General features: G+C 38.2%; 4 protein-coding genes and 1 pseudogene across 5 annotated transcripts; 1 reads left to right on the forward strand and 4 right to left on the reverse strand.

Annotated features, from left to right (window-relative positions):
• Window positions 1–12,248: 12,248 nt before the first annotated feature.
• Window positions 12,249–135,530, reverse strand: LOC109560042 (transmembrane serine protease 11F). The gene is made up of 10 exons (XM_070790739.1): window positions 135,369–135,530; window positions 51,223–51,457; window positions 47,875–47,993; window positions 34,919–34,983; window positions 32,546–32,709; window positions 30,153–30,191; window positions 24,823–25,024; window positions 20,001–20,260; window positions 18,760–18,902; window positions 12,249–12,407 (listed from the first exon to the last, which is right to left on the reverse strand). The coding sequence occupies exons 1-10, from the start codon at window positions 135,528–135,530 to the stop codon at window positions 12,249–12,251; spliced, it is 1,548 nt and encodes a 515-aa protein (XP_070646840.1).
• Window positions 135,531–151,635: 16,105 nt separating this feature from the next.
• LOC109560164 (transmembrane protease serine 11B-like protein) lies at window positions 151,636–173,492 on the reverse strand. Of its 2 annotated transcripts, XM_019962150.2 has the most exons (10): window positions 173,304–173,492; window positions 170,543–170,658; window positions 160,509–160,627; window positions 160,343–160,410; window positions 157,114–157,274; window positions 156,395–156,433; window positions 155,417–155,591; window positions 154,192–154,451; window positions 153,305–153,447; window positions 151,636–152,512 (listed from the first exon to the last, which is right to left on the reverse strand). In XM_019962150.2, the coding sequence occupies exons 1-10, from the start codon at window positions 173,309–173,311 to the stop codon at window positions 152,351–152,353; spliced, it is 1,251 nt and encodes a 416-aa protein (XP_019817709.2). In that variant the 5' UTR covers window positions 173,312–173,492; the 3' UTR covers window positions 151,636–152,350. The 2 variants fall into 2 exon arrangements, with proteins under 2 accessions (XP_019817709.2, XP_070647643.1); XM_070791542.1 differs by lacking the exon at window positions 170,543–170,658 and having other exon boundaries at window positions 173,304–173,489.
• Window positions 173,493–182,362: 8,870 nt separating this feature from the next.
• On the reverse strand, window positions 182,363–197,371 carry LOC109560046 (transmembrane protease serine 11B-like). The gene is given in 13 exon segments (XM_070790740.1): window positions 182,363–182,524; window positions 183,125–183,264; window positions 183,629–183,742; window positions 183,745–183,905; window positions 186,880–186,939; window positions 186,941–187,004; window positions 187,802–187,840; window positions 189,394–189,554; window positions 192,040–192,107; window positions 192,187–192,302; window positions 194,726–194,847; window positions 196,233–196,278; window positions 197,308–197,371. Coding segments are annotated over 13 exon segments (1,317 nt in total).
• Window positions 197,372–214,547: 17,176 nt separating this feature from the next.
• On the reverse strand, window positions 214,548–271,574 carry LOC109560047 (transmembrane protease serine 11E-like). Its single transcript, XM_070790974.1, has 10 exons — window positions 271,495–271,574; window positions 251,522–251,646; window positions 247,519–247,640; window positions 244,669–244,736; window positions 230,935–231,098; window positions 226,823–226,861; window positions 223,935–224,112; window positions 222,182–222,441; window positions 220,819–220,961; window positions 214,548–215,040 (listed from the first exon to the last, which is right to left on the reverse strand). Exons 1-10 carry the CDS (start codon window positions 271,500–271,502, stop codon window positions 214,879–214,881), a joined length of 1,269 nt encoding a protein of 422 aa, XP_070647075.1. The 5' UTR covers window positions 271,503–271,574; the 3' UTR covers window positions 214,548–214,878.
• Window positions 233,959–238,648, forward strand: LOC109559952 (acidic fibroblast growth factor intracellular-binding protein-like; annotated as a pseudogene).
• Window positions 271,575–288,358: the final 16,784 nt, after the last annotated feature.

Genomic DNA, 288,358 nt, shown 5'->3' on the forward strand with positions numbered 1-288,358 from the left:
ATAAAAAGTAAACAACTGGGAGCTGATTAAACTTAAAAGCTTCTGCACAGCAAAGGAAACTATAAGCAAGGTGAAAAGACAGCCCTCACAATGGGAGAAACTAACAAATGAAACAACTGACAAAGAATTAATTTCCAAAATATACAAGCATCTCATACAACTCAATACTAAAAAAACAAACAACCCAATCAAAAAGTGGCAAAAAGACCTAAACAGACATTTCTCTAAAGAAGACATACAGATGGCTAACAAACACATGAAAAGATGCTCAACATCTCTCATTGTTCAGTTCAGTCAGTTCAGTTCACTCACTCAGTCGTGTCCGACTCTTTGCGACCCCATGAATCACAGCACGCAGGCCTCCCCGTCCATCACCAACTCCCGGAGTTCACTCAGACTCACGTCCATCGAGTCAGTGATGCCATCCAGCCATCTCATCCTTTGTCGTCCCCTTCTCCTCCTGCCCCCAATCCCTCCCAGCATCAGAGTCTTTTCCAATGAGCCAACTCTTTGCATGAGGTGGCCAAAGTACTGGAGTTTCAGCTTTAGCATCATTCCTTCCAAAGAAATCCCAGGGCTGATCTTCAGAATGGACTGGTTGGATCTCCTTGCAGTCCAAGGGACTTTCAAGAGTATTCTTCAACACCACAGTACAAAGCATCAATTCTTTGGTGCTCAGCCTTTTTCACAGTCCAACTCTCACATCCATCCATGAAGACTGGAAAAACCATAGCCTTGACTAGATGAACCTTTGTTGTAATGTCTCTGCTTTTCAATATGCTATCTAGGTTGGTCATAACCTTCCTTCCAAGGAGTAAGCGTCTTTTAATTTCACGGCTGCAGTCACCATCTGCAGTGATTTTGGAGCCCCCAAAAATAAAGTCTGATACTGTTTCCACTGTTTCCCCATCGACTTCCCATGAAGTGATGGGACCAGATGCCATGATCTTCGTTTTCTGAAGGTTGAGCTTTAAGCCAACTTTTTCACTCTCCACTTTCACTTTCATCAAGAGGCTTTTGAGTTCCTCATCACTTTCTGCCATAAGGGTGGTGTCATCTGCATATTTGAGGTTATTGATATTTCTCCCAGCAATCTTGATTCCACCTTGTGCTTCTTCCAGTCCAGCGTTTCTCATGACGTACTCTGTATATAAGTTAAATAAGCAGAGTGACAATATACAGCCTTGACGAACTCCTTTTCCTATTTGGAACCAGTCTGTTGTTCCATGTCCAGTTCTAACTGTTGCTTCCTGACCTGCATACAGGTTTCTCAAGAGGCAGGTCAGGTGCTCTGGCATTCCCATCTCTTTCAGAGTTTTCCACAGTTTATTGTGATCCACACAGTCAAAGGCTTTGGCATAGTCATAAAGCAGAAATAGATGTTTTTCTGGAACTCTCTTGCTTTTTCCATGATCCAGCGGATGTTGGCAATTTGATCTCTGGTTCCTCTGCCTTTTCTAAAACGAGCTTGAACATCAGGAAGTTCACAGTTCACATATTGCTGAAGCCTGGCTTGGAGAATTTTGAGCATTACTTTACTAGCATGTGAGATGAATGCAATTGTGCGGTAGTTTGAGTATTCTTTGGCATTGCCTTTCTTTGAGATTGGAATGAAAACTGACCTTTTCCAGTCCTGTGGCCACTGCTGAGTTTTCCAGATTTGCTGGCATATTGAGTGCAGCACTTTCACAGCATCATCTTTCAGGATTTGAAATAGCTCAACTGCAATTCCATCACCTCCACTAGCTTTGTTCATAGTGATGCTTTCTAAGGCCCACTTGACTTCACATTCCAGGATGTCTGGCTCTAGGTCAGTGATCACACCATCGTGATTATCTGGGTCGTGAAGCTCTTTTTTGTATAGTTCTTCTGTGTATTCTTGCCACCTCTTCTTAATATCTTCTGCTTCTGTTAGGTCCATACCATTTCTATCCTTTATTGTGCCCATCGTTGCATGAAATGTTCCCTTGGTATCTCTAATTTTCTTGAAGAGATCTCTAGTTTTTCCTATTCTGTTGTTTCCATCTATCTTTGCATTGATTGCTGAAGAAGGCTTTCTTATCTCTTCTTGCTATTCTTTGGAACTCTGCATTCAGATGCTTATATCTTTCCTTTTCTCCTTTGCTTTTCGCTTCTCTTCTTTTCACAGCTATTTGTAAGGCCTCCCCAGACAGCCATTTTGCTTTTTTGCATTTCTTTTCCACGGGGATGGTCTTGATCCCTGTCTCCTATACAATGTCACGAACCTCAGTCCATAGTTCATCAGGCACTCTATCTACCAGATCTAGGCCCTTAAATCCATTTCTCACTTCCACTGTATAATCATAAGGGATTTGATTTAGGTCATACCTGAATGGTCTAGTGGTTTTTCCTACTTTCTTCAATTTCAGTCTGAATTTGGCAATAAGGAGTTCATGATCTGAGCCACAGTCAGCTCCTGGTCTTGTTTTTGCTGACTGTATAGAGCTTCTCCATCTTTGGCTGCAAAGAATATAATCAATCTGATTTCAGTGTTGACCATCTGGTGGTGTCCATGTATAGAGTCTTCTCTTGTGTTGTTTGAAGAGGGTGTTTATTATGACCAGTGTATTTTCTTGGCAAAACTCTATTAGTCTTTGCCCTGTTTCATTCCATATTCCAAGGCCAAATTTGCCTGTTATTCCAGGTGTTTCTTGACTTCCTACTTTTGCATCCCAGTCCCCTATAATGAAAAGGACATCTTTTTTGGGTGTTAGTTCTAAAAGGTCTTGAGGTCTTCATAGAACCGTTAAACTTCAGCTTCTTCAGCATTGCTGCTGCTACTGCTGCTAAGTCACTTCAGTCGTGTCTGACTCTGTGCGACTCCATAGATGGCAGCCCACCAGGCTCTGCCATCCCTGTGATTCTCCAGGCAAGAACACTGGAATGGGTTGCCATTTCCTTCTCCAATGTATGAAAGTGAAAAGGGAAAGTGAATTCGCTCAGTCGTGTCCAACTCTAACGACCCCGTCTACTGCAGCCTACCAGGATCCTCCATCCATGGGATTTTCTAGGCAAGAGTACTGGAGTGGGGTGCCATTGCCTTCTCCTCTTCAGCGTTAGAGAAATGCAAATCAAAACTCCAATGATATATCACCATACACTGGTCAGAATGGCCATCAGCAAAAAGTCTACAAGAAAAAAAAAAATGCTGGAGAGGGTGTGAAGAAAAGGGAACACTTTTGCACTATTGGTGGGAATGTAAATTAATACAGCCACTATGGAAGACGGTATGGCGATTCCTTAAAAAATTAGGAATAAAACCACCGTATGACTCAGCAATCCCACTCCTATGCATATACCCTGAGGAAACCAAAATTGAAAAAGACACATGTATCCAATTGTTCATTGCAGCACTATTTACAATGGCTAGAATATGGAAGCAACCTAGATGTCCATCGACAGATGAATGGATACAAAAGTTGTGTTACATATACACGAAGGTATATTACTCAGCCATAAAAAGGAATGCATTTGAGTCAGTTCTGATGAGGTGGATGAACCTACACACTATATTATACAGAGTGAAGTAAGTCAGAAAGAGAAAGATATATATTGTTTGCTAAGTCACTTCAGTCATGTCCGACTCTGTGTGACCCCATGGACAGCAGCCCACCAGGCTCCTCCATCCACAGGATTCTCCAGGCAAGAATACTGGAGTGGGGTGCCATACTAACGCATATATACAAAATCTAGAAAATTGGTAATAAAGAATCTTTACAGTGCAACAATGGAGAAACAGGTATAGAGAATAGACTTATGGACACAGGAAGAGGGGAGGAGAGGGTGAGATGTATGGAAACAGTAACATGGAAACTTACATTACCATATGTAAAATAGATAGCCAACAGAAATTTGCTGTATGGCTTAGGAAACTCAAACAGGGGCTCTATATGAACCTAGAAGAGTGGGATGGGGAGGGAGATGGGAGAGAATATATGTATACCTATGGCTGATTCATGTTGAGGTTTGACAGAAAACAACAAAATTCTGTAAGTCAATTACCCTTCAATGAAAAATAAATTCAAAAAATAAAAAAAGACGATTTTATTTTTCCTATCTAAGTTGTTGTGCTCTAGATTCAGTACTTCTTATAGGAGTTGGAGAAACTATAGGTGTTTGAAATTAGAGGTGCAGGAGCATGAAATAGAGGACTGCAAGTTTGGGAAAAGATCATTTTGAAGTTCTTCCAATAATTCAGAAGTGACAGAAGTGGAGAAGAAATTAAGGTCATTTGGATTTATGAGTTCAAAGAATTGAGGCTAGGTGTGGATTATCTATTTGGATGTTGAAATTGACCAGAGTGAAATTAAGAGTCAGACAGAGAGGTCTATTTTGAGCAGATGCCTAGTACCTCAGCTAATGTGGGGGGGGTGTCCAGAGCCTAGAATATTAAGAGGGACAATATGTGGTATAGCTAGAGGTATGAGCCTAAGTACTAAAAATACTAGTTTATATGTTTATGCTATTGTGCAACAGTAATTGTTGGATGAACACAAATATTTGGAAGCTTTTAATGGGGAGTTGGAAGAATCTTGACTTAGTATGAGAACCAGAGAGAAAGAGCAATCACTTGAGAGGGTTACAGTGAAGGCATGTGTTAGAGACATCCAGACTCAAGTAAGAGGATGAGGAAACATTCTGTGAAACATTGAAGGTATAGGAATATTTTTGGTTTTAAAAAAAACAAGAAAGATTAAGCAGAATCAGCTGAGAAAAGGGGTAGTAGTGAGGTGTTAAGCCCATGGGTAAGGCAAAGAACTGTATGAGGAGAAGAAACCACAGGTCTTAATGAAAGAGAAGCAATGTAGAGGGAAAGATAGGTGAGTATTAGGGGTCTTCCTTCATGCAGTATAAGAGAGTTCATGGAGTGAGGAAGGAGAGGATGCCATGCTTTATGACTCATGACCCTGGTATAAAATTTAGCTGATAGCAGGCTAGCCTGATGTTCTGGGCAAGATCTATGTGGTGTAAGGATCTATGTATCAACTCAAAGGTAGCCATTAAAAATGACAAGTATCCTAACATGTGGTCATTGAAAAATATATAGTCTTAGATGGAGAAATAAATAATTTTAAAAATGCTACTTTTTCAATTTCATTAAATACATGTATGCATATATACAAAAATAGGAAGATAAAAATAGTTATAAGTCGATGCAATTGTGTGCCCTCATCCTCTCAAAAAGTATTAATTATAATATTCCTGTAGGTTTTTCTAAAGGAATAAATAAATCATTCATTTCCTGTAATGAAAAAAAGAAAAGCTTTTATTCTGTAGCCTACTTTTTTTTTCTATGACAATTCTATAAAGTGGCTTTCGTTTAATGTATTTGTCTTTCCAATGGTTTCCTTTTCCCTTTGAGGTTCTATTTATTTCTCCTCTCCACTTTTAAATTCTTCTTTTCTTCATTGTGGATTTCAACCAAGCATTAATTTCCTAATCCTCTTTCCCTAAGGATTACTACTTATAGGACAAACACTAGAGGATTGTTAAAAATTTCCCAAGCATTCACTAATCTCCACCTAGATCTAAGCAGGAAGGTATGAGTTTGATGTTCATAAGAAGGCACTTGTTTGAATACAGATGAAGGGTAGCTGAAACCATTAGGAAGGTAATCCTATGTATTTCTGAAATTTGTCCTCCTGAAAATACTTAATAGGGGTATATCTGAACAACTTTTATGGAGAGTACTGATGTTTGGGAGTAGAAAGGGAAGAAAGATCTAACAATGCCCTCCTCATCTCCAAAACTAAATTTTAATAAAAGTTGGGACATAGATTCTGACAATGGAACAAAATGTATACAAATAGAACTTCGCAGGAAAACTTTAACATCTGGATAGCATATTCACAATTACATAGCTCTGTGACTTAAGTTCGGAGAAGGCAATGGCACCCCACTCCAGTACTTTTGCCTGGAAAATCCCATGGATGGAGGGGCCTGGTAGGCTGCAGTCCATGGGGTCGCCAAGAGTCGAACATGACTGAGAGACCTCACTTTCACTTTTCACTTTCATGCTTTGGAGAAGGAAATGGCAACCCACTCCAGTGTTCTTGCCTGGAGAATCCCAGGGATGGGGGAGCCTGGTGGGCTGCCGTCTATGGGGTCACACAGTTGGACACGACTGAAGTGACTTAGCAGCAGCAGCAGTGACTTAAGTTAAAGAATCTTAAATGGTTCAGAATGCAGTACTAAGCAGAGTACTTGAAATATACTTTGTTAAATTATGACTTTGGAGTGATTTTGATATTTTCCACTGTCAGTTATAAGGTAGCTTTAACAATATTCCCAGTTGATTGATTATAAAGTTCTCCAACATGTTATGGTAAAATATGTTGTTTAGTTGCTAAGTCATGTCCAACTCTTTTGTGACCCTGTGGACTATAGTTCACCAGGCTTCTCTGTCCATGGGATTTCCCAGGCAAGAATACTGGAGTGGGTTGTCATTTCCTTCTCCAAGGGTTGTTCCCAACCCAGGCATTAAATCTGTGTCTCCTGCATTAGCAGGCAGATTCTTTACTATTGAACCACCAGGGAAGCCCAAAATATGCTGTAAATAAAATGAATTGGGACTGTATTCATTCTTAAAGCTATCAAGTGAACAACAATTTGATTTGCCTGGTACTTTTCAAGATAAATTAATATTACTCATATGAGCTGTGGAGTTAAAGAGCCTCTTAATAAAAGTGAAAGAGAAGAGTGAAAAAGCTGGCTTAAAACTCAACATTCAAAATATAAAGATCATGGCATCTGGTCCCACCACTTCATGGCAAATAATTGGGGAAACAATGGAAACAGTGACAGTCTTGATTTTCTTGGGCTCCAAAATCACTGTGGACGGTAACTCTAGCCATGAAGTTAAAAGATGCTTACTCCTTGGAAGAAAAGCTATGACAAACCTAGACAGTGTATTAAAAAGCAGAGACATTACTTTGCTGACAAAGGACCATATAGTCAAAGCTATGATTTTTCCAGTAGTCATGCACAGATGTGAGAGCTGGACAATAAAAAAGAGCGAGCCCCAGAGAACTGATGCCTTTGAATTAGTGGTGCTAGAGAAGACTCTTGAGAGTCCCTTGGATAGTAAGAAGATCAAACCAGTCAATCCTAAAGTAAATCAATCTGAATATTCATAAGAAGTACTGATGCTGAAGCTGAAGTTCCAATCCTTTGGCCATCTGATGAGAAGGGTCCACTCATTGGAAAAGACCCTGATGCTGGAAAAGACTGAAGGCAGGAGGAGAAGGGGATGACAGAGGATGAGATGGTTGGATGGCATCACTGACTCTATGGACATGAATTTGAGCAAACTCCAGGAGATGGTGAAGGACAGGGAAGCTTGGCATGCTGCAGTCCATGGGGTCACAAAGAGTTGGACACAACTAAGTGACTGAACAACCAGTATGAGCTATATTATATATTGTTTCTCTTCAAGAAAATGATAACTATAATTTCAACAAAACAGTGGTATTTGAAAAATACATAAAGCAATACTAATGATAAACACAAATGCTAAGACTGTAAAAAAACTTAATGAAATCTTAGTGCATGTGCAGCATCAGCTGTGCTGTTATGTTTATAATAATATACTTGGCACTTTTCAAGCAGTTTGAAACGTTCTCTGAATTTGGACTCTCTCATTCAAGAAGAAAATCTCACAACATTGTGAGGTAGGTAGGTTAACGTTCCATTTAAAAAGTTAAGGGCAATTGGGAGCAAAGATATATTTCTCTTAATTGCCTGACATGATTACATTTCTCTCATTTCTTATTAGCCATAGTTAAAATTTTCAAGCAAGAAAAATACTGAAACATGTAAAAGAATGTTCATTTTAAGCATTCACAAAATCATCTTAATCAAAACTTCTAGTTTGCTGCATTTTAGTGCACTTCCTGTAGTTTAGTTTATAAAACAGATCTTCTAATGAGGCATTAAAAAGAGCAAAATGAAATCGCTCAGTCATGTCCGACTCTTTGCGACCCCATGGACTATAGCCTACCAGGCTCCTCCGTCCATGGGATTTTCCGGGCAAAGGTACTGGAGTGGGTTGCCATTTCCTCCTCCAGAGGGTCTTCTGGACCCAGGGATCGAACCCAGGTCTACCTGCACTCCAGGCAGACGCTTTACCCTCTGAGCCACTAGAGAAGTTCAGAGTTTAAAAAGAGCAAAGTGAAAGTGAAAGTGAAGTCGCTCAGTCGTGTCCGACTCTTTGCGACCCCTTGGACTTGTAGCCCATCAGGCTCCTCCGTCCATGGGATTTTCCAGGCAAGAATACGGGAGTGGGTTGCCATTTCCCTGTTCAAAGCAAACACTTTGTTTTAGCAAGATCTGAAATCTTTTGCTGCTCCTCATTTTAAAATATGGTATAGATTCTTAATTTACACCACATAAAGGCTTTAATTAGAAAGTTTAGTGTAGAGGGATGAGAAAGAGAAGGGATATTGTGTATATTTGTAGGGGAAACTTTCCATGGATTATTCTGACCTGCCAATTTAAGTAGCTCTACAACTTCACCTACATTAAAATCATCCTTCATTTCCATAGGTATAGTTGGATATAGTTTTAAGTGGTATTATTTATCTTAACCATAAAGCTGGTTAGATTAAATGACATACTTTGCCAAACACGATGTGAGTTGAACTTTTTTCCTAGGAGAAACACTGGTCTAGCAATAATCATTTCATTCCAGTGACTTCTAGAACCACAATATCCCTGTCTAGTGAACATGCATAACTCATGACTGAACTGGATGAATGAGTTCCTGCATTCTTTTCCTCTACTGATTATCATCTACTGTGTTTCCTGGGGAAATTCCCTTGGCTTTGAATTCTTGAAAAAGAAGTTTCATATAGATAATCTCTTTGGTCCTGTCTAGCTCTAACAGCTATAACTCCAGCATTAATTTCAATAATTTGTAACAGGTTCATTTTTCACTTCCATGATGACATGAATGAATGCCTTGCACACATCCCATCTCTGTCAAATAAATGTATGAGCAAAGCATCAAGTTCACTGGATGATTGCTATTAATGTATTTTTGCTCGTAGTGTTATTGAATCATGAAGATTTTCCTGAGAGGTGGTTAGACATTGCAAAATTTTTGTTTCAATCTTGTTCTAGCGTTAAAAATTAACCCTTTCATCCACATGGCACCCCAAATTCTACCAAGATTCTACAGGAATTATGTGCTGTCATAATTTACTGTCAACTAAAATGGCTTTGACCTGTCTTTTTAAAAACAACGAGTCAGACAAATTGTAGAGTTGTTATTTTTTTTTCTATGAAAAGATGTGTGTGTTATTATAGTATTCACAGCATACAAGACACAGCCCAGGCTTTTTTTTTTTTAACCACAAAACATCTGCAAAATTCACAAAGCAATACTATTGATAAATAAAATTAACACTGTAAAAAAACCCACTTCTGTGTAATTTTAATGCATTTACAGCATCATCTGTACTAATATCAGTTTGCAGTAATATACTTTGCATTTTTTGAGCAGGCTTTAAACATTCTTTGATTTTTTCAACTCTATTATTTTACAAGAAAGCTTTACAACAATGCCATGTGCTAGATCACTCAATGTCCCAAATAGTAGATGGAAAACATGAGGAAGCTATTGCATGATCCTCATATCACCACACAACAGATCAGAATCAAACTAGAATAGTATATATAAATCTATTTTTTAAATCTGATTTTCCATTTCTTAGATTTTTATAGTCTATTGCATTTATTCCTCTCATATGTGTCAAAATGTCATTGGGCTGAATTAAATTAACTGTATTATAATTTAAATAAGTATATGTAGTTTCACAGATATTTATATGCAAAGAGTAGCCACAGTCTTCTGAAATAAAAATATAGGTACACAAAAGCACATATCCATCCAATCTAGACAGATTTGTTTTCTTGTGTCTACCAAAGGCTGTGTTAGGGTTTAATATAAAGAACTTACATCATCAATCAAACACATTTTGAATATGTTAAATATTTTCCAAAAAGCTTTGGCTGTATCTCTACATATAAAAGGAAGCATAAGGATTTAAATTTCTATTCTGCTTTTTCTATTGATATTTAGTTGCTAGGAGTCATCAGATCAGAAATTTGGTGATCTTTTGTTTTCAAAAAGGAAGTATATATGAATAACCATTTTGTGACTATTATATCTTAACATTTACATTAAATGACTAGGAGTTGTTTAGTTACATTTATATTGTTTACATATATATTACACATAACAAACATACATGCAAATTTAAAGTTTTGGTCATTAAAGAAACTAAGAGGTTAGATTTTTCTTAGATAAATCAGAGCAACAAGTCTAGAATTTGAGAGCTCATGTTTGGGACCTGAGTGTGAATCCAGCTGCATCTCTGTGGCCACAGCCTTGATGACAGATGACCAAGCATCTTACGACTACTTGTGTATAAGCAAACTTGGTTAGACATACATTACTGAGGCATACAAAACTGATTTTGAAAACCTAGTGATTCACCTAATTTTTTACAATGTAATTTAAACTATTCTGAAATCAATTACATGATTTTAAAGAAGCAAAGTACAATTTTTAAAAAGTATATTGTTTTATTGAGTCCAAAGCACATTAATAATAATTCATAGCAGCTAATCCATATATGTGCTTCCCAGGTGGCTCAGTGGTAAAGAACCAACCTGTCAGTGCAGGAGACATGGGTTCGATCCCTGGGTCAGGAAGATCCCCCTGGAATAAGAAACAACAACCCATTCCAGTATTCTTGCCTGGAAAATTCCATGGACAGAGGAGCCTGGTGGGCTTCAGTCCATGGGGTCACAGAGATAGATACAACTGAGCATGCACGCATGGCATGACACATAGTCCATACTGAGAGCCTGTTGTATAAAGACCCTGTTCCAAGTAATTTACCTGTATGAATGCATTTAATCCTCATAATGATATGAGGTAGGTATCATTTTTATTCTCACTGTAGAGATGAAAGTGCTAATGCAGAGATGTTAAGGACCCATAGTTTACCCATGTCAGAGTCAACATTCAAGCTCAAGCGGTCTGGTTCTAAGCCTGTGCTCTCTCCTACTAGACCTGGGGCTGTTTTAAGCCCCAGGTCATTCACTCATTAAACAAGTTCATTAACTTTAAAATTCATAAAGGCATTCCTTCCCATTATAACAAACTTTTATATAGTGTATAATATATGCCAGACACTGTGCCAAGTACTTTTCACAAATCAGATTTCCTAACCTGACATTCTAGTACACATCTGACTTGTCAGAGAACTGAAGACTTATAAAAGCACTGTATATGACATAGGTATATCTAAATGATAATTGGATGTTTCATTCCACCAAAAATCTAAAGAGTGCTTGTTTTGTTAGTAATCATTTGAAACATCTCTGATGGCCTAGGTTCCATTAGTTCTTTTTATCCTCCTTATATCCATGAAAAATTGCTCCCAGGAGTTGTCTCCTTTTCAGTCTAGCTTCAAATGATGTGTGAATGGAAAGATGCTGTTAAAGAATAAAGCAGAAATGCTTATTAACAATACAACATGCATCCTGAAGTTAGTACTGATGTGTATAACCCAATGTTAATAGCAAGTTCAGATATATTTAAACACCTTTTACATGGCAATTCTCATGGTTTATTATTTATTTATTCTGTATTATTTTGTATTTATTCTGTATTTATTATTTATTCTGTATTATTATTTGTAAACCCAGGTTAGAATTCAAGTTATATTGCAAATCTCACACACTCCATTCAAGCCATTGAAGGTCCAGTAATCAGTCCTAGAATACTGGAGCCCTGAATCCTCAAGGATGGTTGCTGTTTCATATTTTGTTAGATGAATCCCAAGTGCTCCAGGTACTATATGAGGTAAGATTTTTGAGAGCCCTGGCAGCACTTCATATCCTGTGGAAAACGATGTTCCCATCTTCAATGAACGAAAGTATATATAAATATTCATCTGATTAATAGGATCACAATTTCCCATGTGAGTGAGGAGTTGGTGCTGCCTGTCATTTGCTGTATCTTTTTCCTTAGGGTAGAGAAAGATTTCTGTCCCATGTACACGAAGTCCACCTCATGATATTAGATTGCTCTGTCTCTGAAGGACTTCTTGACATTCAGCAAAGGAATTGATTCAAATCACAAGAATATAAATAATACATAATATGCAGGAGTTCTAGCTCTATGTGCAATGGATAAAATTCAGGGTCAGTTCACACTAGATACCAGTCTTGGAGGCAATCCAGTTTCGATACTGAGACACTCTTGTGTAGACGCCAGGTTTTTTGGGAAGAGCACATGATTGTCCCCAACTTACTATACCAACTAGGTACCAGATTTCATGATTATCATAAACCAGAGGTCCACCAGAATCTCCCTAGAGAAAAAAAATTTTTGAGATTGTTAACTCTAATTTAATTCAGTAGGACAATCACTGCAATCATCTCTTCCAGAGGAAAAATGGAAAAAGTTACATAGAACATACAACCAGATTAGAGACAGATTATATGATGGTTCTCTTGACTGAGTTAAAATTTTGTGCTAAATTATTAAGTAAATTATTTTCTAGAAAGACCAATACTAATTTATATGGAATGGCTACATTATTTATGCTTCAGCATACATATATTTTTTGCTAGTTTTATTAGACACTTTAAGCATGATTTAGTAAGAATTTATCTAAAATATTTAATATGAGGTTGGTATTTGTACATTGAAGGAAATGGCAACCCACTCCAGTATTACTGCCTAGAGAATCCTGTGGACAGTGGAGTCTGGTGGACTGCTGTCCATAGCGTCGCACAGAGTCGGACACGACTGAAGCGGCTTAGCATGCATGCATGCACTGGAGAAGGAAATGGCAACCCACTCCAGTATTCTTGCCTGGAGAATCCCAGGGACAGAGGAGCCTGGTGGGCTGCCATCTATGGGGTCGCACAGAGTCAGACACAACTGAAGCAACTTAGCAGCAGCAGCAGCAGAAATTTTCTGTGATCTCTTCTGAGTATGTTAGCTCTTGACTGTATTTTATGAACCTACTCTGGCTTTCTTTTCTTTCATTTACCTATTTCTATCTATGTTTGCTTTCTGAATTTTATATAAGCCTTCTTAAATCTCTTTTGGATCAAAGAAGATTATGCAAATAAATAGATGCAAGTATCGAGGTTAAGATTGTGGTCTCGGTAGTTGAACTGCCCAAGTTTCAGGTCCAGCTCTATTAATTACTTGTGTGATCTCAGGTAAGATACACAGGATAAATTCTCTATGCCTCTCCCACTTGTTTCATTTGTTTTTTCTTTTATCAACTATTTATTGAGTTCCTACTAGGTGTCACAGGGCTGCCCTGGTGGCTCAGATGGTAAAGAATCTGCCTGCAATGCAGGAGACCCCTGGGTATTGAGGACGCCTGGGTCGGGAGTATCCCCTGGAGAAGGAAGTGGCTATCCACTCCAGTATTCTTGCCTGGAGAACTCCATGGACAGAGGAGCCTGGGGGGCTGCTGTCCATGGGGTTGCAAAGAGTTGGACACAATTGAGTGACCTAACACTTTGCTATGCTTCTCAGGCATTTTGATGGGCATTGAGGATAAACAATGACCAAAAATGAACTGCCCCTATGCTCATAGAGCTTGACATTTAGGATAAGAAAAAAATAATATGAAATAAGCCTACAAATATGCAAATGACAACTGTTATGAGTGCTATAGAGACATACAATAGGGGGATTTGACTAGTCAGGGAGGTTAGGGATATTTCCCTTGGTCAAATGTAATCAATCAAATAGCTGAAGGAAGAGAGTAAATCATGAAAAGCAAGACATGAATGAAATGCGTTTTAGACAGAGGGAAGCATGACAAATGCTCTGTGGCATGAAGCAACATGGCATATGCAAAGGCTTGTAGAAATAGGAGACTGGAGAGAGGACAGCAAGTGGGCAAGTGGTACCTAATGAGGCCATAGCAGTAAGGAGAGACTATTCTATATAAAGTCCTATGGGTCTTTTTAAGAAGATTTTACCATAAGATAAAAATAAAGGTAAAGCACTGAAGATTTAAGTGTTTTTTTTTTTTTTAGATCTATATTTTTTAATTTTATTTTTTAATTTAAATTTATTTATTTTAATTGGAGGTTAATTACTTTACAATATTGTATTGGTTTTGCCATAGTGTTTTAAGGAGGGTGTTAACATGATCAGATTGCATCCTGTTAGAAACCATCCTGAAATTTATTTGACTAATGCACTACAGGATCATAAGAATGAATACAAAGAGATAAACTAGATAGTTAATGTGTATGGGAGGTGGTCAAGGGACAGGAAGGGGAGGAGAGGTTGAGAGAGGATAGAAAGACAAAAGATGGTGGAGAGAGATTTAAGGAAGTAAAATCCGTGGGATTAGGTGGTTATTTGAATACGGGATAAAGAGAAATTACAATGGTTTCTAGCCTTTGGCATACCTAACAGAATGAAAGGGAATGCCATTTACAGAAATACAAAACACAGAAAGAAGATTAGTTGGGGAGAAGAATCAGAGCAGAATCGGGTACAACATTTGAATTTGAAGTGCCTTTGAAATGTCCAACTGGAGCTGCCAAGTAGGAATAGAATAGATAAATCTGGAGATCAAAAGAGAGGATGGGGCTAAAAGTAAAATTTTATGTAGTATCTGCAAAAAAAAAAAAAAAAAAAAAGATAATTGAAGCTATGAAAGAGAATTAGATTCTCTGGGGAGAAAGTATCAAGTGAAAAGATAAACAGGCATAAATTAACATGTAATGGGTTGGATTAAGAGAAGGACACTGAAAAGGAGATAGAGAATGAGCAGACAGAGATGCAAAGTGAAAATTATTACAAGCCAAGAGAAGACAATATTTCAATAAAGAGGGAGTGGTAAGCACTATTAAATACTGGTAAGAGGAAAAAAAGACCCCCTCAAATTGTTGATGGTCGTTATTGATTCATTGAAAACATTAGGAAGAGAGATTTTGATGAAGCAATAGGGCAGGAACCATATTGAAACAGTTTGAGGAGTTAGTGAGAGATGAGAAAATTGTGACAATAAACATTTTCTCAAATATTTGATGGTAAAGAGGTAAAATGAGAGGCTAGCTGAAGGCTTTTTTTTTTTTTTTTCCATGACTTGAGAGATCTGAATAGAGAATTTAGTCACAAGAGAAATGTTGACTCTGGAAGGAGAGAGACTGTAATTGCTAATATATGCATGCTAAGTCACTTCAATTGTGTCCAACTGTTTGTGACCCTACGGACTGTAGCCTGCTAGGCTCCTCTGTCCACGGAATTCTCCAGGTAAGAATACTGGACTGGGTTGTCATTTCCTTCTCCGGGGAGTCTTCCTGAGGATCAAACCCTCATCTCTTATGTCTCCTGCATTGGCAGGTGGGTTCTTTACCACTAGTGCCACCTGGGAAGCCCAACTGCTAGTGTAAACTTCCCCAAAAGGTCAACAAGAAGAGGAATCTGAACAGTGGGGAAAGGGCTATCCTTAGTGAAGGGGCAACTTCTCTGTAGTGACCTAAGCTGAAGGTGGATGAAAAGGGTCCAGATAAAGACAGATCTGCAATGTTTGATGCTAGGAAGATGGGGAAATTCCTTACCATGACTTTATTTTTTTTTGAAAATTCAGAACAGAATCATCAGTTGAGAATAAATGGGCAGGAAAAACTGGAAGTTAAGGAAAGTGTAGAATGGTGGGAGAATTCAGAGAAAGGTAGATTTAGGAAAAAGCAACAAAAATAGTAAGGTTGTCAGCTTTGTTATGTGGAACACATACTGGAGCCATGTGTTCTGTTGTATTTTTTTCAGGAGCATATGACTTCCCAGATGCAGGCAGAGAGTCTGAATAACTGAGTTCTTCCAGGTTTGGAACTTGTCAGACATAAACACTAGGAAGAGAGAACATCAAGTGGGTTTGGGGTATAAGCAAAAATGTTTAAAAAATGATCACAGTGAAATCTAAATTGGACAAGTGAACAGTGGAAGAAAGGAAAGAATTAATGGACTGTGAAACAGCAGAGAAGCTGTGCTCTACAAGACTCTGTGAAATTGAAGAAGGGTGGTATTCAGCCAACAAATATTTGTGCCAAGACTGGTTGAGGTATTCATAAAACAGAGGTAAATAAAATAGATGCTCTAAAATGAGTGCCTTCACAGAGTTCACTTTTTAGGCTAGTGAGACAGTTAAATAAAATATATTGTGCTTTGAATGGTGTAAGAGCTAGAAATGAAAATAAAACAGAGAAGGGACACAAAGAATATGTGTGTAAGTTGTGTATGTTGGGCAGTGAGGATTGGTAGGTTGGATTATAACAGTGTGACCAAAGAAACAGAAGTAGTTGAAAATCAGGCAGAAAGGACTGAGGATAGTTGTTAAATAGGAAGATTTGGGAATTTAGTGTCATTGGAGATGAAACAGTTTTTGATGACAAGGTTCAAGGTGTGGCCCTAGGAATAGGTGACTGAGGAGGAGTGAAGGTCCCTGGAGGTTGAGATCTATGAACTAAGGATCCAGCATTTAAATGAGTTGATGACAATATTGCAGAAGTTAGGACAAAGGTGGAATCTATTCTAGGCGTCAATGGCATGAAAGAATGAGTGGAACAAAGTAGAGATATTAGGAGGTAAGGGGATAAAAACAAGATAGATGAGAGACGATGATACAGCTGAATAAAGTGCTTTTCAGAGGAGAGGTTTCTCTGCCTTTTGATTACAAATTTGCTTAAGAAAATAACAATAGAGCATAAGAGGTGGTCTGAACCAGAAACGGGAGCAATAGACTAATTTTCTATTTTGTAAATAGTACTATGTCATGGTACTACGTCAATAGTGCCATGCAAAGATGGACACAATAAAGGACAGAAATGGTATGGACCTAACAGAAGCAGAAGATATTAAGAAGAGGTGGCAAGAATACACAAAACAACTGCACAAAAATGATCTTCAGGACCCAGATAACCACGATGGTGTGATCACTCACCTAGAGTCAGACATCTTGGAATACAGAGTCAAGTGGGGTTTGGGAAACATCACTATGAACAGAGCTAGTGGAGGTGATGGGAATGCCAGTTGAGATATTTCAAATCCTAAAAGATGATACTGTGAAAGTGCTGCCCTTGATACACCAGCAAATTTGGAAAACTCAGCAGTGGCCACAATACTGGAAAAGGTCAGTGTGCATTCCAATCCCAAAGAAAAGCAATGCCAAAGAACATTCAAACTACCACACAATTGCACTCATGTCACATGCTAGTAACATAATGCTCAAAATTTTCCAAGCCAGGCTTCAACAATATGTGAACTGTGAACTTCCAGATGTTCAAGCTGGTTTTAGAAAAGGCAGAGGAACCAGAGATCAAATTGTCAACATCCACTGGATCATAGAAAAAGCGAGAGTTCCAGAAAAACATCTACTTCTGCTTTATTGACTATGCCAAAACCTTTGACTGTGGGGATGACAAGAAACTGTGGAAAATTCTTGAAGAGATGGGAATACCAGACCACTTGATCTGCCTCTTGAGAAATCTGTATGCAGGTCAGGAAGTAACAGTTAGAACTGGACATGGAACAACAGACTGGTTCCAAATAGGAAAAGGAGTACGTCAAGGCTGTATATTGTCACCCTGCTTATTTAACTTATATGCAGAGTACATCATGAGAAACGCTGGGCTGAATGAAGCACAAGCTGGAATCAAGATTGTCAAGGTATGTATCAATAATCTCAGATATGCAGATGACACCACCCTTATGGCAGAAATTGAAGAACTAAAGAGCCTCTTGATGAAAGTGAAAGAGGAGAGTGAAAAAGTTGGCTTAAAACTCAACATTCAGAAAACTAAGATCATGGCATCTGGTCCCATCACTTCATGGCAAATAGATGGGGAAACAGTGGAAACATTGACAGACTTTATTTTGGAGGGCTCCAAAATCACTGCAGATGGTGACTGCAGCCATGAAATTAAAAGACTTGCTCCTTGGAAGAAAAGTTATGACTAACCTAGACTGCATATTAAAAAGCAGAGACATTGCTTTGCCAGCAAATATCAGTCTAGTCAAGGCTATGGTTTTTCCAGTAGTCATGTATGGTTATGAGAGTTGGACTATAAAGAAAGCTGAGCACTGAAGAATTGATTCTTTTGAACTGTGGTGTTGGAGAAGACTCTTGAGAGTCCCTTGGACTGCAAGGAAGTCCAACCCATCCATCCTAAAGGAAATCAGTCCTGAATATTCATTAGAAGGACTGATTGAAGCTGAAGCTCCAATACTTTGGCCACCTGATGCGAAGAACTGACTCATTGGAAAAGAGATACTGGGAAAGATTGAAGGCAGGAGGAGAAGGGGACGAGAGAAGATGAGATGGTTGGATGGCATCACCGACTCAATGGACATGAGTTTGAGCAAGCTCTGGGAGTTGGTGATGGACAGGGAGGCCTGGCTTGCTGCAGTCCATGAGGTTGTAAAGAGTTGGACATGACTAAGTGACTGAACTGAACTGAACTATGTCCATCTCATTATATTAAACGAAATAATGTATAGAAAGTGTTTAGCATTGTTTTTGCATAATAAACACTCAATATAATAATTTTGATTATCATTTGTTATTTAGGTAAACTGATTCTTTGATAAAATTCATGTCATTTTTTTCTTTCAGGTAAACATGTAGGCTCAAATTAGAAATCATTAATGGAAACTTTCCTTTTGAAGTGTTTTGGACTTACCTTACATGCATCTACTTTTCCTTCCATGAATCCGGCACACAACATTCCTGAAGTTATCATGCCATCATATACATCCTTTCTGTTACACACCTCAGTGCTTATGGTTTCTACCCTGGCTTGCCGTAGTTTATTTTGTGTTGGTCCTATTACCCAAACAAAAGAAAAAACAAAACACATGTTCTTTGAACACAGCTATATCTAAGACTCAGAAGACACATGAGTTGTATATTCTTAGGAGTAAAAGCATTAGATTTTTCATTATTAATGATTGCCTAATTTTATTTTCTGTGGCATAAATGTCTACATGCAAGGAAACAGTACACATATATGTGGTGGTGGTGGTTTAGTTGCTGTTGTGTCTGACTCTTGCGTATTTGTGGACCTTCAAAAGTTCTTTGAACCCTCAAAACTACACACAATATTGTGTGTATATGACTTTTTTTCATGATTTTCCACATAAGGAAGTTGAGGCTCAGAGAAGTTCATTGATTTTCCAAAATCTACTCAAGTACAAACCAGGATACAAACTGCACAGGTCTGTTTGCCCAGCTCTATGCTACACAGTGTTATCTCAGAATGTCTCAAAGCATGAGAAACAAAGCAAATGCTGAAGATATACCAACAATATGACACCAGCAGAGAAGAAGGCCAGTGGTTAGGAGGAAAAAATACTGCGTACGTTAGTCTCAAAACATTCACAAACCACGTCCATGTTTATGACCATGGTATATCCTCATTAAAATTAGGAAGAATTTAAACCAGAAAAAAAAAAGCATATGAAGTATACGCAAGCCAGGAGTGTTTATATCTGGCGACTATACAATTTGTAGTAATTTACTTCCCTGTACTCCCATAGCATTTTGTTCCTTCTTAGAGTACCCAGAACCATCTGTTCATCTTATCCATGTTATTGAACTCTCCTCTGCCCCACGACTGCTCCAAATAATTGTGAACTCCTCAAGGATGGATATATGATTCCTTTTACTTTTTTTTACTTTAACACACAGCACCTTGTTCTTCTCAGAGTCATACTTTCCTTCTCCAGGGGATTTTTCTGACCAAGGGATCGAATCTGGGTCTACTGCACTGCAGGCAGATTCTTTACCATCGGAGCCACCAGGGAAGCCCATATACATTAGAAGCATGAACATTTTAATGAAAAGTCTAAAGAGGTATCTCCTAGATGGCACATTAGATGCCAAGATAAATTTGCACTAAGTAAATTACATTGAACAACTCACCATCATCTACAATGGATCCAAATCCTGTGACAAATACACCTGTTTTAGGTGGCAACTTTATGGATGAATCTGGGAGGCAAACTCTCTGAACTACATTTGAAAACTCAACTCGGGTATCAAGCTGAGCCAAAGCAATGTCATTTTCATTTGTCTCTTTACGGTAATTTTCATGAATGATAATTTTCCTCAAACTTCGTTTCACTGCAGGTGGTGTTATAGTTATACCAAAAGTAACGATCCATCTATTTGGGTCTTTATTTCTGCAAAAAAATAAAGAATACGATTAGTTATACTTAACTGTATCCTCTAAAAACAGTTGAGACAGTATTCTCTGCAACTATTGGAATTATGTCCCTGAAAAATTCCTATAGCGAGAGAATTTGCAATTGATGGCCTCATGTAAAAAAAGAGGTTAAAATACTGATGATACAAGTGAGAGTAGGAAAGCTCTTAAAATATTTCACAAGCTCTAAAATTTAAAAGAATACAATAGCTAAGTGGAATTTCATGCTGCAGCTGGAATAATAATAATGGGTACTATACAATTAGTTTCTCACATTTTAATTCTAACATTTTAATTTAACATTTTAATGTTAAATTAACATTTAATTTTGTTCATTAGAAACTCTTCAAATTTGATTTTTTTCTCTAATTTCAGTGAAGTGTATAGAAATTAATTTTTATCTGTTTTGGACATTATCACCCTAAGGGGCATTTCCTTCTGTATGAGACATTCTCTCCATTCTTATTTTATGATTTAACCTGTTGACTCTTGTTTACTGGGTCTTATCTTGATCTTTGAGACAAAGTGTAATTTGTCTTCTTCACAAACCCTCATGTGTATACAGGATTATTTCTCCACCCAGTGCCCGTACCCTGCCCCAATACTCAAGGGCTAAAAGCAGCCTTAACTCATTGCTGTGCTGTTAGAGCCCCCACTACCCTTTCATCTGCCCTGGTCAGTCCCTCTTACTATTTTTGAGGCTTTCCCTTAACACAGATGCTTTTCTCTACCATGAGATTACACTACAAGCAAATTCTGCATCCTTCTATCATCTCTTTACTCCCTGTTCTACCCTAAACCTCAGTTCCCTGTTTGTCTAATCAGCCCTTTCAAGAATGACAAAAATATGTAGAAACTTGAATTCTCTCTGTAAAGGAAAATTATGTAAAAGGAAATTACACATAAGAGAATTTAAAAAGGGAATTTCCCTGTTCATGCAGGATTACTGTGCTGGTGAATCATCAAGCTTTAAGTGTAATGAAAAACCTGAAAGATCAGTGGCTTTCAAAGTACTCTGTACTGCCCCAGGGATAAGCAGGCAGAGCCTAGGGGCCAAGGAATTGGGGTATGCGGGGGAGGGGGGGGGGTCCTCTCTCAGCTGCTCTACTTATTTACACTTTAAAGGAAGGTTTAATTGCTGATAGTAGTCTCTTATGATCCTTTGTATTTCTGTGTTGTCTGTTGTGATCTCTCCATTTTCATTTCTAATTTTATTGATTTGATTTTTCTCCCTTTGTTTCTTGATGAGTCTGGCTAATGGTTTGTCAATTTTATTTATCCTTTCAAAGAACCAGCTTGTAGCTTTGTTGATTTTTGCTATGGTCTCTTTTGTTTCTTTTGCATTTATTTCTGCCCTAATTTTTAAGATTTCTTTCCTTCTACTAACCCTGGGGTTCTTCATTTCTTCCTTTTCTAGTTGCTTTAGGTGTAGAGTTAGATTATTTATTTGACTTTTTTCTTGTTTCTTGAGGTACGCCTGTATTGCTATGAACTTTCCCCTTAGCACTGCTTTTACAGTGTCCCACAGGTTTTGGGTTGTTGTGTTTTCATTTTCATTTGTTTCTATGCATATTTTGATTTCTTTTAATGCATATATATGGAATTTAGAAAGATGGTAACAATAACTTTGTATGCGATACAGCAAAAGAGACACAGATGTATAGAACAGTCTTTTGGACTCTGTGGGAGAGGGAGAGGGTGGGATGATTTGGGAGAATGGCATTGAAACATATATAATATCATATATGAAACGAATCACCAGTCCAGGTTCGATGCATGATATTGGTTGCCTGGGGCTGGTGCACTGGTATGACCCAGAGGGATGGTACAGGGAGGGAGGAGGGAGGGGGGTTCAGGATGGGGAACACGTGTATACCTGTGGCAGATTCATGTTGATGTATGGCAAAACCAATACAATATTGTAAAGTAATTAACCTCCAATTAAAATAAATAAATTTATATTTAAAAATAATAAAGGAAGATTTAATTCAAAGCAGAAATCTTAAGGATGAACCATTCATTTGAAAACTAGAATTCTGTAATCTACAAAGACATATTACTTCAGTCCTTAAGGATCTTGTAAACCAACTGAGTAGACAAAACAGAAATACCTATCTCTTCATGCATGAAAAACCAGAAAGGGAGACTCAAGTAATAGGCACAGTTCAGCATGCTGTGCAGATAAGAACACTGAAATTCAGAAATTAAATGACTTGGCCAGGTACATGATGTATTCAGCTGGTTAGTGTCAGAGACAGATGGCCGAGGTCTCATGATATCCTGTCAAGAACTTTTCCCTATATACAGTTGTTTCACAAAGACAGGGATCATTTTTTCATGGGCATAAAGGTACTAACATTTGTCTTAAATATGATTTTTAAAATATAGTATTTCTGTAGGAAAAAACATAAAATTTTAAAAAGTATTTGGATAATTGTGATACTGTCTTCAAAGTACCCTTCTTTTTCCTTCACAATAGTGCACTTCATCATGCAATTATATGAAATTATATCACATGCAAAATTGATCCCTTCCTCTCCAGAATCATTATAATTTTAAACTCTTTATTATTATTGGCATAAAATATGCTATTACAGTTCTCACATTAAAAAAATAAATTCCTCCTTAGAATCCACAGCCACCCTGGACTATCAAATTTCTCTGCTCCCATTCATTTAAAAACTCCTTGAAAGTGGGGTCTAAACTCACTACATCCAATCCTTCTCTTTCTTTTCTCTCTTGAATTCATTCTCACCCCTATCACATCATCACAATTTCTTTGATCAAGATCACCAGTTATCTCTGCTTTATCAAACTCAATGGCCAGTCCCTCTATATGTCTGCCCACACAGAAATGGCACTGGACCTGCTAGAACATGGATCTCAGTCTATATAGATTGTATTCTTCACTCAATAGTTAAAGACTTTACATTCTGAGCTTATTTCTTTTTAATTTATGTAAGCAAGCATCAGTTATAAATTTTAAAAATGTATGAAAAATGGAGGACTATATGAGCATGAAAAAATCATAAAGCCTTGAAAAGTTAGTGAGACTCAAGTTTACCTGAGCACGATGATATTACTGAGGTTGTAAATACGTACATGCGAATCCCTTTTCTCTTTTTTCATGAGACAGTGACAATCACCTTAAATCCATTAGGTCATTCTCATTACACATCTGCTCCATAAATAAAGGTGTAGGCATCTTAGAACAATTTGGGTGTTACCCTTAGAAGGATGATCAAGCACCACTTAGACTCACCAAGGATCGTTTCTTCTGAAAGGGTGTGTGAACAGTGTCATTGGCCAGGACCTTTTTCAGAACTTTTGTCTTTTGAGGGTTTAAAAGGAAAAACTCTCTGTACCCTGATGTTGAAACCTCAGGGAAAAAATATAGTGTGTCCCTGATCTTGGGCAATAGCGTGCCTGTGCATGTCTGTGTATGTGAAGTGATATAGCTGAGTGTTAAGAGTTACAACTGTGAAAGCCCAACAGAGAGCTCTTTTCAGGTTTTGTATGACCCATCTTCCACACTGTGAGGGCAGTGATATAGGCTGGTAGATTTCTCCCACCATCCACACACCTCTCTAGTCCAGAAAAGCCCACATGAAATGAAGTGAAAGTTGCTAAGTCATGTCTGACTCTTTGTGACCCCATAGAATTTTCCAGGCCAGAATACAGGAGTGGGTAGCCTTTCCATTCTCCAGGGGATCTTCCCAACTCAGGAATTGAACGCAGGTCTCCTGCATTGCAGGTGGATTCTTTACCAGCCCACATGGTTCTTGGATAATTGGAAGCTGTTGCTGCTGAGTCGCTTCAGTTGTGTCTGACTCTGTGCGACCCCATAGATAGCCCACCAGGCTCCTCCATCCCTGGGATTCTGCAGGCAAGAATACTGGAGTGGGTTGCCATTTCCTTCTCCAATGCATACATATGTGCTAAGTTGCCTCAGTCGTGTCCTACTCTGTGCGACCCTATGGACAGCAGCCCATCAGGCTCCTCCATCCACAGGATTCTCCAGGCAAGAATACTGGAGTGGGCTGCCATTTCCTTCTCTCCCTTATTAAGGGAGAGCTTCAAAAATGATACCTTTGCTTTTTTTTTTTTCCTATAAGTGGTGGTGGATGTTGATAGTTGGAGGATAGATGAAATAATTTTTTAAAAGTGAAAGTGGCAGAATTTTCCTTAAATATACATAAGTTTAAATTTGTACATGTATAATAGTCTTTAAAATAATTTATGATGTAGTAGAAAAAGATCGCATAGTTTCATGATGCTACATACAAGGAACAGATGGTATGAGTCACAAGAATGGCTCTTTGGTTTGGTTTTCACCAAACCAAACATGATATATATTGAGAGAAGGGTGAGGGGATGAGTTCGATTGGGGCATGGAGCAGCCATAATGCATTTAGGGGATAGCGTCCATCTAGAGTGGAGTAGAGGATAATTTGGTGAGATTGGACTTTTCCCAGGCACTAAATTGATGGTAATTAATAACTGAGTAAGCAAGACTCATAAGAGCTCTAATAAACTTACCGGCGGAAGCAGTGAGCTGCCGTGAGCAGCCACGTGTTACTGATGAGGCTGGCTCCACACTGATGGCCAGCCCCTATGAGCTGGAGGCTAGCCTGCCACGGCCACTCCCCTTCCAGAGCTGCTTCACTTCCTTGGACAATTCTTTCAGTAGACGCAAATGCTGGTAATGGCATGTATGAAGGTGTCATCCTTATTCCACAGCCTGTCACAGAAACAAGTGTTACCTTGATTTCATGAAAACGAGGGGAAAAAAGCACACCCTGATTTGCATTGGGCACAGATGCTTAGAGGGTCCATTGAACCTGTTGCTGTTTAACCCATTTCTAGCACTCAGTCTCTGGGGTTATTTTCTAGGGGTGCTACTATTCCCAGAGAGGTACAAAAGAAATATTTACCAACATTTCAAGGTATCCAAACCAGAATGAACTTCTGCCTCTATATGGAGCATATACAGATGAATAGATAAATAGATAATTTAAGAGCATAAAAATGTGTAGATCCTCTGCTGAGAGTTTTCGATACATGTGTAGCAAAACACTTTTTAAATGAGAAAACTCAGCCTGGGAAAAAGAACATAAATTACTGAAGGTAACACAGCTGGGAAGAGACAGAGTTGTACATTGGAAGGATTAGAAGGATCTAAGTCGAAATTTATATTCTTACTACTGAGAGAGTGCAACACTGAATGTCAGCCATGATTCTGCCTTGACACAAATCTGTACATTGTCTTTGAAAAGCCCTGAATTTTAACCATCTTAAATATTAATGAGTATCTTGCTTTTCTAAAATTTAAAAAGACTAGTTTTTTTTTTTTAACATATTCTGATTCCCTGATAACAAATTCTCAGTTGATTAGACTTCAACCCTAAATAATACCTGGAAGTGTATTAGTATACTTTATTAATGTGTCTTCTAATTATTGATGTTTATATTTTTATTAACAATACACTTTTTTTTTAGTTTTATTTTATTTTTAAACTTTACAATATTGTATTAGTTTGCCAAATATCGAAATGAATCCGCCACAGGTATACCCACGTTCCCCATCCTGAACCCTCCTCCCTCCTCCCTCCCCATACCCTCCCTCTGGGTCGTCCCAGTGCACCAGCCCCAAGCATCCAGTACCGTGCATCGAACCTGGATTGGCGACTCGTTTCATACATGATATTATACATGTTTCAATGCTATTCTCCCAAATCTCCCCACCCTCTCCCTCTCCCACAGAGTCCATAAGACTGATCTATACATCGGTGTCTCTTTTGCTGTCTCGTACACAGGGTTATTGTTACCATCTTTCTAAATTCCATATATATGTGTTAGTATACTGTATTGGTGTTTTTCTTTCTGGCTTACTTCACTCTGTATAATAGGTTCCAGTTTTATCCATCTCATTAGAACTGATTCAAATGTATTCTTTTTAATGGCTGAGTAATACTCCATTGTGTATATGTACCATAGCTTTCTTATCCATTCATCTGCTGATGGGCATCTAGGTTGCTTCCATGTCCTGGCTATTATAAACAGTGCTGCCATGAACATTGGGGTACACGTGTCTCTTTCCCTTCTGGTTTCCTCAGTGTGTATGCCCAGCAATGGGATTGCTGGATCATAAGGCAGTTCTATTTCCAGTTTTTTAAGGAATCTCCACACTGTTCTCCATAGTGGCTGTACTAGTTTGCATTCCCACCAACAGTGTAAGAGAGTTCCCTTTTCTCCACACCCTCTCCAGCATTTATTGCTTGTAGACTTTTGGATCGCAGCCATTCTGACTGGCATGAAATGGTACCTCATAGTGGTTTTGATTTGCATTTCTCTGATAATGAGTGATGTTGAGCATCTTTTCATGTGTTTGTTAGCCATCTGTATGTCTTCTTTGGAGAAATGTCTATTTAGTTCTTTGGCCCATTTTTTGATTGGGTCATTTATTTTTCTGGAGTTGAGCTGTAGGAGTTGCTTGTATATTTTTGAGATTAGTTAACAATACACTTTTTAAAAAAGAGGTTTTATTCAGGAACAGATTAAAAATAGTTGCTTGAAATCATATTTATAAATTTATCATAATTCCATCATGTAGAGTTTCTCCATTAATATGGTGCCACATCAGTAGAGTCTAATGCTTCCTCTCCCAATTTCCCCTAAAAATAAATGTGAAGGTAATAATAATAAAAATAATATCTACTAGTTATTATCCAGACCCTGTACATAGTGTTACATACACTTGCCCTAATTTTAATAACTCTGTTATTATCTCTCTATGTTATTAGATGTTATTATCCTCAGACTGAAAATGAAAAATTTGAGTCTATGGTATTACTCAAAGGCAAAAGGAACAAAATCACCAAAAATTAAGGAAAGATAAGAAAAAAGTATATACATTTTGGAGGTAATTTTCAGTAACTGCAGTATTCAGTGGGTTGGTTTAAAAAACAACTTCTTGGACTGCCCAACCTATTTCTTTGAACCAGAACTCTGTGGAGAGCCCTAACAATTCTGACAAAGCCACTGATATTGTGATTTTCCACACCAGAAGTAAAGCTGTAATTCACCAGTCCCTCGCCAAACAGAAGCTCTAGTTTGAACCTTCCAGTTGTGACCCATTAACTCTTTTCTCTATGTATGCATTCAGAAGCCACAATGCCTGCACACCGTCTTATCCAGAAACACAGGAAAGATGAAACGTTCTATGAAAATGTGGTTATTTCGTGCAATGGTCTGAATGTGTACTCCCCATAGTTGAAATCTCTAACCCTTAAAGGTGGTGGTATTAGTAGGTACAGCCTTCCAGAGGTGCTTAAGTCATGAGAGTGGAGCTCTCATGAATGGGTCAGTACCTTATAAAATAGTCTGCAGAGGAATCTCTAGCCCCTTCCACCACTTGACTGAACAGCAAGAATCTATGAGTAGGAAGTGGGCCCTCACCTCACAACAATCTCGGACTTCTAGCCTCCGGAACTATTAGCAATATATTTCTGCTGTTTATATACTACCCAGTCTGTGGTAGGTGTTTTTTTATAGTGCTGTGATTGGACTTATGAAAAGGAATTTAAACAGAGAATGACAGAGAACTGGCACCAGTGAATGCTGGAGCTGATGGTGCCCTAAAGTGGGTGGTTGATGTAGTTTTCATATACTCTGTTTTTAAAATCCAAATTTAATCCTGCATCTAACTGTATGGCATGGCTAAGATCCTCTAAATCAGATGATATATAAACTTAGAAGACAGACATATCACTGAAAATTTTCCTCAGAAATTTTCAGAACTTGTGCTTGGTATCAGCAAAGATAGTCAAGAAAACATGACCTTAATAAAACAAAGGTAGCCAAACATAAGGGGAAAATATACTCTGATAAGAGTACACACAACAAAAGATCTGTATGTCAGTCAAGAAAATTAAAGAAATCACAGAAATGTCATAACAGATAATAAATCCACATAGAAGAAGAGAAAATGTGACACCAGACAATTGAGGTAAGTGGTTGTCAGGAGTATAGATCAGATGAGATCTTTCATAATGCACTGAAACTGAACTGGAACTAGAAATAATGATTGTCATAGAGTTCAGTAAATGGACATTCAGATAATAAATCATTTGTGTTCCTGAGGAAGAAAAAAAAAAACCAAACCAATTAAAACAGAGTCAATCATCAAATTTATAAAGGAAGAATATTTTTCCAGGATGAGAAAAAACAGTGTACAAGTTGAAAATCTCATAGTGTCCCAGACAAGGTTCAGTGTCAAATACACATCTAGATCTCTTGACAAAAAAAAAAAAAATGTTATAGGATAAAGATTTCCTACCTTCTTCCAGGAACCAAAAAGATAACCTAAAAGAATAAAAATCACACCAGCCTTAGACTTCTGCTCTATAACAAAACACTAGAAGAAGGTGGAATGATATGTATATAGTTATTTGAGAAAATTTATGACCCAAGAATCCTATAATACATAAAGATAAAGGCAATGGAAAGAGATTCTGATATATGCAATTTCTCAAAAATACACCACCTATGTAGTTGTCTTATTGAAAAATAACTTAAAGATACAGTTTAGCAAGCAAAAGGGTGAATTTAAATCAAGACTCAAGAAAGGGAAATAGTAAAAGTATAACAAAAGACTTTGATCCTGAAGCTGAAGTTCCGACACTTTGGCCACCTAACATGAAGAGCTGACACTGGAAAAGACCCTGATGCTGGGAAAGATTGAAGGCAAAAGGAGAAGAGAGCGTCAGAGGATGAGATGGTTAGATAGCATCACTGACCCAATAGACACGAATCTGAGCAAAGTCTGGGAGATAGTGAAGGACAAAGAAGCCTAGCATATTTCTGTCCTTTGGGTCACAAAGAATCAGACATGGTTTAGTGACTGAACAACAATCAAGCAAGAGACTTTAGTGATGGATAAATGACTGTGACTGTTGGGATAAAATGGAACATATTGTTTTGAAAAAGATTAGTAATAGAGTATGTAAAGTTTGTGCTGGTGCTCAGTCATGTCTGACTCTCTGCAACCTCATGGACTGTAGCCCTCCAGCTCCTCTGTCCATTGGATTGTCCAGGCAAGAATACTGGAATGGTTTGCCATTTCCTCCTCAAGGGGATCTTCCTGACCCAGGGATCGAGCCTGTATCTCCTGTGTTTTCTGCATTGGCACATGGATTCTTTACCTCCGAGTCACCTAGAAAGTCCATGTAAAGATTAGTGATAAGTAAAATGTGAAATTGGTCTTCCCAGGTGGCTCTAGTGGTAAAGAATCCACCTGCCAATGCAACAGACATAGAGATGCAGGTTTCATCCCTGGGTAGGGAAGATTTCCTGGGGAAGGGCATGTTAACCCATGCCAGTATTCTTGTCTGGAGAATCCCATGGACAGAGGAACCTGGAGGGCTATGGGCCATGGGGTCACAAAGAGTTGAACACGACTAATGGAACTTAGCACATATGCATGCAAGATGTTAGAAATATAGCTACAAATGTTATGTATGTAATATCAAGAATGCTATATAATTTTTTACCACATTCTGTAAGTCAAAACACTAAAAATTGTATTTGGTGTAAATGTATAAATTTCAATGTCTTAAAATGTCAACAGTAATAAAACATAATAAAAAGATTAAGTGGTTTACAACAGAAAAAACAACTCGGTATTACTGTTATGATCATTTTGAAATACAGATATCAAATAATTATACATTGTATGTTCAAAACTAATACAATGTTATATCAATTATACCTCATAAAAGAATGTGGTAAATTCTACTTGCAACTTTCTGGGCTTTTATTATTTATCTTTGCTATGAAATAGACAGTTAATCATGGGCTTTGGAACTTACGACTGTTGAGAAAATTCCTCATCTTTTTGTTGTCGATAGCTGAAATAAACAAAACATGAATTAGTTGGTGGAAGTGTATGTTCCTATTTTCCTGTGATTTTGTTCAAATGGTTACTATAAAATGCTTATTGCCCAAAGAATCCATATATGATATTTTTTGTAACCAAGAAATATATAAATAACCCTCTACTCTGATTTGGTTCAAAATGTATAATTTTACTCTAAAAAGGTAGCATTTTGTCTTCTGATTTTCACTAAGAAACCAAAAAACAGAAGTTAGGAAATGAGGAGAGAATGATTAGGATAAATGTCCATGGCTGATTTCTGTGGGACCTCCAGTAAAACTAAGGGAAACAACCTCTATTCCCATCACAACTGGTGTTCGCTGTAGCAGTTGGACTAGCCTATGTGTGTTAGGCATATGCCTGGAAGCCAGGTTGATAGGCATCCCAGGTCCCTCACAGACCAATTCCCAGGCCTTTGACTACAAAGAGTGGGAACTTGATCATTGCAGGTTGATGGCTTCTCTCACTGAGGATGACTCTCACAGCGAACACGGTGGAAGTCAGCAGGTACTGGAGGCATGAAGGTCTCTTGTATACAGCCAGCCCCCTATCTCTCCCTCCACTTTACGTCTCCCTTCTGTGACACCTTTTCCCCTTCAAACTTATCTTAGTGTTCCTTTATAGTCAGTTTCGTTTGATTGGGGTGGTTTGGTATTTGTTTTATTTGTTAGAAAGTAGGAAAGTATATCATATTTTCCACAATAATACTGACATTTCCATAAGGGGAATGTGAGCCCCAAATCCTATTAGAAGTCTCCTGGACATTTTACTTCTCTTTATTTAGTGTGAGCTTTGTATTGCAGAAGAAAATGTATGTGGTAGAATTTTGGTTATCAAGGATGGTCATAGAATATCATTTAATATTAAAAGTCAGTATACATGTATATATATATATATAATATACATGTAATAAATGTATATTTATTTATAAATATAATAATAAAAAGTCAGTATACATGACCAGGAAGGCTGAAAAATGATTTTTAAAATTGTAAAATAAGAAACTCTACAATTTTAATTTATGGTGGATATTTTACTTTAGCTTACATAATCATGTGTTAGGCACAATTATAATACCAGGAATTGAGATTTAGTTTGACATTGCCATTTACAGAGTGCTGGAAAATGCCATGTTTTTCTGAGGAATATAATTGATTTAAAAATAAAGGTGGATACCATATTCTTAATCATTTCTTATTACTCTATGAAGAAGTTATCACTGTTGTGTATGGGGATTCTATCAAAATGTATTTAAAGGATTTTCCTGGTTTTCTAACAACAGAGAAATTAGACAATCTGTTTTTTAAATTCATAGTTGTTGGGAGGGGAAAAGATTCAAGATTTAAAGGACAAGTCTTATTTTTTGGTATTAAATCAGAAGCAACCACATTTGGAAATACTTAATTAGAAACAATGAACAGAGTTGGAATGCCTAATGCCTGTGAGACATATGCTAGAGTTCAGGGGGAGGAATAAGAAAATAAAAAGACACAGTCCCTGATCTTGGCACTTATAGTCTTATTTGAAATACATTATTTTACTTTCTCTAATTTTGTGTTGGTACAGAAAAACAGAAATGTCTCTCAGTTTGGATTCCCACTGGCTGTGAGGCAGTTTTAGTTTTACTTTCATAACCTTTTGAGCTCCATTTTTTTTCTGCTTTTGGGGGAAAATGAAATGACAGCTTTTCTGAGTTTGTATTGTGAAGAATCTGTGAGGAGATGACTAAAATTGTTTTAAATTGGAAATAAGCTAGAGAGAATCTCTTTATGGTTCATGTTAATGCTTCTTCCAACAGGCTTCAACCTTCATAAAGATTCTGTTTCTTTGATACTATGGAAGCTAACCCCCAGAACTGGCCTCTGGGAGTCAGGATACCTGTGCTTTAATACCGCCCCTGCCCCGCCTCCCCGCCGCCAACGCTTGCAGGTCCCATGTTTGACACCTTCCCTGAGTCTGTGAAGTGAAGTGAAGTCACTCAGTCGTGTCCGACTCTTTGCGACCCCATAGACGGTAGCCTACCAGGCTCCTCCATCTGGTGCAATTAATGCCTACCCTTTCATGCTTTTGAAAAGATCCAACATGAAAATTCACATACGGGGTGAATTAAAAACCCATAGTGATGCCCAAGTTAAATATGAAAAAAAAAAAAATCATAAAACTAGACTTTACCTCATAGCGAATTTTTATTTTAGTTTTAATCCACACTGACATACATTCACCAAGGGTGAATTCTTGAAATGAGAGAATACATTGACCTGAATTCTTATGAAAAATACAAAGAGGATTGTGAAGGGAGGGAACCACAAAGATGGTAAAAGGACTTACGTGTGAGTGTAAATGATGGTTTGTATATAGTCAAAGGCATCGGTTCTCTCTTCAGACTTTGATATAGAATCCTTTCAATTTTTTTCCTGACTTGCTCAGCACTATCAGTAGATGGGAATCGAAACACAAGCACCATATGAATGTTCATACCATTTTGATCTGGACTAAAGAGGAAAAAGCAGATAGAGGTAATCATAATAAAGTCAGTTCTCTAACCAGGAACTATTTTTACACGTTATGATTCACACTAGATTTAATAGTGAGTGGCATGTGTGCGTATCAGATTTTTAAATGATCTCTAGGAATACCGGCTAAGATAAATAGCTGGAAAAAACATTATTCTTGCCTCTAACTTAGCTCACCATCTAGCTGTGAGATAATTTTAGTTTCATAACCTTTTTGAACTTCAAAAAGAGGAGGTTGTGGGAGGAGGAGAGGTTCGCGAAATCATGCTTTACACGTGCACTTAGGTGATTTGCTTTTTAAGGGATTCTGAACCAAGTTGTAACCAAGGTCATTATTCCTCAGTTGTGGTGTGGCAAAGACAATGCTTTGTATTCACCAAACCCTTCTTCTAAGCTTTGCCTTCTAAGCAAGAGCTAAATTTCATTTCCTCGCCTTCCTTGCAGTTTATTGAAACTCTCTAGTGAATCCTGGACAGTGAAATGTGGGAAGAAATGATGTACCTGCTCCCAGACCTGGCCCTGGAAGACTTCCTGTACCATCCTCCATGCTTTCACTCTTCCCTTATTTGCCACCCAGAGATTCAGTGGGCAAGTCCATTCTACAATCCCAATCATTCCTACATCCACTTATGCCACGTCTGTTTGGACTGTACCATGGAAATTAAATAGATCTTTATTGTGTTGAGCCATTGGTATTTTGGGGCTTGGTAGTCAGTTAATATGAGTTTGAAACATGGATGATTAAAGAAAGCAATTATAAAAGGAGATCATTTGATAAGTTCAAATATAAAAATTTACAATAATGTGTAGAGGTCTAGAAACCCTCTAGTTATATTTTGAGAACAAATTTAGTTGGACATATACAAAAAATGAAGGAAGAAAGGAGAGTAGAAAGGGGAAAAGGGATAGAAAAGACATGGGCTCTTGACCATATGTATATTTGCCATCAAGAAATGAAGTAAATAAGTACTACAAATATATATGTGTATTTACATATATATGTATATGCATGTTATCACGTGTATATATATCTATATATATAGATACATATGTTGTTTAGCTACTAAGTTGTGTCTGACCCTTTGCAATCCCATGGTCTGTAGCCTGCCAGGTCCCTTTGTTCATGGGATTTTCCAGGCAAGAATACTGGAGTAGTTTGCCATTTCCTTCTTCAAGGGATCTTCTGACTCAGGGATCAAATCTGAGTGTCCTGCCTTGCAGGTGGATTCTTTATCACTGCATCACCTCTGAAGCTCATGTGTATAAATATGTATGTGTGTAAACTGATTGATATCCACAATAAAAATTTTAAAATTTCATCAATTTTTATCAAAATTGATAAAAAACAAGATATATTATTCCAGTAAATGCCAAGCCTTTTGGACTTTCTATTAAAATATATTCAGGATAAATTCCAGTAACTTATTTTAGTCTCTGATAATGCATATCTTAATTTATATATGTTGCCTTTTATCAGAACAGAGTGAAAAGGCATCCGAAATAAAATAATGCAGGAGCATTCGAGGAAAAACCTTATTGAAGAGAAAATCATAGTCTGATTTTTGGGTAGGCGGAACTGTGGTGTTGGAGAAGACTCTTGAGAGTCCCTTGGACTGCAAGGATATCCAACCAGTCCATTCTGAAGGAGATCAGCCCTGGGATTTCTTTGGAGGGAATGATGCTGAAGCTGAAACTCCAGTACTTTGGCCATCTCATGCGAAGAGTTGACTCATTGGAAAAGACTCTGATGCTGGGAGGGATTGGGGGTAGGAGGAGAAGGGGACGATAGAGGATGAGATGGCTGGATGGCATCACTGACTCGATGGATGTGAGTCTGAGTGAACTCTGGGAGTTGGTGATGGACAGGGAGGCCTGGCATGCTGTGATTCATGGGGTCGCGAAGAGTCGGACACGACTGAGCGACTGAACTGAACTGAAAGTGAAGATAATCAAAAGGGGCTGGCCTTTATGGGCTAAGTCACTTCAGTGGTGTCCAACTCTTTGAGACTCTAGGACTACAGCCCACCAGGCTTCTCTGTCCATGGGATTCTCCAGGCAAGAATACCAGAGTGAGTTGCCATGCCCTCCAACCCAGGAATCAAAACCATGTCTCCTGCATCTCTTTCATTGGCAGGCAGATTTTTTACCACTGCCGCCACCTGGGACGCCCCAAGCCAAGTTTACATACCTTAATTTGATAACATGAGATTTGATAAACCGACCCTCTCCAGAATGTTGAAATATCCTAGACATCTGAATAGAAAAAAATTTAAAGTGTTAATCCTAAGAAAGTGTTACTCCTCATCTTATCTAGAGACTTATGGAAAAGGTAAGGATGCCAGTTTATTCCCAGACTTGTGAACTGACTATCTGCAGTGGTAAGACTTCAACCAAGTTCTAATCCTTGTAAAACTGAACAATCTTATCATAATAGTTTGATTCTGCTCTAAAATGATGTAACAGAGTTGTGTACATTGTAGAGTTGTGTTGAGGATTAAAAGAAACAATGTATACCACATGTCACACATTGCCTGATATACTAAACACTATTCATAATGTTCATTTTGATTGTCAAATAAACTATTGGTGCTATTTTTCAAGGCAGCAATCCTCACTTTTAAGAAAACCTACCATATATTTGTCTCATTCTCCAATATGGCATTCTAGTCTACTATTGATATCAATTTGCTCATTTCTCACATGAATATCCCTTATGAGAGCATTTGACATAATATGTATCAACACCTGTCTTGTGACTCTGATACCCTCACACACAATCATCTCTTTGGCAGGTCTATATTTCATCACATTTCATACTGTCAGCATTTTATTACTTGGCTTTTCTAGTCTGAACCACTGAAGGATTTTGGATATTCCATGAAATTATCTCCTAAAGGTACCTGATTCCCAAGGTACCCTGCCTTCCAGTATTGAGGCACTGCCTGAAAAGATTAAAAAAAAAAAACACCAGAGTGAAAGTCAAAATTCAGAAATTGCAGGTCCATGGAAGTTTACGTAGGGCCCAGTTCCATGGTAAATCATGCCCCCCTTGGGAAGAGGGAATATTGGTTCCCTTGCCCAATAGATTCTTCCTTTTCCTTGATTCCTCTAAATTAATAACAGTGCTCAGTAGATTTTACCTTGTTAAATATTCAGTCTCCCTCTCTTCCTTCCATCCCACTGCTGTGGTCTAAAATCAGCTCATTCGAAACTTGTGTTCAGGTTTTTGCAGTGGTCCTCTCACTGGCACATTTATGTGGTTCAACTCTGTCTTTCCTCCCCTACTTGTTACCCAGCATGCCAGCAGCCAGGATGATATCCCTAAAGCACAAGTCTGAGTATATTACACTCCTGCTTGAAACCCAGTGTCTCTTAGTATGAGCTCCACAATCTTAACCCTTCATGGGTCTTGTTGTTATTGCTGTTTAGTCACTCAATTGTATCTGACTCTTTGAGAACCCATGGACTGCAGCATGCCAGGCTTCTCTGTTCTTCATTATCTCCCAGAGTTTACTCAGACTCATGTCCATTGAGTCGGTGATACCACCCAACCATCTCATCCTCCGTCGTCCCCTTCACCTTCTGCCTTCAATCTTTCCTAGTATCAGGGTCTTCTCTAATGAGTCAGTTCTTCACATCAGGTGGCCAAAGTATTGGAGCTTCAGCTTCAGCATCAGTCCTTCCAATTAATATTCAAGGTTAATTTTCTTTAGGATGGACTGGTTTGATCTCCTTGCAGTCCAAGGGACTCTCAAGAGTCTTCTCCAGCACTACAGTTCAAAAGTATCAATTCTTTGGCCCTCAGCCATCTTTATGGTCCAACTCTCACATCTGTATATAACTACTGGAAAAACCATAGTTTTGATTATATGGACTTTTGTGAGCAAAGTGATGTCTCTGCTTTTCAATACAGTGTCTAGGTTTGTTATAGCTTTTCTTCCAAGGAGCAAGCAAATTCTAGTTTTACGGATGCAGTCACCATCCACAGTGCTTTTGGGGGCCCAAGAAAATAAAGACTGTCACTGTTTCCATTTTTTTCTCCATCTGATTGCCAGAAAGTTATGGGACTGCATGCCATGATCTTACTTTTTTGAATGTTGAATTTTAAACCAGCTTTCTAATTACCCTCTTTTATCCTCATCAAGAAATTCTTTAGTTCTTCTTTGCATGCTGCCGTTAGAGTGGTATTATCTGCATATCACAGGCCTTTTTTAATCCTACCCCTATTATCTTCTCTATTACCTGTTCTTTCCTAATCTCAATGGCCTGGTTCACACCTTTACACTTTTGCACATTCATTTCCCTCTTCCTTCAGTATACTTTTTTTTTTTCAGGTAAGTTTCTTCAATGACAATTATGGTGTTCTCCAGTGACAACTAACTTGTCTTTGACTTGCCTTCCTCAAACAAAATTAAATTCTCCTTTTCATGGCAAATAGATGGAGAAACAGTGGAAACAGTGGCAGACTTTATTTATTTATTTTTTTGGCTCCCAAATCACTGCAGATGGTGACTGCAGCCATGAAATTAAAAGACACTTACTCCTTGGAAGGAAAGTTATGAGCAATCTCGACTGCATATTAAAAAGCAGAGATATTACTTTGCCAACAAAGGTCCATCTAGTCAAGGCTACAGTTTTTCCAGTAGTCATGTATGGATGTGAAAGTTGGACTATAAGGAAAGCTGAGTGCTGAAGAATTGATGCTTTTGAACTGTGGTGTTGGAGAAGGCTCTTGAGAGTCCCTTGGACTGCAAGGAGATCCAATCAGTCCATCCTAAAAGAGATCAGTCCTGAATGTTCATTGGAAAGACTGATGTTGAAGCTGAAACTCCAATACTTTGGCCACCTCTTGCAAAGAGTTGACTCATTGGAAAAGACCCTGATGCTGGGAAAGATTGAGGGCAGGAGGAGAAGGGGATGACAGAGGATGAGATGGTTGGATGGCATCATCGACTCAATGGGCATGAGTTTGGGTAAACTCTGGGAGTTGGTGATGGACAGGGAGGCCTGGCATTGCTGCAGTCCATGGGGTTGCAAAGAGTTGGACATGACTGAGTGACTGAACTGAACTGAACTGAAGCCACCCCAGCATCTTGCACATGATTCTATTGTAGCAATTATCACACTGGTTTACAATTGTCTTTCCCACTCTGGACTGTATGTTTAGTGTTTGACACAATGCCTGGTCCACAGTAAATGCTCAATGTATGTTTGATGGATTCAATAAATGAATGAATAAATGAGAAAATGAATGAAAGATCCAGAATACCATAAAGGAGATAAGATAATAACATGGTTGTTTTTGCTTTTTCTGAAAATCATGTTGCCAAGGGTAAGTAGAACTCTATGGGAATCTAAAAGCAAGGCAGAAGCCAGGAGACCCCAGTAGTGACTCCCACCCCCTTCATAAGTGGTCATTCCAGGGGTTTGGGACAGTTCTGATTTATGTCACTTATGATTCACTAATCTTTTCAGAACACATTTCATTTTCAGTTCTCAAGAAACAAGGAGAAAATGTGATGTTAAGATCTCCGCATGTGTGTAGGCATGCTCACATGTTTGACTCTTTTGTGATCTTATGGATCATAGCCTTTGCTCGTCTGTCCATGGACTTCCCCAGGCAAGAATACTGGAGTAAGTAGCCATTCCCTTCTTCAGAGGATCTTCTCAACCCAGGGATCAAACCCACATCTCCTGTATCCTGCTTTGGCAGGCAGATTCTTTACCACTGAGTCATCTGGGAAACCCTTAAGATCTTTAGCACTTTAATATAAATGGCTTCTGAAATTCTGAACTGTGTACATAATGGCACTGTAGGAAAGGATGAGGATTCTGTCATATCAGAGTGTAAGAAATTACTAAGAATCTATTTGAACTAAATTGTTATATTAATAAGACCATGGTCCCTTGAGGAGTCGACCTCTATTTAAAAAATGAGTAGCTTCTGGTATAGTACACTATTGGTGTAACCACTAATAATAGCTTACATGTATTAAGTCCATACTACGTGGTAGGCATTGGACCAACTCCTTAGTCAACTTCATACAGCCTTGAGGGGAGTATTTTCTTTATTCTCATCAGTCCCATTTTATAGGTGAAAAAACTGAAGCTCAAGACACTTAATTGTCTAACTTGGCATTAGAAGTGGTTGTTCTGCCATGTGAACCCAGGATATCTGGCTCAAGATCTTGTATTCTTAAGCTTTAAGTAACATTGACAACCCTGAGTTACTTATATGCGTGATGACAGATTTTCAGGTTGGTGGGGGTAGAGGTTTGGGGGCAGGAAGCCCTTAAATAAGTCCTCAAAGCAACTTTTATTTCCTGAATCTAAACCTAGTAAAAGATAATCTCCTAGAAATTTGCTTTTTTTCTGCTTCTAGTTTAACAGGGCTACGGGAACCACTTTTTTCTGAACACCTAATCATTGTTGTAACCAATTTCTGGAGAAGTTAAATCTATGTTTATATTTATCTACTGGAAGCTCAGTATATATAAGTAAATGTTATATTTAGTCCAAATTACAAAAAATTAATTGTATCCTTTTTTTAAATGGTCTAAACTTAAGAATGGTTTGGCTTGGAAACTAACAGAGATCATTCTGTCATCTTTGAGATTGCATCCAAGTGCTGCACTTCAGACTCTTTTGTTGACTATGATGGCTACTCCATTTCTTCTAAGGGATTCTTGCCCACAGTAGTATATATGATGGTCATCTGAGTTAAATTCACCCATTCTAGTCCATTTTAGTTCCCTGATTCCTAAAATGTCGACGTTCACTCTGGCCATCTCCTGTTTGACCACTTCCAATGTGCTTTGATTCATGGACCCAACATTTCAGGTTCCTATGCAAGATAGCTCTTTATAACATCGCACCTCACATGCATCACAAGTCACATCCACAACTGAATGATTTCTGTTCATTTCCAAGGCAAACCATACAATATCAGGGTAATCTAAGTCTATGCCCAGACCAATAATGCTGCAGAAGCTGAAGTTGAACAGTTCTATGAAGACCTACAAGACCTTTTAGAACTAACACCCAAAAAAGATATCATTTTCATTATAGGGGACTGGAATGCAAAAGTGGGAAGTCAAGAAACACCTGGAGTAACAGACAAATTTGGCCTTGGAGTACAAAATGAAGCAGATCAAAGACTAACAGAGTTTTGCCAAGAGAACACACTGGTCATAGCAAACACCCTCTTCCAATAACACAAGAGAAGACCCTACACATGGACATCACCAGATGGTCAATACTGAAATCAAACTGATTATGTTCTTTGCAGTCAAAGATGTAAAAGCTCTATACAGTCAGCAAAAACAAGACCAGGAGATGACTTTGGCTCAGATCATGAACTCCTTATTTCCAAATTTAGACTTTAATTGAAGAAAGTAGGGAAAACCACTAGACCATTCATGTATGACCTAAATCAAATCCTTTACAGTTATACAATGGAAATGGGAAATAGATTTAAGGGACTAGATCTGATTGACAGAGTACCTAGTGAACTATGGACAGAGGTTCGTGACATTGTACAGGAGACAGGGATCAAGACCATCCCCAAGAAAAAGAAATGGAAAAAGCAAAATGGCTCTCTGAAGAGGCCTTACAAAAAGCTGTGAAAAGAAGAGAAGCAAAAAACAAAGGAGAAAAGGAAAGATATACCCATTTGAATTCAGAGTTCCAAAGAATAGCAAGGAGAGATAAGAAAGCCTTCCTCAGTGATCAGTGCAAAGAAATAGAGGAAAGCAATAGAATGGGAAAGACTAGAGATCTCTTCAAGAAAATTAGAGATACCAAGGGAACATTTCATGCAAAGATGGCCTCAATAAAGGACAGAAATGGTATGGACCTAACAGAAGCAGAAGATATTAAGAAGAGGTGGCAAGAATACACAGAAGAACTGTGCAAAAAAGACATTAATGACCCAGATAATCACAATGGTCTGATCACTCACCTAGAGCCAGACATCCTGGGATGTGAAATTAAATGGGCCTTAGGAGACATCACTATGAAAAAAGCTAGTGGAGGCAATGGAATTCTTGTTGAGCTAGTTCAAATCCTAAAAGATGATGCACTGAAAGTGCTGTACTCAATATGCCAGCAAATTTGGAAAACTCAGCAGTGGTCACAAGACTGGAAAGGTCAGTGTGCATTCCAATCCCAAAGAAAGGCAATGCCAAAGAACGTTCAAACTACTACACAATTGCACTCATCTCACACACTAATTAAGTAATGCTCAAAATTCTCCAAGCCAAGCTTCAACAATATGTAAACCGTGAACTTCCAGATGTTCAGGCTAGTTTCAGAAAAGGCAAAGGAACCAGAGATCAAATTGCCAACATCCGCTGGATCATCAAAAAAGCAAAGGAGTTCCAGAAAAACATCTATTTCTGCTTTATTGACTATACCAAAGCCTTTGACTGTGTGGATCACAATAAACTGTGGAAAGTTCTGAAAGAGATGGGCATACCCTACCACATGGCCTGCCTCTTGAGAAATCTGTATGCAGGTCAGGAAGCAACAGTTAGAACTGGACATGGAACAACAGACTGGTTCCAAATAGGAAAAGGAGTACATCAAGGCTGTATATTGTCACCCTGCTTATTTAACTTATATGCAGAATACATCATGAGAAACGCTGAGCTGGAGGAAGCACAAGCTGGAAGCAAGATTGCTGGGAAAAATATCAATAATCTCAGATATGCAGAAGACACCACCCTTATGGCAGAAAGTGAAGAACTAAAGAGCCTCTTGATGAAAGTGAAAGAGGAGAGTGCAAAAGTTGGCTTAAAGCTCAACATTTAGAAAACTAAGATCATGGCATCCGGTCCCATCACTTCATGGGAAATAGATGGGGAAACAGTGGAAACAGTGTCTGACTTTGTTTTGGGGGGGCTCCAAAATCACTGCAGATAATGATTGAAACCATGGAATTAAAAGATGCTTATTCCTTGGAGGTTAAAGCATCTGCCTGCAATGCAGGAGACCTGGGTTTGATCCCTGGGTTGGGAAGATCCCCTGGAGAAGGAAATGGCAACCCACTCCAGTATTTTTGCCTGGAGAATCCCATGGACAGAGGAGCCTGATGGGCTACAGTCCACGGGGTCGCAGAGTCGGACATCACTTAGTGACTTCACTTTACTTTACTTTACTCCTTGGAAGTAAAGTTATGACCAACCTAGACTGCATATTAAAAAGCAGAGACATTACTTTGCCAACAAAGGTCCATCTAATCAAGGCTACAGTTTTTCCTGTAGTCATGTATGGATGTGAGAGTTGGACTATAAAGAAAGCTGAGCACCAAAGAATTGATGCTTTTGAAATGTGGTGTTGGAGAAGACTCTTGAGAGTCCCTTGGACTGCAAGGAGATCCAACCAGTCCATCCTAAAAGAGGTCAGTTCTGAGTGTTCATTGGAAGGACTGATGTTGAAACTGAAACTCAAATACTTTGGCCACCTGATACGAAGAGCTGACTCATTGGAAAAGACCCTGATCCTTGAAAAGATTGAAGGCAGGACGGAGAAGGGTGTGACAGAGGATGAGATGGTTGGATGGCATCACTGACTCAATGGGCATGAGTTTGGGTAAACTCTGGGCGTTGGCGATGGACAGGGAGGCTTGTTGAGCTGCAGTCCATTTGGTCGCAGAGTGGACACTACTGAGGGACTGAACTGGACTGAACTGAAACCTAGGAACAGATTACTAGAGGGTACTTCATTTTAAACAAGATAATGACTAAGCCCATTTGTTGTGGTTCAGTCACTAAGTCATATCCAACTCTTTGCTACCCCATGGAGTACAGTAGCCCAGGCTTCCCTCTCCTTTACTGTCTTCAGCAGATTGCTCAAATTCATGTCCATTGAGTTGATGATGTTATCTCACAATCTCATCCTCTGTTGCGCCCTTCTCCTCCTGCCCTTAATCTGGTAAAATGAAAATAAAACATTTTCCTTAAAATCAGACACAAACTGTTGTCCTTGATGTGACTCCAGGATCAAAATTAAAATAGCATAATTGAAAAAATATGTGTGGCTCTGACTAAAAGTACACCCAGAGCTTGTGTCTTCCCTCTGGCTGGGAACTACATGCAGATTAGGTCTTTATGGAAGATTAGTAGTTACTGGTGAGAACTAGGAAATCCCTTTCTGGGTCCACCCATGAAAGTAATCAGACAAGTTCTGCAGATACCCTGCTTCTTTCAGGGGAAAAGCTACCAGCAGAGGACAAACACACACACACACACACACACACACACACACCCCAACCAAACAAAAAAACACTCCCCTCCCAAACCACACTAGACTGCTTTCCTCTCCAAGGAAGCTTTCTGCTAGCTCAAAGAGATGTTTACTTCCTCTGAACCCCTAAAATACTGATTGTTTGAGTCACATATTTGACTATTATATTTTGCAATGTGGCAGCTCTAGTATTATCATTTCAATCTTGTAAACTCTTATATGTCATATCATTTGCTACATAAATTTTCTTTTTCTATTATTATCCATGTCTAAACTTCCACATACAAACAATATTATACACTCCAAATAAGGAAGTAACTGTACTATGTAGACCTTGGCATTTTTCATTAGCTCACACAAAGGAGGTACACAATAACATTTTCATAAATTCATTGATTCTCCAGCTATGGTTAATCTTAATCAGTGTCACGAAGAAAAAAAAATGCTGACTTTTGCAGTGCTTCAAGACTCTTTCCTTATATCCCATTGTTCCCCCCCCCTTTTTTTTTCTCATTAATTTGTTCATTCAGAACAATTGGCTAGAGTATCCTATATTTCAGGTACTGTGACAATACTGGATAAAGAGTAGAAATAAAAAGCTGTGGTCCCTGGGCTCATAGAATAGAGAGATAGCCAGTAATAAATAAATAGTTAAATACAAAGGCAGGAATTTGCTGGTGGTCCAGAGGTTAGAACTCCATACTCTCACTGCTAAGGGCTTATGTTCAATCTTCATCAGAGAATTAAAATGCCACAAGCTGTGGAGTGGCCCCCACCAAAAGGTAACTAAAACAGTAAGGTAATACAGGATAATGGCTGAGGGTCTATAATTACTTCCAGAAAGGTAACATGATACATGAAGGATACATGAAGGATCAGAAGGATCAGAAGAAGTAAGCAACAGAAAAAGTAGAATCGGGGGCAGTTCCAGATAGAAGGAAAAAAATGTGTGGGTAATCTCAAAGAATTGATGCTTTTGAACTGTGGTGTTGGAGAAGACTTTTGAGAATCCAACAAGGAGATCCAACTAGTCTATCCTAGAGGAAATCAGTCCTGAATATTCATTGGAAGGACTGATGTTGAAGCTGAAACTCCAATACTCTGATATGAAGAACTGACTCATTCGAAAAGACCTTGATGCTGGGAATGACTGAAGGCAGGAGGAAGGGCATGACAGAGGATGAGATAGTTGGATGACATCACTGACTCAATGGACATGAGTTTGAGTAAGCTCTGGGAGTTGGTGATAAACAGGGAATCCTGGCATACTGCAGTCCATGGGGTCACAAAGAGTCGGACATGACTGAGTGATTGAACTGAACTGAATCTCAAAGAAGACCATTATGGTCAGAGAATAGTGAGCAAGGAGGAGAATGTAAGAGTTGGAGAAATAGTCAGAACCTCTGGGTACTAGATGCCAGCAGCTTTCCTCCTCCCAGTGTGACAACAAAAAAATGTCTCCAAGATTGCAAAATATCTTTAGGGAAACATAAGTGCCCATAATTGGAAATCACTGGACCAGACTGTGGATCAAGGCAACTCAACCACAAAGGGAGTCTCTCTGCTCTAAAAGCCCCAGGAGAGACTCAGCACTTGGAAATAATACATGCGAAAAAGAAGACAGAGTTAAAAGAGGTTATAAAAGCTTGTCACATTTGTATACACTGGTAAAAACCAGTTTTAAAGAATGCACTTTGAAAAGATATCCATTAACAGTGACCAAAAACAAATAAACCCCATATACACATAAAACCAAACAACAACAAAACAGTCATTTAGGATTAAATTTAACTGAGATATACCAGACACTTAAGAAAATTATTTTAAAGCTCTATTGAAATACAGCAAATAAGTATAAATAAATGGTGTCAATTATTTCTCTAGATTTCTAGATTTGGAGCACACTAATCAAAACCCCAATATGAGGGGATGTGAGTGTGTGTGTGTGTGTGTGTGTGTGTGTTTACAGGTATATGAAATAAAAAGGACAAGAAAAACTACAGTATACCTGAAGGAGATGATGATAAATCCAGGTATATGGGTTGAATGTTGGCCCCCTAAAGATATATTTGACTCTGGGAACACGTAAATGTGCCCTGACTTGGCAAAGAGTCTTTGCAGATGTAATTAAGGATATCAAGATGAGACCATTGTGTAGACATCATCCAGGAACACTTTGAATCCAATGATAAGTATTCTTTTCAGAGTAGAGAAACAAAGAAACCCAGAGAAGCCCAGGTGAAAATGGAGACAGAGATCAAGTTCATGTAGTCACATGACAAGGAATGCCTGAGGCTACCAGAAGTTGGAAGAGGCAAAGAGGAACTCTTCTCTAGAGACTTCCAAGGCTGCTGACATCTGGATTTTAAGATTTCTGGTCTCCATAACTGTGAGGGAATAAATTTCTGTTGTTTCAAGTCATTCGTTTTTTGTAATTTGCTACAGTAGTCCTAGGAAATTAATACAACATGCATCAACACATTGTCAAACTGTAGAGGTTAAAGTATCATGGTACTGACCCAGTGAAAAACAAGCTGATGGATGGAACAGATTAGAGATCCCAGCAACATTCCGTATCATATATGGAAACTTGAATTGTGGTGGAAATGACATGGCAGATCAACCAGGAAAGGACAGACTATTCAATTAGTGGTGCTAAAACAATTGTTTGTTCACACAGGGGGAAAGAACAAAATTAAATCCCTAAATCAACCATACTACCACTGCTATTAGTCATGCAATAGCTGAGACAGGGAAGCAAACTAGGTGTTCATTGATGAATAAATGAATAAAGAAGAAGTGGCATATATGCAATGGTATATTATTCAGACATAAACAAGAATGAAATCTTGCCATTTTTGACAATTTACTGACGGACCTTGAAGGCTTTATGCTAAATGAAGTAGGTCAGACAGAGGAAGATAAATACCATATGATCTCACTGATATAGAATCTAAACAAACAAGCAAAAAACACAAATTCATATCTAGAGAACAGATTGGTGGTTGCCAGGAGTGAGAGATGAGAGTTAGGTAAAATGGGCTGAGGTGGTCAAAAGGTTCAAACTTCCAGTTATAAAATAAATAAGTTATTTGGGATATAATGTATAACATGGTGACTATATCTACTAAGACTTCATTGTATATTTGAAAGTTGCTAAGAGAGTAAATCTTAAAAGTTCTCATCATAAGAAGAAAAATTACTACTACCTGTAGTGTTGCAAGTTAACTATACTTATGGTGGCGGTCCTTCTCAATTTATACAAATATCAACAATGATGTTGTACAGCTGAAACTAACATAATGTTATATATCAATTATATTTCAATTAAAAATAAAAATCTAAATAAAGCCACCTACCAATAAAATTAAAAAAGAACTGTGGCAACAAAACTGTAAAAACACTGTCCTATTTAAATGCAAAACTCTATTTAAATAGGTACGAAAAATAAACCAGTGTTTGTTTTCAACATTTAGAATGGAACTACATATAATTGAGCTATATAAGAATAAATAGCCAAATAAAATGCAAATACTTTCCTATGTTGTTAACAATTAAGAGAAAGGAGAGTACAATTAAGAGTGGGAGTGCTAAAGTCCTCTTCCTTTAATTAAGAGAGAGTCTGTTTGACATATGGTAATGTATATGTTTCAATGCTATTCTCTCAAATCATCCCACCCTGTCCTTCTCCCAGTGTGTCCAAAAGTCTGTTCTTTATGTCTGTGTCTCCTTTGCTGCCCTGAACATAGGATCACTGGTACTATCTTTCTAGATTCTTCCATACATATGAGTTAATATATGATATTTATCTTTCTATTTCTGACTTACTTCACTAAGTATAATAGGCTTTAGGTTCATCCACTACATTAGAACTGACTCAAATGTGCTCCTTTTTATAGCTGGGTAATATTCCATGGTGTATATGTACTACAAGTTCCTTATCCATTCATCTGCCAGAAGGATTGGGTAGATGGGGAGTTTTGAGGGGGATTCAGGATGGAGGGTCACATGTATGCCAATGGCAGATTCATGTTGATGTATGGCAGAAGCCATCACAATATTGTAATGTAATTATCTTCTAATTTAAATAAATAAGGAAATAAAAAAGAAAGGTAGTGTCTATAGCTAATCATAAAAACCATACTAATTAAGTCCCCTTTCTATAGACCCCTTACTTCCTTAGAATAACTCTCATGACTTTAAATTATACTCTAGTCTAACGCTGTGGGTTTTGCTAAAGAAATCTATAGTCTCCAAAGACATGTTTTTTATTAAACAAAAATAGACTCTTTTATTTGACTTTCTGCTATAACAGGCAAGGATTTTGCTTGCCTGATATACTTTAAAAAATTAGAAATGCCTTGATAATTGCCTAGGTTTTCAAGGAAAGCCAAAATAATTGAGGGACACAACTAAATTTGAGGTTCATAAGAATCATAGGCACACAGTCTTGTATGTGACCCTTTATGTGTTTCAAAAGCAAAATCACAAAATGATGAGGCAAAGCATCACAATCCTATATTCTTATGTTGAAGGAAAAGTTTAAGGAAAATGAACCAAGAAAGAAAATTAACAGTTTAAAAACTGATCTTTTTTTTAAACATAGAAATTTAAATTCAAACATAACTTAAACTGAGAATACCTGTTTCAACCAACAATTTCCTCAGATGTTAATTAGTTGCCTACTCTAATCTACATACGTTTAATGGCATATGACATTACTCTAAATATTTTACATACATTAAGTTATTTAATCTTCACAACCATATGACCTAGTATATTATCCTCATTTTATAGAAGAAGAAACTGAGCCATGGAGCAATTATGTTCCTATAACAATCACATTCAATGTCAGGCAGAGAAACATTCATAAACTTTCAAAATTTCTATTGGGCTTACCATTCTCTCAATCTGATGACTCCTTTCTATAAATTGTTTTGAGGTTCTTATTCCATAACATTCTCTATATTTTATATTTGTAGCTTTAAAAGAGGCAAGATAGTAGAATGACTTATCATCTGAAAGGTAAAAATAAACAAAAGATCCATGCTTAGACGTGATCAATTGCTTGTCCCCTTCCCCTATGAAATAGATTTACAATAACACAGCTTATTTCTTCTTAGCATTATACAGTTAGTCATAGTCATTTTTAAAAATATTGTGTAATTTTTATCATCGCATCCAACTAAAATAGAGTGTACTTTCGGAACACCCATTTATAGTGTCTATGCATATAAAATTTTTCACACAATTAGATACACAACGTACACACAACATCCACAACAATGAAAATTCAAACACTGAAAACAATTGCTGACATTCATATAATAAAAATTACCGTTTTCCTTAAAGAATTGTAATATAGGTATATTATAACTAACTGCATTATGAAGCTATATCGAATGGGGCGATCACTTTTTTCTATGCTACTGACAAGCTTACTTAAATACAAACCAGTATTTTAAATTTGCATTTTCTTTTTGCTCATGCAGGCATCAATTCTCTGTAATGGACTCCTAACAAACCACTGTAGCTTCTGTTGTCAAGGGCAAAACAGTTGTTATATCTAACATCATGTTTCTTTTGGTCTTTTTCAAAAATCATCTTGATTTCTTAGCAGACTTAATCATATTCCTTGAAAGTTTGTCTTTGGCTTTATGAAGCCATCTTCTGGTTTTCCCCCTTGCTCTTACTTTGGAGAACTCTCTAGTTCTGTCCTTTGTTGTTGCTGTGTAGTTGCCAAGTCGTGTCCGACTCTTTTGCAGCTCAGCAGACTGCAGCCCTCCAGTCTCCTCTGTCCATGGGGTTATCCAGGCAAGAATACTGGAATGGGTTACCATTTCCTTCTTCAAGGGATCTTCCTGACCCAGGGATTGAACCCATGTCTCCTGCATTGGCAGGCAGATTTTTTACCACTGAGCCACCAGGGAAGCCCACTTCTATCCTTAACCAGGGTCATTTACCTCTTTTTAGATTCAAACCTTGCTTCATATCCTCTGTTTTCTATCTTCTTAACAACTTACTCGTCTATACATTCACCCAAAATATGGCTTAATTCTCATTTGTAATATCCCATTTTTCAGCCTTAAGATCTATGAATGCAACTTATTAATATCTTCTGAATCCCTTATCCTATCCAGAAGAGTTATATCTTTAATTCAGATCCTCATCAACCACCCAGCTAATGTCTATCCAAAACAAAATGACCTTTCTATTAAAAAAGTACTCTGTCTAGATTCTCTATCTTAAATTCTGTCATTACAATCTACTTCATGACCCAGACTGGAATTTTTAAAGTAAACTTTGATTTCTTCCTATTAATCAACAGATTCTGAAAATTTTATCTCCTAAGTTTTAAAACTTCATCATCTTTTCACAAACTCTATTGTCATTAGTGCTGTAGTTCATTTCCTCATCATTTATTGTCTGGAAAATGTAACAACTTTCTAACTAGTACCCTGCCTCATGTTCTGTTTTCCTCAGTTCTATTCCCCACATAGCAGCAGAAAAATCTTTTTAAATTGCAAATTTGACAATATCACTTCTCCAATTAAAACACCTTCATTTTTCTCCATTGCCAATGGGGAAGGAGTCACAGCACTTTACTATGATCTACAAAGGTTTTCCTTGACCTAGGTCCTGCTTACCTCTTGAGCATATTTTTTGCCACATTCCCTTAATAATTTCTGTTGAAACTATAGCAGACTGCTTATATTTGTCTGCATTCACCACACAGTCTTCTTAAAATTTTTCTTACATTATCCCTTTCACCTTTTTATAGACCACTCCACTGAAGTGTAGGAGCTTCAGCTTCAGCATCAGTTCTTCCAGTGAATAGTCAGGGTTGATTTCCTTTAGGATTGACTGGTTGGATGTCCTTGCAGTCCAAGAACTTACCACTGTATTAATTTCCTATTGCTGTTGTGACCAGTGACCACCAATTTAGGTCAAAAGTCTGAAATGAGTTTTACAGGGCTCAAATTAAGACCTGTTTGTGTGTCTGTTTGTTTTTCTGGAGGATCTAAGGGGTGAATCTTTTTCCTTGCCTTTTTTGGCTCCTAGAGGGATCCTCGTTCCTTAGCCTGTGGTTATACATCACATTGTTTTCCTCTTCCCTGCTTCTATTGTCATATAGCCTTCTTCCTTCTTTGGGCTTTTTGCCTGTCCTTTATAAGGATACTGGGATTACATTTAGGGCCCATCCAGAAAATCCAGAATAACGGCTCTTCAAAATCCTTGAAGCAATCACATCTGGAAAGTCCCTTTTGCCATATGAGGTAACACTCATTAGTTACAAAGGTTAAGACACAGATGTATTGGGGTGTGGGGACATTATTCAGCCTAACACAACTTCTATGATATTTTTAAAATACCTTTTTCCCATTATTTATATTATTCCTTTACTTTTTTATTTCTTGAACACATGAAATATTGAAGATGAACTGCATTCTAAACACAAAAGATATTAACAAGAAAGACATAGAGGTTAATGTAGGTTATTTTTTATTATATGAGTTTAAGAAATGAATATGATCAATCTCCCAATAAAGTAGGTAAGCTAGTAAACTGAGCACATTGGACAATAATTCATCCCCACTTGGGAATTCTTTCAAATGTGGTTTTATTGTTATGGGTCATACAATTCTGTAAAATTTTTGACAAAGTCTCAGTCATATGTGATTATAAATACACATACCAAAGACAAAGGTAAATGACTTTGGTTGATTTTCATTTGGTTTAAATGTGGTACTGACTCTCTATTTTTTCACCTAAGGTAGAATAATTCTGAGTTTTTTCTTCTTCCTTTAGTCATAAAACAATGTCTTTTTTCTTTCAAAAATAATGTTTAATCTTTAGCCCTTTAAAGATATTTTTCATGTAATTTTCTCATATTATTAGTTTTTCTTAGAGCACCTCATTGACATATTGATTTTGAAAAATATATATATTACACTCAACACATGATATGATTTGTTTTTATTCTAAAGATAATGTTTTCATTCTTTTTTAAAAAAATATGTATTTGTTTTCAATTGTCTTTGTAATAATGTAAATATATTGCAAGCATCACTGGATGGAAATATGAAACATAGGACTCAATATTGGGGCAAACTGTAATTTAACATCAGTAAAAGATTAATAATTAAAATGCTAATAGCATGCAAATGGAATTTTTATATGACTGAGAATTTCAAGATATTAAGTCATGGAGCACTGAGGCAATAGAAATGTGACCTGTATACTTACCCTCAACAACAAAATGAGTAACAATACCAATGGCAATTCCTATGATCGCTATGATTGCCAATGTGAAAAGAGATAGACTTATAGGGCCCCAGCATTGCTGTCTTCTTTGATATTCAACTTGTGGGTAATTAGCTTGTGAACATTCAAGTGGTCTGTGATAATGGAAAGAAAAACAGTAAGGTAAAAAAAAAAAATTGTAGTACAGTTCTATTCCAAGTCCACGTGTGATATAATTCTGTGAAAAGAGTTTCTACTGCTAATTCACAATAAGATACTTAGATTTTGATAGGAACACCAGGTTTTGTTTACCCTCCCCCAGCACCTCAATCCCTGTATGTTTTAATTAAAGCTCTACTGATGTTGTGGTGAAGGGAGGGCATCTCCCCTCTATATTTTGTCAAACATATTGGCAATAATGTTTGGGTGGTGAAGTACAAAGGCTCATGTAATAAGAAGGTAATTTATCGATAACATTTTAATATTTTAAAAAGAAACTTTTAGCAACAAAGTTGTATAATAATCTCACTGGTATCTCTTGATTAAAAATAAAAGGTTTTAATATGTATACTTTTCAAAGACCTTAAACTCTTTATTAATTGCTTATTTTAAAAATAACAACACAATGGAGAAAAGATAGTTTTTTCAATAAGTGGTGCTGGGAAAACTGGACAACCATGTATAAAAGAATGAAATTAGAACACTTCCTAACACCATACACAAAGATAAACTTGAAATGGATTAAATACCTAAATAGAAGACCAGAAACTATAAAACTCTTAGAGGAAAATATAGGCAGAACACCCTTTGACATAAATCAGGGCAAGATCTTCTATGACCCACCTCCTAGAGTAATGGAAATAAAAACAAAAATAAACAAACAGGACAAATTAAACTTAAAACCTTTTGCACAGTAAAGAAAATCATAAATAAGATGAAAATACAGCCCTTAGAATGGGAGAAAATAATTGCAAATGAAGCAATTGACAAAACATACAAGCAGTAGATACAACTCAATATCAGAAAAAAAAAAAAAAGGCAGCCCAATCAAAAAATGAGAAGAAGACCTAAACAGACATTTCTCCAAAGAACTCATCCAGATAGCTAATAAACAGATGAAAAGATGTATAACATCAGTAATTATAAGAGAAATGCAAATCAAAACTACAATGAGGTACCACCTCACACTGGTAGGAATGGCCATCATCAAGTATCTACAAACAAAAAATGCTGGAGAGAGTATGGATAAAAGGAAACTCTCTTGCACTGTTGGTGGGAATATAAATTTATATAGCCACTATTGAGAATAGTATGGAGATCCCTTAAAAGAAAACCAGGAATAAAACTGCCATATGATCCAGGAATCCCACTACTAGGCATACACCCTGAGGAAACCAAAATTTAAAAAGGTACATGTACCCCAATGTTCATTGCAGCACTATTTACAATAGTCAGGACATGGAAGAAGCCCCAGATGTTCATCAACAGATGAATGGATGAGAAAATGTGATACATATATACAATGGAATATTAAAAGGAAAGAAATTGAGTCAGTTTTAGTAAAGTGGATGAATCTAGAGCCTGTTATACAGAGTGAAGCAAGTCAGAAAGAGAAAAACAAATATCATATATTAATGCACATATGTGGAATCTAGAAAAATGATACTGATGAACTTATTTGTAGAGCAGCAACAGAGACACTGACATAAACAGACTTGTGGACACAGTGGGGGAAGGAATGGCTGGGATGAATTGAGACAGTAGCATTGAAACATATATATTACCATATGTAAAATAGCCAGTGGGAATTTGCTCTTTGGTTCAGAGAGTTCAATCCCATGCTCTGTGACAACTTAGAGGGATGTGATGGGGTGGGAGGTGGGAGGGAGGTTGAAGCGGGGTAGACAGATGTATCCCTATGGTTGATTCATGTTGATATATGCCAGAAACCAACAAAACCTTGCAAAGCAATTATCCTCCAATTAAAATAAAGTTTTTTTAAAGAGTAACAACATTGCTCTTGAAGTCCTGACTACAGTTCTTCCCATTTTTATTAGTGAAACCACAAATTGCAAGTTATACTTGATAAGAGTTCAGTCCCTACAAAAACTCTTCATTTCCATTTTACACTTGTTGTTGTTGCTCAGTCGCTAAGTTGTGTCTGACTCTTTGTAACCCCATGGACCACAGCATGCCAGCCTTGCTTTCCTTCAGTATCTCCCAGAATTTGCTCAAACTCATGAACCTTGAGATGGTGATGCCATCCACCAATCTCATCCTCTGTTGCTCCCTTCTTCTGCCCTCAATCTTTCCCAGCATCTGGGTCTTTTCCAGTGAGTCAGCTCTTTACATCAGGTGGCCAAAGTATTGGAGTTTCAGCTTCAATATCAGTCCTCCAATGAAAATTCAGGGTTGATTTTCTTTAGAATTGACAGGTTTGATCTCCTTACTGTCCAAGGAACACTTATGAGTCTTCAGCACCAGAATTCAAAAGCATCAATTCTTTGGCCCTCAGCCTTCTTTATGGTCCAACTCTCACATCTGCACATCACTATTGGAAAAACCATAGCTTTGACTATATGGACTTTTGTCAGAAAAGTGACGTCTCTGCTTTTTAATACGGTGTCTAAGTTCGTCATAGATTTCCTTCCAAGGAGCAAGCTTCTTTTAATTTTGTGGCTGCTGTCAACCTCTGCAGTTTTTTTGGAGCCCAAGAAAATAAAATCTGTCACTGCTTCCACATTTTCCCCTTCTATTTGCTATGATAGGACCAGATGCCATGAGCTTAGTATTTTGAATGTGGAGTTTTAAGCCAGATTTCACTCTACTCTTTCACCCTCATCGAGTCTCTTTATTTCCTCTTCACTTTCTGCCATTGAAAGTGAAAGTTAGTCACACAGTTGTGTCCAAATCTTTGAAAACCCATGGACTGTAGCCTACCTGGTTCTTTGTCCATGGAATTTTCCAGGCAAAACTACTGGAGTGGGTTGTCATTTCCTTCTCTGATTTCTGCCCTTAGAGTGGTATCATCTGCAAATGTGAGGTTGTTGATATTTCTCTCAGCATTTTTGATTCTGGGTTTCCCTAATGATACAGTTGGTAAAGAATCTGCCTGCAGTGCAGGAGACCCAGGTTTGATCCCTGGGTTGGGAAGATCCCCTTAAGAAGGAAATGGTAACCTAAACTAATACTCTTGCCTGGAGAATTCCACGGACAGAGGAGACAGACAGGCTACAGTCCATGGGATCGTAAAGAGTCAGACACGACTGTGTGACTAACTTTGATTTTTTCACTTTCAACCTTGATGGCAACTTGTGATTCATCCAGCCCAAAATTTCATATGATGTTCTCTGCATAGATGTTAAATACTCAGGGTGAAAATATACAATCTTGATGTACTCCATTCTCAATTTTGAACTAGTCAGTTCCATGTCCGGTTTTAATTATTGCTACTTGACCTGCATACAGGTTTCTCAGGAGACAGACAAGGGGGTCTGGTATTCCCATCTCTTTAAGAATTTTCCACAGTTTGTTGTGATCCACACAGTCAAGAGCTTTCCCATAGTCAATGAAACAGAAGTAGATGTTTTTCTGGAATTCTCTTGCTTTCTCTATGATCCAATGAATGTTGACAATTTGATCTCTGGTTCTTTTGCCTTTTCTAAATCCAGCTTGCACATTTGGAAGTTTTCCGTTGATTAGATTGAAGGATTTTGAACATCATCTTTTTGACATCTGCTGCTACTGCTAAGTCACTTCAGTCGTGTCCGACTCTGTGCGACCCCATAGATGGCAGCCCACTAGGCTCCCCCGTCCCTGGGATTCTCCAGGCAAGAACACTGGAGTGGGTTGCCATTTCCTTCTCCAATGCATGAAAGTGAAAAGTGAAAATGAAGTCGCTCAGTCGTCCCTGACTCTTAGCGCCACCAAGGACTGCAGCCTACCAGGCTCCTCTGTCCATGGGATTTTCCAGGCAAGAGTACTGGAGTGGGGTGCCATTGCCTTCTCCGTTTGACATCTGAAGGGAGCACAACTGTGTGGTAGCTTGAATACTCTTTGGCATTTCCCTTCTTTGGGATTGGAATGAACACTGACATTTTCCAGTCCTATGGCCACTGCTGTTTTTCAAATTTGCTGACACATTGAGTGCAGCAGTTTAACTGCATCCTCTTTTAGGATTTGAAATACCTCAGCTAGAATTCCATCACCTCCACTAGCTTTGTTCATAGTAATGTTTTTTAAGACCCACTTGGCTTCACACTCCAGGATGTCTGACTCTAGGTGAGTGACCACACCATCATGGCTATATGAGACATTAAGATCTTTTTTGTATAGTTCTTCTGTGTATTCTTGCCACATCTTCTTAATATCTCCTGCTTCTCTTAGGTCCTTACCGTTTCTATCCTTCTTCATGCCCATCCTTGCATGAAATGTTCTCTTTTTTATCTCAAATTTTCTTGAATATATCTCTAGTCTTTCCCATTCTGTTTTTTTCCATCTAATTCTTTGCATTGTTCACTTAAGAAGGCTTTCTGATCTCTCTTTGCTATTCTCTGGTACTCTACATTCAGTTGGGTATATCTTTTCCTTTCTCCCTTGCCTTTCATGTTTCCTCTTTTCTGGGTATTTGTAAAGCCTTCTCAGAAAATCTCTTTGCCTTTTTACATTTCTTTTCTTTTGAGATGTTTTTGGACACCACTTCCTGTACAGTGGTACAAACCTCCATCTATAGTTCTTCAGGCACTCTGTCTCCAGACCTAATCCCTTGAATCTATTCCTCACCTCCAGTGTATAATCATAAGGGATTTGATTTAGGTCATACCTGAAGGGCCTAGTGATTTCCCCTACTTTCTTCAATTTAAGTCTGAATTTTGCAATAAGTTCATGATCTGAGCCACAGTTAGCCAAGTCTTGTTTTTTTGCTGAGTGTATAGAGCTTCTATCTCTTTGGTTGCAAAGAACATAATCAGTCTGATTTCAGTATTGACCATCTGGAGATGTCCATGTGTAGAGTCGTTTCTTGGGTTGTTGGAAAAGGCTGTTTGCTATGCCCAATGTATTCTTTTGACAAAACTCTGTTAGCTTTTGCCCTGTCTCATTTTGTCTCTTACCTATCCCAACTCATGTATTACCTGTCCACCCAAAATACCTTAAGTAATTTAAATTATCTTTCTCCAACTTGAGAGCTGGTATTTATTTGCTTTATATTCTGAATCCCCAAATAGGATTCAATATTTAATATTTTACAAGTGAGATATTTTGGAGCAGTTTTTATGTTTTTAATTTTATCTTAAAAATTTAATCTTAATGTATTTGAACTTAAATCCTTTAAATGAGATGATCTTGAGAACATTCTTGAAATTATTCTAGAGCCCAAGAGGTATAAAAATTTTAAAATATGTATGGATGAATGGATAAGAAAGCTATGGTACATATACACAATGGAGTATTACTCAGCCATTAAAAAGAAAACATTTGAATCAGTTCTAATGAGGTGGATGAAACTGGAGCCTATTATACAGAGTGAAGTAAGCCAGAAAGAAAAACACCAATACAGTATACTAACGCATATATATGGAATTTAGAAAGATGGTAACAATAACCCGGTGTACGAGACAGCAAAAGAGACACTGATGTATAGAACAGTCTTACGGACTCTGTGGGAGAGGGAGAGGGTGGGAAGATTTGGGAGAATGGCATTGAAACATGTAAAATATCATGTATGAAACGAGATGCCAGTCCAGGTTTGGTGCACGATACTGGATGCTTGGGGCTAGTGCACTGGGACGACCCAGAGGGATGGTATGGGGAGGGAGGAGGGAGGAGGGTTCAGGATGGGGAACACATGTATACCTGTGGCGGATTCATTTTGATGTTTGGCAAAACTAATACAATTATGTAAAGTTTAAAAATAAAATAAAATAAAAAAAATGTATTTAGGATGCTCATATTATAAATGAGGACACAGACATGGAAACAAGTAATCAATAGACAGTATGAACTATGCCAAAATAAAATTTAGTACAAGAAGAGAAAGCAACCTCTTAGAGTGCTGTGTCAGGGAGTTTTATCAAGAAAGAAACATGTTTAAAACTTTGATAAAAGTTGTCCAGGAATAAAAGAGAAGAAGGGAACAGAGGAAAAAAATATTATGTGTAAAAAATAAAAACAAAAAACACTAGGGAGGTGAAACAGCATTTTGCAATAATAATTATACTGGGAAAATACATACATAAAATATGAATTTTGCCCTTAAACAATTATGTCTTCCAAAGTATATCCATTATGGCAAGTCTTTCACAGCATTATTGTACTCAAAAGAGGACATGGTAAGGCTGGAGGGTTGGACCAGCTCATGAGGAGTCTTATAACCCAAAGTAAAGAGCTTGAAATTGATTCTGTCGAAGGTGAGGTGAGGAAACAATAAAAGTTTTAGTTAGGCTGAGAATTGAGAATAATCACAGAGGTATGAATGAAATTTACAGCAAGAGTGCAGATGGAAAGACCAGTGTAGATGTCATTTTGAAGGTCCAGGAGAAAGGGTGATGGCTTGTACTAAGGCCGAAGCAGTAAGTAGGGTGGAGAGGAGAAAATGGATTTTGCTCTAGTCCTTGAGCTTTGTTGATTTCTTAGCTGTGAGCCAAAGAGAAGATTAATGGCTCCCTTGTTTCTATGATTGTGCCTCCGGCAAGATGAGGAAAATTAAATGAAGAGAAAATGTTTCCAATGTAGACACGCTGCTGCTGCTGCTGCTAAGTCACGTTAGTCGTGTCCTACTCTGTGCGACCCCCATAGAGGGCAGCCCACCAGGCTTCCCCATCCCTGGGATTTTTCAGGCAAGAACACCGGAGTGGGTTGCCATTTCCTTCTCCAATGCATGAAAGTGAAAAGTGAAAGGGAAGTTGCTCAGTCGTGTCCGACTCCTAGCGACCCCATGGACATAAATGTTGTTAATAATGAGCAGTGTATGTTCCTCATATTTGGTCTCAAATGGGAAGTATCCAGTTTGCATCTTCTCTTTGACTCATTTTATTTTAATTTTGTCACTAACACCTGTTTGTATGACTCTAATAAAAGTATTAAAGTTGATATCACACAGCCCAGAAACAATTTAAAAAAAAGTTACTTCTGTCTCCACCTAAGTAATATATTCCTTCTCATTCATAACTGAAATCTCCAGCTCCAAAATCTATGACATTAAGTATTCTCAATTGTTTAGTTATAGATATTTTGTTTGCTGCAGTTTAAAAAAATTCTCACTTCCTTTTCCTGTAAGTTTTGTCAGTTTGGTTTTAGTACTCTGAGCCCTTCAGAAAGCAAGAAATGACAAAAATCAAATTTATGGGGATGATGTTATTAATCATGATATTACATCATGATAACTCTATCTTATAAAGGAGATTTTTTTTTTATCATGGCAATATTTAATTTTAAAATGAGTTTTGTTTGGTAATCAGCTATTCTCAGTCTGTTACAGCTGGAATATAGACTTTTTGTCTCACGTGGAAGCCTAAATTTTTACCAAATGCTCATTTCCATGTTTTGAAGTAGAGCTGGAAGGGAGCATTATGCAGACACCAGATAATTATAAAGGAAGTGGTTTACCCTAATAGAGAAAAATAAGGTGGTAAAAACCAAACAAAGCATTCAGGAAATTTAAAGTTTATCAGCTAGACTGCTGTGAAATGTTTGTATGAGCATAATATACAAAATGCATTCAAGGCAATTTTAAGTGTTCAATGAACTTTGAGAACTTGGCTATGATAAAGTGGATTTTTTCAAAATGTATAACTGGTTCAAACTTTGAAAAAATATTGCTTTATTTTAGTTACATTTAAATTCCATTTACATTATTCCCATATGTTTATTCTGATTTGTAGATTACAGTGATTTATTCATCGAATGTGATTCAGACAATAAAGGGAGCTTTTTACTTCTTTAATAGTGCCTAGTATTTGATCTGTTTAAAAGAGAATTAAGCCTAAGTTTGTCCTTTAAAAAGAATAAATTAAAATGAACAAAATACAGGAACTAAAGCCTTTTGGTAACTTAAACAGAAATAAAACTTGAGTGGTTACACAAATGAAGTATGTATGGAAACAGCACTAGAAAAAGTATGACATTCAGCATAAGAAATCTAAGGTTCAAGTCTTTGGTCATATATTGATCCTTTTATCTTGATGCTCTGATTCTAAGAATCCCTTGTCTATCAAATTAAAGTGATGATATCCACCCCCCCCCCATTTTAATGTGGTTGTATTTTAAGAAAGTATATATGAGACATTTCCTAATTCTGAAGAACTATATGAATAGAAATTGTCAGAAACCAGAAGCTTTTTTGAGAAAAGTGAAAGTGAAATCACTCAGTTGTGTCCGACTCTTTGAGATCCCCTGGACTGGAGCCTACCACGCTCCTCCGTTCATGGGCTTCTCCAGGCAAGAATACTGTAGTGTGTTTCCATTTCCATCTTCAGGGGAGCTTACCAACCCTGGGATTGAACCCAGGTCTCCCACATTGCAGGCAGATGCTTTACCCTCTGAGCCACAATAATAGACTACTCTAATACTCTGCAACTAATGCTAATAATACCTAGCATAATTCCTGACATAAATGTCGCTGCTCTTGGATGAATGAATGAATGATGAATGAAAGAATTTCAGTCTAGGTCCTACATCCAGAAAAATCACTTGCGTATAAAAGCTAAACAATTCTAAAATATGTTATTATCAATACTTACCAAACAATCGTATTACAAACACTATGTTTTAGGCACTAATCATTATTGAATACACAGTAAATAAAATGAAAACACATTATCCTTGCTGTCATAGTGTTTGTAGTCTACAAGAGAGGAAAGATAAAATTAGTAAGCATAGAGATCCTTAAAAGTAGGGACAAGAGCTTAGAAGAAGTTGAATAAGATATCTGTGGTAGAAAATAAGATTTTATAGATTAAGTTGGGAGAGAGGGAGTACTTGAAAAAAGTAATGGAGTCTTTTGTGTGAAAGTTATATTAATGCTGCGATGAAGTGTGAGGAGAACATGTAGAATTGTTGCAAGTCCTTCAGGCAGATAAAACGTGTGTGAAGAGCTTGCATTAGAAAATAATTTGGGTGTTTGGAATTGGTAATTAAAAAATATTATGAATAAGAAGTTATAAACCAATGAACATTGCTTGGCTTAAAATGTTGTTAATATTAATAGAAACATTTTGGTTTCTTTAGCATAAGAAATTTCTTCTATATTACTACAGAGATAGCTCCTATTTGTATTTCTCCTTTGTCTAAGCATATGCTGCTATTTCATTCCTATGACTTATTCATAGACCAAGAGAGGTGTATTAAAAAAAGTCAGTCTTACACCTTTCTCTCTAAACAGTCTCACAAATGTTTTGATCAAGAGAGCAAATATAAAATCTATGACTGCCCCCTCCAAAATGCAGCTGTGTAGATTAGAAATTAAGCCTGAGAGTTATATCCTTTTTTAGAGACAGGTTCTTTAATGATAAGTGCTATAATCATACTTAAACAGGTGAGAGAATTTGCCCCTTCCCAATCACTATCTGCAATGAGCTCTGTAATTAGTATATCAAAAATAGCTGATAATTGGACATATGACAAATAATTATTGAGAAGCCTACAGCTAGTTCAGTCTTGAAATTTTCAGTTTATTTAAGCAATTGAAACAGATGCTTTTCCACAGTTTCCTTTACAGAACTTTTCTTAAAATGGAGACTCTTAAGAAAAATTTGATTGGGGTTCTAACTAGTTTAAATAGCACTGTGCAGAAGTAGGCCACTTTCATTATATATTACATTAAATAACATGGATCTCATGCCTCCCAGTTGATCCTCATTGCTTATCTATTTTACGTATAGTAGTTTATATCTTTTAATAATAATATACTCCTAACCTCTCACTCCTTTCTTCTCCCCTTTGGTAATATAAGTTTTTTTCTTGTATGTCAAAACAACTAAGCAGATAGGGTTTTTTATGTTAGGCAGACAGGAGCAATTGTTGTATGAGTAAGATGTATCCCCAGTTTCTCAAGCCTCAATGTGCTATGCTGTGCTCAGTCACTAAGTTGTGTCTGACTCTTTGTGATCCCATTGACTATAGCCTGCCAGGCTCCTCTGTCCACGGGATTTTCCAGGCAAGAATATTGGAGTGAGTTGTCATCTCCTTCTCCAGGGGTTCTTCTGGACCCAGGGATCCAACCAACCCATGTCTTCTAAATTGGCAGGCGGATTCTTTACCACTGAGCTACCATAGAATAAGTTATTCAAAAGTCAGTGAAATATGGAACTACATTTATGAGTCATAGTATTTTGACCAGACTAAAGAGCAATGAGTTACAAATAAGTCATGACAAAAAAGATTTGTAAAATAACCAATTAATGGATTGTACAAGTCACAAGAGAACACTCCTGATAAGAGATGAACCAGCTTGTTACTGAAATATCATTATTGGCACTACTTTTCCCATTTCTAGACTTCACAATATAGTTGGTATGTGTGTGCTCATGTGCACACGTATGTGCTTGATTTTCTAAGATTATTTCACCAGCTGCTGCTGCTGCTAAGTCGCTTTAGTTGTGTCTGACTCTGTGCGACCCCATAGACAGCAGCCCACCAGGCTCCGCCGTCCCTGGGATTTCACCAGAGGCATTAATATATTGTTGAATAATTGTGTGTTGCTTTCGCGTTGATTGACTACTTCTCAGCTTCTCTGAACTCATTGTATATATTGCTTTCCAGGGCAATATATATGTGAGATATATATACACTTATATTAAAAATGATATATATATGAGACATATTATACATACATAATATAAATATATCTCACACATAAATATGTTTAACTTTTTTATAACAGACATACTTCAGATCTATGTACTACAGTACTTTATGGATTCAGATGCAAAGGTTCTCGAAAGCTTTGTAAACTTGGGTATTATCAATATCTACTGTCTCTAATGGAGAAGGCAATGGCACCCCACTCCAGTACTCTTGCCTGGAAAATCCCATGGACGGAGGAGCCTGGTAGGCTGCAGACCATGGGGTCGCGAAGAGTCGGACACGACTGAGTGACTTCACTTTCACTTTTCACTTTCATGCATTGGAGAAGGAAATGGCAACCCACTCCAGTGTTCTTGCCTGGAGAATCCCAGGGACGGGGGGCCTGGTGGGCCGCCGTCTATGGGGTCGCACAGAGTCGGACACGAATGAAGCGACTTAGCAGCAGCAGCAGCAGCACTGTCTCTAAACTCCAAATAGATTAGAAGGTTTCCCAGTACTTTTCTCTCCCACAGTCTTGCTATGAGTATTAAGTTCATGGTAAAGGTCCTAAAACTATTTAATAAGATAATCACTTATCATGTTAAATATGTCAGGTGTTGCCAGGCAAAACTCTGGTAGTACTGAACTTGGAACATACCCAGAGCCACATGACACATGATCAGGTCAGTAGGGTTGTCACATGCCCTTTCATTATACTTGTTTCAATTATATTTAAGAACCTTTTATTACGTGCCTAATATATTCCAGCCACTGGGTGGGGATACAAAAATTTAAAAACAAAACAAGGACCCAGACTTGGTATTCAAGGGGCTTATGGTAGAGTAGAAAGACATAATAAAATCAACAGAGTGTCATAGGAAAACAATAGATTTTACCAAGTATTGTAATTAGGAAACAGAGAATTGACTAATAAAAGTTGTTTGGGAAAAGAATAGAAATAGATATAGGTAAGACTTCTCAGATAATATGACAGTTGGGTCAACCCTTGAGGGATACAGGAAGTTCCTCAGCATGTGATACAGGTTAAACATATCCTTCCCTTTTTACTCCTTGCTTACAAGCAGAACAAATTCTCATGATCATATTCTCATTATTCTTTTAAAACAGAAATATGACCATAGAATTTATTTGGAAGTCAAAGAAAACTACGTGATTAATAGCATTTTCCACTACTACTGAAAAGAAAAGTTGTTGAAATTGACAAAAGAGAACAATTCACAGAAGATGAGAAGTGGAAAGAGTTTAAGAAAATCTGGGGAACCATTTTGATAGTTTAAACAGTCTAATTTACTTCAGCTATGGCAGTGCAGTTCTCTTCGAGAGATTTCTTTCTATGGGAGGACTGTTAATAACACTGGAAAACATGTCAGAAACATTGGCAAAATGATGTGTAGTTAAAAACAGGAGCTGATTGGATTGCTGCATCACTTAAATGATCCGGCTATCTAGGTAGTGATGACACTGGCATTTTCATGACAGGGCAAAATCTGTCTCAAACTTGATAAAAATTCCAAAGACAAAAGTCACAAATCAAAGGGTGATGGAAAGAAATGTGCTTGGTTTTGTCCGAAAGACACATGCCATATTCTGTAAATGCCACGGTAATAAGTGACTGCAGAAGCACAAGGAGCTGGCAAAGTGGGGAGAAACTGGGGGAATTTCAAGTATGAGTTAGTCATCAAGATTAACTTCCCCACCAGCCAGATACGACTGGCTTGGCAGGCAATGGAGGAGGGCAAAGTTGCAGAGTGTGGGCAGAAATTGCATAGCATCGTAACCCTTTGCTGCAATGTGTGCTCTGTATATGGGGGGAAGGGAGGAAGAGGCAGGATGCTAGTCTTATTAAATCCTATTTATATAGTATAATACAATATAAAAGCATGTGAGATATGTCAGGATATCACAAAAATGTCATATGTTTTACAAAGATTCCTTAAAATAAATGTTTAAGACCTATAAGTTCTAGAGCCAGCCTAAGATCTATTCCCCTTTATACCTGACCTTCAAAATCATGATTGCCATCTTATAAGCACCCAGAAGCAACCTCCTCCCATGCTAAAATATCAGCAAGTTCAGACATACCTCTGAAAGCAGCTATATAAACAACAATATTTACTAATTTAATTTAATTGCTTATGCTACAAATATGAGCAACATTTCTATGGTTTCCCTGTGTCCTTCAAAGATATGCCAGAGAATACACAGACTGAGGTGGGAATTCAGTCCTGCTCCTGCCAGGGATGAAGGTGGGAGCCCAGAGTGCCTTTTTCCTGCCTGAAAATGGGCAGCAATGGGAGGCCAGGCGCTGAGCAGTCTGAAGGGGCAGAGATAACTCAGAGATGGTTGTTAGAAGTCTGAGAATGTAACTGCAGGAGCGCATCTGTGCTCTCAAGCCCTGTGTCAGGAGTCGGAAATGGTTACTACAAAAATTGCCTTAGAATGATCACATTTTTCCCCTCAGGAAGACTTATGGCTACTATGACTATCAAGCACACTGCTAATAAGACACCTTTGATTTTATTCATTAACTCACCACATTTTCATTGAGTATTGACTTATTTCAGACACTATTTTAGATAGTAGGAATATAGTAGGACTGAGTATATCTTCTCTGCCTTCATGTCCCCAGGTGGGAAGGCGAGACAGTGAGCAATAAATAAATCTACTCATAAATGGAAAGTGCCAGGTAAGAGGAGAGTGAATGAACAGGGATGCAGCGGGATTAAACAGGTTAGCGGAGACGTCTCAGCAGAAGTGACATCTAAGTGGAGATATGAATAAAGTGCAGGATGGAATCATTCAGATATCAGGGGAGAAAGTATGGCAAGCAAAGGAAATGGTAAGTACAAGTGTCATGAAGTGAGGAAGACTTGGGGTATTTGCAGAAGAGCCACAGTGTCATTAAGGCCACAGGGCAGTGAACAAGGAGAAGCAGGGGGAACGATGAGGTTGAAGAGGGTCTTAGTGCCAGTTTATAATCTCTCAGGCCATAAGGAACTCTTTATGTTATTCTGAATAAGAAAGAAAGACATTATAGAATATTGATGTGTGGAATGCCATGATTGTTTCAAAGAATCACTGTGTGAAGAATACTCTGATGGGGGATGGGGGTAACATGAAGGGTAGAAGCAGGGAAACTGGTTAGGGGACTACCACAGTGGTTCACGTGAGAGATGATAGTGGCTTGGACTGACACATTAGCAGTGAGGAGATCAGAATTTATAATTAGATTCAGAATGTATTTTGAAAGAAGAGCTGACAGAATGCTGATGAACTGGTCATAGAATGTGAAAGAAAGAGGTTAGGAAGATTGCAACACATTTTTGCCTGGGGAACAAAACATTTTGCAGGCCATGAGACCTCTTTCTTAAAGTAATGCTTATTTGAACTCTGATGTGTAGCACTGATTTAAAACAGAGCTGTTTCTAGGATGCAGAGGGCATACAGAACTCTCATTCAGTTCAGTCCTTCAGTTGTGTCCGACTCTTTGTGACCCCATGAATTGCAGAACGCCAGGCCTCCCTGTCCATCACCACCTCCTGGAGTTCACTCAGATTCATGTCCATCAAGTCGGTGATGCCATCCAGTCATCTTGTCCTCTATCGTCCCTTCTCCCACCCTCAGTCTTTCCCAGAATCAAGGTCTTTTCCAATAAGTCAACTCTTCGAATGAGGTGGCCAAAGTATTGGAATTTCAGCTTCAGCATCATTCCTTCCAATGAACACCCAGGACTGATCTCCTTAAGGATGGACGGGTTGGATCTCCTTGAAGTCCAGGGGGCTCTCAAGAGTCTTCTATAACACCACAGTTCAAAGCCATCAATTTTATGGGGCTCAGCTTTCTTCACAGTCCAACTCTCACATCCATACATGACTACTGAAAAAACCATAGGCTTGACTAGACGGACCTTTGATGGCAAAGTAATGTCTCTGCTTTTGAATATGCTATCTAAATTTATCATAACTTTTCTTCCAAGGAGTAAGCATCTTTTAATTTCATGATTTCAATCACCATCTGCAGTGATTTTGGAGCCCCCCAAAATAAAGTCTGACACTGTTTCCCCATCTATTTGCCATGAAGTGATGGGACCAGATGCCATGAACTTCATTTTCTGAATGTTGAGCTTTAAGCCAACTTTTTCACTCTCCTCTTTCACTCTCATCAAGAGGCTTTTTAGTTCCTCTTCACTTTCTGACGTAAGGATGGTGTCATCTGCATATCTGAGGTTATTGATATTTCTCCCGGCAATCTTGATTCCAGCTTGTGCTTCTTCCAGTCCAGCATTTGTCATGATGTACTCTGCATATAAGTTAAATAAGCAGGGTGACAATATACAGCCTTGACGTACTCCTTTTCCTATTTGGAACCAGTCTGTTGTTCCATGTCCAGTTCTAACTGTTGCTTCCTGACCTGAATATAGGTTTCTCAAGAAGCAGGTCAGGTGGTCTGGTATTCCCATCTCTTTCACAATTTTAAACAGTTTATTGTGATCCAAACAGTCAAAATCTTTGGCATAGTCAGTAAAGCAGAAATAGAACTCTCTTGCTTTTTGATGATCCAGCGGATGTTGGCAATTTGTTCTCTGGTTCCTTTGCCTTTTCTAAAACCAGCTTGAACATCTGGAAGTCCACAGTTCATGTATTGCTGAAGCCTGGCTTGGAGAATTTTGAGCATTACTTTACTAGCATGTGAGATGAGTGCAATTGTGCAGTAGTTTGAGCATTCTTTGGCATTGCCTTTCTTTGGGATTGGAATGAAAACTGACCTTTTCCAGTCCTGTGCCCACTGCTGAGTTTTCCAAAATTGCTGGCGTATTGAGTACAGCACTTTCACAGCGTCACCTTTTAGGATTTGAAATAGCTCAACTGGAATTCTATCACCTCCACTAGCTTTGTTCGTAGTGATGCTTTCTAAGGCCCACTTGACTTCACATTCCAGGATGTCTGGCTCTAGGTCAGTGATCACACCATCGTGATTATCTTGGTCATGAAGATCTTTTTTGTACAGTTCTTCTGTGTATTCTTGCCACCTCTTCTTAATATCTTCTGCTTCTGTTAGGTCCATACCATTTCTCTCCTTTATTGAGCCCATCTTTTCATAAAATGTTCCCTTGGTATCTCTAATTTTCTTGCAGAGATCTCTATTCTTTCCCATTCTGTTGTTTTCCTCTATTTCTTTGCTTTGATCGCTGAGGAAGGCTTTCTTATCTCTCCTTGCTATTCCTTGGAACTCTGCATTCAGATGCTTGTATCTTTCCTTTTCTCCTTTGCTTTTCGCTTCTCTTCTTTTCACAGCTATTTGTAAGGCCTCCCCAGACAGCCATTTTGATTTTTTGCATTTCTTTTCCGTGGAGATGGTCTTGATCCCTGTCTCCTGTACAATGTCACGAACCTCTGTCCATAGTTCATCAGGCACTCTGTCTATCAGATATAGTCCCTTAAATCTATTTCTCACTTCCACTGTATAATCATAAGGGATTTGATTTAGGTCATACCTGAGTGGTCTAGTGGTTTTCCCTACTTTCTTCAATTTAAGTCTGAATTTGGCAATAAGGAGTTCATGATCTGAGCCACAGTCAGCTCCCGGTCTTGTTTTTGCTGACTGTATAGAGCTTCTCCATCTTTGGCTGCAAAGGTCTTCATAGAACCATTCAACTTCAGCTTCTTCAGTGTTACTGGTTGGGGCATAGGCTTGGATTACTGCGATACTGAATGGTTTGCCTTGAAAACAAACAGAGATCATTCTGTCGTTTTTGAGATTGCATCCAAGTACTGCATTTCAGACTCTTTTTTGACCATGATGGCTACTCCACTTCTTCTAAGGGATTCCTGCCCACAGTAGTAGATATAATGGTATAGAACTCTACCAGTACATAATTTCCCCACTAGGCACAGGCGTAGGAATTAACTTCTGACTTTCATGATGACACACAAATTTTTTTAATATAACCCTAAACGTCTCACGTGATGGAGTCCTTGGCATCTTGATCTGTCACACAGCCCCTTCTCATCTCTAACATCTAAGTCTCCAGCCTTTACCTGCCATAAATCTAGAGGACACCTTATCACTTTTAAAGTGTCCCTCTCTACCATCTTTCCAATGTATGAAAATCCTGGGCAGGCTTTGATCTGTAAGAAAGGAACCAGCAAGGTAAGCAGTAGATATAAACATGAGCTGTGTATTCCCTCCATGTCCCAGGGCCTCAGAAGAGGAAGGAAAGGCTGCGATCTAGAGAAGTCATCTTTAATAGAGGGACCTGCTTCCTGAGACTGGTTGCAGATACAAATGTATTTTTAAGTCTGGGAGTAGGGATATGAATATGCGTTTCTTGATTTTCCCCAGGAATCCATATGAAAGCTTGGAATTCATAGTTAAGCATAACTTATAATGAATCAGCTCAGTCAACAATGCTACAATGTCCTGTATTATGTCACTACTATACTGTAAAGTCGATCAGCATATTCTTGAAACACTTCCTCCCTAATTTTCTGAGGAAATTTCTTTCACCTTTGAATAAACTGATGGTGATTTTTAGAAACGCATCCCTAAACTTTATATCCATTATGCTGGTTATATTTCCTCAGGATTAGACAAAATGGATCTAATCCTTCTGCCACATGCAATTCATTCAACAAGTTCTTATTGAGCACCTACTGTGCCCAGCGCAGTTACAGACACTGGGGTATTTGCTGATGAATACATCTAGGTCCTTGTTGTGACATAAAATCACGTGAACCTTTCCAGTGCTTTCTACCAGTGGGCCAAATCTTTTTACTGCTTTGGGAAAACAATGAAACATGTTAAGAAAGTATTTCTCATCATCTCTCAGTACCTGAGAAATGTTAATAGGAATTATATAGCAGGTGAATAGAAATGGTGAAAGCAGAGCTCCCTGAGAATTTTGTAAGCACGCTTTTTTCATTCAGTATCTGTTTGTCTTTGTTTTAAAAATCAAACAAGTGATGCTTCTCAAAATTAGAAACAGAGAACCAAGAATTTCCGTTTGAATAAAGTAATATATTAATTTGACTCAGTAACACAACAGAAAGGAGGATGAGTTGGCTAAGGGTCTTTTGAAATACAAAAGACAAGTAACTTTGTGAAGACTCTATGACCAACTTTATTTATATAAAGTGTGACTAATATTTTTCAAACCTTGAAGATCACTCTTAGATGACTTTCTCTTTGGGCAATATTATTAAATATTTGGGCAATATTATTAAAATATTACCAGGAAACCCTGTTTAATTACTTTGAAATAGGTGAAGTGAATCCATCAGATAACTATTGATATTCACATGAGAATTTAAATATCTGATTATTCTTGGTACTAAAGACATGTAAATATCCAAGCTTAAGGTAAATAAGATACACTCCTCTATGGGCAGCATAAATATCTATGTGTTAATAAGGTGTTCTCCTGACAGCAGCCTGAAGGGGAATTCTTATTATATCTTACACATGTCTTAACATATTTGTATTCAACCTGAAGCATAGATACGTATTAGATATTCTGTTAGGGCACAGTCCTCTCCGCTTCTTGCCAAACAGCATATATTACTGGGAATTCCCGTAGTTAGTAATACCTCTATAATGACATGGGTTAACTGAGGTTAACAACCTTCCTTAAAACACACACACACACATAGAGTGACACACACATAGTGATACACACCCATAGTGACACACACACAGAGAAGCAGAAAACTAACACAATATGAAATAGCCGGCTGCAGACCTTCCCCCTCCGGTGACAGGCAGCCAGAGCCAGAAGGGGGCAATCGCAGCCCCAGAGAGACATTATCTATAAAACTGTAAGCAGGCTTCTTTGCTAACTAAAACTTCTTGGGGGTCTGGACGGTCAACATTTGCCTGAGAAGGTGCGCCAGTTTTACACCCAGATAACCGAGTGACGGGGAGGCGATAAGTCGCAGCATTGGCGCTCGCCAAACACCTCATCACCTGAGCTGCTCAGACCTGGGAAGAGCACAAAACGCAGGCCCAACTGAGTCTGCGCCTCTGAGGACTACCCGAGTGCCTGAACCGCAATATGCATTTTAAATGCAATTTTGAATGCACAAAGGAAGCTTCACACCTCAGCAATATCTGCAGACTCAGAGTCTTTTCCCCCCAGTGTTTAGCCCTGGATATGACACAGTAGAAGTAAATCACTAACAGTGGACTTTTATTATGATCTACTGTATGGTCAGTTAAAAGGCATAAAGTTTGTTTTGAGTTGAGATACAGTATATTATAGTAACTAAAAGCACCATCAGGAGTCCAGTTGTTTCCTTTAAATCCCCATTTTAATTTGCCTGCAATGTGGGAGATCTGGGTTTCATCCCTGGGTTGGGAAGATCCACTGGAGAAGGGAAAGGCTAATCACTCCAGTATTCTGGCCTGGAGAATTCCATGGACTGTATAGTCCATGGAGTTACAAAGAGTTGGACACGACTGAGCAGCTTTCACTTAATGCCTAACTATATGACTTCAGATAAGATGTTTAATCCCTCTGTTCTTCAGTATGTTTGTTTGTTTATTTTTTATCAGAAAATGTGTATAATACTTTGTTTTTTTCTTGTCTAGTCACTACTCTTTGTGACCCCATAGACAGCAGTCTTCCAGGCTCCTCTGTCCATGGGATTTTCCAAGCAAGAATACTGGAGTGGGTTTCCATTTCTTTCTCCAGGGGATCTGCCTGACCCAGGGATTGAACTCAGGTCTCCTACTTTGCAGGCAGATTCTTTACCACTGAGTCACTAAGGAAGTCCATAATACTATCTACTTCACAAATTTCTTATGAAAATAAAATGAAACTTTGTATGTAAAGTGCCATAAGTGCATGAATAGTTTTGCTGTTATTAAAATGCCACTAACTTGCTGAGCTTTATGAAAAAAAAAAAATCCATTATTTTCCCTGGCAAAACAATGGTAACTGAATCCAAATAACTTTCTTCTTTTTCAATATGCCATTTTATTTTGATTCTCACTCAAATGGAATATATTTCTACATTCTTATCTGACTTTCTTGTCTTGAAAAATGGCTCTAGTAGGAGTCCAAGTGTGGAAATGGAGAGTAACACCTCTTCAATCATTTGTCAGACATGGTACTAAGTAACCTCAAAATAATCAAGGCCATCATGCATTTTAATCCCATTTGTATTGCCTTTTTTAGGTGAAGCTCACCTATAATGGGTAGTTTATAAATTCTGCATTGCGTTAAGTACGATGCTGTAACATATTGACCTCAGCACTAAAACCCCAAAATGAGGTTGTTTTCCCTGCCTTTACCTTGTTGGCTTAGTCTATATTTGAAGCTTATATGTCTACTAATACAATTTTCACTCATATCAGTTTAGTATTTCTGAAATATTCCTTCTCTTACACTGAATCTCTTAATAAACACAATCTCTTTACAAAAATTGTATGACTATTGTTGTGACAACTCATTCTTACCTGTTGTATTAAAATACCATGAAATAGATTGTCCAATACTTGCAGATGACAGTAGATTCTACTACTTATTAATAACTTTATAACTTCTTGATAGATTTCAGTTCTCTATTTTAAAAAATGGGACGATGGCTCACATTTTCTGTACTATTAAGAAATAATGGAAATGGAATTCTGAGCACAGTGCCTGACAAATAATAGGCAGCCAATGAAATGAAAATGTTATAATTATAGTTCATCAGCTTGAAACTATAATTCTTATGCTGGTATTCCTCAAATGTTGGCAGAAATATCAACAACCTCACATATGCAGATGATACCACTCTAATAGCAGAAAGTGAAGAGGAACTAAAGAGCCTCTTGATGAGGGTGAAAGAGGAGAGCTAAAAAGCTGGCTTAAAATTCAACATTCAAGAAACTAAGATCATGGCATCTGGTCCCATCATTTCATGACAAATAGAAGAGGAAAAGTGGAAGCAGTGACAGATTTTATTTTTTGGGGCTCCAAAATCACTGTGGATGGTGACTGCAGTCCTGAAATTAAAAGTCACTCCTTGGAAGAAAAGCTATGACAAACCTAGAAAGCATATTAAGAAGCAGAGACATCATTTGCTGACAAAGGTCTGTATAGTAAAAGCTGTGGTTTTTCCAGTAATCATGTATAGATGTGAAACTTGGACTATAAATAAGGCTGAGTGCTGAAGAATTGATGCCTTTGAATTGTGGTGCTGGAGAAGACTCTTGAGAGTCTTTTGGACAGCAAAGTGATCAAACCAGTCAGTCCTAAAGGAAATCAACCCTGAGTATTCATTGGAATGACTGACGCTGAAGCTCCAGTATTTTGGCCACCTGATGCGAAGAGCCAACTCATTGGAAAAGACCCTGATCCGGGAAATATTGAGGGAAGGAGAAGAAGGGGTCAATAGAGGATGAGATGGTTAGATAGAATAACTGACTCAATGGACATGAATTTGAGCAAATTTTGGGAGATAGTGAAGGACAAGGAAGCCTGATGGGCTGTAGTCCATGGAGTTACAAGGAATTGGACATGTCTTAGTGATTGAACAACAACAAATCCAAATGCCACCTTGGGGAAAGCTGATTTGTGTGACTTCCCCTTTGGAACATATCCCCTGTTTTGGTGCTGAGCACTGATACATTTTATCTCAAATTCATCCAAAAATTCTGGTATGCAATCATTAGTAGCCTCAGTTAATGATAAATTAACTAAGATTTAGATTAATTTGGGCAAGGTGAGATTGGCAAGAATTGGGACAAGAATTTAAAATCAAGACTATGACTCTAAATCTCAAGGCACTTCTATGTTCTACATATTTTCCTTTGATAAGTAAACCCAAAGATCTGGGCAATTCCTGCCTCATTACGTTCTTACTGAACTATAATAGTGGAATTTTAGCCACTCTGCTTTCACTTTTCCTCCCCATCAGACTATTCAGCACCTTGTAAACAGAGATATTTTGGACATCTCATTTTCTGTGGTGTTTCTTCTGCTTAAATGTCTCTTTAGCTACTTTCTGTTTCCCGAATCAAGCCTAGACATTCACTCATAGCTCTAAATCCATCTTTCCAGCCAGTTGGTTGCTATTTTCAGTAAAGCTCCCAGTAGCTTGCCTACTGCATGATCTTTGATCCTCTAGACCTGCTCACACTTGAATGATTCTGTCCAAGCTGTTGCCTCCATCTGCATTGCTCTTTCCCACCTCTACCCCAGGCCAAATCCCACCCATCCTTTGAGATCCAACTCAATTACTATGTTTCTGTGAAGGCTTTCTGAATCCCTGGCTAAAAATGATCTTTTTCTTCATAATTACAAATGTATTTGGGGTTAATATTCTTATATGTTGTGTTCTCATACTACTGTATGTATGCTCCCATAGTGCCCTCTACCTTTCCAAATTTAAATTTATAATAAATAATCAAATATTATTTTTATTTATGTCTCCCCCCCACCTCCCCACTTCTAGGTGGCCAACAGCGTAGACAGTACCAGTCTTGCTCATTGTTGTATCTTCTGTGTCTAGCACAGTGCCTGTAGTAGCACAGTAGTTGCTCAATAAACACTTTTGAGTGAGTACATAGATACTACCTTCTACTTCATTTAATAATCTGTTATACTAATAATCTCCTATATCTTCTCCTGGGTTATAATTTACTAAAGGATGGAATCTGTGACTGTCTTCTTTATATTACTCACGGAGTTCACAAATGTGGCTTAAATATATTAATAAATATTTCCTATACAAAACTGTTCTATAAGAAATAAGATTTAAGAATATTTACATTTCTAATTTTGTGCACTATATTAAATATTATACAGCTATATTCTTATACTTCAAATAAAAATATCCTAAATGGTTGCTTCTAGATAATTAACTGGGGTTTCACTAATCAATATTTTATCAAATACTATTTGGAACTAACTCACCAGTGCCAGTAGGAATAATATATAATCCCAAGAATTTGACCATAGTGGAATAAAGGTTTGAAGTTGACTGAAGAAGCATGTTGATTTATATAAAAACCAAATCAATAGAAAGCCTCACTCAGAGTCTTCTAATCTTGCCAAAGTTTTGCTTTGAATAAACGAATGGTGTGTTGTTTTTTAATTTAAGAAGTTTGTTTTCATAAACAGTTAAGAAATAACATTTAGTCCCATATTACCATTAAATTAAATTATAAATGTGCTATTTTGGTGGCCCAGTTCTACATATAACATATGTGTATCATTATATTTTCAAATATTTCATAATTCAAGATGTCTTATCTCCCAGTTATTCTGGTAATATTTTACTCTGAATCATTAAAAAATGTTGCCTGCATCTTTGCATTAGGGTTCTCCTTTTGCTTGAAGTACTCCTTCCCCAGATATCTACATGTCTTACTTTATAAAGACACTCTGGTTACCCTAATAACCTGTCTTATGCTGATAGCCCAACTCACTTCCTATCTCTTTATTCTTTTTCATTTTTCTTTGTTGTACTTATCATTACCCAAATTATGATATATGTATTTACTTATTTTAGGCCTCAATTAAAATACATTACCTTAATTACACACACATGATAGATATCAAGTAGCTACTTGATGAGTAAATGAACTTAACGTTTAACTCAGTCACCTTCAGAGCTTGTCAGAAGTATTCATTGCTTTTAGTACTTTATAGCATAAACCTCTTTGGAGAAGGCAATGGCACCCCACTCCAGTACTCTTGCCTGGAAAAACCCATGGACAGAGGAGCCTGACCCCAGACCATGGGGTCGCGAAGAGTCGGACACGACTGAGTGACTTCACTTTCACTTTTTACTTTCATGCAGTGGAGAAGGAAATGGCAACCCACTCCAGTGTTCTTGCTTGGGAAATTCCATGGTCAGAGGACCTTGGCAGGTTATAGTCTATGGGATTGCAAAGAATCACCCACTCCAGTGTTCTTGCCTGGAGAATCCCAGGGATGGGGGAGCCTGGTGGGCTGCCCCGTGGGTCACACACCGTCGGACACGACTGAAGTGATTTAGCAGCAGCAGCAGCAGCAGCATAAACCTCTTAATCAGGCTGAACTCCAAATTTGTGTCAAAAATATACTCAGTTTTTTGTAATCGTTTTTCAAATGTTTATACAGCTAAACAAGAGACACATAGCTGCATAATATAAGCTTCTCAAGGGAAGAAGTTTTTTCTCATGTTGATTTTCCACTTTTTTTTTCCTATTCAACACAGTAAGTCAGCATTAAAGGGAAATAACTATCCTTCTAAGTTACCCACATATTTTTAACTCTAAAAATTTACTGGAAGTAGTTTGTGAAGTACCCACGTTGCAACCTTTAGTTGGTCCTAGAACAATCTCAAGAGTAATGGTCATGTCACATGAAAAGCTCCTCTTCACAGGGAGACCTTTCCATTCTAGCTTTTGTCATCATTAATTTGCATTTAAATTTTAAAAATCTAGTGTAAAGGGCTTTCCAGGTGGCACAGTGATAAAGAATCCATCTGCCAGTACAGGACATGAATGAGACACAGGTTCAACCCCTGGGTGGGGAAGATCTCCTGGAGAAGGAAATGGCAATCCACTTCAGTATTCTTGCCTGGGAAATTTCATGGTCAGAGGACCTTGGCGGGTTATAGTCTATGGGATTGCAAAGAATCAGACACGACTGAGCAAGTAAATGATGTCATTTTAGTCTTTTTAAGGAACACTTCCACTTCATTATTAAAAACAGAGTCATAGTAATGTGATAGTGATGTTTGACATTTAAAAGAAGTTGGTGTACTTAAAATATTAAACAAAATGCACATGCACTTGAATATTGGCCTGAATGCTTTCCCCTAAGACTGGGATCACAGCAGGGATCACTCCTATTCATAGTGGAGGTCCTAATCAGTTCAGGGAAGCAAGAAAAAGAAATTTAGAACCTACAGAATGAAAAGAATAAACTGCCTTTATTAGTATATTATATAGAAAATATCTAAGTATTGATCAGAAAGGGACTAGTATGTAAGCTTACAAAGGCTACAGGATAGCAAATTACATATAAACATTGAACAATATGTTCATATATTATCACTGGATGAAAGAATACTGAAATTATAAAAGCAGTACAGTTATACCTCAGAGATACAGGTTCAGTTCCAGATAACTGCAATAAAATCAGATATCACAATAAAGCAAGTCACACAAGTTCTTTGTTTCTCAGTGTGTATAAAAGTTATGTTGATACTATACTGTAACCCATTAAGTATGCTATGACATTATGTCTAAAAAAGCAATGTCCATAGCTTAATTTAAAAATACTTTATTGCTAAAAAATGCTAATCATTATATTAGTCTTCAGTGAGTTGTAATCTTTTATCTGATGGAGGCTCTTGCCTTGATGTTGAGGCCTTGCTGACAGTAGTGGTTGCTGATGGTTGGGATGGATGTGAACATTTCTTAAAATGACAATGTAATTTGCCACATTAATTGACTCTTACTAAGACAAATGATTTCTCTGTGGCATGCAATGTGATTTGATAGCATATATCCATAGTAGAACTTGTTTCAAAATTGGAGTCAGTTCTCTAGAACCTTCAGTTCAGCTCAGTTCAGTCTCTCAGTCATGTCCGACTCTTTGTGACCACATGAATCGCAGCATGCCAGGCCTCCCTGTCCATCACCAACTCCCGGAGTTCACTCAGACTCACGTCCATCGAGTCAGTGATGCCATCCAGCCATCTCATCCTCTGTCGTCCCCTTCTCCTCCTGCCCCCAATCCCTCCCACCATCAGAGTCTTTTCCAATGAGTCATCTCTTCACGTGAGGTGGCCAAAGTACTGGAGTTTCAGCTTCAGCATCATTCCCTCCGAAGAAATCCTAAGGCTGATCTCCTTCAGCCTTGGACTGGTTGGATCTCCTTGCAGTCCAAGGGACTCTCAAGAGTCTTCTCCAACACCACAGTTCAAAAGCATCAATTCTTCGGCACTCAGCTTTCTTCACAGTCCAACTCTCACATCCATACATGACCACTGGAAAAACAATAGCCTTAACCAGACAAACCTTTGTTGGCAAAGTAATGTCTCTGCTTTCAATATGCTATCTAAGTTGGTCATAACTTTTCTTCCAAGGAGTAAGCATTTTTAATTTCATGGCTGCAGTCACCATCTGCAGTGATTTTGGAGCCCCAAAAAATAAAGTCTGACACTGTTTCCACTGTTTCCACTGTTTCCCCATCTATTTGCCATGAAGTGATGGGACCAGATGCCATGATCTTCGTTTTCTGAATGTTGAGCTTTAAGCTAGAACCTTACCACTACTTTATCAACTAAATTTATGTAATATTCTAAATCCTTGTTATTTCAACAATCTTCATAGCATCTTTACGAGGAGTATATTCCATCTCCAGAAACCAATTTCTTTGCTCATCCATAAGGAGCAACTCATCATCTGTTTTATCATGAGATTGTAGCAAATTAGTCACATTTCCAGGTTCCACTTCAAATTCTAGTTCTCTTGCTATTTCTGTCATATCTGCAGTTCCTTCCTCCACTGATGTCTTGAATCCCTCAAAGTTATCCAAGTGGGTTGAAATCTACTTCTTCAGAGCTCCTGTTAATGTTGACAACTTGACATCTTCTTATGAATCACAAATATTCTTAATGATATCTAGACTGGTGAATCCTTTCCAGAAGGTTTTTAATTTAGTTTGCCTAGATCCATTAGAGGAATCATTATCTGTGGCAACTATGTATGTATGTGTGCTCAGTCATGTCTGACTCTTTGCAGCTTTATGGACTTTAGCCCACTGGGATCCTCTGTCCATGGGATTTCCCAGGCAAGAATACTGGAGTGGGCTACCATTTAATCCTCCAGGGGATCTTTCTGACCCAGGAATCCAATCCACCTCTCCTGTACTTCAGGTTGATTCTTTACCACTGAGCCACTGCGGAAGCCCATGACAACTATAGTTTTTTTTTTTTTAATCCAATTTTTTTTTTTCTAATTTTATTTTATTTTTAAACTTTACATAATTGTATTAGTTTTGCCAAATATCAAAATGAATCCACCACAGGTATACATGTGTTCCCCATCCTGAACCCTCCTCCCTCCTCCCTCCCCATACCATCCCTCTGGGTCGTCCCAGTGCACTAGCCCCAAGCATCCAGTATCGTGCATCAAACCTGGACTGGCAACTCGTTTCTTACATGATATTTTACATGTTTCAATGCCATTCTCCCAAATCTTCCCACCCTCTCCCTCTCCCACAGAGTCCATAAGACTGTACATCAGTGTCTCTTTTGCTGTCTCGTACACAGGGTTATTGTTACCATCTTTCTAAATTCCATATATATGCGTTAGTATACTGTATTTATGTTTTTCCTTCTGGCTTACTTCACTCTGTATAATAGGCTCCAGTTTCATCCACCTCATTAGAACTGATTCAAATGTATTCTTTTTAATGGCTGAGTAATACTCCATTGTGTATATGTACCACAGCTTTCTTATCCATTCATCTGCTGATGGACATCTAGGTTGCTTCCATGTCCTGGCTATTATAAACAGTGCTGCGATGAACATTGGGGTACACGTGTCTGTTTCCCTTCTGGTTTCCTCAGTGTGTATGCCCAGCAGTGGGATTGCTGGATCATAAGGCAGTTCTATTTCCAGTTTTTTAAGGAATCTCCACACTGTTCTCCATAGTGGCTGTACTAGTTTGCATTCCCACCAACAGTGTAAGAGAGTTCCCTTTTCTCCACACCCTCTCCAGCATTTATTATTTGTAGACTTTTAGATCACAGCCATTCTGACTGGTGTGAAATGGTACCTCATAGTGGTTTTGATTTGCAATTCTCTGATAATGAGTGATGACTATAGTTTTATAAATGCATTTCTTAAATAATAAGATTGAAATTTAAAATTACTCCTTGATTCATGGGTTGAAGAATGGCTATGTTAATAAATAATAATAATAATGATAGTAAAATAAAATCTGATAATAATAAAAAATTTTATTTATCAGTGCTCTTTAGTGACCAGGTTCCTTGTCCATTAGCAGTAATATATTGAAAGGAATTTTTTGTTCTGAACAGTAGATCTCAACAGTGGGCTTAAAATATTCAGTAAACAATATTATAAACAGATGTGCTATCATCCAGGCTTTGTTGTTCCATTTATAAATTACAGGCAGAGATATATAGCATAATCTTAAGGACGCTAGGGTTTTTTGGAATGATAAGTTAGCATTGGCCTTAATTTAGAGTTACCAGCTGCATTAGCCCCTAACAAGAGAATCCACCTGTCTTTTGAAACTTTGAAGCCAGGCATTGACTTATCTCTAGCTCTGAAAGCCCTAGATGCCATCTTCTTCCAATATAGCACTGTTTCATTTACATTGAAAATCTGTTGTTCAGTGTTGCCACCTTCATAAATTATCTTAGCTAGATCTTCAAGATAATTTACTGAAGCTTGTATAATGCATCAGCACTTGTTGCTCAACTTCGCACCTTCATGTTCTGAAGATGGCTTCTTTCCTTAAACCTCGTGAACCCACCTCTGCTGGCTTCAAACTTTTCTTCTATAGTTTCTTTACTTCTCTTAGACGTCATAGAATTAAAAAGAATTAGGACCTTGGCTTTGGCCTAAAGGAATGTTGCAACTGGTTTGATCTTCTATTCAGACACTAAAACTTTCTCCATATGAGCAATAAAGCTGTTTCTTTTCATCCGTATATTCACAGGAGTAGCAATTTAAAGTTCCTTCAAGATCTTTTCCTTTGCATTCACAGCTTGGCTAACTGATGCAAGAGACCTAGCTTCTGGCCTGTATACAGGCTTTCAACATGCCTTCCTCACTAAGCTTAATCATTTCTAGATTTGACTTAAAGCAAGAGATATATGACTGGTCCTTTCATTTGAACACTTTGAGACTATTGTAGGGTTAGAAAGTGGCCTAATTTCAATATTGTTTTGTTTTAGGGAATAGGGAGGCCTGAGGAGAGAAAGAGAAAAGGGGAAACAGCTAGTGGATGGAACAATCAGAACACACACATTTATCAATTAAGTTCACTATCTTACATAGGCACAATTTGTGGTGTCCAAAATATTTACAATAGTAACATCAGAGATACTGACCACAGACCACCATAGCAAATATAATAATAAAAAAGTTTGAAATATTGTGAAAATTAACATAATGTGACACAGAGACACAAAGTGAGCAAATGCTATTGAAGAATGGTATCAGTATACTTGCTAGATATTAGGTTGCCACTAACCTTTAATTTGTTAAAAAATACAGTATCTGTGAAGTGCAATAAAATTAAGTAAAATGAGATGAGGTATGCCTGTATTGCCTCCAATAGCATTAAAAGCCAAGGGAGTTATAGATATTATCTTAAAATAACTTTTAATGGAATATCATTTGTAAAAATACTGAAGCACAAGCTGGAATCAAGATTGCCGGGGGAAATATCAATAACCTCAGATATGCAGATGACACCACCCTTATGGCAGAAAGTGAAGAGGAACTAAAAAGCCTCTTGATGAAAGTGAAAGTGGAGAGTGAAAAAGTTGGCTTAAAGCTCAACATTCAGAAAACGAAGATCATGGCATCTGGTCCCATCACTTCATGGGAAATAGATGGGGAAACAGTGGAAACAGTGTCAGACTTTATCTTTTGGGGCTCCAAAATCACTGCAGATGGTGACTGCAGCCATGAAATTAAAAGACGCTTACTCCTTGGAAGAAAAGTTATGACCAACCTAGATAGCATATTGAAAAGCAGAGACATTACTTTGCCAACAAAGGTTTGTCTGGTCAAGGCTATGGTTTTTCCTGTGGTCATGTATGGATGTGAGAGTTGGACTGTGAAGAAAGCTGAGCACTGAAGAATTAATGCTTTTGAACTGTGGTGTTGGAGAAGACTCTTGAGAGTCGCTTGGACTGCAAAGAGATCCAACCCGTCCATTCTAAAGGAGATCAGCCCTGGGTGTTCTTTGGAAGGAATGATGCTAAAGCTGAAACTCCAGTACTTTGGCCACCTCACGTGAAGAGATGACTCATTGGAAAAGACTCAGATGCTGGGAGGGATTGGGGGCAGGAGGAGAAGGGGACGCCAGAGGATGAGATGGCTGGATGGCATCACTGACTCGATGGACGTGAGTCTGAATGAACTCTGGGAGTTGGTGATAGACAGGGAGGCCTGGCATGCTGCAATTGATGGGGTCACAAAGAGTTGGACACGACTGAGTGACTGAACTGAACTGATGCTGTACTCCAGAAACTAATACAATATTGTTAATCAACTTTACTTCAATGAAAAAAAAATTAATTTAAAAAAATAGAGCAAGGGATCAGGGAAGATTTCCCCTGAGGCCATTCGAACCAAAACCTAAAGGATTCTCTGATTAGGTGAAGCTTACAAGGAAGAGAAAGCAGTGTGTGTTAGATGAGTAGGAGCTTGGTTAGTTCATGTTACTGATATGACAAGTGTGTATGAAACATAGTGAGCATGAAAGAAAACAGCCTATAGTTATTGCAAAAAGAAATGCAAAATCATTCCACAAAAATTTTAGTATATGAGTGTTCAAAATTAGCTTCTTAAATCTGGCCAATTTTATAGTATTTTGAGTTAATGCATGCATGTGTGTGTACAAAGTTACGTGTTCAACTCCTTGTGACTCTATGGACTATAGCCCACCATGCTCCTCTGTCTATGGGATTCTCCAGGCAAGAATACTAAAGTGGATTGTCATTTCCTACTCCACTGAAGTTCATTATGGTGTAATAATGTATATGTAGATTTATATCACATTATGCTGAATATTTTCTCAATGTAGTAATTGTGACAATGTTGAAAAAACAGCAACAATAGGAATACTATATAGATAAAAGGTATACAAATTCTAGAAATGCTTCCAGCAATGATTATATATAAGCATCCTAGCATATTATTAATATTCTTCTGTCTTTTCCACCAGTATTTAATAGACTATTACAGTGTTCACTGCTTAATTGAATGCTAATTTAATATTCCTTGTGTGATTAAAATTTACTTCCCAAGATTGTAAAATCCTAAAAGGTAGAGGTTTTCTGCTTCTTTTGTATTTCCAAAAGGCCCTTGCTTAGCATTAATCAGAAACTTATTCACTTGGAAATTTCAACTATGAATACGAATCACAATAAACCTCAGATTCACAACTTGCCAGCATTTCAGGAAGACAAGGAGGGTATAAATCAACATCTGACACATAATTAAGATCAATTAATAGTAACCATAGTGTAACTTCCCAGAGTCAAATTAAGAATTCCTTGTCTGAGGGCAGCAAAGGAGACGCAGACATAAAAAACAGACTGGTGGACACAGTGGAGGAATGAGTGGGTAGAACAATTTGAGAAAGTAGCATTAAAACATATACATTACTGTATGTAAAATAGAGAGCCAGTGAGAATTTGCTGTATGAAGCAAGGAGCTCAAATTCAGGGCTCTGTGACACTGGTGGGGTGGGGTGGGAGGTGGAAGGGAGGGAGGTTCAAGAGGGAGGGGACATATGTGTACCTATGGCTGATCCATGCTGATATACAGCAGAAACCAACGCAATGTTGTAAAGCAATTATCCTCCAGTTAAAACAAAAGAATCCCTGCTCTGAGGTTCTACTTTCAGTCCCCTGAAACTGTGGACAAATACGTCACCTAACAAGGGAGAGACAAGATTTTTTCCACTAGGTTTTTGAACTTCAGATTAGGTGACAGGCAAGGTATGTTTGTCCTCAAAAATGGCCCAGGAGTTCTCTTTTCAAATATTGGCAAAAGAGAAATTGAAAAGAAAAATGCTAAATTTCAAGAAATTACATACAAATTTTACCTTCCTTTATATGTAACACTCTCAGCTGACTGGATCCATACCTCCCATGTTAGCTTTTTTAAAAAAATTATAAGATAGCTCAATAGACTCTCAATAAATTCTTAAAAACAAACAAACAAACTCTAGTCCCATTTCTTTGAACTAAAGTAATTTTAACCATTCTTACCCAACACAGCATAAAATGCTTCTTGAGAAATCAAATTCTGTTACTTGAAACTGAGTTTATTAGAGCATCTTAGGGGACAAAAGCAGAGTTAAAACAGTTTTAATCACTAAAAAAGAATTTGTAACCTGTTAAGCACGCACTCCTCTGACAAATATTTAGAATGTTTATTGATGCTCAATGTTTTCAGCATCCATCCTTAAAAAAATCTTCAGAATTTTGTCTCCTAATCAGAAACCAAATAGTTTATATAAAGTGCAATCTTACAATAAATTGAACTTGCAATAAATACGTACTTTATATACACACTTGTATACACACATATTGTCGGCTTCCCCGATAGCTCAGTTGATAAATAATCTGCCTGCAATGCAGGAGACCCCGGTTTGATTCCTGGGTCAGGAAGATCCCCTGCAGAAGGGATAGACTACCCACTTCAGTATTCTTAGGCTTCCCTCGTGGCACAGCGGGTAAAGAATCTGCTTGCAATGTGGGAGACCTGGGTTCTATCCCTGGGTCTGGAACATCTCCTGTAGGAGGGAAAGGTTACCCACTCCAGTGTTCTGGCCTGGAGAATTCCATGGACTGTAGAATCCATGGGGTTGCAAAGAGTTAGACATGACTGAGTGACTTTTGCTTTCCCATACACACATATTGCCAAAAAGAATGTGGCATTGCTATTTTGTCTCTGGTAAAATAAATAATTAAATGCATAAATATGTATTTTAAAAACATAGTTGCTTTCAATAAGCAACCAGTTTTCTTTCCTTAGTTTCCTGTTAGGTTGACAGGCATAAAGGTTTGCATTTCAGTGGTATTTTGCAATCCAGTTCAGAAGAGGAGCTATGATTAAGATGTAAATGTCCTAGATAAGAGAGAGCAACAATTATTATAATCTGCATATTAAATAAACAAAATTAACATGCTCCAGAATTTGTCACATTTCTAAAGGGCCAGATGTGAAAGAGGTAATGAGTAGGTTAGAGTGCTTGCATATGAAGAAGAAATGTAAGAGTTTCTCATTCTTGGAATTTTCCCCTCAAAAGTTGAGCTGCCATATCATTGACCAGTGAACTAAACTATATGATGGCCAAAAGGTTCATTTGAGTTTTTCCATAAGCTCTTATGGAAAAACTTGAACAAGCTTTTTGGCTAACCCAATATCATACAGCCCAAATGCTATTTCATTAGATTTGTAGTTTTTCTAAAAAGTCATTTTTTATTTTTTGAAGGTCTAAGTATACATTAAGTGGTTACTTGATAGCTCTTTGCTATAGTAAAATCATCTAATTCCTAGAAATTTAAAAAGACACTTAGCAGCAGCAGCAGCAATAGCTATAAAATTACATTGAATAATTAAGTTGTATATCCTGAGCTTTTAAAGAAAACTGACAAACTGTGTATATAGCTTAAAAAATGTAACTACTAAATTTTGTCTTTGTAAGAATGAAAGTGTGAAAGTGTGAAAGTGTTATTTGCTCAGTTGTGTCCTACTCTTTGAGATCCCATGGACTGTAGCCCTCCAGGCTTCTCTGTTCATGGAATTCCCCTGGCAAAAATACTGGAGTGGGTAGTCATTCCCTTCTCCAGGAGATCTTCCTGACCCTGGGATCCTGCAGTGCAGGCAGATTCTTTACCATCTGAGCCACTATCCATTCTCCCTTTATAATAATGACTAGGGTTCTATTATTGAATTTCATTTTCTGAGAGATCCTACTTTTATTTCTATAAATAGGTCAACAGAAATTTCCTTCTATATTTCCATGAAAATCTATTAATCAATTTATTACAATATTACATTTCCCTATAGATAAAATTTTGAAAAGGAATTACATCCAGAAAAAAGCTTATTTCATGGCTGTATGTATAATAAATCATATTTCATTAAATATACTGCAGCATTTGGAATCTGGTTTTTATATAGTTTTCCTGATGAAATTAGGCATTATAAATGTAACATTAGCATTAGCAAATGCAACACAAATCATAAAAAATGTAATTCTAATCAATTTGATTCTAAATAATGTTTATTTCATTTATTTTAATGAATGGACAACACATAATTAAAGTAGATAATCCAGTTCCAGGCATTTAGAACAAATCTTACCACACAGCCTGCTGAATGAATGGCACCTTATTTAAAATTTATAAAACTACTTTCAGAAAGGCAATTATTAATAGTATCTCTTATCCTTGTTAGTTTAAAGATATGCACATTAGGGTCCTTGAATTCCTGATCCACTTAAAAAAATTGGGAGGAATTAGAAAGATTTTTTTAGTTTGAAGAAATGTAGATTGATGCTTAAATATGAACTCTGGCTTTCAAATATCAGCAATAGTATCTAGTTCAGCTTATTTGAGTTGGTTAGTAAGGCAAATATATAGCAATAATTGGCTTTACTATATTCTTTGTTAATAAACTGCAACTTTGCTTCAGCCATGTACATGTCCAACCAGTGGAGGTTTCTGAGATAATCAACACAAATAGATCCCCATAATATAAATAAGGTATATATAACACTATCAAAAAATCTATTCAAAAACTATAAATTTGTAAATGAATAAATTCTTGGCTAATTAGCCATATCTTCCACATTGTTACAGATCATTTATAAGTAATATTTAAGCAACCAACAAGGTGTTAATTTCCAAAATTTACAAACATTTCATGAGGCTTAATATTATCAAAACAATAAAAAAATTGGGCAGAAGACAAAAGAGAAATTTCTCCAAAGAAGATATACAGATGGCCAAGGTACACATAAAAAGAGGCTCAACACCACTAATTATTAGAGAAATGCAAATCAAAGCTACAATGAGATATCACCTCACATTGGTCAGAATGACTATCATCAAAAAATCTACAAGCAATGGGTGCTGGAGAGAGTGTGGAGTAAAGGGAACCTTCCTACACTGTTGGGGGGAATATAAATTGGTACAGCCACTATGGAGAATAGTATGGAGATTCCTTTAAAAACAAAAAATAGAGCTACTGTATGATTCAGCAATCTCACTTCTGGGCATATATCCAGAGAAAACCTTGATTCAAAAGGATACAGGGACCCCAGTGTTCATTACACGCTGTTTACGATAGGCAAGACATAGAAACAACCTAAGTATCCATCAACAGATGAATGGATAAAAAAAGATGTGATACAGGTTTACAATGTAATACTTAGCCATTAAAAAGAATGAAATAATGCCATATGCAGCGACAAAGATGGATGGAGATTATCATACTTAGAGAAGTAAGTCAGACAAAGAAAGACAAATATCATATGTTATCACTTATATGTGGAATCTAAGGGAAAAAAAGGATACAAATGAACTAATTTACAAAATAGAAACTGACTCACAGACTTATGATTGCTGAACCATACAGTAGCTCTATTTTTTGTTTTTAAAGGAATCTCCAAACTATTCTCCATAGTGGCTGTACCAATTTATATTCCCACCAACAGTGTAGGAAGGTTCCCTTTATTCCACAGTCTCTCTAGCACTTATTTGTAGGTTTTTTTGACTCACTGACTCACATACTCACAGACTTAAATAAATTTATGGCTACCAAGGGGAAGTGTGGAGGGCAGGGATAGATTGGGAGTTTGAGATTGACATGTACACACTGCTATATTTAAAATAGATCCAGTGAGAACCTACTGTAAAAACTAAAAATCAAATAAAGGAAAAAATATAGTCAGAAAGAGGTAGATGGCAGTTGGCTAGCTAAATAAATTAAAACAAGTAGAAATGAGTAGTTTTACCAACTTTAAAGAAATTTTAGATACTACTTAATTCTTGCTGTTCTTATTAGACCAAGGGGTAAAGAACACAGGAACAATCCTAAACAAGGAATGGTGGTGGTAGTTTAGTTGCTAAGTCATGTCTGACTCTTGCGACTCTACAGACTGTAGCCTGCCAGGCTCCTCTGTTCATGGGATTCTCCAGGTGAGAATACTGGAGTGGGTTGCCATTTCCTTCTCCAGGGGATCTTCCTGACCCAGGAATCAAACACGGGTCTCCTGCATTGCAGGCTGATTCTTTACCAACTGAGCTACAAAGAAAAAAAGCAAGGAGTATTTGCCCCCCGAAAGATGAATCAGGAAAGAAAAAGGACCTAAGTTTTTGTTTTCCTCAGAAGAGGACATCTTTCTTGAGTTCATTTTGGTGGAAAGGAGAAAAGATTAAGGTACTTGTTTCAAGCATTTTATCTGATAATAGCTCACGTATTGATTTACAATACCCCATGAGTTAATATGTTCTTAAAAGTGATATGATATATAAGTAATGAAAACAATGGATTGATCTTTCCTCTACCTTAACTGTAACAGAAATGATGGCCTGTAGTCCATAGGCTTGCAAAGGGTAGAACACAACTGAAACATAAAGCACGCGCGCACACACCACCTAAAGCAAAGCAGCTGAGGTTTGAGATCGGAATTAGAGATATAATCAGAGAGCAGTAAACACCAAGAAGAAAAATGATTGTGCAAGGATGGATGGTAAGAAGAGGAAGGTAGGTAGTAGGGTCATAATGGGGCAGGAAATGCCTCATTGACTTAATAGAGAGGGGAGCTAAAATAATACCATTGACATAGTTTTGAGGTGATGTCTATGCTACTTACTATGCCAAACTCAGTTCTAGCCAGGTCTCTACAAGTTATCCAGGTCTATGCATATAACTAAAATCATGACTGAAATCATGATTTCAGCACATATGTAGCTGAGATGGCCAAAAAGTTCATTCTGGTTTTTCTGGACAATGATATAAAACCCTGAATGAACTTTTTGGCCAACCCAATATGTATGAAAATATCAGTGATTTCAGTATGGAAATGACATAAGTGACCTGATTTTTAGTCTATTTTTTAAAACTTTTATAAAGATGAAACTATAAATTCTTCCTGTGTATAGCTTCACTAATGATTTGACACCGAAATATTGTCCACAGGCTTTATTCATATTAGGTCTTTCTACCTATTCAAGTTTATTTGGCTGATTATGAAAAAGAAGCAGTGCAGAGCGTATACAAGAATCTGTCACTAGGTGAGAGGGGGAAATACAAAACTTGAAGCAGCTGTCTGGCACTTGTAAATCAAATGATTATCTAGACTATTTTCCTTTTGACTTGCAATGGACACATTTTACACTTTGTTTTGCACTGGATTTTATTTTTTCTGTTTTTAGGACTTAATTCTTGCCAATTTGCTCTATTTTATCTCACTAGATTGAGATGTGTGTTCAAGATTTTTTGACATTCTAGTATCTAAGCCTGTATTTTTTAGGTAGTATAAAGGGTTTTTCAAAGGATGCTTTGATAGGTTTTAAAATCATGTAAGTTTTAAGTTGTATTGCTCATCCCATATATAATATTCCAAAATAAATAAAACAAGATGTGGAAGAAACTTGATAAGTTTGAACCATGTGAAATTTCTGGTATTCATACTTTTTTACCCTACACAAAGGTCAGTTTCATATGGTTCCCACTTGTAGATTATACTACTGTATATTTTCTATAGTTATATTTTAGAGTAATTCATTTTTATTTTATATAAAAGACTTAAAATAGGGTCTGCTCTCTTCACCCAATGATAATGTTATATAAATTGTTGATGCCTCAAAGTAGCCTGATTTCAAATTCTGAGCCATAATAAGCAATTAATTATAAAATCTTAAGAACTGTGCAAAATAATTTAAAAGCAAGTCTATACATTTTAAATACTGGCAACTATAGGAAATCAGTTAAAATTCACGGTTTAGTCATATACACTATTGAAAGAAAATATATTGTACAGAATTGAAAACAACAAATGCAAACATCTCTGAGTGTCTTTCAATGGGCTTTTGAACCTGGATTTTGAGTATTAGGCTTCCTGAAATGCTAAGGTTTCAAGTGCTTCATAATCATTATATGAAACTATATAATGGTTGTATGATTCAAGAGTATGAAAACTTTCTTGTCTCTACATATTCATTATCCTAACACATCCAGCCCCACAGTATTCCAAAAACACAATATCTTTTTCAAAGACTACTGCAAATAACTGCTCGAACCAACATAGACTTATCTTCTTGGTCAAAATACTGGTTTCTATGCTGTCTTCCTACACACATATATGCACAACTTATATGATGTGTATATATATATAATGCACAAAGATATGCACATACAGTATGTGTGTAGTGTGCTACTACACTACAAGCAAAAATAATAAACACTTGTTGAATTAACAAATAAAGAAAACTATAAAATCTAGTGTATAAGCATCTGATATTTTCACATCATCCACAATAAATCCTTATCAGTACAAGTTTCAGTTCAGTTCGGTCGCTTAGTCATGTCCGACTCTGTAACCCCATGAATTGCACCATGCCAGGCCTCCCTGTCATCACCAACTCCAACAAGAGAAGACCACAAGTTTACTTGGAATGAATTATTTCCACTGTTCAGTTCTTCACCTTCTGAATCACTATATCTCAAACATTCCATAGCTCTTCTTAAACAATTATGTAATGAAAAACAAACTTGAAATTTACATTTATTCCTGATTTGTTGTCTTTTCTTTTTATCTGTTCTTTGGCTTTTGGCATATGTTACCCTAAGTCAGCATACAAATCTTGAATACTTACAATGGGCCAAGCAATGTGTTTATCGCTGGAAATACAGACAGCTCTCTGTTTAACTAAAGAGACACAATTGTAAGCAAATAATTAATCATACAGAGAAGTGCCAACAGAAGCATATACCATCTGTTATGCAAGTTTGATCAGGATGACTAAGCCTCAGGAATAATTAGATTAAAGATATGAGGGTAGGAAGACAATACTGCTACTGCTAAGTCACTTCAGTCATGTCTGACTCTGTGCGACCTCATAGACGGCAGCCCACCAGGCTCCCCTGTCCCTGGGATTCTCCAGGCAAGAACACTGGAGTGTGTTGCCATTTCCTTCTCCAATGCATGAACGTGAAAGGTGAAAGTGAAGTCGCTCAGTCATGTCTGACTCTTAGTGACCCCATGGACTGCAGCCTACCAGGCTCCTCCATTCTCACGTAATGTGAGAAGGAAATTCATTATAGGCAGAAGAAACAACATGTTTAAGGATGGTCTCCTTGCTACTCCCTTCATTTAGTTCTGCAACTGTACACAAAAAAGTAGAACCATGATACTGCTCTGGTAGTCTACCATAGCATTTCTAAAATTGCAAATTTCATCACTTCTTCCTCTTGTTTAATTTTTCACTCAACTCTCAAAGATTTAAACTGGGTACAAAAGGTCCTTTTTAGTCTTACTGATCATTTCAGTTTCATTTGATAATTTCCAACATCTATTGGTGAGTGTATCTCAAATCTTGACTTTTGCAAGGGCTATGTTCTTTCAGCTCAAGAACACCATCTTTCTCTTCCAGCTAATCTCTACCTGCCTTTTAAAACTAAATTCAATCATTACACTTTCAGAGAAGTTTTTATGAGATTGAGTAGGCACCTCTAGAGCACTTTGTTTACACTTTCTATAAACATTGATCAGTTCATACAATCAGCATGTGGATTTTTGACTTGCCTCTTGCTTCTAAGATCACTATTTGCTGATAACTATATCTGTTATATATGTCTCACTGGTAGAGAGCATCAGATATAGGGACTAAGAAAAATCAATCTATAATATAGAGTAATTTAAGAGGTTCTCTAAGGCCTTAAACAAGATAATGTTCTCCATATTAACTACCTATTAGCACTTTAGAAATCATATAATTTAAGTATTTAAAAGGACTTTAAGGCTATCTAATGGAAAGATTTTAAAAATATTTTTGACCATGACCCACCATAAGAGATGTTCTATATCAGAGTGTGGTGTACACACACAATCATATATTTAAAACAACAGTTCCACAACATAATACACTTACTACTTACAATACAGTAAAACTACAACAATATTAATATCAGATATTATTAATACAGCAAAGAAAAAACAAAATGAATAATGTAAAATATGCAAATTATAATCCAATAAACTAAAATAGCTTATCCACAAAAAATATTTCAATTCCCCTTAATGCTTACAACACCCCCAACCCCCCATTTATTTTACTGCAAACTCTCCCTATATTACCAATAAAAGTGAAGTCTTGAGAGGTAAGTGTCTTGTTGAAGACTGGATCTAGAACACATCTAAAGCTCAGGCTAGTATTCTTTCCACTACATCAGTGAGAACTTCTGCTAAGAAGCCATCACATATCTAACTCATTCACTTTGAGGGACTGGATCCTTTGCCCCAGGTATCTTCACAAATGAATTAAGTGAACCACTGTCTAATCGTCTTATTTCTATGGCATAATCTGTATTTTTAGACAAAATATCTGTATTAAAAATAGTACTGATCTGGAATCCAATGAGAAAGATACTTTAAAATCCTCAGAACTATAAGCTGTGAGTCAATGCTGATGAAGCTTATATTCAGAAATTTTATATATCTCTAACAATTCCTTCAAAGTGGAAAAGTGAATGAATAGATAATGCCATAAACTGGGTAGAGGAGAACCAGGCTGATAGAGAAGTCATACCACAAAATTCTGGAGAAAAAAAAAAAAAAAAAGGAGAATGAGAGTACTTCAAATCCTTTGCTATGCTATGCTATGCTATGCTAAGCCGCTTCAGTCATGTCCGACTCTGTGCGACCCCATAGACAGCAGCCCACCAGGCTCCACTGTCCCTGGGATTCTCCAGGCAAGAATACTGGAGTGGGTTGCCATTTCTTTCTCCAATGAATGAAAGAGAAAAGTGAAAGTGAAGTCGCTCAGTCCTGTCCGACTCTTAGCGACCCCATGGACTGCAGCCTACCAGGCTCCTCTGTCCATGGGATTTTCCAGGCAAGAGTACTGGAGTACGGTGCCATTGCCTTCTCCAATAAATCCTTTGCTACTTTTTAAAAATTGAGATTGTTGACATATGTTTATCTGAAGTTTGTTAAATATAAGAGTAAGTTTTTTTCTAGTGCACATTTTGTCTTCCTCTAACCTTATCTTGGTAAACAAAAAATACATTTTCTTAAAATACATTTTAATAAAAAGTACAGATAATACTGCTATACAATGCTATCATGAAAAGGTCTATGGGGGAAGCTTCATTCATGAAATGGACATTCTTCCTCAGTATGAGCTGTTGTTTGAGAGTAAATTAGAGCGGGCAGGAACACTCATTATTTAAGAGTCTTAGCCTAATGGCTTAAAGCATTATATTTAGAAGACAAAATCAAATGATTGTACAATTACAATGATCACAAAATCATGATTGCAAGTTTGAAAGAGTCAGTGCTGAACATGTGGGAAATTGGTGTCTCTACAGAGATTAAGAATCTTTGAGAAGCAAGGTTAAACTAAGAAGGTGTTTGAACAAAATTACTCATCGAATATCAGTTATTCATTTCTGAGTCTGTAAAACAATAGCCTGAAATTACCTAAATGTAAATATAAATTTATTTACCTTAAATTCATCAACTAATCAATCACTTTGGAGTTCAATTACAATAAATGTCACGTAGAGTCTAGACTTTGTTAATGCAATAAGTCTTTAGATAAGAATATTTTAATTCATTTCATTCATATGGTAGAAACAATCTTATTGCTACATACTTTCTATTATTTAGAGAGACTATGCTCTTACTTTTATATTTCAAATTTTCCCAGTATATACTTCAATTAGCAACATAGACAAAAATTTATACCAAGCTATTAATCATACTGAAGAAATTAAATGAACTATATTAAATACTTTATTCTTTAAAGCATAGATTTTTCTAAATGTTTACTGCTGCTATTGCTAAGTTGCTTCAGTCGTGTCCAACTCTGTGCGACCCCATAGACAGCAGCCCACCAGGCTCCCCCGTCACTGGGATTCTCCAGGCAAGAACACTGGAGTGGGTTGCCATTTCCTTCTCCAATGCATGAAAGTGAAAAGTTAAAGTGAAATCACTCAGTCGTGTCTGACTCTTAGTGACCCCATGGACTGCAGCCTACCAGGGTCCTCCATCAATGGGATTTTCCAGGCAAGAGTACTGGAGTGGGGTGCCATTGCCTTCTCCTCTAAATGTTTAGGTATAATATAATTTACCACTGTGGATCATTTCTACTTCTACCATTTAGAAAGGACCACATTGTCTCATTTTGAGCACAGGGAACTCTCTCTACTCAATGCTTGTAGTGACCTAAATGGGAAGGAAAGATAGATAAGGAGGGGATAAATGTATACACACAGCTGATTTGTATACAGCAGAAACTAACACGACATTGTAAAGTAGCTATACTCCAATAAAAATTAAAAAAAAGAAAAGAAAACTTTAACACAAAATACAATAACACACATGAAAAACTCTTATTTTTAAAGCACTCTCCACCAGTCAACATCTGTCCTGACCATCTCAGGAGTAAGTCATACCCATTGATAACCCAAACTGAGAAAAGCTGAGTACTTACTGGTACATCATGGAATCGGGGCTGCAACAGCTTCTATTCAGTCACTATCTGATCTTTATCAGCCAGGTCAGGGTTGGGAAGCTGGAAAATAATGAGAGTAATTGACAACAAGAAAGGAAACAAGTCTGACTAGTTTAGTGACCGAGTTCTGCAGCCTGAAAACAGTCTGATAAGAACATGATCAATTTGTACCAGCTGGTTCCACATATGAGAAGCACCATGCAGTAGAGGAAGCACAACATCAGCTGCTGATGATTCAGAGAGCCACACTTTTCTGGTTGGAGAAATATGATCAGCATGAAGTGTGGCCTTAATTTGTTTTCAAAAAAATTAACACAAAAAACATTGATGGTGCTTCATACTTTTTCATTAGAATCATTATTTCTTCTCCATTTTCAGGGAACCATGAAGTGTTGTGACGTGGAGAAGACCTGGGTTATGGACCAGGATGCTTGTCTTTGCTATCTATCTTGCTGGTATGATAGTATCTATCTTGTTGGGATTTATTTTTTTCATAAATAAATATTAGGAGTATAATAGCTTTTGATAATACTGTCCATTGTAACTCTAAAGATAACAAATTTATTTAAATAATTTATTAATCCCCAAAAGTCAAAGAAAGAAAAGAAAATTTCAAAAACTGAACTATTTTTCTCCTTTCTTATTAAGAATACTTTAGTCCATTTTAGTGTGTGTGAATTTCTCAGTATTTACAGTCACTTTAGATGATTGCATTCATCCACAGAAATTTTAGTCTGACTACATGAACTTCTTAAGATCAGTGAAGTTGCAGGATGAATATTATAATTTTAAGTCCTGCTTTTAAAGGCTCAGAAGTAGGAGATATTAAAGGAAAAAAAGCTTTAAACATGCATCTTCATTGCTCATACAGAATACGTTATATAGGGAATTCCCTGGTAGTCCTGTGATTAAAACTCAGCGCTTTCTCTGCTGTATGCCCTGGTTCTTTGCTTTAATTGTAGTAAATAAAGGCATTGACGTATTAGGATCTAATTAATGTATCATATGAAGGTTTTTAAATGAATGTTCCTTAGAACTGACAATTCAATCAGTTAATTCTAAAAGTTAGCAGGTAATAGTAACTATAGTAGTGAATTTTTGAATTTGACTTCATTGATATCATCACATGCAACCACATATGGGCAGGCACCATACTGGTTCTATTGCTGTGCTGCTGATTGATTTATTATCAAAGACAATGAGTGTATGATGCAAAGCCTCAATGGGAAACAGTTTACAATAAGATGACGTCACATCTTACATTCTGATGACAGGACATCAAGGCAAAGTTGAGATACTCCCGAATTGATCATGTTTCATCAGTGTCCAAAATTAAAGAAAGGAACAGAAAAATACACCTTTTAGAGTAGATTCTAAAGGTACATTTCTCTGTAATTTCAGATTTTTATGGTAAATTAATTAAATTTACGAACATAGTAAGTACTGTCATCACAAAGAAATAATTTAACCTCATACTTTCTAGTAGCCTAAGGTTTGAGTGCTGACCTTAAGTCATCTTGCACTTATTAAGGCAATCAGTGTACTACTTTGCCGTTGAAAGAATGTAAAGGAGGTTTAGTGGAGGATCACACCTTGCCTAAAAACCATTTGGTGGTTGTAGTGATGGTTTAGTCGCTAAGTCATGTATGACTCTTTTGCGACCCCATGGACTGTAGCCCATCAGGTTCCTCTGTCCATGGGATTTCCCAGTCAAGAATACTGAAGTGAGTTGCCATTTCCTTTTCCAGGGGATCTTCCCAACCCAGGGATTGAACATTCATCTCCTGACTGCAGGCAGATTCTTTACTGCTGAGCCACAAGGGAAGCCATAGCTCTCTATCTTTCACCTCATCAAGAATTTGTTCATTAAGTTCAAAATCCTCTAAGAATCAAATTTATCCAACATTTTCCCCCATAATACATCACATCATGACTTTGTGATTTCTCTTCTATTTTCACAACCTCCTTCCCATTGGGGTGTTCTCCTTATTCTTTCACTCACTTAAGATAACATTTAGTAAAAGCCCAACGCAATTACTACCTCAATCAAATCTCTAACTGTTTGAGACAGTTTAACATGCAGCTTCTGGGCATCCATACTTTGATTCAAACTCTTGTTTTGTGACCCTGGTTATCTCTCTGTGCCTCAATTTCTTTGTCATATAAAATGAAAATAACATATAACTTTTATATTATTTTATTTTTATTCTAGTATAGTTGTTACAAAATTTATATTAGTTTCAGGTATACAACAGAGTGATTCAATATTTTTATAGGTTATATTCTTTCTAAAGTTATAAAATAGTGACTATTTTCCTTGTACTATATAGTATCTTTTTGTAGCTTATTTATTTTATACAAAGTAGCTTGTACCTCTCAATCCCCTACCTCTATTTTGTCCCTCCCTCTTTCCCTCACCAACATTTGTTATTTGTGTTCTTTTTGATGATAGCCATTGTGACAGGTATGAGATGATAGCTCATTGTGCTTTTGATTTACATTTCTCTGATGACAGTGATGTTGAACGTTTTTTCATGCACCTTTTGGCCATCCATATGTCTTCTTTGAGAGAGATCTGCCCATTTTTGAATTGGGTTGTTTGTTTTTTGTATGGAGTTTTATGAGCTGTTCATATGTTTTGGATATTAACCTCTAAAGACCAGCAACTGGATCATTTGCTTCTGTGACGTCTTCTAGTGTCTTAGGTAGACCAATAGTAGGTGACCAATTAACATTTATTGGGGAATTTGTCACATTACTTTCCAAATCACAATTCATTTTTACCTTCTACATTGTTTCTGGGCTTCTCTGGTGGGTCAGTGGTAAACAATCTGCCTGCCAAGCAGGAGAATCAGTACATGTGGGTTGCAACCCTGGACCAGGAAGATTCCCTGGGAGAGGAAATGGCAACCCACTGCAGTATTCTTGCCTGAGAAATCTCATGGACAAAGGAGCCTGGTTGGCTATTGTCCATGGGGTCACAGAAGAGCCAGACATGGCAAGTTGACTAAACAACAATGTTGCTTCTGGAAAGTTGGAATTTAGGTTTTGCAGTGGCTAATATTTCATTCATAAGTAGCTTATAATCTTTACTGATAACTTGATAAAAATATGACTCTGGTATGGAATAACTTGGAAAAATTCTTTGCTGCTCTAAAACAGTGGTACACCAAGGTTGGAGTCAGGGCTTGTGGAAGCTGTCTATTCTGCATATAGAAAATAAAGGGGATGTGTTTTCTGTAAATAATTCTATTAATAAAATAAAAGAAAACTGATTAAAGTCAGTGTTGTTACTATTGTCACCATGCACCAGAATTTCTAAACATAATTAATAAAATGTTCCTACCTGATGAAGGGTTGAAAACTCCAACTAATGCCCCTAGTCTAACTTATCTTTTGCATCATGTTCCAAGGTTATCCTGTGGACATTAAATTTCTCCTGGTCAGTAATGAGGATCCTCATATGTCTTAGTGCAGCCTTCTCCCCCATATTTTTACTATGTGTCACAGTAACAATGCATTTCATATCACAGTAAAGTTCCCACACAGATACACATATATGTTTCATTAATGGACATCTTTACTAGTAACAGAGAATGGCACTGATTTTGAAAACTATCTCTTTAATTTAATCCATAGCCATCCAAATTAGAACTTCCAAGAAACTGTTCTAGAATGAATTAAGTAGTCTCCAGAGATTCTGTGAACTAGATATAGCACAAAATTGGAAATAAACTTGACTGCTGATATTTAGGGGTAAAAATATAATTTAAGAAACTGATTTACTTTCTTTAGTGTCTACACTAGTAGGGTTACACTACAGAAAAAATAGTATATCAAAACAAGTATCAAAGAAATAAAGAGGCAAAATGGTTGTCTGAGGAAGTCTTACAAATAGCTGAGAAAAGAAAAGAAGCTAAAGGCAAAAGAGAAAAGCAGAGATATACCTATCTGAATGCAGAGTTCCAAAGAAGAGCAAGGAGAGATAAGAAAGCCTTCCTCAGTGGTCAATGCAAAGAAGTAGAGGAAAAGAATAGAATGGGAAAGACTAGAGATCTCTTCAAGAAAATTAGAGATATCAAGGGAACATTTCATGAAAAGATGGGCACAATAAAGGACAGAAATGGTGTGGACCTAACAGAAGCAGAAGGTATTAAGAAGAGGTGGCAAGAATACACAGAAGAATTATACAAAAAAGATCTTAATGACCCAGATAACTATCATGGTGTGATCACTCACCTAGAGCCAGACATCCTGGAATGCAAAGTCAAGTGTACCTTAGGAAACATCACTAAGAACAAAGCTAGTGGAGGTGATGGAATTCCAATTGACCTATTTCAAATCCTGAAATATGAGGCTGTTAAAGTGCTGCCCTTGATACGTCAGCAAATTTGGAAAACTCAGCAGTGACCACAGGACTGAAAAAGGTCAGTTTTCATTCCAATCCCAAAGAAAGGCAATGCTAAAGAATGTTCAAACTACTGCACAGTTGCACTCATCTCACACTAGCAAACTAATGCTCAAAATGCTCCAAGTGAGCCTTCAACAGTACATGAACCAAGAACTTCCAGATGTTCAAGCTGGATTTGGAGAAGGAAGAGGAACCAGAGATCAAATTGCCAACATCCTTTGGATCATAGAAAAAACAAGAGAACTCCAGAAAAAGATCTACTTCTGCTTTATTGACTATGCCAAAGCCTTTGACTGTGGGAATCACAATAAACCGTGGAGAATTCTTAAAGAGATGAAAATACCAGACCACCTTACCTGCCTGCTGTGAAATCTGCATGCAAGTCAAGAAGCAACAGTTAGAACTGGACACAGAATAACAAATTGTTCTCAATTGGGAAGAGAGTATGTCAAGGCTGTATATTGTCACCTTGCCTATTTAACTTATATGCAGAGTACATCATGTAAAATGCCAGGTTTGATGAAGCACCAGCTGGAATCAAAGTTGTCAGGAGAAATAAGAATAACCTCAGATATGCAGATGACACCACCCTTATGGCAGAAAGCAAAGAGAAACTAAAGAGTTTCCTGATGAAAGTGAAAGAGGAGAGTGAAAAAGCTGGCTTAAAACTCAACTTTCAAAGACTAAGATCATGACATCTGGTCCCATCACTTCATGGCAAATAGATGGGTAAACAATGGAAACAGTGTCAGACTTTATTTTGGGGGGCTCTAAAATCACTGCAGATGGTGACTGCAGCCATGAAATTAAAAGACACTTGCTCCTTGGAAGGAAAGCTATGACCAACATGGACAGCATATTTAAAAGCAGGGACATTACTTTGCTAAAAAAGGTCCATCTAGTCAAAGATATGGTTTTTCCAGTAATTATGTATGGATGTGAGAGTTGGACTATAAAGGAAGCTGAGCGCCAAAGAACTGATGCTTTTGAACTATGGTGTTGCAGAAGACTCTTGAGAGTCCCTTGGACTGCAAGGAGATCCAATCAATCCATCCTTAAGGAAATCAGTCCTGAATATTTATTGGAAGGACTGATGCTAAAGCTGAAACTCCAATACTTTGGTCACCTGATGCAAAGAACTGACTCATTGGAAAAGACCCTGGTGCTGGGAAAGATTGAAGGCAAGAGAAGGGGACGAGAGAGGATGAGATGGTTGGATGGCATCACTGACTCAATGGACATGAATTTGAGTAAGCTCTGGGAGCTGGTGATGGACAAAGAGGCTTGGCATGCTGCAGTCCATGGGGTTGCAAAGAATCAGACACGACTGAGTGACTGAACTGAACTCAACAGAAATAATAGTATGTCAAAGCTAGTATCCAGGCTGAGGGATGGTTATCACCCAAAGGCTCCTTGCCCTTCCTCTTTGAAGTCTCAAATCCTGCCCTGATCTGAGTACCATCTCTCGATTTCTCCCCCAACTTTGAAAAAAAAAAAATGTGTGAGCTAGTCACTTATTCATGTCAGGCTCTTTGTGACCCCATGGACTATAGCCTACCAGGCTCCTCTGTACATGAAATTCTCCTGGCAAGAATATTGGAGTGAACAGCCATTCCCTTCTGCAGAGGATCTTTCTTACCCAGGGATCAAACCCTGGTCTCCTGTATTACAGAAGAATTCTTTACCATTTGTGCCACCACTTACTCCTCATCTAATAATGTGTTAATTATTCTCATTCAACTCTGGCCAGTTTCTTATTCCATTCCAAATTCACATAATACTGAAGTTCATTAACATCCATCTCTTTCTAAAGCATTTGTTCATTCCTCTCTAATGAGTGTACCAATCTCTTAGTCATCTTAGTCATCTCTCTATCTATGCATAATTCAAGTACTTCTTACTGGAATACATGCCTGCAATACATGAATGCATCATTATGTAATGTTGACTGGTCAGGATGTCCTCATGAAACCTATAGTTAGATGGCCCATTAACTGCAAGATTAGAAATTTATGCTTAATGACACATCTTAAATATTACAAATTATTCTCTCTTGTCCATTCTTTTTAAGATAGAGACTGGTTGTAATTATTATTCTACAATTTTCAGAAGTTCATTAAAAATAACTAAAATTTTGTCAAATATATTGATAAAAGTTTAAAAAAGGATGATTTATTCTTAGTTCTACATGAGTAAATCTTCAGCTGTTTTATTTCAAGTGAGAAGATGACAATAAGTCTATTTCAATAGAGACTGTAGGGATTGATTACAGATTAACATGCATACATTTTTTTTTTTACAAAGTAGTATTCACATAGGTTATTATTTCCTCTGAGTTGTGATTTTTCTCACTGTTAAAATGAAGGCTATAAATATTAACAGTTTTCTGTATGTTCATGATATGATATGGCATGAAACTGTAAAAGGACATGTAACTATTGAAAATTTGTTAGGTAAAAATAATATTTCTATATAAAAAATGCAAGTTAAGTAAAAGAAAAACTACTAAACTAATAAAAGATTTCAAAGTTGTCTGATTCAAGACATAAATATACCAAACTTAGTAACTTACAATATTAGCCAATTATAAATTATAATAGTCATTTCTTTCATAAAACAAAAAAATTATACAATATAACTAGTAATATCCTTAAGAAATTACAAGACTCATGTAGAGAAAGCTATATACACATTTTAAAAAGAATAAAAAATACTGCAAAGATATTTGCAAAAATGTTACAAAAGATAGAGATTTATATAACGATAAGATGATTTTTATATGTGAAAACTGGAAACATACAATTATTGAATAAATGTAACATTTAAAAATGTTAATTCATTTTAGGTTTGACGATGGGAAAGGGAAGCTGTAGAGAAGAGAAAAAATGGGCAGAAAACAATTAAAAGATGAAAGAAAATGAGAGAAAGAACATAGAAAATTGATAGAACCACTATGGAAGACAATATGGAAATTCCTTTAAAAACTAGAAATAAAACCACCATATGACTCAGCAAGCCCACTCCTAGGTGTATACCCTGAGGAAACCAAAATTGAAAAAGACACATGTATCCCATTGTTTATTGCAGCATTATTTGCAATAGCTAGAACATGAGAGCAACCTAGAGGTCTATCCATAGATGAATGGATAAAGAAGTTGTGCTCATATACACAATAGAGCATTATTTAACCATAAAAAGGAATGCATTTGAGTCAGTTCTAATGAGGTGAATGAACCTAGAACCTATTATACAGAGAGAAGTAAGAAAGAGAAAGATGAATATTATATTCCAATGCATATACACAGAATCTAGAAAAATGTTACTGCAGAATTTATTTGCAGGGCAGCAACATTAGGCAAGGCTATGGTTTTTCCTGTGGTCATGTATGGATGTGAGAATTGGACTGTGAAGAAAGCTGAGTGCTGAAGAATTGATGATTTTGAACTGTGGTGTTGGAGAAGACTCTTGAGAGTCCTTTGGACTGCAAGGAGATCCAGCCAGTCCATTCTGAAGGAGATCAGCCCCAGGATTTCTTTGGAAGGAATGATGCTAAAGCTGAAACTCCAGTACTTTGGCCACCTCATGCAAAGTGTTGACTCATTGGCAAAGACTCTGATGCTGGGAGGGATTGAGGGCAGGAGGACAAGGGGATGACAGAGGATGAGATGGCTGGATGGCATCACTGACTCGATGGACGTGAGTCTGAGTGAACTCCAGGAGTTGGTGAAGGACAGGGAGGCCTGGCGTGCTGCGATTCTTGGGGTCACAAAGAGTCGGACACAACTGAGGGACTGAACTGAACTGAATGGAGAAACAGACATAGAGAACAGACTTATAGACATGGGGAGAGGAGAGGAGAGGGTGAGATGCATGGAAAGAGTAACATGGAAATTTACATTACCATATGTAAAATAGATAGCCAAAGGATATTTACTGTATGGCTCAGTAAACTCAAACAGGGGTTCTGTAAAAACCTAGAGGGGTGAATGGAGATGGAGGGAGGATCAAAAGGGAGGGGATATATGTATATCTAAGTAAGAAACCTATATGCAGGTCAGGAAGCAACAGTTAGAACTGGACATGGAACAACAGTCTGGGTCCAAATAGGAAAAGGAGTACGTCAAGGCTGTATATTGTCACCCTGCTTATTTAACTTGTATGCAGAGTACATCATGGGAAACGCTGGGCTGGAAGAAGCACAAGCTGGAATCAAGTTTGCCGGGACAAATATCAGTAACCTCAGATATGCAGATGACACCACCCTTATGGCAGAAAGTAAAGAGGAACTAAAAAGCCTCTTGATGAAAGTGAAAGAGGAGAGTGAAAAAGTTGACTTAAAGCTCAACATTCAGAAAACTAAGATCATGGCATCTGATCCCATCACTTCATGGGAAATAGATGGGGAAACAGTGGAAATAGTGTCAGACTATTTTTGGGGGCTCCAAAATCACTGCAGATGGTGACTGCAGCCATGAAATTAAAAGATGCTTACTCCTTGAAAGGAAAGTTATGACCAACGTAGACAGCATATTAAAAAATAGAGACATTACTTTGCCAACAAAGGTCTTTCTAGTCAAGCCTATGGTTTTCCCAGTAATCATGTATGGATGTGAGAGTTGGACTGTGAAGAAAGCTGAGCACCGAAGAATTGATGCTTTTGAACTGTGGTGTTGGAGAAGACTCTTGAGAGTCCCTTGGACTGCAAGGAGATCCAACCAGTCCATCCTAAAGGGAACCAGTCCTGGGTGTTCATCGGAAGGACTGATGTTAAAGCTGAAACTCCAATACTTTGGCCACCTCATGTGAAGATTTGACTCATTGGAAAAGACTCTGATGCTGGAAGGGATTGGGGGCAGGAGGAGAGGCATCACCAACTCGATGCACATGAGTTTGGGTGAACTCTGGGAGTTGGTGGTGGACAGGGAGGCCTGGCATCCTGCGATTCATGGGGTTGCAAAGTGTCGGACATGACTGAGCGACTGAACTGAACTGAAGGCTGATTCATGTTGAGGTTTGACAGAAAACAATAAAATTCTATAAAGCAATTATCCTTCAATTAAAAAATAAATAAATAACTATAGGCCCTCCTAGTGGACTGAAGTAGTGCGTGAAAGCTTCAAAGAGCACCAATTTAGGTCTGTGGAACTGCTGTATCATTGTAATTGAATATTTTTCACTCAAGATCAAAGATCTCACACATCAGAAGGTGGAGAACTGGAGAAAATAATTAGCAATACAGTTAAAAGAATATTTGACTAGGAAGCCAGATTCCGGTTTTAGAATTAGTCACTTAATAACTTGTGCTTCCCTGGTGGCTCAGATGGTAAAAATCCACTTGCAATGAGGGATACCTAGGTTTGATCCCTGGTTTGGGAAGTTCCCCTGGAGGAGGGCATGGAAACCCACTCCAGTATTCTTGCCTGAAGAATCCCATGGACAGAGGAGCCTGGTGGGCTACAGTATATGGGGTCTCAAAGAGTTGGACAGGACTGAGCGACTGAGCACACATACCACCTTGTTTGTTATCTATCCCTCTCGATGCCTCTACTTCCATCTCTGCCAAAGGAAAGCTTGTACTACATAATCTCTGATGTCTTTTTCTATTCCAGAATAATTATACTTCCATGATTTTAATCATGTAATCTATGACAAACCGAATTGACTTGTAGTAGGGTCTCACAAAGTTCGGATCATCAAAATATATGTATATTTAGAGATCCTCAGTGTGGTTATGGCAACCCACTCCAGTACTCTTGCCTGGAAAATCCCATGGACAGAGGAGCCTGGTAGGCTGCAGTCCATGGAGTTGTGAAGAGTCAGATATGACTGAGTGACTTCACTTTCACTTTTCGCTTTCATGCATTGGAGAAGGAAATGGCAACCTATTCCAGTGTTCTTGCCTGGAGAATCCCAGGGACAGTGCAGCCTGGTGGGCTGCCATCTATGGGGTCGCACAGAGTCGGACACAACTGAAGCAGCTTAGCAGCAGCAGCAGTGTGGTTATGGATGTGACTCTGTTAAATTGCTGGGACCAGGAGATAAACATTAAAATTAACAAAAATACCACAGTAGTGCTAAACATTTTAAAGCTTCTGATATGCAATCATTAAATGTATAATCACTGTGTTAAATATGTGATGGACTAAGTCACTAAATAAGAAAATAACAGATGACATTTTATGAGATTATATATTTTTAAAATCTAGCTTCAAGGCTATTAAATTAACACCCTATCATAACAAAGTTATATTCTGATTGACTTCTCCCTTGCAAAGAATTAAAAGAAAGGTACTTAGATATTTTATTCTCATGAAACCAACATATCCTTAAAAATTATTGAGAACACTAAAAACTATGGTTTATATAGGCTATCAATATTTACTGTATTAGAATTAACACAAATAAATTCCAAACATTTATTAATTTAAAATTGAAGATAATCAGCCATTTAAAAATAACATCATTATTTTAAAAACTATTTAATATCATTTATATCTGTATATTTATAGATATATTTAATATCTATATATCTATTTATATATTTAATATTTTTATATATTTAATATCATTTTATATCTATCTGTTTTTGAACTCATTTCATTGCAATGGGTTGTTTTGATTGAAGCATTTTAGGCAAATTCTGTCTCCACAGAGATGTAGTTGAAAAGAAAGAATATCTTGATAGCCTTTTCAAATTATTATGGATATTCTTTGATTCTACACAAAATCTTGAAAAGCAGTAGTTTCTTAGAGGCTAGTTGTTGCAATAGGAAACCATATGAATGAAACTGTTGTATTAAATTATGCTAAAATCCCTCAATCCACGTCACTTTGTGAGGGAATCTTTTGATGTGCCTGATTTTGTAAAATATTATGCATTGGCTGTTTGTGAAGTATAGGTTTACTTAGTTCACACAGTCATACAGATCTCCCCAATGCTGACATATTTCATCATGCAATATCACCACCAACTTCATTATAAAACTCTCCATTTATAAGGATTAGTTACATTTTATAAAATTCTCATTTTCACTTCAGAGTTTAAATTTTATCACAAGCAACACATTACTATTTATTTTTCCTGAAGTGATTGACTCACTTTATTAGTTTTCAGTAAACTGTCTGTAAAAGAACTAAGTCTAAATTACCATGGTAGTGTCTGTTAGTTGCTCTTTCAAGTAAAAGTGGCGCTATGTGATAAACAGCAGCTACTTCAGCTTTTGACTCAAACGTCCAAGAACTTTCCTCAAGACAACCACCATCCTTCAGTATGCAACAGAGGTGTTTATGCATGTTTTCATTTGTAACCTAGCATATTAAAGAAAATCTGTACTCAGTGGGCAAGATTTAATAAAATTAATATTTATTGCTTCATCAAGAACATTCTTAAATGAAACAAGAACTTTTTTTTTAGAGCCCTTAAAAGGAAAAAGATGAGCACTAAGGTGCTAACAATTTTAAACATCACTGCTTTGATTTTATCAGTACCAGTGTCAGCACAGAGCAACCACAAATGATACTTTAGTTTTGATGTCGCCAGACCATGAGAGACTCAGGGATATCTGAGGGTAGATGGTACCCACTTTAAGAAACACTGAATTAGACTTTTCAAACCAAACAAATACCATTTTAAACCTCCCAAAATATCTTATAATTGACTAAAAATCTACTTCTAAGCAACACGTTGAAATTGCCTTATCATTCATAGAGAAAATAAAATAAAATTTGAACAAGGCAGATAGAAAATGTAAACATGGAAGTACATTTAGGAAAGATCATGCCATAGAAAAGTATAACATGGTATAAGGAGAAAAACAGATTTTAAAATACACATTAATCTCATAAATACTGTTTTCCATACCTTGTAATTTATGATCTTGAAATGGTTCTGACATTAGATTGCATCTTCTCCTTTGCCTGGCAGCTGTTGTAAATGGCCCTAGAATGAAACTCTTGAAACCTTCCTCTGAAATCCAAAGTATATGAAAGACAATACCATCTCCTTCTTGACCAGGACTTGGGTCTTTAAACCTGAGTCAGGCATGCACCATGATTTCAAAATGATTCTTGACAATCTGAAGTCAGTCACATGCCATCTTTCTCTAGCCAATCATAGGGTGATGCTAAAAACAACAACAGGTCAACTGAGGCATTTTCTAACACACCTATAATCACCACTATCATTATTCCTGGCTCTCTTCCAGAGATCTCTGACGATAGCACAGATCCTATTTGGTCCTACAGCTCCCAACATGTAGCAAGAAAACATCATGCTTAATTTCTTCTCTACAAGGATGATGCAGCTTGCCCAAAGTCTCATAGTAAATTTAGGAGTGAAAATGTTGATGAAAGAACTTGGGTATAGAATCCTTATTTCAAGAAATACCTTTTTTACTCATATTACTTTATGCTTTTGAAGAAAATGAATGGAAAATATAACCTACAGTAATAACTTTAGAGTATCATTTGCTAGTACATTAAATTTCTGATGATGAAACATTGCAGCATGAAACTAATATTTATTCAGTCCATACTTGCAAGACACACTTTTAATCACTAAACAATTGAAGGATTCAGCAGATATTATCGTGACATAAATTATTCACAGTGCTTTTAGTGTCTGATAAAAACATCTAATTCAAAAGGTTATTGAGTAAATATCCCGAGAAAATAGTTTTGCAGCTACATTTTGGCTTTAAATTATTGCTAATTAACAAAGGAGATATGTTCAAACTACTCCATACTATGTTATTGGTGCACCCTTGGCAGTAGATTGTATCTAATACTTGAAACACGAGTCAACAAAGAGTTATATGAGGGTGGTGATGGAGTCCAACTTTTGCAACCCCATGGACACTAGCCCTCCAAGCTCCTCTGTCCATGGGATTTCCCAGGCAAGAATACTGGGGTGGGTTGCCGCTTCCTTTTCCAGGGGATCCTCCCAACCCAGGGATTGAACCTGCGTCTCCTACATTGCAGGCAGGCTCCTACACTGCAAGTGGATTCTTCATCACTGAGCCACCAGGGAAGCCTAAAACGACTCCTTAACAAATGCTCATTCTTCAAAATTTTTGCTGAATCCTCTACCTCTTCTCAGCTACTAAATTTTGCAAATTCTCTGGGCTCAGCCTTCACATGTTTTCTATTCAGATAATTTCTTCAGATAATTCCTATTTTTTCTCTGTCACAGTTGCCTGGCTCATCTAATTCCTTTGTTTCAAATGCACTCTCTATGTCCAAGAGTCCTAAACTTACATTTCCAGTCATTATCTCCTCTCTGAACTCCATACTTGCATATCAAAATCTCCACTCAGCATACTCACTTGTATTTTACATAAGCATCTTATGCTTAATATGTACCAAATTTAACAATTAATTCTCCCTAGCCCTATAACTGCTTCTTTCAGCACTTTCAAATAGCAACAAACTGCATTCTTAACCCATTTGGTTATGACAAAAACCTTAAAGTCATGCTAGACTCTTCTCCACATCCAATTCATTAGAAATTCCATTCACCATTGCAACGGAAAGAATAAAATACTTAGGAATATATCTACTTAAAGAAACTAAAGACCTATATATAGAAAACTATAAAACACTGGTGAAAGAAATCAAAGAGGACACTAATAGATGGAGAAATATACCATGTTCATGGATTGAAAGAATCAATATAGTGAAAATGAGTATACTACCCAAAGCAATTTATAGATTCAATGCAATCCCTATCAAGCTACCAACAGTATTCTTCACAGAGCTAGAACAAATAATTTCACAATTTGTATGGAAATACAAAAAACCTCGAATAGCCAAAGCGATCTTGAGAAAGAAGAATGGAACTGGAGGAATCAACCTACCTGACTTCAGGCTCTACTACAAAGCCACAGTTATCAAGACAGTATGGTACTGGCACAAAGACAGAAATATTGATCAATGGAATAAAATAGAAAACCCAGAGACAAATCCACGCACATATGGACACCTTATCTTTGACAAAGGAGGCAAGAATATACAATGGATTAAAGACAATCTCTTTAACAAGTGGTGCTGGGAAATCTGGTCAACCACTTGTAAAAGAATGAAACTGGACCACTTTCTAACACCATACACAAAAATAAACTCAAAATGGATTAAAGATCTAAACGTAAGACCAGAAACTATAAAACTCCTAGAGGAGAACATAGGCAAAACACTCTCCGACATACATCACAGCAGGATCCTCTATGACCCACCTCCCAGAATATTGGAAATAAAAGAAAAAATAAACAAATGGGACCTAATTAACCTTAAAAGCTTCTGCACATCAAAGGAAACTATTAGAAAGGTGAAAAGACAGCCTTCAGAATGGGAGAAAATAATAGCAAATGAAGCAACTGACAAACAACTAATCTCAAAAATATACAAGCAACTCCTACAGCTCACCTCCAGAAAAATAAACGACCCAATCAAAAAATGGGCCAAAGAACTAAATAGACATTTCTCCAAAGAAGACATACAGATGGCTAACAAACACATGAAAAGATGCTCAACATCACTCATTATCAGAGAAATGCAAATCAAAACCACTATGAGGTACCATTTCACACCAGTCAGAATGGCTGTGATCCAAAAGTCTACAAATAATAAATGCTGGAGAGGGTGTGGAGAAAAGGGAACCCTCTTACACTGCTGGTGGGAATGCAAACTAGTACAGCCACTATGGAGAACAGTGTGGAGATTCCTTAAAAAACTGGAAATACAACTGCCTTATGATCCAGCAACCCCACTGCTGGGCATACACACTGAGGAAACCAGAAGGGAAAGAGACACGTGTACCCCAATGTTCATCGCAGCACTGTTTATAATAGCCAGGACATGGAAGCAACCTAGATGTCCATCAGCAGATGAATGGATAAGAAAGCAGTGGTACATATACACAATGGAGTATTACTCAGCCATTAAAAAGAAAACATTTGAATCAGTTCTAATGAGGTGGATGAAACTGGAGCCTATTATACAGAGTGAAGTAAGCCAGAAGGAAAAACATAAATACAGTATACTAACGCATATATATGGAATTTAGAAAGATGGTAACAATAACCCGGTGTACGAGACAGCAAAAGAGACACTGATGTATAGAACAGTCTTATGGACTCTGTGGGAGAGGGAGAGGGTGGGAAGATTTGGGAGAATGGCATTGAAACATGTAAAATATCATGTAAGAAACGAGTTGCCAGTCCAGGTTCGATGCACGATACTGGATGCTTGGGGCTAGTGCACTGGGACGACCCAGAGGGATGGTATGGGGAGGGAGGAGGGAGGAGGGTTCAGGATGGGGAACACATGTATACCTGTGGTGGATTCATTTTGATATTTGGCAAAACTAATACAATTATGTAAAGTTTAAAAATAAAGTAAAATTAGAAAAAAAATTAAAAAAAATTATGCAGATAAAAAAAAAAAAAAGAAAATCCTAGCATCTCTACCTTCAAAATGTATATTCGAATCTGACCACTAGTCATCATCTTCACTAATACCACCATAATCCATGATCTAATGACTAGTCATCTGAATTACTGCATTGTCTTCTAACTGGCATCACTGCTTCCATAATTAGCCCTACTCAGTCTATTCTGTATACAATGATCAGAGTAACATTATTGAAATGTCAGTAAAGTTATGTTGCTGTCTTGAATAAAACCCTCAAATGCCTTTTTGGCACAGTCAGAACAAAATTAAGTCTTATCTTAGCAGGCAAGATCATGTATAGTCTTGTTCTTCTTGTTCTCCGGCATTTCCAACATCATCTTCACTCAGTTCCAGACATGTTGCATTTAGTCTTTGTAATTTCTATTCTCTCTCTTTGAAGCTCTTGCTGCAAATACTTCCAAGTCTTGCTCTTTCACTTCTTTTACATCTCCGCTCTGATGTTACCTTATCAAAGGAACTTCTCTGACCATGTTGTCTAAAATAGTTACCTCATCGCTTTCTATTCACAGCCTCTGCTTACTTCTTTTTCTTAGCATTTATAGCTTGTTATCTCTACTCTCTTTTTGTGTACACTATACATATGTATATTATATTCATGTATATATATTAATTTATCAATTTATTAATAGAATGAAAATATGGGTTATCTCTTGAGTAATAAATAGATTAATCAATTATTCATTCATATGGACTTGTACATAAACACTATTTATAATAAATAATTTTTGAGTCATTTGCTCAGCTTTATCTAGTAGCCAATGCTTAAACAATTCTTTGATAATAAAGCACTGGAACTTACTGCTGGAACTATATGTACTATATAATATTTTGTAAGTTGAAAAAACTACACATACATATATCAGATCAGATCAGATCGGTCGCTCAGTCGTGTCTGACTCTTTGCGACCCCATGAATCGCAGCACGCCAGGCCTCCCTGTCCGTCACCAACTCCCGGAGTTCACTCAGACTCACGTCCATCGAGTCAGTGATGCCATCCAGCCATCTCATCCTCTGTCGTCCCCTTCTCCTCCTGCCCCCAATCCCTCCCAGCATCAGAGTCTTTTCCAATGAATCAACTCTTTGCATGAGGTGGCCAAAGTACTGGAGTTTCAGCTTTAGCATCATTCCTTCCAAAGAAATCCCAGGGCTGATCTCCTTCAGAATGGACTGGTTGGATCTCCTTGCAGTCCAAGAGACTCTCAAGAGTCTTCTCCAACACCACAGTTCAAAAGCATCAATTCTTAGGCGCTCAGTTTTCTTCACAGTCCAACTCTCACATCCATACATGACCATAGCTCTAGTATAAAAATAAAAACCAACTAAGTGAAAACAAGTAATGACTATTTATTCAGAGCATGCTATATACAGCCAGGGAGTCAGCCACCATCATTTGTGTTTGGCAGAGACTCAAAGGTAGGCACAGTGGGGGAAGCTTTATAGTATTAAAAAAGAAGATTTCAAATATGCCCTGATTGGGGGCCACTAGCATAGGAAAACTCTAAGAAGGTTAGTTAGACATGAAGCATTGTATTCGATTGGATAAAGCATGCCTATTTCGCTTTCTCTGGTTGGCCCTAAGTTGGAAGTGGGGGAAAATATTAGGAAAGTTATCAGTTATTAACTAAGACCAAATCATTTGCGGCTGATTGCATGTTGTTTGGCCTTCTGGACTGGTTGTTGCAGATAGTGGTTTGGCTTTGTGGGCTGGTTGCCAAAGCAAATGATAAGGGTGCATCTTTTTATATGATCTGGACATTGCCTGTTTGTATTTTGAACCTCTAACTAGGTGACTTTTAGTAAGCTAAATATAATTTATTATACACTCTAAAATATTTTATAATAATAATATTTTAACATTATCTCATTTAGTATTTTTTTTGTACTCAAAAAGGGAATACCTGGAGGTACCTCCAGGTATTGCTGTTGATAAACATCTACAAGTAACAGACTCTCCATCTGAATCCACCCAATCTGCCCTCTTCTCCTTTCTGTTGATCTTGCATCAATTGTTCCTATCTGAGGCTCTTGTTCTTGGGTCCTAACACTGATCTCCACTAATATATCAAAAGATGTCACTATAGAAATTAATGGTCTTGCTCTCCTGCAAGCAATTTTTCTACTTTGTACTGAATTGTTGTTTTTAGCATACAACCATGTTGGATAAACCTACTTTTAAGAAAGAAAGAAAATCCTTGAAAGCCCCCCTAGCCCAATTAAGACACTGCCTCATTTTTTTTACTTTGCTTTTGAGCAAAATTTCTATAAAGAATTGTTACTTTCTAGTAAATTAAAAATACCCCCCAAAAAGGAACAAAAGTGACTGATAAACATGGGAAAATTTGTAATCTCAGTAGAAATCAGGGAACTCTAGATTTAGAGACATATCATGGGCATCCATTAAATGAGCATTTAAAAATCTCTTTAATATCAGATCTCAACACAGATATGGAGAAAAGGTCCTCTCATACGCTGCTGGGGGAAGTACAAATTCTTTCCTCAAGTCTTTCTAAATGTTAACATTATGTTTATTTAAAAATCTATCAAGCAAGTGCTTCTCCCTTCCTTCCTTACTTCTTTGTTTTCCTTTTTCTTTCCTTGGGTGTTTTCTCCATTCTTCTTTTAATAATTCACTCCCAAATCAATTAAATGGGTCTGGGGGACGTAGGTGTCTGTGGTGGTGGTGGTTTAGTTGCTAAGTGGTATCGGACTCTCGAGACCCCTTGGACAGTAGCCCACCAGGCTCCTCTATCCATAGGCTTTCCCAGGCAAGAATAATGAAGTGGGTAGTCATTCCCTTCTCCAGGGGATCTTTCCAACCCAGGGATGAAATCTGCCTCTCCCGCATTGCAGGCAGTCTCCCATATTGCAGGTGGATTCTTTACTGCTGAGTCACCAGGGAAGCCTGTAGGTGTCTACATGTGGAGGTTAAAAAAGCTCAACTGGGATGAGGGCATCCATGCAGGGAAATGCCAGTGGCAGCAGGCTGGCTTAAGTCTGGAGTCGTGAGAGTATGTTCACACAGGAGCTCAGGAGTGGGAAGTAGTAGATAGAAGTAGTAGAATGAGCAGGAGTCAGGTAATTGATTACTCAGTAATAGCTTGACTGACTTTATTTATCTGGGGTCCAAAATCACTGCAGATGGTGATTGCAGCCATGAAATTAAAAGACACTTACTCCTTGGAAGGAAAGTTATGACCAACCTAAACAGTATATTGAAAAGAAGAGACATTACTTTGTCAACAAAGGTCCATCTAGTCAAGGCTATGGTTTTTCCTGTGGTCATGTATGGATGTGAGAGTTGGACTATAAAGAAAGCTGAGCACAAAAATAGTTTCAAAATTGATGCTTTTGAACTGTGGTGTTGGAGAAGACTCTTGAGAGTCCCTTGGACTGCAAGGAGATCCAACCAGTCTATCCTAAAGGAAATCAGTCCTGAATATTCATTGGAAGGAATGATGCTGAAGTTGAAACTCCAATACTTTGGCCACCTCATGTGAAGAGCTGAATCATTTGAAAAGACCCTGATTGAAAGGAAAGATTGAAGACAGAAGGAGAAGGGGGCAAGAGAGGATGAGATGGTTGGATGGCATCACCGACTCAATGGACATAGGTTTGGGTGAACTCCAGGAGTTGGTGATAGACAGGGAGGCCTGGCGTTGTGCGGTTCATGGGGTCTCAAAGAGTCGGACACGACTGAGTGACTGACCTGAACTGAAACAAGTAAATATACCAAGAAGAAAAGGGGGAGCTAGGTTTCTCATAGTATGAGAAAGAAGTTACAATATTAAAAGAAAGAAAGCTTGAGTGAATCTTGTAACTTTGCATTGAAATTGGAGATATTGTGATGAATTTAGTTTTCACTACAATGATAAAGATATATAGATGTAAATATGTATATACATATACATAGGTAGTTACTGATACACATATCTTCATTAGCTCTGTCCACTAAGAGAGCTTGGTAGAAAGAATAACCCAATAACAATGGTCACATCTAGCATTCAGATCTTAGTTTCTAAATACCATTCTCCACTATGGTAACCAAAGATTTTAGAGAAACAACTGGATCACAAAAAGCACAGGATGAGCTTGGAACATTTTGTCCTGACAGAAATTATGGAAGTACTCAACTGTGGGAACTTGTCAAAAAAACACTAAAGCCATAGTAAAGGGGACATCACTGTTCAAATCTATGATAATTGTTGAATCCAGATAAATGATATAGTAACAGATTATAATTCATTAAGTAAAATAGGAAGCTACAAAGCAACACTTACAAATAACTAAATGTTACATTCATGTTTCTTTATTAGAAATAGTTTTGACTTACAGTGGGATATCCACAATGAATGTGAAATGAATGATGGAATTATATAAAAATCATCTTTTGGCAATCAAGTTAATAATGACTGATTCAGGCAGAAAAAATTGGATGAGAAATCCATTAAGTGAAAGTTGATGAAGAATAGAATATTTGCATAGACTTGGCATATTTCCCACAAATTACATATGATTTAAAAAAACTATCACCATGAAAAGGCCTTAAAGACACCTTCTTAGTTAAATGATGAAAATTAATGGGACCAGCAATGGGGGAAATCAAAATTGTGGTCCATTTGACAGGATATAACAAATACAGTCTGAATTTGGCTATAAGGAGTTCATGATCTGAGCCACAATCAGATCCCGGTCTTGCTTTTGCTGACTGTATAGAGCTTCTCCATCTTTGGCTGCAAAGAATATAATCAATCTGATTTCAGTGTCAACCATCTGGTGATGTCCATGTGTTTAGTCTCCTCTTGTGTTGTTGGAAGAGGGTGTTTGCTATGACCAGTGCGTTTTCTTGGCAAAACTCTACTAGCCTTTGCCCTGCTTCATTCTGTACTCCAAGGCCAAATTTGCCTGTTACTCCAGGTGTTTCTTGACTTCCCACTTTTGCATTCCAGTCCCCTATAATGAAAAGGACACCTTTTTAAGGTGTTAGTTCTAAAAGGTATTGTAGGTCTTGATAGAACCGTTCAACTTCAGCTTCTTTGGCGCTAGTTGTCAGGCATAGACTTGAATTACTGTGATATTAAATGGTTTGCCTTGGAAATGAACTGAGATCATTCTGTCGTTTTTGAGATTGCATCCAAGTACTGCATTTCAGACTCTTTTTGTTGACTATATTGGCTACTCCATTTCTTCTAGGGGATAAAAGTAGATAGAAGCACACAGTAGTAGATATAATGGTCATCTGAGTTAAATTCACCCATTCCAGTCCACATTAGTTCACTGATTCCTAGAATGTTGAAGTTCACTCTTGTCATCTCCTGTTTGACCACTTTCAATTTGCCTTGATTCATGGACCTACTTTCCAGTTTCCTAGGCAAAGACTATTAGAGTTTTGCCAAGAAAATGCACTGGTCATAACAAACACCCTCTTCAAACAACACAAGAGAAGACTCTATACATGGACATCACCAGATGGTCAACACCGAAATCAGATTGATTATATTCTTTGCAGCCAAAGTAGAGAAGCTCTATACAGTCAACAAAAACAAGACCAGGAGCTGACTGTGGCTCAGATCATGAACTCCTTATTGCCAAATTCAGACTGAAATTGAAGAAAGTAGGGAAAACCTACTTAGGTATGACCTAAATCAAATCCCTTATGGTTATACAGAGCAAGAGAGAAATAGATTTAAGGGCCTAGATCTGATAGATAGAGTGCCTGATGAACTATGGAATGAGGTTCGTGACATTGTAGAGGAGACAGGGATCAAGACCATCCCTATGGAAAAGAAATGCACAAAAGCAAAATGGCTGTCTTGGGAGGCCTTACAAATAGCTGTGAAAGAAGAGAAGCAAAAAGCAAAGGAGAAAAGGAAAGATACAAGCATCTGAATGCAGAGTTCCAAAGAATAGCAAGAAGAGATAAGAAAGCCTTCCTCAGTGATCAATGCAAACAAATAGAGGAAAACAACAGAATGGGAAAGACTAGAGATCTCTTCAAGAAAATTAGAGATACCAAGGGAATATTTCATCCAAAGATGGGCTTGATAAAGGACAGAAATGGTATGGACCTAACAGAAGCAGAAGACATTAAGAAGAGGTGGCAAGAATACACAGAAGAACTGTACAAAAAAGAGCTTCACGACCCAGATAATCACGATGGTGTGATCACTGACCTAGAGCCAGACATCCTGGAATATGAAGTCAAGTGGGCCTTAGAAAGCATCACTACAAACAAAGCTAGTGGAGGTGATGGAATTGCAGTTGAGCTATTTCAAATCCTGAAAGATGATGCTGTGAAAGTGCTGCACTCAATATGCCAGCAAATTTGGAAAACTCAGCAGTGGGCACAGGACTGGAAAGGGTCAGTTTTCATTCCAATCCCAAAGAAAGGCAATGCCAAAGAATGCTCAAACTACCGCACAATTGCACTCATCTCACACGCTAGTAAAGTAATGCTCAAAATTCTCCAAGCCAGGCTTCAGCAATATGTGAACCGTGAACTTCCTGATGTTCAAGCTGGTTTTAGAAAAGGCAGAAGAACCCGAGATCAAATTGCCAACATCTGCTGGATCATGGAAAAAGCAAGAGAGTTCCAGAAAAACATCTATTTCTGCTTTATTGACTATGCCAAAGCCTTTGACTGTGTGGATCACAATAAACTGTGGAAAATTCTGAAAGATATGGGAATACCAGACCACCTAACCTGCCTCTCAAGAAATCTGTATGCAGGTCAGGAAGCAACAGTTAGAACTGGACATGGAACAACAGACTGGTTCCAAATAGGAAAAGGAGTACATCAAGGCTGTGTATTGTCACCCTGCTTATTTAACTTATATGCAGAGTACATCATGAGAAACGTTGGACTGGAAGAAGCACAAGCTGGAATCAAGATTGCCGGGAGAAATATCAATAACCTCAGATATGCAGATGACACCACCCTTATGGCAGAAAGTAAAGAGGAACTAAAAAGCCTCTTGATGAAAGTGAAAGAGGAGAGTGAAAAAATTGGCTTAAAGCTCAACATTCAGAAAACCAAGATCTTGGCATCCGGTCTCATCACTTCATGGGAAATAGATGGGGAAACAGTAGAAACAGTGTCAGACTTTATTTTTCTGGGCTCCAAAATCACTGCAGATGGTGACTGCAGCCATGAAATTAAAAGACACTTACTCCTTGGAAGGAAAGTTATGATCAACCTAGACAGCATATTCAAAAGCACAGACATTACTTTGCCAACAAAGGTTTGTCTAGTCAAGGCTATGGTTTTTCTTGTGGTCATGTATGGATGTGAGAGTTGGACTGTGAAGAAGGCCGAGCGCTGAAGAATTGATGTTTTTGAATTGTGGTGTTGGAGAAGACTCTTGAGAGTCCCTTGGACTGCAAGGAGATCCAACCAGTCCATTCTGAAGGAGATGAGCCCTGGGATTTCTTTGGAAGGAATGATGCTAAAGCTGAAACTCCAGTACTTTGGCCACCTCATGCAAAGAGTTGACTCATTGGAAAAGACTCTGATGCTGGTAGGGATTGAGGGCAGGAGGAGAAGGGGATGAGAGAGGATGAGATGGCTGGATGGCATCACTGACTCGATGGACATGAGTCTGAGTGAACTCCGGGAGTTGGTGATGGACAGGGAGGCCTGGCATGCTGTGATTCATGGGGTTACAAAGAGTCAGACATGTCTGAGAGACTGAACTGAACTGAACTGATGCAATATTGCTCTTTACAGCATTGAATCTTGCTTCTGTCACCAGTCCCATTCACAACTGGGTGTTGTTTTTGCTTTGGCTCCATCCCTTCATTCTTTCTGGAGTTATTTCTCCACTGATCTCCAGTAGCATATTGGGCACCTACCGACCTGGGGAGTTCATCTTTCAGTGTCCTATCTTTTTCCCTTTTCATACTGTTCATGGGGTTCTCAAGGAAAGAATACTGAAGTGGTTTGCCATTCCCTTCTCCAGTGGACCACATTCTGTCAGATCTCTCCACCATGACCAATCCGTCTTGGGTGGCCCCATACGTCATGGCTTAGTTTCATTGAGTTAGACAAGGCTGTGGTCCATGTGATCAGATTGGCTAGTTGTCCGTGACTGTAGTTTTGGTCTGTCTGCCCCCTGATCCCCTCCCTCAGTGCCTACTGTCTTACCTGGGTTTCTCTTACCTTGGACTCAGGGTCTCTCTTCATGGCTGCTCTTCAAATCCCTTATGACTATGTAGTGGAAGTGAGAAACAGATTTAAGGGACTAGATCTGATAGACAGAGTGCCTGATGAACTATGGATCGAGGTTCCTGACACTGTACAGGAGACAGGAATCAAGACCCCAAGAAAAAGAAAAGCAAAAAAGCAAAATGGCTGTCTGAGGAGGCCTTAAAAATAGCTGTGAAAAGACAGGAAGTGAAAAGTAAAGGAGAAAAGGAAAGATATTCCCATTTAAGTGCAGAGTTCCAAAAAATAGCAAGGAGAGATAAGAAAGCCTTCCTTAGCAATCAATGCAAAGAAATAAAGGAAAACAATAGAATGGGAAAGCCTAGAGATCTCTTCAAGAAAATTAGAGATACCAAGGGAACATTTCATGTAAAGATGGGCTCAATAAAGGACAGAAAAGGTAGGGACCTAACAGAAGCAGAAGATATTAAGAAGAGATAACAAGAATACACAGAAGAACTGTACAAAAAAGATCTTCACCACCAAGTTAATCACAAAGGTGTGATCAGTCACTTAGAGCCGGACATCCTGGAATGTGAAGTCAAGTGGGCCTTAGGAAGCATCACTATGAACACAGCTAGTGGAAGTGATGGAATTCCAGTTGAGCTATTTCAAATCCTGAAAGATGACACCGTGAAAGTGCTGCACTCAATATGTCAGCAAATATGGAAAAACTCAGCAGTGGCCACAGGACTGGAAAAGGTCAGTTTTCATTCCAATCCCAAAGAAACACAATGCCATAGAATGCTCAAACTATTGCACAACTGCACTCATCTCAACGCTAACAAAGTAATGCTCAAAATGCTCCAAGTGAGGCTTCCAACAGTACACGAACCAAGAACTTCCAGATGTTCAAGGTGGATTTGGAAAAGAAAGAGGAACCAGAAATCAAATTGCCAACATCCTTTGGATCATAAAAAAAGCAAGAGAGTTCCAGAAAAAAACATCTGCTTCACTGACTATGCTAAAGCCTTTGACTAAGTGGATCACAGCAAACTGTGGAAAATTCTTCAAGAGATGGGAATACCAGACCACCTGTCCTGCCTGCTGAGAAATCTGGTAGGTCAAGAAGCAATAGTTAGAACAGGACATAGAACAACGAATTGGTTCCAAATTGGGAAAGGAGTGCAGCAAGTCTGTAGATTGTCACCCTGCTTATTTAACTTGTATGCAGAGTACATCATGCAAAATTCTGGGCTGGATGAAGCACAAGCTGGAATTAAGATTGCTGGGAGAAATATGAATAACCTCAGATATGCTGATGACACAACCCTTTTGGCAGAAAGCAAAGAGGAACTAAAGAGCATCCTGATGATGGTGAAAGAGGAGAGTGAAAAAGCTGGCTTAAAACTCAACTTTCAAAAAACTAAGATCATGGCATCTGGTCCCATCACTTCATGGCAGATAGACAGGGAAACAATGGAAACAGTGACAGATTTTATTTTCTTGGGCTCCAAAATCACTGCAGATGGTGATTGCAGCCATGAAATTAAGAGACACTTGTTTCTTGAAAGAAAGCTATGACCAACATAGACAGAAAATTGAAAAGCAGAGACATTACTTTGCCAACAAAGGTCCATATAGTCAAAGATATGGTTTTTCCAGTAGTCATGTAGGGATGTGAGAGTTGGACTATAAAGAAAACTGAGCACTGAAGAATTGATGCTTTTGAACTGTGGTGTTATAGAAGACTCTTGAGAGTCCCTTGGACTATAAGGAGATCCAACCAGTCCACCCTAAAGGAGATCAGTCCTGAATATTCATTGGAAGGACTGATACTGAAGCTAAAAATTCAATACTTTGGTCACCTGATGCAAAGAACTGACTCACTGGAAAAGACTTTGATGCTGGGAATGATTGAAGATGGGAAGAGAAGCGGACGACAGAGAATGAGATGGTTGAATGGCTCACTGACTCAATGGACATGAGTTTGAGTAAATTCCAGGAGTTGGTGATAGACAGGGAGGCCTGGCATGCTGCAGTCCATGGGGTTGCAAAGAGTTGGACACGACTGAGCAACTGAACTGAACTGATGTGTGGATGTGAGAGTTTGAAAGCTGAGTGCCGAAGAATTGATGCTTTTGAACTGTGGTGTTGGAAAATACTCTTGAGGGTCCCTTGAACTGCAAGGAGATCAAACCAGTTAATCCTAAAGAAATCATTCCTGAATATTCACTGGAAGGACTGATGCTGAAGCTTCAAAACTTTGGCCACCTGATGCAAAGAACTGACTCATTGGAAAAGACCCTGATGCTGGGAAAGATTGAAGGCAGGAGGAGAAGGTGATGACAGAGGATGAAATGATTGGATGGCATCACTGACTCGATGGGCATGAGTTTGGGTAAGCTCTGGGAGTTGGTGATGGACACGGAGGCCTGGAGTGCTGCAGTTCATGGGGTCACAAAGAGGCAGACACAACTCAGCAACTGAACTGAGCTGATAGTCTTCAAAAATATCAGAATAATGAAAATCAAAGAAAGACTGAAGAACTCTTCTAGATTGAATAGATCTAAACAACAAAATGTAGTGTGTGATTCTGGGTCCCTTGGCTATAATGAATATGGTTGGGATAATTAATGACACTTGAATAGAGTATTTGGATTGGGATGTAGTAATGTATTTATGTTAGCTTCCTGATTTTTATGATTTTGCTAAGTCACTTTGGGTCATGTCCAACTCTTTGAGACAGTATGATCCATAGCCTGCCTGGCTCTGTCCATGAGCTTCTCCAGGCATGAGTACTAGAGTGGGTTACTCCAGTTGATTACTCCTTTGGGTTACTCCAAATGATCTTCCTCACCCAGGAATTGAACCCATGTCTCCTACGTCTCTTGCCTTGGTAGGTGAGTTCTTTACCAGTAACGCCACCTGGGAATATTTTACTGTACTAGAACAATGCCCTTGTTTATAGGAAATACACACTGTAGCATCTATGTTGGAGTGATTAGACATGATGATTGCATGTTACAAATGGCACAGAGAAAATTTCTTGTAATATTTTTGGCACTTTCTCTAATTTTGAAATTATTTTTTAAAAATAGAAAAGAAAAAGAAAATCCTCATGAAGATTACATCTGAAATAAAACTACAGCCTTCACATTATTTTTTGTAACAGAAAAGAAGGAAAGATAATCATTTAAAGTTCAGGGAAAGAAATCCACCTGGCTGAGTTTGTTAAAATTGTATCTTTTTAAGTTAACTTTAAACAGCCGTTGGTACAATTTTGTGTCTATTAAATGCAATAAATATTCTTGGGTAATTCTGGTTATTCCCATACCAATAGATAAATATCTACTCCATATTTGAGTTATATAACTATATTAAATTCCTAGAACGTGTACCTGAAAGTTTGAAAATCTGGTTTCATTTTTGCTTACATTCTTAAATCTTGAATTTTCCATATTTTAGTAATTTAGATTCTATAGCCTATATAATAGATTCTAAATGTTTGATAATTTGTCTAAATCAGATTAATTTTGGCTTTTCTAAATATATAAATATCCTGTTTAAGAAATAGCTTTTTTGTAAAAATGGCTGTCTCAAGACTTTTGAGTTTATGAGGAAAACAATTGAAAATCAAGTGATATCATTATTATCATTATTTTATATTCATGTAAAATCAAAATAAATTAGAAGTCAGGAATTGGTTAAATGTTTACTGTTTCCTCTTTATTAATCCATATTTTCAGTGCTTGCTTTGTTAGATCTGATCTTTTCTGCTGTTTGTTTTTTCTGCATTCATGATTAAATGATTTGGATGAATTTCTCATTGAGAAAAAGTGAAAGTCTCTCAGTCTTGTCTGACTCTTTGCAACCCCATGGACTATAAAGTCCATGGAATTCTCCAGGCCAGAATACTGGAGTGGGTAGCTTTTCCCTTCTCCAGGGTATATTCCCAGTCAAGGGGTCAAACTCAGGTCTCCTGCATTGCAGGCAGATTTTTCACCAGCTAAGCCTCCAGGGAAACCCAAGAATACTGAAGTGGGTAGCCTATCCCTTCTCTAGCAGATCTTCCTGACCCAGGAATCGGACCGGGATCTCCTGAATTGCAGATGGATTCTTTACTAGCTGAGATACCAAGGAAGTCCTCTCTTTGAGAGATGATGCTTGTGAAATGTTAAGTTTATGTGGATCTGTTCATCATTGCCCTTGATTTCTTTTAATATGGTGCGTGGTCTCCATAGCTGGGAGATATGTTTTAAATATGATTGAACAGAGATGGCAGGTATGAGGAGAGAATCAGCTCTAGGTAATTTCTCCATTCTTCATTTATCTATTTTAGGAGATGTATTGAGATCAACATTTACTCACTACAGTCAGATATGCAAAGAAATATGGTTAATTTTCTTTTTCTGTCACAGATGCCATCTTCTCCTCTGGCACTTCTTTACCCTGGGCAGTGTGCAACAGGACTGAGATACCTATGTTTTGCATTTAAATTCTTTCAACTTTTTACTCCCTAACTGGAATAGATTAGTTTCTTGAATTCAAAATTACACTTTCTATTAGGTTGGTTTAAAGATTGTTCTTCAGGTAAATGTCCATTTTTACCGTATTTTTCTCTTGGTTTCTTACTCCTCCCTTGGTCCTCTCCAAGTATATTGATGTATGAATAAATAGTGCTTGTGACTAAGGCAGCTGTGCAGTGGAGACCTCGGATTCATGGGGTATTCTCTTGATCCTTGCTCTTTTCTGATCCGGTCCATAGTTAACACTGAGGTTTTCTTGCCCAGCTCATCTTCGGGATAGCATGATGGCACCGAGCAATGTAGTCTGATCCTGGTCGTTTGCTCCTAGTCTCCAACTCCCTTCTTTCTGTGACCAGTTTGGGTCCAGGTCTCAGCACCTCCACACTTCATCACTGAAGTACATGGAAACAGCCTTTTTCCTTGTATGCAGAGTAGGCCTTGAAGAATAAGCCTCAGGTTTATCTATATACTTACATTTCTTTCTCAAATGTGCAACATCTCTCCTTTATCAAGCTCAATAAGACAACATACAGGGCTTCTCCTAGAACTTCATAGCTTTCTCTAGCTGTAACAATTCCAGTATTTCTGAACTTACCCATTTCTATTTGTATTTGCTACTCCACTCATCTTAGAGTTCTACCTCAAGAGGAAACAGGAGAACATGTGTATCTAACCAGTCTTCCCAGCTCTGTTTCTCCACACATTCTCCCCCACCCGCCACCCCCACACACAGTTTACCCAGGTAGAAAGAATGGAGTGTCACTTCCTCCTTTCCACCAATGTAGACTCACCTTGTTTCATAACTTCCTTTCCTGAGGAAGTAATCCTCAAAATTTGGTTTAAAGAAGAAAAAAATATTTTGCATATGCTATGAAAGGAATTTAATGATTTTATCCAGGACTGGATCTAAAAATAATTGGAGCTAAAAAATTTGAAAAATATTTTTATTCCTTGATAAGGCTTGGCTTTCAAAATTATTGTTTTCTCTCAACTAAAAGCAAATCCCTACTTTGGATTTTAAAAAGTGCATCTTTCTCTTACAAAATTTTCATTGTAAAAATTCCAACTCCAAAGATAGCTGGTCATGCACAAAAATGTGACAAAGAAAAAAGTACTGTAATATAATTTATTAAATATTGACTTATTATATGTGTTTTATTATCCTTCACATCCCACAATACTGTGTTTCTTATAGTAGCTGAATTGAATCTTCTGGAGAATAATACTATCTTTTACTCTTCATAAAGTATGGAAACCACTAGATTTTCTAGCTACTTGTTTTGTTTTCATTGTTTTTGCTGCCCACACCCCATCTAGACCCTCAACTGGACATTTTTTTTTACCTCCTTGAGTCTAGGCTTCCATGTTTAAGTATAATTATTTACCCTTTGACACATCATTGTAGTCATAGGGAATTACAATCAAGAAATTTACTGGAAATAGAGTGTTCTTGTGTAAAGAGCTTGCTTCTGAAACACTCAGGATTTTTTCTTGAATCATAAATTTTCATTTGCTTTTATGTCTTAAAGGCACTAATGTACATTATTAGATTCATAAAATTATAAGTCTGCACTCAAAAATTATACACATAGAATGTCATTAAACAATTATGGTATGAGACAGCTGTCACAATATGTATCTATTTAATTTATACCTTAGGCTACAACAAATACCTGATGAGAAAACAAGACTGACACTTATAATACCCTTGGGTTTTTTTTTTTTTTTTCCTAATTATATTGTACATAACACTGGAATATTCTTCTTTTGCAATGAAACTATATATGGCCTATAGCCCTTTGGAATAGTTAAAGGATACATCATTATTTCTCTCATTTTCTCATAGACCAATTATACTGAACAAATTCAAATCACGAGAACAGTTAAAATTCATAGATGCAATGGTAGCTCCACTTACATAAAAAGATATTATCTTAATAGCATTTAACCTTAAATTTCTGATTAGGAAACTATAACAATAAAGAGAAAATCTATTTATTAAATTTCTATCATGTGTCATGGGCTTTGTTATATCATTTTTAATCTATACAAGAGCACTTTGAGTTGTACTACTATCTTATTAGTAAAAGGTGAAGAAATCAATGCTCAGAGAAGCTAATAAACTCAAAGTCACACAGTAAGTGGCAGAATCAAGATTTTAACATATACATGTTTGCTTTTTCCATTGTGCTATGTCAGCTATTAATTTGAAGAGACATCTTGATAGATGTTGGTCTCATCTGTACTCAAGTTTTCTAAGGGCTCCCTTTCCAAAATTTAAGCAAGGGCTGCAAAGAGGTGGTTTTCAAAAACAAGAACTGTCAAATCCCAGGTAGTAATTAGGGTGAGTTACAAGTTCTATCTGGTGACTTCCTAATGGCAACGGTTGACTCATGCCAGATATTTTCTGAAGGACAATTCTTGAAAATCCAAATGACTCTTTTGTCTAAGAAGAGGGAATACCACAGAAAGATGGGATTGAGAAGAAGAAAGTGTAGAAATCCAAATGGCAAAGATCCATTGACCAGTTTAAAAGGAAATACAATCAAGATAAACAGTTCAGAGAGCTGGGGTAAGTCACAAATCACAATCTTAATTAACCAATTGGCTGAGCCTTCAGCTGAAGGCTGAAAAAAAAAAAAAAGATGAAAATGATAAGTGAAGAAGAAAGCAGCAAAGGAATGGAGAATTCAGCTCAGAGCTCATTAAGCTCTGAAAGAAAAGTTTTCTTTTTTTTTTTTTTGGTCAGTGTAAAACAACTGATACCAGAGCATATATGCCCAAGGACTCTTCTGTGATTCAACAAAGCATGGGAAAGACCATGATTCACAACATAATGAAAAAACACCTCACAGATACAAGGGGACAAGAAAAACAGGCTCTGTTACTCTGATTCAAACTACTTTACTTTCTTAATGTGATGTTTTCATGCTGTTTCCTTCACTCCCTTAAAAAAATAATATAGACTACAAGAATGGAGATGGCAGGTCATTATGATGAAGAGAGGAGGAGATGGTGAGGTGGTAGACAAGGAGGAAAATGTTCCTGAGTGTGTGGTTTTGTGTGTGTTTGTGTGTATGATAGAACAAAAACTCAGGGCTGGAAGAGGAGGAAAAATTATATGTTTGAATCCTGAAGCATTTTGTTTTATTTTTGAGAGTAACAAAAAGCTACCAACTCTGATCAAAAGATTTGAAAAAAAAAATCACTCCATATTTAGATCTGGTTAGAAAAAGGTGGAGGGGACTCAGCATTAATCTATCAATGGGGTCTAAGAAGTTAAGTTGCCAGATAAAATACAGGGTGCCTGGTAAAATTTGAAATTCACATAAACAATAAATAACTTTTTAGTGTAAGTATATTTTATGCAATATTTAACATCTTCCCACATTTCACAACTGCCCAGGTCTGAAACTCAGCCGAGCCATTTATTTGCAAGGATAAGCAATATTTGAATATATTTATATATAAATATATTTATACTAAACATTTTTTGTTTATTGAAATTCAAATTGAACAGAGGGTGAATGATCTGTGAATATACTTCTTTGGGGGTGTATTGTCGTGTAATAAGACATTACCATATAGAAAAAGAGCGCTACTGCTTTAATAGAATAAGCCAACAGCAGTTTCTATGATCAACTAGAAGTTTAAGAAGGAGTGAGTTTTTCTATATGACACAACATTATAACTAAGAATTTAACTTTTGGATGAGATATATTTTGGTTTAATCTCTAGTTCTGTAGTTTTCTAGCTATATAAACTTGGGCAGGTGACTTTTCAAACCTTGATTTTCTAATTTTTTAGTAAAGCTACTAAGAATCCTTACCCTATTAATTGCTTCACGAAAGCACAATTTTTATAGTCTTAAAGGACATCTCCCACCAGAAGGGCTCCCACTTGGTTTAATGTTCTATTGAGCCATCTTAGAATTCTTAGTAATTTTATCTGTGAACATATCCGTGAGAGAGGCAACACACTGGGTAACAATGAGCACATATGATTATGAGCAAACATAGTGCCCAGAACTGTAGATTCAAGTCCCAGGGCATGAAGGGCAGTATAGGTGACAAGAAGTGGGTCATGTTGTCTGGAACACACGTGCATACCTGAGCAGGCTGCCAGAATAGAACCTTGGTTCAGATTGGTAGTGGAAATTGTGGCAGCAGAGATAGCTGTCAGCAGTGGCAGTGACCATGGTCCAGGAAAGTTCCCCACATGGACACAGGGATGGGACAGATGGTAGAAGACTCTTCTAGCTCATCCTTCTATTCTAAAGCTTTCCCTGCCAAGTCTGCACAAATATTATCTCTCTATCCTGAGCTTTGTTAGAAGGAGTGCAAGCATTCAATCGGTAAACTTTCCCAATAAATTATCACAAAATAAGAATTCCTCGGCTTGCCAGGTAGCACCAGTGGTAAAGAACACAACTGCCAATGCAAGAAACATAGGAGATGTTTGTTCAATCCCTTGGTTAGGAGTTATATAGGTGTCTTCCCCGGTGGCTCAGAGGGTAAAGCATCTGTCTGCAATGCAGGAGACCTGGGTTCGATACCTGGGTCAGGAAGATCCCCTGGAGAAGGAAATGGCAACCCACTCTGGTACTCTTGCCTGGAAAATCCCATGGACAGAGAAGCCTGGTAGGCTACAGTCCATGGGGTTGCAAAGAGTCGGACATAACTGAGCAACTTCACTTTGAGTTATTAGAATTCTTAAAAATATTTAAAATCTCCAGTTTTGAAAACTGCTCCACCATTGCACAACAAATACCTATGGGCTTAGAAATTGAAATTTCATGTAAAGATCATGGCAGTCAATGGAAAAGAAGACGATTTTCAAATGATACTTTGAATGAAGTGATTATTAATGCAAAAGATAATTTAAAAATTAAGTTTTCTTTGTATAGGCACTTTGAATTATGTACAAATATGATGCCACTTTCAATTTTTTGTATGACCTCTGCAAATTACAGGAAATGCCTGATGAAACATTAAAATTCCATTAGGTATATTTGAATTTAAAATTAATTTCAGACTTATTCAGAACTAATTTCTATGAATAGTTAAATATTTTGAGAAAAAGAGTTATGTAAGAATCATGAGCTCTAGAAGTACTGAAACTTATATTTTTAAATAATTTATTAGAAATTTATCCAAATGTCAGTTCCTATAGAACACTCTTAAGGAAATTCCCTGGTAGTTCAGTGATTAGGACTCTGTGCTTCTACTGCTGAGAGGCTGGTTTCAATCCCTGGTCAGGAAAGTAGGATCCCACAGGCCACATGGTGTGGCCAAAAACAATAAATAAAACAAAATAAAATACTTTTAAGAGGTCCAGTTGCAGTTGCATCAGTGAAAAGAACTTTCTCAAAATTAAAAATTCTCAAAAATTTTAAGATTCAAATGATCCATGAGGTAATGAATTAGATTTAGAGATATTTAGTTGAAAATACGTACAAATTGTTACACAAGTAAATACTTATAGATATGTACATATTGTCACCCTGCTTATTTAACTTATATGCAGAGTACATCATGAGAAATGCTGGGCTGGAAGAAACACAAGCTGGAATCAAGATTGCCGGGAGAAATATCAATAACCTCAGATATGCAGATGACACCAGCCTTATGGCAGAAAGTGAAGAGGAACTCAAAAGCCTCTTGATGAAAGTGAAAGAGGAGAGTGAAAAAGTTGGCTTGAAGCTCAACATTCAGAAAACTAAGATCATGGCATCTGGTCCCATCACTTCATGGGAAATAGATGGGGAAACATTGTCAGACTTTATTTTTTGGGGCTCCAAAATCACTGCAGATGGTGATTGCAGCCATGAAATCAAAAGACGCTTACTCCTTGGAAGGAAAGTTATGACCAACCTAGATAGCATATTGAAAAGCAGAGACATTACTTCCCCAACAAACTTCTGTCTAGACAAGGCAAAGGTTTTCCCAGTAGTTATGTATGGATGTGAGAGTTGGACTGTGAAGAAGGCTGAGCGCTGAAGAATTGATGCTTTTGAAGTGTGGTGTTAGAGAAGACTCTTGAGAGTCCCTTGGACTGCAAGGAGATCCAACCAGTCCATTCTAAAGGAGATCAGTCCTGGGTGTTCTTTGGAAGGACTGATGTTGAAGCTGAAACTCCAGTACTTTGGCCACCTCGTGCGAAGAGTTGACTCATTGGAAAAGACTCTGATGCTGGGAGGGATTGGGGGCAGGAGGAGAAGGGGACGACAGAGAATGAGATAGCTGGATGGCATCACTGACTCGATGGACGTGAGTCTGAGTGAACTCCGGGAGTTGATGATGGACAGGGAGGCCTGGCGTGCTGCAGTTCATGGGGTCGCAAAGAGTTGGACACGACTGAGCATCTGAACTGAACATATACACTGGATATATATATATATATGTATATATTTACTGTGTCTATGCTATGCTTGTACATATGTACATGTAGTGTATAACAAATCTATAAATACATACATATATTAACTATGTGTGTATATATGTAGGCATATTTCCTCCCTCTTTCAGCTGAGAGGATTTAGAAGCAAGGAAACCCAGTGGCTAGAAACAAACTTCGCTCCCAAATCTTGAATTCTAATATTATTCTTCAATAAAAGACATCAGGACTCCATGAAGAAGTGGCTGATTTTAGGTCTGGGACAGGAAATACATAAGATGAGCCCATAGTACCTTTTACTTCCAGAAAGAAAGTGGTAAAAAACAAACAAACAAAATGACAGTGATATGTCAACTAGTTGAACACAGGAGGCAAGTGAAAAAGCTCTGAAGGTTAACTTTGGACCAATTTGAGCAACAAAGTATTTGATTGTAACTCAAGTGCAAAATAGATATCCTGGAGTATATACTGATATAAGTAAATGCTTGAAAAAAATAAGTGAGGGAGAAGAGACAAATCTCTTACGCTAAAGAATTTCAAACAATTTATGTAGTTACTACATTCTCAAGGAAGTGGAATATAACTCTCCACTACTTAAGGATGTGCTGCAAATAGTGACTTCCTTCCAGAGAGTACCATGCAGGAAGGGGAGCAGGAAGAGTAACTTTGCGGTGGAGAAACCACAGAAACATTACCTCAGTAAGGTGAATGAGTCATAAACAGTAATAAATCATGTTAATAGAACATAATGATGTAATGACAATGACACTTTACCTCTGTGGTCTTCCTCCCTCAAACCTGTGACTGTAATCTAATCATGAGAAACATGAGAAATACCATGTTTTTATCATATTTCTCTTGAGAAAAATCATGAGAAATATCCCTATTTAAGGGATAGTCTACAAAATACCTGACCAGTAGTCTTCAAAATCATCAAGGTCATCAAAATAAGTTTGAGAAACTGTCACAGACAAAATGATCCTAAGGAGACATAACAACTAAATATTGACAGAAAAGGACATTAGGAAAAAAAACTGGAGAAATATAAGTAAAGAATGGGTTTTATTTTAATAATAATGTATTAATATTGGTTCAATAATAACAAATGTACCATATTAATGTTAGATATTAACAATAAAGAGAACTTTGTAGGGACATATGAACATTGCACTTTTCTGTAAACCAAAAACTGTCTAAAATTATGCTTATTTTAAATAAACTTTTGACTCAAATGTTTACATTTCAAAAAGAAAAAAAAAGTGTGGTCTTTCCAAGAGTTATTGATATAAATTTTTAAAATACCAATTGAAAGCAAGGTTGATAAAAGTATAAATTTTCATAAGTTAACAAATAAATTTCCATAAAAGCCCTAAAGTTTTATGATAAACTAATACATGATACATAGTGTTGCTGTTTATTGTGACAGCAATAATTATATTTTTATAATTTATTAGTTTTTAATGTTACTCATGCACCATCAATAAATAATAAAATCTTTTTTAGAGGGAAAAGCTTAAAAGGCCTCAAATTTTCACATTTCACTAGCCCCTACAAATTATATGGCTGATTTACATAATTTCTATACCATAGGACTGCTAGGAAGTTAAATGAGATTATCTATGTTAAGCACTTAGGTACCATGTGCTACATAAGAACTGCTCTATAAAGAGTTAAGTATTATTATTGAGGAGTTATTGTCAGTGCCCAGATATTAATACACAAGAACAGTCATTCTTCAGAGAATGTTTGTAACACCTCAGTTAGATTTTTAACTAAGTCAAAGCAAAATCACTTTTAGATTCAACAAACTGGTGTTACACAGATGGTGAGAGATACTGGTAAATATAGTTGCATGTAAAATTAAATACTGGAGAAGAAAAAATGTGATGAAAGAAAGTTCAGGAACAGTTTCTGATTTAAACAAGACTTGCTGATTTCCTGTTGCTGTAATGAGAGTTTAAATACTTTGTTTTCTTTAATTGTCAACACTGCTGTGAAGTGTAAGCACAAAGCAGGAAACCAAACTGAGGTCTGGGAAGCTGAGTAAGATGCTCAGCTCACAATATGAGTAATAGAATTGGGACTGGAATCAGGTTTTTCTTATTTCCATGTAGTTTTCTTTTCATTACCTCACAATGCCTCACATTTCTCATGGTGCAGTTTTCTATTTTCTCCCTTTTTTTCCCCTGAGATATAGTTGATTTACAATGTTCTTTAAGTTTCAGGTGTCCAACATAGTGGTTCACAACTTTTAAAGTTTATGCTTGATTTATAGTTATTATAAAATGTTAACTAGATTCCCTGCGCTTTACAATATGTCTTTGTAGTTCATTTATTTTTACATAGTGATATGTACCTCTCAAACTCCTATCCTGCCCCTCCCCCTCCCTTCTCTTCACTGGTAACCAACTAGTTTGTTCTCTACGTCTGTGAGTCTGTTTCTTTCTTGATATATTCCCTAGTTTGTTTTATTTTTTAGATTTCACATATAAGTGATATACTATAGTATTTGTCTTTCTCTGACTTATTTCATTAAGCATAATACCCTTCAGGTCCATCCATGTTGTTACAAGTGGCAAAATTTCATCCATTTTTATGGCTGAGTAGTATTCCTTTGTGTGTGAGTGGAACACACACACACATATACCACATCTACTTTGTCCATTCAGCTGTTGACAGTCACTTAGGTTGCTTCCATATCTTGGCTATCATAAATAACGTTGCTATAAGCACTGAGATGCATACATCCTTCTGCTGTTGCTGCTAAGTCGCTTCAGTCGTGTCCGACTCTGTGCGACCCCATAGACGGAAGCCCACCAGGCTCCCCCGTCCCTGGGATTCTCCAGGCAAGAACACTGGAGTGGGTTGTCATTTCCTTCTCGAATGCATGAAAGTGAAAGGGAAGTCGCTCAGTCGTGTCCAACTCTTAGCGACCCCATAGACTACAGCCTACCAGGCTCCTCTATCCATGGGATTTTCCAGGCAAGAGTACTGGAGTGGGGTGCCACATCCGTCTGAATTAATGTTTTTTTTTTTTTTCCCCCTGGATATATACCTAGGAGTGGAATTGCTGGGTCATATGGTAGTTCTATTTTTAGTTTTCTGAGGAAGTTCCATACCGTTTACCACAATAGCTGCATCAATTTGCATTCTCAACAGTGTACAAGGGTTCCCCTTTGTTCACATCCTTACCAACATTCATTATTTGTATTCTCTTTCTGATGATAGCTGTTCTGACAGGTGTGAGGTGATATCTCATTGTGGCTTTGATTTGCATTTCTCTGTTGATTAGTGATGCTGAGCATCTTTTCACATGCCTGTTGGCCATCTGTGTGTCTTTGGAGTACTAGTGAATGAAAATGGCTGGATATCTTTAATGGACTTAGTTTGAACAGGTAAGAATTAAGAGTGGCTTATTTCCCTACTTCTTTTACAAGCTTAATTTCCATAAATAGTTTTGACTCATAATTTCCATAAATAGCTTTTTCCTTATAGTGGTTATAATACTCTGTAATGAATTCACTCCTTTCCATCTCTGTTGGGTTATGACTAGACTCAATTTTTATCCAATGTTTGGTCAGGCAGTCCCATGGAAATAACTGCTCCCAGCCCCTCATGGGATTCTCAAGCAAGACTGACATGTTGTCTCATTCTTTATACATTGTGCTTTCCACTTGGGCCCTTCTTTAACCTATGAGACACACAGGAGGTGCAGTGGCTTGCCCAGCGTGGTCTTTGAGACTGCATATGGACAGATAGGCAGCATCACTGACTTGCTTCCACTCACTAGCTCCCCTCATGTATTGTGGTGGGTGCTATGCATGCCATCACTCTGGTCCTGCTATTTAGATTCCCCATGGCTCCTGGAAGGACCAAGTGGTACAACCTGAAAGTGTGCCACTATTGATTCACTATATGGTGAACTTTGTTCAAAGGCAGATAGAAGGTAGATCAACTCTTCTTCCTCTTGCTCCCTGGTCAGACTATGCAGCAACACAGTAGCTCATGTAGACTTTCTGAAGATACTATATTTACTTGATATAAAGTTCTAGCCAGTCTGGTAATCTACATTTGATTTCCATGCCTTCCTGTTCATTGGCACTTTTCCTTCCTTTCCTGTTTCTTTCCTAGAATTGCATGTCCAAAAGTAAAAGTAAGGGGTTTTTTTTTTTTTTTTTTTTGCTTCAGGCTCTGTTTTCAAGGAAATCAAGACTAAGACTATTGGTGATTCTAAGATCCCCTGTGTTAGGTTTTCTGCTTAGAGGTCAAGTCCTATTCCCCTTATTAAAAAAAAAAATCAGCAATAACTTTACATTGTAGATACAGAATCTTTGTGTTCTTGCCTAAAACTAATTGATTGAGAGATAAAAGATAAATGGAAGGATCATATCTATTGGGCTCCAAGTATGTAGAGGAGGCTGTCCTACTAGGAAAACCATGATAAATTCATAGGTTAATAGCTGATTTGGTGGGGGAAAGAGTTATTCATACAACTATTCCAGTCATTAGCACTGTAAAAATTCTTATTCTTGATTTGCAAGAGGTAGAGTTTAGGCTTTTTAGGGGATGGGCATACCATAAATAACTCTGAGGGAGTAAGAGGTGAGTATATAGATAAACAGGTTATTCCATGTGCAATTGTTTATTTGCTTACTGCTTTGATTTATAGGGCTTCTCCAATGGATCATCAGTTAAGAATTCACCTGCAATACAGGAGATGCAGGAGATGCAGATTTGATCCCTGGGTTGGAAAGAGCCCTTGGAGGAGGAAATGGCAACCAACTCCAGTATTCTTGCCTGGAGAATCCCATGGACAGGAGTCTGATGGGCTACAGGGCATGGGGTTGCAAAGAGTTGGACATGGCTGAGTGACTGAGTACAGCACAACACGTTGTGATTTACATTAATGCATTCTATTCATTCATGGCCAAATAACCAGAGTAAATTTGCTACTGTGATGTGTTTAAATAGTAACAACCAGACTGTAGAGAAGAACACAGGATAACCACTATTTTCACACTCCTCTCACAGGAAGATAATGAAGTGAAGACAGCAACCCAGTCAAATTCTTGGGAGAGGAAGCTCAATAACATAAAATAATAGAGTTACCAACTTTTGCCCTATAATTAGTGGTAATCTAATTGATATGTCAGAATAAAGGTCAGGGAAACGAGTAAACATGTCTAGGTAACAATAATGTGGCATTGATATTAAAAATGCAGATGTCTCTTGACATAATATTTACTGAGTACTTTGCATCACACCAAATTTCTTGTTAAATGTTTAGTTCTTCCTTTGATGACTTGTTTGCTTAATGTATAATCACAGATCTTGTTTCTAACACGCCTTTAAGCAATATCATGACGTGATCATTTTCCTGTGGTAACTGGGGTTGCAGGAGTTCAAAATGTTTTGGGAATGAATGACTAGGCATCCAAGTGACAACATATATTACCTAATTTTAAATAATATGGTAGAGATTTAATCTGTCTGAGTTTAGGGGAAGCTCTGATTAATGTCTTTATCATTTGAGCACTGAAATGAATGGTTATGTCATTTACTTATATCTCAAAAGCAATGTTCTTTCACATGATTAAGCTGCAGCCTTTTAAAACAAAGGAAAAAAAAAACAAAGACTCATTTCCCTCTTACGTGTGTCGTGATTGGGCTAGTTCTTCTGTGGCATCTCTTACATTAATAAGAAATTTTCATTTTATGCAAAGAGATGATGATGACTGTAAAGAGGAAGTGAAGAGTTTTCTGCTGCTATTTTAATTTAAATTACTCACTGAGAGGACAAAGATGACAGCCTATAACCTCATCAATTCACTTACCTTATAGCATGCATTTGAACCTAGTATTTTACAGACTTCATTCAGCAAACATTTACTGGCGGCCTATCATGTAGAGGCACTATTATAGGTGTTGGTGTTTTGGTAGTCAAAGAGAGGAGACAGGGAGTAAGCAAATAGACACACATAATATACTTCCAGATTGGTTTTTGGTGCTAAAGAAACAAATTAAACCAGAATGAGAGCTAGAGAATGGAGAGGTCCAGGGCACTATTTCATGGTGGAATGAGGAAAAAAATCTTTGAGGATATTAGATTTAAGTTGAGACCTGAAGAATGGCATTCTTTGAGAAATATTAAAACAGCTTTAATTCAACAGCTCCTTCAAATAAATTTACATTTTATAAATTTAAATAGCATCTATATATATTTGGAAGTGGGAAGTAATATATATTCACAAGGTATTGTTTGGAGCACTAATAGATTTAGGATTCTTTATGATAACTACTGGGCTCCAAAATCACTGCAGATGGTGACTGCAGCCATGAAATTAAAAGACTCTTACTCCTTGGAAGGAAAGTTATGACCAACCTAGTAGCATATTCAAAAGCAGAGACATTACTTTGCCAAAAAAGGTTCGTCTAGTCAAGGCTATGGTTTTTCCTGTGGTCACGTATGGATGTGAGAGTTGGACTGTGAAGAAGGCTGATCACCGAAGAATTGATGCTTTTGAACTGTGATGTTGGAGAAGACTCTTGAGAGTCCCTTGGACTGCAAGGAGATCCAACCAGTCCATTCTGAAGGGGATCAGCCCTGGGATTTCTTTGGAAGGAATGATGCTAAAGCTGAAACTCCAGTATTTTGGCCACCTCATGAGAAGAGTTGACTCATTGGAAAAGACCCTGATGCTGGGAGGGATTGGGGGCAGGAGGAGAAGGGGATGACAGAGGATGAGATGGCTGGATGGCATCACCAACTTGATGGACATTAGTTTGGGTGAACTTTGGAAGTTGGTGATGGACAAGGAGGCCTGGCGTGCTGTAATTCATGGGGTCGCAGAGTTGGACACAACTGAGCAACTGATCTGATCTGATGATAACTACACACCCCAGTCCTTCCGTTAGGGCTCCAAAGCTGAGAAGCGCTTCTCTAGATTACCCCCACATGCCGGGTCCCATCCTCATACTCCATAATGTGCATTTCTTTTCTAGTGTGCTCAAATGTGCTATCTTCATTATTTTGTTCAAGTTCATTATTCTCCTCACTCAAAATGCCAGCCTTTCTCCACAGTTTCTTCCCGTCTAAATCCTCCCTTTCCATCAAGGCCTAAACTACCCTAAAGCTTCTCTAGCAATAGGTCATATCGCTAGAAAAAAAATATGTACTTTTCCTAACTTGGTGCTGCCTCGCTTTGTCCACTAGTATTTCATATATTTAGTTTATACTCTCCAGGTTTGTAGGCAACAAACATTTTTTGTATTTCTTGATCAGATTCAATAACTATGTTTATGGTTCTGAACATACGTAAATTCAGAAAATACTTGGCAGTCCACCTGCAGTGGGACCAGTAGATCCCTCCTGTGCACAGGCATGGGGTTGGACCCTACCAGCAGCTGCTCCCTGGCCGGCCAGGCCAACCAGCACAACTGGGCATTGTCTGGTGCCAGGTAGAAATGGCTGAAGGAGTGTTGCTCTTTCTACATTCTCTTGGGCAGATGCAACAGGGGAGAGCAAAGCCCCTGCCTCTGGAAATTTGCAGTAATCATTACTGTCACTATAGTCATATCTACAAGTCCCTCAAGGCAGAGGTCTGGAGCGACCTCCTCAAAGGTTGCTGTCCACTGGGCATGAAGCTCAAGAGTAAACCCATACCGCTGTACTCTGACTTCTCCCTCGGGCCTCTGGGGTGCCCAGAAATAAGAAATGGAGTTTAGAGGTTATAAAACAGGCAATTATATTAAATGCCATCTTGCATCTGAGTTTGCTGTGTATTTATACTTTCTCCTCACTAGATAATGTGGTTTCTTTTAAAGCAGAATCCATTATTTAATAGATATATTTTTATTTATCCTGAAACTGTATACTGTCCTCTGCAGGAGTAAATTTTAAAAATAGAACTTAGTCTATGCTTCTTCCCAGAACCATTTTTAACCTTCCCTAGATGTGAAGCCACCCACATTAAAAGCTGTTTGCCCTCTGAGCTGTTAGCGATCTCCATACACTTGATGCTTGGCATAGGTTGATAAGAATATGCACAAATCATCTCAGTTTATATTCCTTGTATTCCTTATTTATATTCCTGAAATAAGGATTGAAAGGGAATTTTTTCCTTTGTCTATTCTATCTCCTAGTGGGACTATACTTTGCCCATGCATAAGAATTGCCAAGTGATAACTATGCAAGTTTGACTTTCATGAAAAATTGTGAAGCATGATGCTTGGATTGCATTGCCCTCTGCTGGGAGAAATGATAGAACATAGGTGTTCTCTCCTGCTTGCAAAAAACAAAAAGCCCAGGTAAAAATTAAATGTTTAGTATCTTATAAGCAAATATATATGTCACACACACACATACACACGTACACACACATACACACACACATATATATATATGGAGAAGGAAATGGCAACCCACTCCAGTACTCTTGCCTGGAATATCCCATGGGTGGAGGAGCCTGGTAGGCTGCAGTCCATGGGGTCGCGAAGAGTCGGACACGACTGAACGATTTCACTTTCACTTTTCACTTTCATGGATTGAAGGAAATGGCAACCCACTCCAGTGTTCTTGCTCCCAGGGACGGGGAAGCCTGGTGGCTGCCGTCTATGGGGTCACACAGAGTCAGACGCGACTTAGCAGCAGCAGCAGCAGCAGCATATATATATATACATCTTATACAGAAAAATAATTCAGAGTAATACATTACTTAAATACAAGCTATTTAGTAATTAAAAATGTATTTCAGTGTATAGAAATTGTATTAATGTGAATTTCAGTAACATGTTTGTGGAAAGCAAGCCTGTATGTTGTAATAAATATGTATATCGTATATAAACATGTCACATTTGAGCTTAAAGAAACGTGATTACAACTTTTCAGTTCCTTGTGGCTATGCAGCCATATGATTTTCCAGGACTACTTGATGCAAAATTTTCAGTCTTGTCAAATTTTATATCAAGCCACACATCCCAGTTTAAGCTGGGGGAAAGCATGTTCACCACATTAATGAATATCACATTTCAATATCAGACTTATTATTTGTAGATAAAGTATCATTTAGATTGGCATTTTAAAATGAAGCTTAAGTTTTTCCTTTGGTTACAAAGTAACCATGCTCATTATGGAAAATATAAATATCACCAGAATTAGTTGTTAAAATCATCCTATATTTCCTTTTAGACTTTTTATGCCAGTTTTACACAGTAGAGGCAAACCACATAGTAGTTTAGTATAACTTTTTTTTTCCCTAAGCATTATTAATATATTAAAAAAGGAAAAAAAATTGCTCAGTTGTGTCCAGCTCTTAGTGACTCCATGGACTGTAGCCTGACAGTCTCCTCTGTCCATGGAATTCTCCAGGTGAGAATACTGTCATGGGTTGCAATTTCCTCCTTCAGGGGATCTTCCAAACCCAGGCATTGGACCTGGGTCTCCTGCATTGGAGACAGATTCTTTACCATCTGAGTCCCCAGGAAAGCCCCCATTATGATAGAAATTTGTGTAATTCTAGACTTCTCCCTACATAGTACCTGTTTTGTTGTGGAATCTGGAGTCACAAAAAAACACCTTGGAGGGCACTCAAAACAGTGGAGTATGGTTTATTACACCAGACAGTCCAAGGGGAATCAGTTCCCAAGGACCCTGATGTTTCTGAGAGGCCCGGTTTTATACCCCCACTACATGGCTGGTTACATGTTAGCAACCTTTTTGTTGTATATGATTGAGTTTTACAACAAGTAGGTGCTAGGAGAACAAACAATTGAGGTTAAAGGAGGGGAACAACAATGATTATGTATCAAGGAAGGGTGTCTCCATTGTTAATCTAACAGGGGCAGCCTGACCTCAACTATAGTCTCCGTTTGCCATCTGTAGGGAGGGAAGTCTCCAGGAGACCTGGTTTTCACTAGCAATGGTTTCCTCACTCTTGGGCAGGGTTCAGGCCCACTTCACACCCTGTCTTTAAGATGGATGACAGGCCTCAAGATGGAGTTTCTCCTGCTTTCCTCACTCTGGCCCCAACAGTTTCTCTTTCCCTCTTTTACCCACTTAAAAAAAGTTAGCTCTCCAATACTAGACTGGGATTTTGCTCTTTATACCATAAAGAATCTCTTGCTTATTATCTGATCTTTCCTCCTTGACTTCTATTCCTTTTTGGTCTGAAAGTGCCGTGTGAATCTCCCTTAATTCTTTACTCTTAGAAGTTATCTCTGTGCCAGGGGTCTGTTTTAAAGAACTAGTTTCAGCCAGAGAAGTGTAAGGCTCTCCAAATATCCAAGCACTCCCTCATATTTCTCAGCCCCCTTAAAGTTAGAAGGGGCCATTTGAGGAGTTACAGCTGATGGTCTAGGAGCATTAGTGGATGCATGTTTGGTTCTCTTAGTGGAGCTATCAGCAGCTTTCTCCTCCTCTGTCATGGATTGGGGAACCCACATGTCCATGTGACAATGCCACAAGACAAAAGAAGCCTTAGTTGCTGCTCCAGGTGCCTTGGAGAGCTGTCCTATTGTTGCAGGAAGGAGGACCCCTTCCATGGCCCGAACCTGGGCTCTTATCTAACACTCAGAAATGAATTGTCCAAAGAGACACATGTGCTGACAAAGCAAGAGATTTTATTGGGAAAGGCCACCCGAGTGGAGAGCAGTAGGGTAAGGGAACCCAGGAGAACTGCTCTGCCACCCGTGACTCGGAGTCTTGGGTTTTATGGTGATGGGATTAGTTTCCGGGTGGTCTTTGGCCAATCATTCTAATTCAGTCTTTCCTGGTGGCACACCCATTGCTCAGCCAAGATGGATGCTAGCGAGAAGGATTCTGGGAAATGGACGGAGATGCGGTGTCTCCTTTAGACCTTTCCTGAACTCTTCCAGTTGGTAGTGGGTTATTAGTTCTGTATTCCTTATCAAGATCTCCTGTCATAAAACAACTCATGCAAATGGTTACCATGGTGCCTGGCCAGGTTGGGCGGTTTCAATCAGTGTGCTTCCCCTAACACTACTGGCAGTGAGACAGACTAGGACCTGGGACCCTTTGCAGTGGTGCTGCCCTGCTTGCATTTGGACAAGCCTCTCCTTGAGCAACAAAGTACAAAGAAACTATATGGGACTAAAAATAACTGCATGCATATGCAGCTGGGACAAATTCTGGACCAAAGGATACAAAAAGACAACAACAACAACAACAAAAAACCCCCAAAAAGCCAGCAGCCACTTCTGAAGCGCTGTGCTGTGCTTAGTTGTGTCTGACTCTTTTGTGACCCCCACGGACTGTAGGCTTTGGGAGATGAAAATATCTTCTGACATATAAACAAACAAGAAATGACTCAACCATCAGCAATTTCTGGCCTCCAAATGTGAATGAAGGCTCCCAAACTGAGATTCGCTCCCCAAACTGAGATTCTCTCCCCATGGTGATGGCTGAGGAGCTGGGGGAATGCAAGAAGCAAGATGAACAAGGAAGCAGCCCGGCCCAGACAGCTGAGGTGCATATGAAAGGAATGAATTCAGTGAGCTCAGAGGCTTGCATCTTCCCGTACAAAGAAGGCTAAATTCCTTAACTTGATACGTGATTTTTGATGTTCAGACTGTCTGCTCCCTTTTGTCGCAAGCTTGTATATAGCCTGATTTTCCCTCCTGTCTCCTTAGAGCTGTTTTCTCAGAGCTACTGAGATGCTCTCTCCCAGGCTCAGAGTCCTAAACATTCCCACCAAATAAAATAACTCTACTTTCAGGTTGTGACTGTACTTTTTAGTTGACACCTTTCGTGTCCTTTAATGGCTCCTCTGTCCATTTGAAAAGCCTGGAGCAAAAACAGAGTACTGCAAACACGCTCTGAACTCAACAGGACCAGAGAGATGGGCAGAGCACGAAAGCCACCCCTCAGGCCTGACCTGCAGGACACACCCCTAACCTCACCCACCCCTCACCCCTCCTCAAGGAGCAACTGTTACTTGTTCTCCCTCCCCTCTGCTGCAGCAGGGACCCCAATAAAGCAACTTCTGAATTGCCTAAATCTCTTGTCTGGCCTCTAGTTAATGTCTATTGATTGGGGAAGGCCACGAACCCTGGCCAGTATCAATAATAGTCTTTGAGGGAGAAATAAATTTGGATGTGGTAAACTATGAAGATTTAGGTGTGTGTTAGCACAGTATACTCTAGCCTACCCTGACTATGATGCTATGTTCAGTCACAGTGTTTGACAATGTGTTTTCTCTATTTTGGATGCCATTGCCAAGTAACTCCACCCCTTTACCAGGAAGTCTTTTCCTGAATTCTTCTTGTGCATGTTATAAGTGCTTTATTTCATAGGCATTTCCTCTGATAAATCTTTGATTGACCTCATTCATCTTTCTGGTTTTTTTGCCTCTTCCACATGCTTCTGTCATTTATGAGTATATAGATTAATGATTTTTGGTTATATATAGTTGATAGGATTATTTTGGATATTGGTTATGAACATTGCCCTTGAGAACAAACAGTGGTTTTAAAACCATGGCCACTGGTCCTGGACAATCCTTAAGATCCTTTCAAGAGGTCTGCAAAATCACAACAATGTGCAAAAGCAGTGGTGGCTAAAACTGTTAGCACCTTAGCAAATCAAGGTAGTGGAATCAAACCATACTAGGAGTCATCATGTATGCACTCAATTGCTCAGTCATATCAGGACTCTGCAACCTCATGGACTTTAAACCACTAGGCTTTCTGTGTGTGAAATTCTCCAGGTAAGAATACTGAAGTAGGTTGCCATTTCCTACTCCAGGAGATCTTACTGAGCCAGAGACTGAACCCAAGTCTCTTGTGTCTCCTACATTGGCAGGTGGATTCTTTACCATTGAGCCACCTGGATTGCTAAGATTATTTTGGATATTGGTTATATAACCTACCCTTGAGAACAATTAGTAGTTTTGAAAGTGTGGCTGTTGACCCTGAGGATCTCTAAGATCCTTTTGTAAGGTGAGCATGGAGAAAAAGAGAGTGAGCCAGGCATTCAGGCAGATAAAGATTTATTATAGGAAAGGAAGAAAGAAAGAAAGTGACTGGCTTTAGAGAGAAACCAGTACTTTCTTTTTACATCCAATCCTTCTTATACCCTATCGGTGGGAAATTGTGCTCTGTAGGGTGGGAGCCTCAGTTTATCTTTAGCCAGTAGCTGGGGTCTTATGGTCATGTAGTTGAAGGGGTCTCATGGTCAGGTGGTCATGTAGTCTTAAGAAACTGGCACCAGCAGGGAAAAACAGGATATCACCTTAAGGAAGATACAGGATGCCTACCAAGGCAATGTGGCCACTGTGATTTCATTCCTTGTTTGTCAGGTCACCACAATGAGCCATATTTTAACTATACACTATGAGTTCCTTCTTTACAGCATTGGACTTTTTTTCCATCACCAGTCACATCCACAACTAGGTGTTGTTTTTGCTTCAGCTCCATCTCTTCATTCTTTCTGGAGTTGTTTCTCCACTGATCTCCAGTAGCATACTGGGCACCTATTGACCTGGGGAGTTCATCTTTCAATGTCCTATCTTTTTGCATTTTCATACTGTTCATGGGGTTCTCAAGGCAAGAATACTGAAGTGGTTTCCTATTCCCTTCTCCAGTGGACCACGTTTTGTCAGAACTCTCCACCATGACTCATTTATCTTGGGTGGCCCTACGTGGCATGGCTCATAGTTTCACTGAGTTAGACAAGGCTATAGTCCATGTGATCAGATTGGTTAGTTTTCTGTGATTGTGGTTTTCATTCTGTCTGCCCTGTGATGGAGGAGGATAAAAGACTTATGGAAGCTTCCTGATGGGAAAGACTGACTCAGGGGGAAACTGGGTCTTGTTCTGATGGGTGGGGCCATGCTCAGTAAATCTTTAATCCAATTTTCTGTTAATGGGCAGGGCTGTGTTCCCTCCCTGTTGTTTGGCCTGGGGCCAAACTATGGTGGAGGTAATGAAGATAATGGCGACCTCCTTCAAAAGCTCCCATGCACACATTGCTGCACTCAGTGCCACCAGCCCTGCAGCAGGCCACCGCTGACCCACACCTCCACTGGAGACTCCTGGATACTAACTGGCAAGTCTGGGTCAGTCTTTGGTGGAGGTCACTGCTCCTTTCTCCTGGGTCCTGGTGTATATAAATCTTTGTTTGTGTCCTCAAGAGTCCTGTGTAAGTTCTGGTAGGTCTATGGTGGGGTTAATGGCGACCTCATCCAAGAGGGCTTATGCCATACCCAGGTCTACTGCACCCAGAGGCCCTGCCCCTGCAGAAGCCCACTGCTGACCCGTCCATCTGCTGGAGACACTCAAACACAGTTCTGGCTCAGTTTCTGTGGGATCTCTGAGTCCTGGTGTGCACAACATTTGTTTGAACCCTCTGAGCATCTCTGGCAGGTATGGGTTTGATTATAAATGTGATTTTGCCCCTCCTACCATGTTGCTGGGGCTTCTCCTTTGCCCTTGGACATGAGGGATCTTTTTTTGGTTGGATCCAACATTCTCCTGTCAACGGTTGTTCAGCAGTGAGTTATAATTTTGGAGTTCTCACAGGAGAAGATGGAGACAGAGCCAAAGCAAAAACAACACCCAGTTGTGGATATGACTGGTGATGGAAATAAAGTCCAATACTGTAAAGAGCAATATGGTATAGGAACCTGAAATGTTAGGTCCATGAATCAAGGCAAATTGGGAGTGGTCAAATAGGAGATGGCAAGAGTGAACATTGACATTTTAGGAATCAGTGAACTAAAATGGACTAGAATAGGTGAATTTAACTCAGATAACTATTATATCTACTACTGTGGGCAAGAATAACTTAGAAGAAATCGAGTAGCTATCATAGTCAACAAGAGAGTCCAAAAATGAAGTACTTGGATGCAATCTCAAAAAATGACAGAATGATCTCTGTTCGTTTCCAAGGCAAACCATTCAGTATCACAGTAATCCAAGTTTATGCCCCAATCAGTAATGCCAAAGACGCTGAAGTTGAATGGTTCTATGAAGACCTACAAGACCTTCTAGAACTAACACCCCAAAAAGATGTCCTTTTCATTATAGGGGACTGGAATTCAAAAGTAGGAAATCAAGAGATACCTGGAATAACAGGTAAGTTTGACCTTGGAGTACAAAATGAAGCAGGTCAAAGGTTAACAGTGTTTTTGCCAAGAGAACACAATTGGTCATAGAAAACACCCTCTCCCAACAACACAAAAGAAGACTCTACATATGGACGTCACCAGATGGTCAATACTGAAATCAGATTGATTATATTCTTTGCAGCCAAATATGGAGAAGCTTTATACAGTCAGTAAAAATAAGACCGGGAGCTGACTGTGGCCCAGATCGTGAACTCCTTATTCAGACTTAAATGGAAGAAAGTAGGGAAAGCACTAGACCATTCAGGTATGACCTAAATCAAATACTTTATGATCATACACTGGAAGTGACAGATTCAAGGGATTAGATCTGATAGAGTGCCTGAAGAACTATGGCCAGAGGTTAGTGACATTGTACAGGAGACAGTGATCAAGACCATCCCCAAGAAAAAGAAATGCAAAAAGGCAAAATGGTTGTCCTAGGAGGCCTTACAAATAGCTGAGAAAAGAAAAGACCCTAAAGGCAAAGGAGAAAAGAAAAGATATATCCATTTGAATGCAGTTCCAAAGAATAGCAAGAAGAGATAAGAAAGCCTTCCTCAGTGACCAATGCAAACAAATAGAGGAAAACAACAGAATGGGAAAGACTAGAGATCTCTTCAAGAAAATTAGAGATACCAAGGGAGCATTTCATGCAAAGATGGGCACAATAAAGGACAGAAATGGTATGGACCTAACGAAGAAGATATGAAGAAGAGGTGGCAAGAATACACAGAAGAACTATACAAAAAAGATCTTCAGGACCCAGATTAACCACGATGGTGTGATCACTTGCCTAGAGCCAGACATCCTGAAATGTTAAGTCAAGTGGGCCTTAGGAAGCATCATTACGAACAAAGCTAGTGGAAGTGATGGAATTCCAGTTGAGCTGTTTCAAATCCTAGAAGATGATGCTGTGAAAGTGCTGCCCTTGATATGCCAGCAAATTTGGAAAACTCAGCAGCGGGCACAGGACTGGAAAAGGTCAGTTTTCATTCCAATCCCAAAGAAAGGCAATGCCAAAGAATGTTCAAACTACTGCACAATTGCACTCATTTCACATGCTAGTAAAGTAATGCTCAAAATTCTCCAAGCCAGGCTTCAATAGTACATGAACCAGGAATTTAGCTGGATTTAGAAATGGCAGAGGAACCAGAGATCAAATTGCCAGCATCTGCTGGATCATCAAAAAAGCAAGAGAGTACTAGAAAAACATCTACTTCTGCTTTACTGACTATGCCAAAGCCTTTGATTGTGTGAATCACAACAAACTGTGGAAAATTCTTCAAGAGATGGGAATACCATACCACCTGACCTGCTGCTTGAGAACTCTGTATACAGGTCAGGAAGCAATAGTTAGAACTGCACATGGAACAATAGACTGGTTCCAAATTGGGAAAGGAGTACGTCAAGGCTGTATATTGTCACCCTGCTTATTTAACTTCTATGCTGAGCACATCATGAGAAATGCTGGGCTGGATGTAGCACAAGCTGGAATCAAGATTGCTGGGAGAAATATCAATAACCTCAGATATGCAGATGACACCACCCTTATGGCAGAAAGTAAAGAGGAACTAAAGAACCTCTTGATGAAAGTGAAAAAGGAGAGTGAAAAAGTTGGCTTAAAGCTCAACATGCAGAAAACTAAGATCATGGCATCTGGTCCCATCACTTCATGGCAAATAGATGGGGAAACAGTGGAAACAATGACCGACTTTATTTTTGGGGGGCTCCAAAATCACTGCAGATGGTGACTGCAGCCATGAAATTAAAAGATGCTTACTCCTTGGATGGAAAGTTATGACCAACCTAGACAGCATATGAACAACCTAGACAGCATATTTGGAGAAGACAATGGCAACCCACTCCAGTACTCTTGCCTGGAAAATCCCATGGGCAGAGGAGCCTGGTAGTCTGTAGTCTATGGGATTGCAAAGAGTCAGACATGACTGAGTGACTTCACTTTCACTTTTCACTTTCATGCATTGGAGAAGGAAATGGCGACCCAGTCCATTGTTCTTGCCTGGAGAATCCCACGGACAGGGGAGCCTGGTAGGCTGCAGTCTATGGGGTCGCATAGAATCAGACACGGCTGAAGCAACTTAGCAGCAGCAGCAGCAGCAGCAGCAAACAGCATATTAAAAAGCAGAGACATTACTTTGCCAACAAAGTAATGTCTGTCTAGTCAAAGCTATGGTTTTTCCAGTAGTCATGTATGGATGTGAGAGTTGGAATATAAAGAAAGCTGAGCACCGAAGAATTGATGCTTTTGAATTATGGTATTGGAGAAGACTCTTGAGAGTCCCTTAGACTGCAAGGAGATCCAACCAGTCCATCCTAAAGGAAATCAATCCTGAATGTTCATTGGAAGGACCGATGTTGAAGGTGAAACTCCAATACTTTGGCCACCTCATGCGAAGAACTGACTCATTTGAGAAGACCCTGATGCTGGGAAAGATTGAAGGCTGGAGAATGGGAGTCAGAGGATGAGATGGTTGGATGGCATCACCTACTCGTTGCACATGAGTTTAAGTAAGTTCCGGGAGTTGGTAATGGACAGGAAATCCTAGCATGCTGCAATCAATGGGGTTGCAAAGAATAGGACATGACTGAGCAACTGAACTGCACTGAACATGAACCACTGGTGAACTTTAACACCTTTCAAGAGTTCTGTAAAATCACACCAGTTGTACCAAAGCATTGGTGGCTATAAAGGCCAGTACCTTAGCTAATGGAGGTAGTGGAATCAAACTATACTAGGAATCATCATATCCTTGTATTTTTCAAAGTCAAATATTTACAGAGGAAGATATCATTTCATCAAGAATGCCTTGAATGAAACATTAAAAATTAAAAATTGTATGAAATTTTGACACTGAGTACCTGTCTTTATAATGTTCTGAATGACAAAATGGGAAGTACACATGAGCACTTCTGCTCTATGTTGAGTGATTGTACAACTTGCAAGCTGAACTCACCAGTTTTATCATGGAACAACACGTTATGTGAAAAGAGTGACTGAAAACTGTGGCTTTTTAGAATCAGTATTTGGTAGACATTATCTTGAAAATGAAGGAAGTAAGTCCATCATAAGGAAAAAAAACTGAAGATATATGTTGCTAATGATAAAATTTGAGATTTATTGTGAAAAATTAGAATTTTGGTAAATGTATACATGTCCTTGTGAACTTGGGTGTCCTAGGTAGCGCTGCTGCTGCTGCTGCTGCTAAGTCGCTTCAGTCATGTCCGACTCTGTGCGACCCCATAGACGGCAGCCCAGCAGGCTTCCTGGTCCCTGGGATTCTCCAGGCAAGAGCACTGGAGTGGGTTGCCATTTCCTTCTCCAATGCATGAAAGTGAAAAGTGAAAGTGAAGTCGCTCAGTCGTGTCCGACTCTAGCGACCCCATGGACTGCAGTATCGCTAGTGGTAAAGAACCTGTCTGCCAGCACAGCAGATGTAAGAGGCGTAGGTTCAATCCCTGGGCTGGGAAGATCCCCTGGAGGAGAAAATGGCAACCCACTCCAGTATTCTTGTTGGAAAATTCCATGGACAAAAAAGCCTGGAAGGCTACAGTCCATGAGATCACAAAGAGTCAGATATGACTGAAGTTACTTAGTATGTAGGCACGTGAACTTGACAGCCCCCAGATAATGAAAGATTTTTATGATGATATTAGTTCTGATATTGATGAATATGATTATTTTGGTATTATATAATAGAAGATGTCAATACTTGAAACATAGGAATAACTCAAAATGACCAATAAATACTGCAACAGAATCACATATGGATAAAACATTCACTCAAAATGCAAGGTCTTCTAATGGATTTTAATATAACAGCACAAAAATTTCATTGAATTCTACATTGGAAGAAACTACACTTGTTAAATAGTATTTTCAAAGGAGACTATCTAGAAATAATATTGCCTTAGTCTTCCCTTTTTCAACTGCATACCTGTGTCAATGGCAGATTTTCTTCATATATTTTAACCAAAACAGCAAATTTAATACAAAGCAGAGATGAAAATGCAGCTGTCTTCTGTTAAGCTATATATGAAAGGCATTTGCAAAACTATAAAGCAATGCCATTTTTCTCATATTTTTGTCTTAGAAAATACCTAGGGATCAAACCTGGGTCTCCTGCATTGCAGGCAGATTCTTTACTGCCTGAGCCACCAGGAAAACCCCTTAGAAAATATAGCTATTTTCAAATAAAAGTTCTGTTATGTTATCATGTAATGAGTTTATTATTATTTTAAATGGATTAAATATTTTTCTATTTTAACTTTGAATATGATAAATATCAGTAGATATAACCTGTATAAGCAAAATCTCTTTGGGATCCTCAATAATTTTGAAGAACAGAAGTATCCTGAGAGCTCAAAGTTTGAAAACCACGCTGCAGATAATTTAAGATCAAGGATATGCATCTGGCAAAGCTAGCATAGTAGGCTGACTACAAGAGTGCAGAGAAAAGAGATTATAACAGAGATAAGTACCCTCAAGCTCACAGGGCTCATGCAACTCATTTATAAGTTAAGAATAGATACTGTCTCCAAAGAAATTAGCAAACCTCTCACTATTTCAGGTTCCCAGGTGCAGTAGGGAATTCCTTACAATAGCCTGATGGATCTCCCCTGATAGAATGGTCCCTGTGCCAGGTCATTTTGGCCATTGCTGCTATGTTGATATTCACCTGAGAGACAATAGAGAGTAATGGAAGGACCTCTCAACCGTTCATCAATAATAGAAATGCATATAGATTTTTCAGTTGACAGAAAATACTAAGAAGCTATAAAATGTCAACTAACTTTTCAAAGCTGTGAGCTAAACAGGCCAAGCAAGTTCGTTTATGACAGATACTGCATAGCCTCATGCAATAGCTACTACTTGTATAGGAGACTTTGAAAAAGAAAAGCAAAGAGGAAAAAAAATCGAAGCCCAACAGAACATGGACAAGAATGGAGGGACTTATCTTCAGCCTTCACAAACCCAGTCTTCAGAGTCTCCTGAGGGGTGAAGACCCCTTCTTTCCCAGAAGAGTGGCCTTCCCTAAGAGAAGCATATGACACAAATTCAAGTGTTTGTTGTTGTTGTTGTTGTTGCTTTTTGTTTTTGAAAGGCTCCAACACTCCGAGAAAATGAGTGAACCAAAAAGTCCATGTACTATTGGAAGCAGAGCCTCAAAGGACATCATAAAAGAATGAACTAATAAATCCAGCACACATATTAGCAGATCTGAAGAGGTATGTGGATAGTCTTGTGGCTGAGAATGAATGATTCAAGAAAAAATACGCAGCTTAAAACTGAAAAGACAAGACTCTGAAAAAGGTCCAGTATAAACGTAACTGGATCTAGATACTAGCTTTATAGAAAAGTCAGTTACAGAATCTGCCACCACCAAGGACAATGTCAAAAGCCTAATGAATAAATATAAGGCCAAGGAGATAAATGGTTAAGATGGCTACAAAAGAACAAATCACCAACAATAATCCAACAACACTTCACAGTGCTGTAGAAGAAGCTTCTTTCCCAGAATTTAGAAAAAGTGTGTTAGGGTTGTTGACTGGACATCAAGTTTCCAGACTTTGTGGACACTGAGATTTTGATGTTTCTTCTGATACAAGCTGAATGAATACCTGGAATAACTCTTTCAAGTCATCATTGTTTTCCTTTCTTAATCTCAGATTTTTAAAGTATAAAATTTTAATATGTATACTATATAATATACATTGCCATAAATATTCAAAACAATTTGAAACCTTTTTTATGTATTAACTGCATGTGTGTTATGCACATTTAACTAATGTATAATGAAGTATTTAAGATAAATATGTTTCTAATCAAAAGCACCTGTGCCAAAGTTTGCAGTGTTCTTAATTAACATAATGATAATATCAAGGCTATCAGGAAATAATTTTTAAATTATCATTTCATGGATAAAGGAACTGAATTAGTAGTAGTTCTTTTTTTTTTAAACTAATAGTTTACATAATTAAGCAGAATACACTTTCAGTTCAGTTCAGTTCAGTCCCTCAGTCGTGTCCCAACTCTTTTTGACCCCATGAATCGCAGCACGCCAGGCCTCCCTGTCCATCACCAACTCCCGGAGTTCACTGAGACTCATGTCCATCGAGTCAGTGATGCCATCCAGCCATCTCATCCTCGGTCGTTCCCTTCTCCTCCTGCCCCCAATCCCTCCCAGCATCAGAGTCTTTTCCAATGAGTCAACTCTTCACATCAGGTGGCCAAAGTACTGGAGTTTCAGCTTTAGCATCATTCCTTCCAAAGAAATCCCAGGGCTGATCTCCTTCAGAATGGACTGGTTGGATCTCCTTGCAGTCCAAGAGACTCTCAAGAGTCTTCTCCAACACCACAGTTCAAAAGCATGAATTCTTTGGTGCTCAGCCTTCTTGACAGTCCAATTCTCACATCCATACATGACCACTGGAAAAACCATAGCCTTGACCTTTGGCAAAGTAATGACTAGACGGACCATTGGCAAAGTAATGTCTCTGCTTTTGAATATGCTATCTAGGTTGGTCATAACTTTCCTTCCAAGGAGTAAGCGTCTTTTAATTTCATGGTTGCAGTCACCATCTGCAGTGATTTTGGAGCCCCAAAAAATAAAGTCTGACACTGTTTCCACTGTTTCCCCATGTATTTCCCATGAAGTGATGGAACCAGATGCCATGAGTATATTCAAAACAGGAGCTACATGCACAGGGTAAAGATCTGTCTCTGGTTGGAAGGTATCTGTCCCTCCAGCCTCTGAACATCCTCAACTTCCTCCTCAGCTCTCAGCCTCAGCTTCTTTTTAAAAAATTTTTAATGGAGTCTAGTTGGTTTACAATGCTGTGTTGATTTTGGCTATTCAGCAAAGTGAATCAAAGTGAATCAGCTCCACTCTTTTTTAGATTCTTTTGTCATGTTCATTACAGAGTATTGAGTTCAGTTCCCTGTGCTATACAGTGGGTCCTTATCTATTTTATATGTAGTAGTAGGCATATGTCAATCCTCATCTCCCAACTTATCCCTCCCCCCTCCTCTCTTTTCTCTGGTAACCATAAACTTATTTTCTACATCTCTGACTCTGGAGCTGTCTTCTTGGTTATTCCATCACCACTTGGGGTGTGAGGTTGGCTCCTAGCTGCCCATGAACCATGAGCCCCCAGATCAGGTAGACATATTCCTCCCAAACAGAGGCCACCATCAGTGCCTGGTCAACCTGCTCCTGTGGGTCTGGCTCACCTCCCTCCTTCTGGGCCTGCATTCCCACTAGACAATGACCCCCAGATGGCTTTTTCCATGAGTTGATCCAGCAGTGCACAGGCACCCAGCACCTCTTGAAGATGCAAGACCTGCATGGCTACTGATCCCCAGGAAATCCTGATGTGTGGGGAGGCAGCCTGCCCACTATGCAAATCGCCTTGGCCTGGGAGAGGAGACATGCCTGGGTTCTGCCTGTCACCTCTGTGGCTTCCTAGAGAGCCACTTCCTAGACTCCAAGCTGAAATTCATTCAGATTGTGCATGATAACCTGACCAAACTCCACAGGCTGTCTGGGGCCTCAATTCTGATGCGGCTGGGCCAGCATCATCCTCAAGTGTGTCCAGGAGCCTCCAGCTTACAGGGCCCTTTGAGGATCCCACCCACTGTTTCCCCACCCCCACCCCCACCTCCCTACCCCTTACTCCCCCACCCACTTGCCCAAGCTTCTCTCTCCAGCCTTGAGGTAGATTTCTTTTCTGCTTTTTATCTTTCTTTTTTATTTTTTAAATTAGTAAAATATGATAACAAATTTACTAGAGACTTGGAAAACACAGAACAAAATTACATGTAGTTTCACTATATATTACAAATGTTTAAGTAGATAAATTAAGAATTTTTTAGTTGGAGTTTCAATATTAAGCTCTCAGAAATTAATAGAATGAAGAAGGTAGCTTTTTTACCACCCTGGAGCCCTCTCCCAAGTTATGAACCAAGTGGCAAGAATAACAGGGAAAAAAAAAAGAGAGAGACGGTCAACAGTAAGACTCTAGAAAACAAACCAAAAAAGAAGAAAAAAAAATTGTCATATTGAACAAAGAGAGTTTGTTTTTTAATTTGTTTTAATTAAAATATACTTTCATGGTTCATAGCTACTCTTTTTATACATGTTACAAATGAAGAATCTCCACAGAAGCCTTTATGAACAAAGCAAAATTAGTGTACCTGGTTTCTATGAGTCAAAAAGGTGTTTTTTTGCCTAATGTTGCTTATGGTGAAATTCTTAAACAATGATTTCAAGAGTTGATCAAGATCCCATGACAAATAGGAGACTCTCTAAGCCATGCCTAAATTCAGACCAGATTTAATTCATAGCTACATCCCTTCCACAAAAGATAGAAAGGAAGGCATATCCAGTGTGTTCCAACCAACTCTCAGAAGGTATTGGTTCTAGTCTCCTAGAGTGCTGCTTGCTAACCTGCAGTGGACAAGGACATATTTTCTCAATTCCAGAAAGTCTGAATGACTAAAACCAAGAGTGTTACGGTGTAGAGAGATAACCATGTTGTGGGCGCGAGAAATAGAAAACAAATAGAAATGGTACATTTTGATAGGAACATTTTCTTTAGTTAGGCTTTTCTCAACTAAACATGAGATTTTTTGTCTAGTCGAGTCTTCTCAAAGATCATAAATATTCCCTCAAAACCACAGTTTTTTCAACATAATTATTATACACACCAATTTAAAATACATGTTAAATAAGGCTTAGGAGTAAGAGGCCAAAATGACCTAAAACAGGGTCTATAAGATGCTTTCCTCTTAGATACCAGTCTTTGAGGCAATCCAGTTGCGGTAGGCAGTCACTCGTGTATAGACTCCTGGTTTATTGACTGTACCACATTCTGTTCCCCAGCTCACTATTCCAACAAGGTACCAAATATTTCGAGAGTTGGGATGAACTAGTGGTCCTCCAGAGTCACCCTAAATAAAAAATATTTGTCATTATGAGAATTTACCTCGATACTTTACTTACATAAAGTAGTAAGCCCAGATGAATTTGTGGTTCACGCTTCATAGAGACTGTTGGAAGGTGTATGATGTAAGTCTAACCTCAACTGTGATGGACTAGCCTATATATTCACTGGGGCTCTTTGGGGTAAACTTGAGTCTTGAAGCATGAACTGATAAGCATTCCATCAGAACACTTTGGGAGACATATATTATGGATATACTTGGAGTAGCAGGCTTCATATCTGAAAAATGTAACAAAACTGTAGCCCATGAGGCTACAAAGTAAAAGAAATAGTCTAGAAGTAATTTAAACATTTCTGAGACTGAGAATTTAGTGAAATATTGCTTAGAGTATGGACTGTGATGCTAGGCTATTTTGATTTATATACCTGATCTCCTGCATGCTAGCTTTGTGCCCTTTTGCAAATTACCTTCCTCTGCCTCAATTTCCTCATCTATAAAATGATAGTAATGATAGCATCTACATCACAAAGTTGTGATGAGGATTAAATGGATTCATATTTGTAAAGGACTTCAGTCAGTGCTTAACTCAGAGTAAGTCCAACATGTATTTATTAAACACTTATAAACACATGTGGCATATAGGGGAGAATTACTTTAGTCCCAGAGCCGAGAGGGAGTTTGACTGGACTGTAAAGAGTAAATTAACTGAAGCACAGAATTACTTTCATAGTGATAATTTACATAAAATAGTAGTTGCTTATATACTATATGGTCAGTGTGAATAATATCCAGACTTACCTGGCATGCATCAATATTTCCTTCTAAGTAGCCAGCACATAGCATTGTGTCTTGTATCATCCCATTATATGCTTCCCAAGCATTACAAGTGTTTGTATCAATAATCTTCACAGGTGCTTTCTGAAGTAATACTGGATATTCACCTAATGGACACAAACACTATCAGCAAAAGAGCTGCTCTGTAGCAGAGCAGGATGGAAAACTAGCTTTGTCCTCTCTGTATAAGACTTATATTTGACTCTGCTTATTCTAAGACTGAAAAAGCCCCTTTCCATCACTCAAACCAAAGAAAAAGAAATTTGTAAAGAATTGGGCTTCCACGGTGGCTCAGATGGTAAAGTGTCTGCCAGTGAGGCAGGAGACCCGGGTTCAATCCCTAGGTTGGGGAGATCCCCTGGAGAAGGGAATGGCAACCCACTCTAGTAGTCTTGCCTGGAAAATCCCATGGACGGAGGAGCCTGATAGGCTACAGTCCAAGGGGTTTTGAAGAGTCAGGCACAACTGAGAGACTTCACTTTCACATTCTAAGAATGAAAAAGCTCCTTTCCCTCACTCTAACCAAAGAATATATTTTTAAAGAATAATTTGAAACATCTTTCTAATGCTGTCTTCCTTTGACCTTATTTCCCTTCTTACATCTTTGCAGCAGCACCTTTTTAGTTAGGTTCTCCGGGTCAAGGGGTTTCCTCTACCAAATTGGCCTCCTTGGAATGTTCCAAATCAAGGATTTGCAAAGTCATAACTTCATATGCACCTTCCTCGAACAATTTCCTCGAAGTACTGGGCCTCCAGGGCTAAATGATCCTTTCGTTCTATCCCTGGATCATTTTTTTTTCTTGTTTCTTTTGTACCTTGAATATTAAGTTCCTACTCAAAACTTAACTTACCATCATATGAAAGTGCTCCCCATCCTGTGACAACAACTCCTTCACCTGGTGGAAAAATCTGTGTGGCTTCAGGAAGACAAACTGAATGGACATCGTTCTTAAATAAAACTTTTTCAGTAAGCAATATAACTGCAATGTCATCATGAAGTTCACCCCTGATGTAGTTTTCATGAATAAAAATTTGCTGAACATAGTGTTGCATATAGGGGAGATTTACTCTGGTACCAAAGGTGACAGTATAGTTCCTTGGATCTTGTGAACTGAAAGAAATAAAAATCATGTAGTTTGCTTTTATTTCAGAGAAATAGAGGTACAGGCTGCATCAGTTATAGTCTTTTCATGACATTAATGACAATTTCTTGCTTTGCAATCCATTAGCAGTGGTACAATCTGATTTTTTTAAATTCACTTGAAAAATCTTCTTTGAGTCCTTATACCTATACTATGTAAGATGATTAAGATGTAGAAACTAAATAGTTCATGCCTTCAAGAAATTTAAATCTAATGAAAGATTGGCATGAACACAAAAAGTTTTAATTCCCTAAATGGTTGTGTGACCACAAAATAGGAGGACTTAAATCTGCATGCTCTTGGGACTGGAAGATTTCTTAGGAAAAGTAGCATTTTGATGAGACTATAGAGCTGAGTCATACTTGCCTAAAAGACAAGGAGAGAAGGAGATAGGCAGGTGCAGAGTGAGAAGGAGATAGGCAGGTGCAGAGTGGGAAGGAGGTATGAAACAGGATTTTGTGTGATAACAATTGCAAGTCATTTGGGATATCTTGAGTATGAAGTGATGAGAGATAAGAAACATGTGAGAAATAAAATGTCAAGAATGAATGACTTTTTCCAATCTTACTAATAAGGTAGGAAAGCCTTAGATTGGCTTATCATATGATTTGTGTTTCAAACAAGAACACTTGAGAACGAGAAGGAATCCTATTGATGATTACACTGGGATAACAGGTGTAAACTGGAACTTTAGCCTCCCTGAAAGAAAGTGTTAGTCGCTCAGTTGTGTCCGATTCTTTGCAACCCCATGGACTGTAGCCCACCAGTTTCCTCTGTCCATGGAATTCTCCAGGCAAAAGTACTGGAGTGGGTAGCTGTTCCCTTCTCCAGGGGATCTTCCTGACCCAGGGATCGAACCCAGGTCTCCTGCATTGCAGGCAGTCTAACTGAGCCACCAGGGAAGCCCTAGCCCCAGGCAATATGATGAACTTACTTTTTAAAGCAGTGAGCTGCAGTCAACAGGTATCTGTCACTGATCAAAGATGCTCCACAGTAGTGCTGGCCATTCTTTTTGAGACTTGCTTGCCAGGGCCACTCTCCTTCCTGAGCAGTGGATCCACCCCTGATTCTATCATATGTAGCTGACATCCTTGGTCGTCTCCCACAGCCTGTCAGAAAGAGTCAGTGTTATACTGTTGAGAATAGAAAGATCCTGTTTGATTACAAAACTGAGATTCAGCTCAGTTATTCTTGTGTTGTTCTATCTGACAGTGTCTCTCACTGAAAGGAACAGAATGTAATCTACACAGGAATTACTAGCAACCCCTGGATCACCTTCCTACCCATCATACTATCTCCAAGACTCTTCAGCACTTGGAGGATATGGAAACTGTGCAAGGTGGATAAAGACACCATTAAGTACATGGACTCTGCAACCAGACTCCCTGGTCTGAATTCTGGCCCCATCATTTACAAGCTGTATGAATTTAAGGAAATTGCTTCACTTCTGTATGCTTCAGTTCCCCATCTCTAAAGTGGAATAATAATTTTTGTAGTTCAGTTGCTAAATTGCATCTGACTATTTGTGACCCCATGGACTACAGTTGGCCAGGCTCCCCTGTCCTCCACTGTCTCCCAGAGTTTGCTTAGATTCATGTCCATTGAGTCAGTGATGCTATCTAACCATCTTATCCTTGACCATTCCCTTCTCCTTTTGCCTTTAATTTTTCCTGATATCAGGATCTTTTCCTATGAGTTTACTCTTCACATCAGATGACAAAATACTAGAGCTTCAACTTTTCAGCATCAGTCCTTCCAAAAGAAATAATAATAATACTTATCTAGGATTGTTGTAAGGATTGAATGAGTTACATGTAAAGCAACTAGAACTGTGTCTGATTGAGAATAACAAATCTTGATCGATATGTTTTACATCATCACATACATTTAATTAAAAAGTATCTGAACTTACGGTTGTTGATTATCTTTTCAGCTTTGGCCTTACTGATTTCTGAAATAGAAGAAAAGGCTCATTGTAAATTTAATTACTAGCATTAATCACTGACCCTGGGGCTGGTGATGGTAGGTCCAGAGAGAAATAATTTTGAATCTCAGGATAAAGTGTCAACAGAAGGGAGAAAATATTGGCTTATTTGAATTGTTCTTTTACTATATATGAATGCGCAATATGGAAATACTATCTTCATAGTTCCACATGAGAGACTTCATTTAATTGGAATTGTACTCTATATCATCCAAAGTGGAAAATTGCTAGTATACTTCCTTTGAAGAACAGGAAGACCTCCAGGTGAACCTGATTCCTGTCAGTAAACAAAAATAACTTTTAAAAATTGACTTGTCTTATAATGGCTGATCGAATCCTATTTCTGAAAGTTATAGGAGAGCATGAAAAGAATACAAGAATACATCACTACTGTAAGGATTGTTCAAAGTTTTACTATTTACTTTAGAATAAAGAGCAGCTTTTCCCTCAGAGAACTAATTTTAAGGTGTGGCATTATTATGATCTAAGTGTGTTTTAATAATGAAGAATATAAATTGTTGCTCTGATATAAAACTGTGACTTATTCATTAAAAAAATGGGAATCAGCTTTGTGCTTGGTGCTTGTGATACATGTCCAGGATAAAAAGGTGAGAGTAACACTACTTCCATCTAGTACATAAGCTTACCCTCAAGTGTAAGCGAATCAGGATCTGTGGTCAAGGATCCTGAGTGGTTCCTCAGCATTTGACGTAAGATGCTTTCAATCCCTCTTCTTGTGTTTTCTTTCATTGATTTGGGCGCCTTGAATACCAGCCATATATGTGCTGTCACACTGTTGTCAGCAGGACTAAAAACACAGTAAAAGTTTCATATGTTGCTAAAAATGAACATTTTGTCTTTATTCCTTGACCTCTTATATCTTCACTTCGGTTCTTTTGTAGGTGTTTGTAGTACCTTCTCTTTAAGTTAATCACAGGATCATCCAGCTGCCTACCTTTGCTCGTATGCATACAGCTATTCAGTTTAGAAGACAAGTGGTTCTACACATCTAAAAATGTAGGAAAGGCTTGAGGCACAGAGTAAAAGTATCATATAAGAACCGGGATCATTTATTCCTACATTCATCAGTCATTTATTGAGCTGCTATGAAAAGTGACTAGGTGTTATGGGGTGATACAAGGGTGACTATAACAGAGTTCCTACTCTCAAGAAGTTTCCAGATTTCTAAGAGAGATGACATCTATACAAATGACTATAATAAATTAGTGAGGCAAAGCAATAAGATGTTTATCTTATCTGCAAATAAGACAAGTCATGGTTTACTTAAAGTATCAGAGAAATTTTTATCGAAGAGGTAACATACACACTAGACCTTAAAATATTTTTATCACTATTTCATCATCAAGCAAAAATTGCTATCAGGCAGAGCAAAGGAGGAATAGTACTGCAGAATAATTGAGTAGCAATAATATTAATTAGCATTTACTGGGTATCTGCGGTGTTCCAGGTACTACATTATGACGTTTATTATCACACTTAGTCTCTACAACAACCCTGCACCTTAGGTGTCATTACCTTCCTTTTGCAGACAAGGAAAACTTGAGACTTTGAAAGTCTACCCAATGTGCTCAGAGGCTTCCCTGGTGGTGCAGTGGCAAAGAATCTTCCTGCTAATGCTGGTTTCCTGGGTTCAATCTCTGGGTTGGGAATATCCCCTGGAGAAGGGAATGGCAACCCATTCCAGTATTCTTGCCTGGAGAATTTCATGAAGAGGGGAGCCTGATGGGCTATAGTCCATGGGGTCTCAAAGAGTCAGACATGAATGAGCATGCAAACATTCAATGTGCTAAAGATCACACAGTAATTAAACTAAGATCCAGATACAGTACAATTGACTGTCTAACCCAGGCTCATTACACTATGCACTCTGTCTCCATGCCCAGTTGGCCAGTGACAACAGTGTCTAGGAGACTGAGTTCAGATGGAAGAGGATTTGAATACTAGCCAAGGGGTAGTGGTAAAGAGAAGTTGTTGAATAAAACTGTGCTTGTGGAAGATTAACCTGACTGTCATGTTCAGGACAGATTTGGTTGGTATTGGAATGTGGGTGGGGGCAGTGCAAGAGGCGGGCTAATGGACTTGTAAGAATTGTTGAGCATCTCCGAGGTTAGTGTCTGAAGTGGTATTATTATGCTTTAGATCTTTCTAATGAATGATTATCTTTTGTTACGTAAATAAAGTCATTCCTAGGTAGCACTCAGCTAATACAAGTTTGATTATAGTAGCAGTTGAAAGTCAAAAGTATTAGATGCTCAATCGTGTCTCTTTGTGACCTCATTGACTGTATCGCACCAGGCTCCTCTGTCCATGGAATTTCCCAGGCAAGAATACTGGAGTGGGTTGCTATTCCCTTTTCCAGGGGCTCTTTCAGACCCAGGGATTGAACCCAGGTCTCCCACATTGCAGGCAAATTCTTTACTGTTTGAGCCATCAGCAAGCTGTGCCCAAATGAAAACCTCAGACCTATAGCCTCTCCATCACTTTCCATGGGCTCACACTTCCAATAGATACCTGAAGTTATGTGTGTGGGAAAACCAAGCAGAAGCCTTGGGGTGGTTGCAGTCCTGTTTGAAAGATATCCTTTAGTGTTAGCCTCCCACTGTTTCCAATACTAAAATCAACTCCCAAAATTAATTCTAATTGAGCTTTTGAACCATTTTGCAATTCTAGGAGTCCCCTTGAGTTTCAGGAGCAGCAGAAGAAGGGCAGACATAGTCTGATGGCCTTGACTAAGGTAAAAGCAATAATAGCCTTCATTGGAAAAGTGTTTACTTGCAAATATTTCCATACACATTATCTTCTTTGATCTTAAGTATAGTTTTATGAGGAATGCAGTGTATGTGTTATTATCACTATTTACAGACAGGAAAGCAGAGTCAGAGTGATGTATCGATTCACTCAAGACTCTAGGGTTACTAAGTAGCAAAGCTGGATCAGGTTGTTTAACTCATATTCTAGAGCTCCACTGGACTTCCCTGGTAGCTCAGCTGGTAAAGAATCTGCTGGCAATATAGGAATCCCAGTTCAATTCCTGGATCTGGAAGATCCCCTGGAAAAGGTATAGGTTACCCACTCCAGTATTCTTGGGCTTCCCGTGGCTCAGACAGTAAAGAATCCACATGCAATTCGGGAGACCTGGGTTTGATCCCTGGGTTGGGAAGATTCCCTGGAGGAGGCCATGGCAACCCACTCCAGTGTTCTTGCCTGGAGAATCCCCATGGACAGAGGAACCTGGTAGGCTACAGTCCATGGGGTCCCAAAGAATCAGACACAACAGTGACGAAGTATAGCACACAGAGCTCCATTAAGTAGTCCATATTTCTGCAAACTCTTGCAGAAAACACAGCACAGCTATTTTGCTTCTTGTTCTGGCCACTAAAAGGATTTCCTTGGAATCAAAGTCTGGTGTAGAAATGCTTTTTTCTACTGTAAAAGAACTCTAGGGCAGTTCTCCAAGGTGTTTAGCTAACTTGCAAGAATAGAAAAACATGAAAAAACATATGTATTTATGTTACAGCTAAATAAAAATGTTATGCCATCAAACATTGGTCTAAGAGACCAGTTAGTATTTGCTGAACATAAAAACTTTAAATACTAGAGAAATGATTCATATGTGATTTAAGAAATAATGTATTCTCAGTGTGGCTAAAAATGAACTTAACTAAATAGCTCAAACTGTGCTTTAGTTGTACACTAAATAATTAGCCTGATATTTGGCTTAGGATGATGTCATTCATTAGTAACTTTCTGGCTAATGATTGTAATATGTCAACAGACTCTTTTTATAGTGGTATTTGAAATATAATGATATATGTAATAGGTTGATAGCTTTTCTTACAGTTATTAGTTACTTACACCAGTGTGATGACTTGAGAATTGATGTATTGTCTGTAAATGCTAGAACTCTGAAACGCATCAGACATCTGTTAAAGAGAACATAGAGTCAAACATTAAATTCCAGTAATAAGTTTATGTTTCAGAGAATTAACAATGAACTAAATATAAGAAAATATTACTTTACCTTCGTCTCAAGAATTTTGCTAAGATAGTTATTTTCTGGTGATGTCTCCTTTTCATAATTTCTATTATATGGGATATTCAGCACTTTAAAGCTACCTTGGTAATAGTAGGTCTTGTTTTCTGTGAGATAAGGAAATGATCCAAAGATTATTTAAGTGAAATGGATTTCAAATCCAAATATAAATTACATGGTAATACCAGCTATTAATAGTAAATAATATGTTCATATTAGATATTTACAAGCCTTGTGAACCTTTCTAGGGCAGCTGATTAGATAAACTGGGCTTTGTGGAAAGTATTTATAAGACCAATAATGGAGCAGATCCATTTCAGACAAAGGTCAGAAAGAAGAGTTACATCTTGATTGAGACAGATGAAAGTGAAAGTCACTCAGCCGAGTCTGACCCTTTGCTACCCCATGGACTGTATGTATAGTCCATGGAATTCTCCAGAATTCTCCAGAGTGGGTAGCCCGTAACCTTCTCCAGGGGAATTTTCCCAACCCAGGGATCAAACCCAGATCTCCCACATTGCAGGCAGATTCTTTACCAGCTGAGCCACAAGGGAAGCCCAAGAATACTGGAGTGGGTAGCCTATCCCTTCTCCAGCGGATCTTCCTGACCCAGGAATTGAACCGGAATCTCCTACATTGCAGGTGGATTCGTTACCATCTGAGCTATGAGGGAAGCTAGGACATGCTATAAATGATATCTGTCTAGAATAATCAATTTTTGGAGTATAAATAAAAATTGCTGGGACTTCCCTGGTAGTCCAGAGGCTAAGACTCTGTGTTCCCAATTCAGAGGCTCTGGGTTTGGTCCCTGATAAGGGAACTAGATCCCACATGCTGCAACTAAAGATGTTGCATGCTGCAACAAAGATCAAAGATCCCCATGTGCTACAACTAAGACCTTCTACAGCCAAATAAATAAAAAGTAAATATTTTAAAAATTATTAGCATTAGCACCCCACTCCAGTACTCTTGCCTGGAAAATCCCATGGACGGAGGAGCCTGGTGGGCTGCAGTCCATGGGGTCGTGAAGAGTCGGACACGACTGAGTGACTTCACTTTCACTTTTCAATTTCATGCATTGGAGAAGGAAATGGCAACCCGCTCCAGTGTTCTTGTCTGGAGAATCCCAGGGATGGGGGAGCCTCGTGGGATGCCATCTATGGGGTTGCACAGAGTCGGACATGACTGAAGTGACTTAGTAGTAGTAGTAGTAGTAGTATGTGAAGATACTTTATAAAAACCATGTGAAGAATACCCATTTTTCAAGAGAAATGTGGTCTCAGAGATATTCAGTATTTTACCTAGCATCATTTAGCTACTAAAAAGAGCCAAGTATCAATACCTGACCTCTTGACCTGTCTGACCCTGAAGCCCACATCTAATCCATTACATTTCCTTCCTAAATTTTTATAGATATTATGCTGTTTGATATATAATGCATCTTACTCCTAATATGTGATAGATAGAAGCATCTAGGAATATGCTAGATAATGGATAGTAGTGCTTAGCATATAGTAAACACTAAAAAAACATTAGCATTAGTTTGTAGTATGATCATTGCCTTTGAAGATTATCTTGTGGGAGAGACAGGCTCAAAATGGAAAAAAGTATACATGAGATACGAATAAGGACATAATTAAATGATAAATTTAACTGTTAAACTACAAGTTCTGTATGAATATAGAAAGGCAGACACCGTAATTAAAATAAAATATGAAACAGGAAAACAATAGAATGGGAAAGACTAGAGATCTCTTCAAGAAAATTAGAGATACCAAGGGAATATTTCATGCAAAGATGGGCTCAATAAAGGAGAGAAATGGTAGGGACCTAACAGAAGCAGAAGGTATTAAGAAGAGGTGGAAAGAACACACAGAATAACAAGACAAAAAAGATCTTCATGACCCAGATAATCACGATGGTGTGATCACTCACCTACAGCCAGACACCTTGGAATGTGAAGTCAAGTGGGCCATAGGAAGCATCACTACGAACAAAGCTAGTGGAGGTGATGGAATTCCCGTTGAGCTATTTCAAATCCTGAAAGATGATGCTGTGAAAATGCTGCCCTCGATATACCAGCAAATTTGGAAAACTCAGCAGTGGGCACAGGACTGGAAAAAGTCACTTTTCATTTCAATCCCAAAGAAAGGCAATGCCAAAGAATGTTCAAACTACTACACAATTGCACTCATCTCACACGCTAGTAAAGTAATGCTCAAAATTCTCCAAGCCAGGCTTCAACAGTATGTGAATCGTGAACTTTCAGATGTTCAAGCTGGATTTATAAAAGGCACAGGATCTGCCAACTTCAAATTGCCAACATCTGCAGGATCATCAAAAAAGCAAGAGAGTTCCAGAAAAACATCTATTTCTGCTTTATTAACTATGCCAAAGCCTTTGACTGTGTGGATCACAATAAACTGTGGAAAATTCTGAAAGAGATGGGACTACCAGACGACTTGACCTGCCTTTTGAAAAATCTGTATTCAGGTCAGGAAGCAACAGTTAGAACTGGACATGGAGCAACAGACTGGTTCCAATAGGAAAAGGAGTACATCAAGGCTATATATTGTCACCCTGCTTATTTAAATTATATGTAGAGTACAGCATGAGAAATACTGGGCTAGATGAAGTACAAGCTGGAGTCAAGATTGCTGAAGAAATATCAGTAACCTCAGATATGCAGATGACACCACCCTTATGGCAGAAAGTGAAGAAGAACTAAAGAGCCTCTTGGTGAAAGTGAAAGAGGACAGTGAGAAAGTTGGCTTAAAGCTCAACATTCAGAAAACCAAGATCATGGCATCTGGTCCCATCACTTCATTGCAAATAGATGGGGAAACAGTGGAAACAGTGTCAGACTTTATTTTGGGGGGCTCCAAAATCACTGCAGATGGTGACTGCAGCCATGAAATTAAAAGACACTTACTCCTTGGAAGGAAAGTTATGACCAACCTAGACACCATATTAAAAACCTTATTTTGCCAACAAAGGTCCATCTAGTCAAAGGTATGGTTTCTCCAGTAGTCATGGATGGATATGAGAGTTGGACTATAAAGAAAGCTGAGCACCAAAGAATTGATGCTTTTCAACTGTGGTGTTGGAGAAGACTCTTGAGAGTCCCTTGGACTGCAAGGAGATCCAACCAGTCCATCCTAAAGGAAATCAGTCCTAAATTTTCATTTGAAGGACTGATGTTGAAGCTGAAACTCCAATACTTTGGCCACCTGATGGAAAGAACAGACTCATTAGAGAAGACCCTGATGCTGGGAAAGATTGAAGGCAAGATGAGAAGGGGATGACAGAGGATGAGATGGTTGGATGGCATCACCGACTCAATGGACATGAGCTTGAGTAAACTCTGGGAGTTGATGATAGACAGGGAGGCCTGCCATGCTGCAGGCCATGGTATTGCAAAGAGTCGGACACGACTGAGTGACTGAAATGAACTGAACTGAACTGATACATTGTCATTATAAATATGGTGGAAATATTTTGCAGTGAGAAAAGTGAGGGAAAAAGAAGTTGAAAACTTCTTAAAATGCTGAAAATGTGTAGTTACAAATAATCATTTGCGAGTGAACATTGTTAATTGTTGTTAGCTGGTTTGTGGTCATGGATCATTTATCATAGAGATAGGGCTTTGCAGTGGTAATGTACTAGGTTTTACTATAGGTAGCAAAAAATAGACCTTGAAGATGTTCAATTTTATTTTTCATAATTCATTGTTCACAATGCATCCTTTAGTTCTTTATTTAGATTTCTAAATATCTCTGCAATAAGTGAACCATGAACTTCCTGATGTTCAAGCTGGTTTTAGAAAAGGCAGAGGAACCAGAGATCAAATTGCCAACATCTGCTGGATCATGGAAAAAGCAAGAGAGTTCCAGAAAAGCATCTATTTCTGCTTTATTGACTATGCCAAAGCCTTTGACTGTGTGGATCACGATAAACTGTGGAAAATTCTTCAAGAGATGGAATCCCAACCACCTGACTTGCCTCTTGAGAAATCTGTATGCAGGTCAGGAAGCAACAGTTAGAACTGGACATGGAACAACAGACTGGTTCCAAATAGGAAAAGGAGTACATCAAGGCTGTATATTGTCATCCAGCTTATTTAACTTATATGCAGAGTACATCATGAGAAACACTGGACTGGAAGAAGCACAAGCTGGAATCAAGATTGCCGGGAGAAATATCAATAACCTCAGATATGCAGATGATACCACCCTAATGGCAGAAAGTGAAGAGGAAATAAAAAGCCTCTTGATGAAAGTGCAAGTGGAGAGTGAAAAATTTGACTTAAAGCTCAGAAAACGAAGATCATGGCATCCGGTCCCATCACTTCATGGGAAATAGATGGGGAAACAGTGGAAACAGTGTCAGACTTTATCTTTTTGGGCTCCAAAATCACTGCAGATGGTGATTGCAGCCATGAAATTAAAAGACGCTTACTCCTTGGAAGGAAAGTTATGTCCAACCTAGATAGCATATTCAAAAGCAGAGACATTACTTTGCCAACAAAGGTCCGTCTAGTCAAGACTGTGGTTTTTCCAGTGGTCATGTATGGATGTGAGAGTTGGAATGTGAAGAAGGCTGAGCGCCAAAGAATTGATGCTTTCGAACTGTGGTGTTGGAGAAGAATCTTGAGAGTCCCTTGGACTGCAAGGAGATCCAACCAGTCCATTCTGAAGGAGATCAGGCCTGGGATTTCTTTGGAAGGAATGATGCTAAAGCTGAAACTCCAGTACTTTGGCCACCTCATGCGAAGAGTTGACTCATTGGAAAAGACCCTGGTGCTGGGAGGGATTGGGGGCAGGAGGAGAAGGGGACAACAGAGGATGAGATGGCTGGATGGCATCACTGACTCGATGGACATGAGTCTCAGTGAACTCCGGGAGTTGGTGATGGACAGGGAGGCCTGGTGTGCTGTGATTCATGGGGTCGCAAAGAGTCGGACACAACTGAGCAACTGAACTGACTGAACTGAAATATCTCTACTTATTATAATAGTCAGTCATGACTATTCTTCAGTGTAAATCAATAAGTTGGCCAGATCCAAACTGATTTTATTACAATTGCAAGGAGCACCTTCCCAGAGCCGGTGGATAAACTGGAACATTTAATATCTAAGATATTTAAGGCTGAGAAACTATCCCCTAGAACAAGGAAATCAATTCTTTTTCAAATTTTGTTTATCTATATTTGGCTGCTCTGGGTCTTCATTGCTTCCGGTGGACTTTCTCTAGCTGTGGCGAGTGGGGGCTGCTCGCTAGTTGTTGTGCTTGTATGCGAGCTAAGTTGCTTCAGTCGTGTCAGACTCTTTGAGACACTATGGACCATAGTCCACCAGGTTCCTCTGTCCAAGGGCTTCTTATTGCAGGGGCTTGCCTTGTAGTGTGTGGACTCTAGAGCACAGGCTCAGTAGTTGTGGCCCATGGGTTTAGCGGCCCCACGGCATGTGGAATCTCCCAGACTAGGGTTCGAACCTGTGCCGCCTGTATTAGTAGGCAGATTCTTAACCACTGGACCACCTGGGAAGTCCAAGGAAATAATTTCTTGAGTATTCTATTCTTACTTTAATTCTATGCAAGAAGCCTAATATACCACTGAGGTTGTTCAGTATGCTAAGATCACTGTGAATATAGCCTTTGTACTCTGTTGGTACCTGATGAGATGAAAATAACCCCTTAGAGATGAAAAATCTAAAGCAAATATTTGCACCTTATGATTAACATTCTCATCTCTAAAGTAGTCCAAATGCAAATATGAATTGAGAAAGATAAGGTGCAGAAAGATTTATTTTACAACCTTTCCATGACTTGATTACTTACAACTTATTTCTGTATAGAAACCCTGCAATTTACACACACATGGTTTTGAAGGATTGGGTTTTGGTTTTTTGTTTGTATTTTTTGTACTGAGTGCTCTAGGTGCAATAGAGTTTAAGAGAACATTTCTACTTAAGGCTGTGGGACTACAACATTCTCCTTTCTCTAAGCTCAGAAAAAGACCAAAAGAAAAGGGAAGGCTTAATTTAAAGAGCTCTAAATGATTGACGCAACTAGATCCCAGTGTCTCCCCCAACTGCTAAATTTTCTGGATTAGGAGAAGGCAATGGCACCCCACTCCAGTACTCTTGCCTGGAAAATCCCATGGACGGAGGAGCCTGGAAGGCTGCAGTCCATGGGGTCGCTGAGGGTTGGACATGACTGAGCCACTTCACTTTCACTTTCACTTTCATGCATCGGAGAAGGAAATGGCAACCCACTCCAGTGTTCTTGCCTGGAGAATCCCAGGGACAGGGGAGCCTGGTGGGCTGCCGTCTCTGGGGTCGCACAGAGTCAGACATGACTGAAGTGACTTAGCAGCAGCAGCAGCAGCAGCAGCAGCAGTGAAAACTGAGACACTGTTTAAAGCATGTGCACATTCTAAAAATGTATATGCTGAATTCTTCCCCTGCCCCACTTCATTTTTCCCCTAGCCCAGAATATGCTCATGTAAAACAAATGAAGTTTCTCTACACCGAGGAATTCTGACCAGTTCAAGAAAAAATATCTAAACGTATTGGTAACTTGAATTCTCTCAACAAAACCACCTAAATAGCACAGTCTATAGTTAACAACATTGTCAACAGATATCTCTTTCATAGTGAGTTTCAGTCAGCTCTTTAACCTCCAATCCTAAATATTAGCAGACACTGAGCTGAAAGATTAACATATATTTGAGACAAGTATCTAATATGAAATATTGCCAAAATAAACAGAGAAAACATTTGAAGAAAGAGACTAAAAACTAAGACAGATTATTATATTCGGAGAAAATTTTGTAAGAAATAAAACCAAGATGTTATATAAAGGAATAACCAGATAATTAAAAAGCAGTTATACATATAACTGCAGAAACAAAGAATTCAGTAGAAGTTTGGAAGATAAACTTGAGAAAATGACCAAGAAAGTCATTTTTAAAAATATGAAGGGATGGAAAAATAGAAAGAAACAGATAAGAAAATTAGAGACTACATTTAGGAAGCCTAATATCCAAATTACAGGAGCCCCAGAAAGAGGGTAAAAGGGTAGAAAATTATCGAAGAAAAAAATCTAAGAAAAATTTCAGGAACTGAAGCACATGAGTTTCTAGATTGAAAGAAAGAAAAGAAAGTGAAGTCACTCAGTCGTGTCCAACTCTTTGTGACCCCATGGACTGTAGCCCACCAGGCTCCTCATCCATGGAATTTTCTAGACAAGAGTACTGGAGTGGGTTGCCATTTCCTTCTCCAGGGGATCTCCCCAACCTGGGGAATGAACCCGGGTCTCCCGCATTGCAGGCAGACGCTTTTACCATCTGAGCCACCAGGGAATCCCAAGAATCCCACTTCACTTCACTTTCTAGATTGAAAGGATCCATTAAATGCCAGCACAATGAATAAAAATAAGATCTAGATTATATCAAATTACCATAAAATTTCAAAATACTGGGGACAAAGAAAAAAAATCCAATAAGGTTTCAGAAGATGGGAGAGTAGGAGAAGAGTTTTCATTCAAAAGTTTGAAATCAAAATGTCATCAGAATTCTTGGCAGAAACTATAAAACATGAAGATTATAGAGCTCTAACTTCAAAATTCAAAAGGAAAACATTTTTCAACCTAGAATTCTATACTGTTAATTAAGGTCAAAAGTAGATTGTGATATTTTCAGACATGTCAAAATGTAAACTTCCCTGAAAGTTTCTGGAACATACATTCCACAACTAAGTGAAAGTGAAATTTGCTTTCCGACTCTTTGAGACCCTGAGGACTATATAGTCCATGGAATTCTCTAGGCCAGAATTCTAGAATGGGTAGCCTTTTCCTTCACCAGGGGATCTTCCCAACCCAGAGATCGAAGAGAGGTCTCCTGCATTGCAAGTGGATTCTTTACCAGCTGAGCCAGAAAGGAAGCCCGAGAATACGTCAGCAGATAGCCTATCCCTTCTCCAGAGGATCTTCCTGACCCAGGAATTGAACCGAGGTCTCCTGCACTGCAGGCGGATTCTTTACCATCTGAGCTATCAGAGAAGCCCACAGTTAAGTGAATAAAATAATAAAAAGGAAATTCAGGTATTAGGGGGTTAGACACAGTCGACAGTTGAAAATAACTCTTAGAAAGTCGCTAAAGGGAAATTCCAAATCAACAACCATGTAGCCAGGGAGTGAAGAAGTATGACATGAATAGTAGAAAGTAAATACATATCGATAGTTGAAAAGTCCAGGTATAGCAATGTTAAGCGGAGAAGGCAGTGGCACCCCACTCCAGTACTCTTGCCTGGAAAATCCCATGGACAGAGGAGCCTGGAATGCTGCAGTCCATGGGGTCCCTGAGGGTTGGACACGACTGAGCGACTTTATTTTCACTTTTCACTTTCATGCATTGGAGAAGGAAATGGCAACCCACTCCAGTGTTCTTGCCTGGAGAATCCCAGGGACGGGGAGCCTGGTGGGCTACTGTCTCTGGGGTCGCACAGTGTCGGACATGACTGCAGTGATTTAGCAGCAGCAGCAATGTTAAGAACCAAACAGTTGAAAACGGTTGCTCTGAGAAATGGGAAATAAGGGTAGCGGAGGAAGGCTTGCTTTTTTATAAAAAGCTGTAACAGTTTGACTCTTAAAACTAAAGTATATAAAGCTTGCTGCTGCTGCTAAGTCGCTTCAGTCGTGTTCGACTCTGTGCGACCCCATAGACGGCAGCCCACCAGGCTCCCCCGTCCCTGGGATTCTCCAGGCAAGAGTACTGGAGTGGGTTGCCATTTCCTTCTCCAATGCATGAAAGTGAAAAGACAAGGTGAAGTCGCTCAGTCGTGTCCAACTCTTAGCAACCCCATGGACTGCAGCCTACCAGGCTCCTCCGTCCGTGGGATTTGCCAGGCAAGAGTACTGGAGTTGGGTGCCATCACCTTCTCTGATATGAAGCTTAGGAGGAGAAAAAAAATCCAAGCATAGCAAAGTCATGGATAAAGGAGTAATGGTGAGCATATGAATATTTGAATATGAAAATATATTCATTCAAAACTCCAAAACTGTAGTAATTATAATTGTAAACCAAAATAAAGTGCTATAAATGTTGACAGTGAAAAATAATAATATTGGTAACAAACTACTGAGAAGTGTGACAGACAAATGAAAAGTCTGTGTACTTATTTTTAAACTTTCATAGCAGGATATGAATAACATAATGTCTAAAGTTAAAACACATGATTTTTAAAAGTGACTCCAACTTCTCTCTTGTTTTCCAAAGTCTTTTTTAAAATGTATGTAGAGAAGACTTTTTATTGTTAATATCTTTGTTATCAAGAAACAAATAGTCAAAATTCAATATTCTTTGATTTCTCTTCATCACATGGACTGTAGCCTACCACGCTCCTCTGTCCACGGGATTTTCCAGGCAAGGGTACTGGAGTGGGTTGCCATTTCCTTCTCTCTTCGTCACATACAATGAGTATAATATTTTAATTACCAATATAAAATAACACCCTTGATACCATCTTGGTAGATTACTTTTTCTGACTGTCTACCAATTTTCCATGCACTCACGTCTTTATATAGCATACATTATGCTGGTAAAGAATCCTGGTGGCTCAGCTGGTAAAAAATCCACCTGCAATGTCAGAGACCTGGGTTGGGAAGATCCCCTGGAGAAGGGAAGGGCTACCCACTAGTATTCTGGCCTGGAGAATTACATGGACTGTGTTGTCCATGGGGTGGCAAAGAGTCGCACACAACTGAGCGACTTTCACTTTTTACCAATTATCTATGCACTCATGTCTTTATAAAGCATACATTATGTTACCTGTGTATATTCAAAAAGATGTCTGTAATACACTGACAAATGTTGACAATGCTTATTTCTGGGATCTTGGGTCATTCATTAATGGCCTTTCTAAAAGGAGATTATTTGTTGTTTGCAATTGTTTCTTTGTCTTGTAGAAATAGAAATGAAGATTGCAATAAACTTAAAGAAATAGAAATGTTTTCTTTACCAACCTACTGCCAGAAAATGAACTAGGAGACCAATAGTGGTTCCTAGGATTGCCACCACTCCAAACACAATGAGGAAAATCACCCACAGTGGCAAAGATGTCCGAGAAACTGTCACTGGTCTGCAAGTAAAGAATATGAATAAGAAAGACATATTAGAAAAGTCAACCATTCCAAATCTTTATTTATTTTCTCTTCACCCCTAGAATATCCACACTCTAAACACATTAGTAGCAAAAGACATTTGAAGACAGGAAGGAAGGAAAGAAGAAAGGATGGAAGGAGAGAGGAAGGAAAGAAGGAAGAAAGGGGAAAAAGGAGGTGAAGCCTATGAGCTTGTCTTAAAGCTTATGACTGAACCTCTCTGGATCTGTGCTATGAAATTATTTTTCAGGAGTTATGATGCTTGGTGCCAAGTTACCTTTACTTAGACTCTAGTTCCCTCCCCTGATCAATGGGTAGTGGAAAAAGTAAGTGAAGACCTTGCCAGGTAGGGGGGGGCAGGAGGAGAAGAGAATTTATAATTTTTATCCTATGATTATGATCCTATGTTATTTACTATGTCCTTATTATATAAAAAGAACACCCACAAATATGAAGTGCCATATTGGATCAGAGCAGTGCCCATCTCCCTGCCATGAATTCGCAAAGCTTCTGTGGCAAGGATCTAAAACATAGCTTTAAGAGTTTTCCTATTTCATTGGACTAGCCCTACAAAAGAATTTGAAACTGAAAAATACGGTTTTGAAGTCTTGACTTTCATTTGTAGTGTTTCCTCTCTTCCTCTTGGTCTTTCATCACTCAGAACTCTTGTGCAGCCACAGACTACCTAAGGTCTCATCAAATGCACCTTCAGAGGCAACCATGCTTTAAGATTCCCCCAAGATGCCCCAGGCAATCAGATTATTGCCTCACCCTGAGAAGTTACTCACTGAACTAGGGCCTGAACCTTTCCTGGCTAACTAGCTGTGCTTAGAAACAATGGCTTAATCCTTTGGACTCTTTCAGTTTAGGACTTCACACAAGTGTCAGAATGACGGAGAAGGAGGAGGTGCTCTATAAATAAAAATAATATTACCCGCCCAGCATAAAAGTGATGACTAGCTTACAGGCAAAATGAAACAGAACAAAACAATCTTTTTGTTTCTTCTCCGCTTTTAAGTGTGTGTGAACGCTCTTTCCTTACTGATAGACCAAAGATGAGACTAATAAGAAAATATCAGGGTTACAAATATCATAATATTTTTAATAAAAAAGAAATCACATAACAGTATTTACTTTAGTTCAATAAAAATATTCTTAGTTTGCTCTATCGCAGTGAGCATGCTCTTTCTTTTTTAAAAATGAAAAATTTATTTCATTGAAGTATAGTTGATTTATAATGTTGTGTCAATTTCTACTATACAGGAAAGTGATTCAGTTACACATATATATACATTCTTTTCATATTCTTCCAATATGTTTATCAGAAGATATTGAATATAGTGTCCTGTGCCGCACAGTAGGACCTTGTTGTTTATCCATTCTATGTATAATAGCTTGCATATGCTAAATCCTCTCCAGCACTCCCCTGACTGAGCATGCTCTTTCTAATTATATTTTTACATGAATTTATTTTTATTTTATATTGGAGCACAGTTAATTAAGAGTATTATGTTAGGATGCACATTTTTTATACAAATATTTGTGTAAAGTATGAGTTTGTACTTCAGTTATCCTAATTTATAATGTTATAAATATTATAAATTAGGATCAGTTAATTTTGGTATATTGTATACATTGTAATGAAAACTCCATGCATGTTTTTAAAAGGTTGGCATGAATAATGATTGTTCACATGATGAAGTAATAATCTAATTAGATACTTGAGGTAACACATATCTATACATAGTTACACTATTCTAGTTTATGAACATTTTACAGATAAAAATACATAATTTTATATATTATTCTATAGAGAACTCTTATGAAGCAATGGTACTGTGAGATTCAAGGTTATATCCATGAAAGCACTTCAGAAAGCACAGATATTAAACAAAAATGAAGGATTCATAATCATTACCACCAATAACAATTTAACATTAGCTTTATGAGGGAAGAAACTTATCTCTGCTTCCTTCTCTCCACTTTAAAATAGTCACACATTGACCTAAATGGCAAGGAAATCCAAAAAAGAGGGGCTATATGTACATGTATAGCTGATTCTCTTTGCTGTACTGTAGTAAATAGCACAACATTGTAAAGCAATCATACTCCAAGCATTTTTTAATAAATAAAAATATAAAATAGATAACCAACAAGAGACCTGCTGTGTAGCACAACGAACTCTGCTCAATACTTTGTAATAACCTAAATGGGAAAAGAATTTGAAAAAGAAGAGATACATATATTTGTATAACTGAGTCACCTTGCTGTACACCTGAAACTAACACATTATTAATCAACTAAATACTCCAATATAAAATTTTAAAAAGTTTTAATTAAAAAGCAGTTACACATTAATATTGTTTTTCATTCACAGAATGTTAAGCGGCATGTTAGCTTTTTGAAGCACTCCCCAAATTGCTAAAAAAAAACCCCTATAGATCCCAGGTACAACATGTAAATAAGAGGGTCGCTCCCAGGCAGGAAATCCAAACTGCTGTGGAAAAATTATGAATCCCCCTCAAACTCAATTGTTTTACTGCACCCCTTGGGTGGGAGTCATAGTGGGAAAAGTGTTAATTCTTTTTATGTCAGAATTTTAGTCAAGCAAGTCTCCACTTACCTGTACATAATGTACTGATACAATGGCTGTTGATGTTAGTAATGATAAAGGAAACTTCTGTACTTCTTTTGTCCTGATCAGTGGTTCTCAGGTAAATGTACTAACCACAGTGATACTTGGGATCTTAAGGGCTGGGTGCAATAGCAGAAAGCAATTAAAAGTAAACTTGTTTAACAAGTGTTGATGACAACTTGGATCTGTGATTTAAAGAAAGAAATGAAAATTCTCTTTGAGTTGGATACCAAGACATAGACATAATGTGGATTGGTCATCTGACAGGTCCACCCAAGAAATATCACCACAAATTGGTGAATCAGTGTTCTGACTCAGATTCCATCCACCCCTTTCCTGATACTGTGGCTCCTCCTCAGTGAAACCAACTGTACCTACCAGAGCAGTCTCTGACAAAGGACTTAAATGTACATTGTGGGTTTTTTTTTTTTTTTATACAATAATTCTGTTACAGTATATACACTACCATGTGTAAAACAGATAGCTAAGTAGGAAGTTTCTATATAACACAGGGAGCTCTGTGATGACCTAGAAGAGTGGGATGGGATGGGAGGGAGGCTCAAGAGAGAGGAGATATATGTATATATATAGCTGATTTACTTCATGTTATAGCAGAAACTAACACAAAACTGTAAAGCCATTATACTTCAATTAAAAAAAATAATTTTGCCACAGCATTACTCATTTGAAACACACTTAATCTAAAAATTCTCCCTGGACTCTCTGCACATTTTTGAAGGAATGGATTTACTGATGGAAGTGGGTTTTGGTATAAGATTTATCAGTTCTATTTTGATAATTCTTCATGGGAAGTGGAGTTAACTAATCTAGTCAAGCATTATTTTACTAAGTGAATCAAGAAAATAGTAAATACTTAATATGAGATATTTATGAATGCTGTAAAGAAAATAAAGCAGAATAATTGGGTAGAAAATGGTGGGAGGCTATCTTTATGGTGGTCAGGAAAGGCCTCTCTGAGGAGGAAACTTTTGAACACGGACCTGAATGATAATATTAATAGGTATGACTCATCTTCCTAAAACATATTCATAACATTTCTTCATTTAAAAATCATCAAAACTCTCACTTGCTTTCAGGATAAAATAGAAACCTCACTGGTTAATATTCAAGGTCCTTAGAATGCCATTTCTTTTTACAATACTGTTCCATTACAGCATGCTCTAACAGGAAGGGCATGACCTCTGTCCCAAGGCCAGGACCACTAGTAACTAGTTGTTTGGCATAAATCTTTCTGAGCATCCCTTTTCTCTTAAGTAAGAATGGAATCTAACAAGATTGTACATGTAAGGTAATTGTTATCAACCAATTGTTATCAATTGGCCATGTAGGCCAAGTGCTTGACACAGTGTACAGGACATTTATTATCTTCATAATGACTTTACCTAAAACTTGACTTTCCTTGAGCTATTTCTCACAGTTCTATTCCTTGAATGGCTTCCTGGGTAGCTCAAATGGTAAAGAATCTGCCTGCAATGCAGGGAAACCTGGTTTTGATCCCTGGGTCAGGAAGATCTCCTGGAGAAGGGCATGATAACCCACTCTAGTGTTCTTGCCTAGAGAATTCCATGGACATGGACAGAGGAGCCTGTTGGGTTACAATCCACAGAATTGCAGAGAGTTGGACATGACTGAGCGACCAACACACACACATTCCTTGAATGGCAAGTGCTTTCCTACCTCTAAGACTAACACACCCAGGACTGCCATTTCTACTATCTAATGTTTATCCATGCTTCATGGTCCAACTTAACTACTATGACCTTCATAAACCCTTCCCTGGAATTGTTAATCTTTAATCTAAACCCTTCTCTTTAATCTTTTTTTATGGCCCATAATATATACTATCATCAATATTCGTTTTCAATTTAATAGAAATTATCATATTGATTTCTACTTGAATCTGTTCTGTGGAGGGTTCTATCATACCAATGAAAATATGAGTTACTTAAACCTGAAGACAAGAACTATAGCTTATATTTGTTTTTCATAATGTTTATCAAAGTTCTTAGTATCCAGTAGATGTTCATCAAATAACATATATGCTTAGATAAAATGATTAATATCCAAAAATAGGTAGACCTCCTAAAAATAAATAAAATATTTTTTAAATGTAATATGGAATGTAGATAAAATTTTAACAGAGCATTCACGAAAGAAATAGAGATGTACATTAACATAAAATATGCTTAATACCATCCATGAATAATTATAGAAGCATATTAGAACAATTCAATAATGCTACTAAAATTAAAAATTAAGAATTCTATTTCAAAATGAACTCTCATATATTGATGATAGGAATTAGAATTGAGTCACCAACTTTAGAGAGTAGCTTGACATCACCTATTTAATTTTAACACTGTATTCCCTATGGGCTAGAGTCCGACATGACTGAGCAATTAACACACACACACACACACACACATTCCCTATAACTAAGCAGTTTCCCTTCTAGGTGTACATCTAGATATGTATCCTGGCACATATACTGAAACAGGAGTACATAAGGTGATTTATTACAGTGTTCTCAACAGAAAAGATAGAAACAAAATATTCATTGATAGAGCAGTGGTTAAACTATGGTGTACCTATATAATGCAATATTGTTTGACAGTTAAAAGGAATGAGGTTATAATTGGTGTGGTGCCTTACTCATCGTCCTTTCTAAGGTCCCTTTCTATTCTGCAGAGACTGGAAAGCTTAAAAAGACATTTCCAAGAATGCCTTGCATTTAGAATTCTGGATGCAAAATAGATTCTGCCAGCTAGATGCACTTGTATGAAACTTGAAAGGGAGAAGCAAGTCAGATGCCTTTTAAGGCAAAAAATGAGGCTGTCTTGGGATTTATGTTAATAAAAGGTCATGGGGATGTTCTGTTTCTTGCAGCAGCATTCTACTTTCTATTCTCCAGCTTCCTAGGATCTAAGAAACAATTTGAGAGTAGGCAAAGACCAGACCAGCTTATGGGTGTCAGGAGGCTGTAGTAGTAGTATCATTGCTGCTAGTGTCTTTCTGATCCCTAAATCTTAGCTATTGAATTCAATACTGCCAGTGGCTATCTCTTCTGGGCATCAGTTCTCTATGGTTCTATGGGTCATCCTTGAAGTTCAGCCTGGGGCCTTCACACCAGCCCTTCTAATAACTTTTGAAATACATGATTTCGTATTTCAAATTGCTTTCTGTTTAAAATGTCTTTTCTAAAATAAATAAATAAAATGATTTTTCTACTCTGAACTCTGACTGATAGAGTTGTAAATCTGTATAGAAAAAAATTTAAGAAAAATTATTGAGTAAAAACATGAGATGCAGAATCACAATTTGATACAATAACAGAAATAATTAAAAGAAAAGAATATTTACATTTTTAATGGAAGTTAATGTATATACTTAAATTCACATATTTATTTATAAAAAGGTAAATATATTAAAAATATTGAGAAGGATTCCAAAATAATGATTACCTCCAAGGAGAAGGAAAAAGACAAGAATTGAAAATGATAACTAAAGAAACTTTATCTTGATCTGTAATGAATTTATTATTTTCACAAGAATAATGTGTTAATATGTTGCTTGCTTGTATAATTAAACAATTTTTAAATATACTTGTTGAAATGAAATACAAGTTTGTCTTTGATATGAATCTGAGTAGAGGATAAAAAGAGGAATTGGTAAATAAAATGTAGGGAGTTAGGGCCAAATTAATATTGGCTAAAAATAAATTGTATTAATATTTGTTGGCTTTGTAGAACTTTCCAGGATGAGATGATGGCTTGATGACAATAAGCACAAAATCCATAAGAACACAGTGGATTGGGAATCCCTGGTGGTCTAATGGTTAGGAATCCACACTTTGACTAATGAGAGGCTAGGTTCAATCCTTGATCGGGGAACTAAGAGCTCGTATGCCAAGCTGTGCTGCTGCTGCTAAGTCACTTCAGTCATGTCTGACTCTGTGTGACCCTATAGACGGCAGCCCACCAGGCTCCCCCATCTCTGGGATTCTCCAGGCAAGAACACTGGAGTGGGTTGCCATTTCCTTCTCCAATGCATGAACATGAAAAGTGAAAGTGAAGTCGCCCAGTCGTGTCCGACCTTCAGCGACCCCATGGACTGCAGCCTACCAGGCTCCTCCATCCATAGGAGTACTGGAGTGGGGTGCCATTGCCTTCTCCAAAGAGCTCCTATGCCAAGCTGTGCAGCATGGACTAAAAAAAAAGTTGATAAGTCTCACAAAGGTGTGAACTAATTTTTAAAGTACAGTTACCAGGAGAAAAATGTCAGAGGAGGATATTCTAAAGAAGGAGCACAGCATTTGAAAGGCCGAGAATAGCATGTTTCAGAAATCTGAAGTAGTAGCAAAATTAGAGCACAGGTTAAATACAAGGGCACAATGTGAGAAAGCACAGAGCTGCGTACAGCAGCTAGATCCTAATAGTACATTTCAGTGTTATTCAATTGGATGGGATTATTACTTCCATTGAACCAGACACCGGTTCAAGAACACAGAGACAGAAAAGAGCTCTTGAGAAACTGTCTAGTAGGATACTCAGATGCAAAACTAGATGTTTCCATTTTGTAGAAAGCATAGTAACAGGTGTATGGCTGGGGCAATCTGGAACACCAGACTAGGAATGCCAGAAAAGGCTTCCTGGTAAGAGGGGAACTCCCAAAATGTGTCCTGACTAATGAGTAGGAAGAGTGTCAAGATTTTTATGGATTTGCAAGTCATAATAAAGAGTTTAGGTTTTATTCTGCAAGGGTGATGAGTCCAGGGGTGGAGTAGATTTTAAGCAGAACAAAGAAATTCTCCTAGACTTCCTCATAACAGACTTTATCCCTGCTCTGATCATGGCTTGGTTTGATGCCCTTTAATCCCTTCTCTTTCATCAAATGACTGGGAAGGAAAATTTGGAGACAGACTCTCATTACTCTGGCCAGTGATTTCTGCTTTGTTGAATCTTTTTTTTGATAGATGATATAAATATGATGTATGGTATAAACATATGAAACCAAAGATAGTTATTTAATGGAATTCTTGTATACTCCTATGTTTAATTAAAATGAAGTTTTGTTTATTCAACCACGCGTGTGAATTGAGACTAAATTTATTGAGGAAACAATGTAAGAAAGTACAATAGAATTATTTTATTTTCACAAAGAATTATAATAATTATAAAGAAAACAATCTTTTATGAAATATTGATTTTTTGTTATCATATGATCTTTTTGTAAAACATAAAAACATATGATTTTTTTGTAATCCTTTAATTAACCACTGTAAACTGCAAATCTGAAATGTGCTTGACATACCTTTATGAAATGTCTCAAAAATAGTTTCTAAAACTTCCTTACATTGAAATCATGAAAAATGAAAATTAGTAACAACTTATGTATCTCAAGTGCTAAGCAGGCATTCCTTAAGGCATTTAACAAAATATCTGACACAATGGTCAGAAAGCTAGTTTGTAATGTCCTGGAATAGAAATCATGCTCAAGTTGCATCATTACCTTCTCCAGGGGATCTTCCTGACCCAGAAACTGAACCCGGGTCTCCCACATTACAGGCAGATTCTTTACTATCTGAGCCACCAGAGAAGCCCATCATTTGGTGAAGATTTCTTTTAAAAGTGCAAATGAGTAAAACATAGTTACATTCAGTGGTGTGCTGGTAAATATTTAACTACTCAGGGATAGGGACTAGGAGCCAACTTGTAGCACTGATCAATTTTCAAGGTCTAAATACACCATGATCAATTTCAAGCTACTCACATGACATCACTGAACGTAGATTCAGGAAGGACCAAGCAGTAGCTTTCTATTTGTTGTTATTGTCCAGTCGCAAAGTTATGTCTGACTGTTTGCAACCCCATGGACTGCAGCATGCCAGGCTTCCCTGTCCCTCACCATCTCCTGGGGTTCTCCCAAGGTCATGTCCATTGAATTGGTGATGCCATCTAACCATCTCATCCTGTGTCACCCCTTTCTCCTCTTGTCCTCAATCCTTCTCACCATGAGGGTCTTTCCCAATGAGTCATCTCTTTGCATCAGGTGGCCAAAGTATTGGGTCTTCAGCATCAGCCCTCCCAATGTGTATTCAGGGTTGATTTCCTTTAAGATTGGTTTGATCTTGCTGTCCAAGTGACTCTCAATAGTTTTATCCATCACCACAGTTTGAAAGCATCAATTCTTTGGTGCTCTGCTTTCTTTACAGTCCAGCTCTCACATCAGTACATGACTCCTGGAAAGACATAGCCTCAACTACATGGACCTTTGTCAGCAAAGTGATGTCTTTGCTTCTTAATACACTGTCTAGGCTTGTCCTAGCTTTCCTGCCAAGAAGCCATCATATTCTAATTTTATGGCTGCTGTCACCATCCACAGTGATCTCAGAGTCCAAGAAGAGGAAATCTGTTACTGCCTCCACATTTTCCCTATTTGGCATGAAGTGATGGGATCGGATGCCATGATCTTGGTTTTTTAATACTGAGTTTTAAGCCAGCTTTTTACTCTCCTCTTTCACCTTCATCAAGAGGCTCTTTATTTCCTCTTCACTTTCTGCTGTTAAAGTGGTATCATCTGCATATCTGAGGTTTTTGATATTTCTCCAGGCAATCTTGAGGATACTATTCTGAAAAAGTTGCTTAGACGGCCCAATCTCAAGTACATCTCATCAGCCCTATTATTTTCTATCATATCACTTTTTTTCCTTTGTAACACTTATTGAGATTATCTTACTTATGTCTTTACTGCCTATCTTTATCCTCTAAATGCAGCATCCTTGAAAGATGATACTGTGTCCATACCGGATATTTCCTGAAACACACTGGGTATTCAATAAATATGTGTGATCGTCCTGAGTAAAGAGTGAGGAAGAAAAAAGCACCATCTTGTCATACTTGGTTATGGATTGACTTCACATCACTGTGCTTGTCATTTGAGTCACAATTTACAGTAAAGAAAAAAGCAAAAGTAATGTCAAAAACAGTTGAAGGAAGAGAAGTTTTTAGTTTATTTTAGCTGTTTTTTTGAAATTTTAAGCTACATTTTTATTTTTAGGAAATTATAAAGGGTAAATTATTCACAGAGATTACAAAGTCAGCCCTCTGTGTACTGCACATGTACTGTCAAAAGAGCTACTGTAATAGATGCCATACTATCCTCTTCCCTCGAGGACCTCACATTATTTTTGCTGTAAGAGAATGAAAACAAATGACAAAAGAAGGACATGAAGAAAATATATAAATAATTACAACTTTAAGTCATTTTAAAATTCTCGACTCATTTTGAATTTAAATTATATCGAGGGAAAATTTATGTGAGGGTTAGAGCCTATTAACTCTTTGCATGAGGTGGGCAAAGTACTGGAGTTTCATCTTTAGCATCATTCCTTCCAAAGAAATCCCAGGGCTGATCCCCTTCAGAATGGACTGGTTGGATCTCCTTGCAGTCCAAGGGACTCTCAAGAGTCTTCTCCAACACCACAGTTTGAAAGCATCAATTCTTCAGTGCTCGGCTTTCTTCACAGTCAAACCCTCACATCCATACATGACCACAGGAAAAACCACAGCCTTGACTAGACGGACCTTTGTTGGCAAAGTAATGTCTCTGCTTTTGAATATGCTATCTATGTTGGTCATAACTTTAACAAGGAGTAAGCGTCTTTTAATTTCATGGCTGCAGTCACCATCTGCAGTGATTTTGGAGCCCCAAAAAATAAAGTCTGACACTGTTTCCACTGTTTCCCTATCTATTTCCCATGAAGTGATGGGACCAGATGCCATGATCTTCGTTTTCTGAATGTTGAGCTTTAAGCCAACTTTTTCACTCTCCTCTTTCACTTTCATCAAAGGGCTTTTTAGTTCCTCTTTACTTTCTGCCATAAAGGTGGTGTCATCTGAATATCTGAGGTTATTGATATTTCTCCCGGCAATCTTGATTCCAGCTTGTGCTTCTTCCAGCCCAGCAGTATACAGCCTTGATGTACTCCTTTTCCTATTTGGAACCAGTCTGTTGTTCCATGTCTAGTTCTAACTCTTGCCTCCTGACCTGCATATAGGTTTCTCAAGAGGCAGGTCAGGTGGTCTGGTATTCCCATCTCTTGAAGAATTTTCCACAGTTTATTGTGATCCACACAGTCAAAGGCTTTGGCATAGTCAATAAAGCAGAAATAGATGTTTTTCTGGAACTCTCTTGCTTTTTCGATGATCCAGAGAAGAGTTGATTCATTGCAAAAAACTGATGCTGGGAGGGATTGGGGGCAGGAGGAAAAGGGGACGACAGAGGATGAGATGGCTGGATGGCATCACCGACTCGATGGACGTGAGTTTGACTGAACTCCAGGAGTTGGTGATGGACAGGGAGTCCTGGTGTGCTGCGATTCATGGGGTCGCAAAGAGTTGGACATGACTGAGCGACTGAACTGAACTGAACTGAACTGAGAGCCTATCAAAGGCTGCAGAATGACTTTAAGCAAATAATTGTTCCTCTTAGCGTTCCTCACTCTATGAATGAAGAGACTTGGTCTAGCTGAACTTCTGATATTCCTTCTCCATTCCAAGATTATAAGATTTTACAAGATTATAAAAACTATCTCAAATATAAATAAAATGTGAATGTCCATTATTTGTCTTATATAGTCCAGTTTAACAAAATGAATTTGTAATAAATAGAATGAAAAATAATTTATTTGGTATATCTAGCATATTTGTTCTCATTCTAACAAAATGTGAATTTTATTAAACTCTGAAAAATAAAGTATATTTCTAATTTAATAGCAAGGTAAATCAGAACTAGGGTATTAATAAAAATATTTTGATCTTCCTTCTTTTCTTTCTGCTTCCTATATTAGTTAAATAAATAAATGAATGAATGGATAGTGTTTTAGATAAAACATTAATCAAGACCTTCATTCATTTGTATGTAAGAAAATAATTGTTGTATCAACAATAAAAAGAAAAATACTTTGAGAAAATGGATAAGAATATCCTATAGTTGTCTTTCTGTTATGTTCCGAAGTTACTTCTCTTTCAGAGTCCTGTCTTGGAGGTAATCCAGTCATGATAAGCAGTCACTCGAGTGTAGACACCTGGTTTATTCTTTTTACCACACCCTTCTCCCGCGCTTACTATTAGAACAAGGTGCCAGATGTTCCTAGAGTTGGAGTAAGCTAGTGGTCCACCAGAATCATTCTAGAAGAAAACAAGAAAAAAAAAATGTTTCTTGTCCTGAAACATTTCTGTCTCTCCTCTGGAGTTTTCAATAGGCTCTAGGCAGTGCAGACAATTCATGCTCTTTGGGCTTAGAACTGTGGAACTACTGAGTTTCTTCAAAACCCAGGGCAATTACAAACCAGAACACAGTGCCTACAATGGGATTGGATTGGGCTGGGAAGACTAGAAGTTGACCTTAACAATGGCAAAAGTGACTCCATGATGAAGCCTCTGTGGAATGGATGACATGTGCAAGTGGCATCTCTGGATAAGGAAGAGGCAGCCTCCTAGGTCTGCAGGTTGCCCAGAAAATAGGGCCAAATTTATTTTATTACCTTGTAACTATGGATTCCTAGACTGAAAACTTCCTGAGAGCAGAGTTGTGTTCACCACTGCATTTCCAGCTTCTTAGCTGGGGTCTGGTACATTAATGAGATGAATAAATATTTGTTAGGTGGATTGAAATAAGAAGCTACTCTGTGAAAATCATTAAGACAAAAAAAAAAAAAAAAAAAGTGGTAAAAACTTCCAATGAATTAGTACTTGGGAAAAATGATTTGATAATGTATCTAAAAGTACCTGACAGGCATCCACTTCTCCTGACATAAATCCAGCACATAGCATTGTATCAGTCACCAAGCCAGATAATGCATATGGAGCATTGCAAACTCTGTTATCAATAATCTTCAAAAAGGCCTGCTGAAGTATCACTGGAAGACCTAAGGGCAACAAATTCTGCATATTATGGAGATCTTAACCTTGTTTGTTAAAACAAAGAACAATTTGTAGAATAAAGCAGATCCTTTTGGTCACCAAGAGGCAGACAAGTCCCAGGCTAGACTGATTTCTTTCTAATGTTTATTATAGCTGGCTGCCTCACACAGAAATTCCAAAATTTCCAGTTTGTATTCCTGGAGATATTTCAGAAACTGAAGACAATGCCATGCTTTTTTTGGTCCCATCACTTCATTTTCTTTTCAGGTTTTTTTTTTTTTTTTTTAATGAATTGGTTAATTGCATGAAAGAGTGAGTGATTGATTAAATAATTATTCCTATGAAGCTATTACATATTTACAGAAAGACTTATCATTCACATAAACTTACCATTCATATAAAGTGTTCCCCATCCTGTAACTACAACACTGTCATTTGCTGAGAGTTTCATTTTGGCTTCAGGAAGACAAATCTTACGAACATGGTAAAAGAGACTTCTTCAGCGAGCTGTACAACAGCAATATCATCATGAATCCCAGGGCCACTAAAATTTTCATGAATGATAATGTTTTGAACTTTCCGTGTCATATACGGTTTATTTACTATAGTTCCAAAGTTAACCGTCCAATCTTCTGAATGATTTTTCCTGGAGGGCACAATTTAATTAAAATACACTCAATTTGTGGGTCAAAATGGTATTCTCAGTGGTTATCTTATAACTTTAAGCTATGTTTCCCAAACAGTACTATAAAGCACTTAAATTATTATCTTAAAAATGTCCTTGATGTGGGGATGTCATAAATGCTGCAGACATATAAAAACAGCTTCCCTCGTGGCTCAGAGGTTAAAGCGTCTGCCTCGAATGCGGGAGACCTGGGTTCAGTCCCTGGGTAGGGAAGATCCCCTGGAGAAGGAAATGGCAATCCACTCCAGTATTCTTGCCTGGAGAATCCCATGGACGGAGGAGCCTGGTGGGCTACAGTCCATGGGGTCGCAAAGAGTCAGACACGACTGAGCAACTTAACTACTACTAACTAAGGACTAGTAGATTTGTTTGTTGTTTAGTTGTCAAGTCATGTCCAACCAGACTCCTCTTTGACCCAGGGACTGAACCCATGTCTCCTTCATTGCAGGCAGGTTCTTCACCATCTGAACCACCAGGGAAGCCTGTATTGGAGATGTTGTGTGTGTGTTAGTTGCTCAGTCATATCTGACTCTTTGCAACCCCGTGGACTGTAACCCAGCAGGCTCTTGTATCCATGGAATTCTCCAGGCAAGAGTACTGGTGTGGATTGTCATTTCCTTCTCCAGGGGATCTTCCCAACCCAGGGATCAAACCCCGGTCTCCTGCATTGCAGGCAGAATCTTTACCTTCTGAGCCACCAGGGAAGCCCATATTGGAGCTGTTGCTGCTGCTGCTGAGACTGAAGTCGCTTCAGTCGTGTCCGACTCTGTGCGACCCCATAGACGGGAGCTCCCCCGTCCCTGGGATTCTCCAGACAAGAACACTGGAGTGGGTTGCCATTTCCTTCTCCAATGCATGAAGTGAAAAGTGAAAGTGAAGTCGCTCAGTAGTGTCCGACTCCCAGCCCACTACAAATCCTCCTAAACAGTTGCTGATGTCTCCTGCTACTTCAGCCCCATCTGGTTTCTATGCATTTGAGTTGGGGAGCAACCACATGAGCAGCCTCAGTGCATGGGGTCCAGAATCACATGTACTGCCATGTACGCTGGACTCCATGAGCCTGTGGCAGGGCTCTTGACATCTGTCTGCACACATAAAAAAATTGCAACTTGTTCTCACCAGTCACTCCACTATATGTACCAAGTCAATGAATCTTGGCTTATAATTTAGATTTTTTGACCAGATTCTCCAGTTCCTCTGAGATTCTTTCTCAATTTAGGCCCTAACATTCTATTTAATTACTGTCACTTTCCTCAAAATGTCAGGTGCATTTTTTTTAAGATTTCAAGATCTTTGTGTAACTGTGACCTTCTTGAATCCTTCTCCCATTCTGAAGACTTCAGTGACTCCACACATTCAATAGTTGTGTTTCTTTAGTAAGTAAGCATCTTGTTATTTAGAGGTGTCCCTGATGAATAAAACTATATTTTCTAAGCATATTTTCTAACGTTTCCATTTAAAAATCTTCTTTATTTCAAATAGTTATTTTTGTTTGCTGTCCATAGAATAAGACTTGTGTCTCTACATCTCAACACATTTGAAGATGACTATTTTTTCAACTCAAAATACGCATTATTCTTTCTGATATATCTACTCCAATCAACAAACTTTATCTCTTTAGAGTCTGGAACAAAACTTGCAACTGCATATCTCAGTTAGAATATGTTCTCTATCTTCATCAAGTGTCCACAGAGCATACTAACATCTGTGTTGTACATGTGACACTTACCACTCCACCTGCATAATACCTTTAATATATCACATTTAAATTTCTTCAACTAGATTGTAAATCCCTACAGCAGAAGACGAATAAGCACCTTGTAACTGGATTTAGACATACCTGACTTCACACTCAGTTCCTGCTGTTTAAGAGTGGTAGGATCTTGGTCAAGTTGTATCACCATTTCTAAACCCAATTTCCTCATCTTTAAATAGCTTCAAGTATACATTTCATTACTTTGTCAACAAAGGTTCGTCTAGTCAAGGCTATGGTTTTTCCTGTGGTCATGTATGGATGTGAGAGTTGGACTGTGAAGAAGGCTGAGCGCCGAAGAATTGATGCTTTCGAACTGTGGTGTTGGAGAAGACTCTTGAGAGTCCCTTGGACTGCAAGGAGATCCAACCAGTCCATTCTGAAGGAGATCAGCCCTGGGATTTCTTTGGAAGGAATGATGCTAAAGCTGAAACTCCAGTCCTTTGGCCACCTCCTGCGAAGAGTTGACTCATTGGAAAAGACTCTGATGCTGGGAGGGATTGGGGGCAGGAGGAGAAGGGGATGACAGAGGATGAGATGGCTGGATGGCATCACTGACTCAATGGACGTGAGTCTGGGTGGACTCCGGGAGTTGGTGATGGACAGGGAGGCCTGGCGTGCTGCAATTCATGGGGTCACAAAGAGTCAGACACTACTGAGCGACTGATCTGATCTGACACATTTCATATGGAATTATTGTTATGATTACATGAAATGATGTAAATAAAGCACTTAGTATCAGGCAAAAGCCCTTATTTGGAAAATGTTAATTGCTTCCATTTGCTTTTCCCTTAGTTGCTCCCATTTAAATGCCTTTGTTTGCATGTGTGTGAGCTCAGTTGCTTCAGTTGTGTACAACTCTTTGCGACCCTATGGACTGTAGCCTGCCAGGATCCTCTGTCCATGGGGATTCTCCAGGCAACAGTACTGGAGTGGGTTGCCATGCCATCCTCCAGGGGATCTTCCTGATGCAAGGATCGAACTGGAGTCTCCTGTGTTGACAGGCAAGTTCTTTAGTGTCACCTAGGAAGCCCTTAAATGTCTTCACTGCCCTTGAATTATGAGGGTACTTGTAAATTTCATGTAGTCTTGGTGAATGTCACACATTTAGGTTAACCTTCACAGACCTCCTAAATAGATCTGCAACCAGAATCTTACATTTAGTCAGAGTTTCAAACTTACCTAGCAAAGCAGTGTGCTACAGAGAGGAGCCACCTGCTGCTGATCAGTGGAGGCCACAGTGGCATTTTCCCCATTCACAATTCGGTTGCCTACTGTGACACTGTTGGTCAGTCTTCTCCCACAACCTGAATAAAGGATTTATTTATACAAGAGCAGGTAACTTTGATTATGCTGTATAAGAAATACATTTTAAAACAGTTCTTGAAATCCTTCAATGATTGTCCTGTATCTCCTAACCAATGCTGTTTTTTTCCAGAATGTACTTTTTTTATGGTAGCACTCCATCCTTGTTTCGATGATTTTACTTTTCCTCTTCCTCTTTTCCAATTTCAAGAATCTTTCAGCTGTTGACCTTTGTTGTATTATAATTCTAGTCTCCCCAAGTAGATTGCATAATTTTAAAGGTGGAGACTTTGCTTCATTAATGTCTTACATAGCATGTACAATGCTGTCTGTAAAGCCCCATGTGGATAACATATACTCCATAAATATCCACTGAATGAATGAATGCACGGATGTATCAAACTGTGGGCCACATGATTCTCTAAAGAGAATTGGCTTAAAAAGTACAGACTTTTTTTAACTTATAATAAACACATTTTATATAGCCTAGTTTTGCATTTTCTTATTACCCTCCATTTTTCCTTCACTAAAAAAAAAAACTAATTCAGCCATGATATTCTTCGTGATTCCATTTTTTGAAAATAATTCTCACTTCACACTTTTGAACAACCCATTACAAATAGTCAGTGTTTTTCAAAAAGAAACGCTAGATAGATATGTGGCATTGCCAATAATTTTGAAAGACTACTACAGGTTTCCAAAATGAAGTACTTCTAGAAACTTTGTAGCAAGATGATGGGGAACTATTTATGAAAGTGTTAAATTTATAATAAAATTTCTAAACTTACAGTTTAGAAGCATTTGTTGGTAAGCATTTCAACATTATTCTTGATGATTTCTGAAATTAAGAAACAAAAACATAAGGTTAATAAAATATCACCAAGCAATTCTTTTCAACCAAAGGACGAAATTTCTCAACCCAGTTACACCCAACATTTGACTATTAAAATTAGTTCATGTGTTATTTATCAACCCCTCTGACTCCTACTTGCTCAATTTTGGCCATCTCTCCACATTTCTACCAGGTGGTATAGGCAAAAGGAAAAGGAGATAAAAAAGCAAAGCTCTCAGTTTTATAACAGTTGAAGCAAAACATTTAGAGAAATAAGAAGCTGACACTCTTACTAAAAGAGGCACTGAGCATAATCTTTGGATTTTTTTCCCTATGATAATTCTCACTACTTTGAAATAGAGTTGTCTATATTTTAAAGAAAAATAGCAATTAAAATTACATTTTATTGTGCATACCCTGCTCTTTAGAAGTCATCTCATTACTTAGACTGAATTGTGAAATTTTGAGAATTTGACTTAAATTTAAGTCTATTTTCTACTGGAAAGATACCTTAGAGAGAAAGAAAAGAGAGAACATAAAAAAAAGGCACATCAGAAAGTGTTGACCCTGCATTCCTAGGAGACAGAGGGGCCATAACTGGTACAACCTTCTTTCCTAATGACTAAGCACAAAGGAATTATCTTGCTCTTTGCAAAAGCTCTAACTCAAACTCACTTCTTATGAGTGGCCCATTGGTAACAGGGACTGTATTGAAGCAAAGGAGCTGTAACAGGCAGTTGGTGACCATTATAGCCTTCAAGGATACTAGGATCAATTGTCAGTCTGGAAGAATCACAAAACTGGGCTCTGGAAACATAAGCTTATCACCTAACAGACTTTTTAATAATTGGAGTTTAGAGTTTCAAGATCTTTGAAAAATCATCAAAAATTTATGAATAATTACTTTCTGTACTAGGACAAAATCCTATCATTTTCTTCCCTTGTTTTCTAAGGAATTATTCCAGGCAAACTTTATCTTTAATAATATTACTTCCATTCTCCCACAAGAAGCAATGAGAATTCCCTAATCTTCAACTTTACCCTTACTCCTGCAATCTTTACACTGAATGATCAAGAAAACCCCAAGTCTGTTTCTTATAATGAGAGCCTGACATAAGTAGAAGGTAAGGAGGAACATATGGAGGAGGGCTTGGCAGCTTGGAGTATTTTTGCTTGGAGAATCCCCATGGACAGAGAAGCCCAGCAGGCAACAGTCCATGACATCACAAAGAGTCAGACTCGACTGAGTGACTAAGCACAGCACAAGGAGGAATATGACTTCAGTTATTATTTTTCACCCCCTTTTCATCCATTACAGCCAACCCTTCCAAACTCACAAGCATGCCTGTAGCTTAACACTTATTTCTATCACTGTTCAGACAAAGATTCTATAACACTTCGCTTTCCAATACCACCTCAATTATAGGAGTGCCACAGTTGGGAAAACTAATTTTTCCTAAGAAAATTCCTAAAAATTTTGGTTCATTTTTTTTTCAGTCCTTTTTTTTTAATAGTCTTGGTATTTAAGTAGTAGAAAATAATGTAAAAAAGTAAAATACCTGTAACTTTAATGGAAGTGGGAACTGCATTCCAGGATGCCATGGTGTCCTTCAACTTCTGATGTAAGATAATCTTGATTTTAGTCCTCATGCTATTCTTTTCTGCTGGAGGAAACTTGAATGTCAACTGTAACTGTACACTTGAACCACTGGAATCAGGACTAGAAATAACAGAAATATTCTAGTGTGCTGTTTTCTGATTTTTTTAGATGTTTCATGAACACATTAGATTTCCCACATGTTAATTATTATATTGCCTTTACATATATTAAAAAATAATACAGATATTTTCTCAGTATATATAAAGTGTAATGGTCCCTAAGAACCTAACTGGTTAAAAGGTATTACTCATGAAAAAGGATGTGAACCACAAACTAGAAATCAGAATATTTCAAACACATGTAAGAAACTGACTACTGGCCAACAAATAATTGGCTTGAGATTTTATTGTAATGTAGAAAAAAAAATAGTGTTCTTATATAGATATTTTCTAATAGCTTAATTTTAGAGAAAAAGATAAATGGGAACTTAAATGTAGGGTCTGGAAGTATTCAAAAGATAACTTCTAGCATGTATTTGGGAGCCAGTACTAAACTTCTTCCTATAGATTCTTATATATGCCCACCCCAATAGATCTATGCAATGATAAAGTTCAGAAAGATAACTCTAAAACATGAAGACAATCTCCATTATCTACATATTCAGTACATAATTTTTATTAATCAGGAAATAAGATAAATTCATTTTGGAAGATTTTCAAACAAAAATCCATATTAAGCACTGTTAAAAAAAAAACTTCAACTCTATTTTCAAATAATTATGATTAATTGAAGACCCTTTGAAGATTTTTGCTTGTCTGTAAGAAAGTAGATTGGTTGGTTGGTTAGTTGGTTGATTGGTTGGCTAGCTGGATTTTTTGTTTCATTTTGTTTTATTTAGGGAGTTCAGACTCACAAGTGCTCCCTGTGTCACTCATTCCCTATGCTTTGTGACACTGCCTTCCTACATCCCTCATCCCCCCCACCACCACCAAGCGCACTTACAATACATATTTAGACAAAAGTTACCTTAAAAAGATTCACTTTCTCCAATCATTAAAGTGATGGCAATTATGAGAGAGAACAAAAGAGGATTATTTTAGAAAAAATATGGCCAGATGAGTATGAATGGAAAAAGAGATGATTTTAGTGTATCAGTAGCAAAACAATCAGCTAGAACTTCTGGTTTTGCATAGAGTTACAATTATCTTTTATCATAGAAGTCAGTTAGGACTGACTGCCACCAACAACTTTATAATTCCCCTTCAAGTACAGAGATTAAAGATTTGAGCAGAACACTTCCTACCTGAATAGAAATTTGTTCAATACAGTGATGCTATAATTTATGGGGAACTCTTTCAGATCAGATCAATCACTCAGTTGTGTCTGACTCTTTGCGACCCCATGAATCGCAGCACGCCAGGCCTCCCTGTCCATCACCAACTCCCAGAGTTCACTCAGACTCACGTCCATAGAGTCAGTGATGCCATCCAGCCATCTCATCCTCTGTCGTCCCCTTCTCCTCCTGCCCCCAATCCCTCCCAGCATCAGAGTCTTTTCCAATGAGTCAACTCTTCGCAGGAGGTGGCCAAAGTACTGGAGCTTCAGCTTTAGCATCATTCCTTCCAAAGAAATCCCAGGGCTGATCTCCTTCAGAATGGACTGGTTGGATCTCTTTGCAGTCCAAGGGACTCTCAACAGTCTTCTCCAACACCACAGTTCAAAAGCATCAATTCTTCGGCGCTCAGCCTTCTTCACAATCCAACTCCCACATCCATACATGACCACTGGAAAAACCATAGCCTTGACTAGACGAACCTTTGTTGGCAAAGTAATGTCTCTGCTTTTGAATATGCTATCTAGGTTGGGTCATAACTTTCCTTCTAAGGAGTAAGCATCTTTTAATTTGGCTGCAGTCACCATCTGTAGTGATTTTGGAGCCCAGAAAAATAAAGTCTGACACTGTTTCCACTGTTTCCCCATCTATTTCCCATGAAGTGATGGGACCGGATGCCATGATCTTCGTTTTCTGAATGTTGAGCTTTAAGCCAACTTTTTCACTCTCCACTTTCACTTTCATCAAGAGGCTTTTTAGTTCCCCTTCACTTTCTGCCATAAGGGTGGTGTCATCTGCGTATCTGAGGTTATATTGATATTTCTCCTGGCAATCTTGATTCCAGCTTGTGTTTCTTCCAGTCCAGTGTTTCTCATGATGTACTTTGCATGTAAGTTAAATAAACAGGGTGACAATATATAGCCTTGACGAACTCCTTTTCCTATTTGGAACCAGTCTGTTGTTCCATGTCCAGTTCTAACTGTTGCTTCCTGACCTGCATACAAATTTCTCAAGAGGCAGGTCAGGTGGTCTGGGATTCCCATCTCTTTCAGAATTTTCCACAGTTTATTGTGATCCACACAGTCAAAGGCTGAGGAACTCTTTAGTCCCTCTCTTTTTACCTTCTTTCTTCCCTTCTTTCCTCCCTTCCTTCCTTCTCTCTCTCTCTTCCTCTATCCCTGTTTCTTGCTGTTGATGTTATTTAAAGCTGAGGTGTATGTGATGTATTACCTACTTCTCATTCCATAAGATCTTGAATGAATTTTTACTTACAGAAGTTTGATGACTTTTGAGTTTATATATTCTTTGTATACACTAGAATTTTGAAGTGCATCAGATATCTGTCAAGAGAAAAAACAAAAAAGCTACCATGTATGTTTTAACCAAATTTATAATAAAATAAATAAACTTCTGACTTACCTTAATCTCAGTATCTTTGCTCAGATCTGTGCTGGCCTGTGAAACCGTTTTTTCACAATTATCATTGTATGTGATTCCAGAAATATAAAAATCACCTTGGTAATAGTAAGTCTTTTCTGTGAAATAAAGAAATACTTTAAAAACTTTAAAATAAACTTGACCTCAAGTCCCTCCATATCTTTATCTCAAAATTAATAATCAATACTGGGAAATTAACTTATCACCACTTGAATGAGAGATCCCCCTAGCCCTCAGCAAACTCTGATTACTCTCAGTATTAACAAAAACTGTATTAATTCATAAATATTAATTCGTAAACCAGAATCCTAGAGTAAGCCCATCTTCCAAAATTGCTTCAAAAAATTTTACAACCAAGTTTGAGTGTCTAATTTTATTTCAAGAAGTCCAGTTCAACTAATTTAGATTTAGGTAATATAAGCTTGTCTAGCGTTGAATCTGAAATGGTAGATAGCTGACCATGTAAAGAAACTCAAGAGTAAATTCTCATCCTACACACTTCCTGCTCAAGCCAGGATGACTGTAGTGCTCCATTTTGTATCACTTCTTTCCACTAAGTCATTGTTTCTTTTTAAAAAGGGACTTGTTAAAATGCAAACTATATTTTGGAAGACCAGCTAATTAAGCTACTGGTCCCCACTAACATACTGACAAGGCTTCTTCACGGGAGCCTGCTTCGGAAAACTCAGAGAGCTATCCATAAGGAAACTATGTGAATAAAGTTATTTTTTAATGAGTAGAGGTAGAAGTAGATAGAAAGATTCAGACTATGGAGACATGGTGGATAGACAAGGTAGGCAAGAGACTGTGAGCATCCACTATACTTCCAAAGGATAAGTTTTGAAATTTGATATTAAGATGGTTGGGTAAAAACAAAGGAGAAGAGGCTAGGTTGAAAAAGAACTGAAATTTTCACTGAATCAAGCAAAATATATCCACATTGCATTACTGCATAGGGTGATATATTTCAGAGGAATAAAATAGGAAAATCATGAAAAAGTATTGTTAGAATCATACACTTAAAGTATTAAGATGTGGGTTTGTGCTCAACTATACTAAACAGCTTGTGATATCTAGGAAGTCACTTGACTTTCCTGAGCCTCAGTTTCCTGCATGTGAAAGTAGGGACAGTAGTAAAACCTGCCCTCCCAGGCTCAGATAATTAGTGTGAGGATCAAGTGGAGTAACACATGCCAAGTTTCTTTCAAAAACAACTAATCTCAAAAATATACAAGTTTCTTTAAAAAACAACTAATCTCAAAAATATACAAGCAACTCCTACAGCTCAATTCCAGAAAAATAAATGACCCAGTCAAAAAATGGGCCAAAGAACTAAATAGACATTTCTCCAAAGAAGACATACAGATGGCTAACAAACGCATGAAAAGATGCCTATACCTGTGGTGGATTCATGTTGAGATATGGCAAAACCATTGCAATATTTTAAAGTTAAAAAATAAAATAAAAAATAAAAACATTAAATGGATATACAAATTTCAGGGTTTACTTTTCCTGAAAGATAAAAATAAAACAAGCTCTCTGGATGTAAACTTAATGAATGTTATTAAAAATAAGATCAAGTTAGTATGAGCATTCAGCCATTTAACCACTCTTGACTGTCCACTATTAGAAAAGCCATTAGTGGATTATCCACAGCTGCTTATCACTTACGTCATTCAAAAAAGTTTGTTTATATATTTGCTGCATCAAGTCTTCGTTGCAGCACATAAGATCTTCATTACCTCATGTGGGATCTTTCATCGTGGTGCAGACGCTCTAGTTGTGGCACAAGGGCTCCAGAGCATGTGGACTCATTAGTTTTGGCCCCGGACTTAGCTGTTCCACAGCATGTGGGATCTTAACCAGGGATCAAAATGCATCCCCTGCATTACAAGGCAGATTCTTCATCACTAGACCACCAGGGAAGTTCTTCAAATGGATCTTAACAACCAATATCAGAGCACAAGGATTGGCTCAGACAGTAAAGCATCTGCCTATAATACAGGAAACCCAGGTTTGATCCCTTGGTCGGGAAGATCCAATGGAGAAGGGAATGGGAACCCACTCCAATATTCTTGCCTGGAACATCCCATAGGCAGAGGAGCCTGGAGGGCTACAGTCCATGGGTTCGCAAATAGTCAGACACAATTGTGTGTGTAGATCTTAATAACCAATATCAGAAGGAACCAAAAAGAGTAGGGAATCTCTGAAGTTTGAGGTATATTTTTTACCAAAAGATACAAGTTAGCTACAAACCTATTCTACAAGCACCTTTATTGACAATGAATACTGGCATCACAGTATTGAGCATTTCAATCTTGCCCACACTCCCATAGCTGTTGATATAACTTATAGACTGGATCAAAGAGGCATCTGATTCAAAAAAATTGCAAACTTTGGTGTCAAATAGCATAAAATTAAGTTGAAATAAAATAGTAATTTGATGAGAAAGTTTCCATAAAGAAATTTAATATTCTTGTGTTTCTTGTCAATTTTTAAGAAAATGAGAGTCAATACTGACCAACTGCCAGAAAATGGACAAGGAGACCAATAGTTAATCCCCAAATTGCCACAACTCCAAGAAAAATAAGGATGGTTCTCCATAACGGCCAAGATCTTCTCTGAGAAGATACGCTGGTGTGTCTACCAAAAGAAGGAAGGTGACTTGAATCAGATGATGTGCTGTGTGTTGTGCTGAATCAGATGATAAATATTCTAAATTTACCTGTCAATACAATATTGTAAAGTTTAAAAATAAAATAAAATTAAACTAAAAAAAAAAATTACCTGTCTCTCCTCCAACTCATACAACACAATTTATAGTTTATGCATCATATCTTTGTGTTAGCTTAAAACAAGAAGCCTCAAATGTGTAAGGAGGATAGACCCTAATGCTCACTCCAGTACTCTTGCCTGGAAAATTCCTGTGCAACTCCACCCAGTCTTAATTCCTCTCTGTACTGTTCTCAATTCTTAATCCTACCTCTTCCTTATATCTCTTTTGATGACTTGTTTATTAACACTACCCTATGCCAACATTGTGAAAGCACTTCAAAGAAACTCCCTACATTCCATACGTGCTTTTATACTGAAGTTCATTTGTATAATCTAATTTTCATAGAAAAATATTTCTTATATTAGATAAATCACACTTTAAAAGGAGCATATAATTAATGTGAACAATATATTTATAACCTTATTAATATCTGAAAATATATGTCTGCTAATAAGTAGAAAAATTTACTATGATAGTCTCAAATTTGTTTTGGAATAGCCATTGTAACTTAAGCTGGTAGCTTAGTCTCTCTGAGACATGAATACTAGTTTGAGAGACTCAAGCACTATATAGCCTAAATTATGTACATAGTACAGAAAGTAGCTGGCATGGTTTCGATATAAAATAGTCACTATACTACAGTGTATAAAATGCTTTTCTTTGAAGATCCCTTTTAGATGTTCTTGAAAATTCTAAAGAATACACAGTGTTGACTATAGAACTGGTATTGCTTTTTCCCTTTAACTGTGAATTTCTTCCTATCATAAATAATTGAGATTTTTTTATATATAAAATATCACAGTTTATGATTTATTCAACCTCTCCTCTAGTATGATGTTTGCATTCTGAAATTGATTATTATTTTTAATAACAGCTGAAATCATTAAAATCATGTTCTAAATATCCAAAAAAGTCCATTCATGAAATAATTTACTCTCATCTATCAAGTATATATTTTAGCCATAATTTTTTAAAGGTAGAAATCTGAGTTCTTGAATGAATCTCTCATTTAACAAAGATAATAGGGTAAAAATTAATCTTCAATAAATTTAACCAACTCCATATGCTAAACTAAATTATACCTAACTCACTTTTGGACAGAACCTACTGCAAGGAAGAACTCATTGCTATTCTGGGATAATTCAACTATTTACCTTAATCAAGTTATAATAATGTTAAAAATGACGGTAACTACACTATCCACAATTTTAAAACATTTATCTCACAATAATTTATTTCCCACAGCCCATACCCAGTATCATATCCTAAATCAGACTTCGTTATAACAAATTCTGACACTGAATTAGCAGTTAAATTACAAAGCCTTAAAAACTGTAGTTCTCATTTACTAAAACTTCATTTCCAACCACTTGAATTGGATGGACCTGAGTTCTGTTAAATAGTGAAGAGTGTAAAACATAATTCCAATGCAAAATTCCCCAAATCTTATAAAGATACTTTTTTTTTTCCCATCGTTAAAGTTGTTCAGTCTTTTCCAACTCTTTGTGACCCCATGGACTATATACAGTCCATGGAATTCTCTAGGCCAGAATACCGGAGTGGGTAGCCTTTCCCATCTCAAGGGGATCTTCCCAACTCAGCGATCGAACCCACGTCTCCCGGATTGCAAGAGGATTCTTTACCATCTGAGCCACATAGGGAGAGGCTTATTAATAAGGAAGAAAGTATTAATAATTAATGATCAAATAAGTCAAAAAGCCTTCATCACCAACTTTCTTCCAGAACTCTAGGAAAGCTGAGTCTGGAAAGGAACCTATTTGGAAATGTATTACGTTTTGAGGGCCCCCTGCAGTTTAATTTAGAGTCTGTGTTGTAAAGTATATTATTCCAAAAATCTATAATGGCATTCAGGTTTTTAAAATATTTCTTTAAAAATTCATATTAGAAAACATGGTTTTCGTTACACCATTAGAGAACAAAAATGGTAGTATTCCTTTTTTTTTTTTTGGCTGCACCTTGCAACATGTGATATCCTAGTTCCTTGACCAGCAATCAAACCTATGCCCCTGCACTAGAAATGTGGAATCTTAACCACTGAACCACCAGGGAAGTCCCAGTGGTATTCTTATGAATGATTATTTTTAAAATAGCAAATAAAATTTTGCTAAAATTTGATTAATATTTTCCAAATTTCTGAAAATTTCCCAGAGACTTTACAGGGCCTTTAGATATCAGAAACAGTAACATGGATCCAGAAATAAAAATCTAAATTATAAAAAGCAACTAATGAACAAAAAACTAGAAGCTACTCTGTAGCAACCTGTTAGCTTTTATAGACTTAATCTCCCAAATAAAATTCCATTTACCTGTACATAGTATTCTGGTTATTATGGTGGAGTCAGCAACAAAGATAGTGATGATGTTGACCATGATGACAATGATAATAGTGGTAATAAAAATAAGGGCTTTCTGGTGGAGCTTTTAAGATGATCAGAGTTTCCCAGGTTTATGTGTTACATTCAGTGTTGGTTGGTTCATTTTTATGGGCTGGGTGAAATAAAGAGAACAAATAAAGTGAAACTTGTCTGACTAGTGTCAACAACTGTCATATTTCTATGGTTTCAAGATAAGAGTCATCCAGGGAATGACAAGCTTCCTTGACTTGGCTATTTAGAAAAAACTAATAGCCTAATCTTTGTCTGGTCACTTAAAAGGTACACCTAAGAAATAGCTTTTTGGTGTATCGAGATAATTCTAACTCTGTGTTTGACCAGTTTCATCATTCTGGATTCTTCCTCCTCAACTGAAACCAGCTGTAATTAGGTAGAAGTTGCTGACAAAAGGCTTTTCACAAGGTATTGATATTAACATAACTAATATCACCACCATTTTGATATAATGAATTCTATTTCATTGTTGTTTACATCTTCATTTCCCTAATTACCAGTGAAAATGATCATTGCTGCTGCTGCTGCTAAGTCACTTCAGTAGTGTCCGACTCTGTATGACCTCATAGACTGCAGCCCACCAGGCTCCACCGTCCCTGGGATTCTCCAGGCAAGAACACTGGAGTGGGTTGCCACTTCCTTCTGGGTTGCATGAAAGTGAAAAGGGAAAGTGAAGTCGCTCAGTCAAGTCCGACCCTCAGCGACCCCATGGACTGCAGCGTTCCAGGATCCTCCGTCCATGGGATTTTCCAGGCAGGAGTACTGGAGTGGGGTGCCATTATGATCATTATTTCACATATTTCACTTTTCAGCTATGCTACAGCCCCAGTCTTTGTGTTCTGACTCCTACAGCCTGTTATACCGTGGTTTTCTGCTTAATTTTTAGCTCCTCTACCTCACCTGGACTGGCCAGTGGTTTCTGGCAAGAAACTATATGTATGTAAATCTCACCCAGTATAGCCCCTTCTCTTCATTAGTTTTCTTTGAGACAGCTTTTAAATTTCACCCAGTATAGTCCCTTCTCTTCATTATTTTTCTCTGAGAGTTTTTGCCAGTTTTTGGTCACTCTGTATTACCTTCATATGGTTGTTATATTTTTTCAAAGGTTTATAATTATTAATTCTAGAAAAGCTTGATAGAAGATATTTCTCCATTGCTGCAAGTGGAACAAGTCATTGGTGGTGTTCAAAAAACAGAATCTCTTAATTTTAGTTTAAAATTTGCCAATATTTCCTTTTAAGGTTAGTATTTTATGAGTACATATACATAGTTTGTTGAAGAATTCTTTGCCTTTCATAAAGATATACTTGCATGTTTTCTTCTGAAAACCTTAGTGTTACCATCTGCACTTAGATCAATAATTCACATTGCATTCCTTTGTGTGTATATTATGAAGAAGGAGTAAAGATGCATTTTTTTCCATATGACTATTAATTGACCCTGCACATCTTACTGAAATCATGTGCATGCAATTCTCTATCCACTATCCTGCATTGTCACCTCTGTTATAAATCAAGTATTGATATAAATCAAATGGGGGTCTCTTTCTGAATTTTTTATAGTTAATTTTTTAGTGTACTCTATCACACTGCCTTAATTATTGAAGTTACATCATGTCATGTGTCGACTTAAAAACACAACATAAGAGTTGGCAGTTTAAGTTGTGTTCAAGGTCTTACTGAGGACTATAGCTTGGAGACAGCCACTGAGTTAGCTCTGAGGAAACTGCTCCAAAGAGATAGTGGAGAAAACCAGTTTGTATGATTTTTGGCTAGGAAATACATACAGTCAAGTATACATCTTAGTAAAACACTACTGCTAGTCACAAAAAACAAATATCTCAAGTCAATGATATTAATGCTTTTCAATGTATGGGAAGATTCAAGAGTCCAGGGTTATTCAAATTCCGCTGGAGATGTTTACCCAAGTATCTAAGAGGCCTGTTTGTCCAAAGCACAATGGGCCTCATTCTTTATCATCTGTGATGGATTGCAATTTAATACTTCTAGAACAGAACTTTTTCTCTGTTCACACTTGATATATGGTATGTAAGCCCATATTATTTTTCTTTTCTCAAAATGGTCTTGGATATTTTTAGTCCATTATATTTCCTTGATTGATCAAGTTCCAAAAAGAAATCTCTAGACTTTTGTTGGCATAGTATTGAATCTATAGATCAAATGGGGAAGAATTAACTGAAGCTTCCAATCCATGAACTTGGTGATTTCTTCTATTTATTTCTATTTTTAAAAAATTTCTCTCAGTAGTGTTTTATAAGTATCTGAATAGAAGGTTTATACATGTTTTCCTAGGTTCAGTCTCATGTATTTGTTTTTTTCTATTCCAGTGTAAATCGTTGTTGATGGTGGTATTGTTCAGTCACTAAGTCATGTCCTACTCTTTGAGACTCCATGGACTGCTGCACACTGGACTTCCCTGTCTTTCACTATCTCCCAGAGTTTGCTCAAACTCATATCCATTGAGTTGGTGATGCCATCCAACCATCTCATCCTCTGTCATCCCCTTCTCCTTCTGCCCTCAATCTTTCCCAGCATCAGGTTCTTTTCCAATGAGTCAGTTCTTCACATCAGGTGGCCAAAGGATTGGAGCTTCAGTCCAGCATCAATCCTTCCAATGAGTATTCGGACTGATTTCCTTCAGGATTGACTAGCTTGATTTCCTTGCTGTTCAAGGGACTCTTGAGAGTCTTCTTCAGCACAATAGTTCAAAAGCATCAATTCTTTGGCACTCAGCCCTCTTTATGGTCCAACTCTCATATCTGTACATGACCTCAGGAAAGTGATATTATTTGTAAATGGTACTATTCTTTAAATTTTATGTTATATTTATTGTTGGCATATATAAGTACAATTGACTAGTATATTGACTTCATATTGAGAAACTTCATTTATTAATTTTATTTTTCTGTTTGTATAGTATTTTGGATTTTTAGCATATATCTACATCAGCAAATAAGTACAATATTATTACTTCCTTTTCATTGCTTATATTTTTATTTTCTTTTAGCTGATTGGTTGTTTGATTACTTTTGCCATACATCATAGAATTCTAGTTACTGTTGAATAGAATGGATGATAGCTGGCATCCTTCTCTTGTTCCTACGTTTAGGGAATGTTTTTTGGTATTTCACCATTGAATAAGATAGTTACTATCATTTTATCAGATTAAAGAAGTTTCTTTTTGATTTTAGTTTGCTAATTTTTATAATAAATTAATTTTGAATTTGACCAAATGCTTTTTTCCATTTATTGAGATAATCATTTTCTATTTTTGTCTGATCAATATTATGAATTAAATTGATATTTAAATGTCAAATCAAACTTATATTTCTATTACAATAACCCCCAACTGTATTGCAAATAAAATGTGATACATTTTATATTTTACTAGGTTTGATATCTTATTTTCTTTAGGAGTGTTGTATTCATGCTCCTGAAAGAGAATGACATAATTTTATTGTCTTTTAATGTCATTGTTAAGCTTTGTAATCAAGGTAATGTTGTTCTTATGAAACAAGTTGGAAAGCAATTATTTTATTGAAAATAAAATTCTAAATTTATACCAGGTGGAAAAATTCCTAGAAAAAATATTCAAGTCTCCAAAACTGATATAATCACCACTGTAAGAATTGCTACCTATCCTTCAGGAAAACAACTTTTTGGACTTTGCAAAAACTTAAACTTTCTCTTTACATAATGACTGAGATTCAGAAAATTATTTGTTGAAGCAGCTATTAGAAATATAATCCACAACTCATATGTATGTTATATGACATTTACTGTCAGTTACCTTCTTAAAATAAGACAAAGATTTGAAGCTAATGTATATTACGTATTTATGTTAGATATCAATCATCTCATGTGCAGGCATGCATGTCAGTCACTTCAGTCGTATTCGACTTTCTGCAACTCTATGGACCATAACCCGACAGGCTCCTCTGTTCATGGGATTCTCCAGGCAAGAATGCTTGAGTGGTTTGCCATTTTCTCCTCCAGGGGATCTTCTCAAGCCAGGGATCAAACCCATGTCTCCCGGGTCTCCTGCATTACAGGAGTATTCTTTACCCACTGAGCCACCTGGGAAGCCCCAATCATCTCATATGCATCTCTTTTTTCTTTTGATTTTCTTCTAATATCAAAAATAGCAACTTCAGAAGATGTGTTCCTTCAGCTTTCCTTGGATAAACAATGTTGCTTATGAAACAGTATGAACCTTTCTTCCATCCTAAACAAAGACTAAAATTTCAGTACTTATGCTATTTTTCTCCCTTTGGTCCCATAACTACAAAAGACCTCTCCAATGTAAAGGAAAAATATGTCATATTGTATTAATGGCTTTGTTGAATCACCATTCTCTAAATGAGTACCTTATAGAATATACATGTGTTCCAAAACATTCCCATAGACTGCGTGTTCCAGTTTCAATTCAATTATGAGGTCTCAGTGTTTTAACAAACTCAGATAAAAATTAATCAAGTGCTCCATAGCAGCTGGAATTATCCATCTTATGAGAGTACTTTCTCTTCCTGGGTTTATATTTTCCCCAAGTTGTATCATGATATTTGCATCCAAATACATTTCATTTCAAATTTTTCAAAATCTTTCAAACCCACCTTAAGATTTTCTATTCTACTGAATCTTCTGAAGTTACTCTGGCCCACATTAATTTTATTATTTTCTGTCATAATATTGCACATACTTTATAACAATTAATTATTATTTATTGTTCTATTTGTGCCATATTTATTTCCCCAAGAAGATGATAAGATTCTAAAGTGCAGAGTTTACATCTTATACTAATTTTTCATACACTCCAGTTTCTCAATAGGCACTTACAGTTTCATTGTCAGGAACAGGAAGCAAGCACCTCTTCTCCTTTCTTTTTATTGCTTGTTTATTCTTACATAGTGCTGTGTCGTGCTGAGTTGCTCAGTCATCTCGATTTGCGAACCAATGGACTGCAGCCCACCAGGCTCCTCTGTTCATGGGGATTCTCCAAGCAAGAATACTGGAAAGGGTTCCTTTGCCTTCCTCCAGGGGATCTTCCCAACCTAGAAATTAAACCGGGTCTCCTGCATTGCAGGCAGATTCTTTACCAGCTGAGCCACCAGGGAATTCCTACATGGTATTTGGCTCTTATTTGTACTATTTTTTTTCTTTTTTTAATTTTATTTTATTTTTAAACTTTACAATATTGTATTAGTTTTGCCAAACATCAAAATGAATCCACCACAGGTATACCCGTGCTCCCCATCCTGAACCCTCCTCCCTCCTCCCTCCCCATACCCTCCCTCTGGGTCGTCCCAGTACACCAGCCCCAAGCATCCAGTATCGTGCATTTTTATTTTGCATTTGCAATATTTTGGTTTAGCTTGTCTGAAGAGCTACTAGCAGCCTTTTAAAGGGCACTGTTTCTTAATAAGCATACTTCTCACAGGACTTAGTTTTCAAAATAGCAAAACTAGAAGCTCAGTTTTACCAATAGTTCATCATGATCAAGCTCTAGGGAATTATTTGATATTTATCAAACTCATGACATTGTTTTTGACCAAGATGTCATGTAGTGAACTTATAATGGGAGCTGCAAGATTCTCTATCTCTAGAATGCATGCGTCCATAACTAGGATATTACTTTCATATTCTCAAGGAATCTGGATAACCTAGTTTATAGGTCTGTTACTCAAATGATGTGTGTGTATCAAATCCAAGTATTTTGATACTAGACTGCCTACCCACTTCCTATAAATTCTCTAGATTAAAACACCATTTTTTGTGCATTGGTAATTTTTGTTACTAAAAGTATAACTTCATTATGTAATTTATTCCTACTAAAGAAAGGCTGAAGGAAGATTGACATTCTTTGCCAAACCTTGTAACATAGTGAACCGAAGTCTAATACTCAATAAAAAGATAGATTATAAGAGACCAAATTGCTGTTTGATGAGTTTTGGTCTTTTGTAAGATGAATTACATTCCTAAGTATTAACAGTACTTACAAATGAAACTATGTGTAGTGTTATAGCTAATGTTTATGAGATTTTGATGACTCATAAAATGAGAGGAGTCCAAGAGTGGAGATAATATAGTTTATTTTTTAACTGAGAAAAGTTATTAGTGAAAATCCTTTGCCACTAAATCAGAAAAAATTTGGGGTTAAAAAAAGTGGATAAATTACTAAACGTATTGCTTGGGCAAACATAAAATTGGAAGCAGTCATTATTTGAAGCCTATGTTGATTCACTTAAAATAAACATTGTCATTAACTTTATACCACTTTAGAGTAGGAGATTCAGTTCAGTTCAGTTCAGTCGCTCAGTCGTGTCCAACTCTTTGTGACCCTATGAATTGCAGCACGCCAGGCCTCCCTGTCCATCACCATCTCCCGGAGTTCACTCAAACTCATGTCCATCGAGTCAGTGATGCCATCCAGCCATCTCATCCTCTGTCGTCCCCTTTTCCTCCTACCCCCAATCCCTCCCAGCGTCAGAGTCTTTTCCAATGAGTCAACTCTTCGCATGAGGTGACCAAAGTACTGGAGTTTCAGCTTTAGCATCATTCCTTCCAAGAACACCCAGAACTGATCTCCTTTAAGATGGACTGGTTGGATCTCCTTGCAGTCCAAGGGACTCTCAAGAGTCTTCTCCAACACCACAGTTCAAAAGCATCAATTCTTCAGCGCTCAGCTTTCTTCACAGTCCAACTCCTACATCCGTACATGACCACAGGAAAAACCATAGCCTTGACTAGATGGACCTTTGTTGGCAAAGTAATGTCTCTGCTTTTGAATATACTATCTATGTTGGTCATAACTTTCCTTCCAAGGAATAAGCATCTTTTAATTTCATGGCTGCAATCACCATCTGCAGTCATTTTGGAGCCCCAAAAAATAAAGTTTGACACTGTTTCCACTGTTTCCCCATCTATTTCCCATGAACTGATGGGACCAGATGCCATGATCTTAGTTTTCTGAATGCTGAGATTTAAGCCAACTTTTTCACTCTCCACTTTCACTTTCATCAGGAGGCTTTTAGTCCCTCTTCCCTTTCTGCCATAAGGGTGGTGTCATCTGCATATCTGAGGTTATTGATATTTCTCCCGTCAGTCTTGATTCCAACTTGTGCTTCTTCCAGCCCAGCGTTTCTCATGATGTACTCTGCATAGAAGTTAAATAAGCAGGGTGACAATATATAGCCTTGACGTACTCCTTTTCCTATTTGGAACCAGTCTGTTGTTCCATGTCCAGTTCTGACTATTGCCTCCTGACCTGCATATAGGTTTCTCAAGAGGCAGATCAGGTGGTCTGGTATTCCCATCTCTTGAAGAATTTTCCTGAGTTTATTGTGATCCACACAGTCAAAGGCTTTGGCATAGTCAATAAAGCAGAAATAGATGTTTTTCTGGAACTGCCCCTGACCTTGGACATGGGGTAGCTCCTCTCGGCCTCTGAGTAGGAGATTAGGGCAATGTGGTAGATAGAGTTACTTAGAATTCTTACTGTCTTCATCATCACCTTAAGAATTATTATCATTATTAATATAGCAAAAATAATAGCTATCATTCATTGAAGGTACACTAGTAGCCTTACTTTTTTATTTTCCAATGTCTCTATATACCTATTTCATATTAATTTTTTCAACAATAAATGGGGTACCTTGGTGACTCAGTGGTAAAGAATCCACCTGCCAATGCAGGAGACATAGGTTTGATCCCTGGGTTGAGAAGATCCCCTGGAGGAAATGGCAACTCATTCCAGTATTCTTGGCTTGGGAAATCCCAAGGACAGAGGAACCTGGAGGGCAGTCCATTGTGTTGCAAGAGTCGGACACAATTTAGTGATTAAACATGAGGTAAATATTGTCACTCCCACTTTACAAATGAGGAAATTGAACCTCAAAGAGTTTGTAACTTATCAAAATATACCCAGATAGTGAGTAATAAAAAAAAGATTAATTTTTTTTTTAAATGCATGGGACTGGTATTTCCTAAGATGATGGACTAAGGAAATGAGACCAACATTCCTGAAAATTATAGAAGGAAAAATGGGTAAAATAGTTAAGAACTCTGCTGACGACATCATAAAGCTAACAAAATAAAAATTCCAAGGCTGAGATCTTGCTGAAGATAAACTCAAAGAAGTAAATTAGCTTGCCATTTGGAGCTGCTATTTCTGAAAAAGGATGCTCAAGTTGAGAAGGGCATCTAATAGTATCAGGGCAACAGTGTCAAAAATTGGAATCCAGGGTCCGCACTGAGTAAGGGTGATTGTTAAACCCACTACACTTTGAGGTGGGCTCCTGAAAGGCAATTTGCTAAGTGTGACTATATGCCCAATATCTGGATTGGATATCTCTTTGAAAGAAACCAATGATACTGGATCCCTACATGGCATTCTACTATTGGAGGATCATAGATCTCAATGCAAAATAATAAATCTTTTAGAAAATAATTTAGGAAATAATCTTTATGATTGTGAAGATAGCAACATCTTCACACAATAAAAAGGTATTACCACAGAAACCATACTTTGTGATATTCTCATGTAATAAAACATTCTACAGCACTTTAAGTAAAAGAACTTCAGATACATGCATCAACATAAATGATTTTCACAAATGAGAGTCACAATATATACTATACAATTTCACTTCTGTAATATTCAAACACTGTTAGATGTAGGGTGTTGAGTTATAAGTCCAGGATACTGTTCTCTGGGATGCTAGCAGTGTACTATTTTTTGTCTAGATGGTAATCACATGTCTGCTTACCCCGTGACAATTTATTGATCTGTACATTTGTCTTCTGTGTTCTTTTCTATATTATACTTTCCCACAAAACTTCTGAAAAACTAATATATAAGCTATTAGAGAGGGAATTATTTCTGTATGAAAGCAAAATAAAGAGTCTGCCAACAACATGTACTGAAAAGTTACTGCAAGGTGCTATGAAAGTAGATACAAAAGATACAGAAAAGAATGCATCTGTGATCTATAGGGATTACACATGATAAGATAAATTAAACTATATGTGAACCAATACCAGAATATTGTTATAGTAACTACATGACTTTTTCCAAGAAAGCTGATGGGTCCAAGAGATACACATTTCAGTGCACTCCATTTTCATAAAAAGAAAGTGAGTACTCATTATTCATATAGCTAAACGTGTAATCCCCTGGGGTAGCAAATGGCAACTTGCTCCAGTATTCTTGTTTGGAAAATCCCATAGACAGATGAGTGAGCCTGGTGGGCTATAGTCCATGGGGTTGCAAAAAGCTGGACACAACTGATATGCATGCATAAACATGTAAAATTTTAAATACATAGTTGGTTGTCAAACTTCTACTCTTAAATCTTTATAGTCATAAATGCAAATATATTTATTTGATACATGAGATTTTGTTTATGCAATTAAGCATTTCAAATTTAGCATTAGCAAATACTTCCTAAATTCTGGGGCAAGAACTACTAAACTCATAGATATTTCATATTTTATTATGGTTTGCAAAATATTTTCAGCTTCCTGAAGATACTAATATTTTTACCACTTCACATGAGGTTTTTTTGGGGGGAGCACAATAACAAATAGAATGGAATTCTCTTCTTTTATCATGTTTTTAAAATACAAATATCCCAATTGTCCTCATGGAATTCCTTCACGTGGACCAGCAGATTTTCTCTCTTGACTGAAATTCTGATTTGCAGATTAGTAACACCATCTGGAGTTCTACCTACATATATTTCTGTGGGAAGAAAAGTCCATTTAAAAAAATATTTCTGTTTTATATTGTACTATAGTTGATTTACAATGTTGTGTTAGTTTCAGGTGTACAGAAAAGTGATTCAGTTATCCATACACATATATCTATTCCTTTCCCATTTAGATTATTACAGAATACAGAGTTTCCTGGGCTATATAGTAGGTCCTTGTTGGTTATCTATTTTCAGTATAGTGGAGTATATATGTCTGGAGAAGGCAATGGCAACCCACTCCAGTACTCTTGCCTGGAAAATCCCATGGATGGAGGAGTCTGGTAGGCTGTAGTCCATGGGGTCGCTAAGAGTCGGACACGACTGAGCGACTTCACTTTCACTTTTCACTTCATGCATTGGAGAAGGAAATGGCAACCCACTCCAGTGTTTTTGCCTGGAGAATCCCAGGGATGGGGCAGCCTGGTGGGCTGCTGTCTATGGGGTCGCACAGAATCGGACACGACTGAAGCGACTTAGCAACAGCAGCAGCAGCAGCAGCAGAGTATATATGTCAATTCCGAAATCCCAGTTTATTCCTCCTCCCCACCTTTCCCCTTTGGTAATCATAAATTTATTTTCTTAGTCTGTGAGTCTGCTTCTGTTTTGTAAATAAGTTCATTAGTATCTTTTTTTTTTTTTTTAGATTCTCCATGTAAGCAATATCATATGATATTTATCTTTTTCTGTCTGACTTACTTCACTTAGTATAATAACTTCCAGGTCCATTCATGTTGCTGCAAATGTCATTATTTCATTCTTTTTAATGGCTGGGTAGTATTCCATTGTATATATGTACATCTTCTTTCCCATTCATTTGTCAGTGGACATTTAGGTTGCTTCCATGGCTTGGCTACTGTAAACAGTGCTGCAATGAACAGTGTGATGCATACATCCTTTCAAACCATAGTTTTTCTCTGACTATATGCCCAGGAGTGGGATTGCTGGATCGTATTGTGGTTCTATTTTTAGTTTTTTAAGAAAGCTTCATAATATTCTCCATAGTGGCTGTACCAATTTGCATTCCACCAACAGTACTTCCAATAACTTAGGAGTTTCCCTTTTCTCCACACACTCTCCAGCATTTATTGTTTGTTGACATTTTGATGATAGCCATTCTGACTGGTGTAAGGTGCCTCATTGTAGTTTTAATTTGCATTTCTCTAATAATTAGCTATGTTGAGCATCTTTTCACTTGCCTCTTGGCTCTCTGTATGTCTTCTTTGAAGAAATGTCTATTTCAGTTCAAAAAGTCCATTAGTAATGGCACATTGTATGCAATTTATTTAATAACATCTTCACATTTATTTTCAAATGTAGAATTACTTTTTAGTGTTAATTGTATTAATAATGTTGTACATTAAACCTGCTGCTGCTGCTGCTAAGTCGCTTCAGTCATGTCCGACTCTATGCAACCCCGTAGATGGCATCCCACCAGGCTCCCCGTCCCTGGGATTCTCCAGGCAAGAACACTGGAGTGGGTTGCCATTTCCCTCTCCAATGCATGAAAGTGAAAAGTGAAAGTGAAATCGTTCAGTCGTGTCCGACTCTTTGCGACCCCATGAACTGCAGCCTACCAGGCTCCTCCGTCCATGGGATTTTCCAGGCAAGAGTACTGGAGTGGGGTGCCGTTGCCTTCTCCGACATTAAACCTAGTACTTATTTATTTTATAACTGACAATCTTGATCTTGAATTTTTCAGCCTCAAGAACCACAAGAAACAAATTTCTGTTATTTTTAAGTCACCCAATCCATGGTATGACTGCTTCTTTTTGCAGAAAGAAATCTGAACATCACCAATATTTGTCAATTTACACTACCAGAAGTGCTAGAACTAATAAGAGAAATATTCTAGACTTAGTAAACATCATTGCTGCACTTGCTTTCTGCTAAAATCTATTTCTTTGAAAATGTTTTGTGAATTTATTGAATGTCACAAAATTATTAAATTCCCTATGTTTATATAAAAGGATATTAATATAATAACCCTATTAAGATATAACCTTATTGTATTTGAACATACAATTGGCCAGGCAAAGTTTCTAAGTGGCCAGTAAGTGCGTAGGATGGTACAGCGGGAACAGTGGTAAATGTAAAGTTTGTACACAAAGGAAGTTAGGGTTGACAATTGATGCATGTCTGCATAATACTTTAAGATTGAGAAAAAAATGGAATGGTACAAACAATGAACAATTACGTTCACGCAAAGACCTACACATCCACATACAAATATTGAAGTATCTTTATTCATAGTAGTCAAAAACTATAAACAATTCAAATGCCCTTCAATGTATGAATGGTTAAACAAATTGCAGTGCACTCATAGTGTGAAACACACACAACAATAAAGTAAGAATGAACTGTCATGTGTGGGCACGACACATGCAATTTGAATTGATCTTAACCTAGATAGCATATTGAAAAGCAGAGACATTGCCAACAAAGGTCCGCCTAGTCAAGGCTATGGTTTTTCCAGTGGTCATGTATGGATGTGAGAGTTGGACTGTGAAGAAAGCTGAGCGCTGAAGAATTGATGGTTTTGAACTGTGGTGTTGGAGAAGACTCTTGAGAGTCCCTTGGACTGCAAGGAGATCCAAGCAGTCCATTCTGAAGGAGATCAGCCCTGGGATTTCTTTGGAAGGAATGATGCTAAAGCTGAAACTCCAGTACTTTGGCCACCTCATGCGAAGAGTTGACTCATTGGAAAAGACTCTGATGCTGGGAGGGATTGGGGCAGGAGGAAAAGGGGACGACAGAGGATGAGATGGCTGGATGGCATCACCAACTCGATGGACATGGGTTTGAGAGAACTCCGGGAGATAGTGATGGACAGGGAGGCCTGGTGTGCTGCAATTCATGGGGTTGCAAAGAGTCGCAAAGAGTCGGACATGACTGAGCGACTGAACTGTGAATTGAACTGTAAAGGAATTATGCTAAGTCAAGAGGCCAACCTCCAAAGTAGACATATTGTATGATCCCAGTTATTAATATATACCATTATTAGACAAAATTATATAGATGGAGAACAGATTGATGTTTGTCAGGGATTACAGACTGGGAATGGGGATGGGGATGATACCAGATGGCTGTGCATAGCATGAGGGATCCTTTGACCAAACTATTCTGCATTGTGACTTGGTTCAGTTCAGTTCAGTTCAGTTCAGTCTTTCAGTCGTGTCCGACTCTTTGCAACCCCATGAATCGCAGCACGCCAGGCTTCCTTGTCCATCACCATCTCCCAGAGTTCACTCAAACTCACATCCGTCGACTTGGTGATGCCATCCAGCCATCTCATCCTCTGTCGTCCCCTTCTCCTACTGCCCCCAAACCCTCCCAGCATCAGAGTCTTTTCCAATGAGTCAACTCTTCATATGGGGTGGCCAAAGTATTGGAGTTTCAGCTTTGGCATCATTCCTTCCAAAGAACACCCAGGGCTGATCTCCTTTAGAATGGACTGGTTGGATCTCCATGCAGTCCAAGGGACTCTCAAGAGTCTTCTCCAACACCACAGTTCAAAAGCATTAATTCTTCGGTGCTCAGCTTTCTTCACAGTCCAACTCTCACATCCATACATGACCACAGGAAAAACCATAGCCTTGACTAGACGGACCTTTGTTGGCAAAGTAATGTCTCTGCTTTTCAATATGCTATATTTAGCTTGGTCATAACTTTCCTTCCAAGGAATAATCGTCTTTTAATTTCATGGCTGCAGTCACCATCTGCAATGATTTTGGAGCCCAAAAAGATAAAGTTTGACACTGTTTCCACTGTTTCCCCATCTATTTCCCATGAAGTGATGGGACCGGATGCCATGATCTTCGTTTTCTGAATGTTGAGCTTTAAGCCAACTTTTTCACTCTCCTCTTTCACTCTCATCAAGAGGCTTTTTACTTCCTCTTTACTTTCTGCCATAAGGGTGGTGTCATCTGCATATCTGAGGTTATTGATATTTCTCCCGGCAATCTTGATTCCAGCTTGTGCTTCTTCCAGCCCAGCGTTTCTCATGATGTACTCTGCATTTAAGTTAAATAAGCAGGGTGCCAATATACAGCCTTGATGTACTCCTTTTCCTATATGGAACCAGTCTGTTGTTCCATGTCCAGTTCTAACTGTTGCTTCTTGACCTGCATATAGGTTTCTCAAGAGGCAGGTACACAAATCCACACATGAGATAAAATTACATGGAACTAAATACACACATACAAATAATTGCATTTTTAAAAACATAAACTCTCATAAGGTTGATAGATTGTCTCACGGTCAACTTCCTGGTTATGATATTGTACTACAGCTAATCAAGATGTTACCATTTCCATGAACTGGATAAAGAATACATAGGATCTCTCTGCATCATATTTCCAGTCTTCCCAGGTGGTGCTAGTGATAAAGGACTCAACAACTGCCAGGAGATATAAAAGATATAAAGGACCCAACAACTGTGTAGGAGATATAAAAGACGTGGGTTCCATCCCTGGGTCAGGAAGATCCCCTGGAGAAGGGCATGGCAACCCACTCCAGTATTCTTGCCTGGAGAATCCCATGGACAAAAGAGCCTGGCAGGATACCATCGATGGCATTGCACAGAGTCAGACACGACTGAAGCAACTTAGCATGCATGTATTATATTTTACAGCTCTGTGTGAGTCTATGATTATCTAATTATAAAAAATTATTTTAAGTGGTCAGAAATTTCAGGAAAAAGAATATCTCCACTTGAGAGAGTCGAGGAAGGCCTCATGGAGGAGGCATCGTTTGAACTAGACTGTAGATCTTCATACGGTCCAGTAGCTCTATAGTTAAAAAGGTTTATCATTTTTAAAAGTTGAAATGAAAAACGAGAATTTCGATGTTTGGCAAAACTAATACAATATTGTAAAGTTTAAAAATAAAATAAAATTAAAAAAAACAACTTGGTAATATGTTTTGGAATGATCTCAATAAAAGTTCTTTTGTAGAATTAAAATTAAACAAGAAATCAGCCCATTCTGAATATTATTATCCCTGTTTTATCAATGAGTATATTGAAGCTTAGTGTGTTTAAATAACTGGCTTATATCACCCAGTGTAAAATCTGGATTACTTCTTAAAATTGATGTGTAAATAGTAACAAAGCTACACGTTCTGCATAATACAAAAATAAAAGGTCAGTTCAACAACATTTGTTGAAAGACTATTATATGCAGAGCACTTTACTAAGTACTGTGCGAAGAGAGATAGAAAATATAGCTGAAAAATGCCTGCCTTCTTGCGCACTTAATAACTATTATTTCAGTCATGACTTCTTAACTTTCTCCAATGAAATGGCTAAAAGAGACAAGTTCAAGAATGCTGAAAGCCTTTATTGTGTTAGTCACTTGGTCATATCTGACTCTTTGCCACCCCATGGACTGTACTCCAGGCTCCTCTGTCCAAGGGATTCTCCAGGCAGGAATACTAGAGTGGGTTGCCGTTTCCTTCTCCAGCAGATCTTCCCAACCCAGGGATTGAACTCTGGTCTCCTGCGTTGCAGGTGGTTCCTTTACCAGTTGAGCTACCAGGGAAGATCTGAAATCCTGTAAAAGTTAACTTTCAAAGAAAATTGTCTTTTAAAAATATGATACTATTTTATCTATTTCTCTGTGCACATTAAGTTTGAACTATTGCTTATATATTCACTATGGCCAAACCTCTATTTCTAAGATCTTTTGAGAAATATTTCTCTGAGAAATATGATGCCACTGTGAAATCAGACTTCTAAAATTTCTTCTTAATTTAAATCTCTTCAAGTTTGCCAAAGAAATTCCTATCACATTGTAAATTTTACTTTAATTTGGAAACTACCTCCAGAAATGTGGAAAATACTAACATGCTGTCAATTTATATGGATTAATTTTTAAACAACTTCTTAAAGATGAATTGTATTCTTTTGATTTTACAAGACCCTGATACAGAATGCCTAACTACAGCTTTCATCATTACTTGAAAACCCTAAGAGCTTGCTTCCCTTTATTTACCTATAGCCTACGGGTGCCACCTAGAGGCCTAATTGTGAAGTATACTCAAACAAGAGGAACTCTGAGAGAAATGGTAGGAAATGTACTTGTCTTTCTTTAAAATTAATCGTTTTCCCAATTTTTTCAAAAAAATTCATTAAATATATGTCTACAAAATATTTAACACTGTAAATTCATGTCAGATTTCATATCATATTTTAGCCAAGTGCCTAAATTGTATCAGTTCACATGCCAATATTACTTAGGTGGATTTTTTTTTTTCTACTAATGTTTCTTTCAAAGTAGTTATGGTACAACACAGAACTCATACGAGTAGTTATACACAATGAGGAAAGGATAATGCAAAGATTCAGTGAAATCTCACCACTAACGTGAAACCAATCCTAACTTCTTAGTGCCTACATTACTTGAATGTTGTATGTCTAACAACTCAATAGTAATTTATCAAAGCTGAAATCAGGAAGGTGGTTGATATTAGGCTTTTTCTATCAATTTTCTATCCAGGCAGTGAGCAATTCAGTGTCATGCTAGATGTAGCAGGGAGGCATCTTCCAGGATAAATTCTCCATAATATCCTCCCATCTGAGCCCAGAGAAGTCTAAAAGACACATGGTGTAAGAACAGACTGGAAATGAGGGCAAGGAGGTGGAGTGGTAAGGCCGGAATCAGCAGTCATCTCAAAATAGAGGTCTGACCTTTAGCTGCATTTCTATAACTATACACACCCACACCTGGATCTTATTTCCCTTCACAGCTATGCAATGTGGAAAAACTTTAAATACAAACACACAAGCACTTGGTGATAATACCATTTCATTCAACAGTTCATACAGATTCTATTTTTATTTCCTCCTACCCAACCATACAAAAATCTTACCACATAATGTATGCTGCTTGTTCTTAGGTAAATTTTCACTTTAGCCTCAGATTTGAAAGGAATTCATAGTAAATTGATGAGTAACATTTTCCCCATCTTCCCCTTCTTTGTGGATTATCATGATGTCAAGCAAATTGATGATATTTATTTTTTATTATGATATGTTGACATTCTCAGTAGTGCCATGTTAAATAAATACTATTTGCTTTAACTTAAAACAAATATATTACATAGAGTTTGTATAATTATTACAGGCCACAGGAAAATAGAATCTTCCCCACATTTATCTCTGTCAGTTTGCTGGAAATGCAAATAAATTATATCTTGGTTGCTCTTTATTTCCTTAACTTAGTTCTCATTCTTTCACCATCATGAAGTATTTGGTTTTTTGCTGTCTCTTTACCTGACCTTTCATAATGATTATGATCATTTTCTTCATCACATTAATAAAAAACACCTAATATTTTTCTGTATGTAAAAAATGTAGGTTTTTTTTCATATTTCATTTTACTCTTTGTCCTGCACCTTGAAAGTAGAAATTTATTGAGTTGAGAAAAGCCAGGGAAATGAAGGGAGGGATCACTTCAAACAGCATACACACATGAGAGAGATTTATGTCAACAAGTCAAAATTTGATGACAGAAAACTCCCAGAAAAACAAATGACTGCAAGTTGAGACAGAATCCATCTGGTAGAAGCAAGATGGTGTGCAGAGAAGAGCTAGGAAGGAAATAGCAGATGGTTTAGTTCTATTAGTCAGATCTAGGAGACCTGCATGATGACTTCTGCAATTCTGTACCTGTAAGAATGACCTGTACACAAAAGTGTGTTCCATTCTGCTAGGCTATTCTCTCTTAAACACCAGTTTTGGAAGTGATCCAGTCCCGGAAGGTAGTCACTTTAGTATAAACACCAGGCTTATTGGGTTGCCCACATTCATCTCCCCAGCTCACAATTCCAGCGAGGTACCAGATATCTCTAGCATCTGGACTAACCAGAGGTCCTCCAGAGTCGCCCTAAAGGAGAAGGGAGAGATTAGTAATTAATAATGCACCTTATTACAGAGAAATGTGCTATTTTCTAATGTGAATTTAATGAAAGGGGCAGTTTTAAAAAATCTTCAGTGTACTCAAATGACAAGTGATATCCTTTATTTATGCCAGTAATTCACATAAAAGAAGAGCTCCCCTGCCTGGAGAGCTGGTTAGACTCAGGGTTCAGTACTCTGAGATGAAAGACTCCAACTCCATCTCTTGGCAGAACAGCCCCAATCTGATACATCTGACAAATAACTGCCCATACTCTATCAGTATGACACATCTCCTAAAAGAAGGGTGAAGTTTAGTACTGATAAAAAGCATGGACGTCAGAGTCAGACACCTGGGTTTAAAGCTCAGTTCTGGCCCCTCCAAGCTGGCTAAGACCTTTAACTTACTTATTGCTAATGCTCCTAATAATACCTACCTGCAATAATTTTGAAGATTACCTAAGACAGTGTACCTAACATGCTTAGCATAGAGCTTGGCACAAAACAGAACTTAGTGAATATGTATATATAACCACAAAGTCCAATTGTTTATGCCTTGTGAAAGCCAGTACGCTATTTCTTTTATATGGGTCATAAAAACAAGGTGCTGACTGATCTTCCCCCAAAATCCTGGGGTCTCTAGTTACTGACCACTCATTACATGTTCAACACTATATGAAGTGTTTAAATAATTAATATATTATTTCTTAACTCTTGTAATTCTGGCAACAAAGCATGGAGTTAGGTTTCATTTTCTCTATTTTAGCAATGAAGAAGCTGGAACTAACAGAGTTTAGCAATTTTCCTGATATCACATGCTATTCAATATCCAGAGTGATTTCACTAAGAAGTCCATGCTTTTTTCCCTTACATACACTAATTTCTTTGTGAATTTTCTTTCATCTACATAAAAGTATTAACTAACACTAATAATAATTAGATATAATGTGTTTGTAATTTTTAAATCAATTCACCAATAAGTATATTTTCTTATACTCTCATATGTGGTAGGAGATGTAAATAGAGTCTAAACACATGAGCCCTCCCCTCAAGGAGTGTACAATCTACAGATAGAAACAAAGTGTACTGTATGAGCTATCGGATAACAAATCATTTTGGTAATTGACACCCAGGCCTATGTGAAGACATAGCAGATTAGGAAAAAGAAATGGAACATGCCAGAAACTACAAAGCTTAAATCTGTTTAAGAGACAGGAGTGAATGAGTCTGTTAATAAAGTAATTAAGGAAAAAAAGACAGCAGTGAGTCTAACAGCAATACAAGCTGAAAACTAAGGTGATGTCCAGCAAGTATCAAATGGAGAAAGAAACAGTTGGTTCTGTTAACACTAGTGAGCTCATGTGTGATTGGTGAATAGGGGAGTTACATCAGTACAAAGTGGAAGTTGTGATGGCTTATAGGTGTTTGGACTTAGGCAAGGGAGCCAGAATAATGGGAGTAGAACTGCAATCTCCAGAAAAAAAAGGTCTCAGCTCAGCTATTGCACAGGCAGAAGCCTTGGAGGTTCTAGTTTGTGAAAATGTTAAGAGTGTCTATGTCCAGGAACCCTTCTCCCTACCCAGAGAGGCACACCCCATCCTTGCTTAATTCTCAGGTCCTGCCAGGTTGTACTTCCTCCTCTGCCCAGAGCTACACTCCCATGTGCATTGTCTCACCCTCTATTGTTTTTGTGCATTTTTAACTTTCCCTCAGTCAGCCGCCAGCCACCCTGGGCAATCTGCCTACCTACACTAAGTTATTTTTCAAGATACAATTATTTTTGCTGTTGATGATGTTGTTAATTCTCTGGTTACAAAGTTGCATAACTTTTGAGGGATCCGTTGGTCTGTATCTACTGCTGTTTTTCCCTTAAATGCAGTTATTTTTAGTGAGTGGTTTAATGACAAACAGAACAGGAAGTTTCTTCAAGAATATGGGTATGTATAGCTGATTCACTTTGATGTATAGCAGAAACTAGCACAACATTGTAAATCAACTACTCCACTAAATTTTTTTACAAAAGAATGTACATATCACAACAGAAACTTAAAGCCAGAAGCTAAACCAGAAACAAGTTTTAGTGATTAAGACATGAAGCAATGAAGCAATAGATTAAGTTCTTAACAGAAAGGAGACAAAGAGATAAATATGGAAGAAATAGTAAGGGGGAAAATATTCTATGATTTAATTGATTACTATGAAAGAGATTTAAAACTAAAAGTTTTCAAGAATAATGAAAGCCAACCACATAAATGAGAAACTTGAAAAAAAAACATTTCATGGACAGGGAAGCCTGGCATGCTGCAGTCCATGGGGTCGCAAAGAGTCAGACATGACTGAGCGACTGAACTGACTGAATGCCTGTTGCGTTTAAGATGGAACATATATAAAAGTTAGTCGTGTGCTACTGCTAAGTCACTTCAGTCGTGTCCAACTCTGTGCGACCCCATAGACGGCAGCCCACCAGGCTCCCCCGTCCCTGGGATTCTCCAGGCAAGAACACTGGAGTGGGTTGCCATTTCCTTCTCCAAAGCATGAAAGTGAAAAGTGAAAGGGAAGTCGCTCAGTCATGTCCGACCTTCAGCGACCCCATGGACTGCAGCCCACCAGGCTCCTCCATCCATGGGATTTTCCAGGCAAGAGTACTGGAGTGGGGTGCCATTGCCTTCTCTGTTAGTCGTATACTAACAACTTAAAACATATAAATGGAAATGGTTTGGGAGTATGTGGAAATGAGAGACTGAATTTGAGCAAGAGATTAATTTTGGAGATGTATATTTGGAAGACATTAAAGTGACAGCTAACTTAAAGAAAAGGTAATTTCTTTGAAGGTATATGTAGAGAAAAAAAAGATGAGTCTTAAGGAACAGCCAAGCTTAGAGACAGGCAGAGAGGGAAATAAAGAGACACCAAAATAAGGAACCAGAAATGAGTTGTTGGAAAAGGAGGGAGGGGGAAATCAGCATATTTCAGGATTATAGAACCCCAAACAAGATCATATTTTAAGAGGAGGTAGCCACATGCCATTGAGATGGGAGGGAGTAAGAGAGCCAGTAAGATACATATATATATATATATATATATATATATGCAGTAAGATTTCTGCATATAAAGTTATTGATGATTTTTGAGAGGGGGAAGTATCAGATTCTTCCTAAAACAGAAAAGCAGTGTGTTATAATCACAAGGCCAAACTTGGTTTCTCCTCTTTAGTTCCCCAAATTTATGAGACATTTGTATCTAATACTATCATCAAAAAGGCATTGTATTAACAGAAGAGGTAACATATTTTCAAATGAAATTATAAACAACTGTGATTTACTTCAAAATAGATCTGGAGTTGAGAATGGGAAGAAGAAGGTTGGGGGTTAAAATATGTAGGAATGAAATAAGGTTGGTCATGAGCTGATAATGTATAAGCTGGGTGATGTGTACACACTGTGAGTCAATCACAGAAAAAAGTGTGGTCCCGTCCCAACTGCATCAGCAAGGCCCAAGTGGGGAGACTGGACTTCCACCCTTACAGAATCTAAAGTTCAGTTCCCACCTGACTGGTGTCAGAGGAGGCTGAGTGGGCAGCCTCTCTGTCACCCTGCCAGGTGATGATGAAGCCTTCCTCTTCCTCCCCTGTGGTAACCAGCTGCGGAGCATGAACTACCCCCCAGTACCGATGAGGCAGAGCTCTCTCTCCTTCTAGGGTGATGTCAGAACAGACCTAGTGGAGAGCCAAGCAGTGATAAGGCCACTATCCCATGATGTCAGTGGAGACCACAAGGGGAGCAGTAACAAGTTGCCCCCATCCAGAGTGGTATTTTTTTACTTCATCCTCACCATCCCAGACTTTATATGTGAAATCCCCTAAATGGAGGGTGTGAGGGGATTTTCTGTTCCTCCACCAAGAAGGGTGAGGAGGGAAAATGGTACATATTTTTTAAAAAATTAGATTTAATAAGTTTCAGGACTTTTCTGGCAGTCCAGTGCAGAGAGGGCGGGTTGGATCACTGGTCAGGGAACTAAGATCCTGTATGCCAGGCACTGCACGGCCAAAAAAATAAAATAAATTTAATAATTTTCTCCCATCTTAAAAGAAAAAAAAAACACACTTAGTGAAAGTGAAAGTGGCTCAGTGGTGTCTTATTTGTGACTCCATGGACTATACAGTCCATGGAATTCTCCGGGCCAGAACACTGGAGTGGGTAGCTTTTTCTTCTCCAGGGGATCTTCCCAACCCAGGGATCAAACCCAGGTCTCCAGCATTGAAGGTGGATTCTTTACCAGCTGAGCCACAAAGGAAACCCTAGTGAGAAGCCTGCAATTCCACCTCCATCCAGCATTAACAAAGGTCTCTTTCCCCACCTTGGTGTCAGGGGACAATGAGTGGGAGAAGTGCTACCTCATTCCCCTACACACTCCACTGTCATGTCAGAGGAGTCCTGTAAAAACAGAAGATTTAAAGGAGATGCCGAAACTCATAACATAATATTCAAAATGTCCAGGATATTTCTGAAAATCACCCAATACCAAGAACCAGGGAAATTTTGACTCGAATAAGAAAAGGCAGTCAATCAGACACTGACACTGAGATGACAGATATTGGAATTATCTGACAAAGATTTTAAAGCAGTCATCACAAAAATGTCTTAATGGGCAGTTTCCATCATGAAACAAACAAAAAATCCAATAAAAAGCTCACTAGACGTGCTTAACAGAAAAATGAAGGAGATGATGGAATTAAAAACAAAATCAATGAAATTGAAGATAGAATGATAGAAATTGCTCAATCTGAACACACAGAAAGAGGAGTGGAAAGAAAATGAACAGAAGCTCAGAGATCTCTGAGAGCATAATGAAAGCGCTAACATACCTATTACTGGATTCCAAAATGAAGCTGAAAATTTTTCAAGGAAATAAAGGCTGAAACTTTCCCAAGTTTGTCAAAGGGCATAAACTTGCAGATTAAAAAGCTGAGCAAGCCCTAAGCAGTATAACCAAGAGAAATCCATGCCAAGATACAAACTCAAACTTTTGAAAACTAAAGACAAAGAAAAAACCTTGAACACAGCAAGAAAAAAAATGACACTTCATCTGCAAGAGAAAAGCAATTCTAATAACAGCAAGTTCTTATCATAAATTACAGAGGCCATGATTTAAACACTAAAAAAAAAAAAAAAACTGTCAAGCATAAATTACATGCCTGGCAAAATTATGCTTTACAAATAAATAGGAAATAAAAATTTTGCAGACCAAGAAAATCAAGGGAATTTGACACTAGCAGATCTACACTTAAAAAAAAAAAAAAATGGCTGGACTATAAAAAAAATCAAAAAAAAAAAAACAAAAAAAAAATCAAAATGGAATTCTGAAAAAAGGCTACTGTATGATTCTACTCATACAACATTCTTGAAATTACAAAATTATAGAGATGGCAAACAGATTGGTGATTGCCAGATGTTAGTGATGATAAAGTGATGGGGGAAGGAAATGGATGTTTTTATAAAGGAAGAAAGATCTCCGTGGTGATGGAAGAGTTCTTAACTGCAGTGATGACGACACAAATCTGCACATGTGATAAAAAGCAAGAAGTACACCTGTACCAAGATCAGTTCCTAGCTTTTATATTCTACTCTAGTTATATGAGATGTAACCACTGGAGAATACTTGGTGAAGGTTATAGGGGACCCCTCTGTACTGTCTTTGCAACTTCTTGTAGAACTGTAATTATTTCAAAATAAAAAGTGAACAAAAAATTATGCACTCAATCACTTACCTGGCATGCATCTTTATTTCCTTTCAAGGAACCAGCACATAACATTGTAGGAGTTATGGCATTATTATAAGCTTGGGGTGCATTGCAGATTTTAGCGTCTATGAGATCTACCTGTACTTGCCGAAGATGATTTTGACTGCTACCTAAAGGGGAAAAATTAGACTTCATATTTATATATATACATATATTCTATAAACCTGAAGAAAGTCTTTTATAATTAGTTATTGGATGAGCTGGCACATAGAATCTTAGGAATGTATTTTTTCAGATATAGTGGTATTTGGGAAATGAAGTAGAACTATTTTAAATGAAATGGTTGTATGGCATCACTGACTCGATGAACATGAGTTTGAGTAGGCTCCAGGAGTTGGTGATGGACAGGGAAGCCTGGTGTGCTGCACTCCATGAGGTCGCAAAGAGTCAGACACGACTGAGCTACTGAACTGAACTGACTGATTGGATGAGATGGCACATAGAATCTTAGGAATGTATTTTTTTAGATACAGTGGTATTTGGGAAATGAAGTATAACTATTTTAAATGAAGTTAAAGTGAAGTCTCTCAGTCATGTCCAACTCTTTGTAACCCCATGGACTGTAGCTTACCAGGCTCTGAGGAGCCTCTCAGTCCATGGAATTTTCCAGGCAAGAGTACTGGAGTGGGTTGCCATTTCCTTCTCCAGGGGATCTTCCCAACCCGGTGAAGTTAGGTGCCTAGAAAAGAATCTCAAGTTGCTTAAGTAATTTCTATTTCATTATTAAGCTTAGAAGTTAATTTCAGTAGGGAAAGATGGTGGTTTTATGATTCTCTAATCTTCACAATTGGGTGTAAGTATTAATGATCCCTAATCTCTTATGTGGTTAATACCCTGGTGGCTCAGGTGGTAAAGAATCTGCCTGCAATGTGGGACATCCAAGTTTGATCCCTGGGTCAGGAAGATCCCCTGGAGAAGGGAATGGCAAACCACTCCAGTATTCTTGCCTAGAGAATTCCATGGACAGAGGAGCCTGGTAGGTTACAGTCCTTGGAGTCACAAAGAATATCAGACACAAGTAAGCAACTAACACTCCCACTTCACAATCTTATGTGGTTATTACCCTAGTAAAAATTTCAGACATATTCACTCTTTCAGCCATCTTACCAAGCACCATTACTATAATTGTAGTGATGTACTTGAAAGTAACCTAAAGCATGAAGGAATTTACACATCTTCTAAATTACTTAGTTCCCAAGTAGGACCTGATTGGCTCAGGTCCATATGACCAACCCACCAACATATTTTGGCATAATGGCATTCCATTCTTTAAATGCCTTAGCATACCAAATTAGGTTACTATGATTTGACTTTCTCCTCAGATGCTCACCATCATTTTGCAGTGCTCCAAATCCTGTCACAAACATCTCATCACCAGGGCGGAACTCATGGGATGCATCGGGGAGACAAATTTTGTGTACTGCATTTGTGTAGGGAACAGGCCTGGAAAGCTCTAAGACTGAAATATCATAGTCATGCGATGGATATTTGTATTTTTCATGCACAATTATCCTCCGGAGGGCTCGTCTCATTTTTGGAGGATATATTGTGACTCCAAAAGAAGCAGTCCACCTGGCTGGGTCCTTATACCTGAGGATAAAGTATGAGGAACAAATCCCACTTTACCATGTTACTAATATAATTACTTATATTAAATAATTTAGCACACACATGTCAGAGTAAGTTTCCCTTTTAAAATTATAGTTTCTATGCATAGATACAAATGCTTTCCAATCTAAGGTTCAGGGGTCAGATAAGGTGGAAATACCACTGTGTCATGTTTCTTAGGGCTTCCCGGGTGACTCAGTGGTAAAGAATCCACTTGCCAATGCAGGAAGACACAGGAGATGCAGGTTCAGTTCCTGGGTCAGGAAGATTCCCTGGAGAGGGAAATGGCAACCCATTCCAGTATTCTTGCCTGGAGAATCCTAAGGACAGAGGATCCTGGAGGGCTAAAGTCCACAGGGTTGCAGAGACTTGGGCACGATTGAGCAACTGAGCACACATGCATGTTTTCTTAGCATGTGCACTTCATTCTGCATACTGAGCCACCCACTCCAGATCCTAGGGCCTTTTGATATTTCTGGGCATCAGTGACTCCAATGGACATATGGAAAGCATATCTTGTACAGAATTAGAGAACTGTATGCATTCTGTGTGCACCATGTTGCCTATCCACACATTTCTCTGAAAACCAAAACTGCTACACAATAATTTAACAAAGCATTACTTATCTTGTATACCTCAGGCATTTTGCAATGGGTTGGAAGATTGAATAAAAATTCCTTGAAATATAACTAGTCAATCTATTCAGTTGTATCAATATAATTTGTTACTACCAAATTTCTTCATATTTAATTTTTTCTTAGAATTTCTCCATCAGGATCAAAACAACAGTTCACTTAGCATCTATCTCAGGTAGATATGTAGAATCTACCTGAGAAATGGCTCTTGTTTTTCACACCAAGCTCAATGTCCAGAGATAATTCTCAAAGTCCTGCTTCCTTTGATAAATTACTGTGTAATTGTCAGTGGATAATTTATCTACATGTTCTTTGATACCTTTTTCTATTTATAGACTATAAGACCTCTTACTAACATTTATGTGTTTCCTACTGTCTTGTATCCAACTCTTTGGGACCCTGTGGACCATACAGTCCATGGAATACTCCAGGCCAGAATACTGGAGTGGGTAACCGTTTCCTTCTCCAAGGGATCTTCCCAACCCAGGGATTGAACCCAGGTCTCCCTCATTGCAAGCTGATTCTTTACCAACTAAGCCACTAGGGAAGCCCTTTGTGATAAAACATGCATATACATACGTATGTATGTATATAATCTTTAATTTGTATTAAACTCCTCTCTCATGAGGTATTTCCATCCTACTAAGCCCAATGCACTTTGCTTACCCTTAGTCATTCTCATAGAGAAGGAAATAGAAACCCACTGCTGTATTCTTGCCTGGGAAATCTCATGGATGGAGGACCCTGGGAGGGCTAGAGTCCACGGGGTCGCAAGAGTCAGATAGGACTTAGTGACTAAACCACCACCCCATCCAGTTGTTTTCAAGGTTCCATACTTACGTTCTAAAGCAGTGGGCAGCACTCACAAGCCATGTGTCATTAATTAAAGTTGCTCCACAGCGATGGATCCCATCCCATTGCAGACTAGTTTGCCACGGCCATTCACCCTCTTGTACCTCTGTTCCACCAACAATCCTGAGACTCTGTCCTGGGGTTTTGTTCCTTCGTGTCCCACAACCTGCAGAAGAGAGGATGCATTTGTTAGCAACTGTTTTTACACATCAAACTGTGTTGTGCATGCTTAGCCATGTCCTACTCTTTGCAACCCCATGGGCTGTAGCCCACCAGGCTCCTCCGTCCATGGGATTTCCCAGGCAAGAATACTGGTGTGGGTTGCTATTTCCTTCTCCAGGGGATCTTCCTGACACAGGAATCAAATCCAAGTCTCCTGAATCTCCTGCATTAGCAGGTGGGTTCTTTACCCCTGAGCCAACTGTGAAGCCTGTGTATGTATATACATATGTATATATTTATCTCTATATAGAACAGATTAATATATATTAGTACATATATTAATTGTATGTATATGTATCTAATATTAGTAATAGAATATTGTTTATAATAGAGTTTCTCAATCTTGGCATTTCTGACATTTTCAGATGGATAATTCTTTGTTGTGGGGGTCCATCTTGTGCATCACAGGATGTCTAAAAGGATCCCTGGCCTATACATATTAGATACCAGTAGTATCCCTGTTCCCCAACCATCATGATAACCCAAATGCCACAATAGGACTTAGTCACTTGGGGGGGTCAAAATTGCCCCTGTTTGAGAACTACTGTCTTGTAATTCTGTGTTCATGTATGAGTCTCATATATCTAGTCTCACTGAAGTATAAGCTGCTTTAAGCAAGGATTAAATCATCCATTTTATGTCCCTATTGACTAACACAGCACTGGTATCTAACAAGTTCCCAATAAATACTAGTAGTGAAAAGATATGCCATGTAATAGGATTATTGTTTGGTTTTACATTTAGTTAAGCCTATGAATTAACCAACATTCTGAGCTGGTGAGTAGTGCATTTCATTTCATCTTTTAATATAAAGGTATCGTGTAATTCTGTTAAATATATTCTCAAATCATGGTAGGGTATTCTGCCATAGGGGGAAGAAACACTGTGCCTTGAGTCAGTACCTTTAAAATATGGGTGAAGATATTATTTGTGCTTTCAGTAATTTCATCCACCTATACCCCAGTCCTGTCACTTCAATTCAGTCACTAGTCGTGTCTGACTCTTTGCAACTCCATATACTGCAGCATGACATGCCTCCCTGTCCACCACCAACTCCCAGAGTTTACCCAAACTCATGTCCAAAAAGTCAGTGATGCCATCCAACCATCTCATCCTCTGTCATCCCCTTCCCCTCCCGCCTTCAATCTTTCCCAGCATCAAGGTCTTTTCAAATGAGTCATCTCTTCCCATCAGATGGCCAAAATATTGGAGTTTCAGCTTCAACATCAGTCCTTCCAGTGAACATTCAGGACTGATTTCCTTTAGGATGGACTGGTTGGATCTCCATGCAGTCCAAGGCACTCTCAAGAGTCTTCTCCAACACCTTAAAAGCATCAATTCTTCGGCCCTCAGCTTTCTTTATAGTCCAACTCTCACATTCATACATGACTATTGGAAAAGCCATAACTTTAACTAGATGGACCTTTGTTACAAAGCAAAGTAATATCTCTGCTTTTTAATATGCTGTCTAGCTTGGTTATAACTTTCCTTCCAAGGAGTGAGTGTCTTTTAATTTCATGTCTGCAGTCACCATCTGCAGTGATTTTGGAGCCCGGAAAAATAAAGTCAGCCACTGTTTCCACTATTTCCCATGTATTTGCCATGAAGTGATGGGACCAGATGCCATGATCTTAGTTTTCTGAATGTTGAGCTTTAAGCCAACTTTTTCACTCTCCACTTTCACTTTCATCAAGAGGCTCTTTAGTTCTTCTTCACTTTCTGCCATAAGGGTGGTATCATCTGCATATCTGAGGTCATTAATATTTCTCCCGGCAATCTTGATTCCAGCTTCTGCTTCATCCAGCCCAGCGTTTCTCATGATGTACTCTGCATATAAGTTAAATAAGTAGAGTGACAATATACAGTCTCGACCTACTCCTTTTCCTATATGGAACCAGTCTGTTGTTCCATGTCCAATTCTAACTGTTGCTTCCTGACCAGCATACAAGTTTCTCAAGAGGCAGGTCAGGTGGTCTGGTATTCCCATCTCTTTCAGAATTTTCCACAGTTTGTGTTGATCCACACTGTCAAAGGCTTTGGTATAGTCAATAAAGCAGAAATAGATGTTTATCTGGAACTCTCTTGCTTTTTCGATGATCCAGCGGATGTTGGCAATTTGATCTCTGGTTCCTCTGCCTTTTCTAAAACCAGCTTGAACATCTGGAAGTTCACAATTCACGTATTGTTGAAGCCTGGCTTGGAGAACCCCAGTCCCATAATTGTCAGCAATTTTTATAATATGAGATGAATAACATCAAGATTTTATTTAGTGTGGAGTAGCACTAAGTTTCTGCCTTTAGCTGAAAAATATCGATGTACAAATTACTTCTATACAATCTTTAGAAAGTTTTCATGAGGATATATTGTAGATATCTGCAATCAGAACATTAAGAAATATTTTTGCCTTTTCTTTAACAACTGTACCATTCACTTCTACTACACATCTGCCACAGGCCCCATATATCCATTTCAAAATCCTCCTAGTTTTTATCCTTTTGCAATAAAAGGTACTTCAGAGGTAAGATAAACACCATGAGATGTGCATAAATCAAACTTTATTCTGACCCCATAATACTGACAAAGTAAACTTAAATAATCTAGAATTAACTTTATTCATTCAGGTAATACAATTTTAATAAATGTGTTAAACTTACAATTGTTCAGGAAGTTGTCTGTTTCTGTCTTGTTGATTTCTGAAACACACAGAAATGGTCAATAGAACAGGATCTGCACATCAGAATTTCTAATGCCTCTGAGTACTTAAAATACTAAAGTTTGCTCGATTCCATTAAAAGATAGTATCTCTATGATGTAAAACTTTCAAAAAGCAACACAGTTTATCATAGACATAGTATATTCATTTTCTTGGGGAGAAGGGAGATTTGAACAGTTTCTTAAACTTTAGTGTGGCTAAAAGTCACCCGAAGAGCATCTTTATACTGTAAATTCCTTTTCCTTTTCCCAGTAATTCTGAGTTTGTCCTGAAACCCAGGAATCTGAGTTTTATAGCAGGAAATAGGATGTAGGTAGTTCATAGCTTTTAGGGAGGAAATCTTATTCTAAATCGCAGTATTATTCCCTAAATAATTGACCATTATTTCAGTTTTGTATTATTTGTTTTACCAAACTCATAAGCATAGTTCCGTCTGTACAACATACCCTAGTGCATGTCCATAAATTAGTTCTCACTCCCATTGAAAAACAATGCTGTCCTTTTCTTGGTCTTCTTTTCGCCAAAGTTTTAGCAAGACAATTTATCCTCAAATTGTCATTCAACTCTAGCCAGGGGCTCCTTAGCTCAACAATCAGATCCTAATCCTATCCAAATGCTAAACCAACCAATAGTTACATAAAACTCTCAATACTCAAATTTCCTGATTCAGTATTTCTAATGAATGAATCTATTTTCTTTGAACATGGCAAGATAGGATTTCTAAATGTAAAAAAAAATAATGTTAATTTCTTTAGTATTCAATAGTATTGATTCACAAAAAATCTATTTTCTAGAAAGACTTTTCTGACTTTATTCTGGCTACATTTGGAGAAAATGAAAAAATAAGGGAGAAGTGGCCATTTATTCTCAGTAAATATTTAAAAACACCACCACAAGTCTCCCTATTTCAATATTCTTTATTTCAAGCTTTCCCTAGAGAAAATCTGGGCTTTGCATGTTGATACTATTACAAAAATAAATAAGAGACTCAAAATGGAGTCATTGTGCTAAGTCCCACATCGGTAAGCCAAACTTACCATCTAGCCTAATTGCAGTTTCAACCTATTTCAGGAATACGACTTTTAATCAGTGAATCTGGAATTACCTAGTCAGCACTAGTGAAGTAATCTGTCTGCTGACCCCCATCATCCCCCAAATAAAGTTTCCCTTTCCTGACACAATCCACTTTGCCAGAAAACTTCTTGTCTTCTTCTGGCCATAAAAGTCTTCCATTTTGTATAGCTCCTCGGAGTTCCTGTCTGTCCGCGAAGGCAGAGTGCTGCCCAATCCATAAATCATTAAATAAAGTCAATTAGACCTTTAAATTTAATTCTTTGAATTTCTTTTTTTTTTTTTTTTTTAACATACTACTGACAGAGTTGACTTCATGAATGCATGGCTTGTGTATCTGCACCAAGTCCTATACTCAGCATGACCTTGCACTTGGTTTAATGCTCACTGTGTTGAAATTGTTAATAATTGTTTCCTATAATTTGTGTTTGGAAGTGAAGTTTGACAGGATAATTGAGTATGGCATGGGCAGAGGAGATATATACCATGTGTCCATGGATTCATGCTACCCCTTTTGCATGTGTTATTCATGATATCCTATGAACTAAGAATTCCAATGGACCCACAATGTTCAGCAAACTCAAAATGAGTACAAGATAGTGTGTGATGTCTACCACTATATAAACAGAGGTTACTGACAGCCCCAGGAGGCCAAGTTTTCTGTTTGAACCAGAACTTGCTTAGAAAGCTAAAGAAGTAATGGCATTCAAATAAACACAAATGACTAAGGGACCTACCATACCCTTTCTTGTGCCCGTTACTTCTTTGTATTAGCCAAAAGCTTTAGCTGAAAATAATGATATAGAAGGATGTTTTGGTCCTTCCTCACATAAGCTGATGGTAGAGAGCACTGGTAAAATGTACCTGTATCTAGAAAGGAAATAAACAATGTTGAGCTAGACTTCTCTAGCATTTCTTTGGTTCTGGTAACCAAGATGCATGCATGGATAAACTATGAAATACAGTTGTATAATTTTCATGGTTCCAAATAAAAATTAAATGCTTTCATAGTTGCATTTGAAATTGACATTTCACAATATAAAGGTCATCAGCAAAACTCATGCTATTAATTTAAAATTTTGACTCTATCACTTACTGCTGCTGCTGCTGCTAAGTCGCTTCAGTCATGTCCGACTCTGTGCGACCCCATAGACGGCAGCCCACCAGGCTCCCCTGTCCCTGGGATTCTCCAGGCAAGAACACTGGAGTGGGTTGCCATTTCCTTCTCTAATGCATGAAAGTGAAAAGTGAAAGGGAAGTCGCTCAGTCGTGTCCGACTCTTAGCGACCCCAAGGACTGCAGCCCACCAGACTCCTCCGTCCATGGGATTTCCCAAGCAAGAGTACTGAAGTGGGTTGCCATTTCCTTCTCCACTTTTTCATTTAAGATATCATTAATTAACAGATAAAAATACCATGACAAATTAAGAAAAATCATAATCTTAGTACCTTTTACAGCACTGTCTAATTGCTTTTCAGAAGAGTCTCAGACTTTCACTTTTCACTGGGCCCCACAAATTACATACTAATAGCTGGCCCTGACTAGTGGGCTTCCTTTTCTAAGCAAGTAGAGGGACTAACCACCAGGTTTGGTCTCTAGTTACATCTGTCAGCTTTTATATTAGCACTTTTATTCCTTCTTTCTACTTGTGCCTTATTCTGTAGTTTTAGTCCTGCCATATCCAATACTTTATTCACCAGCCACATGTGTCTAGTAAGCTCTTGAAATGTGACTAAACTGAAGTGCATTATAAATATAAAATATACAATCAATTTCAAATCTCATGAAAAATGTTTACATGGACTATTTGTCAATATGAATTACATTGTGAATGCAATGTATTATATGTTACATTATTATTTCAAGAGTAGACAGTTATATGAACTACTTGTTGAAATAGTACTACTTTGGCTATATTGGGTTAAATGCATAAATTAATTAAATACATTTCACATATTTACTTTTACTTTTTTAATGTGGCTACCAGAAACTTTAAGAATATACATGTGGCTAGTACACCATTTCTAGAGACTAACACTGTACTATAGCATATGACTGAGATTTTAACCAATCTTATATTTCCCCTGAGGGTCTTGTATGTTTTTCACTTTCTAGTTTTGAGGATCTATCACTGTTTATCTTGTTCCCTTGCCCTGACAAAATCAAAAAATTTAGATTTTTCAAGTTAGTTATAAAATATACCAAAAATAATTTTTGCCAAAAGATAAGCGATATACTTTTCATTGGCAAAGGGCCTAAGAGAAGAAGCTGCTGCTGCTAAGTCACTTCAGTATTGTCTGACTCTGTGCAATCCCATAGACAGCAGCCCACTGGGCTCCTCCATCCCTGGGATTTTCCAGGCAAGAACACTGGAGTGGGTTGCCATTTCCTTCTCCAATGCATGAAAGTGAAAAGTGAAAGTGAAGTCGCTCAGTCATGTCTGACTCTTAGGGTCCCCGTGGACTGGAGCCCACCAGGCTCCTCTGTTCATTGAATTTTCCAGGCAAGAGTACTGGAGTGGGTTGCCATTGCCTTCTCTGAGAGAAGAAGCTAATAAGGTTTATTAATGACATTTGAATGAAAATGTCATTCAAATCACATTTGATGGCACGAATCTTTCACAAAATCTAAAAATCAGTAGCATATAAGCCATCACACTCAGAACATAAAAAGTAAGCAACAGGAAGAGGAATAAACACACAGAGCCACTTTTTCCATTCACTGGATTCTATAGCTAAAGTGTAAGGCCCAATATAGAAAAAGAATCCAGGCTCACGAGTTAATGACAGACTTGCAGAGGAGATGTAAGTTTAAGGTAGTATTAAAATTTTAACAACTTCATTTGGATCAGTTTAGTCCCAAAGAAGTATTCTGTTGGTGGCAAGACCCCATAATGAAAAACATCCAAAAACTTTTAAAGATTAGTGCCCAAAACCAAAGTTATTCTATGTAAGAGAATTGAATTAGAAGAGATAAACTTACTTTTAATTTCAACTGATTCAGGATCTAATTTAGGGGGTCCTACAGCATCTTGCAGCTTTTCATGTAGAACATGTTGTATTATTTTATTGATGGTTTCAGGGTCCTCAGTAGAAGGAAATCTAAAAATCAGCAGCATATGAGCCAACACTCCATGTTCCTCTTGACTGTGGACCAAAAAAAAAAAAAAGAAAAAAAGAGAGAAATACAGTTTTAAAAGGTTAAGTTCCAAATAAGATTTATGGCAATATCATAGTCTATTTTTTCTTTATAACTCATTTGAAACACAAACACACAGAACAAATCTGTAAATTCAATTTTAAAAGATCTAATGTGTTTTCTTCTATATTTCTGATGCTGGGAAAGATGGAGGGCAGGAAGAGAAAAGGGTGACAGAGGATGAGATGGTTGGATGGCATCACGACTCAGCAGACATGAGTCTGAGCAAACTCTAGGAGATAGTGAAGGACAGGAAGCCTGGCATGCTACAGTCCATGGAGTCAAAGAGTCAGATATGACTTAGGGACTGAACAACAACAACAACAATATTCCTATTGTTTGCCACATTCAAAACTCCCATCTCAGGCTTTCAGCTAGTAGCCTATGATCTTCCTTACCACCACAGGATCTAATTAAATACTTGAGTTATTATCATCAAAAGACAATTTTCTTGTCAACCATCCAAAATTATCAAATAAAATGTATGGTAAATAAGAAACTAACTCTGGCTTTGGCTTTCAGGATTAATTAAATCCAGTGATTTCTCCCAAGTAATCTTCAGGCTCTTCTAAACAACTCTTAATCCTAAAGACATTAGAAAGCTTGACCAAGTCTTGACTTCATGTGATTTTATTTCCACAATAGAGTGTTATTGAGCCTTGGCATTATTTGAATGAATTACTACTTTGGAACCACCCTTGACTACTCTTTCTCATTCTCAGTCTATACTCTACCCCTTCTTTCACAATCACAACCAGTTCCCTTTCAGCCTGGGTGCAATAGGCTGCCACTGTGCTGGGCATCTGAGGAGGGTGAGTCCAAGTGCATGGGCACTTTAAAAGCCATCTCCCAGATAGATACAATTTTGTAGATCTCAACATTTGACTCCTGTTCATTTTCAGAGTTAGATGTTTTGGAGGCTTGTCTCCAGGTACAGGTCCTAAGAGCTGAGGTGCCTGATTTGGGGTTGAAACTTTTCACTCATTAGGGAGAATCTCTGGGTTTGAGATTTTTTTCCTGGTGTGGCAGAATAGGATTTATGGCAAGATTGTGTCCCAGTCTCTCCAACCTGCTTCAGTGTGACTTTCTTCTCATTTGCTCAGTGTGCAGTAGTTACTCAGTAAACCTTTGGGTTTTTGTTGTTGTTGTTGTTTTTGTTTTTTTTGTTTTTTTTTTTTTTTAAGAGAAAATTGTTTCTTCTGTGTCTGTAGATTCAGTGAGTCCATGGAAGGAGATGAGGTTTTTTTTTTTTTTTTTTTTTTTTTTGCTGTTTGCTAGGACTTACTTTTTTCTTTTTTTTTTAATTTGTAATATTTATTTTTTTAATTTTATTTTATTTTTAAACTTTACAATGTTGTATTAGTTTTGCCAAATATTGAAATGAATCCACCACAGGTATACCCATGTTCCCCATCCTGAACTCTCCACCCTCCTCTCTCCCCTCCCCTCCCTCTGGGTCGTCCCAGTGCACCAGCCCCAAGCATCCAGTACCGTGCATTGAAACTGGACTGGCGACTCGTTTCATACATAATATACATGTTTCAATGCTATTTTCCCAAATCTCCCCACCCTCTCCCTCTCCCACAGAGTCCATAAGACTGATCTATACATCAGTGTCTCTTTTGCTGTCTCGTACACAGGGTTATTGTTTCCATCTTTCTAAATTCCATATATATGCGTTAGTATACTGTATTGGTGTTTTTCTTTCTGGCTTACTTCACTCTGTATAATAGGTTCCAGTTTCATCCATCTCATTAGAACTGATTCAAATGTATTCTTTTTAATGGCTGAGTAATACTCCATTGTATATATGTACCACTGCTTTCTTATCCATTCATCTGCTGATGGGCATCTAGGTTGCTTCCATGTCCTGGCTATTATAAACAGTGCTGCGATGAACATTGGGGTACACGTGTCTCTTTCCCTTCTGGTTTCCTCAGTGTGTATGCCCAGCAGTGGGATTGCTGGATCATAAGGCAGTTCTAGTTCCAGTTTTTTAAGGAATCTCCACACTGTTCTCCAATCACAGCAGGATCCTCTATGACCCACCTCCCAGAATATTGGAAATAAAAGCAAAAATAAACAAATGGGACCTAATTAACCTTAAAAGCTTCTGCACAACAAAGGAAACTATTAGCAAGGTGAAAAGGCAGCCTTCAGAATGGGAGAAAATAATAGCAAATGAAGCAACGGACAAACAACTAATCTCAAAAATATACAAGCAACTCCTACAGCTCAACTCCAGAAAAATAAATGACCCAATCAAAAAATGGGCCAAAGAACTAAATAGACATTTCTCCAAAGAAGACATACAGATGGCTAACAAACACATGAAAAGATGCTCAACATGACTCATTATCAGAGAAATGCAAATCAAAACCACTATGAGGTACCATTTCACACCAGTCAGAATGGCTGCGATCCATAAGTCTACAAGCAATAAATGCTGGAGAGGGTGTGGAGAGAAGGGAACTCTCTTGCACTGTTGGTGGAGATGAGTTTTTTTCTTCCTGCTTCACCATCTTGAACCAGAACCCCAAAGAATCTTACTCCTCACACATATGCTGCATCAACTTCTGTGCTCCCAAACTGTAGGTAGGAATACCAACTAGAATTCATTTTTGCAAGGTGGTTTATCTATTATAAATTTGATTATCTATCCTCTCTGATGCAGCATGTCTACTCTTAGAAGTTTAATCTTCAAAATACATTCTTTTGGTGCAAGGAGATATGTATACATACAGCATCTTAACTTTATCTTTAAATCAAAAAAATATTGTAACAACCCAAGTGCCCATCAAAAGGGCAATGGCTAAATCAATTTTGACATACACTTGTAGTGAAAAACTATATAGCCAGCTAAATCAATATGCAGTCGTTGGGAAAATATTAAAAGTAAATTACTAACAAGATGTGTTGGGTGGCCATATGCAGGCCAAAGAGTCCTTCCTCCTACTGGGGCTCTTGGTGTCACTGTGACCAGCGAGCTGGACATCTTCATGGGGAACATGACCCTCATCAACGAGGATGTGTATCACCTCTGGCTGGATAGTGATTTGGTGAGTGGCGCGGTGGCCCTGAGGGTGTGCTTTCTGGGGAATCCTGAAGCAGCCCGGTGCCACAGCAGCGATGCTCCAGAGAGACACCATGGACCACTACAGTAATTTCCATGTGCTTGAGCACCTGCTCCATGCACCACCAAATCTGCGGCACCAGATCATCTTCCAGATCCTGCCCTTTTGACAGGCGCTGTTCATCTAGAGGGACTCTGCCTCTAACCAGGCCTTCGTGCAGGAGGCACTGGGCAAGAATCTGTCCAAGGGCACCAAGAAAGACCTGGATGACTTAGGCACGAAAACCGGCATCACCCTCAAGAGCTACTGGAGACAGTCTGACAACTTTAAGCGAGTCTTCAAGGTGGTAGAGGAAATGAAGGGCTCCCCGATCAACAATCAGGAGGAGCTACCCCACACCCCCATGCCCAAGGCCAGGGGCAGCGGCCGGGAGGAGCAACCCCACGTCCAAGGAGCTGTGGCTGCACGGGGGCAGGAGGGCCTAGAGGAGCTATCCCACGTTGAAGGTCAGGAAGGGCGGCGTTTAGGAAATACCCTTCATCCAAGGTAAGGAGCAACGGCTGTGCTTTGCTGGAGCAGTGGTGAAGAGATACCCAACGCCCAAGGTAAGAGAAACCCAAGTAAAATGGTAGGTGTTGCAAGAGGGCATCAGAGGGCAGACACACTGAAATCGTACTCACAGAAAACTAGTCAATCTAATCACACTAGGACCACAGCCTTGTCTAACTCAATGAAACTAAATCATGCCCATGGGGCAACCCAAGACGGGCGGGTCATGGTGGAGAGATCTGACAGAATGTGGTCCACTGGAGAAGGGAATGGCAAACCACTTCAGTATTCTTGCCTTGAGAACCCCATGAACAGTATGAAAAGGCAAAATGATAGGATGCTGAAAGAGGAACTCCCCAGGTCAGTAGGTGCCCAATAGTCTACTGGAGATCAGTGGAGAAATAACTCCAGAATGAATGAAGGGATGGAGCCAAAGCAAAAACAATCTCCAGCTGTGGATGCGACTGGTAATAGGAGCAAGGTCCCATGCTGTAAGGAGCAATATTGCATAGGAACTTGGAATGTCAGGTCCATGAATCAAGGCAAATTGGAAGTGGTCAAACAGGAGATGGCAAGAGTGAATGTCAACATTCTAGGAATCAGCTAACTGAAATGGACTGGAATGGGTGAGTTTAACTCAGATGACCATTATATCTACTACTGCGGGCAGGAATCCCTCAGAAGAAATGGAGTAGCCATCACGGTCAACAAAAGAGTCTGAAATGCAGTACTTGGATGCAATCTCAAAAATGACAGAATGATCTCTGTTCGTTTCCAAGGCAAACCATTCAATATCACAGTAATCCAAGTCTATGCCCCAACCAGTAACCCTGAAGAAGCTGAAGTTGAATGGTTCTCTGAAGACTACAAGACCTTTTAGAACTAACACTCAAAAAAGATGTCTTTTTCATTAGAGGGGACTGGAATGCAAAAGTAGAAAGTCAAGAAACATCTGGAGTAACAGGCAAATTTGGCCTTGGAATATGGAATGAAGCAGGGCAAAGACTAATGGAGTTTTGCCAAGAAAATGCACTGGTCACAACAAACACCCTCTTCCAACAACACAAGAGAAGACTCTACACATGGACAACACCAGATGGTCAACACCAAAATCAGATTGATTATATTCTTTGCAGCCAAAGATGGAGAAGCTCTATACAGTCAACAAAAACAAGACCAGGAGCTGACTGTGGCTCAGATCATGAACTCCTGATTATCAAATTCAGAACTTAAATTGAAGAAAATGAAGAAAACCAGTAGACCATTCAAGTATGACCTAAATCAAATCCCTTATGATTATACAGTGGAAGTGAGAAATAGATTTAAGGGCCTAGACCTGATAGATAGAGTGCCTGATGAACTATGGATGGAGGTTTGTGACATTGTACAGGAGACAGTGATCACGACCATCCCCATGGAAAAGAAATGCAAAAAAGCAAAATGGCTGTCTGGGGAGGCCTTACAAATAGCTGTGAAAAGAAGAGAAGCAAAAAGCAAAGGAGAAAAGGAAAGATACAAGCATCTGAATGCAGAGTTCCAAAGAATGGCAAGAAGAGATAAGAAAGCCTTCCTCAGCGATCAATGCAAAGAAATAGAGGAAAAAAATAGAATGAGAAAGACTAGAGATCTCTTCAAGAAAATTAGAGATACCAAGGGAACATTTCATGCAAAGATGGGCTTGATAAAGGACATAAGTGGTATGGACCTAACAGAAGCACAAGATATCAAGAAGAGGTGGCAAGAATACACAGAAGAACTGTTCAAAAAAGATCTTCACGACCCAGATAATCACGATGGTGTGATCACTCACCTAGAGCCAGACATCCTGGAATGTGAAGTCAAGTGGGCCTTAGAAAGCATCACTACCAACAAAGCTAGTGGAGGTGATGGAATTCCAGTGGAGCTATTTCAAATCCTGAAAGATGATGCTGTGAAAGTGCTGCACTCAATATGCCAGCAAATTTGGAAAACTCAGCAGTGGCCACAGGACTGGAAAAGGTCCGTTTTCATTCCAATCCCAAAGAAAGGCAATGCCAAAGAATGCTCAAACGAATTGCACTCATCTCATACACTAGTAAAGTAATGCTCAAAATTCTCCAAGCCAGGCTTCAGCAATATGTGAACCATGAACTTCCGGATGTTCAAGCTGGTTTTAGAAAAGGCAGAGGAACCAGAGATGAAATTGCCAACATCCGCTGGATCATGGAAAAAGCAAGAGAGTTCCAGAAAAACATCTATTTCTGCTTTATTGACTATGCCAAAGCCTTTGACTGTGTGGATCACAATAAACTGTGGGAAATTCTGAAAGAGATGGGAATCCCAGACCACCTGACCTGCTTCTTGAGAAATCTGTATGCAGGTCAGGAAGCAAAAGTTGGAACTGAACATGGAACAACAGACTGTTTCCAAATAGGAAAAGGAGTACATCAAGGCTGTATATTGTCACCCTGCGTATTTAACTTATATGCAGAGTACATCATGAGAAATGCTGGACTGGAAGAAACACAAGCTGGAATCAAGATTGCCGGGAGAAATATCAATAAGCTCAGATATGCAGTTGACACCATCCTTATGGCAGAAAGTGAAGAGGAACTAAAAAGCCTCTTGATGAAAGTGAAAGTGGAGAGTGAAAAAGTTGGCTTAAAGCTCAACATTGAGAAAACTAAGATCATGGCATCCAGTCCCATCACTTCATGGCAAATGGTTGGGGAAACAGTGGAAACAGTGTCAGACTTTATTTTTCTGGGCTCTAAAGTCACTGCAGATGGTGACTGAAGCCATGAAATTAAAAGACACTTACTCCTTGGAAGGAAAGTTATGACCAACCTAGACAGCATATTCAAAAGCAGAGACATTACTTTGCCAACAAAGGTCCGTCTAGTCAAGGCTATGGTTTTTCCAGTGAGCATGTATGGATGTGAGAGTTGGACTGTGAAGAAGGCTGAGCGCCGAAGAATTGATGCTTTTGAAATGTGGTGTTGGAGAAGACTCTTGAGAGTCCCTTGGACTGCAAGGAGATCTAACCAGTCCATTCTGAAGGAGATCAGCCCTGCGATTTCTTTGGAAGGAATGATGTTGAAGCTGAAACTCCAGTACTTTGGCCACCCCATGATAAAAGTTGACTCATTGGAAAAGACTCTCATGCTGGGAGGGATTGGGGACAGGAGGAGAAGGGGACAACAGAGGATGAGATGGCTGGATGGCATCACTGACTCGATGGACATGAGTCTGAGTGAACTCCGGGAGTTGGTGATGGACCGGGAGGCCTGGCGTGCTGCGATTCATGGGGTCTCAAAGAGTCAGACACGACTGAGCGACTGATCTGAACTGAACTGGTAGACAACACCCAGCAGCAGTTCCTCCTGTTCGAGCGACTGGCCAGGGACTATGCAGCCATTGTCTTCTTTGCCAACAATTGCTTTGAGACAGGGAAGGAAAAAACTGCAGTCTCTGAGCTTTTGGGATTTTGCCTTCTGTGCTGAGTTCATGTTCTCGAACTGGACCCTCGGAGTTGTGGACTCCTGGGTGGATGACATGGATGTGGACTTAGAGGAGGAGAGTCTCCAGGACTTGAAGGAGATCAAACTGCCCTCTGGGGAAAGCTCTGTGTCTTTTCGAAGATGGAAGCCAGGTCCTGGGGGCTGGTGAATGTGGCCTCCAAGCTGACCCACAATAAGGATGTCAGAGACCTGTTTGTGGACCTTGTGGAGAAGTTCATGGAGCCCTGTGGCCCAGACCACTGGCCGTTGAATGATTAATCAGTGTTGTGCATTGGTCCACTCCCTGGATGACTCTCGGCACCAGGCCCTCTGGGAGGGCTACATGGACACCCTCCCACCCTCCTTGGCTGCCTCCTGTGTCTCTATCATGACTGAGGCCACCGCCACACACTGACAATAAAGTTGCCATGACTTTGGAAAAAAAAAAGATGTGTTATTTCTGGGCATGAAACTATTAAAGAGGGGACTTTTGCTTTCTGTTTTTTTGTAATCTTGTGTTATTTGAATTTTACACAATTTTGTGTTGCTTTTGTAATCTGGAAAAATAGAGCTTTAAAGGGATCATTGTTATATATCTCATCCCCCTTTTCATTGCCATAGCACCCCTATACATCCATTACTTACTCTTTTCTTCTTTCCCATAAACTACTCCTCTACTGGCTGGCTGAGAGAGACAAAAACAGCACCTCCCTCTACCCTAGCTATATGATTTACCTCACACCTTCGTATCACAGAAAACCTTCCTGAGTGGGTAAATTACTTTCTACCTCACATTTACTTCATTGCAGTCTACTTCCTCCCCTTCTGTTCAACTGAGTCATTTCTCTACTTGAACATTAATGACTTCCTCATTGACATTTCCCATGAATTCTTTCTAGCCATATTACTTGGTAGCTCAGGAATCTTGTCAATGCTGACCACTCCCTCACTAAAACTTTCTGTTATTAGCTTCAGTGGTGCCTCTCTTGACTCTTTGTTTTGCCTGCTTCCTTCCCTGTCTATTTCCTAGTTTGCTATTTTTCTTCTATTTCCTTAAATATGTCATTCCTCAAGCTTTCTTCACGATCCTTTTTTTTCTTGCCTTACCCCTTTTCTGAGAAATTCTGTTGACACCCACACTTTCTAATACTCTGAGTTGATGTTGAGCAAATTTATGTCTTCAACTCAGTTTCCATTTCCTCCCTTATATTAGACTTATATTTTGGGCTCATAGGATCACTTAGTATCTCAAATCAATATCTCTAAAGACTGACTTTATCTTTCCAACAAATTTGCACATCTTCATATTATGATAACAGAAGAAAGAATAACGAATAGAAAGATTTCTGGGATGAAGGGGTAAACAAATTAGAAAGTGATTCAGAAGATAGAATTGATTGTTGTTTTACAGTTGCTCCATCATGTTTGACTCTTTGCAACCCCATGGACTGCATCACACCTGGCTTCCCTGTCCTTCACCATCTCCCAGAGTTTGCTCAAACTTATGTCCATTGAGTTGGTGATGATATTTAACCATCTTGTTCTCTGTCATCCCCTTCTCCTCCTGCCTTTGATCTTTCCCAGCATCAGAGTCTTTTCCAGTGAGTCAGCTCTGCATCAGGTGGCCAAAGTATTGAAGCTTCAGCTTCAGCATCAGTCTTTCCAATGAATAATGAGGGTTTATTTCCTTTAGGATTGACTGGTTGATCTCCTTGCTGCCCAAAGGGAATCTCAAGATTCTTCTCTACCACAACAGTTCAAAGGCATCAATTCTTCAGCAGTCAACCTTTTTTATTGTCCAGTTCTCACATCCATACATGACTACTGGAAAAACCATAATATTGACTATATGGACCTTTGTAGGCATAGTAATGACTTTGCTTTTTAATACACTGTCTAGGTTTGTCTTTGCTTTAGTTGCAAGGAGCAATAGTTCTTCTCCAGTAGCATATTGGACACCTACTGACCTGAGAGCTTCATCTTTCACTGTCATGTCTTTTTGCCTTTTCATACCATTCATGGGGTTCTTGAGGCAAGAAGCTGAAGTGGTTTGCCATTCCCTTCTCCAGTAGGCCACATTTTATCAGAACTCTCCCCCATGACCCATCCATCTTGGGTGGCCCTACATGTCATGACTCATGGTTTCATTGAGTTAAGCAAAGTTGTGATCCATGATTCAGGTCTTCATTCTGTCTTCCCTCTGATGGATAAGATGCTTGTGCAAGTTTCTTGATGGGAGAGACTGGCTGTGGAGAAAACTGGGTCTTGTTCTGGTGGGCAAGGCTATGCTCACTAAGTCTTTAATCCAATTTTCTGCTGATGGTTGAGGCTGTGTAATGGCAGAAATGAAAGAAGCCTACACCTTGGAAGAAAAGCTATGACAAACTTAGACAGCATATTAAAAAGCAAAGATATTACCTTGCTGACAAAAGTCTGTAAGGTCAAATCTATGGTTTTCCCAGTAGTCATGTATGGATATGAGAATTGGACAATAAAGAACGCTGAGCATCAAAGAACTGATGCTTTTGAACTGTGGTGTTGGAAAAGACTTTTGAGAGTCCCTTGGAATGCAAGATCAAACCAGTCAATCCTAAAGGAAATCAGTCCTGAATATTCACTGGAAGGACTGATTCTGAAGCTGAAGCTCCAATCCTTTGGTCACCTGACGCAAAGAGCTGATTCATTGGAAAAGACCCTGATGCTGGGAAAGATTGAAGGAAGGATGAGAAGTGGACAACAGAGGATGAGATGGTTGGATGGCATCACTGACTCGATGAACATGAATTTGAGCAAGCTCCAGGAGTGGGTGAAGGACAGGGAAGCCTGGTGTGCTACAGTCTATGCGGTCACAAAGAGTTGAACACAACTGAGTGACTGAACTGAACTGTACTGAATGGCAATAATGGTCACCTCCTTCAAAATGATTTATGCCAGCATGCCAGGCCTCCCAGAACTGTTGTAGTCAGTTCCCCTGACCCCACGACAGGCCACTGTTGACCCACACCTTCCCTGGAGACTCCCAAGCACACACAGGCAAGTCTGACTCATTCTCTTATGATGTCACTGCTCCTTTCTCCAGGGTCCTGGTGCACACAAGGTTTTATTTGTGTTCTCCAAGAGTCTCTGTTTCCCCAGTCCTGTAGAATTGGTAGAACTTAGTTATTCATGAAGTTCAAGGGGCCCAGGAAAGGGAGGAGCATGGGTGACTTCCAGGTTTCTTATTAGCATAATTAGGTTTTTCTTGAGTTTGAGAATTTTCTGTGAAACACCCACATGGAAGTGTGCATGGGCAAACATATATTTCTAGAACCAGGACAAAAATTTAGACTGGAGATAGAAACTTGGATTTCCATAGCCTAGGAAACCATGGTGTGAGTGAATGAAATCCCCTTGAGAGAATGAAAATTTGATAACTGGAGAAGCAGATAAAGATCCAAGAAAAAGGAATATTTTGAACATCAAAGAGTATGGAATTTTCAAGAGAAAGTGGGCAACTAAGTAACAGGTTGATGAGCAACTTGGAGCTTTTGTCATTGAAACACTGTTGGAAATAGCAGCTATTTTATTCTGGAAATTACAAATAATTCGTATGAAGATAATACTTTATTTTAAGATCCTCCTATATTATTTTGTTTTAAATGTTATGCCTTGGATTCTATTTATTGATGGTTGATGAAATTGAAGAAAGTGAAGAAAACCACTAGACCATTCAGGTATGACCTAAATCAAATCCCTTGTGACTATACAGAGGAAATGAGCAACAGATTTAAGGGACTAGATCTGATAGAGTGCTTGATGAACTGTGGACAGAAGTTCCTGATATTGTACAGGAGATAGGAATCAAGACCACCCCCAAGAAAAAGAAATGCAAAAAGCACAATGGCTGTCTGAGGAGGCCTTACAAATAGCTGCGAAAAGAAGGGAAGTGAAAAGGAAAGGAGAAAAGGAAAGATATGCCCATTTGAATGCAGAGTTCCAAAGAATAGCAAGGAGAGATAAGGAAGACTTCCTCAGCGATCAATGCAAAGAAATAGAGGAAAAAAACAGAATGGGAAAAACTAGAGATCTCTTCAAGAAAATTAGAGATACCAAGGGAACATTTCATGCAAAGATGGGCTCAGTAAAGGACAGAAATGGTAGGGACCTAACAGAAGCAGAAGATATTAAGAAGAGGTGGCAAGAATACACAGAAGAACTGTTCAAAAAAGATCTTCATGACCCAGATAATCATGATGGTGTCATCACTCACCTAGAGCCAGACATCCTGGAATGTGGAGTCAAGTGGCCCTTAGGAACCATAACTACGAACAAAGCTAGTGGAGGTGATGGAATTCCAGTGGAGCTATTTCAAATTCTGAAAGATGATGCTGTGAAAGTGCTGCACTCAATATGCCAGCAAATTTGGAAAACTCAGCAGTGGCCACAGGACTGGAAAAGGTCAGTTTTCATTCCAATTCCAAAGAAAGGCAATGCCAAAGAATGTTCAAAGTACCACACAATTGCACTCATCTCACATGGCTAGTAAAGTGATACTTAAAATTCTCCAAGCCAGGCTTCAGCAATACGTGAACCGTGAACTTCCAGATGTTCCAGCTGGTTTTAGAAAAGGCAGAGGAACCAGAGATCAAACTGCCAACATCTGCTGGATCATTGAAAAACAAGAGAGTTCCAGAAAAACATCTATTTCTGCTTTATTGACTATGCTAAAGCCTTTGACTGTGTGGATCACAATAAACTGTGGAAAATTCTGAAAGAGATAGGAATCCCAGACCACCTGACCTGCCTCTTGAGATATCTATATGCAGGTCAGGAAGCAATAGTTAGAACTGGACATGGAACAACAGACTGTTTCCAAACAGGAAAAGGAGTACATCAAGGCTGTATATTGTCACCCTGCTTATTTGACTTATATGCAGAGTACATCATGAGAAACGCTGGGCTGGAAGAAGCACAAGCTGGAATCAAGATTGCCAGAAGAAATATCAATAAGCTCAGATATGCAGATGACACCACCCTTTAGGGCAGAAAGTGAAGAAGAACTAAAGAACCTCTTGATGAAAGTGAAAGAGGAGAGTGAAAAAGTTGGCTTAAAGCTGGACATTGAGAAAACTAAGATCATGGCATCCAGTCCCATCACTTCATGGCAAATGGATGGGGAAACAGTGGAAACAGTGTCAGACTTTATTTTTCTGGGCTCCAAAGTCACTGCAGATGGTGACTGCAGCCATGAAATTAAAAGACATTTACTCCTTGGGAGGAAAGTTATGACCAACCTAGACAGCATATTCAAAAGCAGAGACATTACTTTGTCAACAAAGGTCCGTCTAGTCAAGGCTATGGTTTTTCCAGTGGGCATGTATGGATGTGATAGTTGGACAATAAAGGGATCTGAATGCTAAAGAATTGATGCTTTTGAAATGGTGTTGGAGAAGACTCTTGAGAGTCCCTTGGACTACAAGGAGATCCAACAAGTCCATCCTAAAGGAATTCAGTCCTGAATATTCATTGGAAGGACTAATGTTGAAGCTGAAACTCCAATACTTTGGCCACCTGATGGGAAGAGATGACTCATTTGAAAAGACCCTGATGCTGGGAAAGATTGAGGGCAGGAGGAGAAAGGGAAGACAGAGGATGAGATAGTTGGATGGTATCACTGACTCCATGGACATGGGTTTGGGTGGACTCGGGAGTTGGTGATGGACAGGGAGGCCCGGCATGCTGCAGTTCCTGGGGTCACAAGGAGTCGGACACGACTGAGTGACTGAACTGAACTGAACTGATGAACAGATCTGAGATCTTAAATATTTATAGCAAAAAAAAAAAAAAAAAAATGAGTAAAATGAAAAGAAAGAAATATAGTAGGAAGGAGTACCAAGAAGAGAAAATAAAAAATCTCCTTTACTACGCTATTTTACATAGGACACTTATTTGTTATTAAACCAAGAGATGTGGCTTAGGTCCGTATTTGTTCTAACTAGTTTCCTAAAATCAAACAAGTCAAAAAACCCAATTCTATAATACAGCCACCGATAACACTTAGAATCTGCCTGCAGTGTAGGAGACCTGGGTTTGATCCCTGGTTTGGGAAGATCCCCTGGAGACAGGAAAGGTTACCCACTCCAGTATTCTCACCCGGAGAATTCCATAAATTATACAATCCATGGCATTGCAAAGAGTCAGACATGACTGAGAGCCTTTCACTTTCATTTTTCCCTCAAAATCATCTTGCAAATTCTTTCTTTTGGATTTAAAGAATGAGTAAGGCACATTGTAACCCACGACTTAACACAGAACAGATACAAAATTAATCTGTTAAATTATATCACATATGAACAATTCAAACTATTTTTTACTGACCAGATTAACAGCTTTAGCTTCAAATTATAATCAGAAGTCAGTACTTTAGATCTACATACCTGAACTTGATAATGTGAGACTTGACAAATTTTCCCCTCAATGAAGATTTATGAAATGCATTTTTTACCTGTTCCAAAAATATTCAAAATATGTCAGTAAGGATAATTTTCTAAAATTCTGCAAACTGATTCAAAGCTTAAAACATTTTTAAAAACAAAACACACTGACCGACATTCCACAATTGCTGAACTTGAGGAGTCTCTTTTTGTACTCTGTTCAGTGATTTCAACTGAACTCTGACTTAAGAATTATATGAGCTGGAGAACCATAGGAGGGGGCTAGGAGTGATGTCTGCTGTGCTACACTTGGAAAGAGATAAAAGAGAGTAAATAGACTGGGTTTTGAAAAGCAAGAGAAGTATTCACTCTATGAGATAGAGACTTACTGTAGGTAGACAAAGGAAATGGAAAAAACTGTGGCAGGTGGTAGGTCATAAATTCAATCCATGGCCTCACCATCCTGAACACACTGGGTCTCATCTGATCTCAGAAGCAGAGTTAGGCTAGGTTAGTACTTGGAAGAGATAATGAATGTGAGAATGAATGCATAACGGTGTCACATGGTTCTCAAACCTAGTGAAAAATATTACCAAATATCCCTTCATAATCTACACCCAATTCAGCACTCAAGATGCTCTTAGGAAGGCTCAGATGAACTGGGATACATAGCCGATGGTGTGTGTGTGTTAGTTGCTCAGTTGTGTCCAACTCTTTGCAACGCCATGGACTATAGCCCGCCAGGCTCCTCTGGCCATGGGATTTTCCAGACAAGAATACTGGAGTGGGTTGCCATTTCCTTCTCCAGGGGATTTTCCCAACCCAGAGATCAAACCTGGGTATACTGTTTTGGCAGGCAGATTCTTTACCACTGAGCCACCTGGGAACCAAACACAGATACTACGGGCTGGTGACTAATTGACAATGAGCCTTTTTATTCTTTCTTACATTTTGTTTGACTTCTGACTTTGTTCCCAAGGACAGTTACTTCAATTATGAATAAATCAGCACAATTCAATTGAGCCCTCTAATGACAGCATTCATTTGGAAATAAATTTAAAGGTTTTTTTTTAATCACATAACTTCAAAATTAATTGTTTTGAAGAGTACTAGAGTCCTATTTATATTCCTTTATGTTTTGTTTTTGTTTTTGTTTTTGTTTTTTTTATATTTATAGTTTTTTTTTTCTCTCTAATTTTATTTTATTTTTAAACTTTACATAATTGTATTAGTTTTGCCAAATATCAAAATGAATCCGCCACAGGTATACATGTGTTCCCCATCCTGAACCCTCCTCCCTCCTCCCTCCCCATACCATCCCTCTGGGCCATCCCAGTGTACCAGCCCCAAGCATCCAGCATCATGCATCGAACCTGGACTGGCAGAAAACAAGAAAAACAGTTGCATTTTTACTTAATATATTTACTTCCATTTCCTTTCCTTTACTATATATTACATTTATATTACATTATTTTTATATATAATACTATATATTACATTATACTTTACTATATATTACATTTCATTTCCTTTACTATATATTACATTTCCTTTTGTTTACAATATATTACATATTTTATATATATATACTTAAAATATGTATGTATGTGTGTGTATATATATATACACACACACATACATATCTTTAAGCAGATATATTTCCTTAAAAAGAGCTTATTTGATATTTCCCTGATTTGGTGTTTACAAATACAAATTCAACCAAGATTTGATCTCCTCAGCAAAGTATCCAAATCCCTAGGCTTCTAATTTACCAGACAGTTTCCAGGTGGACCACTGCCATTCTGTTCTCTCTCAGGATATTGGAAAACAGTTTGGGAATTTTCTAGTCTAGTGGCTTAATTTTCACATAAGGGAATTTTTCCAGAATGGCAAAGAGATGTGCCAAATGACACATCATTGGCTAGTAGATGGTCCTAGAAGTAGGTGTCCCAGCTCCTAGTTTAGGGTGCTTTTCATCACATCATTTCACAAATAACCTCACAGACTATCAGGAAACTTCCAAAGTATTCTCTAAGTAGTCTGACAATGATAAGTCTTCACCCAGGCTCTTGCTCTTTTGGCCTATACTGCTAAGTTTTCCCAGGTGGTGCTAGTGGTAAAGAACCCGTCTGGCAATGCAGGAGACGTAAGAGATGTGGGTTCGATCTCTGGGTTGAGAAGATGCCCTGGAGGAGGTCACAGCAACCCACTCCAGTATTCTTGCCTGGAGAATCCCACAGACAAAGGGGCCTGGTAGGCTATGGTCCGCAAGGATCACTAAGAGTCAGACATGACTGAATCGACTTAGCATGCATGCCTAGTTTTCCACTATTTATAATATTTCATTTATTCCTCAGGATACATGTTGATGACCTAAGGATAAAGATGAATATCCAAGGATTTCCTATAGATTTATGTACTAAAAACTTGTCCAAGGTTGGATACTTTTTAGTACTAAAATACTACTCAAGTACGTGTCTGAATAGTTTCAATCTTGTGTCTTCTGCTAAAGGTCTCTTCTTGAGGAAATCAATGACACAACAACCATATTTTGGGTCACCCTCACATTCCCAGAATTTCTGGACTCTGCTGATCAATAGTGTATCACTAGCTAAAGAAGGGTAAGTAAGAAGGACAAATAGAAAAGACTAAAGGTCACTAGGTTTAGTCCTATAAGGAATATTCCTCCAAGTCATGTATTGTCAATTTTGTTTTATATCTCTCAGGTAGGGTCTCTCCCCATTTTGCAAAGATATAAAAGCTCAGTTGAATGGACATTTGAGAAGCTAGGATACCAAAAATTTTTGGTAGAAAGTGATAGCAAATGTCCTAGAAATGGGGGGAAATGCTTACCATTGATTCAATTTTCTGGCTCATTTTTGTGAAATTTTCAGAAGCCTCTTTTCCAAACTCATCATATACTTTGTTACTTGTAAATGACAATGTGCTGTAGTAATTGTAGGTCTTCTTTTGATCTATAAGGAAAGAGGCAAAAATGTATCATACTTTTTCTCAGATGTGTGTAAAGCATCAGGCATTTCCTTGTTTGGTAGTTGCTAGACAGAATGAGACAGGAAAAAATTTCCCACCCAGATTATCTCCATCATCCTGCTCTGAGCTTCATGGTTATCTCAAAAATAAAAGACAACAACATTCATCATTATAAGATTTAGAGTGTAAAATCATTATAAGATTTAGAGTGTAAAATCCATACGAAATGCTCGGTGTTCCCGTACGCTAATTAGTCACATGGATATTTCTGAATAAACCACAAGAAGCAGCTAGTCAGGCCATCTGAACTTCTGAATAGATTCAGAAGCTTCCCAACAGCAAACACATCTTTATATTTTAAAAGTAGATTTCTTCCAATTCCGTAAACTACCCATCAATTCTGGCTGCAAGGACTCTAGAATAAGAAAATTTATTCTGGCTAAAGAAGGAGGTGAAGGTAGGGATTAAAATGCCAGGAGTTCAGTGTATAGAATTTTAAGGAGCTAGAGTTGCCACCTTGGTAACCCTCCAGGGACACTACATAGTCTCACCTGGTTCCCTTGGCTCTCCGTTTATTTTCTCCCCCCAGCCAGAGGCATTGGCTTTTTTGTTTCTTTAGCCAATGTCTCCACTTTCTGCATCCAGTTCAAGCAGCCCAAGTTTTTGGTCTGCTGAAGAATTAATGCAGCATAGCTTTTCTTCTACTCTCTTTTACATGAAGCAAGCACAGAGCTAAGAAGATTCTTTCAATGAGATATTAATGCTGACTATGTTTTGTGTGAGAGATTGTGCCAAGCATTAGGAATACAATGGTGACCAAGACTGTTGTGTATGGTTATAATAGGAAAATGGAGTTTGCCTCATTCAACCTGAGTTTCTCTCTTGCTTCTCATTCTTTCTCTCACTTAAACACCAGAGGGAAAGGAAATTAACATTAGACACCTGTATCCCTAGCATATTCACATGTCTCACTCAGTTTAAAATAACCCTCATAAGAAAGCAATGTTATCTGCATCTAACAGTAAGGACTGTAGTCTCAGAAATGTAAATGCATTTGTCCAACCTCAACATAAGATTGCCAGAAAAGATTAAATTGGGTTTCAACCTAACATCTAACTCCCAAAGCACACATTTTCATGATACACTGCTTCTTGGAATGGAGAAAACCAAACTCACTCACTGAAGCCATAGGAGAAATCTCTAGTTATGCATGAGAGCTATCAGAAAAAAAAAAAAAACAAAAAACACAACTCTACCAGATCATTCTGGTCATTCTGAGGATTTATTGGGATAGAAAGGGAAGCCACTGGTCAGACTTGGACAAGACCTGGGGAAAGAGTAGTGATTTGTAAAGGAGATGGATGGTGCTGAACGATCAAGCTCTCCTAAGCATTTGCCACCTAAGTGAGGGTCTAGGGAGGATTTTCCTTCCTCCTTTCCTGGCCCTGAATGGCCTGTGTGACCTGAAATGCAAACAGATCACAATATACACAATTTCAAGTATGATTTTTAATATATTGAAATAATGACCAACAGTTTACCTTCAGTCTAAAGCTAGGTCCAAGACTCGGCATTTCTAACAAGCCCCTAGGTTCTGCTGATGTTGCTGGTACCAAATCACACAATGAATAGTAAGGTTCTAAAAAAGAGGTAAACATACTCTTCTATATCCTTAGACTTGTTTTTTTTAATTATTAGATTGAATTATTTGAAAGTGCCATTTATATAGGTTAAAAATGGTCAAATATCAGCAATTTCATATGCTACAACTAAATTAACAAATTACTATAATCAATATTTTAATTTGCCTGATAGAGTCAAATCGGTTGCTAGGTGTCAAAACACATTTGCAGTTGACAGAATTATATGGCATGTGTAGTTGATGAAAAATACCAGAGAGTGTTAACAGAAAAGTAAGAAAAATGAACATGAGTTGGCTAATAATATTCTAACAGAAATTATTCATTGTAGGTGATTCTATAACCCACAGTGATGTTCATAGGAGACATACTGCTATTGTTCAAGTTACTGAAGAGATAGAAACATAGTCCCAAAGGCCACCAGACAAACTGCACACACAGTTCTATGTTGCCTGGGTTTTATGCCAAAATGATGTTTTTCCAAGCCTGATCATCTCCATCTTTATCTGCCTGTTTCTACAATAGATTTGTTTGGCTCACTTTGGTTCTCTAGGCATGACAGCTCCTAAATGCTCATGTGCTTTATCTACTCTGTTCTTATGTTACATCTGTAAACAGAAGATAGGGGACAAATATGACAGCAACACATATCATAACAATCCCTATTTATTCAGGTGTATTGTGTGAGCAGTGGAAGTTGTGTGTTCCACATTACTCAGGTGATCATCCCAACAATAGGATATATAGGAACAGGGCACTGGAGAAATATTACCAGGTTTTTATTGTATGTGTATGAGTAAAATTTGTAAGCTTTATAATACATGACTTGGAAAGAGGCAAAGGGGAAGTACTAAGGAAAATTTTCTCTCACTGAAGTAATGAGATCCCTAACATTACTAGGAATTCCTTGTTAAGTCAGACAAGCCTAAATATGCTCCCAGAAAATATCATAGGTATGATTCATTCATTTTTATCATTCAGCGTTCAATAAACATTAATTATCTAACATGTGCTAGGAACTTGCTAAGTTCTAGAAATACAAAAGTGCATAAAACATAGTCTTAGACATCCATGGAAATGAATAATGATGTTTGCAGCATAATGAGACTTAGTATATTCAGAACAGAGCTATAGAATTATAAAATTATTTAAGCTATTCTTTTTATATTAAAAACATGTTTCAGAGAAATTATCAAAATGCAGATACCACAAATTCAAAGGCCTGCATGTAGGCAAATTCTATCCCCCTTTCAAAAAAATCTTTAAATACTTTTTCTTTAAATTTTCCAGAAATAATCCACCTTGTTTAGGAAATGAAGATTGGATTTGTGTCTGTTAGCACAAGATAACCAATTTACAAATCACCATCTTTCTTCACAGGAAAGCAACTTCTGCAAATTCCCAATTAAATTACAATCATGTGATTAGCTTTTTTGGTTACAGGGCCTTAAATATCAATGCATTATCTAGTCACTAAGGGAGATATTAAACCAATAGATCAAAATGGAGTCAACTAATTAAAACCTGAGACAGAGTAAGAAGGGAACTTCAGAAGGGTTGTTATGCCCTGGAAAAACAGTTCTGAAGTACCCTGGGGAGTTTTCTAATAACAGAGAAGTGTTCATGGTTCATCTAGCAGGGAGGTACCTGATTACCACAGAGTGAACCTCTTTATAATTAACCTTTTCAGCATATCCTGTCTTCTTTAATCACTTGCAATATATCCCAAGATGATTTTAAAATAATGACAATAGACATTTATTCAACATATACTACTATAAGCATTTTTCCAGCTTACTAGTACAAAATAGAGCCTACCAGTTTATAATCTCTGATTGTATAATTTATTGAACTGTAAGGATTTCAATGAGTTGGAGTTATTTTAAATCAAGATGATTTAAAACCCTATGACCTCAAACCTCTCCAAACATTGGACTCTACCTTTCCTATGGTTTTCCCAAAATTAAGACTTGATTATTTCTTGTCAGTGAATATGAAAACTAGCATGATATTCCCAGCAGGAAGCATTGCTACATCAAAGATAGAAGAATCTTCCTTGGCTTGTGCATATTAAATGAGTAACAAGGCAGGTAAAGATCCTTTTGAACTATCCATGCAAACAAATTATGGTAATGAATGAATAAGCCTGAGACAAATCAAAACAGAAATGTAGATCAGGAAATATTTGAGGTAAATCACATGATGCCAGGGCAACCCATACTTACTATATCTTGCATAATGAATGATGAGTCCAATGCACACTGCCAGGACAATTAAGGAAATAAAGGTGATGAGGCCGACAACCCAGGGCTCCAGACAAGCCCTCTTCCTGGCCCTCACCACAGATGACCTGAGAAAGAAAGCAAACGGATGGATTATATTATAATGTACACCATATCCACTCCTTAGGTGAAACAGATATTCCTGGGGAATTAATTCAGGACACTCAGAAGGAAGAATACTGTTTTGGTTTAAAACATACCCCAATCCCAGGCTGCTGAAGCCATTCCTGGCTCTGGTTGCCTGACCTTAGGCAGATAATTTGATTTCTCTGTGCCTCAGTTTCCTTGCTCAAAAAATGAAGATGATAACGATAGCACCAGTCTCAGAGGATTATCATTAAGAATTAAATGAATTACTGTAGGTAAAGTGCCTACAACAGCGCCTAGCATGTAGCAAGTGCAATGTAAGAGTTCGCTATGATTTACTGAGCTGGTCACATGCAAGATACTTTCAGGCACTGTACAAGCTATGAAAATGTTTAAAGCCTATTTCCATCATATAATTTTAAATGGCCTATGATACATGTTAGGGCTTCCCTGATGGTTCAGTGAGTAAAAAATCTGCCTGCAATGCAAAGACACAGGAGATGCAGGTTCAAGTCCTAGGTCTGGAAGAGCTCCTGCAGAAGGAAATGGCAACCCACTCCAGTATTCTTGCCTGGAAAAGAATTCCTCCCATGGACAGAGGAGCCTGGTGGGCTACAGGCCAAAGGGCTGCAAAGAGTTGAATTCAACTGAGTGACTAAACACACAGACCACCAGGGAACTCCCTAAATCCTAAACTTTGGGGCTTCACAGGTGGTACTAGTGGTAAAGAACCTCCTTGCCAATATAGAAGTAACTCAGTCTCTGGGTCAGGAAGATCCCATAGAGTCAAACACGACTGATACCACTTAGCATGCACATGATATATGTTATAGATTGAACCATATCAGGTTCCAGGCAAAGCTCCTAATTCTATTCTCGTAATATTTTTCTGAAACAAACTTCGAGGATACACATAACTCTAGAAAAGAACCAGAGTTCTTTTCTACAGAGCCAGAGTGTTTGAACTGATGTTTACCTCTAAACTTCAGCAATGCTTCAGGAAATCCCCTCTGCATGCAACTTCCTCAACCTCTCCCATTTGTTCTGCTTTAAAAATATGTTACTGAAAAATGCTGATCAACCTGCTTTTTGTTTGATTAGTAAAGTTACCATTCCCTTGTGTTACAATAGCTTCTAAACAAACTCAAAAGTTAGAGAAAATGAAAAGTCAGAGTGGGCCAAGTTGTTGAATCATGATGCTGTTATTTTCGATTTCTTGGGGTATTTATCATGCTGGTAGAAACAAGGCATGTGTTCTTGTCTCCACAGAAGGCTGGTACATGAGAACTGGGGGAAAGGAGAGGGTTATCCTGGAAGGTGGATTCAGAATAAAGAGAATTCCAAGCCCAACCCTTTCCTTACCAACTTGGACAAGTTATTTAGACCCTGAACTAAGTTCCTCTATCTGGCAATAAGAGACAGGCCACCCACTGTCTAAAGCACATGGTTGACTGTAGGACCCTGATTGAGATCACGAATGTGAAAACTTCTTGAAAATTGTGAAGAATTTTACAGTAAATAATTGTTGCTTACAGAAACCAAGGGGACTCCATTTCCTGGTGATTCAGGACTTGTTTAGTCACTAAGTCATATCCAACTCGTTCATGACCCCATGGACTGTAGCCCGGCAGGCTCCTCTGTCCATGGGATTTCCCAGGCAAGAATACTGGAACGGGTTGCCATGCCCTCCTCCAGGGGGTCTTCTGGACCCAGGGATTAAACCCACATCTCCACATTAGCAGGTGGATTCTTTACCACTGGGCCACCAGGGAAGCTTGATACAGGACTGCTGCTGCTGCTGCTAAGTCACTTCAGTCATGTCCGACTCTGTGGGACCCCATAGACGGCAGCCCACCAGGCTCCCCTGTCCCTGGGATTCTCCAGGCAAGAACACTGGAGTGGGTTGCCATTTCCTTCTCCAATGCATGAAAGTGAAAAGTGAAAGTGAAGTCGTTCAGTCGTGTCCGACTCTTAGCGACCCCATGGACTGTAGCCTACCAGGCTCCTCTGTCCATGGGATTTTCCAGGCAAGAGTACTGGAGTGGGGTGCCATTGCCTTCAGAAGTGGTATAATCGGTCACTGGCCGATTATAATTTGGTCACTGGCACACCTTCATCCCATCTTGACTCTGTCTCAATGTCCTGTTCAGTGGGAACACTGTCACAGAAGCCAATAGTGTCATCACTACAGACCTCTGCCCCTGCTGAAGTCACTGGGATGTAGTGAAGGCTCCAGGGATCTACTTGATCTCGTCCCTTGGTTCTGTGATTTCCCCGTGGGGCTGTAGCCAAGGAAACTTTATCTTCCTCTCCCCAATTTCTTCCATCTCCAGTTTTCCTTTAAGTGGGATTCCAAACACCTGTTCCTAGAATGACGATTACTGAAGTATAAAAAGACTTCTTCACTTGTGCAAATTTCTTATGTGAAGATGTGCCTAAGAAGCTTATAAACTGATACCTGTCCCTCCATCCCTGAATGCTTGCTATTCACTTGTTGCAGAGGAAAGGAGATGTGTACAGCAGACATAAGCAAAATGTTAGAGGGAATGTTCAGAGGGAAAGGCTTCATAACTAATTTCAACACATGCCAGATGAATATAATTTGTAATTGTAGGAAACAATTGATATAATCATTAAACAAATGTGTAAAATTGTGAAATATAAGACAAGTTATATTGTCTTATATTGTACAATAACTCTTCATTGAGATAGAAAATTTTAAAAAGCAGCCACTAAATTTATGAGGTAGTATTTACCTGTATCAGCATACAAAAGACCAATGAACTATTTTAATGAAGAAATGTTACAGAATAATATGCATCGTATGTTTGGCTTTTGTAAATGTTAATAATAAAAATACATGTGTGTGTGCATAGAGAAGTATATTAGAAAAACAGAAAATTTTTTAATAGTAAGAAGTGAAATAACAAAAGTAAGTGAGCAACTTTTAATTTATGTATTTTTTATGATGGATTCTTTTTAAAAGGAAATATCATGGCTTTCAAATTAAATGAGAGAGAAACTAAGGAGGACAGTTATACATGTCTTTTAAAAAATTTTTTAATTAGAGTGTAGTTGCTTTATAATATTGTGTTAGTTTCTGCTGTACAGCAAAGTGAGTCAGCTGTATGTATACATGTATCCCCTCCCTCTTGAACTTCCCTCCCATCCTCCCCACCCAATCCTCTCTGGGTCATCACAGAGCACTGCACTGAGCTTCCTGTGCTATACAGCAGCTTCCCATTAGCTAACTATTTTACATGTGATAGTGTATATATATCAGTGCTACTCTCTCCATTTGTCCTACCCTTTCCTTCCCCCACCCATGTCTACATGTCCATTCTCTACACCTGCATCTCTATTTATGCCATGCAAACAAATTCAGCTGTATCTTTTTTCTAGATTCCATATATATGCATTAATATACATGTCTTTTCATGGAGTTCCTATCTCTAACTTGTTTGAGATACTACTGTGTCTTCTGTTTCTCTCTCCCACCTCTCAAAACTATTTTAGAGATGCTCTGTCTTTGGTGGCTTTGAGGGAAATAATAGGGATAGCAGAGAATAAACCAAGAGAACCCATTAAAAACACTCTGAATAATTAAGAGAGTAAATTTTTGATTCTGATCACCAGCTTATTTATTGTACAGTGTGATACCAGAAGATTCTATTCTCTCCCTTATTTTCTACATATGAAAGACAAGGATAAGAACTATAGTCCCTTCCTAATTTGATAAGCTCTTAGAGAGAAAAAATGATAAAATATTTTATTACTTTGAGCTGCCAAGTAGAAAATCATTGTACAAATAGTAAGAATTACTATTATCATTATTTTAATTATTAATAATAATGGCAATGTCCATATTACTGAGATTTTGTCATTGGAAACATCTCTTCCCTTCCCTGTATGGCATTGTTTTTCAAACTGATTAACCCTGTTTCTTAATTACTTTTTGGTTTGCTCTCTCTGCAAGTGATTCGGAGAAGGCAATGGCACCCCACTCCAGTACTCTTGCCTGGAAAATCTCATGGATGGAGGAGCCTGGAAGGCTGCAGTCCATGGGGTCGCACAGTCGGACACGACTAAGAGACTTCACTTTCACTTTTCACTTTCATGCATTGGAGAAGGAAATGGCGACCCACTCCAGTATTCTTGCCTGGAGAATCCCAGGGACGGGGGAGCCTGTTGGGCTGCCGTCTATGGGGTCGCACAGAGTCGGACATGACTGAAGTGACTTAGCAGCAGCAGCAGCTCTGCAAGTGGTTCAGTGTTGAATTGCTCCAAATTAGATGTAGTGGAAATGTGCTAAAAAAAAAAAAAATAGAGGAACAAATCTATTTTATGTATCAACAGACACCTGTGTAACTAACCCCTTCCTGCACATAAACCCTTGTCCAATTATGACTGGGGTCTGTTGAAAATTTTCTGAACCTCCTCATGTAAAACTACCTTCAGATAGACTAGATAAATTCTAATAGCTTCAGTGGTATCAAATTTCTTTCTTTCTAAGATTTTTCTTTTCAACTACGACATGTTTAAATAGACAGTGAATGTAACAGGTGAATATAGCAGTTAAAATATGGTTATATATGTGGCAAAAAATATGGTTATACATAGTGGTAAAAAACCAGCCTGCCAATGCAGGAGACTTAAGAGATTCTGGCTTGATCCCTTGGTCAGGAAGAGACACTGGAAGAGGAAATGGCAACCCACTCCAGTGTTCTTGGAGAATCCCATGGACAGAGGAACCTGGTGGCCTACAGTCCATAGGGTCACACAGAGTTGGACACGACTGAAGAGACTTAGCACGGCATGGCATATTTTTATAAGCCCCAAATTGCCAGAAGGCAAGTCCAGAGTTGCATTATCATGATCACTTCTTAATGTGTCATTTTCTAGAATAGTGTACAAGGAAAAGCAGGAGCATTAATAAAAATGTGAGGGGGAAAAAGGTATTTATACTATCACAGATAAACCTCATGGCAAGCATTGGAGAACCATATGACAAGGCTCACAGTGCTTCAGCAGAAAGTTTACCAAAACAAATGCCAATGTAAAACTACCACCATGGACTGATTAATAATGGATATTGAACTCGCTCTCCAGTCTCCATAAGGGTGGTGGTGGTTTAGTTGCTAAGTTGTATCCGACTCTTGCGACCCCATGGACTGCCAGGCTCCTCTGTCCATGGGATTTTCCAGGCAAGTGGGTTGCCATTTCCTTCTCCAGAGGATCTTCCTGACCCAGGAATCGAACCTGGATCTCCTGCATTGCAGGCAGATTCTTTACCGACTGAGCTATGAGGGAAGACCCTTCTGTAAGGGTGAGCAGTGCTAATATTCTTAGCTGGAATGTTTCATTTGCTCAGTCCAGTTGAGCTGTTTTGAATGAACATGTGCACAACATCTATAAAGCTGGTGATCTCAATACATTATTAACTACTTAAGCTACAGATCAGCAAAGTTTTTGGTGAAGGCCGCGTAGTAACTGCAGGCTTCCCTTGTGGTTCAGCTGGTAAAGACTCCTCCTGCAATGAGGGAGATCTGGGTTTGATTCCTGGGTTGGGAAGATCCCCTGGTGAAGGGAAAGGCTACCCACTCCAGTATTCTGACCTGCAGAATTCCATGGACTGTATAGTCCATGGGGTCACAAAGAGTTGACAGGACTGAGCAACTTTCACTTTCACTTTCATAGTAATTTTAACAGATTTCTGTGAAGGTCCCATAGTAGTAGCAGATTTCTGGATTTCTATTGCAACTAGTCAGCTATGCCATTGTAGTTTAAAGGCAGCTACAGCTAATATAAACAAAAATGAATATGGCTGTGTTCAATAAAACTTTATTTCTGCACACCGAAATTTGAATTTTGTATAATTTTCACTTATAAATTTTTTTTTATTCATTTCAACCATTTAAAAGCTATAATTCTTAGCTCAAGCACTGTACAAAAATAGATGGTGGTACAGGTTTGGCTCTTGGGCCACAGATTACTGATGGCTGTTGTAAGCACCGTCCTACAAGTCAATGTTAATTGTGTTGAGAACTTATAATAATTGCAGTTTTTAGTCTCAACTACATGGCAAATCTAATGCAACATGTCTCTAATCCCATTACCACTGACCTTGTTCTGACAAATCTCACTAAAACTCATCCTACAGCTTATTTCCCTAATCTCTAAATCATTGTCTATTACAGTAAACTGTTCTTCTGGAAATGATAGAGCCAATGACTGAAACCACTTGAAATCCAAGTTGGCCTCAGTTGGCCTGGCATTCCCCTTCTTCCGCATGAGCTTTCTGGCTGTTTGTCTTTGCTCCTGCTACCTCCTATATAGAGTAACTTAGAGTTTGTATTTTGCTTTCATCATAGATGCCTCTGTATACATAAGATTCAGTTCAGAAAAGTCCCCTCCACTTCAGTAAGTTTTATTCACCCCTAAGTGTCACATCAGAATGTACATTTTGAGTTCCCTTGAGGATAATGTCTGAGCCTTACTTATCTCTATTCTCTGACCACTCTGCTGCTCAAGATACATTCACAGAGGGAACTGAATAAAAGTTGATTACTCCAAATTGAACTGATCATTTGTCAGTACCACAGTATGGGTTTCAACCTCCTGTCTTTCACAGCACTCTGGTCTGCCTCAGTCTTACACACAAAACTGGAATACTGCACACAGGAAAAGACAAGTCAGTCATTATGAAGACTATTTACTATTTAAGTAAAACATGATTTTCCTAAAACACTTTAATGTAATAATTAAACTTTTGGTTAATATGCTTATTTTACCTGTTTAAAATATATAATTTTCCAACTGTGATTTTATCTAGCTACTGTTAAGTATTATTGCAGCACGGAAAAATGATAAAATAAGGGGACATTAATTTCAGGAGACGTATATTATTTGGGATCATCAAATGTCTGTACATAATTACGATATTCAAACAAAAGCATAAGGAAAGATATCATGATGAAGTAACAGCATAGTCCCTTATGATGTTTTCATGCTCATGTTCAGTCACCAAGTGGTGTCCGACTCTTTGTGACCCTATAGCTGCCTCTCTGGCTCAGTGGCAAAGTAAAGAATCCCCCTGCTAATGCAGGAGACATGGATTCGATCCCTTGGTCAGGAAGATCCCCTGGAAGAGGAAACAACAACCTACTCCAGTACTCTTGCCTGGAAAATCCCACGGACAAAGGAGCCTGGCAGGCTACAGTCCATGGGGTCACGAAGAGTCGAACACAACTGAACACACAACTTATGACATTACCAGTTCCCTCAGTCAGTGCTTCAGTTTTAAAATATCAATTGATAAATATTGATTCAGGTTTTATTTTATATTTAGCTCATTTCTCTATATCATAGAGTGTGCCTGCTTGTTTCATCCACACAAATACTTCAGATACTTTGTGCTTTGTGGAAGGCTTGTATACACAGGTACTGGTAAGATCTTCAATCTTATGAGATTAGAGTCTTACTATGAACTAGAACGACACTATTAAAATATCCAAGGTGGAACCAAAATTTTGAATATATGTTCATGGATCATATGTTTTCATTGCCATGTTTTGTTTTCTTTTAAGAAATACGAATGCATTACTCCTTATAAAGTTACAAACAACATGTTTGTGTTGTGTCCACTGTTATACGAATATACATATAAATTATCTGATAGCATCAGCCAGCCCCTTGGACTGAATTATGTGTGTATTCCCTACAATAATAACTATGAATAGTTCTCAAAGAGAAGTTACAGTCATAGCAAAGTAGTAATCTAATTTCTAGACAGTTGTTTCCATTTTCTTTTTATAGCACCAAGATAAATGGTGGGAAGCTCATTGTTTTTATTATAAATGTTTTAATTTATATTCTATCTTGTTCTAGATTGATTTAAGGTACCCCCATAAAGATATATGGGTTTCTCTGGTGGCTCATATGGTAAAGTATCTGCCTGCAATGCAGGAGACCTGGGCTCAATCCCTAGGTTGGGAAGATCCTCTGGAAAAGGGAATGGCTACCCACTCCAGTAGATATATACTTACATTTAATAATCATTAAAATATATATAGCATTAAATTACATTTATATATTGTTTTATTTAGAGATGCAGGAAGAAAGTAAAACATAAGTGAAAACACAAAATGAGACTAGTACTAAAACTACTTATCATAATTCCCCTTCTGGATACTTCCTCAAGTCAGACCACAAAATTTGAAGCTTTCTAGCAGCCAACTCAAAAACAAAACAAGGAAAACAATAAACCCTGTTCATGTACATTCTTCACAGTACCCATAATATAAAACCTGAACAATTATTTGGCTGCAGTGAAATTCTTTTAGATTCTAATAGAATACTCGGTAATGTCATGAACAATATTCTCTGTAATATTCTTAGCATAGAAACAAAAATTAATTTTATAATAATCTTAATATGTTCCTCAATACTGGAAAATAGCACCAATTATTATTTAGTGAAAACAATTTTATGTGGGGGGGGCAGTGTGAAATTATTTATATCAGGCTCTAAGATAATTTTTTATCTAACAACACTTCACTAATTATTGAAATGGCTCTGTGTGGCATTTTCACATTATAAAGAAGCTAAAAGTTATTAAAATCATAGACATAAGAATACAGTATTACTGAGTGCAGTAGTAAATTTTTAATAAGCATTGTATTACTTAATGCAATAGTAAGTTTTTAGTAAATATTGGAAAAGACAGAAAACCCTACCACTAACTGTTAACTTAGACAAAACCCATAGCTTAATGATTCTTGTATTTAACTGACCATAAAACTCAAGTGATAATATTTTTCATCCTGCCTATATTAAAAGGAATTTGTGATTACACATATGTTATCATCAGACTTTTTTGGACACTTGTTATTATATAAGCATTAATGACAATTCAACAGTAAGGAATGTCTCTGATCTCAACTGTGTTTTCAACCTGCTCTTTGTTAAGTTCCCAGCCAGATATTGTATAGCACAGGAAACTACAAACTGAGATTTAGGTTGGCACTCTGCCTGACCTCTAGAAATTTATAGTCACAGATAGATGGGATACAAAAATTTAAAGATTGTATTAAGTAACTAGATATGGGTCTATATACTTATAAAGTGAGCTATTTTAGTCCTTAATTACAGTAACATATTTGCTTTATTTTCTTTAAACTTTCCAGGTCAACATAGTAAGTCAAAATGACCTGAGTAGGCAATTTTAAAGGCAGCAGTTTCACATAGAAATGTTGAGACATCATTGCAGCCAGCCATAGGGAATTGTATGCACTTGAAAATGTGGAAGAAAAACAAGCATCAACAGGGAGTACATGAGTAATTTTGGCAGGAGTATCAGAAGAAAAAAATGAGAAAACTGACCCAGAGCCATTCTTGAAGCTGCTAATATACGGCACTGACCTTCAGAATTTTTTGTAGCATTAGATGTCCTCCTACCAAATCTTTCCCATGACTTTGTCTAGATGCCTCTTATAACAGTTCACATGATGTAGCAGAAATAACTCTGAACTGAAAGACCAGTGACCTGTGTCTCTATATTAGAGCTTTTATTTAAGAACTAAGTCCCTTCATATAAGTTTTTTTCAGATGAGAAATCTGAGAGCACATTCAACATCCCAGAAGTTCCAGCAACTCGTAATTCCCAATTTAAATGGTGTTGGATATGCTCTCATTTTTTCATTTGTAAGAAACATTTGGAATTTTAATTGATCTACATACACTTTAGTTTCCACCAAAGCTAGTGTTCCATGCCTCAAATAACCTAAGAAATGTTCAACATTATTACAATTAAAATTTACAATTTTCTAAGCAATCAACTTTAGCATAATTTTTCACACGTATCATTTTTCTAATGGATGATGCCAGATTATTTGGCATGGTCAAATGACATGGTCAATTGAAATAATCTGAATTTTATATGAGAAAGTCATAAAGTTTCTTGACTACTTACACCTAAGCCAGTTTTAAAAGTCCCAAACTTGTAAAATTGCATTTTGTACAAATCACTGATGGGCCTTAAAATTAGAATGTGCCAGCTGGAACATGTGTTAAGACTCTGTGGTGTCCTCCTCATTGTTTTTTCCCTGGCAAGCATTGTATGCCATATACAAAGAATCCCTTAGAAAATCTAGAAGTTTATGTACATAATAAAACCCATATGAATTAATTTAACAATGAGGAAGAATTGGAAAGTGTATGGATTCTGTTAATGTTTATATTATTCTTACAAAAGTGGGATTTTTGGTTAGTGAATTTCCTGTACCAATTGCTGACCTATAATATAACGGATGTATTGAGTTTTAACTTTTGGATGGAACATGAATTTGTAAAATTAATCATTGGATTATATACTCACCTTAACTTAGTTATAATTTAATGTATTTTCATTGTATAGTAGCAGTGAAATATGCTCAGATTCATATTAACATAGGGTAGAATTAATAGTCCAAATTAACACCATAAAAGTATAAGAAAAGTATTATCCTATCCAAAAGAACTAAATATTTTCAGTCACCAATGTCTGTGGCTTTAATTCACATCTAAATGCTAATGGCTACCAAATCTATATATGCAGATCACTTGTCTAAACTTCATACCCATGTGTCTATCTGCCTACTGTTCACAACAGGACATACCTCTCATCATTCAAATTTAGCATGTCTGTGCTAGAGACTCATGGGTGCCTATTCCAAATATTTTCCTTAGTTGTAGAATCTTTGACTTCTGGTTGGACATATGGCCCCCTGGAAAATAGAAGTGTCCCTTATTCATGAATCTCCATATGGATTTAAGTTCTGACCAGTGGAGTCTCTATCCCAGTGGGTAGAATCCTAATGTGCTAGTTGGAGTTCAGGCAATCACACTGAACCATGATTGGGAGGCTGTATGTTCATGCTCATGGGACAGCACAGCAATGGAAGCCTGGATTCCTAAATACTTGGTGAATCTCCCTATCAGCCATTACTTTCCTAACTCCAAACTTGCCTTACATTAAACTGAAATAAAATGACATTTTATATAAGACACTTTAAGTTTCCTCTCAGTCATAGCTGAACTGGAACTAATCCATTATGCAAAACAGATTAGTTGCAACCAAGGTAAATTGTGATTTTTTAATGTAATGATCTTTGTGACAAGAGGACATTCAAGAAATAGTTTTACTAATTACCTTGCAAGTTTTATATATGAGAGATGCATAAAGTATTTTACTTAGTATTCTCTGGCCACACAATTTTGAGATACGAGTAATAAGTCTGATGCTAATAAAAAAGGAAACCAAGATCCCACTTAGGATTCATTGTAACAAGTTCTATGACTTTATGCAAATAACTTCTATTTTCTTGTTTAGTGGATATAGGTCTGGGCTTTGGGGTCAAACAGCTTGGGTTTAGGCCCAGTTCTGCTTCTCACTTGCTGCAAGCAAGTTACCCCCTCTAGGTCTGCATTTCCCCTCCTATAGACATAATGATAGAACCTAACTGTCTGGTTCTTTCAAGCGTAAATGAAATAACACATATAGAGCAATTGGCATCATGACAAGTAAACAGTACATGGTCAACAAATGTTGGCTTTGTCATTATTCCTCCTTCATAATGAAGAATTAAGTTGCTTTCAAAGCAGGTTGAAAAATCCCTCAATTCCCTCATGTGCCTGAGGGGATAAGGAGATGATAGAGCAGGTAAGGCCTCCAAGTCTCAGTCCCACTCCACCCATAGCAACACTGCTCCATACAGCAGGGGTTTGCATGAATCTTGTGTGTAAACAGATGGGGAAACAATGGAAACAGTGAGAGACTTTACTTTCCTGGGCTCCAAAATCACCGCAGATAGTGACTGCAGCCATGAAATTAAAAGGTGCTTGCTCCTTGGAGGAAAAGCTATGACAAACCTAGACAGCATATTAAAAAGCAGAGACATTACTTTGCTGACAAAGGTCCATCTAGTCAAAGCTATGGTTTTTCCAGCAGTCAGGTATGGATGTGAGAGTCGGACCATCGAGAAAGCTAAGCGCTGAAGAATTGATGCTTTTGAACTGTGGTGTTGGAGAAGACCCTTGAGAGTCCCTTGGACTGCAAGGAGATCCAACCAGTCCATTCTAAAGGAGATCAGTTCTGAATATTCATTGGAAGGGCTGATGCTGAAGCTGAAACTCCAAAACTTTGGCCACCTTTGAAAAGCTGGCAAATTGGAAAAGACCCTGATGCTGGAAAAGACTGAAGGCAGGAGGAGAAGGGGATGACAGAAGATGAGATGATTGGACGGCATTACAAACTCAATAGACATTATTTGAGCAAGCTCTGGGAGTTGGTGATAGACAAGGAAGCCTGGCGTGGACATGACTGAGCAACTGAACTGAACTGACCTGTGTGTAAAAATGATTCAACTGGTAAAGAAAATGTGTAAAAGTACTCATCTTTGGAGCTGCCTAACTCTAAAAATCTGTAAATCAAGCCAATGATCAGCCATGAAGTATACAGTTTAGTGCAAAGCTTTAGAACTCTGCTTAAGAAGCCCAAATCTAGCTTTGCTGTTGGATCCAGTAATATATATCCAAGTGCTTAATAATGACTTGAATGTATTTTAAGGTTTGAAAGATTGCTTTGAAATATTTTATATGTATTATTTATTATCTTTGCTATTTTCTGGACTAGGGAAGTGAAGACACTAAGGTTAAGCTAATTATTTAAAGAGCAAGGAAAGTTATCTCTGCTTAACCAAGAGAGTGGGATTCCCTGGTAGCTCAGATGGTAGAGAATCCACCCGCAGTGCAGGTTCGATCCCTGGGTTGAGTTTGATCCCTGGGTTGGGAAGATCCCTTGGAGGAGGGCATGGCAACCCAATCCAGTATTCTTGCCTGGAAAATCTCATGGACAGAGGAGCCTGGCGGGCTACAGTCCATGAGTGACTGAGCACATAGTACAACCAAGAAAGCACTTGAGATTCTAGGGATCATGATGTGGTGGTGGCAGCAGGGAGTATTAGAGAGTTCAGGCCCAGAGTTAGAGGTGTATGTTCAAACTCCAGTTCTACCAATCACTTAGAGATTTGGAAGTCTCAGTCTTCCTAATCTTTGGTTTTCCTATCTGTAAAATCATGATCATATTAAAATTGTCTGCCTCACAGTTGTTGATAGGTGTCAAATAAGATTATATGTTGAAGTTTTGTGTAAAGAACATATGTGCATATATAATATATCCATATATATGTATATACATATATATCCTACTATATATACATATATATATATCTTCTGAATTTTACTATGATCTGATAAGCTTTTAATGTGCAATAATCAATTTTTTAAAGTCCATACATTTCTATACAAATTCAAATGGCAGTAATAACAACAGCAACAATAATATCTCCTGGGTCAGGTAGACACCTGTGTTAGTCTAACTCTGCTACTTGGTAACACTGGACTCAGTACACAGGTGAACTGGGAGGACAGATTCCATCTTTAGTATTGACTGACTCACTCATTCATGTGATCACATGTGAATTACCTAATCTTTGACTGTTCAGTTCAGTTCAGTTCAGTCGCTCAGTCGTGTCCGACTCTTTGCAACCCCATGAATTGCAGCACGCCAGGCCTCCCTGTCCATCACCAACCCCCGGAGTTCACTCAGACTCATGTCCATTGAGTCAGTGATGCCATCCAGCCATTTCATCCTCTGTCGTCCCCTTCTCCTCCTGCCCCCAATCCCTCCCAGCATCAGAGTCTTTTCCAATGAGTCAATTCTTCGCATGAGGTGGCCTATGGTATCCCTTAATTTATAGAACAGAGAGAGAAATGCTTCCTGTCTACTAGCCTCAGAGGTCTACTTAGAAGACTATCCATTGAATGATAACATTGTTCCTTGAAAATATAACCTTTATATCTTTTGACACATGAGACAGTTAAATCAGCATAGCAGCATAGCAGTACTGAGGTAGATAGAGGAGGCATTGTGGGGATGGTATAGCATTGTGATTAAGAACCTATGTTTGCAATCAGATAGACCGAGGTTAGGGCTTCCCTGTGGCTCAGATGGTAAAGAATCAGCCTGCAATACGGGATACTCAGGTTCGATCCCTGGGTTGGGAAGTTCCCCTGGACAAGGGAATGGCAACCCACTCTGGTATTCTAACCTGGAGATTCTCCTGGACAGATGAGTATGGCAGGCTACAGTCCATGGGGTTGCACAGAGTTGGACATGACTGAGTGACTAACAGACACACACATACACACAGACCTGGGTTAATTACCAGTTCTTCCATTTATCACCTCTGGGCAAATATTGTTACTTGACTAAGCCTCAGTTTCCTCATCTAGAAAATAGGTATAATAATATAACCATTGCTTTTTTTAATAAAGATTAAATGCACATGATATTTTAGAACAGTAGGTAGCACACTGCACATGTGAAACAAATGATGGCAATTATTACTTTGTTGTGCACTGACGTATAGCTCAACTTTAAAGAGTGCTAAATCCTTCTGTATCTGCTTCTGCAGCTTCAAAAAAGATATCATCTGACATCTTCAGATGAAAGATTGCAAGATACAATTTAATGGTGACTATATAATACTTTGGAATCCACAAATATATTTTGGAATCCAAAATATCTGATTGCAAACTCCAGTCTGTCTGATGGCAAACATAGCTTCTTAATCACAATGCTATACCATCCCCACAATGCTATACCATCCCCACAATGCCTCCTCTATCTACCTCAGTAGTGCTACTGCTATGCTGATTTAACTGTCTCATGTGTCAAAAGATATAAAAGTTATATTTTCAAGGAACAATGTTATCATTCAATGGATAGTCTTCTAAGTAGACCTCTGAGGCTGGTAGACAGGAAGCATATATCTCTATTTTGTTGTTGGCAAATAACATAAGCTTATTTCTATTATCTTGGAGTTATTATTCTAAAAATCTCAGAAATTGCTCAATCATGCAGGCCATGTATGTACATAGGAGAAGGCTGGGCTTGCAGGTTCTGGCACGACGTGGTACCTCTGCAGCCCACTTTTCTTTCTCAACCTCTTAAAATTTTCCTATTCTCTAACCCACTCATTTCAAAACTTTCAAATTATGCTTGAAACAGTGAGACCATTCTTCAAAATTCTCATCCACCATCTTCGATGAGAGTATGTCCAAAGGAGTACGCTTTGAAACGTACTTAGCCGAATTCCTCTGAACTCTAATCCTGAGAAAGCCGTGAAATGCAGACAGAACACCCATTTCAGCACTGACAGTCTTAGAAGACCTCCTCCACAACTGCCTGGTGTCCCCATCCTCAAGGACAAAAGCATCAGGCATGCTCGTAAATCTCAGTGCTGAAAAGAAAGCTGTGATGTTGTTTTATTTTTTGAATGTTTCTCTTTATTCCCATATTTTATTGAAACAAGGCTATTTTGGAGGAAAGCAGACAAAAATGAATAATAACAAAGGTTCACTAGACAGTTACAGCTATTACAGACTAATGAATTTCTTCCATGAAATGGTGCACTAAGATGAACTTGATTTTTACACTATAGCACATGTTGCAATCTTTTTTAGAAAGAAATTATATAATTGAATGCTGATCACTTTTGAGATAGTACATAAAAGTTAGTTCACATTATCTTGTTTAATTACAGAGACAATTTTAAGAAAATTAAGTAAGAACAGTCTATGAATTCTTCAAAACATTTCTAAAGATCAATCAATGAAAATAAAATTATACTACCCTCCTTCCTCCTTTGGTATATATGTCCATTCTTTAATATTAACTGGTATTGACTTGTTTCTTTGCCTATACATTATATAAACAGATATTCCTATACATGCATACACATTTTCTCCATGTGTGTATATGCATATATGTGTGTTTTCCATTTCTTTGTTAGAAAGCAAATTTTCCAAAGACTCTTCTTTTAGCTTCCTACACACAATAGACAGTGTTATAGTCAAAATAATAGACTACAGAGCCAGAAAGGTCAGGGTCAGCTTCTCGATCCAACACTCACTAACCCCGAGCTGCAATTATTTTATCTTTTAAAGGAGAGATCATAATAACAGCTTCTCAAAGGATTGTCAACATTAAATCAGATAGCATTTTACAAAAGGTGTAATACATAATATAGGTGCCCAACAAATCAGTTTCTTCCACAAAGAACTTAGTACAGAATGAGAACTCATTAAAAGCTGTTACATAGACCTGGACTGATCTCAGCTGAAAGAGAAGTGACAGAGACCATTAAACACTTGGAGCACCATCATAAGGCATCTCTGGACCTACACCTCACCCTTCATTATCACTATCTGTTGACTAATTTCAGGGCAGAAAGGAAGATGTTGCTAGATTAATTTTACATTGAGATTTTTCCCTATAAGCAAATAGATTTTTAACCCAAGTAAGACCACCCTCTCTGTCAGACACAAACTACCCAAATTATGTCTGTATCCACCCTTCAGTTTCCCATACATTCTGAAATTATCTTCTCTTCCTTAATCATCACTATATTGTGTAAATGACTACTCTTCTCCCTTGGAGGAAAAGGTGACTGGGAAGAGAACACCTCCCATTAATATATAATTATACCAATTTAAAGAAAACAGAGGGCCACCTCTTTAATAGCTGACCTATTTCATTTCTACTTTAAGTTCTTTCTGTCTTAAAAGTTCCTTTCTTTTTATGGCTTTACACTGTATCAATAAATAAGAATTACACTGTGTAACTTTTAAAAATACAATTCCCATACCTCAACCAGAGATTCATGGGAATTCTTTAATGAGAACTGAAGTTTTCTACTTTTAATAAGTACCCAGTGAATTTAATGGAGGGGATCCATGTGTTATAAGTTGAGAGATAATGCTTATCCTACTGAGTAAAAATTAAAGTTGTTCATTTTGTTTCATTGGAATAGTACTCAGTTTACCTTCATCTGTCTAAACATGTGAAATATTAATGTCTATAAATTCTGTCTGCTGTCAGTGGTTGCTGGTTGTCAGTGCCTGCTGGTGGATACGGTAGGCAGACATGTCCATCAATATTATTATATATTTATATATTATATTATTATTTAATAAATATATTCTTCTTTTCCAAAATCTCTTCCCTGTAAACTTATACCTGAAAAAGTTTTCTTTAACCTTCTGTTGTATTTTTTTTAATAAAAGTAATGTGTTGATTTCTTCATGTTCAAAGGACAGCATAAAATCAGAATTTGGAGAAAACAATAGTATTTGATCTGAATTTCTTCTAACTTTTAAATTCTAAAATTCAGTTCAGTTCAGTTCAATTGCTCAGTCATGTCTGACTCTTTGCGACCCCATGAACCACAGCATGCCATGCCTCCCTCTCCATCACCAACTCCTAGAGTTTACCCAAACTCATGTCCATTGAGTTAGTGATGCCATCCAACCATCTCATCTCTGTCATCCCCTTCTCCTCCTGCCTTCAATCTTCCCCAGCATCGGGGTGTTTTCAAATGAGTCAGCTCTTTGCATCAGGTGGCCAAAGTATTGGAGTTTCAGCTTCAACAATGAACACCCAGGACTAATCTCCTCTAGGATGGACTGGTTGAATCTCTTTGCAGTCCAAGGGACTCTCAAGGGGCTCCTCCAACACCACAGTTCAAAAGCATCAATTTTTCGGCACTCAGCTTTCTTTATAGTCCAACTCTCACATCTATACATGACTACTGGAAAAACCATAGCCTTGACTAGACGGACCTTTGTTGACAAATAGTGGTTTTCATTTAGAACAGGTAAAGTAACGAAGGAGCTATGTAGCTGAAGTAGTGAAGAAGCATATCAGAAATATGCTTAAAGAAAAAGTAGCAGAGTTCAATGTTATATGCCACCCTGGATGGGAGTAAGGTTTTGGGGAAACTGGATACGTGTATATTTATGGCTAAGTCCCTTCACTGGTCACCTCAAACTATCACAACACTGCTAATCGGTTACACCCTGATACAAAATGTTTTTGGTGTTAAAAAAAGAGGAAAAAAAGAAAGAAGCACGTCATTTGATAAATTTTTCCACCTGTTTCTGATTTGCCTTCCTAGTTATGAACCAGTGGCCTGAAAAAGAAATTGCCTATAGAGAATGGAAATCCTTGGAAATAGTCAATGGAAATGAAGAAAGAAAAAGCTTCAGGAGGGCTAATTTCTTGATCTGAGTGCTTTTGACACAAATGTGTTCAGCTTATGAGAATTCACTGAGTTGTAAAAATATTTAATGCATACTTTACTTTATATACATTATATTTCAGTAAAAAATAAAAACCTATAACAATCACTGTTAAAAAATGAAATTTCCTATATATTTCAATATGCCTCTTTCTTCAAAGCATTCTAGTTGGTACATTTATTCCAGCAAACGTGCATAACAAGTTTAATCCCTTTTGACTCTACCCATTCTCTGAACATTGCCTAGGCTAACTCAAACATAATTATGCTTCACTTTCTATACAATTTTCATATCAGGAAGTTTTTGTTTGTTTTCTGTTGATACATATCTTTCATCTATGATGAAGCAGAACTGAAAATATTTTTTTCTTCAAATTAGATTATACTCAGAAAAATTCATTCCAATACCCCCGCATTATAACTCCCCTACACAAAGTCCAGACTCAGATCAATGTAGCCTGAAATCAAATTTAGAATCTTAGTTTGATAGGATTATATATTTAAATAAAAGCCATTTTCTATAGTAAAAAGTAAGGCAGACAAAAGGGTAGATACAAAACCATCATGGATTATAAAGAAGTACTTGAAAAAGGCAGGAAGCCTTGAAAAGTCTGATTAAATTTGTGATATCTCTAACCCTGCGTTGACTCATGAACAAATATAGAGGGTATTGAAATTCTCATAACTTTGTAGGACTCTCTATCAATTACAGAGCCTGTATGTTCTTCATTTTTAAGATCCCTTTAGGAGTTTTATACTTTTCAAACTATTTTCTTCTCAAAGCAGAAATTAAAAAAAAAATAACATGCCAATATTTTAATCAGAGAAAATAAATGTTTAATATGAGGATAAAATTTTCAGAGTCCAAACTAGTACACTGTAAACTTGTTACTATTTAGTTTCTAACTTTTAAAGAAAATAGCCTCAAAATAATTATGATTTCTGTATTAGAGAAGTTGTGTCTAGGTACATCATTGGATTTACTTTTGAAAATCCAACTATAATAATTTCATCCCATTGTCTTCTTAAATTTTTCTTGTTCTTTTAAAACACATATAGTTTTTAAAATTTATACTATTTATATACAGAAAGAAGCATAAGTTTAATCTTTACAGTTGGCTTCAGTTTTTTTCTCATGTATAATTTTAATTAAGTATGTAATATAGTATAATGCACTATAATATAGAACATTGTTGTTGCTGTTTAGTCGTTCTGTCGTGTTCAACCCCATGGACTGTAGCCCACCAGGATCCTCTGTCCATGGGATCTCCCAGGCAAGAACACTGGAGTGGGTTGTCGTTTCCTTCTCCGTAATATACAACATGCCTTGGGACAAATAGAACTCAAGGTAAAAACACATTCTATTTTCCGCAAAACAAACTAAAAGACAGTTGTCAAACACCATGTATCTTAATCTTTTGTTGAACTGTTTTTAAAGTATATAGAAAAACATTTTGGAATGAGACAGAAGAGGACAGGGAACACTAGTACATAAAAAAGAGAAATCTATTTCTTGACAAAATTTCAGTTTAAATATCAAAAGTATTTTTCCATATTAAGCAAATAATGAACTAGAGATCTACACATTCCTTGATGTGGGTCATGCCATTTTAAACAAGTTAACTTTAGACACGGGAAAAGAGAACTCACCGATACATTGCTGAACAGCAGAGAAGATTCCTGTGGAGACCAAGGTCTGCAATCAGTGTGTGTATCTGACTCTATCAGCAACTTTGAAGGCTGGATTAAGAAGAGGGAAGTCACTGATGATCTAATTAGAACCAGTCTGACGGGTCTTGGCTAGTTGATGGAGACAGTGTTACTAGTAAGACAAGGTCAAATTTTATAGGGAGCAAGAAAACATAAATAATATTGGTACTTTCTAGGAGTGGGAACTTAAAAGCTATTGTCTTCAGATTATAATAATTTAAGAGTCTTACTATAACCATACAAGGTAGATTTTTTCAATAAAAGTCAGATATTTAAATCTAGAAAAAAAACTAAATCTTTCTCAACCTCACATTTCCAATAAGAAACTTTGGTTTAATTAAGTTAAATTGGTTGAAATCACAGTTAATACCTCTATATAGTACTAACACCTATTTCTTTAAAAAATATTTTTGTTTATTAATAAAGGTGCTTTGGGGAAATATATATAAAGGAAGACATGATTTTTGTTGCTTATAAGGGATTTATTTTTTTTTAATTGGAGGATAATTGCTTTACAATGTTGTGTTGGATTCTGCTGTACAAATGGAAAGGAACATAGATGCAGACATAGAGAACAAACTTGTGGACACAGCCAGGGATGGAGAGGGTGGGACGAACTGACAAAGTAGCATTGACACACACACACACACATACACACACACACACACATACATATATACACTATCATGGGTAAAATAGATAACTAGTGGGAAACTATTATATAACACCTATTTTTTTTAACTAATCTGATATGCTTTCCACTCTACAATCCATATAATAAAAGTTTCACTTTGATATTTATTGAAAATACAATAACGATTAGAAAAGCATTAATATCTCAAAATTATGTGCCATCATTCTTCTAGAAAATTCATATAGTTTGCATATATTAACCCTCAGTTAGGTCAGTGGTGTTTCCTATGGTGGAGACAGGCATATCTGCCAACACAGTCATTATTATCTTATTTCTGAGAAGATAGCAATCTAATTTTTTAAAATGTGTACTGACACATGAATATGCAAATGTCTGTGTATTCGTGTTAGGTAAAATGTTTAAACTGCCTCCTCTGATTCCTGTAAACTAGCTGTTTCTCCTTTATGTTCTCATAGTATCATAACACTTACCATAATGTATTAGAAATTTTTGTTTATTTTATCTCAACCCCACTAAACTGTAAATCTTAACAGACAGTAACTTTATTCCTAAGACAATGGGCTCTCAAAAATATGCATGGAAAGGAGAGAGGGAAGGATGGAGAAAGGAGGTATGTGGAACCAATCCTAAAAGTCACTGTGAGAGAAGGCAAGAAGTATGGTTGAATACTTCTACTCAGCCATTTAATGAATGGCTCATCTGAACAGCTGGAAAAGTTGGGATCCACAGTGAAATGTGGGATTAGGCTGCCAAGAACTGGAATAATTCTCTAAAGGTAACTCAAGAAACCTCTTCATTGGGGCATTCTGTACTTGGGATTGGAGAGAGCAACATCTCAGCTTTTTTTATTCTAACTAAGAGATAACACTGAAGAAAAGCATGGATATCTACTCGAAGTTATTCAATATATAGTATCATGTCTCTGTCTGCTGCTGCTGCTGCTGCTAAGTCACTTCAGTCATGTCCATATCTGTGCGACCCCATAGACGGCATCCCACCAGGCTTCTCCGTCCATGGGATTCTCCAGGCAAGAACACTGGAGTGGGTTGCCATTTCCTTCTCCAATGCATGAAAGTGAAAAGTGAAAGGGAAGTTGCTCAGTCATGTCCAACTCTTAGCTACCCCATGGACTGCAGCCTACCAGGCTCCTCCATCTATGGGATTTTCCAGGCAAGAGTACTGGAGTGGAGTGCCACTGCCTTCTCCTCATGTCTCTGTCTATTCACTTGAAATTACAACTCAGCCAGAAACAAAGAAGAAACAATGATGAAGTAAAAACTTCTAGGTTATGAGATTAATCTTTTCTTGTTTTATAGACCTTAAGAAATGAAATCTTCATTAATTAAATATTAATACTAGCTTCACATACTATGTTCTACTTCACATTAAAATTTTATTAAAATTTTGATTTTACTCTTTCATTCAAAGGAACACATTCTCGCCAGAGTGACTTAGGGCTAAGACTTGTTAGACTCATTTTTTTTTTTTTTTTTTTTACTTTACAATATTGTATTGGTTTTGCCATACATCAACATGCATCCGCCACGGGTGTACACATGTTCCCCATCCTGAATTCCCCTCCCATCTCCTTCCCCATACCATCCCTCTGGGTCATCCCAGTGCACCATCACCAAGCTTCCTACATCCTGCATCGAACCTGTTAGACTCATTTTAACAGGACCTCATGACTTTTTTCTCTATGAAAATCTACATTCCAAACTCAAAGAAATTCTTTATATGGTCCTATATTCTTATAGCTGTGCTGTGCTGTCCTGTGCTGTACTCAGTCATATCCAGCTCTTTGTGACATTGACGGTAGCCTGCCAGGCTCTTCTGTCCATGGAATTTTTCAGGCAAGACTACTAGAGTGGGTTGCCATTTCCTACTCCAGGGATCTTCCCAACCCAAGGATCAAACCCGAGTCTCTTGCATCTCTTGCATTAGCAGATGGATTCTTATCCACTGAGCCATTTGCGAAGCCCATATTTAGGTTTATGTATTTCTAAAAATGGCAGATGGTGACTGCAGCCATGAAATTAAAAGAACGTTTTCTCCTTGGAAGAAAAGTTATGACCAACTTAGACAGCATATTAAAAAGCAGGAACATTACTTTGCCAATAAAGGTCCATCTAGTCACTGCAGATGATGACTGCAGCCATGAAATTAAAAGACGCTTACTCCTTGGAAGAAAAGTTATGACCAACCTAGATAGCGTATTGAAAAGCAGAGACATTACTTTGCCAACAAAGGTCCGTCTAGTCAAGACTATGGTTTTTTCCAGTGGTCATGTATGGATGTGAGAGTTGGACTGTGAAGAAAGCTGAGCGCCGAAGAATTGATGCTTTTGAACTGTGATGTTGGAGAAGACTCTTGAGCCATCATTGATGGCTCGAGTGATGGATGTGAGTCTGAGTGAACTCCGGGAGATGGTGATGGACAGGGAGTCCTGGCGTGCTGCGATTCATGGGGTCACAAAGAGTCGAACACGACTGAGCGACTGAACTGAACTGAACTGAACTGAGTCAAAGCTGTGTTTTTCCCAGTAGTCATGTATGGATGTGAGAGTTGGACTATAAAGAAAGCTGAGTGCCGAAGAATTGATGCTTTTGAACTGTGGTGTTGGAGAAGACTCTTGAGAGATCCTTAGACTGTAAGGGGATCAAACCAGTCCATCCCAAAGGAAATCAGTTCTGAATATTCATTGGAAGGACTGATGCTGAAGCTGAAACTCCAATACTTTGGTCACCTGATGTGAAGAACTGACTCATTGGAAAAGACCCTGATGCTAGGAAAGATTGGAAGGCAGGAGGAGAAGGGGATGACAGTGGATGAGATGGTTGGATTGCATCGCAGACTCAATGGACATAAGTTTGAGCAAGCTCTTGGAGTTGGTGATGGACAGGGAAGCCTGGTATGCTACTTCCACGGGGTCACAAAGAGCCGGACATGACTGAGTGACTGAACTGAACTGACTCCTTTGCCTATCATGTGAAGAAAATGTATTCAGAGTTACCTCCATGTGTCTGAGTTAGGATGGACTGTTTCCTGTGTCCTTCTGTGCAACATAGAAGCTGAGTCAGGAGGAATATATTTGTGGATTTAGGTGTCTTGGAAACCCACAGTAGATGTGTCACATTGTTGTTCTGTTGATAAGTTGTATCCAACTCTTTTCGACCCTATCAACTGCAGCATGCCAGGCTTCTCTGTCCTTCCCTACCTTCCAGAGTTTGCTCAGACTCATGTGCAATGAGTCAGGGATGCTATCTAACAATCTCATCCTCTGCTGCACTCTTCTTTGTCTTCAATCTTTCCCAGCATCAAAGTCTTTTCTAATGAGTCAGCTCTTCACATCAGGTGACCAAAGTATTGGAGCTTCAGCTTCAGCATCAGTCCTTCCAGTGACTATTCAAGACTGGTTTCCTTTAGGATTCACTGGTGTGATCTCTTGCAGTCTAAGGGACTCTCAAGAGTTTTCTCCAACACCACAGTTCAAAAGCATCAGTTCTTTGGTGTTCAGCCTTCTTTATAGTCAAACTCTCACATTTGTACATGACTACTGGAAAAGCCATAGCTTAGACTAGATGGACCTTTATTGGCAAAGTGATGTCTCTGCTTTTTTAACATGCTGTCTAGGTTTGTCATATCTTTTCCTCCAAGGATCAAGTGTTATTTAATTTCACCATCTGCAGTGATTTTGGAGCCCAAGGAAATAAAATTGGTCAATACTTTCACTTTTTCCTCTTCTATTTGCCATGAAGTGATGGGACCTGATGCCATGATCTTAGTTTTCTCAATATTAAGTTTTAAGCCAACAAAAACTAGTTCCTCTGCCTTTTCTAAATCTATCTTGTACATCTGTAAATTCTCAGTTCATGTACCACTGAAACCTAGCTTGAAGGATTTTGAGCATAACCTTACTAGCATGTGAAATGAGCACAACTGCACAGTAGTTTGTACATTCTTTGGCAATGCCCTTCTTTGGGATTGGAATGAAAACTTACTTCTCCAGTTCTATGTCCACTGCTGGGGTTTCCAAATTTGCTGACATACTGAGTATAGCACTTTAACAGCATCATCTTTTAGGATTTTAAATAGTTCAGCTGGAATTCCATCACCTTCAATAACTTTGTTTGTAGTAATGCTTCCTAAGGCCCACTTGACTTCAGACTCCAGGATGTCAGGCTCTAGGTGAGTGATCACACCACTGTGGCTATCTGTGTCATTAAGACCTTTTATGTCTAGTTCTTCTGTGTATTCTTGCCACCTGTTCTTAATACCTTCTGCTTCTATCAGGTCCTTACCTTTACTGTCCTTTATTGTGCCCATCCTTGAATGAAGTGTTCCCTTGATATCTCCAATTTTCTTGAAGAAATCTTTAGTCTTTCCCATTCTATTGTTTTCCTTTACTTTGCACTGTTCATTTAAGAAGGCCTTTTTTAATGCAATCAAATTTTTAATAAAAAGATACTGTTTTTAACATGGTCAAATATATTTGGCTAAGTCAAGATTTTAAAAAACAAAAGTATCTAGCCCAACTGTACCACCATACAGCTTTGTACAGAACATTTCATAGATCAACAGAAAATATATCTGAGCACAAAAATAAAAAATATTTAAAAAGAATCATTTTATTTCTGCAAAACAGACATATAGAACTGAAAAGTTATGAAATTAAACAAAAGTAAATTATTTTAAATGCTCATTAAAATGTGTCTGTATACTTGGTATGCCCATTTTCCTAGGGTTCAAAACTTAAGGCATTATTCAGAAATGCTTTTTAAATTTTAATTATCTTTAGAATCAAGTGAAATATATTAAATACTAGGTCCAATTTTCTTCCATCTTTCAGAGATTCATGGAATAAGAAACTAATCTAGTACAAACAGAACATTAAATATTTCTGGGCAGTGGAGAGATAGTGAGTAGATTATGTGGACATGGACTTCACATCAGTCCAGCCAGAGCAGGCATTTTGCACATTACAAATGGAATGGGACCAGCCTAACTTTGTTCAGAATAGGTTTTCTTTTGCTAAGAAGGCTTCTTATCTCTCCGTTCTCTGGAACTCTCTTTTCAGTTGCTTATATCTTTTCCTTTCTCCCTCACTTTTTGCTTCTCTTCTTTGCTCAGTTATGAATAAAGCCTCCTCACACAATCACATTGCCTTCTTGTATTTCTTTTCTTTCGGATGATTTTGGTTTTGGTCACTGCCTCCTGTACAATGTTACAAACTTCCATCTACAGTTCTTCAGACCAGATCTAATCCTTTCAATCTATTCATCACCTCCACTGTATAATCATAACAGATTTGATTTTGGTCATACTTGAATGGCCTAGTGGTTTTCCCTGCTGCTGCTGCTGCTGAGTCGCTTCAGTCGTGTCTGACTCTGTGCGACCCCAGAGACGGCAGCCCACTAGGCTCCTCCGTCCCTGGGATTCTCCAGCCAAGAATACTGGAGTGGGTTGCCATTTCCTTCTCCAATGCATGAAAGTGAAAAGTGAAAGTGAAGTCGCTCAGTCGTGTCCGACTCTTAGCGACCCCATGGGCTGCAGCCTACCAGGCTCCTCGGTCCATGGGATTTTCCAGGCAAGAGTACTAGAGTGGGGTGCCATTTCCTTCTCCAGTGGTTTTCCCTAGTTTCTTCCATTTAAGCCTGGATTTTGAATAAGGAGCTCATGATCTGAGCCACAGTCAACTCCAGGTCTTGTTTTGCTGACTGTATGGCGCTTCTCCATATCCAGGTGCAAAGAATATAATCAATCTGATTTCTGTGTTAACCATCTGGAGATGTCCATGTGTAGAGTTGTCTCTTGTGTTGTTGGAAGAGGGTGTTTGCTATGACCAACATGTTATCTTGACGAATCTCTGTTAGCCTTTGCTCTGCTTCATGTAGTACTCCAAGGCCAAATTGCCTGTTACTTCAGGTATCTCTTGACTTCCTACTTTTGCATTCAATCCCCTATGATGAAAAGGACATCTTTTTTTTTGGTGTCAGTTCTAGAAGTTTTTGGAGGTCTTCATAGAACCATTCAACTTCAGCTTCTTTGGCCTTAGTGGTTGGGGCACGGATTTGGATTACTGTGATGTTGAAGGATTTGCCTTGGAAACAAACTGAGATCATTCTGTAATTTTTGAGATTGCACCCAAGTACTAGGTTTTGAACTCTTTGTTGACTATGAGGGCTACTCCATTTCTTTTAAGAGATTCTTGGGCACAGTAGTAAATATAATGGTCATCTGAATTAAATTCACCCATCCATTTTATTAATAGTTCACTGATTCCTAAGATGCTAGTGTTCACTCTTGCCGTCTCCTGCTTGAAAAGTGAAAGTGTTAATCGTTCAATCATGTCCAACTCTTTGTGACCTTATAGACTGTAGCCCACCAGACTCTTCTGTCTATGGGAGTCTCCAGACAAAAATCCTGGAGTGGGTTGCCATTTCCTTTTCCAGGGGTTCTTCCCAACCCAGGGATCGAACCCAGGTCTCCTACATTGTAGGCAGATTCTTTACTATCTGACCCACAAGGGAAGCCCTGTCTCCTGCTTGACCACATCCAATTTACCTTGATTCATGTACCTAACATTCCAGGTTCCTATGCAATATTTTTCTTTACAGTGTCAGACTTTACTTTCACCCTCAGACATAGCCACAGCTGAGCATCATTTCCACTTTGGCCCAGCTGCTTCATTTTTCTCTGGAACTATAAGTAATTGCTCTCCACTCCTCCCCAGTAGCATGTTGGACACCTTCAGATCTGAGGAGCTTATATTTTGGTGTCATATATTTTTGCCTTTTCATACTATTAATGGGGTTCTTGAGGCAAGAATACTGGAGTGGGTTGACATTTACCCCTCTAGTGGACCACATTTTGTCAGAACTCTTCACTATGATCATCCATCTTGGATGGCCCAGCATGATATGGCTCATAGCTTCATTGAGTTACACAAACCCTTTCGCTACAACAAGGCAGTGATCCATGCAGGGGACTCTTCTCCCTTGTTGTCTCTTTATACATATGTGGAGCTGGGTGCTGGTAGTTGTTAGGAGAGCAAATCTTTTGACTTCATAGGGTGTCTACCCCTACCAGAGGGCCACGACTGTCCCCAGTTTTTGGCATCACTTTGGAGATTTCAATAGGAAGTTCACTCTAAAGCTGAAGCTCCAGTACTTTGGCCACCTGATGTGAAGAGCTGATTCATTGGAAAGGACCATGATGCTGGGAAGGATTAAAGTCGGGAGAAGGGAGCTACAGAGGATGAGATGGTTAGATAGCATCACTGACTCAATGGACATGAATTTGAAAAATCTCTGGGAGACAGTGAAGGAAAGGAAAGCCGGGTATGCTTCAGTCCATAGGGTCACAAAGAGTCAGACATGTCTTAGTGACTGAACAATAGCAAGTCTTTATCAAAAGCCACTTTCTTTCTTTCTTTCGTTCTTTTTGGATGTACTGGGTGGCTGCCATTGTTACGGGACACAGGCCCTAGGACTTGGGGACTTCAGTAGTTGTGGCTCTCAGGCCCTAGAGCACAGATTCAGTAGTTGTGATGCATGGGCTTAGTTCCTCCACAGCATGTGGGATCCTCCCAAATGAGGGATTGAAATCATGTCTCCTGCATTGGTAGTGGATTTTTTTTGTTTTTTTTTATCACTAAGCCACCAGGGAAGCCCAATCTGTCACTTTGTAGTGACAGATTTTTGTGTCTGTTGAATACCTGAAATGGAGGAGAAAAGGAGGCTAACAGTGGAAAAATAAAAGTCCAGATACAAGACAGTCTTTTGCTTAAGTAACCTGAGGTCAGGACTATACGTCTGTAGAAGAGCATACAAAGGGTAGGCACAGGGCTTTCTTCATTTGTTTTCTCACTTAGCTCTATTACTCAGCCCTGATTAACTGTGCGTCAACACAGCCTATCCTTCTATCTCCACCTTAGAGGAGTTCATCATTGCTTGGGTGTGTTTGTTTCCGAATTTCTCAATGGGAAATAAGTGTCACATCATATTCACTCAATCAAGATGGTTTTAGAACAAATGCCAATATTACCACCACTACACCATTCTTTTGCCGAGAAACAATAAAGGAAAAATAAAGTTAAAATTTTTGACTGATATAGTCTTTTAATGATAAAGTAATCAAAATAATCAGTTCACTATAAATATTAAATTAAATTTTAATCCAGTTAGCCCATATACTTCTTTAAAAAAATGTATTATAGTTAAATACTGTATAGAGTTCTTCAGAGAAGAAAATGGTAAACCACTCCAGTATTCTTGCCTGGAGAATCCCATGGACAGAGGAGCCTGGCAGGCTACTCTCCACCGGGTCACAAGAGTCAGACATGACTTAACCACTAAACCACCACCACCATACAGAGTTCTGAGGTTAGTAACTAGAATGATTAATTGCTTTCTCAACCAGGAAGGCACAGGAGGAGAGGCCAATACCAATGGTTCGAAGCTCCACCTGTTAAGAGATGGGGTTAAGGGAAAAGAAAGAATAGAGCAACTGATTCTACCTGGCAAAGATTTCACAGAAGACCAGTGAAAAAGTGAAAGTGTTAGTTATTTAGTTGTATCCAACTCTATGCGACCCCGTGGGCTGTAGCCCACCAGGCTCCTCAGTCCATGAATTCTCCAGGCAAGAATACTGGAGTGTGTAGCCATTCCCTTCTCCAGGTGAGTTCCTGATCCAGGGATTGAACCTGGGTCTCCTCCATTGTAAGGAGATTCTTTACCAGCTGAGCCACCACAGAAGGCCAAGGACTCACCAATGATTAAGATGTGATCAAGATAACAAAGAAATTTCATTACTGGAAGAAGAAGCAACATGAGTAAAAAGTACCAAGACTTGAATAAAATTCCCAACACACGTGAAAGACGCTCACCAAAAAAGTTCAGGCTGAAAAGAATACAATTAGTTTTCTAATTTCAACCCCAAAACAATCAAAGTCTTTGTGCTCATTCCTTCTTGCTAAATCAGTGTAGTAAGTGTAAGAAGCAAACCCTAGAAACAATTTCCTGCTTTTGACTATCCCCTTACTTCTAAGAAGCCACTCTCTGTGGTTAAACAAGAGCAAGTTTTCATTAAAATATAGAAAACTACTACCAAGACACTCCTTCCTTGTCTCCCAAATCATACTGCATCATGTTTTTGGAACATATTCCTGAGCCACTTAAGGAGCCCTGCTCTGAGCATCATAGGACACAATACTTCATAAAACACGCACTTCTTAGCTCATTTTATAATTGTCTATACATTACTGGTGTCTCTGATAACAGTGGATTGTGTCCTTTCTTTTAACTACACTATTCCCAAAGCCTAGCTAAGTACCAGACACATAGTTCAGCTCAGTTCAGTTTAGTTCAGTCACTCAGTCATGTCCAACTCTTTGCAACCTGAAGGACAGCAGCATGCCAGGCTTCCCTGTCCATCACCAACTCCCAGAGCTTGTTCAAATAATGTCTATCAAGTCGGTAATGCCATCCTATCATCTCATCCTCTGTCGTCCACTTCTCTTCCTGCCTTCACTCTTACCCAGCATCAAGGTCTTTTCCAATAAGTCAGATCTTCACATTAAGTGTCCAAAGTACTGGAGTTTCAGCTTCAGCATTGGTCCTTCCAATGAATATTCAGGACCAATCTGCTTTAGAATTGACTGGTTGGATCTCCTTGCAGTCCAAAGCACTCTCAAGAGTCTTCTCCAACACCACAGTTCAAAAGCATCAATTCTTCAGCACTCAGCTTCCTTTATTGTCCAACTCTCACATCCACACATTACTACATAAACCATAGCCTTGACTAGATGGACCTTTGTCGGCAAGGTAAGGTCTCTGCTTTTTAATATGCTGTCTAGGAATGGCACCCCACTCCAGTACTCTTGCCTGGAAAATCCCATGGATGGAGGAGCCTGGTAGGCTGCAGTCCATGGGGTCACTTAGGGTCAGACACGACTGAACGACTTCACTTTCACTTTTCACTTTTCACTTTCATGCATTGGAGAAGGAAATGGCAACCCACTCCAGTGTTCTTGCCTGGAGAATCCCAGGGACGGGGGAGCCTGGTGGGCTGCCGTCTCTGGGGTCACACAGAATTGGACACACTGAGGCGACTTAGCAGCAGCAGCAGCAGCAGGATGGTCATAGCTTTTCTTTCAAAGAGCAAGCGTCTTTTAATTTCATGGCTGCAGTCACCATCTGCAGTGATTTTGGAGACCCCCAAAATAAAGTCTGTCATGGTGGCTATTGTTTTCACATCTATTTGCCATGAAGTGATGGGATCAGATGCCATGATCTTTGTTTTTTGAATATTGAGTTTTAAACTATCTCTCTCCTCTTTCATTTTCATCAAGAGACTCTTGAGTTCCTCTTTGCTTTCTGCCATAAGGGTAGTGTCACCTTCGTATCTGAAGTTATTGATATTTCTCCTGGCAATCATGATTCCAGCTTGTTCTTCATCTAGCCCAGCATTTTGCACGATGTACTCTGCATGTAAATTAAATAAGCAGGGTGACAATATATAGCCTTGACATATTCCTTTCTCAATTTGGAACTGGTTCATTGTTCCATGTCCAGTTCTGACTGTTGCTTCTTGACCTGCATACAGATTTCTCAGGAGGCAGGTCAGGTGGTCTGCTATCTCTTTAAAAATTTCCTGCAGTTTGTCATGATCCACCCAGTCAAAGGCTTTGGCATAGTCAGTAAAGCAGAAGTAAATGTTTTTCTGGAATTCTCTTGTTTTTTCTATGATCCAGAGGGTGTTGGCAACTTGATCTCTGGTTCCTCTGCATTTCTAAATCCAGCTTGAACATCTGGAAGTTCTTGGTTCATGTACTATTGAAGCCTGGCTTGGAGAATTTTGAGCATTATCTTGTTATGTTTTTGTGTGAGACGGGTGCAGTTGGCGGTAGTTTGAATATTCTTTGCTATTGCCTTTCTTTGGGATTGGAATGAAAACTGACCTTTTCCATTCCTGTGGCCACTGCTGAGTCTTCCAAATTTGCTGGCATATTGAGTGCAGCACTTTCATAGCATCATCTTTTAGGATTTGAAATACCTCAGCTGAAATTCTATCACCTTCATTAGCTTTGTTCATAGTGATGCTTCCTAAGGCCCACTTGACTTCACATTCCAGGATGTCTGACTCTAGGTGAGTGATCACATCATTCTGGTTATCTGGGTCATTAAGATCTTTTGTGTATGGTTCCTATGTGTATTCTTGCCACCTGTTCTTAATAGCTTCTGTTTCTGTTAGGTCCATACAGTTTTTGCCCTCAGTTGTGTCCATCTTTGCATGAAATGTTCCCTAAGTATCTCTAATTTCCTTGAAGAGATCTCTAGTCTTTCCCATTCTATTGTGTTTTTTTTTTTTTCCTATTTCTTTGCATTTGTCACTTAGGAAGGCTTTCTTATCTCTCGTTGTTATTCTTTGGAACTCTGCATTCAGATGCAGACACATAGTTGGCACTCAGTAAATATCTATTAGATGAACACGTATCTTCTCCCTTGTGTTTTCGTACATCTAAAATCTTCTTGCAGGGTACTGGGCCAGACCTGGCCAAGCTGAGTCAGTAGGGCTGACAACTAAGGATTAGGTCCTAGGGTAGGTCACACCAGCTGAGGTTCCTGTGGAGAAAAGCAAGAACACTGATATCAAAGAGAATGCACTTAAAGAGAATGCACTTTCAAAATCAAGGAAACAAAGAGGGGAGAATCAGGATTTTAAATGCAGAGAGAAGCCTAGGCTGTGCCTCTCAAACTGGGGATCTTGTGTTCACAGGCATATTTGTCAAGCTGCCTTGGAAGCCTGGAAGCCATAATACCAACATGTACCATCTCTCTACAGTATCAAATTTATTCAATGGTGAGTAATTTAGAAATTCCATTTCTATTAAACATAGCCTAAAATGCACTTCGGAGAAGGCAATGGCACCCCACTCCAGTACTCTTGCCTGGAAAATCCCATGGACGGAGGAGCCTGGAAGGCTGCAGTCCATGGGGTCGCTGAGGGTTGGACATGACTGAGCCACTTCACTTTCACTTTTCACTGTCATGCATTGGAGAAGGAAATGGCAACCCACTCCAGTGTTCTTGCCTGGAGAATCCCAGGGACGGGGAAGCCTGGTGGGCTGCCATCTATGGGGTCGCACAGAGTTGGACACAACTGAAGCAACTTAGCAGCAGCAGCAGCAGCAGCAAAATGCACATCTTCACAGATTTTATAAGTAAAAATGAGATTTCAAAATAACTCTATGCTTTCAAGTGAGCCATTTTAATCTGTATGCCAAGTTCCTAGAGTCATGTGCTTTTCCTCTTCATACTGGGGACGCTGCAGCATGAATTTCTGAGAAGCATAGATAGGGTAAGAAACTGAGCAATACCAAACTCTCAAAGAAATACATTGGGCACAATTTGAGAAGGATCTTGAGCACCTGACACGAGCAATACTGGGCTATCCTTACCTAATCTTACTGATTTGCATAAAGGTGAATTCTATGGATTAGAGAAAATGATAAGTAGGTGATTAGATCTTCTTTTTAACTAAAACCAACTTTTTTCTTATTATAAAAATAATATATAAAACAAGATTCATCACAAGTTGATAATTGTTGAAGCTAGGTGATGGATACTTGAGGGTTCATTATACTATTTCCTGTGTTTTGGGGTTCATTTGAAAGTTTTCCATACTAAAAGGTTAATGAGACAACAACAGCACATACTTAATTATAGAAGACTACAACATACAGGCAAGCAAAAGGAACAAATGTAAAACAAATGTAATTCCAAGGCCCAATACTTTCATAATGTGGGGTTAATTTTCTATTCTATTCAAAGACATTACATAGATAGATATATTTTTTAATTGTATCAGACTTTCCAAATGCAAATGATCCTATACTCCATTGAATGATACTCTTATTAGGAAACTGACCTTAGCTTAGTGAGTGAGTCTGACTATGAAGAAAGTCACATTCCCTTTCCCTATGAGCTTAGAAATCTGAATATGATGCAATTCTAGCCAATGATACATTAGGAGGTGGTTGCTAGAGACTTTTAGAGAGATTCCTCTTTGGTCTTTATAGCAAGTGATAGTCTGTCATTCTCCCTCTGAATGTGAGTGAGGAATCAACTTCTTTCAATTATTTTGGGAGCCAGATGGAGGATAAAGCAGATATTTTGAGTGAGAGAGCAAAGAGAGGTAAACTAGTTCCTTATTAACATTGTTAGGTCACTGAATCAACAACCTGAAAGCTTTCTCTATCTCTGGTCTAGACCAATTGGATGCTGCTGCTGATGCTAAGTCGTTTCAGTCGTGTCCGACTCTGTGCGACCCCATAGACGGCAGCCCACCAGGCTTCCCTGTCCCTGGGATTCTCCAGGCAAGAACACTGGAGTGGGTTGCCATTTCCTTCTCCAATGTATGAAAGTGAAAAGTGAAAGGGAAGTCGCTCAGTCGTGTCCAACTCTTAGCAACCCCATGGACTGCAGCCTACCAGGCTCCTCCGTCCATGGGATTTTCCAGGCAAGAGTACTGGAGTGGGATGCCATTGCCTTCTCCAGACCAATTGGATAAACACATCTAATAATTGCAATAAATAAATATATCATTTTAAATTCATTTTGGTAACTCTCCTGGTGGTCCAATGGCTAAGACTCCAAGCTTCCAATTCAAGGGGCCCAGATTAAATTCCTCGTCAGGGCACTAGTCCCACATACCACAGCTAAGAGTTCCCATGACACAACTAAAGATCCCACATGCTACAACAAAGATCAAAGATCCTGCTGGCCACAGGGAAGAACTGGTGCAGCCAAACAGATAAATAAAAATACAATATTTTAAAAATAAACAAATTAATTCATTTTGAGTTGGATGTTCTATTACTTGCTGCCAAAACTATCCTAACTCACACATTCAATTTAGTCTTTGTGTCTACTTAAGGATATATATATATATGGCAAGCCACTCCAGTACTCTTGCCTAGAAAATCCCATGGATGGAGGAGCCTGGTAGGCTGCAGTCCATGGGGTCGCGAAGAGTTGGACATGACTGAGCGACTTCACTTTCACTTTTCACTTTCACACATTGGAGAAGGAAATGGTGACCCACTCCAGTGTTCTTGCCTGGAGAATCCCAGGGACAGGGAAGCCTGGTGGGCTGCCATCTATGGGGTGGCACAGAGTCGGACATGACTGAAGTGACTTAGCATCAGCAGCAGCAAGGATATATCATGAGCATCTTCCCATGTCAATAAATTCAACTCTATAGCATCGGGTTTTTTTTTTTTTTTTTTGGCCTAGCTGCGTGGCTAGCAGTCTAAGGTTTTATGGTGATGGGATTAGTTTCCGGGTGGTCTTTGACCAATTATTTTAATTCAGAGTCTTTCCTGGTGGCACACCTATCACTCAGCCAAGATGGATGCTAGCGAGAGGGATTCTTGGAAGTGGAAGGACACGTGGTGTCTCCTTTTGACCTTTCCCAAACTCTTCCAGTTGGTGGTGGCTTATTAGTTCCTTATTCCTTATCAGGATCTCCTGTCATAAAACAACTCATGCAAATGGTTACTATGGTGCCTGGCCAGGGTGGGTGGTTTCAATCAGTGTGCTTCCCCTAACAACTCCCCCCTGAGAGACTTCATACTCAAGATACTTCTTGGGAATTGGGGCGGAGGTCTCTTTCTTCTGTAACTTTTTCCAGCTGTGCATGGGCATAGGCCTGCCTAACAGAGCAGAAATCTCTCTCTATCAGATCTAAGTCAAGGTATTTTTTGCCTGAAACCAGCATTCACCCTTGTAATAACAGCAATTTAGTTTGAAACTGTTGGCCCCTTTCAGAGATGAAATAGGGACCAAACAGGAGACCTAACAGGATGGTCATCTCTGGTCCCCAGAAACAGAAGGCAACTTTTGGGGTGAGGATTGCAGGGTTTGTGACCCCTTTGATTGGTTGGTGGTGAGGCAACAGAGCTGTGTTCCAGGAATCTTGTGTTCAGTCTGAAGTTACCATCCTCCACCTGGGTGGGGGCTCCAGTTCTAAAGAAGACCTCAAAGACATTGTTATGCATATTTCTTTCAGTAGGAACCCGGACTCTGTCTGGAGGCTGTACCAACATTTGATTGTTTCTCTTGTTTCTGTATCCCCTCCCTCCCCATTAGCAATTGTTTGAATCTACCCTTTGGAAATAAGGGAAGGTCAAGGAGGCTGAATGAAGCCTATATCCTAGAGACAAATAATGGAGAACACAGAACAGATCTCTACTCCAAAGCCCCACAGAGTTCTACTCAATTTTAATTTAGGGAATTAGGCAACTATGACTGTGATAACTTCCTGTCAAAATGGAGCATAGGACTGCCTCAGCTTGGAGTACAGACACTGAATTGGAAGTATTCCTGAGTTCCAAGTCCTAGATCTGAGCCTTGTATGATTAAAATCTCAATCCCTTCGTCTGCCATTTTGGTGAAACAGACCCAGTTAGAAGTAGTTGGAGGAGTAATAACTGGAATTTAGTAGACAAAATAAATCTCATTTCTTTTTAGAAGAATAGGTCTGAAACCCAGTCTGGACCTAGCACTTCAGGGAGACTTGTAGCCAGGTAGCCAGTTGCCTAGTTTTATAAAAAGTCAGGTTGCTGTTACTAGCTTCCAGCAGACATTGTTTTGAGAATGGTGGCATTCACGCCTGACACGACTCAGAAAACTCAAGTGTTTAGCAATACAAGGTCTAATCTGAAAGTACACCCAGAGCATCACCTAGTTATTTCCCAGGATATCTGAACCATAGCTACTCTATTTTGACTCTTGATTATAAACTTTTCCTTAATAGCCAAAGCAGATTTCACCGTTAATGATGTCAGTGTTTCTCTAGGTATGAGAAGATGCAAGAATTGGGACTCATAAAATCTTCTCCTGAAAAGATCTAACTATCTGAAGGCCTGTTCTGCCAGTTTTTCCCAGAGCACAGAGTGCCTCATTCCTGATTTTCACCCTGAACTCCTTTCAGGAGCGTTGAAAGTCGGCAGTTGCAGCGGCCATGATTTAATCTTTGTAGATGCAGATGGCAAGCGTCAGTCTTCAGATGGCAGAGCCCCTATTTGCTCATAAACTTGACCATGCTTTTGAGGGGGCATTTAATGACCATTTTATTCCATGGTGC

The sequence above is a fragment of the Bos indicus genome, chromosome 6, assembly GCF_029378745.1.
Source record: "Bos indicus isolate NIAB-ARS_2022 breed Sahiwal x Tharparkar chromosome 6, NIAB-ARS_B.indTharparkar_mat_pri_1.0, whole genome shotgun sequence".
Taxonomy (NCBI): domain Eukaryota; kingdom Metazoa; phylum Chordata; class Mammalia; order Artiodactyla; family Bovidae; genus Bos; species Bos indicus.

Bases quoted from the DNA above. Each gene is read 5' to 3' on its own strand.
- LOC109560042 (XM_070790739.1), bottom strand. From the start codon at position 135,530: ATGGAAAGGGAGGATTTAGACGGGAAGAAACTGTGGAGAAAGGCTGGC. The intron at 30,192-32,545 runs GTAAGTCCTTTT...TGTTTATTTCAG, and splicing joins ACCATCATTTACACTCACAC to CTATCGACAACAAAAAGATG. The intron at 12,408-18,759 runs GTAAGTCCAAAA...TTTTTTCTCTAG, and splicing joins GAAAAGTAGATGCATGTAAG to GGAGATTCTGGTGGACCTCT.
- LOC109560164 (XM_019962150.2), bottom strand. The intron at 160,411-160,508 runs GTAAAGTAATAT...TCTCTTTAACAG, and splicing joins GCAAAATTCTTGAGACGAAG to ATGTCTGATGCGTTTCAGAG. The intron at 157,275-160,342 runs GTAAGTAACTAA...CTGTGTTTTTAG, and splicing joins TCTCAAGTCATCACACTGGT to TCCTGCTGACAACAGTGTGA.
- LOC109560047 (XM_070790974.1), bottom strand. The intron at 224,113-226,822 runs GTAAGTTTAACA...TCTCTTCTGCAG, and splicing joins AGACAACTTCCTGAACAATT to GTTGTGGGACACGAAGGAAC. The intron at 222,442-223,934 runs GTAAGTATGGAA...CTTTATCCTCAG, and splicing joins GCTGCCCACTGCTTTAGAAC to GTATAAGGACCCAGCCAGGT.